This window comes from Mytilus californianus, unplaced genomic scaffold, assembly GCF_021869535.1.
Source record: "Mytilus californianus isolate M0D057914Y unplaced genomic scaffold, xbMytCali1.0.p SCAF_13, whole genome shotgun sequence".
Taxonomy (NCBI): domain Eukaryota; kingdom Metazoa; phylum Mollusca; class Bivalvia; order Mytilida; family Mytilidae; genus Mytilus; species Mytilus californianus.
In genome coordinates, this window is record NW_026262615.1 from 11550128 (window position 1) to 11792291 (window position 242164).

The following is a 242164-nucleotide window of genomic DNA, read 5'->3' on the forward strand; positions in this document are numbered from 1 at the left end:
TATTCATACGGTGTAAATGTCTTGCACACCTAACCATGCAGTTAGCTCTGTGTGGTGAATTTGTTTTTTTTTTTCTTTACCTGCATGAGAATCTAGATGGGGTAAGCTTGCTAGTCATAGTGAAATAATTCTATAGAACCTCTCATAGACATTTCCTCATAGCAAATGCAGATACTGGGTAACAGTAGTGTAAAAGAAAATAGTATTTCAGCGCCTCTATAGTCAGTATTTCATCAAATATTTAACATATTTAGTCAAAGTAAAGATATGTCTTTTCCATGATATAAGTTTCTATGTATATATATGGTACCGAAATATTTTATCAGACACAAATGGTTCCTGCTTTAGTGTAAAATACAACAATGGTAATCTGCCCATGATCCCGCTTTCCGTAATAACAAATGATTTTAAACAGTGGTATATTCTATTTCTTTATTTCTAATATATCATAGCAAGTATGTTATGTTGCATATACTTGCATCAATCCAAAGATATTGTATTTATAATCGTTATGCAAAATTATACGAGTTTAGCAAACAGTCCATGTTATTTAAAAGAGATCCTTGCTTATTTTTTCCAATTGAAAAAAATAAATTTGACTTGCAATGTACATGAAATTATTGCATCCCTATAAGTTATTCTTATATTTAGCTCACCTGGACAATAGGTCTGACGGTGTATTGGTGGTCACTTGGCATCCGTCGTTTTAAATGCCCCAATCCACAGATTTTTCTTACGAGTCCTTACGAATCGCCAACTCGTAGTCAATCGCAAGCATCCGCAAATAACTCGCTGGAATCAGTAAATACCTCTGTAGAACTCGCAACAGAGGGGGGGGGGGGGGACAGCCGGGGGGGGGGGGACACTCACTATGTAATAAGTGGTAGGGATGAGCCGCTGGAATAGGTCACTGTTACATGCTCCATAATATATGAAAAGGGTGAGAAATTCAGATTAATTATATCATTAGGCTGATATTATCATTTGCTTGATTATATCATAAGTAATATTCATAATAAACTAATCAGATGTCAGTATTTATTTTTGGCGCGGTTAAACCACAGTCGTAAATGCATCAGCTACTTGTCATTCCAATTAATCTCTATTTTTCTTCCAATGTGGTATTTCCTCTGATGCTAGTTATAGATGCTAAAAATCCGATTATTTTGACATTTGCACCTATTTAACATTCAAAGGTTTGTATACATGAAACATGATAACCATTATTACATTATTAAAAGAAATTCCATAGTAAGAGGGATCGGCAATGTAACTTTCCATCAGTTTTTCATTTATACAAAACTGAAAGTATTACTCTCTGGGGTGTTACTATCTAACCAAACATATTTTATAAGTATTGCCTATTGAAATTTTTTTTTTTTTCATAATGAAAGACATAAAAGGGGTAAATAGAGGAGAGTGTTCAAGATGTGACGAATCTATTGGAAAAGAAAGTTGTGATTATTGTGACTGTGTTGCTACTAAACATGAACGTGATGATGAGACGGACCAAAAAAAAATTGCTATACTAATATACCAGGAGATGAAAAATATCCAAATATATATTTTTGGGTCTGTTTTTTGTTAATTGATATTATGATAGGGTATATATTTTTGATGAACAAAATATATGAAAAGGGTGGGGTACTTGATGTCTCAGCTGCTCACCCCTACCAAAGAAAGATGAAAGTGCCCCCCCCCCCCCCTCCCCCCAACGCCACCCCCGAGGTTTGCCAAGACTTCAGTTTTCAGTTAGGACATTACGTAGGAAAATCATTAATCTTGTAAACATTTCTTTTAAGCGTTAAAACAAAAAATTTCTGCATATGTTAAAATAATTACCGTATGTATTTCTTTCAGAGAGACAACTTGATGTCATGAGAAGATAAGTCGAAATTTACGAAATAACCATTAAATCGTATATTACAAATATTCGTAATATAGAAAAACTATATTACAGATATTCGTAATATTGATTATTACGTCTTTTTGTAATATAGGCCTTATATTACACAGAGCTGTAATGTTACTATTTGTCGTAATATTATAAGTTTGAGTAATATTACAAATAAAAATATTCGGCTGGACTGCTTAATGCGCTCCATAGTATACAAGGAATTGTCAAAGTAGTATCCATTTCATGTACAATGTAAGTAATAGGGAGACAAAAGCATTTTATTTAGATTTGAACCAAACATTTGTTGTACATTAGCCAAATTTAAAAGAAAAGCACAAATTTACCAAACAAAGCTACTCGTGCTACTAGCAATATGATGCTAGGTTGTTTTGTTACACTTTATTTTTATACATCTCTACTGCCTACTGATGACTCAGTTCTGAGTGTAAAGTATCATTCAGAATGTTAAAAAAAGACCAAAATTCTTGTTTGCTTTGACCAGCTTTAGAGGAGATATTTTCAATGAATTAATAAAAAATAACACAGAGGTTTACTTTCTAGCTCATCTAGCCCCAAGCATCATGTCAGGCATTGTCATTACTAAAAACCATTAAATGTCTTCTAATCTGAGAAACAATTTCGACATTTAAACAGAATCTTTTACTTATGATACTGATGATCCACCTCAAAGTAATATAAATAGAACCATACAAATAGTAAGCAAATACATGTTCTCAGATATCATCTCCCATATAAAAAAAATCACATCATGAAAAAATGAACCTATTATGTGTTCCTCTCCTAGCTACAAAATGTATCCAAAATCAAAGATGTGGAACATATTCTATCATAATCCTTTGGTAATTAATGCAAAAAGTGTCTCTTCCATGCCCGTCTTCAACATAAAAAACTAAACATTAAATAAACAACACTCCTAATGCTCGGGTTGGTTGTCATTGTGCAACACAATTAATAATATAGAACCCTATTGGAAAAACATATAACTTTTTTTGTATACTAATTTAAGATTTCCAGAAAACCAGGAGTTATTTTGATAGTACCTGTGTTCCCAAGTCAAATTTTTCTTATAAGTCTTTAAAGGTAGGTTGAAAATTGGCATGTAGAAAGGTGATACATGTACAATCCAGGATATTCCTGGTTTCTATGAAGTAAAAATTAAGGCAAAATATTTAGAAAGCTGTGAAAATTGCAAAATTTGGTTGAACAGATAGGGATTTTTAATTGGTGGTCTGACACCTTTAAAGCAAAAAGCGATGAAACCCCAAAATCAGAAAACAACTGATTTTTTTGTCAAGTCATTTTATTGACTGATAGTAAATAAAAACAGTTTAATGACCATAACAGTTACTGCACTTTTGATCAACTAATAGTCCCATTACTGACACCTGGTAAAAAAAAGGGGGGGAGGGGGGGGGGGGGGGGGGGGGTCAATATTTCTTGACTCTTCAATACCTTGGATAATTTACTAAACTTATTGTAAAAATTGTGGAGAGTCTTTAAAGCAGTAGGACAAAGAAGGAAAAATCAACCAAACTGATCTTCATATTGAAAGTTTATGTTTCTGTAGTCCAAAATGAAATTTTCACGTATTTTCTATTAAAGTCATACATTACAGTCAGTTTAAATTGAGCTGTGAATTTTTTAGTATAAGTCGCATTATGCTCAGATAGGATTTTTTTTTACTACAAATTGACCAAGGATTAGAAATAAAGCAAAACAAAAGATTTCTGATCATTTTTTTTTTTTGCTTTTTAAAGCGAAAAGCGGTGAAGCCCCAAAATCAGAAAACAATTGATTTTTTTGTCTTAACCGATCATTTGAAATGATAGTAACCAGATATTAATCTATTTTTGTCAAAAAGTCACATATTGCAAATTTAGAGCCTTAAACCGGAATTTGTGCCATTTTTAGCTTTTCTAACCCTGACAATATGATTTCATTTTAAAAATGTCCTAAATTGATATGAATGCACAGTAAGTTGTTTCCGTGGTATTAAACGTTAAAACATAGGTTGTTTACTACTCAAAAAAAAAAATTGTCGTCATGAAGATTTAATGAAATTATTTGATATTTACCCCTTATATCATTGCGTCATACCATGTATTTGGCAGATAACATAGCCTAATGTAAACACTGCATAAACTCACCACAATCCCATTTATTGTCTCAAATGAAAGTTTTCTATCTTAAATTTTATAAACTGATAGTAAATAAAAACAGTTTAATGACCATAACTGCACTTTTGATCAACTAATAGTCCCATTACTGACACCTGGTGAAAAGAAGGGGGGTCAATATTCCTTGACTCTTCAATACCTTGGATTTTTTACTAAACTCTTTGTAAAAATTGTGGAAAGTCTTGAAAGCAGTAGGACAAACAAGGAAAAATCAACCAAAACTGATCTTGATATTGAAAGTTTATGTTCCTGTAGTCCAAAATGAAATTTTCAAGTATGTTCTATTACAGTCATACATTACAGTCAGTTTAAATTGAGCTGCGAATGTTGTAATAAAAGTCGCATTATGCTCAGATAGGATCTTTTTACTAGAAATTGACCAAGGATCAAGAATAAAGCAAAAGAAAAGATTTCTGATCAACTTTTTTTGCTCTTTAGGTGTCAGACCACCAATTACTCCCTCCAATTTAGAACGTTTGTAAAAGTAGCCCTACTCTGACACACAATAGTGCTTTTGATGTCCTTGTTTACTTAAACTAACCAACAAATTTTCAGAAATGAAACTTTTGGTGAAAGAGAAATATATTTAGACAATTTTGAGCACATATTGCAAATTTAGAGCCTTAAACCTGAATTTGTGCTATTTTTAGCTTTTCCCACCCTGACAATATGCTTTCATTTAAAAAAAAAAAGTCCTAAATTGTTATGAATGCACAGTAAGTTGTATCTGTGGTATTAAACATTAAAACATACGGTTGTTTACTACCCCCAAAAAATTGTCGTCATGAAGATTTAAGGCATTTATTGTCTCAAGTTTCTTACTTTAAATTATTGACTGATAGTAAATAAAACAGTTTAATGACCATACCTGCACTTTTGATCAACTAAAAATCCCATTACTGACACCTGGTGAAAAAAAAGGGGAAAAGGGGGGGGGGGGGGAGTGGTCAATATTCCTTGACTCTTCAATACCTTGGATTTTTTACTAAACTCATTGAAAAAATTGTGGAAAGTCTTGAATGCAGTAGGCGAAACAAGGAAAAATCAATCAAATCTGATCTTGATAACGAAAGTTTATGTTCCCGTAGTGCAAAATGAAATGTTCAAGTATTTTCTATTAAAGTCATACATTACAGTCAGTTTAAATGGAGCTGTGAATTTTGTAATATAAGTCGCATTATGCTCAGATAGGATTTTATTTTACTACAAATTGACCAAGGATTAAGAATAAAGCAAAACAAAAGATTTCTGATCAATTTTTTTTGCTCTTTAGGTGTCAGACCACCAATTACTCACTCCAATTTAGAACGTAAAAGTAGCCCTACCCTGACACAAAATAGTGCTTTTGATGTCCTTGTTTACTTAAACTAACCAACAAATTTCCAGAAATGAAACTTTTGGTGAAAGAGAAATATATTTAGACAATTTTGAGCCAAAATTTACTTGTATATGAGTTTGCATTAAAAATTCAGGATTAATGCGCTCCATAGTATACTAATTTAAGATTTACAGAAAACCAGGAGTTATTTTGGTAGTACCTGTGTTACTAAGGTCAGATTTTTCTTATAAGTCTTTAAAGGTAGATTGAAAATTGGCATGTAGAAAGGTGATACATGTACAATTCAGGATATACCTGGTTTCTATGAAGTTAAACTTAAGGAATAATAATTAGAAAGCTGTGAAAATTGCAAAATTTGGTTGAACAGATAGGGATTTTTAATTGGTGGTCTGACCTAAAGGCGTCCGGATATTGTTTCCGTCATCGGACGGATCGCTGCTGGAAAAAAGAAAAAAGAGGCCCAATTCAGGCTAAATTTAGATAGAATTTATACTCTCCTGTGTAAAGAATCGTTCACATTCTTGGCAGTTCATGCAGCAAATATTTCAATAGTGCTTCATTTTGTAGTTTCTATACTTTATTATATCAAGCATATATAATTTTTCATTTTCTACTGTTTGAAAGGACTATTGTTGGAAATGAATACTCACAAGGGACATAATTCAGCTTTTTCATAGAATAATACAGGCCACAAAAGCAACTTTACAGCTGAGTTATTTGCATATTTAACGTTTTAAGTGTATAACATCTTTTTTTTTATCATCTCAAGACAGAATAATGATTTTATAACAAGCTCTGAAATTTTGAACCACATGATGGCATATAAAAAAGCATGGAATAGAGATTAGTATGAAAAGTCTTGAATTTGTGCTTATGTTGTAAATTTAAGATAAAATGAATACAAATTGAATGGAACTGTCATTTTTATCCGATTAAATGGTACTGTTTACTTTTCTTTTTAAATAAGATAAGATATGATTGGATACAGATAATTTATTAAGCCTTATCTGAAAGAAGTACAGAAAGAGATAAACCAGCATGAAGGGATGGGGACATAAAATGATCTATGTTTCTTTTAGTAATGGGGACATACAAGTATTTATTATAGCCAAGGTTTTCACAATAACTCATTATTGCATTGATGGTGTCATAAGAACTCTTTATATCTTTATGTCACAGTATACCGAAAATAGCAAGGGAAATCAAAATAAATCAGAGTTCAGTTGTATTGTACTATTTTAAAGCTTTTGATTAGTACATTTGATTTTGATCACCATGAATAGAAATTTCTTCACTGAAACCAATACTGTCGTGAGAAAAGTGCTGAGTCATCACAGTAAGTCAAATTGATGGGTACTGATATAAAACTTTATTCTAGGATTTCAATATTAACTATATTGTATAAAATGCACCAAACTCTAGTTTTTTTGTATATGTTTTCACCTTTCAAAATGATTAATTCAATTGGAAACACCAGCATTCAAGTTGCAACAAATATTTTTTACTGAAATATTTGCCTTTTTGGCTGTGTAATTCCCTTAATGTATCACTTGAGTAATTCTCAAGACATAATCTATTAAAATTGGAAATTGGTTGGTTAAGTTTATACTGTTTATGGAGTAAGGCAATATTTGGTCACAATAGAAGCATTTTCAGTGTTAAAATTGTCCTTCTAAGAAAAAAAGAGGCCTAATTGCGGCTACATTTAGATAGAATTTATACTCTCCTGTGTAAAGAATTGTTCACATTCTTGGCAGTTCATGCAACAAATATTTCAATAGTGGGCTTCATTTTGTAGTTTCTATCTTTTATTATATCAAGCATATATAATTTTTCATTTTCTACTGTTTGAAAGAACTATTGGTGGAAATGGATACTCCCAAGGCACATAATTCAGCTTTTTCATAGATTAATACAGGCCACAAAGGCAACTTTACAGCTGAGTTTTTTGCATATTTAACGTTTTAAGTGTCTAACATCTTTTTTTTTTATCATGTCAAGACAGAATAATGAATTGTATAACAAGCTCTGAAATTTTGAACCACAATATGGCATATACTAAAGCACGGAATGGAGATTAGGATGAAAAATCTTGAATTTGTGCTTATGTTGTAAATTTAGTATAAAATTAATATAAATTGAATGGTACTGTCATTTTTATCCGTTTAAATGGTACTGTGCACTATTTTTTTTTTAAATAAGATAAGATATGATTGGATACAGGTAGTTTATTAAGCCATATCTGAAAGAAGTACAGAAAGAGGTAAACCAGCATGTAGGGGTGGGGACATAAAATGGTCCATGTTTCTTTAAGTAATGGGGACATAGAAGTATTTATTATAGCCAAGGTTTTCACAATAACTCAGTATTGCATTGATGGTGTCATAAGAATTCTTTATATCTTTATGTCACAGTATAGGGAAAAAAGTAGTATTACATTTTCCCGGCTTTAGGTTGGCCTTTTGTGTATCCAAGGCAGGTGAAGGAAGTCAACTTAGGAGCGCTGTGATTGGATGTAATGTTACGATATATCTTTTTTATTTATCTATGAATAACTGCAGTAGGGACTCTGTGGGAACGTCACGTCAATAAACTCATATCTGCCGTAATGCATAATTGGTGTTATCGACGTTGGAAAAAATTACAAAAAAAAACTTTTTCATTCGATGTCAGTTAAAAACAAAATATCACAGGAAACATGAATTTTAGCTCTTCAAACTAGGCTTAAAGTTATAGACTTTACCTGTTTGTATTTATATTTCATAACAATGTGAAAATCGGTAATATTATCCACAACGTTTATCTTTCGCTATCATATGCAACAATTTAATATCCTATCGGGACCTAGCGCTATTTATAGAAACGTAAACAGACATCAAAATTTTGCATGCATCATCCTGAAGTTGAGAACAGTAAAATTGTGTAGGTATCCTAATCCAATTTCGTCAATAAGGTGTCTCATTTTGAGGAAAAACAACAAAATGTAGCGTTTTCCACCGAAAAGATACCCAATGTTCACATATTTTCCAAGGATCCATCGCTCCTCGCAATCTACAACATATTATCTTTACAACAATGTCCAGTTTATGTAAATGTGTTGCGAATTGACGAGGCGTTAGTGCGTCATAGGCGGCAAGGTCCAGCATTAAAAGAAAAAAAAAAAAAGCGCCGTAACGTTAGATTTATATATTCACTGTTCACATCATCATGCAGTCCGTTAAACTTTCAATTTCTGCTAAAATATTTACACTGACGAAGGTAATGGTTGCGTTGATCACGATTCAGTATTGTCAATTAATCAGATTATAAATTCGAATACATATTTACTTGATCAAATACGACAAAGATTCGCTCGAAAACTAACTTCATGAAATATTGTCATTATAGATGCATGATAAGGGTTAATTCCCTTTGTTTATAAAAAAATAGTTGGAGGTACTGTGCAGAATATTCTGTACACTTGAATTCACATAACTTAATAAAAATTGTAATGCAATAGTAAGAGTTAAGTATAAATAATTTATTTACTCAACCAATTTATGCTTTTCTTTAAAGAATAATATATTATTATAATAGAATTCAAACAAAATATGCAATACATGCGACGTAAATTTTTTCTATTTTAAAAATTAGAATGGTCCAGGTTTTGTAAAAAATAATGAAAAAAATAAACTATCCCCCCCCCCTCCCCCCCACCTTTTCCAAAAAAAAAAAAAAAAAAACAAAACAAAACAAAATTAAAACATGACGAAAAAGAAAAGTCAAAATGATTTAACGAAAAATTAAAATGAAAATAAGCAAAACAAGCAAAAAAGAATTAACAACATCATGTCTTATCTTAAAATAATATGGATACAAACAAAATAAAAATAAGGAATTGTGGTATGATTGCTGAAGAGACAACTATCCATCAAAGCCCAAATGAAGTGGATGTAAGCAATTAAAAGCCACCGTACGGCCTTCAACAATGAGAAAAAAATACCCTAAGGTCGGCTATAAAAGCTTGTTATTGATTGTCCTCAGTTATTACCAATCAGTGTTGATTAAATTTGAAGGAAACAAGTATAATATTTATAATAAGTATTTGATTCAACATTGAATTTGTGTCACGGAATACATACTACATGAAACACGTCTTCTGAAAAATATTAGACTCCGTTTACACTTGTACGAAGTTGAACTGATCTTTATTTGAATCGATATTATAAAGACCAGTTCGCGTTACATTTTGCACAAGCAAGATCGATCGAGATCGATCTTATTTAATCTAATGCGTTTACACTGCAACATTAACAGAACCGGTATGACCTGATAACTTTACATTTCGTAAACAAATAATCGTAAAAATAGAATTGAATAATAACGAATGCATTTCGCGCGGACTATCACACACTGCACAATTACGGAGAAAATAGTTGCATCATTGGAATTTCGTATGCAGTTATCAATTATCTTTTTGGTTCACACGTCACAAGTCATTAAACAAAGAAATACGAGAAGAATATCTCTTAAAACAAACTGTCAATGCCTTTGAAGATGAGGATTTGCAGCAAAGAACTAGAATTTTTCGATTCAAAAGAATGATTCAAAAACGGCGGAATCTTTTCCCTCCAGTCGTTTTTAAACACGTGTGGTTTTGCCTTAAGTTGTGCTGCGATTAAAGAAGGTCAAGTTGCGAGTTAGACAAGTCGAGTTGCGAGTTACGAAAGTAGAGTTACGAGTTAAAAAGAAGATTTCGTTAAGATCTTAGATTTGCGAGTTACAAAAGTCGAGCTGCGAGTAATAAAAGGTCAAGTTGCGAGTTAGACAAGTCGAGTTGCGAGTCACGATAGTAGAGTTGTGTGTTAAAAAGTCGAGTTGCGATTTGAAAAAAGTAGATTTGCGAGTTGGAAGTGTCGAGTTGCGAGTTAAGAAAGTCTCTATTATTTAAAAGGTAAAAATGATTTATAACGGACAGCCATTTAAATTACCAACCTCGTGGAGAAAAACTTGCATACTTAGTCAATTAGGATTTGAATCGAACGCACCTTGCTACGTTCACAACACCATGCATGTCCATAGCTATCAGTTACTTCGAGTACTCTAAGATCTATACGTTGTGTTTTGCCACGTCCGGTCTGCGTTTTTTCGACATGTTTTTCTGTAAGTCCTTTTCAACTGATTTTTATAGTTTGTTTTTATGTTTTTCTGTTAAACCACTCTCCCAGGTTAGGGGTAGGTTTGCACCTTCTAACATGTTAAACCCCGTCACATTCCATGTGTGCCTGTCCCAAGTCAGGAGCCTGTAATTGAGTGAAAGTGTTTTTTTGTTATTTCTCATATTTGCTTTTTGTTTATTGTTTTTTGATGTTACAAAAGGTGTAGTTCTTATGCTTATGAAAAGATCCTGACATACATTTTACTGAGTAACGAGACTCTGGTGAGAACTATGTAACATTCAAATAATGGAGTAATGAGAGGGAAATTGAGTCCTCTTCTGCACAACTTGTCTGTAACATTAAAGATTGAACTGGACATTTTGAAGTGTGCATAAAGATTTCTTTATACTGTTTATTCATTAGTTCTTTACATTTTTCCATCCAAATTATGGCTTAAAGTACTCCTGCGCGATATTATGCTATTTAACTATATAGTTCAAGTTTTGCAAACGTAATTTGAAAATGATAAATGTAGATGAAGCTTATGAGTAGAATTACACACCTCTAAAAGCAGTAGGTTGGGCAATCCGATTGACCGTCAGTATCGCACAAGTACAGCATTTAAATATGGTGTCTTGTCCAGAATTGGATATAGTAATTAACAAGTTTCAATTCACCTCTGAAATAATCAATTCGACAAATGATGCACTACACCAGGAACGGGTTAGAATTAAACAAACAATATTTTCAAAGCATATGAAAGATTTCGGGAGGGAATGATTCGGCCTTTTACAAAGAGTGTTACTTCGAATTAATGTGAATGGCATATATCATATTGGACATTTATCACAAAGGTATCAGCATTGTAATGGGCTAATAAAATGTTGTTGAAAGATAGAAACGGATGTCACGGCAGATAAACATGCGAGAGGATAATGATGTTATGTACGATGCTGTTTAAAATGTGGTGGAGAGTGGGACAAAGACTAAATTGGCTGTCCTTAAGAAACATTTATCAAACTGCTGTGAAAATATGTTGCTGTCTACACGATAAAAAAGATGAAAAAGATTCTTAGGCACTCAAAAATCATTAGTAAAACAAAACCAGATAACAACATGGATAAAAAACGCAAAAACGACAAACAGCAGTCAAGAAAATTACTATACAAAAATCTAAAAACTAAGCAAGTAGAACCCCACTTTAAAACTGGAATGATCTGAGTTGCTCAAAAAGGGTCAGCAGTTCCTGATCCACAAGTGACACCTACCTAGGTGCTCTTGTTTAGATAGATTGATGAGTCGTATCCAGTAGTTAGGCATAATCATATATATAAACACATCATAGATACCAGGATTGAAATTTTGTATTTGCGCCAGACGCGCGTTTCGTCTGCAAAAAACTCATCAGTGACGCTCGAATCAAAAAATGTTAAAAAGGTCAAATAAAGTACAAAGTTGAAGAGCATTGACGACCTAACATTCCAAAAAGTTTTTTCCAAATACAGCGAAGGTCATAATAGTTTATTTATTAGTTTCTCTTTTCTAACCATTAGACTCATGTAAAAACCATGTTATCTAAAACTTGACCAAATGTGAGCGTTTGAAATGAAATAGGGTTTTCCATGCATGTACACAACATTGAAAGCATAAACAACATGAGTCCCTTTTCATCAAACCTTGAGGTGTTCCAGAAGGGTGTGTAGTTTCTTGTCAACTGGTAGAACGCGTGCTGTTACTCATTGCAAGTAGACATTCGGTGGTTAAGCGTATTTTTTGATCATTTTGATCCACAATCGAGGAAAAAGAAAGGATTTTGGCTAGGAGAAGTGGAACATATCCATTAACATTTGTGACTCGGATGGTACTTCACTGTCAAACAAATGCTGATGGCGTAAAAACGTTTGAATGTTTCCATTTATGGGATCTTTGATTAAATTGTTTTGTAAGCAGCATCCATGTATCATGGAAACGCAATTCCTAGAATATGGTTTGAACCGCAACCTGCAATACGATCGAAGAAATAAATATCAGTAGAACCTTCTCTTGGTGTTGGTTATTTGCAATTTTTGGTGGTCATTTTAAAATTTTCCGCCATTTTGAAAAAAAATGAAAAGTCTTATATAACCTTAGGACTTACTAGAGACGTTGGATTACATTTGATATGCATTGAAAGATTTGGTTTTGAATACTATTCGCTGTAATTCATACATGGTGGTAAAATTTGGACTGATTGACAGACATCTTGAAAATGGCCGCCATATTGGATTTTTCAGAGTGCCACTGGGTCCATAGCTAAAATTGACTAACAAATATATATCTACAATTGTGCAAAGTTTCATGCTTTATCATCAAACCCACAATTCTTCTTAAACTATGCACAAATCAGCTAGACTATAAAACTACATTCATGTAAGGTTCAAGCCTCTCTATTCAAGGACATCTTGTGATAATTTCGGCAAAATATGAATTTGGAATATTTTCTTTTAAAACAGTTGTTATAATGTTATCATTTATTTTGACCACTAACTGAAATTATTTTGTTTTTATCTTAATATATACTCGTAATCAAGTCATATAAATAAAGAACTGAGAATATTACCCACTGAGACATGTAGTTCACAGTGAAATATCAAAGGCACGGCACTGGGTGTTGTGCTCTATGATGTACATGATATTCACAGACATCCATCTATGGTAGTTATAATGTTACCCGTATATCATATTACTCACATGTATAGTAGCTTGAATACATTTTTAAAACTTCTTGATAACTATATTGGTTGAATTGCAGTAATGGCGTTTATGTGGTACATTTTGTCATCCACCAATAAATGTATTAGACACCAGCTACATGTAGGACAGTTCATGCACAAGAACAATTTATTTGATTATGTAAATTAAATTAAATATATACATTTGTATTTACAAATATTGCAAACGTCATCTAGATATTATTGAATAAGATATTAGATAGAGTAAGGTTACAATGTAACTCCAGAATGTTTTTATGTACTGGAGCTATTTTCAAACAGTCATTTAATCTTTACCACCATTTAAAAATTGATGAAAATCTAGTTTATAATACATGCTGAAAAATGGTTCAAAACTACAATGTCAATAGTTTATCATTGCTCTGGGTTGAATATTTAATATATGAAAAACAATGAATAAATATGACATTCATTACAAAAATAAATAATTTTATTGGAAGTAAAGTGGTAAATTGTTTTTTTTTAAATAAATATAAATATGGGTTGCTGTCTTATTGACCCGAATCCAACTCTCGTTTTATTCATAATATTGATAATACAAAGCGTTACATGCAATTGTCCTCATCAATATAACTGACTGATGTGAATTGTAGGAAATAATCCTTTTGGGACCCTACATTGTATAGCAGGTGGAAAATTCCGTAAGTTCAAACAAAATTCAAAGTGTTAAACAATCTCTGTGATTACGAACATTATGAACCTGTACATGTACAGTGATTTTAAACTTGTAGAAAGACATGCTCAGTTGATTTTTGCAACAAATGATGTAAATATTTTCAATGATCAATTTTTGAATACAGCTGTCATAACTTAAATTGATTAATCAGCATGTGTTCATGTATACATTTACTTCCTCATAACAATATTGTATTTCAACGCTTTAACATTTTGGGTGTCTCTGAGAACAGGTAATGCAATTATGTATTCTTTTGAACATTGTTTATTTTTAATTAGAAAATGTAAACTACATGTATGCTGTTTGATGCCAAAATGTCAAGTAATTTCATGTGATTTCATGATAAATTGACATACAGATACATCTGACCAGTTCCTAGTTTTATTGTGTTACTCACAGAACGAACTAACAGCTACATGTGTTTTAATTTAGATCTAATTATAGGTCTGATAGAAGAAATTTCTTCCAACGAACTAACGGCTTAGATTAAATATACCATTTTAGGTTTAAATCTGACAGAAGAAATTGCCTTATTTTTTAGCGCAGGGTGGATGGCAGGAATTGCTATCGTCCCGTTTCCCTTCGGGAAAGTTCTTGACCACGTACATGTGGTTAGATTGAAAGCTATTAACTATATATTCAACACATATGAATACATGTGTGGGAAAGTGCACCTGAAGATTTCACTGACCACCTAAAGTCTTGGTTACCTTTCAATTACGGGTATGGGCACACTTTTCCGTATATGTATAAATTTCCTAACGGAAATTTTTTATAAAATCCTAATGGATTTGAAAGCTTGTCCCTGGTCCTTTTTTTTGGTGAAAATGCCCGAATGGTAAAGTGCACCGAAGCTCACAACATAATACAAAATTTCATATTTTTCAGCACAGGGGTGGTGGCAGGAATTGCTATCGTCCTGTTTCCCTACGGCAAATTTCTTGACCACGTAAATGTAGTTAGATTGAAAGCTAGTATATATATCTTCAACTTAAATTAATACCTGGGTGGGAAAGTGCACCTGAAGACTTCACTGACCACCCAAAGTCTAAGTTAACTATCAATTACGGGTATGGGCACACTTGTCCGTATTTGTGTACATTTCTTTACGGCAAAGTTTACCCACTCCTAGTGGGTTTGAAAGCTTGTCATGAAAATGGCCGGGTGGGAAAGTGCTCTGGAAGCTCACAACATCATACATATTTCTAAATTTTTAGCACAGGGTTGGTGGCAGGAATTGCTATCCTCCCGTTTTCCTAAGGCAAAGTTCTTAACCGCAGATGGTTAGATTGAAAGCTATTATCTTTAACTCATAAGAACACATGTTTGGGAAAGCGCACCTGAAAACTTCACTGACCACATAAAGTCTAAGTTACCTATCAACTACCGATACGGGCATACTTTTCCGTATTTGTGTACATTTCCCAACGGCAAAGTTTTTACCAACTCCAAATAGGTTTGAAAGCTTGTCCCAGGTCCTTTTATTCATGAAAATGCCCGGATGGGAAATAGCACCGGCCTTTTTACCCAGTCAATTAAAAATAATAATCATTATCCTATGTTCAAATAATGTGACCGTAATTTTATGTCGAACTTTACATTATTCTTACTTTTCCTGGTAAGATTCAACATACAAATATCTATTTTTTTTTAATTTTCAAAAGAGGCTTTCAACAAGGGTCCTATAGTGATCCAAAGTCTTTAAAGGCTTTCATAACCAAAATATTTTACTTATGGACAAAGTTATAGCTATATGCGTAGAAACTATTTTGTATGAAATATGTACTTCTTTCTTGTATGTTCTTTTATGACCGGGCCGATATAGTAGTTCTATACATTAAGGGTTTTAAGTAAATACAAGATATTTGAGGATGGCGAGCGTATAGAAAGCCGTTATACGATATTTCTACCGCAATAGCATCCGTCTTGTTTAGTTTAAATTTTTATTTATCTCACCGTGAATTAACATCTGTACTAAAATTGTTTAATTCTGTTCTAAAATACTTTATACACCTCTAAATCTTGAGTCATGGTTTAGCCAATATGTACTAAGATGGCCTTTTGTTAATTCATCTATACTATATGTAGTAATTGTTACACGTTACAAATCTTAGTTTAGAGTACCGCAAACAGTTAACATCCCACTTATTTCAATTTTTCTAACTTTTGTTTTTGCTTTTTTGCTGTTTTGCTTTTTCGCTTTTTGTTTGCTTTTTTGTTGTTTTTTTTTCTTTCCTTTCTGGCAAATAATGAATATTTCGATTTGAATTTGTATAATGCCATGTAATATAAAATCTTCAAATACTGCAATACTGATTTAGATCATTGGCCTAAATTAAAAAAAAAATAGAAACACTTAAGTATTCTTTTCCTACGGCAAAGTATATACATTTTTAATTCTTTGAAAAGATGAAAGTTTATTTAATTTATTTCTCAACGTCACATTAATAGCTATGATCAAAAGAACTCTAGAAATGAGATTAACTATATTATTACCAAAAAGACGAAACTATTTATTACTTAATCTTACGTCTCCTATTTTGTTTCAAAACTTTAGCAATTCAATATAATTCAATTTTATTTATTGATTCATTTATTTATGTTAGTTTATATACTTTATTTTACTTTCATTTTCCAGTATACAATTTTCCATCATTATATAGAGGCTTATTCATAACCAAAACACAATATCCAGAGCAAAATTTGAATATCATGAATATATTTTGTCCCGTATTTTTCTGAAAAAAAAAAGATTTCTATTACAGTTTGCGGCAAAAGTTTTCAGTCATTAGTCAATATCTTTGTCAAAACTTTATGAAATTTTATAAATATGGACAAAAGCTTGTTTATGACCAAATTACAGTATCCAGAGCAAAAAATGAAAATATTTTTTTTCATTTTTCCGTATTTTACTGATAAAAGGACTTAGGTTATTTTTCAGTTAATATACTGATACAGTCTGGTTTAAGTTTGTCAGGCAAAATGGACTAACTATCAACATTAACAAGACAAATTATTTTCTATGTCTGCATCATAACAGCTGTCACAGTATGCATTTCGAGGATTTCAGGGTTCTTATTAAGACGATTCCATGAGTCCTAGAATCATGAAAATCTGATAGGACTCACAACTTTCTAAACTAAATAAGAGTCCAAAGATGCATCAAGATTGTACCAGCTGAATCTATTTATCATTATTTCAAAGCAAAAGTCAAATGAAAGTATGAAAAATAATGCTATTTTGATTTGATTTTCTTACTTTATTTTGTGATAAAGAATTAGATCATAAATTAAGGCATTGATATTTATTGTCTTTCCACTGTTGGATGCTTCATGGCAAACATTGTTAGTCCCTGGACTCATCGTGACTAAAAATGTCCCTGGACTTGCCTACAAAATCCCTTAGGGTGAGAACATTGGATTCATGAAATGGGACGCAATACAGTAGATAAGAAACAAGTAACCAAAACATTAATACATAATCTAAATAATGTTCAAATGGAAATTATTAGATACAGGTTATGATAATGTTGAAATAAATGATAATATTAGTGATTCTTTATCAATTGACCTGCAATACATAATTATTGCAGCATAGAAAATAAAAAGGAAAAAGAAAATATTCCTTTAGCTTTAATAACTTAGAATATAACCCATATATATAAAATACAAATAAATGGGGAATTTCTGTCAGGGGTACTACTTGTACAGGTTATTTTTAAACTTGAGAATTTTCGGGATTATAAAACAAAATTACAATACAAGTATTTTTTTTTTTGAGAAAAGCAAGGGGAGATTATTCAGACTTTATAAGAAAATATGAATATAACAAATTTACTTATACAAGCATATTATTATTTACTTCTTCAACTAAATAAAAAATTCTTGTACAAGCAGTACCCCTGACTGAATGTGTCTATGGGCCACAGATGCCCCACGCTTGTAAATATTTATATATCAACTTCCACATACAGATGCAGCATTCAAGTAACTAAGACCGTTTTGTAATTAAAAGTATACGTTTCATAACATTTAGTTGAGGCAAACTAAAGTTAGAGAACGAAAACGACAGATTTAGCAATTGTTCCACTTATGAAGGGGCATAACTCAAGAACGGCAAAAGTGACGCCACCCAATTTCGAACTTGATCTGTGTTTTGTGTTAATAATTTAAGCGTTGTATATAAGTTTTATAACATTTGGTTGAGGCAAACTAAAGTTAGAGAATGAAAACAAATTTTCGGGACGGACAAGGGTAACACTTAATGCCCCCTCCGCTACAACAGGGGCATACAAACAAAACTATACCATATAACACTGGAATTTATCGCAGTTTGACATGAAATATGTATAAGGTTTCAATGTTGCACTACTATTTGCTTATAGCAAACATATAAGTCAAGGAGACATGCTTAATAGATAAAGGTTAAAGACTATAACATAAAATGGACAGTTGGACCCTGATGATAGCAGATTGGTCATAATAACTATTGCCAAAGAATTTGAATATAAATATATTCATATATTTATTAACAAGTAACGTTTTATATTTGATCATATTAAAGTAATGCATCTTGAAAATTATTATTACCAAGCTTTAACTGCCAAATCCCTACTCTAGCAATAGTGTTTTGTAATAACAATAACAAAAGACATTTTGTCTCGTTTCAAACCCTATTTCAGTACATAATTTTGGACTACCTGCCTAAGCTATTTTGATGATGAGAACTGAAAAAGCTCTAAATAATATAACAGTAATTTCATATCAAAAGGACACACTATGTGTCTGAAGTTCGCTTATATGACAGGAAGAGTAGAAGGATTTAATGGAGGTTCTTTTGTCTTTACAAAAACAAATGAAACCTACTTACCTACACTTGTGTCTTATTGACGAGTTGGGTAAGGGCAAACTTATATTTTTTAGCCTGGCCTAATTAGTAGTAGACCAATGCAAATTGGTTTGCAGTTGTATAAGCATTAGCCATCTCATATAAAATTATAGAAAAGTCTACCAGCTCTAACTCAAAATATTGACAATTCTATGTTAAGGGAGTCTAAAATTCAGTTTGGCAGCTTCAGACATAATAGTTTTTGACCTTTTTGAACTGGACCAAATCACTACTTAACATAAAGATTCAGCACCCAAATTTTCTAATATGTAATTTCATCCCTTTACTTAATATGTCATGCATAAAATATAAAGAAATAAATTTGGAAAGTGTATGAACAAAATTTGCAAGTTATACACTGTCCACACTAGGGACTATATTTGTAGACAACGAAAATCTAAGGACGATGACTGTGTCCTCGGACCTAATAGTATAGAAAGACTTGAACAATTTTAATAAAACTTTGCATGATCTAAGCTTAGGGAATGATCAGATAGTTAGCGACGTTTCATGGCTATAGAATATATATCATAGAAACTATGGCTATTTTCATGTTGAAATTTGGATGTTTAATTTTGACGTTTAAATCAAATAATTTCAACTATCAAGATTTGGGCTTTAAGAATTTAAATATTGCAAATATTTGCTTTTTAAATGCTCTTAGATATAATATATTAGATATTAAAAGCAACTGAACACTCATTTGATTTATCAAATTTATCACAATTATTCAAAAGTCATATTTATATGAGCATGTGCCTGAAAATTGAGATTTTCGAATTAAGGGGAGCCTTACATAAACATGCAAGCATGCACTGTCTGTTGAGACTTTTTAAAGTAAAAAGCAAAATAGTTTGTGTTTTACTAATCACCATTTTGAAGTGAGATAATAAATACACCCTTTGATCTGTATCTATCAAAATACAAATATGAAGTCTGTTTGCATTATACATGACATTTTAATTAGAAATTAAAGAACACACTTGTAATAAGGAACACACTATACACATTGTTTTTAAATTGTGAAAAACAATTGAAACTTAACATATAACAACAAGTATTAGGCATTAATTAAATAATTAATGTCAACAACAGTCCAGGAATTTTAAAAACAACGAAGATAATCAAAGGTCAGGTGAACAGATCCCTACATACATGCACCAAAACGCAGAGACAATGAAAATTGTCCATTCTTCACAGTCCTAAAACTGTTACACAAATGCACTACATTTGGATTTTGTCATTTTATAAAGGACTTTCCGTTTTGAAATTCCCTTGGAGTTCGGTATTTTTGTTATTTTACTGTTTTTGCGTTTACTAGTACACGCCCGTTTACTACAATTACGTTAACGCAGTCAAAATGGAAATTTCTAATGTCTACTTGGGTAAACGCGCGTTTTCTTTGTGTCAGTTTAGTCAGTAGTTAACTACATATAAACGCGCGTTTACTAGATTTTACATCTTTACCTGCACGTGCACTTAGAAATCACGCGTTCACTCTTCCCGTTAACAATTTGTGGAAATTATAGATATACCTTTTTATCTCACCTTGACCAAAGGGACAAGTAAGCTTTTCTCATCACTTGGCGTCCGTCGTCGTCTGTTAACTTTTACAAAAAGCTTCTCCTCTCTGAAACAACTAGGCTAAATTTAACCAAACTTAGCCAGAATCATCATTGGGTATCTAGTTTTAAAAAATGTAACTGATGAGCCAACTTGCCAACCAGGATAACCGACATGGCTAAAATAGAACATAGGGGTAAAATGCAAGTTTTGTCTATTATTTTGAAAACCATTATAAATAGAGAAAATCTAACAAAGGCAGAAATGTTCAGAATGTTGAGCTCTACCAATTGTCCATATATTTCAAAACTGCCAGACGACTTCTTATCAAAGTTGTTGCTCTTAAATGAAACATTTTACCATTTTTTTGTTCATTTTTGCATATTATCTTGAAAACTATAATAGATAGAGACACACTTTTAATTACAAAAACGATCAGAAAGAGAAGTTCTGCAAGTAAGCCTGCATGGTTGAAATCGTCAGTCGACTCCTTATTAGAGTTATCGTCATTTGTTGATGATTTTCACTTTTTTTTACGTTTTTGCCTTGTATGATAAAAGTCAAAATAGATAGAAAGAGACTTAAATTAGCAAAATTGAGCAGCAAGACAAGATCTACTAACAAGCCAAATGTTCCCGATATAATTAGGAGACTCACTCTTTATATGAGTGAAGCTTGTACAGAAGCTAATCTTGAACACAATGAAATATAATAGCACCTAAAAGATAAGTTTGATTTTTTTTTTAAATTCTGTATTTTACTGATAAATGGACTTACTTTTAAAGTCAACATAAAACTTTTATACTGACAGCAGCAATCACAGGCGAAGCCAGGATTCCGAGGAACCCCATGCGATTTTTTTTAAACTTATCAAATTGAATCTGAAACCGTTATGCCAAGGAGTCAACTGCGAAAGCAATTTCTTTTGTTCATCTCTTTGTATATAGGTCTAAAAGGAGCAAAACCGGGTGCATCGAAAGGATAAGCGTCTTCTGTTATGTATGCATCACCCACCATGCAAGTCTCAATCAATATAGGAAAATTATAGATGTGAACTTTGATAAAACTTGCTGATTTGACAAAGTTGTCATATGCATAGAATCTAAAATGATTTGGTACCAACTCTATGCAAAATATATTTGATAGCCTATAAAAGCTGGTACACATATTCTTTAAAATAAAATATTGTATAGATTTCGGGATAGATGACCAACTCATCATTCCCTTTTTCCGTATGTGTATGGTTGGGTTTGATTTTTTTGTTTTAATTCTAGATAGTATAAACATTTTCAACATTGATATTAATTCACTTGAGAAGCCGTGAACAAAATAGATTGAAACAATTTGTCTTATTTGATGAATTGACGATTTATTAAATTGAAATATAAATTCTTTATTATGAACGTTCAAGTCAATACGTGCTTTAATAGACAAATATTTGCAAGATGTTACATAGAAATATTTTATTTTCATATCGTTATTTTATATTTGTACTAAACGCTCTTTCTAAACTAAAAAAAGATGATAAAAATATTTTTCATGTTAAACCACTGAATCATCAGTTAACATGTGTTACATACTTGCACCATTCATGCGTTTATATTGAACATTCCATCTTTACCAACGTGTTATTTACGAAATCTTCCTTCAAGTGTACGATTGTGTTATCAGGTTTCTCCAGTTGTGGTCGTTATTATAATGTAAGTACAGTTATTCATTTACATGTTATATTGTTCTTATAGTAACTAACTTTTATAGAATCTATCATCATTCCCTTCTAACATGTACAGACGACGATGCGTTTGAACTGTTGTGCTATCTTAAGGCATTCTGGCCTTTTTTCCCGTCCTCAAATCATATTTGCATATTGAATAATTAAACATAACATAAGATCTACGTAGTGCTACTTGCATCGTACTAACCATTTATCATCTAAGTCTTTGTTTATAGATTGTACTTTTAATTTTGACTTTTCCTAAAATGTTGTTGGTTTGAAAATATCATATCTTTTATTTGTCCAAGAATGAATCAAGTGCCATTCCCCACTTATGTCTGTTTTCATCACTTTTATAGTCTTTTTTGGCATGATATTTCAATGATTACTTTAGTATTCTCCCTATAAGAAAATTAATAAAAGATAATAACCGTTTCAATACTATCATTTTTATTATTGATAGTGTAGACTTCTTTTCTCACCGTATTTTCTTTTCTGTATATCTTTAATACAGCTTCAGCATTTCTTTACTTTACATTTTTGATTATTAATCAATTCGATTTAGTTTACATATTACTTCTATATATTACCTTATGTTCACTATATAACAACTAGTATCCTATCAGCAAATAGCAAGTTTGTCTGAGTTTTTAGCAATGTATATTTCACTTGGGTCTACATTTAAGGCCTTCATTTCTTGCTATTGTGTTATCTACTAATAAGATGAGACTGTTTTTTATATTACGTGAATTTATCTATAACTTCTTTATTCTTTTTAATTTGTGATGAAAAATTATTAGTATAAACAATTGTATAAAATTTTCATAATGTTTCTATTGTTCAATTATTTTCATTTCATATAACTTCAACCATATTGCATTTATACTGATAATAAAATGAATGTAAGATTGTACCGTTATTATTTTTTTTTTTCTTCTAAAAAAGATCTGAAAATTTAATTGGTCAAAATTTCAATCTGTTGTTGATATTGTCCGTGCTATAAATTCCGAAGTTCTCACACATCTAGGGATCTTGATGGCCAATTAGTCTAAGTAGTTCCTATACTGTATCACTGAGGTTGTGAGGTTGCGAACCTGCCACGAAGCATCTGGGTTCGTCTTCCGTCTTAAGTTTGGCAAATATTGTCAGTTTACTGGCAAAAGGCCTGTGGTTCTCTCCGGGCAATCCGGTTCCCTCCACCAACAAAAACTGGCGGGCATGATATAGCCAAGTGTACTGAAAGTGGCATTAAAAGTTAACAATCATTCAATCTATTAAAAGATCGAATGGAGTACAGTTAAATAAAAGAAATAGACAAGATATATACACGATAATTATATAAGCAGTATAAAAATAGATATGGACTTGATGAGCACGACAAGAACATAAATATTATGTTTAAGTTCTTGCTTTTTTGTAGTCTGTACATTCCAGTGTGACAAAATGAGCCCACATACGTGCAGTTACATATAAACATTTAACATTAACTATAGGAGTAGGAGTATTTTACATTCTTTAAGCCTACATACATGCATTCACATTCAACAGAAGCTATTGCAGTACGAGTATTTCACAATCTTTTCTTTTTTGCCTTGTTTTGTTTGCTATATGTAAGAATTGTCTTGATTTTGTATTTGTCTTTGTTTTGTTTGTTTTGGGTTTGTTGTTTTTGTTTCCGAGAGGAAGGAGGGGGTGGGGTTGATGTAGCGTTAAGCCCCACAGGAAACATTATGATTTCTTGTAATGTTGAAAATAAGTTTATACCTTGAAATTCTTCTTAAGTTCTGTTTTTCGTGTTTTATTTTTCTTTCTTCATGAATAAAACTGTAAATATGTGGCTGTTTTGTCCTTCTGAAGATCTGGATAATAATAAGAAGATTGACTAAAAAATTAATCAATTAAAACCCGGATCCATAACGTGTCAGTCCTGGGCCATAAAGTCCAGGATGATTGTAAATATATATTTGATGCTTTATTTCTGTACCGGTAATGCCTTTTAAACGAAACATTTAGAAATGTAATGAATCAGCCAAATTAGTTCTGAATCCCTAGGAAATCAGTTGCATGATTGTGATGAAAGGGAAAGATAAAAGATAAATGACAGGTATAAACGTTTGAATAATAGTTATTGCCGCTATTTGTTTTATAAATCTCCACACCAAATCAAATAAACTAAAAATTAAATTCAAAAATATATATATATATATACTTATAAAACTACATTAAGACACTATACATGCTATAGTGACATCATGGTTCTCACTATAGATTTTGGAATGTGGGTTCTGTGAGGAATTCATCATTTTTGGCCAAGGCAAGTTAAACAGCTAGAATTTGAAATTGTTTTGCTAAATATTTTTTATTCCAGTCTCACTGACAAAAAAAAGCAAGGAATTGACATCAAATTTAATTATTTCTAAAATTTTAGAAATAAAATGAAAAAAAAGTTTTACAATCTCGATACATCTTTGGACTCGCCTGTTATGATGAGTCCAGACAAATTTTCATGAGTCTAGGACTCATGGACTCATCGTTGGGAGAAGAATAAGACATGCTCCTATAACAAATAAAACATCTGAATTAAATTGTGTAAGTTGAAGTTGAAAGTTTAAGTGTTTCATAAAAGTTTGAAAAATGTTCATGAACATCTGTTTTTAATTATTTTATGAACTTTCTGTATTGATTGATTAATTAAAGTTGATAAGATGTTCATGAACATGTGTTATGAACAATTTATGAACGTTATGAACTGACTATCAGTTCATGAAGGTTCTGAAAATATTCATAAACTGCATTTTATGAACTGCTCATGAGCTTAATTCATGAAATAACTTAATGCACTTTTATGAACATTCATGATGGTTCATATATTCATGAATTTCATCTGGCAGGGGTGAGTCTGCTATTGCTTACAATAGAAATTATAGTTATTGCACCCTCAACAGAGTTGGGGTGTCATATTGTTATTCTACGTTTCTTTTTAATGGCACCCTCAACGGAGTGACATATTGCTATTTTACGTTTCTATTTTCTTATTATGTCATCCGATCGACAATGTCGGGTGACATATTGCTGTTCCTCCGTTTGTTTTTTTGGTTTTTTTTATCATTATTATGTCACCCGATGGAAACAGCAAAAATGTGTTAAATATTAAAATGCTCCAACTGTTTTGAAAATTTGCAGAAAGAGGTGTAGCAAATGTTGCCTGTGGTATGTTGAGGTACCGACAATATTCAGATATTCCAAAAAGCCGCCATTGTCATGGAAACAGATAGAAAGTTATACCTTGACCAATTGGCAAAAAATACTTTAAAGCAACATTGTCTTAACGAATATTACATCAAACCCAATACAACTGATTTTATACAAAAAAAAGTCGCCTTTATACAGGTTTTGGATAATTTTGACAATAAATTTGAACCACTATGTTACCATTGAAACTACAGCAACTATGGCTAACGTTACTCTGATAATGGGGAGACGAGGGTGTCATCTGCTATTTCTCAAAATTGCAAATCTTCTTCTCCTTCTTCTTCCTCTTCATCTTAGAACTTCTTCTTCTTCTTCCACTACTTTTGAATTTGAACTTGTCTGCACCCGTTCCCCAAAACCGCTTGTCAGATTAATTTAGGGTTCCACAATATGTAAGACTAACATGTCTAGTGGAACAATCAGGGTTTTATTTGTGCAATAGCGTTTATAAAGGGGTACTTTGAGGGGCCAAAAGAAAGGAGGGGTTTACTATAGAATCCTATAATATTTTAATTTTTGTTATTTTCAAATGATTATATCTTGAGAACAGTTAGTGATAGACACATAGGGTCTTCAGTAATGACCATGGGAACATATGGCTCTTGAAAGGTTAAATGGGCAAGGTCATAATTTGACCTTGAACTTTTTTTCATATTTTTTTTTAATAGGGAGAGTCCTTAAGGGTTTATTCTTATTATGATTTGTTCGAGAGACTTCTTAACAGCATCCTCTTACAATCATTTCTTGTAGGAGTACATGTATATATCTCCAAGTTGATACAATTTTCATGGCTTGTATTTCCTATCATACTTTCCTTGATCAATGATTGCTGCTCACAAGAAACCTATTAGTTGATATAGTCCCTTCCTAAACTTTACAGACGGTATCACGAGTTGTTTGACCGTTATATGGAATATCCATTTCACAAATGACAACGGATATGTTCCTATTGTTGTAACTACAATCCTGTCACCTTTTCTCCAGATATGACACACCGAACTAAACTTATCACCAGGTTTGTATTAACATAAGCAAAACGACGGGTGCCATATGTGGAGCAGGATCTGCTTATCCTTTTAGAGTATCTGAGATCACCCACAGTTTTTGGTGGGGTTTGTGTTGCTCATTCTTTGGTTTTCTTTTTTTTGTGTACTGTTGTTTGTCTGTTTATCTATTTTTCTTTTTTAACCATGGCGTTGCCAGTTAATTTTTTACTTATGAGTTTGAATGTCCCTTTGGTATCCTTCTCATCTCTTTTGATATCAAAAAAGAAAGAGACACATATCTGATAGAGTGTAATTAAGGAAAGGAAAATTTTTGAAATGGTAATTTCTCTCTATTTCTTACATTTTGTCTTATCTTGAAAATTCATGATTGTTTATTAAAAAAATAAATGACTCTCTGGCAATAGGCTATATTATTTGACATTATTTTTTTTTGTATATTACAGATATATCAAGGTAAACGAGCAAAACGAACACATCTAATAAAATGTTGATGTCAGTTGCAGTTATGTTGTTTATAAGACTGTTGAAAGGGGATTTAGTTAATGGATGTCCTTCATCTTGTTCATGTAATGGTACACTAATTGATTGTTCCGGAAGGAGTTTTGATGAAATACCGCATACAGATATTTCTTCAACTACAACAATTTTGTAAGTACTATTCATTACATATGTTTTAATCAAATCGTGACTTTGCATGGAAAATATAGTTGTCCGACCAGGTTTGGATTTTAAATGAACTTGCTGGTTTTCGGAAATTCTCGATTTAATTTTCCTGCTTTAATTAGACAATCAGGTTTTCGTTTGGGAACAGTTTTGTGTATATCGCAGGAAAATTTTAAGAAATGGACGTGGTAAAGGATATTATCTATGATATATCAAACGCGTTAAGTTATCGACCTGCCAATATTCCACGGGCACTTATTACTATTATCATGCCATTATTGTATACATGATCTTCATCAATGATGATGATTTTTATCTATACCTATAAGCTTTTTATGTACCTCATTCACGACTAAAAATATATCCCAAAATTTAACGAACTACCAATACTTTGCATCTAAATACTAATTGTTGTTAACTGTCAGGCGTTTTCTTTCACTTTTTCAAAATGGTTCTAATTGTGTAAAATATCAGCAAACTGTCTTGACTTAACAATTAAATGATAGTCTATCATAATATTGTCTACTCTATAGACTTCGTATTTTCATTTCATACATTCAAATGTAGTTCATGCAATCGTTGGTCTATCCTTTTACTGGTCCACACCAAATGATTCATTAAATTATGATTAAATTTCACTAAAGCTTCATTCCTTATTCACAACTTTTTTTTTAAGATTTACCAAATTTATTGTGTAGATGCTTTAGAATGTTTTGACCTGCGGAATGTTAAAGAGATGTAGGTTATATATATCAGAATATGGAATATCGTTCTTATATCATGTATATTGAACGAAGTCCTATGATCATTTATTTTTCATTCTTTCAGAAGTCTTCGTAGAAATAACTTAACAACAGTAAGAACAAATGCGCTTTCTGGTTTAACATCCCTTATAATCTTGTAAGTATTGATACACGGGCAATGAAGTAGGTTTTTACCGTAATGATAATGCAGAAAGAAATTACTTTAAAAAGTGATAATAGACAGATTTTAAATAACTACACATTCATGTAAGTAGTTATCATATTTACAATGTCCGTGGTCTCCAGTTTGTTGTTCGTGACTTATGAGCTCTCTTTCATCGAGGAATTCGCTTTTGCCTATTTAAATGCCTAATCATTGCAAGAATATAAGACAGTTGTTTATAATTCATTTCGTCGGTTGATAGTGTTGAGCGTTGGATTTTTGTCAGGTTTAATTAATTTTCCCCTTTTTAAATTTACCGTGTTATAAATGGGAAACTTACTTTACATTTCAGGTCGTCAAAAATCATCCCCCCTGTTTTGGGATTTATTTTATTATACTCTTAGATATCTGTGATCATTTGTGTTTTTCTCGTGTTTTCTTTTTGCCATGGTGTTTCCTGTTTATCTTCAATTTACGTCTTGATTAATTTTCTTGTTATTTTTGTCGGAATATTTCTAGTAGAGACAAGATGAACAATTAAATACTTATTATTCTGTTTAACAATATTCAAACTGCAATAAATAAGGATCATTATGTCATATGAATTTTTGAATGAATATTGCTATATTAGGACAATCCAATAATCGGAAATGAGATGAGATTTTACTTGCATTGTGTATGTCAGGTGAGATTATTTTCCTGACGTTCCGTTAGTTGATATAGTAGTCAGATCGCTTGAACATGTCATGTTGCATAAACTTGCCCTTGTTGTCGAGCCTGCGACATTTTGTGCGAAACTGAAACATAGCGATCCTCGATTCCGTCATTGGCGTCGGCGTCAGCATTTAGGTTTAGTCTGTGGTTAATGTTTTTTGGACATCAATAACATGAATAACTTTGTCAAACCTTAATGGAATTTTAGGAATTGAAAAGAAGCTTCTTTATGACCAAAATAAAGTATCCAGAGCAAAATTTTTAAAATATTTTCGTATTTTACTGATAAATAGAAGTATTTTTTTACAGTTTACTTTCAAATTTAGTCTGAAGTGAAAGTTTTTCAGTCATCAATAAGTTTTTCAAACCTTATTGAATTTTAAGAAATGTGGACAGAAGCTTGTTTATGACCAAAGGACAGTATCCAGGGCAAAATTTTGAATATGTTTATTTTCATTTTTCCGTATTTTACGGATAAAATCAACTTATTTTTTAGCTCACCTGGTCGAAGGGCCAAGTGAGCTTGTCTCATCACTTGGGGTTTGATGTCCGTCTTCGTCATTTTCGTCTGTCATCGTCGTCGTCCATCTTCGTTAACTTTTACAAAAATCTTGTCCTCTGAAACTACTTGGCCAAATTTAACCAAAATTAGCCACAATCATTATTAGGGTATGTAGTTTAAAACTTCGTCCGATGACCCTACCAGCCGACCAAGATGTCTGACATGGCTAAAAAAAGAACATAGGGGTCAAATGCAAGTTTTGCCTATTATAAGGAAAACCGCTATAAATAGAGAAAATCTGACATGAGCAAAAATGTTTAGAATGTTGAGCTCTAACTATTGGTCATTCACGTCAAAACTGTCAAACGATTTCTTATAGGAGTTATTGCCCTTAAAGGATGAATTTACCATTTTAGAATTGTTTTACCTAATATCTCGATTTATAATAGTTATATAGACAGAAACTTCAAATAACACAAAATGATCAGATAGACAAGATCCACAAATAAGCCAAAACATGGCAGAAATCTGCAGTCGACTCGTTATTGGACTTATTGCCCTTTGATGATAATGTTTAACATGTTTTAGTATTTTTTGCCTATTATCTTGAAAACTATAATAGATAAATAGAAACTTTATAAAGGAAAATTACCAGTAGGATAAGATCTACAAATACGTCAACATGACTGAAAATTTTTAGTTATCTCTGAATAGAGTTATTCCCCTTTAATGATGTTTATTACTAAAAAGTGGCTATTACTGAAGATGCAGACGAGCCTCTAGTTTTACAGTTAACAAGTAATTACCGTCAGTCATCAATGACTTTGTGAAAGCTTCATGGATTTGTGGGAAATTTGGACAGAAGCTTTGTTATGACCAAAATACAGTATTCAAAGCAAAATGTTGAAAATATTTATTTCTTCTTTTCCGTATTAATCTGAAAAATGGACGTATTTTTTTTTTCTATTTTTGCCTATTTTTCTCAACATTTTCGTCCGTCCTCCGTCGTCGTTAGCTTTTACAAAATACTTCTTCTCTGAAACTACTGATCCAAACTTAATCACACTTGGCCAAATTCATTTTAAAGGGTATCTAGTTTAGAAAATGTTGCCAATGACGCTGCCTGTCAACCAAGATGGCCGACATGTCTAAAAAAAACATAGGTGTAAAATGCAAGTTTTGTTTATTATCTTGAAAACCACTATAAAAAGAGAAAATTTGACAAGGGCAGAAACATTTTGAATTGTGAAATTTACTTATTGTACATTTACTTCCAAAATGTCGATATCTTTTTAAATTTTTGCCCATTATCTTAAAATTATAATAGATAGAGAGAAACTTTATATAGCAAAAATGATCAGCAAGATTAGTTCTACAAATGAATCAGCATGGTTAAGATCGTCTGATGGCCCCTTATTAGAGTTAATGCCCTTTAATGAAGATGTTTACTATTTTTTTTTTTTTTTTCGTTTAAATACTCCAACATTAAATTTGTATTAAATTCCTTGTACCACTCTGACATTTTTTTCCTAAGGAAACTGTCAGAACTGCCTAATGTTTTCTTGTCCGAAAACCACCACACTATAGAAATGAGAAGGTGTGGTATGCTTTCCATCAGGGCAGCTATCAACCAGAGTCAAAATGGCGTGGATGTATTTGATCAACTGACCACTGAATGCATATCTTTGTCTCTGAATTTCGTAAGATAATATTTTCCCTGTTCATCTCATATTCAACATCTAAAATTGGACTACTTTGGTACCATTACGTTTTAAATTCAAGATCTTGAGGCAATCTCATATTCGTATTGACAATGCTGTCCTTGGAATTGCTTTTAAACAATATAAGATCTATATTTCATGCTAATTCAGTGTAATAGAATATATTCCCAAATCTAAAAACCGTATATTTCTGAAATTAAACGTTGATATTGACAGAGCTTGCTAAATAAAATTAGTAACCGATAAAGAAAAAAAACTACAATCACGTGATCTGTTTTTAACTTTGACACTATGTATAGGCGAGTGACAATTTTCAAAAAGACGCTTAGTTAACGACTTTAATGCACCCACCTAACATACGGCTATATTACACATCATTCGAAAGCTTATTATCTGTACTTTCATTTTTGCCCGGTCGTCAATAATTCGTACGGTGCAATTTTCGTTAAACCAAGGTCAAAGGTCTAAACTGAGCATTCCAAATGTTTGCTATAATTACACAAAATGCCTTTTTCAGGTACTTGTATGGCATTTTATTCCCTGAAATTGATCTAAACCTTATAAAACAAATTACCATGATTTCAAATCAAGTGCAAACTTAAATGTTGATTGCGCTATATTAACAAAAAATGGCATTTCTTGAAAAAACTTCCAAAAATGATAAAATTGCAATAAAATCTAAATGTTTTCTGAAATTTAAATATTTGTATGTCAAAAATAGAATAGATTTATTGTTTATGGACCGAAGGAATTTTTTCGTCATTTTAAACTGCAATTAATATGATGTAGGTCCAGATGCAGCCTTCTAATGAAGCTTTGGTAGTTGCCCCAAAAACACCATCTGCAAATGGGGATCATCTAGCTTTTGTTTGCTAGATAATATTGCTAATATCGGCAGGTGATGATCAACCATATTTAAAAAAAGGTTATGGAAGAACTTTAAAGAATAAAAGAAGTATATTTGGTAAAAATTAGTTTCCCGATGTGAAAAGACATGTTACGAAGATTATGCTCGTTCAATGTTCGAAAGAAAACTGTCTGTACCATGCGATTTTCAATGTCAAATTCGGCGAATTCTTTTTAATGTTAACCCGTTATGATATACTTTGTTAGTTGTTTTATTAAATATGACTGAAAATTAATAATTCAGATTGATTAAGATTAAATAACCTTCATGAACAACTGTAATCACCGTACTGGTTTATGTATTGTTCACACAATTCGGTATAGTGTTTTGAAAAGATTTGCTTGTCTGTCTTACTTTTTCGCCATGGTCATGTTGACGTCTGTTTTTCTTCGACCATGGTTTGAGACTGCCTTCATATTATTTTATCCCTTCTTTCAATCAAAGAAAAGAAAACCATAAATCAAAGCTGAGCGAAAAAAGACAACAGAACTTAAAACTCAGATATTGATGCAAAAAATAAGTTAGTAAAACAACATGAATTACCGAGCTCCAAGTGAAATTTCAAAACAGAAAGTCTCTTATCACATATCAAAACCAAAAGCTGAAACACATCAAACGATTGGAAAACAGTTGTGATAGACCTCGTAGTTCTCTCTCCATCTCTATCTATCTTTATATGATATAGCGGAAATGTAGGAATCATCTTGTCCTTATGTCCCTTTTTTCTTTTGTTCTTTCCATTCACATATCCATATGTTATTCTCAAAATTGTAATGAGCAATATTCCTTCGACATTGCTTGGCAGAATTATGGAAGTTCAAAGTGCACATATGGAGGTTATACGTGAAGGGATTTGTTTCATAATAGACATATTCAAATAGCGCTAAAAACAGTAATCGCTTTAAATTTACCAGAACATACCTGCTTTCAAGCTATCTCATTAAGTTAACCCTAATCTTATTAAAATTTAGTTCTATGATTTTGTTTTTATCAGACGATATATGAGCAGGCGAGTCGTGATTGATCTAAATTTTAGTCAGATTGTTTAAACCCATGTTTTAACACTGATACATAACATTTTGTACGTTTTTTTTTCATGTCAACTTAAATCACTTATTATTGTTGTGAGATCTTCGCACCATTAGAAACTTGAACTGAAAAATATGAAAATAAAGTGAGAAAATCGCAAAAAGTCGCTGTCAGATCAATAACAGAGGGCTCAGTGCACAATAAATATTCACGAACATAATTTAAGATCAGATTACATAAAACCGATTAAAAAAACTGGATAAATTCAACCACAATTTTTTTCATTTCTCACAATTGTATAGATATTTTAGAATAAAATAACTTCATTTTAACCATATGTATTTTTATTATACACGGACTATCTTTAATATGCCAATGATCAACCAATGCTTAATAGATTATCTACTTAAATAGTAGATCATGCTCTTTTTTTTTAAATGCCTAAAATGAAAATATTATGTGGCAAACCTACATTGAAATACTAATGCAAAATCATGACCAATTAAATTTGAAATAAAAGTGGTTCAAATGCATTTATATTTTTGTTTCTATTAAGAAACTTTACTTGTAACATTTAGCTGAAGTAAACATCAACATTAACACTACTGTGTTTGGTTAGAGGTTGCCTACTTTTACAAAAGGTGATCAATGCTGATTGGTACATTTGTGTTGTGACACCTACACAGTAACTTCGTCCTTGATACTAATAGCTATAACTAATGTATTGTTGATGGGGATTGGCAGTTTTCCTTCCGAAGGTTGGTAGTTCCTTGGGCATTCCATGGGCTTAAACCATTGAAAACTGATCGCCTCAAAATACTTTAGAAGCCAAAAGTTCTAAACCGAAAATCGCGTCAAACACCAACAATCAATCAATCATCTTTATATTAAAATGTATTTATATGTAAACTATTCAGGGAGAAAATTTGATTAATGGAAATGTATGTATTGTTATTGCGGATTGCTATATTTCCCAATTCAAAAATTAATGTAAGTAAATATAATTGCGAAGGTCTCAATGTATTTACAAGAGATTACGTAGTTAGATAGGATTAAATATATTGGCCAGACATGAAGAACATTTCAGTGGCTAGCTTATAATAGTTTTCGCTTCCTCATTCAATGCAAGATGCAGTATAATCAACCAAGAAAACATACACATATTGAAATATTGAATTATCAAAGTTTCGCTCCCAAACTTTTCCTTAAATGCACGAATTTTCTGAGTATTCCATCCTTTAACATTTTTGCAGTTTTAAAATTTGTGTTTTTCAACATTATATCGACTACATACAAATAGTTATAACAAAGAACAGCTAAAGAAGCTATTTTCTTGCAGATGGCGATATTTGGGCAACTGCACGGTTGTTATAATTGGCTGTTTAATTAACAAAAAGCGTAATTGCAGTAATTTGATGATGTCAAAAACATCCTTAGCACTAAATGAAATATGTTATTTAGTTTTATGGTAAATAATAGTTGAATCACAGACATAAAATTTGATTTTCATGCATTTTTGTCATTTTCAATGGAATTTCTGGAAAACAGCGCTATTTATTAAAAATCAGACATGAATTTTTCAAAGTGCTTTTGATAAGTTACTATTAACATCTGTTCTAACAGATTTCCATATGTACATACAAAATATCATTATTCAGAAGACAGAATATGCAAAACATGCTGACTTCTTGTAACATTAGAAGTTGTCCGTACTTGACCTTTCGTTGCGATTTGACAGAAACTGCACCATACGAATTTTTGACGACCGGGCAAAAAAGGTAGTGCAGATGATGTGCTTTCGAATGGTATATGATTTAGTCGTATGTTAAGTGGGTGCATTAAAAATAAAATTTTATGGTTAATGTCACTCCTCTAGTAAGTCAAATGTTATAAAAGTAGCTAATGAAAAAAATACAAAACAAAAGGACAACAGTCAATTGTGAAGCAAGGACACTAGTGAAATAACTCTTTTAGCAATTATTATGACAAAAATCAACTAATTTTAAGTTATTTTTGAACCACAATTAAACATTTTTTTGTTTATTATGCCTACAAAATTACTATGAATTTATCACAGAAACATGAGATAAAATGTCCAAACTTCAACAAAACCTACTTCTTTTTATCTTGGTTTTACTGCGCGTACTGCTGTGTTTTTGTTTATTCCACATTGTTAGAGGTATAGAGGGAGAGTTGAGATCTCGCGAAACATGTTTAACCCTGCCGTATTTTTGCGTTTGTGCAAAGTCAGGAAATTCTAGCCAATTGTTAGTGTTGTGTGTTTTTTTTTTTTTATAATTTTGGTTGATTTGAATGTTTTGGAATTTAGTGTGGCGTCCATTTTGCTGAACTAGTATACATTATTCTTTAGGGCCGACTAAAGCTCGCCTCCGGGTGCCATATTTTCTCGCTGCGATGAAGACCCAGTGGTGGCCTTGGGCTGGGTTCTGCTGTTGGTCGGGTTGTTTTCTCTTTGCCACGTTCCAGCTTTCCATTCTCTATTTTACCCTATTCACATTAAGAAATAACCAAGATTTGCAATTTAATTGTTTTTTTTGTAATTTATTCCGAAAACAAAATACTTCACACAAAAATTATATTATTATTGTTATTGATAACTACAAGAATACATATAATGTGAGGGTATCTAGATTGCACCTATTTTGAGAGTTTTTTAACCTACGTTTATATATGATCCAGTCAAAAGTGTCCATTCTGTGTTTATTTTTAGGGCATGTATTCTTATTTATTATAAAGTTCCACCAATTTAGTTTTAAATTCATTTTTAATCATAAAAATGGGTTTGAACCAACCTCCAAACGATCCAGGATTATGTTCTGAGAAGTACCCAAATTGCATCCATGTTAAAATTCATATCATTCCGTAAAATCAAATAACTGGTTTTTAGTTTTATCTGGAACAATCTGACAACATTCCTTGCTTACTATTCATTTTTTTAAGAAATGGATGCCTGTTACATAATTTAAATGACTCATTTTTGAAAATTGACTTTTTGTAGATGTCGCATGGCAAAGTTTCCGTAGAATAAGGTTTTCCAGTGGATGCTTCATCTGTTGATAATATACTGTGAAAGTGAACGTATTGTGTATATTTGAACATATTTAGCTATATTGAAAGATGTGCATAATGTCAAATCATAAATATACCAATTGCTTAATCTCTTAACAAAACATTGTAAGACTTCCGCTACTATTTTTGCTAATTAGGTGCAATTTGGGTATTCAGTGCAATTTGAGTACCGCGACGTTACATGTATAAACATAAGCTAATATTTTCTATCTTCTATTTAGATCATATTTCAAAACTTTCAACCATGAATATTTTTTTCCTATTTTAATTTTTCTCTAAAAACCACATGTTACCCAAGTATTACCATTTTTAAATACTAGTAACTACATTTTTTCATAATATAAACAGAATATATAATATGTCGTATTTTCTATAAAGATCCCACATCAAAAGTTTTAACAACAATAACCGAGCTTTTTTTTCAGTTTTCGAGGTTTTTCTCTCTAAAAACATAAATTTCAGCCAAATTTACCCAAATATTAATATAAATAACTATTGGACTTCACATAATAAGCATAAAATAGTATGTTCTGTCTTTGAAGATCACATCTCACACATTTTAACCATTAACACCTGAGATTTTCATCATTTTCAGTTTTCAGCGTTTTTTCTCTAAATCACACATTTCACCTCAAAATTACTTTAATACGAATAATTATAAATAAAGGGCTACATAATACACTAAAAAAATAAAGTGTCCTATCTTCTTCACCAAGCTATAAGTCTCAAAATGTAACCATAAATAACTGTTTTTAATTTTTTCCAGTTTTCCGTATTTTTGTTCTCTAAAAACCATATATTTCACACCAAAATAACCTTTTCCTCAAAATATGATAATGTAGATTTTTATTATATGTTTTTAGTACAAGTCTATGTTCTAATTTACACTTAAACAAATCTTGTGTTGCAATTAATTGCAGGTTGAGTAATATTAGAGCTAAATTGACTAGGCTATCACTTTTTATGTCATCATTACACTTTTAGACTGACAGCAGCAATCGCGAGACACAAGGTTCCTCGGAACATCTTATGAATTTTTGAATTTACATTGGAGTATGGTAGTTTTAATGAGGCATGTTTTAAACATTCCCTTTTTCAGATGTTGGACGGGATTTCGTTTTGTTTTACAGTTGACATGTAGTCCAGTCCATTGTTATGTCGATCAATCTTATTATGGTGTTCAATCAAATGATTTTAATGTCTAATAAATTATGAGTATAGATGACAAATATATTTGATCCACTGAATAACTGAAGATAGACCTTTGAAATATTTGGTAATATGAATATAAGTAGGTTAATTAAGTATATTAAACACATTCTGGTATCCAAAGAACTTCCTTTGTGCATACTAATCTTACTTTAAATGCCGCTCACATTTAAAGGTGGCAGTAAAACTTAAACAATTGCATCAACAATGTCAGTTTAAAGAAAAATTTATTTATCTATTGAACACATGGAGTTCAAAATAGGTAATCTTTGGTAAGTTCAGTATCAGTGTTTTAGTGTTAAATGATCTATAATCAAGATATTTGATTTCCTTCCAGAAATTTATCGGATAACAAGTTAATAACTTTACCAGATGGTCTGTTTTCTAACAACACTAAACTTAAAACTTTGTAAGTGTGATGTATGCTCATCTCAGACTTTTTCTTACATATTATATTATTTAAATTGTATATCTAATCACGTAGACACACATCGGCTGTTCTTACATATACTTGTGTGCCGATAACTCAGTAGTTTTGTCATCATTCTATTTTAATTTCGTTAAATAATGTTGAATTTTAGAGCAATGAAAATTACATCATCAATATCAGGTTGATCACAATTACATTTGATCCATTGAACAACTGAAGTTCAACCTTTGAAATGTTTGGTAATTTGAATATAAGTAGGTTAATTAAGTATATTCATAATCATTAATTTTCTATTAGATATTTACTTAATAACAAGTTAAAAAAATTCCCAAAAGGTCAGTTAAGATTGAACTTGTTGAACACAAATCTTCAATATGTCAGACTTAAACTTATTAAAAGATTATATTAAATTATTGCATATCATGTTCCTATATAAAGGGGTTTTAATATACTTGTATGCCAATAGCTCAGCAGGTTTATCACAATGATAAACTTATTGAATACAGGGAGATCAAATTGGTAATCTTTGGTAAGTTTAGTATCAGTGTTTTGATTTAACATGTTCTTACACAATCAAGATATTTGATTTTCTTCCAGATTTTTAAGGCATAACAAGTTAGTAACTTTACCAGAAGATTTGTTTCTGTTCAACATGAATCCTATAGAATTTTAAGTGTAATTGATATTTATATCAGACCTAAACTTATTTAATAGTGTGTGGAATTTTTAACCTCGTTCATATGTTTTCTAACAACACACAAATTAAAACATTGTATGTATGAATTGTGATCATCTTAGGACTTAATTGTGTTATAGATTATATTGTATATTTAATCACGTACAAATATCTGATTTTCTTCAAAATACTTGTGTGTTGAGAACTCAGCAGTTTTGCCATCATTCTTTTTTAATTAAGTTCATTTTGTATGTTAAATTTTAAAGCAATACAAATTATATCTATCATATTAGGTGGACGACAAATATATTTGATCGATTGAATAACTTACGATCAACCTTTAAAATGTATGGTAATGTAAATAAAAGAAGATAAATTAAGCATTTTCATGATCATTGATTTTCTATTAATTATTTAATGAGTAACAAGTTAGAAAATTTACCAGAAGTTCATTTAACATTGAACATGTTAAACACCAATCTTCAATATGCCAGACTTCCTTTTTATATGCTAATTTAACTTTTAATGTTATTCAATATTTCAAAATTAATCTTAGAATTCCTTTTGGTAATTTGAATATAATTGTCTTGATTGAATATGTTCTTACATAATTAAGATGCTTGATTATACTCCAAAATTGTAACCGAAGACAACAAGGAAAGTTTACCAGATAGTCTGTTATCATCAAACACCAAGTTACAAGAATTGTAATTGTGAATAATGTTTATCACAGACTTTATTTTATGAAAGATTGTGTTGTTTATATAATCACGTACATATATAACTGATATTCCTCAATATTCTTGTCTGTTGACAACTCAGAAGGTCTAACTTAATTTCATTTTATTGACAAACTTCCTTTGTGCATACTTAATGTTACTTTCAATGTCACTCATTGATTAAAGATTGCAGTTGAAGCTTATAAAAATGCATCAACAATGTCAGTTTGAAGAAAAATATATTTCATCTTTTCAATACACTGAGATCGAATTTGGTAATCTCTGGTAAATTCGGTATCGGTGTTTTAATTTAACATGTTTTTACAAAATCAAGATAGTTGACTTCCTTTCAGATATTTAGGCCAGAACAAGTTAATAACTTTACCAGAAGGTCTTTTTTCTAGCAACACAAAACTTGAAACATTGTAAGTATGATTTATGTTCATCTAAGACTTTAAGTTACAAATTATATTATTTGAACTGTATATCTAATCACGTACACACACATCTGCTGTTCTTACATATACCTGTGTGCCGAGAACTCAGTAGTTTTGTCATTATTCTTTTTTAATTTCGTTAAATAATGTTGATTTTTAAAGCAATTAAAATCACATCAACAATATCAGGTTGATGACACATATATTTGATCCATTGAATAACTGAAGATCAACCTTTGAAATGTTTGGTAATTTGAATATAAGTAGGTTAATTAAGTATGTTCATATTCATTGATTTTCTATTAGATATTTACTTAATAACAAGTTAAAAAAATTCCCAAAAGGTCAGTTAAGATTGAACTTGTTGAACACAAATCTTCAATATGTCAGACTTAAACTTATTAAAAGATTATATTAAATTATTGCAAATCATGTTCCTATATAAAGGGGTTTTAATATACTTGTATGCCAATAGCTCAGCAGGTTTATCACAATGATAAACTTATTGAATACAGGGAGATCAAATTGGTAATCTTTGGTAAGTTTAGTATCAGTGTTTTGATTTAACATGTTCGTACACAATCAAGATATTTGATTTTCTTCCAGATTTTTAAGGCATAACAAGTTAGTAACTTTACAAGAAGATTTGTTTCTGTTCAACATGAATCCTATAGAATTTTAAGTGTAATTGATATTTATATCAGACCTAAACTTATTTAATAGTGTGTGGAATTTTTAACCTCGTTCATATGTATTCGTACAACACACAAATTAAAACATTGTATGTATGAATTTTGATCATCTTAGGACTTAATTGTGGTATAGATTATATTGTATATTTAATCACGTACACATATCTGATTTTCTTCAAAATACTTGTGTGTTGAGAACTCAACAGTTTTGCCATCATTCTTTTTTAATTAAGTTCATTTTGTATGTTAAATTTTAAAGCAATACAAATTATATCTATCATATCAGGTGGACGACAAATATATTTGATCGATTGAATAACTTACGATCAACCTTTAAAATGTATGGTAATGTAAATAAAAGAAGATAAATTAAGCATTTTCATGATCATTGATTTTCTATTAATTATTTAATGAGTAACAAGTTAGAAAATTTACCAGAAGGTCGTTTAACATTGAACATGTTAAACACTAATCTTCAATATGCCAGACTTCCTTTTTATATGCTAATTTAACTTTTAATGTTATTCAATATTTCAAAATTAATCTTAGAATTCCTTTTGTTAATTTGAATATAATTGTCTTGATTGAATATGTTCTTACATAATTAAGATGCTTGATTATACTCCAAAATTGTAACCGAAGACAACAAGGAAAGTTTACCAGATAGTCTGTTATCATCAAACACCAAGTTACAAGAATTGTAATTGTGAATATCGTTTATCACAGACTTTATTTTATGAAAGATTGTGTTGTTTATATAATCACGTACATATATAACTGATATTCCTCAATATACTTGTCTGTTGACAACTCAGAAGGTCTAACTTAATTTCATTTTATTGACAAACTTCCTTTGTGCATACTAAATGTTACTTTCAATGTCACTCATTGATTAAAGATTGCAGTTGAAGCTTATAAAAGTGCATCAACAATGTCAGTTTGAAGAAAAATATATTTCATCTTTTCAATACACTGAGATCGAATTTGGTAATCTCTGGTAAATTCGGTATCGGTGTTTTAATTTAACTGTTCTTACAAAATCAAGATAGTTGACTTCCTTTCAGATATTTAGGCCATAACAGGTTCATAACTTTACCAGAAGGTCTTTTTTCTAGCAACACAAAACTTGAAACATTGTAAGTATGATTTATGTTCATCTCAGACTTTAAGTTACATATTATATTATTTGAACTGTATATCTAATCACGTACACTCACATCTGCTGTTCTTACATATACTTGTGTGCCGAGAACTCAGTAGTTTGTCATTATTCTATTTTAATTTCGTTAAATAATGTTGATTTTAAAAGCAATGAAAATCACATCAACAATATCAGGTTGATGACACATATATTTGATCCATTGAATAACTGAAGATCAACCTTTGAAATGTTTGGTAATTTGAATATAAGTAGGTTAATTAAGTAACTATGTTCATGATCATCAATTTTCTATTAGATATTTACTGAATAACAAGTTAGAAAAAATCGCAGAAGGTCAGTTAACATTGCACATGTTGAACACCAATCTTCAATATGTCAGACTTAATCTTATTAAAAGGTTGTATTAAATTATTGCAAATCATGTTCCTATATAAAAGGGGTTTTAATATACTTGTGTGCCAATAGCTCAGCAGGTTTATCACAATTATAAACTTATTGAATACAAGGAGATCAGATTGGTAATCTTTTGTAAGTTCAGAATTAGTGCTTTAATGTAACATGTTCTTATATTACCATGATAATTGATTGTCTTCCAGAGATTTAGAGAATAACGCGTTGGTAACTTTACCAGAAGGTCTGTTTTCTAAAAACACTAAACTTGAAAGATTGTAAGTATGATTTATGCTCATCTCAGACTTTTCTTACATATTATATTATTTAAATTGTATATCTTATCACGTAGACACACATCTGCTGTTCTTACATATACTTGTGTGCCGATAACTCAGTAGTTTTGTCATCATTCTATTTTAATTTCGTTAAATAATGTTGAATTTTAGAGCAATGAAAATTACATCATCAATATCAGGTTGATCACAATTACATTTGATCCATTGAACAACTGAAGTTCAACCTTTGAAATGTTTGGTAATTTGAATATAAGTAGGTTAATTAAGTATATTCATGATCATTGATTTTCTATTAGATATTTACTTAATAACAAGTTAAAAAAATTCCCAAAAGGTCAGTTAAGATTGAACTTGTTGAACACAAATCTTCAATATGTCAGACTTAAACTTATTAAAAGATTATATTAAATTATTGCAAATCATGTTCCTATATAAAGGGGTTTTAATATATACTTGTATGCCAATAGCTCAGCAGATTTATCACAATGATAAACTTATTGAATACAGGGAGATCAAATTGGTAATCTTTGGTAAGTTTAGTATCAGTGTTTTGATTTAACATGTTCTTACACAATCAAGATATTTGATTTTCTTTCAGATTTTTAAGGCATAACAAGTTAGTAACTTTACCAGAAGATTTGTTTCTGTTCAACATGAATCCTATAGAATTTTAAGTGTAATTGATATTTATATCAGACCTAAACTTATTTAATAGTGTGTGGAATTTTTAACCTCGTTCATATGTTTTCTAACAAAACAAAAATTAAAACATTGTATGTATGAATTGTGATCATCTTAGGACTTAATTGTGTTATAGATTATATTGTATATTTAATCACGAACACATATCTGATTTTCTTCAAAATACTTGTGTGTTGAGAACTCAACAGTTTTGCCATCATTCTTTTTTAATTAAGTTCATTTTTTATGTTGAATTTTAAAGCAATACAACTTTTATCTATCATATCAGGTGGACGACAAATATATTTCATCGATTGAATAACTTACGATCAACCTTTAAAATGTATGGTAATGTAATATAAGAAGATAAATTAAACATTTTCATGATCATTGATTTTCTATTAATTATTTAATGAGTAACAAGTTAGAAAGTTTACCAGAAGGTCATTTAACATTGAACATGTTGAACACCAATCTTCAATATGTCAGACTTCCTTTTTATATGCTAATTTAACTTTTAATGTTATTGAATATTTCAAAATTAATCTTAGAATTCCTTTTGGTAATTTGAATATAATTGTCTTGATTGAATATGTTCTTACATAGTTAAGATGCTTGATTATACTCCAAAATTGTAACTAAAGACAACAAGGAAAGTTTACCAGATAGTCTGTTATCATCAAACACCAAGTTACAAGAATTGTAATTGTGAATAATGTTTATCACAGACTTTATTTTATGAAAGATTGTGTTGTTTATATAATCACGTACATATATAACTGATATTCCTCAATATACTTGTCTGTTGACAACTCAGAAGGTCTAACTTAATTTCATTTTATTGGCAAACTTCCTTTGTGCATACTTGATGTTACTTTCAATGTCACTCATTGATTAAAGATTGCAGTTGAAGCTTATAAAAATGCATCAACAATGTCAGTTTGAAGAAAAATATATTTCATCTTTTCAATACACTGAGATCGAATTTGGTAATCTCTGGTAAATTCGGTATCGGTGTTTTATTTTAACATGTTTTTACAAAATTAGGATATTTGACTTTCTTTCAGACATTTATACGAAAACAAGTTAGTAACTTTACCTGAAGGTCTGTTTTCTAGCAACACAAAACTTGAAACATTGTAAGTATGATTTATGCTCATCTCAGACTTTTTCTTACATATTATATTATTTAAATTGTATATCTTATCACGTACACATACATCTGCTGTTCTTACATATACTTGTGTGCCGAGAACTCAGTAGTTTTGTCATCATTCTATTTTAATTTCGTTAAATAATGTTGATTTTAAAGCAATGAAAATCACATCAACAATATCAGGTTGATGACACATATATTTGATCCATTGAATAACTGAAGATCAACCTTTGAAATGTTTGGTAATTTGAATATAAGTAGGTTAATTAAGTAACTATGTTCATGATCATCAATTTTCTATTAGATTTTTACTGAATAACAAGTTCGAAAACTTCCCAGAAGGTTAGTTAACATTGATCATGTTGAACACAAATCTTCAATATGTCAGACTTAATCTTATTAAAAGGTTATATTAAATTATTGCAAATCATGTTCCTATCCTATATAAAGGGGTTTTAATATACTTGAGTGCCAATAGCTCAGCAGGTTTATCACAATTATAAACTTATTGAATACAAGGAGATCAAATTGGTATTCTTTGGTAAGTTTAGTATCAGTGTTTTGATTTAACATGTTCCTACACAATCAAGATATTTGATTTTCTTCCAGATTTTTAAGGCATAACAAGTTAGTAACTTTACCAGAAGATTTGTTTCTGTTCAACATGAATCCTATATAATTTTAAGTGTAATTCATATTAAAATTTCGTTAAATAATGTTGATTTTTAAAGCAATGAAAATCACATCAACAATATCAGGTTGATGACACATATATTTGATCCATTGAATAACTGAAGATCAACTTTTGAAATGTTTGGTAATTTGAATATAAGTAGGTTAATTAAGTAACTATGTTCATGATCATCAATTTCCTATTAGATATTTACTGATTAACAAGTTAGAAAACATCCCAGAAGGTTAGTTAACATTGAACATGTTGAACACCAATCTTCAATATGTCAGACTTCCTTTTAATATGCTAATTTAACTTTTAATGTTATTCAATATTTCAAAATTAATCTTAGAATTCCTTTTGGTAATTTGAATATAATTGTCTTGATTGAATATGTTCTTACATAATTAAGATGCTTGATTATACTCCAAAATTGTAACTAAAGACAACAAGGAAAGTTTACCAGATAGTCTGTTATCATCAAACACCAAGTTACAAGAATTGTAATTGTGAATAATGTTTATCACAGACTTTATTTTATGAAAGATTGTGTTGTTTATATAATCACGTACATATATAACTGATATTCCTCAATATACTTGTCTGTTGACAACTCAGAAGGTCTAACTTAATTTCATTTTATTGGCAAACTTCCTTTGTGCATACTTAATGTTACTTTCAATGTCACTCATTGATTAAAGATTGCAGTTGAAGCTTATAAAAATGCATCAACAATGTCAGTTTGAAGAAAAATATATTTCATCTTTTCAATACACGGAGATCGAATTTGGTAATCTCTGGTAAATTCGGTATCGGTGTTTTAATTTAACATGTTCTTACAAAATCAAGATATTTGACTTCCTTTCAGACATTTATACGAAAACAAGTTAGTAACTTTACCTGAAGGTCTGTTTTCTAGCAACACAAAACTTGAAAGATTGTAAGTATGATTTATGCTCATCTCAGACTTTTTCTTACATATTATATTATTTAAATTGTATATCTAATCACGTACACATACATCTGCTGTTCTTACATATACTTGTGTGCCGAGAACTCAGTAGTTTTGTCATCATTCTATTTTAATTTCGTTAAATAATGTTGATTTTTAAAGCAATGAAAATCACATCAACAATATCAGGTTGATGACACATATATTTGATCCATTGAATAACTGAAGATCAACCTTTGAAATGTTTGGTAATTTGAATATAAGTAGGTTAATTAAGTAACTATGTTCATGATCATCAATTTTCTATTAGATTTTTACTGAATAACAAGTTCGAAAACTTCCCAGAAGGTTAGTTAACATTGATCATGTTGAACACAAATCTTCAATATGTCAGACTTAATCTTATTAAAAGGTTATATTAAATTATTGCAAATCATGTTCCTATCCTATATAAAGGGGTTTTAATATACTTGTGTGCCAATAGCTCAGCAGGTTTATCACAATTATAAACTTATTGAATACAAGGAGATCAAATTGGTATTCTTTGGTAAGTTTAGTATCAGTGTTTTGATTTAACATGTTCCTACACAATCAAGATATTTGATTTTCTTCCAGATTTTTAAGGCATAACAAGTTAGTAACTTTACCAGAAGATTTGTTTCTGTTCAACATGAATCCTATATAATTTTAAGTGTAATTGATATTTATATCAGACCTAAACTTATTTAATTGTTTGTGGAATTCTTAACCTCGTTCATATGTTTTCTAACAAAACAAAAATTAAAACATTGTATGTATGAATTGTGATCATCTTAGGACTTAATTGTGTTATAGATTATATTGTATATTTAATCACGTACACATATCTGATTTTCTTCAAAATACTTATGTGTTGAGAACTCAGCAGTTTTGCCAGCATTCTTTTTTAATTAAGTTCATTTTGTATGTTAAATTTTAAAGCAATACAAATTATATCTATCATATTAGGTGGACGACAAATATATTTGATCGATTGAATAACTTACGATCAACCTTTAAAATGTATGGTAATGTAAATAAAAGAAGATAAATTAAGCATTTTCATGATCATTGATTTTCTATTAATTATTTAATGAGTAACAAGTTAGAAAATTTACCAGAAGGTCATTGAACATGTTAAACACCAATCTTCAATATGCCAGACTTCCTTTTTATATGCTAATTTAACTTTTAATGTTATTCAATATTTCAAAATTAATCTTAGAATTCCTTTTGGTAATTTGAATATAATTGTCTTGATTGAATATGTTCTTACATAATTAAGATGCTTGATTATACTCCAAAATTGTAACCAAAGACAACAAGGAAAGTTTACCAGATAGTCTGTTATCATCAAACACCAAGTTACAAGAATTGTAATTGTGAATAATGTTTATCACAGACTTTATTTTATGAAAGATTGTGTTGTTTATATAATCACGTACATATATAACTGATATTCCTCAATATACTTGTCTGTTGACAACTCAGAAGGTCTAACTTAATTTCATTTTATTGACAAACTTCCTTTGTGCATACTTAATGTTACTTTCAATGTCACTCATTGATTAAAGATTGCAGCTGAAGCTTATAAAAATGCATCAACAATGTCAGTTTGAAGAAAAATATATTTCATCTTTTCAATACACTGAGATCGAATTTGGTAATCTCTGGTAAATTCGGTATCGGTGTTTTAATTTAACATGTTTTTACAAAATCAAGATAGTTGACTTCCTTTCAGACAAGCAGGCCAGAACAAGTTAATAACTTTACCAGAAGGTCTTTTTTCTAGCAATACAAAACTTGAAACATTGTAAGTATGATTTATGTTCATCTCAGACTTTAAGTTACATATTATATTATTTGAACTGTATATCTAATCACGTACACACACATCTGCTGTTCTTACATATACTTGTGTGCCGAGAACTCAGTAGTTTTGTCATTATTCTTTTTTAATTTCGTTAAATAATGTTGATTTTTAAAGCAATGAAAATCACATCAACAATATCAGGTTGATGACACATATATTTGATCCATTGAATAACTGAAGATCAACCTTTGAAATGTTTGGTAATTTGAATATAAGTAGGTTAATTAAGTATATTCATATTCATTGATTTTCTATTAGATATTTACTTAATAACAAGTTAAAAAAATTCCCAAAAGGTCAGTTAAGATTGAACTTGTTGAACACAAATCTTCAATATGTCAGACTTAAACTTATTAAAAGATTATATTAAATTATTGCATATCATGTTCCTATATAAAGGGGTTTTAATATACTTGTATGCCAATAGCTCAGCAGGTTTATCACAATGATAAACTTATTGAATACAGGGAGATCAAATTGGTAATCTTTGGTAAGTTTAGTATCAGTGTTTTGATTTAACATGTTCGTACACAATCAAGATATTTGATTTTCTTCCAGATTTTTAAGGCATAACAAGTTAGTAACTTTACCAGAAGATTTGTTTCTGTTCAACATGAATCCTATAGAATTTTAAGTGTAATTGATATTTATATCAGACCTAAACTTATTTAATAGTGTGTGGAATTTTTAACCTCGTTCATATGAATTCTAACAACACACAAATTAAAACATTGTATGTATGAATTTTGATCATCTTAGGACTTAATTGTGTTATAGATTATATTGTATATTTAATCACGTACACATATCTGATTTTCTTCAAAATACCTGTGTGTTGAGAACTCAACAGTTTTGCCATCATTCTTTTTTAATTAAGTTCATTTTGTATGTTAAATTTTAAAGCAATACAAATTATATCTATCATATCAGGTGGACGACAAATATATTTGATCGATTGAATAACTTACGATCAACCTTTAAAATGTATGGTAATGTAAATAAAAGAAGATAAATTAAGCATTTTCATGATCATTGATTTTCTATTAATTATTTAATGAGTAACAAGTTAGAAAATGTATCAGAAGGTCGTTTAACATTGAACATGTTAAACACCAATCTTCAATATGCCAGACTTCCTTTTTATATGCTAATTTAACTTTTAATGTTATTCCATATTTCAAAATTAATCTTAGAATTCCTTTTGGTAATTTGAATATAATTTTCTTGATTGAATATGTTCTTACATAATTAAGATGCTTGACTATACTCCAAAATTGTAACTAAAGACAACAAGGAAAGTTTACCAGATAGTCTGTTATCATCAAACACCAAGTTACAAGAATTGTAATTGTGAATAATGTTTATCACAGACTTTATTTTATGAAAGATTGTGTTGTTTATATAATCACTTACATATATAACTGATATTCCTCAATATACTTGTCTGTTGACAACTCAGAAGGTCTAACTTAATTTCATTTTATTGACAAACTTCCTTTGTGCATACTTAATGTTACTTTCAATGTCACTCATTGATTAAAGATTGCAGTTGAAGCTTATAAAAATGCATCAACAATGTCAGTTTGAAGAAAAATATATTTCATCTTTTCAATACACTGAGATCGAATTTGGTAATCTCTGGTAAATTCGGTATCCGTGTTTTAATTTAACATGTTCTTACAAAATCAAGATAGTTGACTTCCTTTCAGATATTTAGGCCAGAACAGGTTAATAACTTTACCAGAAGGTCTTTTTTCTAGCAACACAAAACTTGCAACATTGTAAGTATGATTTATGTTCATCTCAGACTTTAAGTTACATATTATATTATTTGAACTGTATATCTTATCACGTACACTCACATCTGCTGTTCTTACATATACTTGTGTGCCGAGAACTCAGTAGTTTGTCATTATTCTATTTTAATTTCGTTAAATAATGTTGATTTTTAAAGCAATGAAAATCACATCAACAATATCAGGTTGATGACACATATATTTGATCCATTGAATAACTGAAGATCAACCTTTGAAATGTTTGGTAATTTGAATATAAGTAGGTTAATTAAGTAACTATGTTCATGATCATCAATTTTCGATTAGATATTTACTGAATAACAAGTTAGAAAAAATCGCAGAAGGTCAGTTAACATTGCACATGTTGAACACCAATCTTCAATATGTCAGACTTAATCTTATTAAAAGGTTATATTAAATTATTGCAAATCATGTTCCTATATAAAAGGGTTTTTAATATACTTGTGTGCCAATAGCTCAGCAGGTTTATCACAATTATAAACTTATTGAATACAAGGAGATCAGATTGGTAATCTTTTGTAAGTTCAGAATTAGTGCTTTAATGTAACATGTTCTTATATTACCATGATAATTGATTGTCTTCCAGAGATTTAGAGAATAACGCGTTGGTAACTTTACCAGAAGGTCTGTTTTCTAACAACACTAAACTTGAAAGATTGTAAGTATGATTTATGCTCATCTCAGACTTTTTCTTACATATTATATTATTTAAATTGTATATCTTATCACGTAGACACACATCTGCTGTTCTTACATATACTTGTGTGCCGATAACTCAGTAGTTTTGTCATCATTCTATTTTAATTTCGTTAAATAATGTTGAATTTTAGAGCAATGAAAATTACATTATCAATATCAGGTTGATCACAATTACAGTTGATCCATTGAACAACTAAAGTTCAACCTTTGAAATGTTTGGTAATTTGAATATAAGTAGGTTAATTAAGTATATTCATGATCATTGATTTTCTATTAGATATTTACTTAATAACAAGTTAAAAAAATTCCCAAAAGGTCAGTTAAGATTGAACTTGTTGCACACAAATCTTCAATATGTCAGACTTAAACTTATTAAAAGATTATATTAAATTATTGCAAATCATGTTCCTATATAAAGGGGTTTTAATATATACTTGTATGCCAATAGCTCAGCAGGTTTATCACAATGATAAACTTATTGAATACAGGGAGATCAAATTGGTAATCTTTGGTAAGTTTAGTATCAGTGTTTTGATTTAACATGTTCTTACACAATCAAGATATTTGATTTTCTTCCAGATTTTTAAGGCATAACAAGTTAGTAACTTTACCAGAAGATTTGTTTCTGTTCAACATGAATCCTATAGAATTTTAAGTGTAATTGATATTTATATCATACCTAAACTTATTTAATAGTGTGTGGAATTTTTAACCTCGTTCATATGTTTTCTAACAAAACAAAAATTAAAACATTGTATGTATGAATTGTGATCATCTTAGGACTTAATTGTGTTATAGATTATATTGTATATTTAATCACGTACACATATCTGATTTTCTTCAAAATACTTGTGTTTTGAGAACTCAACAGTTTTGCCATCATTCTTATTTAATTAAGTTCATTTTTTTATGTAATTGATATTTATATCATACCTAAACTTATTTAATAGTGTGTGGAATTTTTAACCTCGTTCATATGTTTTCTAACAAAACAAAAATTAAAACATTGTATGTATGAATTGTGATCATCTTAGGACTTAATTGTGTTATAGATTATTTTGTATATTTAATCACGTACACATATCTGATTTTCTTCAAAATACTTGTGTTTTGAGAACTCAACAGTTTTGCCATCATTCTTATTTAATTAAGTTCATTTTTTTATGTTGAATTTTAAAGCAATACAAATTTTATCTATCATATCAGGTGGACGACAAATATATTTGATCGATTGAATAACTTACGATCAACCTTTAAAATGTATGGTAATGTAAATAAAAGAAGATAAATTAAGCATTTTCATGATCATTGATTTTCTATTAATTATTTAATGAGTAACAAGTTAGAAAGTTTACCAGAAGGTCATTTAACATTGAACATGTTGAACACCAATCTTCAATATGTCAGACTTCCTTTTTATATGCTAATTTAACTTTTAATGTTATTGAATATTTCAAAATTAATCTTAGAATTCCTTTTGGTAATTTGAATATAATTGTCTTGATTGAATATGTTCTTACATAATTAAGATGCTTGATTATACTCCAAAATTGTAACCAAAGACAACAAGGAAAGTTTACCAGATAGTCTGTTATCATCAAACACCAAGTTACAAGAATTGTAATTGTGAATAATGTTTATCACAGACTTTATTTTATGAAAGATTGTGTTGTTTATATAATCACTTACATATATAACTGATATTCCTCAATATACTTGTCTGTTGACAACTCAGAAGGTCTAACTTAATTTCATTTTATTGGCAAACTTCCTTTGTGCATACTAAATGTTACTTTCAATGTCACTCATTGATTAAAGATTGCATTTGAAGCTGATAAAAATGCATCAACAATGTCAGTTTGAAGAAAAATATATTTCATCTTTTCAATACACTGAGATCGAATTTGGTAATCTCTAGTAAATTCGGTAGCGGTGTTTTAATTTAACATGTTCTTACAAAATCAAGATAGTTGATTTCCTTTCAGATATTTAGGCCAGAACAAGTTAATAACTTTACCAGAAGGTCTTTTTTCTAGCAACACAAAACTTGAAAGATTGTAAGTATGATTTATGCTCATCTCAGACTTTTTCTTACATATTATATTATTTAAATTGTATATCTAATCACGTACACATACATCTGCTGTTCTTACATATACTTGTGTGCCGAGAACTCAGTAGTTTTGTCATCATTCTATTTTAATTTCGTTAAATAATGTTGATTTTTAAAGCAATGAAAATCACATCAACAATATCAGGTTGATGACACATATATTTGATCCATTGAATAACTGAAGATCAACCTTTGAAATGTTTGGTAATTTGAATATAAGTAGGTTAATTAAGTAACTATGTTCATGATCATCAATTTTCTATTAGATTTTTACTGAATAACAAGTTCGAAAACTTCCCAGAAGGTTAGTTAACATTGATCATGTTGAACACAAATCTTCAATATGTCAGACTTAATCTTATTAAAAGGTTATATTAAATTATTGCAAATCATGTTCCTATCCTATATAAAGGGGTTTTAATATACTTGTGTGCCAATAGCTCAGCAGGTTTATCACAATTATAAACTTATTGAATACAAGGAGATCAAATTGGTATTCTTTGGTAAGTTTAGTATCAGTGTTTTGATTTAACATGTTCCTACACAATCAAGATATTTGATTTTCTTCCAGATTTTTAAGGCATAACAAGTTAGTAACTTTACCAGAAGATTTGTTTCTGTTCAACATGAATCCTATATAATTTTAAGTGTAATTGATATTTATATCAGACCTAAACTTATTTAATTGTTTGTGGAATTCTTAACCTCGTTCATATGTTTTCTAACAAAACAAAAATTAAAACATTGTATGTATGAATTGTGATCATCTTAGGACTTAATTGTGTTATAGATTATATTGTATATTTAATCACGTACACATATCTGATTTTCTTCAAAATACTTGTGTGTTGGGAACTCAGCAGTTTTGCTATCATTCTTTTTAAATTTGGTTCATTTTTTTATGTTGAATTTAAAGCAATACAAATTATATATCTATCATATCAGGTGGACGACAAATATATTTGATCGATTGAATAACTTAAGATCAACCTTTAAAATGTATGGTAATGTAAATAAAAGAAGATAAATTAAGCATTTTCATGATCATTGATTTTCTATTAATTATTTAATGAGTAACAAGTTAGAAAGTTTACCAGAAGGTCATTTAACATTGAACATGTTGAACACCAATCTTCAATATGTCAGACTTCCTTTGTATATGCTAATTTAACTTTTAATGTTATTCAATATTTCAAAATTAATCTTAGAATTCCTTTTGGTAATTTGAATATAATTGTCTTGATTGAATATATTCTTACATAATTAAGATGCTTGATTATACTCCAAAATTGTAACCAAAGACAACAAGGAAAGTTTACCAGATAGTCTGTTATCATCAAACACCAAGTTACAAGAATTGTAATTGTGAATAATGTTTATCACAGACTTTATTTTATGAAAGATTGTGTTGTTTATATAATCACGTACATATATAACTGATATTCCTGAATATACTTGTCTGTTGCCAACTCAGAAGGTCTACCTTAATTTCATTTTATTGGCAAACTTCCTTTGTGCATACTTAATGTTAGTTTCAATGTCACTCATTGTCTAAAGATTCGAGTTGAAGCTTATAAAAATGCATCATCAATGTCAGTTTGAAGAAAAATATATTTCATCTTTTCAATACACGGAGATCGAATTTGGTAATCTCTGGTAAATTCGGTATCGGTGTTTTAATTTAACATGTTCTTACAAAATCAAGATATTTGACTTCCTTTCAGATATTTATACGAAAACAAGTTAGTAACTTTACCTGAAGGTTTGTTTTCTAGCAACACAAAACTTGAAAGATTGTAAGTATGATTTATGCTCATCTCAGACTTTTTCTTACATATTATATTATTTAAATTGTATATCTAATCACGTACACATACATCTGCTGTTCTTACATATACTTGTGTGCCGAGAACTCAGTAGTTTTGTCATCATTCTATTTTAATTTCGTTAAATAATGTTGATTTTTAAAGCAATGAAAATCACATCAACAATATCAGGTTGATGACACATATATTTGATCCATTGAATAACTGAAGATCAACCTTTGAAATGTTTGGTAATTTGAATATAAGTAGGTTAATTAAGTAACTATGTTCATGATCATCAATTTTCTATTAGATATTTACTGAATAACAAGTTAGAAAACTTCCCAGAAGATCAGTTAACATTGATCATGTTGAACACAAATCTTCAATATGTCAGACTTAAGGAGGCTCGAGGGTATAAAATTTAAATTACAGTTTTTCCTTATAATTTGTTGATTGAAACCTCTTAACATATAGATTAAAAAAATGCAAAAAAAATAGGGGGTCACCGACCATCTAAGCAAGTTACAGACTGCTAAAAAAATAGGTTTTCCCCTCAGAAATCGTACAATTTTTACAAAGACTAATAGGGAAAATTGCACCTGCGTTGCCTTCATCTTAACCTACTGAGAGAAGAAAATTAAAGATTTCTATTATACTTTTCATTCTAAGAGAGTTGGTAGTGAAGTTCCGAAAAAGCAAAAAAAAAGTGGGGGTCACCGACCTTTTAAGAGAGGTAGACCACCAAAAGTGTGAAACCATGGCAACCAAAAAAGGTAATTTCTGAAAAAAAATCAACTTTTTCTCCAGTATTTTGGCCTTAACTATATGAAATGAAAATCTGTTTATGGTTAACAGTACCCCTAAGCGATATGCAGGCCAACATTGAATTTTAGGTCATTTTGATAAATTCGTAAGGTCATAGGTTAAGGTTATGGTGTTCATGAACATGATAAATTTGTTATTTTTGAAAGTTTTGATGAAATTTTTATGAGATCATTCGCTAAGTTAAATCAAAATTACAGATTTATATTATACTTTCCATTCTAAGAGAGTTGGTAGTGAAGTTCAGAAAAAGCAAAAAAAAAAGTGGGGGTCACCGACCTTTTAAGAGAGGTAGACCACCAAAAGTGTGAAACCATGGCAACCAAAAAAGGTTATTTTTGAAAAAAATCAACCTTTTCTCCAGTATTTTGGCCTAAACTATATGAAATGAAAATATGTATATGGTAAACAGTACCCCTAAGTGATGTGCAGGCCAACATTGAATTTTAGGTCATTTGGTAAATTCGTAAGGTGAAAGGTTAAGGTCATGGTGTTCATGAAAATGATAAATTTATGCTATTTTTGAAAGTTTTGATGAAATTTTTATGAGATCATTCGCTAAGTTAAATCAAAATTTACATATTATTAACTGTCATACATAATGAAACAAAATGTAAAACAAAAATTTAAGTGGAAGGCGAACCTGAATGATGAGGGTCTGGAAAGGGGGTCCTTCAACCTTCTATTCTTTAAATCTTTATGTCATTATTCTCTATTCCTAAATTTTAGCACTCCTTTATTTTCTATTTTTTTTTGGCGATTTTCTCTATTCTTTATATGTTTTGGCCTTAATTTAAATTGCACTTTTTATCCATTATTCTCTATGCTGTAGACCCCATCCATATACTCAATGATTGTCGAATTCAGTTATCAAAGTCACTATTGTTAGAATAGTCAAACTTATATTGTAGGGAACATTCTAGATGATTTTGAAGGAAAAGTACCAAGATTATATAGATTATAACGCACTGGGAAAAATATTCCTTTATAGATCTAACACTGGCGGATCCAGAAATTTTCATAAGTGTGGCCCACTGACTGCCTATATAATCAACCAAATTTTTCCCAAAAAAGGGGGGATCTGGGGCCCTTGCCCCCCTTAAATCCGCCTCTGTCTAATGCCTATAGGGCATATTATGTACCAAAATGAACTAGTCAGCTAGATAATTAGATACCTAAAAAATGATTCCTCCACTTGTCCTCCAAGTTTGACATTGGAAACCTCGAACATCATTATAGTTCCATCAAAAAATAAAATAGGTGCATAATGTATTTTGAATTATGTTTCCTTGAAGACTTCCGGACTTATATCTCACATTTGGTTGTTTCCTATTAAAGAGTTAATGGTTTAGATTAAGATGTAGTCTGTGTCTGTCCCACGTCAGGAGCCTGTAGTTCAGTATTTGTGGTTTGTTGCTGTATGTATCTTTCATTTTCATTTATTGTTCTGTACATAAACTAGGCCTCTGATGATATAAGAATGGATGGGCAAGGGTCAATATATTTCATATCCCATCCACATTTGTGGTGGGGCATAACAAAATATAATCTTTGTTTCTACATAAAATACAAATAACAACTTGCAGTATAGGTGATATAAGTATTTATTTATGGACATATTTATGGTCCCATACATTAACTGATCCATATAACATTAAATCCAAAATCAATTAACCAATGAAATTGTTTAAAAGCATGGTTTGATTTGTGGCACTTATTTCATTCATATAACAAGACATTTCACTGTGCAATAGGGAGTGTAATTATCCTGTTCTGCCAGGCATTTTATGCAAATACCACCTTTTTTTTTACATTTCCTTCAGAATACTAATTCTTATATTGAAAGATAAATTAAAGATTTAATTTATTCCTTAAAATACAACTAGGCAAAAGGTAAGATACTTCATTTGCCAAAGAAACATAATTGGATACAATTAGACTGTACCAGTAATGAGTGATATCATTTTGCAATGCATCTGGTAAAGATTATTTTTCTCATTGACAAAAATACTACAAGAAATACAACTTTAAATATCTCCCATTGGGTTTCTATCAATAAGCTTTTAACTTCACTGATGGCCATTTTGAATTTCTACAACAGTCCAAACACTTGTTTAGGACCTTGAAATAAATATATATCTACTTTTTTTCAATTCAATCTATAATGCTGTTATCATTGAAATGTGTACTGAACTGACCCTTTAAGCTCCTTCCTAGAACCAAAGCTAGTAGCTCGAACTGATCATCTTACAAAGTTTGTCACTTAATATTATTTGTAGTTAAAATATAAAGCAACATGTAAATTGACATTTGATCTTTGCTGGCTCTTATTTTTATTGTCAATAAGATAACACCACTTGTTCAATACCTTGATCGGAAAATAAATAAATGTACTATGTTTTGTTTCAATCCCTACAGGATTTCTTGAGAATAAGGTTTCAATCAAGATTAACCAATGACAATTTACATTCAGACAGGATGGCTATCTATCTTTACCAATTGTCACCTAATCTTCAACAATTAAAAAGGACATTAATTGATAGAAATAATTTATCTGCAAAGTTTGATAAAATTCTGTTCACTATTCCTCAAGCATGAGATAAAAAATATTAATGTTTACAGACAATTGATGACTAGTGATGGCAATTGCCCACAAGGTTAGCTGAAAGGATATAATATATAATTCCAGTATAAAAACAAAGAATTATCAACTAGCTTTCAGGAGTAAGGAAGTCAAATATTTTTCGAATGACCTTCATGCAATTTGTGACTCGAACATTTCCTCTGTCAGTTTTTTCAGACAATAAAGCTTTTAATCCTTCTAGTCCTGTTCTCTCAACAGAAAGTTTAAGATGAGAGAGCTTTAAGTTTGATTTAGAAGCCTTCAAAGCAGTCGCTCGTGTAATTGCTTTACAAGCAATGGCTTCATTATAAGACTTAAGATTGTCTTTCTGGACTATACAATCATAAGGATGACTTGCAGGAAAAACAAATTAATCCAGATTGTTTAAGGCTTTTGAGGTTAATAATTTAAACAATGCTCTAGTGTCATCAACTGCATTGTGTGCACAATAGTTTTCACCAAGAAGTTGTGACACCAATGAAGTTTGAGAATATGATGGTTATCCTGGAATTATTTTCTTGAATAACTCCATGGTGTCTATGAATCCACATATGTGAGATGAAAACTCATTCCACATCTGATTTGCCTTTAAAGAATGGTACAAAACATGGCAATCAAAGCGTTTGATGTTGTGTCCTACAAGAACTGGCTTGGATGGATATTTGGAAAGTTTCGGAGGCCTGTATTGAGATAGGTTGGTTTGGAAAGATGTAACTGCTAAATTCATTATTGTTTGAAGTTGCAGCAATCTGTATTACATCTGAGGTTCTATCTGGAAAAAACAATTAGTCTAGTTTTTCTTATTTCAATATTTCTCAATAAATACAAAATATGTTACCTGCTAATTCAATAGTTTTAGCAATGTATGGGTTAATCTTATCACCAAAATGAACCGAAAAGGAAAAGAAAAAAACTAATTATTTTTTTCATGATTTATTATTCTAATATTGTGTTTACAATATCTAATGTTCACTTTTTTTTTTAGTTTTTCATGTGAGGGTCTGTTAAAGCCTCCTGTGTGATATAGGTTTATGATTTTCATTGTTGAAGTCGATCGGTATGATTGCCTATAATTGCCTACTTTCACTTCATTTGAACTTGGGGGGGGGGGGGGCAGGGGGGGGGTACAGTCTCATTGGCAATCATACCACATCTCCATTTTTTATGTAGACAGTTTAAGAAATTTGAATGGGCAATTTTCCTGCTGTGATATACAATTATTTCTAACTTTAATATTTGAGTGATATATATATAATAGTATTACTTCAAAAAGAAGAATGAAAAGCTGGTTCCATGTGCAATAACCAATATACAATGTATAAAAGCATATAAAGTTTTCATATAATTTATTTTATCATATACTTAGCATTAATATGATAGCTTTTGCATATGTGTAATGAACGGAAGTACACAAGCCACAATTTCCCACCCGGAATGTTAACCCATATCAGGGGCCTCTCGTTCAAGTTACTTCTGGTATTTCCACTATCGTCTGTTTAATTTTCCATTGTTGCGTCAGATATTTTTTATTATGACGTCAAAATTTTACTGGAACTTTTGTGATGTCCAGTAATGGCGGACAAATAGCGATAAGGTGTATTGGATCCAGTGCACGGTAAATTCGTTTGTACAGAACCACCTGTTATTGAAAAAAAGATGTTAACATGGCTAAATCCAATGATATAGATTCTCAAAATGATGATAGTTAAGTACTTGCTAACAAATGCCATTGACAATTATATGAATCATCTCATAGTACAACATGTAGTAATAATGATCATAAAACTGTAAATACTTCTTTGCTTCCAAATTTTCAATGTTTCAAAATGCCTCTATAGGAAATGGTAACATAAATATATATGGAGGTAAGTGATGCTACTGTTGGACAATGATAGTGTATTTGTTGGATTCATAATTTAACTTCTTTATAAAGTTTTTGACTGTTTTAGTTATTTCATTTGTTTATTTGCCTTACATAAAACAATTGTCGGAAGTATATGATAAAGAGATTAATACATGGCCTTTTCCATATCGGCCCGGGTATCATCCCTCGACCCATATCAGCACATCGACTACGTCTCGGGCTGATATGGGGGTCTCGGGATGATACCCGGGCCGATATGATAACAATTTTTCTATATATTTATATATTAACGACTTACATAGGCTTGTAGTTTCTAAATCAAAGACTACCAGTGGAGCTGTAGAAATATCTATCGGTATACATAAAGATGCATTCATTGGAGCAGGGATTTCTTCATCTAACTTTTCATTGTTCATTCCTATAACACATCAAGTTTTGTAAAAACAAAATTGCAGATTTTAATTGTTATATATGGTGTAAAATGTGTTTGTACAAAAGTAAATGAAACATCAAATGTTTAAAGTATGTTCTATTTTATAACTTTGATAATCCTTATTGCATGTCTTGCATCAATCTTACAGACCAAAAAAGGGGCCCTCCGCTAATCAATTATAAGTACGAAAGACAGAGAATAATTAAGAGTTTAAAAATCATACTTTGGTTAAATTTGCAATAAGTTAATTGAAGTCAAAGTTTAAATTCCAAGAAAATTTAAAAAGTTAAGGATGTACCTATTTCACTTTCATAAGTTCTTCCTTCTCTTATTTCAACACCGGTACTTTTTCCTGATCTTTCTTTTTTTAGATTGATTCTTCTTTTTTTGTGCTGCTTTGTTTTTGCTCTTTCAGATTTTTTATTCCTCTTTCTATTCAATCGTATAGCCCTCTTGATAGTCTCATTCCCAGGTGACAATCCAGCTGCTTCACTAACCTTAAAAAATAAATAAATAACAACATGTATAAATTCAATATGAGGATGGTCTTAACAGTTATTTAAGAAATGACTGTTCCTTTTTGTTGCCAAGTTTTATTTTGATGTAAAAGCATTGATCAGAGCACATTTTACATGAAGCACTTTAGGCTTTTATACCCTATAAAACTACAAAAATAATGAAGAAGGAACAAGGATGCGAGATTTTCTTGCTGTGTTGAAGACCCATTAATGGACTTTGGCTGTTTTCTGCTTTGGTTAGGTTTGCTGTCTGTTTAACACATTCCCCATTTCAATTCTAAATTTTATTTCTTAAAATTACATTTCACCTTTAAAATATACTTTTTATTGAAATAACAAATTTCCCTTATTTTGTTTTGAAACATTAGGGAGCAACCATTGAACTTCAAGGGTGGGGGGGGGGGGGGGGGGGGTATGGTCTGTTGTTTGAGTCATAAAATATTTTTCATGCAAAGCAATTTTATTTACTTTTTGACGCTAATAATCAAACTTTTTTTCTTCAAAACTTAACACTATAAGGTAATGGGGAAATCTGGATTCAGAATATTTTTTTGTCATCTGCTTAAACAGAATATTTTTTTCATCAAACTTGGGATCAGAATATTTTTTTTTTTGGAAAAAACCATAAAAGTATAATTTGCAAATATTACCTTTGACACATAACCATATCCCTCATTTTTTTGTAAGACTGCTGCACTGACACGATAATTTAAACTTGAGGAACCAGAATAATGCTTATTTTTTGCTGCTTTGGTTGAGACCGTATGGTTAAAGCTTTCATTTGCTTGGGAGCTAGCAAGTTTTGACAGTTTCTTTGATTGGCTTTCAATTTTTCCCAGAAACAATTTCTCTAGATCAGCTTTGAGGCTTTCAGATGTCAAGTCCTTTCCGAGGGGTAAGTTTGTGTGCCTGTATGATGTTCTGTCTTTTAGATAACCACACCATTTCATATCACAGGTTTGGTGTTTCCCATACATATGGTCAATCATCCCTCTGACTCCTTTTTCAATTTTTTCTGGACTGCCTTGGTTTTGTGCCAACATGTAGGAATAATTCTTGGTAATTGCATTTATTACCATTGGCGTCAACTTCTTTTGCTTTGGTTTTAGGCTGTACAGCTTTTTGGTGATATTTATGATTATATGATTCCTATCACTGGTTTTTATCATTTTAGAATTTGGAAGAAGTTTCTTTGCCCTGTCAAACCCAACAAAATCATCAACACCTGCCAGTTCATTAATTTCAATATTTTGTTCATGTACATCCTTCACCAACTGTACTACCATGTCTGGTTCCATGCCCTTTGCTGTCCCTGACCAGTTTTTTTTACAATTGTGTGGTATAGGTGGTCTTCCCTTCTTTTGTGCATTCCGACATATACGGCAGCTGGATATTCTGAGGGTGTGATGCACAATTTTCCCTGTTTTTTCCCCTATCAGTGATGCCACACCTGAAAAGTTAAATGTACATGCTAATGCAAGTAAGTGTAAATATGGAGTAATCATGTTGCTATACTAGTATTTCAAATTGATTGTGTAATAATTCTTAAATGATTTGCATATCTATAAATACTTGAATTGGATTGGTCAATTAGAATTTTTCTCTTGGTTTACACTTAGATAAACCATGTTTCCGGAACTAATTTCATAATCTATTCATGCACGATACACATGCTTGCAGGGATCCCGTGATTTTCAGCATTTTGAGATTAAAAAACAAATTTGGCTTAAGAATTATAAGGATTAAACACATTTTTTCTAGAGGTTATTGATGTGTAAACCGGGGCTCTTACTCACAAACTCTAGAAAAAATGTGTTTAATCCTGTAATAAAGGTGTCAACCTAATTTTGCCTAATTTTAGTAAAAGCCACTTTTTGTCGGAATAAAAGACAGAAACAATATATTTCGCTGAGTATTGCATTAGTCAGAAGGTAAACTTACTTTGAGATAGTAAAATACACGATCTACAGCTGCAAAGTTTAGAATGGAATACAAAAAGGAGCCAAAAACAAGCATTTTTCTTGTTTCGGGACAATAACTTGTGTATAAGTGTAAGAATCTTTATGAAATTGTACCACATGGTTTCATACCTCAAAAGGAATGTTGGGATTTATTTTGTGGGAAATGGCCTAAACCATTTAGGAATAAGGGACCAAAAGGTGCAAACAAACTAGGATGTTCTGGTTGCCTGACAATTACTTGAGTATAAGTCTATGGATCTCTTTGAAATTGTACAACAAGGATCCATACCAAACAAGAGGCTCTCAAGAGCCTGAATCGCTCACCTGTATTTCAGAGGAGAAGATTTTTAAATGTTAGCAAACTTGATGAACAAATTGTGTAAAATTGTCTTTAAAGGGCAATAACTCCTTAAGGGGTCAATTGACAATTATGGTCATATTAACTTTTTTGTAGATCTTACTTTGCTGAATATTAGTGTTGCTTACAGTTTATATATATCTATAATAATATTCAAAATGATAACAAAAAACTGCAAAATTTTGTTAAAACTACCAATTCGGTGGCAACAATAGGTTGTTTGATTCGTCTGAAAATTTCAGAGCTGATAGATCTTGACCAATTGAACAATTTTACCCAATGTCAGATTTGCTCTTAAAGCTTTAGTTTTTGAGATATAAGCCAAAAACTGCATTTGACCCCTTTGTTCTATTTTTAGCCATGGCGGCCATTTTTGTCGATGGATCAAAATTTCAGATATAATTTATAAACTAGATACCCTAAGGAACATTTAGTTAAAGTTTGTAGGTATTTGGCCCAGTAGTTTCAGAGGAGAAGATTTTTGAAATAGTTTACGACGACAGACGACGACGGACGCCAAGTGATGGCATAAGCTCACATGGGGCCCTTTGGGCCCCGGTGAGCTAAAAAGAAAGGTTGGGATTGATTTTAAGGTTTATGACCCTAACATTTTAGGGAATAAGGCCAAAAACAATACTTTTCTGATACTTTGTATAAATTGCTTATTTCCTGACCTATTTCCATGGGGTTTAATTCTAAGTCTCAAAAACTTGGGGTTGTTTAATAGAAAGAATCTAACTGTGTATTTATATTTTGGATTGTGATCCCGTGTGTAAATTGGTACACATTGAGGTCCAAAGGATCCAATTTAACTTTGTTTGATTTCTTAAGAAATATAGATTTTTTGGGGTTCATTTATATGGTGATTCTCATATGTATACAGATTTTTTATCTTGGGGCCAGTTTTCAAATAAGTCCACATTAAGGTCCAAAGGGTCCAAACATAAACTTTGATTTCAACAAATATTTAGTTCTTGATTTTTTGTGATATGCCTAATCTGTGTATTTTTATTTGTCCGTATTTAGGTCCTAAAATACACTCAGTTTGAATTCATCCATTATTGAAATCTTTTGGTTCTTTCATTTGCTGAATCAAACCATGTAGTTAGATCTTTTATATAAATGGACCATAATCATGATAATAGGTAAATGATTGACTATTTTCACTCTGTGTCAGAACCTATGCTATGTCAAGTATTTAATCACAATCCAGAATCAGAGCTGAATTGCACAATTAATAGAAATTTCATTTCAAGTAGATTCATATTTGATAATATAGATTAAAAGAAGGGAATTACCACTTGAAAAGTCCAATTTAATTTTTTTCAGATCTTAGACCACATTCATTCTGTGTCAGAAACCTATGCTGAGTCAAATATTTAATCACAATCCAAGTTCAGAGCTGTACAAAGCTTGGATTTGGTATCCATACTTGCCCCAACTGTTAAGTTTTTGACATCTGCAGTCATACCAAGATTAGCATTTTATAACTAGTATGTTTTTTTTTTTTTAAATATTTGAATATTTGTACACTTGCCTTTAATGCATGTACATTTTGTTTGGTTTGTTTTTATTAGTGCACTATGATTTTATATGTACCTGACAAACTATTGTAAGCCCTTCCAGAACCTTTCTTCTGCCAACAAGTGTCTGTGGATGCATTAATACCTGCTTGTTCATTACCTTCTGTAAAAAAAGATTAAATTCATAATACAGTAACCGGAAAATATGTATTCAAAAACAGATTTCCAGCCCTAAAAACATGAACCAAAAGGTAAAACTTAACTACAGTCACTTAAAGTGGCCCAAGTGTTGTTTAGCTTGATTGTCCTTTATACATGAGGACTGTAGCTGAGAATTATCATTGATTTATTATGTAATGTTTTCACAGAAATAAACCTAAACACAAAACTCAACCATGAAATTAAGGTGATAGTGACACTAAGATTTAGGTATATATAAATAGAGGCTCCAAGGAGCCTGTGTCGCTCACCTGATATTTTTGTTTTACAATTGATGCATGAAATAATGCAACCATTATACTTTTGCTTTAGTTTCAGAGTCAATAACTCCTTAAGGGGTCAATTGACAATTTTGGTCAAGTTGACTTATTTGTAGATCTTACTTTACTGAACATTTGCTGTTAACAGTTATCTCTATCAATAATGAATTTGGCCCAGCAGTTTCAGAGGAGAAGATTTAAGTAAAAGATTACAAAACTTTACAAAAAATTGTGAAAAATTGACTTTAAAGGGCAATTACTCCTGAAGGGGTAAACTTATTTATTTGTAGAGCTTACTTTGCTGAACATTTTTGCTGTTTACAGTTTATCTCTATCTATTATAACATTCAAGATAATAACCAAAAACTGCAAAATTTCCTTAAAATTACCAATTCAGGGGCAGCAACCCAACAACAGGTTGACTGATGCGTCTGAAAATTTCAGCTCAGATAGATCTTCACCTGATGAACATTTTTACCCCATGTCAGATTTGCTCTAAATGCTTTAGTTTCAGAGATATAAACCAAAAACTGCATTTCACCCCCCATGTTCTATTTTTAGCCATGGCGGCCATCTTGGTTGATGGGCAGGGTCATCGGATACTTTTTTTAAACTAAATACCCTAAGGATGATTTAGGCCAAGTTTGGTTTTATTTGGCCCTGTAGTTTCAGAGGAGAAGATTTTTGTAAAAGTTAACGGACGACGACGGACGCCAAGTGATGAGAAAACCTCACTTGGCCCTATTGGGCCAGGTGAGCTGAAAAGGTATAGAAATAGAAGTACTTTAATAATCTAATTATGGAGCCTAGCAGATTTTAAATTTCATACCATTATTACAATGATTTTTCTTATGACAATGAAATAATAATGAAATAAATTACAACACAATAGAACAATGAATAGTTGTTGCATGCACATAGAAGAGAAAAGTTAATAGGGGAGACAATCAAAAAATATTAAAGGATTATTTCCTTTTGAACTGTATCTAATAATCTTTGAAGATATGTTGCTCTGAGTTGGATAAAAAAGAAGCCCAAACTAACAAGATATAAGGGTAGGTTTCTCCCATGTACATGCAACAACCAATTACTAAACATCTATGTATATGATATTTAAATTGCAAGAATTGGATTACCACCTTTACAAATTTGACTGCAGTTTAACACATATTTTAGGCATTAACATATACATGTCAATATATAAAATGACATTTGTAAAATATGTGTGCCATTGTATGTACAATGTACATGTATATGCAAATGACAGGATCAGGCCTATTTTTGTTATAAAATTATAATATTTAATTTTCATTCAAACCTGCATCAATGGTCATTGACTGGAAAGCTTCGTCAAGTAAAAACTTCCTTTCTGAAGCATTTGCCTGACACTCTATTATGTCTCCAACTTCATTTTCTCTTGATTTTAGTGACTTATGATGAGGACAATGGACATTCATGGCAGCTAGCAAATTATTCAGCTGGGTTTCTCCAATGCCTGCATGAATCATACCTGATAATATAAAAAACATACAGAAAAATAAATGAACAATAAATTTAAAACACTAGCAAAATTATTTAAAGTAGCTATAATTATATAGGTTGGGCCATATTTTCTGTGTACATGTACATGTAGGAAATTAAGGCAAACAAAATTAATTTTGTGTCTCCTGTGGCAATGCAAAATAGGGAATTATGATGTCTGACCAGGATAAAATGGTATGTTTTAAATTATCACACTACTGGCAGCTGATTTTAGTTCTAGTTGGCTAGTAAGTCTTGCAAATCAAGAGGATTGTTCATGTTGACAATTAAGATTGACATATGCTTAAAGATACTCATTATCGCAAAAAGTTTCATTCAGTTTCTAGTTGGCTAGAATTAAAAGCAGAGGACATTATCAAATTCACCACCTCCTCATTTACCCTATATATATTTACATGTATGTAATACATATACCCATTTTTTTTATAATATTCTGAAGTCATTTCTTGTATGATATCAAAAATATTTTGGTTATCAAATTTAATTTCCTCAATTTTGGAATAACATGTGATGACGTCATTATTCTACTTTTATGCATCATATAGCATTTTGAAATTAAACAAAAAACATAAATCTACTCTTTCAATTTGAATCGTCAGAACTTTAGATAAAATATCCTTGATATTTAGGTACATGTATCAGCCCACTAAGCCAATCTCGGAATTAAGTATTTTCTGCACTTTTCATAGTTTATTACATACATATATTTATAAAAGTATAAATAACCTGCCACACCAAGTCTGTGTGTTCATTACTTGTTTTTCTGCTTTTTATTGATCTGATGAGTTATAATTAAACCCTTTTCAACTGATTTTTATATTTTGTTCATATATTGCTCTGTTACAACACTGTCCCAGGTTGGGCACCTGCATAATTTAACCCCTCCATATTCTGTATGTGCTTGTCCCAAGTCAGGTGCCTGTAATTTAGTGATTGATGTTTAATGCTGTGTAACATATTTGTTTTTTCATTCATTGTTAAGTACTAAAATTGTTGTTAGTTTTTTGTTTGAATTGTTTTACAATTATCATTTGGGGCATTTTATAGCTGACTATGTGGTATGGGTTTTGCTCATTGTTAAAGGTTGGACGGTGACCTAAAGCTGTTAACTCATATGTATTTGGTCTCTGTTGGAAAGTGGTCTTGTTGGCAATCATACCACATCTTCTTATTTTTATATGTAGTACAATTTTTGATATTGACCAAACTATATCATTATCGTAATTGAAAGAACATGTGTTTACCTGCAGCTAATTTTGTATTGACATCAAATGTACCAACTCCTTTTCTACTTCTATTTGCATGATGTGTCTTCCCTAATCTTATTCGGGCAATATCTCCACATTCTGTACATTATATATACAAAATACCAGCAACACCATAAGGTTTAACTCCCAACTAATTATGTAATTGTAAAGGGACTTCACATTTGGAACATTGTTTCAACTGCTGAACAATATAGTCTAGTTCGACAACATATCTACAGTGGTTTAAGGGAAGTAAATCAGTAGGTAATGGTACTAAGTCAAAATCAACATTTATATTATATTCATCATCAACCACTACTTCATGATCTTGTATATCAGGTACAGACTCAAAAGCAACATTACACAAATCAGATGTTTCAATGGTTTTCAGTTGGGCATATGAGTGGTCAGGTTCTAAGTTTTGACAATGGACTGAGTCAAATGATGGTATATCGTGGTGGTCAGGTTCTAAGTTTTGACAATGGACTGAGTCAAATAATGGTATATCGTGGTGTTCAGGTTCTAAGTTTTGACAATGGACTGAGTTAAATGATGGTATATTGTGGTGGTCTGATTGCAATCCACTCCTGTGAAAAACTAGCCCTTGGATTCGTTGGTTTTTCTCTAAATTCTTCTTTTTGAAAATTTTCCTTGTTTGTTCCTTTGAGACATTGTTCAGCAGACGATACAATATCTTACGATTGTCGTAATTTTATAAACTTTTTCATCATTCAAGGATTTGCAATATTTAGATACTCACCACGATATCTCTTTCTTTGGGTGGATCTACGTGTTGAAAATTAGTAAGACAGCTTAGAAATATACCGAAATGAATACAAATTATAACAAAAATTGATAGTCATTCTAGTATAAATATAAAAGCTGGTTACTTGTCAAAATATTGAAAGCAAATTTCTTCCGAGATTCCAAAATGGCCAATCTCGATGTCAACAAACCGTAAAAAGGTCGACTTTGTAGTTTTAAATACCGTCCTTAATTTAATTTCTGTGAATTATGAATCGAGAAAGCACTAACTTAGAACAAAAATGGCTAGTGTTTTTATATTGTTTTTAATCGAGAAGAAAGTAAATATTTTGCGACCTTCGACCGATTACCGTAATGGCTGCGCACCAACCGACGCAACGGGCGCGAAAATTTAAACCCGCGAGCCCCCTTAATCTTATTAAAAGGTTATATTAAATTATTGCAAATCATGTTCCTATCCTATATTAAGGGGTTTTAATATACTTGTGTGCCAATAGCTCAGCAGGTTTATCACAATTATAAACTTATTGAATACAAGGAGATCAAATTGGTATTCTTTGGTAAGTTTAGTATCAGTGTTTTGATTTAACATGTTCTTACACAATCAAGATATTTGATTTTCTTCCAGATTTTTAAGGCATAACAAGTTAGTAACTTTACCAGAAGATTTGTTTCTTTTCAACATGAATCCTATAGAATTTTAAGTGTAATTGATATTTATATCAGACCTAAACTTATTTAATAGTGTGTGGAATTCTTAACCTCGTTCATATGTTTTCTAACAACACAAAAATTAAAACATTGTATGTATGAATTGTGATCATCTTAGGACTTAATTGTGTTATAGATTATATTGTATATTTAATCACGTACACATATCTGATTTTCTTCAAAATACTTGTGTGTTGAGAACTCAGCAGTTTTGCCATCATTCTTTTTTAATTAAGTTCATTTTTTATGTTAAATTTTAAAGCAATACAAACTTTATCTATCATATCAGGTGGACGACAAATATATTTCATCGATTGAATAACTTAAGATCAACCTTTAAAATGTATGGTAATGTAAATTTAAGAAGATAAATTAAGCATTTTCATGATCATTGATTTTCTATTAATTATTTAATGAGTAACAAGTTAGAAAGTTTACCAGAAGGTCATTTAACATTGAACATGTTGAACACCAATCTTCAATATGTCAGACTTCCTTTTTATATGCTAATTTAACTTTTAATGTTATTCAATATTTCAAAATTAATCTTAGAATTCCTTTTGGTAATTTGAATATAATTGTCTTGATTGAATATGTTCTTACATAATTAAGATGCTTGATTATACTCCAAAATTGTAACCAAAGACAACAAGGAAAGTTTACCAGATAGTCTGTTATTATCAAACACCAAGTTACAAGAATTGTAATTGTGAATAATGTTTATCACAGACTTTATTTTATGAAAGATTGTGTTGTTTATATAATCACGTACATATATAACTGATATTCCTCAATATACTTGTCTGTTGACAACTCAGAAGGTCTAACTTAATTTCATTTTATTGGCAAACTTCCTTTGTGCATACTTAATGTTACTTTCAATGTCACTCATTGATTAAAGATTGCAGTTGAAGCTTATAAAAATGCATCAACAATGTCAGTTTGAAGAAAAATATATTTCATCTTTTCAATACACTGAGATCGAATTTGGTAATCTCTGGTAAATTCGGTATCGGTGTTTTAATTTAACATGTTCTTACAAAATCAAGATATTTGACTTCCTTTCAGATATTTATACGAAAACAAGTTAGTAACTTTACCTGAAGGTCTGTTTTCTAGCAACACAATCTTCTATCAGACCTAAACTTATTTAATAGTGTGTGGAATTTTTAACCTCGTTCATATGTTTTCTAACAACACAAAAATTAAAACATTGTATGTATGAATTGTGATCATCTTAGGACTTAATTGTGTTATAGATTATATTGTATATTTAATCACGTACACATATCTGATTTTCTTCAAAATACTTGTGTGTTGAGAACTCAGCAGTTTTGCCATCATTCTTTTTTAATTAAGTTCATTTTTTTATGTTGAATGTTAAAGCAATACAAATTTTATCTATCATATCAGGTGGACGACAAATATATTTGATCGATTGAATAACTTACGATCAACCTTTAAAATGTATGGTAATGTAAATATAAGAAGATAAATTAAGCATTTTCATGATCATTGATTTTCTTTTAATTATTTAATGAGTAACAAGTTAGAAAGTTTACCAGAAGGTCATTTAACATTGAACATGTTGAACACCAATCTTCAATATGTCAGACTTACACTTATTATTAAAATATTATATTGGATTATTTTTTATGATGTTCCTATATGAAGGGGTTTAAATAATGTTTACGCACAATTCATTTGTACTTCTTTATTTAACTTTTAATGTCGTTCAATAATCAAATATTGCTGTTCAAGCAATATCAGTTCTAAGAAAAATATATTTATCTTTTGAATACACGGAGAACGGCATTTGGAATTTTTGGTAATTTTAGCAACAGTGTCCTAATTCAGATTTTCATTCATGACTATTGATTTTCTTATAGAACTTTTCAGGGTAACTTCTTAATAAATGTACCAGAAGGTCTGTTCTCGAAAACAGAATTATAATTATAATAATTTGTGTTGTAAGCATTTGTTTTGTATGACAGTTGTTCCTCTTACGTAATAAAATGCCTTGCTTAATGTTTAATTAAAAGCTCTATCTTTTTTGATTTGATGATTTATATCTCTTTTTGCACATATCTGTAGAAACAACATGATACTTTGTCGTTGTTTCTATAATTCCATGTTGTTGCCGTATCTTATATATATTTCTTCCCCTCGAGATTTCAAATTGTTTCGCAATAGTGTGAAAAAGCAGAAGTCACATGGATATGTACATGACATAGAAATTAACCTTACATTAATTTAATATTTAAGGAATATGAGGAGAAACCAATTCATATGCTGCCTCATGATTAATTTTAAAGAATGGGCATCAAATCAAACAAACCTTGTTTACCAAGGAACATGTACGGGTTTGAATACCACCATAGATATTCGCAATTTTAACATGACAGGCTGCATAATTCCAGGTAAGCAGTTAAAAAGATTTCTTAATAAATGATGAAATTTACTCATATTTTATGTATATGCAATCTATTCATTTCCAATTTGACCTCTGTAGCAACTATCTGAAATAAAAATAAATATCTTAGACATGCTTTTATTTCTTTTTTCAGATTTGTTGTGAAAGTGCCTGAACATTTAACATTCTCGATACATACCTCATGTCCATTTTTTATTCCATGTCTGTATGTCATTAATTTTGTAAATTTGCTTGCTAAATTGGTTTTAGTTTTTTTTATTAAGTCACACTTGTGATGGTGAGAAAAACAGTAAGACACTAAGTTGGAGTTTTGACTAGAGCCTCATTCTCTTTACCGACAATTTTAATTGACCAAATTAAGTAACTTTTGACTAACATTTTTTAGCAGACACAATCTTAAACAACTGAATAACACAGTTTGTTTTTTTTCTATATAGTATACCTTACATGTTTGATATATAGGAAAGATAGGATTCGTTTTTTATACCTATAAGGTTACATTTACACTACATGAAATTAATGAAAATTGGATAACTACTGCTGATCATAATAAAAAGGTCAATTCCGGTAAATTCAAGTTATCCAAATTGGCGCTAACTGTCGTTTTTGATTGATACCATGCAAAAACCTATTTCCAACTTACAAAACTTCATGTGGTGTGACTGTAGTCTAACTTTGAATGCTAGAAAAGAAAAGGTTAAACAAGGGAAGAAGCTTAAGACCAATATCATTCACAAATGAACTTAATAACTCCTAACAAGTTAAAGGTAAAATTATGAGTATGATGCATGCATGAGTATTTAAATGAGGTCAAATGATTGTTTTGTGGGATTAACTTATGCAAAATTGAGGTTTTCAATTTATGATGACAAAATTAAACCAAACTGACTGCTAATAGTGAAAAATTGTTCAATATTTTTGCAACAGTATTAGATTGATAACTTGTTGTTTTCATCTTTTTTAAATGAAGGATGGAGCCTTTGGTTCAACTCCTCATGTTCTGTTACTTGTGGAGATGGTGTGATAGTGAAAACCAGAACATGTGACAATCCCCCACCGTCTGACGATGGACTGAAATGTGTTGGTTCCAGAACTGAAACATCACTTTGCAACTTAGGAAAATGTCCAGGTAAATTCTTTAAATACATCAGATTAAAATCAACATTACCTTATAATTTAATTGTTAACCAGAGCGGAACACTTCTTTTTAGAACTTATTAAAACCTGTTAAATCTATCATTATATTCTGTGAAGTCAGAATAAAAAAAAAACATTGAAGATGTAAGGCTTTTTCGCCATACGCGTGTTTCTTCTACGTGAGACTCATCTGTAGCGTTTGAATGAAATCAGTTTTGAGCTAAGATCAAATACATGGTAAGGGGAATAAAAAAGTCAAGTACCAAATATGGTTAAGGCAATCAAAAAACCTTAGTGTTTCCAAATATTTCAACATTTCAAAAACAATAAACAGTCAGGGCAATAATATTTCTTCAAATCACTAATTCAAGTAACATTTCCTCCAGAAATGCTGCAAGTAAGAGTAGTCTTTCTTTAACAATCACCTATATAAATAGTACATTTAAATCACTAGGCTAAGTAGCTTTACATATATAATATTCATGATCCTGGAATTAATTATGATGTTAAATTTATCAAAAACAACATCTGTGTTGATAGGATGATCTGTCATGTCAGATGATGACCCTGTACTGAAAATGGGATAATGACATGAAAATCACTCATATCATACCTGTGTTTTCTTAACTGTCCCCTGCCCCACTCACACACACACACACACACACACACACACACACACACACACACGGTATTTTCAACATCCCCGAACAGTTAATTTTGTATAGCGAACAGTAAAATTTTATTACATTATCTAAAAACCGAAACCTTGAATTTTACAGAAAAATACGCCCACTCATGGGAAAAATATGTTTGGAAAGTATAAGATCATTATGTAAAGCCTTCATTGTAGCATTATTTTCAACAATTTTAGAATTTACAGAAGAATGATTGCAAAGAAGGCATAAACAATGCTACCTAAAAGTATTTTTTATTCATTTTTTCAAATAATTAGATATAATCTCAACCTGTGTGTTTTTGGCAAATCACTTATTTCATTAAATCCCCTGAATCATGAATTGACAGAAAATGAACAAATTATTTATATATCATGTCAACATGAAAGTGCTGATAACTGGCGTGGTGATACCCTTGGGTCATCGACCCGGTGGTAAACATCTTTATTTCAAAGCTGAAGCTGATTTTTGCTAACATGATAAATTGATACTGTTATTCTGAAAAGTATTTATAAATCTATTTTCCCAAACAAAAAACAAAAATAAACCAAAAAAGCTACAGGGTAAGATACACTCAGTCTTCCTTACTAGACAGGTATCCATACAACATTTCACGCTTTCATTTATCATTCTAAGTTTGTTTAAGTTGTTAATAGATTTAATAGAATAATTCAAGGATATGCCATTACTATCCAAATAAGAAAAAAGTTTAATGTGACATTAGGTGTTTGTTGTTATTCTGTGGTTTGCATGTTGAAATGTACTATTAAATTATTTATTTACGTATTTCTCTGTCCTGAATGTTCTTGCATTTATTCGTACTGTGTTTCTGTAACGTAATGTTGTCATTTTAGCGGTATGTTTAACATTGCAATATACGCGGGAGGTTTGGCTAGCAATAAAACCAGGTTCAACCCACATTTTTTTCTTAAAATGTCCTGTACCAAGTCAGGAATATGACAGTTGTTATCACATAGTCCGTTTCTATGTATGTTGGCGTTTGTTTTTGTAGCAGTCCAGTGTTTCTGTTGTTCCGTTTTGTTTCCTCTTATAGTTGATGTGTTTCCCTCAGTTTTGGTTTGTGACTCGGATTTGTTTCAGTTATTAAATAGATTGATGACTATTGAACAGCGGTATACTACTATTGCCTTTATTTATAAAACAATTACTGATAGTCAAGATGGGTCTATAAAAGTCTCACTGTATTTAGCGAAATCTTGAGTCAATGAGGTTGTATATTGTTCATATCTTTTTACAGAATCATGCCGTCACTCAAACAAAGGATCCAACAACAAATCAGTAGACAATTTGGACAATAAATCAGGTAGATTTCCCCTATAATCTTTTCATTCATTATGACAACCAGAAGTTATGGTCGACATTAATACAATGTTAGCACTGGCTACGGTTACCCGCAAAAAGTAACAATAAGAAATAATTATTGTTACTATTGATACTGCTTGCCGAGATATTTTACCAAGTGGGACCCGATTTCATACGGAAATTGCAGGTTACAATAATATAATGTGTTATTGTTACCTGCAGTAATTATTACCCGCAAAATATATTCAGGTAGGCACTGGTCTAAAAAAAATGTTTGATTTGCGAGCAATCTAGGAAATAAATTTAAACAATTAAATTATGATGTAACATTAAAAATGATTAAACTTCCAGATAAATTGACCAATATGACGTTTATTATTGCCATAGGGTGGTCGATTAAAGCAGTTCACTATTCGTTACTCGAATGAGAAAACTGTCCAATTTGTGGTCAGTGAAAAGTTTATATCTTTTAAAAATTTTAATGATAAACTTCAACAATTGCAAGATGCAAATTCTGTTCAATTATATAGAAGAAGTTGTGATCATAACCCCAGAGGAACAATTTCTTTCATTTGAGAAATTTCCTACGAAATTGCTCGACGAAAACATTAATCTCAATAGAATCATAGAATATTTTTCTAATGAGTCATGGAAAATGCAAAAAAAAACCCAGATATAGCAGAGGAAGAACACAGCAGAGTGGAATTGTTTAGTGTGTGGTATTCACTTCCATATATATGAAGCTATTGTTTGCAACAGGTATCAGGGTACCACCTAAGATGTGTTGGCCTCAAAGTGTCAACTAAGGCTATATACTGGATGTGCCAGAAGAGCCACCAAAATAAATAGCTATAATACTTCTTATTGTGTATAAATGTATAAATGTTGCTGTGTTCATTAAATAATTTCTATTCAATTTTTTGTTTCAAATATGTTAACCAAAGAATACGGGGCAATGACAGGAAGACGTACAAAGTATCCAGATGCTACACAAAAAAAATGTAATTTGCAAATGTAAAATTTTGTGAGTAACTATAACTGCCGGTAACAATGAAAAAATATTTTATTGTTACCTGCAGATTCCGTATGAAATTGGATTCCTCTCCAGAAATAAATTTCAGGAATTAGTCTCAGAAGTAAAAATAATCATTTTTTATTGTTACTTTTCGCGGGTAACCGTAGCCAGTGCATACAATTTTTGTCTCGCCTGTGATAAAAGTCGCGGAAAGCGAAATATAGGGATTGCATTTCCGGCGACGGCAACGATGGCGTCAAAAATTATTAAGTTTTCTGCCTAAGTTAGTTTGAAAGGAATTACTTGTGATAGATCATTGATATTTAATACAAACTTGCATTACTATCAGTACATATTAGTTTGACGGCCATTTTGAGGTCCTGCCCCTAGGTCATGGTTCTGCGACTTTGAATGAACTAACAATTTTAAATGTTAACTTTTCTACTTAACATAATTTGATAGGATCTACTTGTGATAGATCAATTATATTTAATATAAGGTTGCATTACTATCAGTACATATCAGTTTGACGACTTTTTTGAGGCCCTGGCCCTTATGTCGTGGTTCAGCGACTTTGAATTAATTATGAAATTTTAATGTTAAGTTTTCTGCTGAAGTTAGATTGCTAAGAACTGCTTACAATAGACAATGATATTGTCTATATAGTTACATTACTATCTGTACATCTAAGTTAGTGATCATTTAAAGGCCCTGCCCACAAGATCATGGTCAAATGACTTTGAAATAATAAGCAATGTTACTGTCCATCAGATTGTCTATTTCTGAATTTTATGTCTACAGGCGAGACATATCTTTTTGTCATCAGTTTATTGTTGTGTCAATGCAGTTAATATTATTTTCCAATTTTGAATTTATTACGACATTGATATATCACCCACCATGTTAATCCACACTGAGTCGAAATATCACACATGTAAGACAGTGCGGCTGGTCATTTATTTATTCTTTTTCTTCCAGGAAAAAAACTGCATAAATTGAAAGCCATGAACCAAAAAAGAAGGGACAAGTTTGATTGGAAAAAATAAAAACAAAGTGGATCGATTTCATTCTTATATAAAACTGAGGGACAATTCTAACATGGTTTGAATTTTATCATCATCATTGTAGGTTAAGTCATTCTTTGCTTTCGTTTGAAATTTTAACTTTCGATATCTTAGATACAATCTGTGTGGTTTACTTTCTCTCGAGTGCAAACTTACTTAGTCTTACTTGTATGTTGTAATCTTGAATTCAGATATTAGGTTAGATGAGTTTTATTGGACCACCTATTATAGCATTGCATCTGTTTATTAATAATATGTATGACATTAAATTTGTAAAAGTGTGTGAGAATAAACGTTTTGTTATATCGTTTGAGGGTGTTTTGTGGGATATACATTAGCTACATGTTACATTTTTTTGGTGATATTTTGTGGGAATATTCATTGGTATTTTCAACTTGTATTTGAATAATTGATATATGTGATTTTTTTCTCAATAAATGCGGGTATAAATTTAATAGTACATGTTTTCATCTTTTTTTTTTCCATATAAATATCAAATGATCAAGGCAAATGATTCATAATACCATATACATATAATTCACAACCAGGAGGTAAACTTGAATTCAGTTATTAGGTTAGATGAGTTTTATTGGACCACCTATTATAGCATTGCATCTGTTTATTAATAATATGTATGACATTAAATTTGTAAAAGTGTGTGAGAATAAACGTTTTGTTATATCGTTTGATGATATTTTGTGGGATATATAATAGCTACATGTTACATTTTTTTTGGAAATATTTTGTGGGAATATTCATTGGTATTTTCAACTTGTATTTGAATAATTGATATATGTGATTTTTTTCTCAATAAATGCGGGTATAAATTTAATAGTACATGTTTTCATTTTTTTTTGCCATATAAATATCGAATGATCAAGGCAAATGATTCATAATACCAAATACATATAATTCACAACCAGGAGGTATACTTATTTTTTAACTTTCAGTAACTCCAAGTTACTGATGGGTGTAGTTGGTGGTAAAATGAGACCCAAGTGAACCAAAACTATACACTTTATCTGAATAGATCAGAGCTATTCAGTCGTGCATTCAGAAGGGGATTCAAACTCTACGAATAAAATGAGCACATGGGTTTTTAATCCTTTCAAAAAATCCATTGTGCATGCTGTATCCTCTCTTCACGCCAAATGTGTTGATGTTACAGCCAACACAGTCATTTACTGTTGTTTTTATATGGTAACATCATTATTTTGAGTGTATAATAGAGGCAAAAGATACCAAAAGGATAGCCGAACACATAAGTCGGAAAACAAAGTGACAATGCCATTGCAAAAAGCAAAAAAAGGATGGATAAGCAGGTAATCATCCACATGTTGCTCTCGTCTAACTAATGTATGCAATATCATCATTCACGAAGGGGAATATTTCATTAAATGAAAAACGTGACCTTCTCTCCTTTAGTATTAACATTAAAAGGACTATAAAAAGCTCAGTCCAAATATTTGGTAAGAAACTTCCAAAAAACCTTTAAAAACTGCATATGGCCGGTGTCATAAGGTATTTTGAACCCCCTGAAAAGTGAACTCGGGGTAAAATACCATATGGAAAATTGACTCCGGGGTCATTATACCGCATGGTATTTTGACCCCCGGGGTCATTTTTCCCATATAGTATTTTGAACCCCACCTTGAAAAATTGAACCCTCCTGTTTTAGTCAAAAGCATTGCAGATTTTTAAATGTACAATATGTTGGCTATGTTTTTTTTTAATTGGAGGTGTATAGTAAGGGGTTTAATATACCATGGCAGGGGGGTCGAAATACTATGGTTAAGTAAAATTTTCCAAACATATTTATAGCCATGTTTAATACATACCAATTACTAATTGGAGTATAATTACTATTAAGAGGGGTTAAATTAGCTATAATATTTGAAATTGGAGGTGTATAGTAGGGGGTTCAATATACCATGGCAGGGGGGTCGAAATACTATGGCTAAGTAAAATTTTTCAAACATCTTTTCCAGCATGTTTAATATATACCAACTACTTATTAGAGTATTTTTTTTGTGTAAATGAGTTAGAATAGCTATAATTCTTGAAAATGGAGGTGTATAGGAGTGGGTTCAATATACCATGGCAGGGGGGTCAAAATACCATGACTAAGTAAAATTTTCAAACATCTTTATAAGCATGTTTATTACATACCAACAACTTATTGGAGTATTATAACTATGAAATGGAGTTAAAAAGCTATATTTTTTTTAATTGGAGGTGTATAGGAGGGGGTTCAATATACCACGGCTGGGAGGTCAAAAAACCATGGCTAAGTAAAATTTTATAAACATCTTTATAAGCATGTTTAATACATACCAACTACTTATTGGAGTATTATTACTATGTTAGGGAGTTAGAAAAGCTATATACCTCCATTTGCAAGAATAATAGCTATTATAACTTTTTTACATATAGTAATAATAAGTAGTTGGTGTGTATTAAACATGCTTATAAAGATGTTTTAAAATGTGTACTTAGTCATGGTATTTTGGCCCCTCTGCCATAGTATATTGAACCCCCTACATACATGTAGTAATAATACTCCAATAAGTACTTGGTATCTATTAAACCTGCTTGAATAGACGTTTCAAAATTTTAACTTATCCATAGTATTTTGACCCCCCTGCCATGGTATATTGAACCCCGTCCTATACACCTTAAATTTCAAAAAAATCATAGCTATTCAAACTATATTACATAGTTATAATGCTGTGACTAGTATTTGGTATATATGAAACATGTTGGAAAAGATTTTTTTAACAATTTCACGTAGCCATGGTATTTTGACCCCCTGCCATGGCAAATTGAACCCCCTTGTCTATACATCTTCAATATCAACAATCAAATCATTTAAACTTCTTTTCAAAGTTTTAATACTCTAATAAATATATGGTATATATAAAACATGTTGAAAAAGATGGTTTGACTATTCTACTGAGCCATGGAAACTTGACCCCCTCCCCCTTGTTTACCATGGAAAATCTAACTTCCTTTATATGTTAGGATTTCAAATAATCAAAGCATTTAAGCTACATAGTCTAGTTATGATGCTTCAATATTATTTTGATTGACATTATGTTGGTAAAGACTTCAGAGCACTTATACCAAGCCATGTGGTTTTTTTTTTTACCTACCATGGAAAATTGACCTCCCTTTTTTGTATGTCTGATTTTCAATCTACAATAAGCTTTAAAATAATGTATCATGTTCTAATAATTATTTAGAATGGAAAAACTAACATGGGGGTCAATTTACCATTGGGGGGCATCAATTTTTCATACAGAGGGGATTCAATTTACCATAGCGGTATTTTGACCCCGGGGTCAATTTTCAATGGGATTCAAAATACCATATGACACCGGGTCGTCAAGATGTTTAACTAAATTTCTTGCTAAAGTTCTTACTACCATTTATTCAACAATAAAGAAAGGCATTCCGAAATTCATTTTTTCACAAAAAATATTACGATCAAAATTGATCGGAAGTTATACTGAAATGCTCTGCGACTTACGAATATTTTTTTCTTGTAAGATTTTTTTGTGATATGAGCAGCAGGCTTTCATATAGATCTTAAAATAAATCTTACTCTTACTTATCAAACATAATGAATAGGTCAAAACCGACAGAAAATGAAACTTAAAGTAACTGAAATTAAAAAATAAATTAATTCACACAAAAAACTGTAACCTATTAATCTAATGAAAACAATGCTGATATTTTCCTGGCCAAGTAAAATTATGGCATAAAGTACAAATAGGTTATTGAAATATCATCATTTATAACGAAGAATAATCTATATTAAAGGATAAGTGTTGTATCACCCTTGATTGGGGGGGGGGGGGGGGGATTATCTCGCCCCCCCCCCTATTTGTTAACAAAGAGAGGTATCAGGGTCTTGTCTTTTACTCTTTTTTAGCATTCAAATGAAATGACACGTAAAATAGTTTCTCCTGACTGTATTTAGATATGTCAAATTTGTCAGATGGCTTCATTTAAAATAAACAAAACGAAAAACATGGGACTATTACACTAACATATATATTATGTCTCAGAAAAAAAAATATTAAACAAGGTCTGCAAAAAAATTGATTGTTTGACATATTTTGATATTTCTAAGAAACTCACTGTTTGTGTGTGTTTATAGCAAGCTTGCACTATGTGTATATAACAGTCACACATCACCTCTAATCTTTAAGATCAACAATGCAACATAAGTGCAATACTGTTGACAAGATGCCCTAATTCTTATAACACTTGAATTTTTCGTGTTGCTCAGTCTCTAGTTTCTATGTTGTGCTTTGTGTACTATTGTTTGTTTGTCTTTTTCTTTTGAGCCATGGCGTTGTCAGTTTATGTTCGACTTATGAGTTTGAATGTCCCTCTGGTATCTTTCGCCTCTGTTTTAAAAAAAAAAATACTAGTTATGCATCCCTTAATAAAAGGTTTGTTTTCTTCAACATTTCAAAACTGTATATCACTGCTGAAAATAATCTTGAATAAAGTTAACAATAGTATACCGCTGTTCAATAGTCATGAATCGATTAAGCGAAAACAAATCCAGGTCACAAACCAACACCGAGGGACAATAACGGAACAACAGACAACACTGAACTGCTACAAAAACAAACGGCAACATACATAAAAAAGTCAAATCCGGATTTCAATCAAATGTTACATTCATCTTCAAAACTTTTTTATTAGATAAAATTGACCAACATGACCAGAAATTCTCGAATAAGCATTGATCACGCATGACATACTCTCTCTGAAGTATTACACGTGCCGAGAAAAACTTATAAGTATTGCTTTGATAATTTTTAAACAGAAAAATCAGTGTTAAGACGTTCGACGATGTAACTCTAATTTATTATAATTTTTATATTTAAAGTAATCAAAACGCTCTAATGAGGGTGTGGAAAGGGGGTGTTCTTCTTTTCTGTATTCTTTAATTTTTTATGTCATTTTTCTCTATTCTTTTTTTCTCCCAATTATTCTCTATTCAGCCTATACGAGAAGTATAGCACGTGTCTATAAAAACACAAGTTTGTCTAAAAGGATAGCTGTGGAAAAAGCCAGGCCTACGTTAAACTGATATCCAATCAACTGCCTTCGGAAACATAAATTACAAAAAATCAAACAAGGAAACAGAGATTTGGTTGCGCATTTAATATTTGAAAAGGTTTATATATAATTAAACGTCAAATAATGGGAAATTGGTGTGTACAACAATCAGCCCCCTCTTTTTTATACTATATTTAAACTAAGAAATACAAAATATATCCGTACTGCAATATTTGCGATTTTACAAGCATTTTATACATCGATTTCCCGCAATTGTCATATCAGAGACATATATACACATGTGCTTTAATATATGTCTCTGGTCATATTTAAAATTTGACAGAGCTAGATAATATAATGTCTACCTATCTAGTGCAGAACAAACCATCAAATTCAATAAAATTAACAAACTAGAACATTTTTTGGATTATACAATTATAGCCTTTGTATGAGATCGATACGAGGTGATATCGACCTAAGAGAAGTATATTGACTAAGGACGAGGTCCGAGGTCGATAAGCTTCTCTAGGTCGATATAATATCGTATGGACTTCAACCAAAGGCTACAATTGTTAAATTATCAATTAACAACTATTGCATGAACAATGTTAAATTGGGGATTTTGCTGTAACATGCTGTATGCCCTTTTCAATATGCTGTTTTTGACCTCAGCACAACAGTGTTTGTGTGTAAACTGAAAGGGCTCCAAGATGACTAGTGTCAAACAAATGTGCATACAAATGCAACTGGCTTAAATGTTTTAACAGGCGCCAACCTTCACCCTAACAGGAAACAGTAGTGTAGCATTACAACTTAAAATGACACACTATAAAATATCAATTGAAATGATTTAAATCGATCAAAAAAGACATATAAACAAAAACAAGTAAACATACACTGAACGAGTACATTTGATCTATGACACAATATAAATACAATATTACTAAAAAAGATGAATAACAATGTCAAAAAGACAACTCTAACCTAGGACAAAATGGCGATAAATAAAATAACGTACACAGGTAAATTTAACTATAATAATTTTGTTGTTAAGAGTACGAAATATTTTTTTACAAAATAGATACATTTGTTGTTAACAGTACCAGTACAGAAGTGAACATTTATCGTCATACTAAATACTTATCAAAGGTGGTACATTTTAAAAATAGTGAGACGAAATATAACACAAACTAAGTAAACATTGAATAAAAAAAAAAACGCATTACAAATTATGTCTACATGTCAAATTAACACGAAAGTACGATTTGAGAGTACTCGCAGTTACTGAAAGCTAGTTTAAAGCCAAACACAATTAATACTAAACAATCATGCATCAGAGACTAAAATCAATTAAAACACAACCAATGGATCTAGTGTTTTAACGCCATGGACAGTCAAAGAAGTCATGACTAGTGCAATGCTAAAATAAAAGTATCGACAGGCAGCAGGATAGTTAGGATATAACCTCATAATAAATTTGTATAATGTTATATATAGATAAAGTAATCTCTAAACATAAAAATGAACGTGGATGTGTATTTATACATAAAAAAAAAACATTCGAATGGAATACAAATTTAGTTATGTTTTAATTTGTTGATGACAAAATCGATGTCAGTGCCAATGTAAACAATATTCAAAGATCTTATTACAACATTTATAAGATAACCTTTACTAATAAGTTTGTTTAAAGGTTCGATGAGTTTACATGGATAACATAGTGATTTTCGCGCTTTTAGTACAACATTACCGTAAAATTTAGGATGTGAAATACCGTTTGTAATAAGTTTTCTACAGGAACAGCCAATTTTACTAATCAAATCTTTGTATCTATGAAAGAATTTAGTGAATGTTTAAAGTAATTTATGGTAACGAAATTCCTCACTTAATAACTTACCAGTATACCGCAAACATGAGGTGCACAAACTTGTACACCATATCCGGATTTCGACAATTAATGTCTCTTCAGTGATGTTAGGGATCGAAACGGTATTTGGAAGGCCATATAATTTACATCAATTTTGGATAGACTCTTGAATTTTAAAGAGTAGCAATAGGATGAACGGATCGTATAAACCCAAAGGAAAATATAATACAAGCCCAAACGAAAAATATAAACAAGTCTGAATTGAAAACAACGTTCAAACCTGTGATTGCGTTGGATAAAAACCGCAATTTTTATACGTGTGCATGCAAAACATATTTCTTGGTAGATTAGTCTAAATACAGCACAAACAACATTTTCCAAAACACCAAAAAAGTGGAAAAGTATATTTGAACAAAACGCATTTGACTAGCAGATCGAAAAGAGAGGTGAAAGATACCAGAGGGACAGTCAAACTCATCGATCGAAAAAAAAACTGACAACGCCATGGTTAAAAAAAGAAAAAGATAAACAGACAAATAATAGTACACAAGACACAACATAGAAGACTAAAGTCTAAGCAACACGAACCTCTCCAAAAAATGGGGGTGATCTCAGGTTCTCCGGAAGGGTAAGCACATCCTGCTCCACATGTGGCAACCTTCGTAATGCTCATGTTATTACAAACCCGGTAAATAGTCTTATTCGGTAGGTCGCATTTGTGAAAAGGGAAGGGGAACATATCCGATATCATCAGTGAAACGGCTATTCCATAACGGTCAACCAACTCGTGATGGCGTCCGTAAGATTTACGAAGGGATGATATCAACTTCGCCATTTGGAACTCTTGGTTTAATAGCTTCCTTGTAAGCAGCAACCCTCTTTCAAGGGAATCATGATAGGAAAAACAAGCCCGGGAATATCGTATCAATTAGGAGATATATATTCCGTATGTAGGCGCAGCCGGAATGTTGCTACATAGAAATGAAAAGTTCACAATTGGAAAGCTGATATCATCTCTTTTGTCGTAAAGTTTTGTTTTCAACCGACCCTCATTGTCAATTTCTAGATGGAAGTCAGGATATGAAACAGACTTTACTGTATCTGTTGTATCCTTTAAATCTAGTTCGATGGGATAGATGCGTTCAACATAGTCACCAAATTTGAGTTATTGAGTGAGAGAACATCATATATATATAGCGGAAAGTAAAGTTTAAGGATATTGCTAACTTCTCTTTTTTCTTCCTCAGAAGTTCCTCTATGATGTCAGCCTCATAATGATAAAGGAACAAGTCGGCAAGAAGAGGGGCACAATTGTTTATCATTGGAATGCCGACAGTCTGTTGAAAAACTCTACCTCCAAACGTTACAAATATGTTGTCAATCAAGAAATCAAGCATCTTGATAATGTCAGTTTCAGAGAATTTTTTGTTTGAATCACAGTGATTCTTTACAAAGTAGGATTTATCCCTCCCTAAGACAAGATACTTGTTTTTACTTTGGCCATTCCTTTTTATGAAACAAGGCAATACCAACTCTTTCAATTTGTATTTTAGTTTTGAATGGGGTATACTTGTGTAAAGTGTAGAAAGGTCAAATGTTTAATACTATTGTAATATGAAAGAATCTTAGATTGTATGTACTCTAAAAGATCTTTGGAATCTTTTAGTATCCACATCTGATTCACGCCACCTCTAGAATAGGCCGTTTCACAATAACTTTGAAGCCCGGCTTTGATTGTTGATAAAATAGATGTTAATAATTTAGAAAGAGGTTTCGTGGAGCACTTAGAAGACCCAGCAGTATACCGTTGTTTGTAAAGACTCTTATGTAGTTTAGGTATCCAATACAGTGATGGAAGATCCAGTTCTTCATCGTTGGTTGAAATTTCAAAGGAACATAGAACAGACCTATGATTAATCAGGATTTTGTCTTTGGTAGGTGTCGTGAGGGTATATGTTGAATTTCCAAGTTCCTAATTCATTTATCAAGCAGTTTATGTGGTGAGATTTACACACAAAAACGATGTTGTTTGGGGCTTTATCTGCGGGGACAAAAACATATTTGTCATGAAGGTAGGACAAGTGTTTTGCAACATCTGGGTCTTTAAAGATTGACGTAGCATAGGTATTGATAGACCTATTCAGTTTCTTAATTCTGATTTGTATCAACGACCACACAGCCTTAATCCATTCGAAAAGAGTGTCTATGTCTTCTTTCTCGCGTTTAGCCCATTGTCTGCCATAATCCTTTGACTGAATCCATCAGTATTTTTATGTTGTATTTCCAATTGATGGATTTAGACTCACGATATTTCGGACATTTGGATAACACATTTCGCAAAGAAGTGTTATAGACAATGTTGAGGTCACCGGTAATAACGTGGCTAGCCAGTGGAATAACGGATATTCTTAAACCCTACTGACTGCTATTTGCTATTTCCAAATAAACGAAATGGATCTTAACTATTGATTTAATACCAAACAGAATACAATAAACTTGCGGAAAAGATGGTATACCGCACACAAATGGTGAAAACATTTGTACACCATATCCGGATTTCGACAATTAATGTTAGGAATCGAGACGGTATTTGGAAGGCCATATAATTTACCTCAATTTAGGATAGACTCTTGAATTTTGAAGAGTCGAAATAGGATGAACGGATCATATAAACCCGAAGGCAAATGTAATACAAGCCCAAACGAAAAAAATATAAACAAGCCTTAATTGAAAACAACGTTCAAACCTATGATTGCGTTGGATAAAAACCGCAATTTTTATACGTGTGCATGCAAAACAAATTTCTTGGTAGAGGGGTATAAATACAGCACAAACAAAATTTTCCAAAAGTATATTTTAAATATATGTGTGTGTGTGGGGTGTGTGTGTGTGTGTGTGTGTGTGTTTGTGTGTGTGTGTGTGTGTACCGACGCACACCCTGAACTGGGGACTTGCATAGGTTACACCAAAGGGCAAGTGGGGACTCTTACTCTAGTGGGGACTTGACTCGGGTCCCCACTACAAAATCCTCTTTGTTGTCTTAAATATTGATCATATTTGGTCACAGAAAGACTTCCTGGGTCTAAAGCTCTTAAATATTGCCAAAAAGTAATGTTCCAGGGATTCACATTGTGTTTAATGCTCATTTTCACAGTATGTATTTAGGTCCCCATTCGCATGTGACGTTTGACACATATTTAGACACAATTTGACATCAAAGTTACACGTAACCGATGAACGCACCTGCGTGATTTCCCGCAGAAATTAAATATTCAAACATTCTAGGAAATATGCAAGAAAAAATGTTATCAAAAAGAAAAATTAAACTTCACAATACTTTGGCGTCTCATATTTAAACAGATTAAATAAACTTTATATTTTCTTGAGCATGCTTTTAGGTCATGACCTCACAAGGAAAATGGCAGCTTACAGGTGCACACCATTTTTCTCGCTGGTTTCCTTCTTTTGTTTTTTATATTTTTCAGTTCAAACGAAACTGTATTTGGAACAATTGGTAGGATGTTTTGCTATTGTTTCTTCTTAATCACATGATTTAATCCTATAGTATAAGTTTTCGTTCGGTTCACATGGTTCATATTGTTTGCTGTTTGCATGTTTGGATTCTGTTTGCATTCAACGGCGATTTTTTTTTTTGAGGGGGGTGTGGGGGGGGGGGGTTGTTCCATTCATTTTCACCGATTTCAACATTCAACATTCAAAATTTTTTTTTTGTTAAACTTTTTTTTCAATTTTTTTTCATTTCTTTTCTTTTTTTTCAACTTTTGTTTGTATTGTTTTTGAATTGTAGGTGTAGCAATAGGAATTAAGGATTATGTAGTTTTCTTGAGGCTTGGCTATATATAGCTATATATTGAGACATACATGATATATTCCCCTGTTGTTAGTGGCTATATATAGCTATATATTGAGACATACATGATACATTCCCCTGTTGTTAGTTGACCTGTTCACATTTGACCCTAACCTTTAATTTCGAGATCCAACTTTATCTCAACTTTTCTGTATGGGTGTATATCAGTATATTATGACTTGTGTCTAACTAAAGGTTCCTCTAAAGTAAAATAATAGCAATGCTGCAGGGCTTAGAAATTGAACATGTTAAATGTTTGTCTACAAATTATCATGAAGGGTTTACCGTTACAATAAAAACAGAAATTATGCGTCTTAGAGACTGTTATTTCATGTAAAATGTAAAATGACTTTCGTGTACATCATTTGATCGTACTTATTTCAAACAAGCGAGGTCAAATTCATATGTTTTTTTTACCCCCGTTTACTTGACGTACTATGGTATACTGTTGTCTGTCTGTCCGTCCGTCCGTTAATTGTAACTACTTGGGCATTCTCACTCACTTACATTAACGTAAATGTAAGTGTTGCCATAAGGTTGGAGAATCAGAACTTGGTCCCTGTTGGAATTTAAATCTTTTGTCCCTGGCTAAAATTTTGTATTCTGATAGACAATCGGCACCTGTTCATAGAATTTTCTTTTTCGTGTTTTTATAACACACAATATAGAAGAGGTAGAAAAAGTACATCCCGTGCCAAAGAAGGTAGTTTATTTAAATACTGAAAACAGAAACATATTCTGAGGAATATAGAAATGTCATCCATATTGACATGATTAATAATTCACTCGTGGAGTAATAACTCTGTGTGCAATGACACTGGACATGAAATAACTATCCATCATCATGATCGTGTGCATCATCCTGATCAAATATTTATAGTGACTGTTTTGCTGCTTACATGGAGAATATTTTGGTAACATTTATGCATCATACACATGACAATGAATAAATTTTACCCAGAGTTTAAAAGTCATGATGAAAAAAAAAAAACAATACATTCAGGAATATTGGAGCGAAAACCCCAATTCAATCTTTGCCTGAGGGATGAACTTAAACTGATGATTCAAAAGAAAAAACTATTTCACTCAATTGCCAAAAAAATGAGGAGTAAAAAACTTAATGAGCTCTGGGTAAGACATTATTTTTTTTCTCTGAAAACCTGACTGATCCATATTAAATTAAAAATTTTAAGTTGGTTGTGCAGCTCTTTTTCCTGACCTTAACCATGTTAACCATGATATAAAATTATATAACAACATGTATACATAGAACTGAGGGATGGTACTTATTTTCATGATACCTGTAGCTTTCATATATATTTGGATTTTAATAAATTAACGCCTCGTTTTTGTGCATCAGAATTGATGTTAATACGTATACACACATATATATTTAAAAATTAATCATACATTTGTAAATGCACTGTCTTTTTAAACTTCTGTAACCTTTGCACCTGGGTTGTATTGGTAAAACATACTAGTAAATAGGGACTTTGGTTGTATTGGTCACACACACTAGCAACTGGAGACCTCAACTCAATTGGGGACTTGTTTCAGGTCCACACTAGATTTTCTCTCCTATTTCCTCTGATGTTAATTTTGGTCAGTGTCTGAGTGGTCTACACTACTGTGTCACTTGTCAACACTGAGGTTGTGAGTTCAAAGCATGCATGTCTGTTTTCCTACTGAAGGTTGGGGCTTCCTCCACCAATAATGACTGACTGCCACAAAATAGCACTATAGTGGTGAAACAGAAAGTGGCATTAAACACTAATCAAGCAATCAATCTTATTTAAATTTGTATGCATTTCTACATGACTAGGCTTTATAAGATAGTGAATGTACATGTATCAGGGCCATAACTACTGATGAGGCAGACAAGGCAATTTGGTCGTCCAAATTTCTGGATAAACAAATTTATTAAGAAACAAAAAGGAAAATTAAGAAAGCTAGGCATGGAGGCGTAAAAAACATCCTTGCATTTTCATATCAAGAATTAAGTAATGCATACTTTGAAATTAGTAATTAATGTTGACGTGCACTCTCTGTCTGACATTAAGTATCAACGTTTCTGTCTGATTAACATCGACAGTCAGTAAAGCGGCTTTTGGTTCTGCAATTATTTACATGTACATGTACATCTGTTTATTTTATATACCATGAATTGATGGTCTTGAAAACACTTCATCAGACTCCTGATTTCCTGCACAAGTTGACAACAGAAAAGAATTTTCAGTTGTGCTACAGCAAAGTATTGCACAATACATGCAATAGCAAGAAATTTTCAATTGACCAGTAATGCACAATAGCACATTACTGCACACAACAGCACAGTATTGTGCAATAACAAAAAATCTTCAATCATTTGTCAATTGAAAATAAATACGAATCTCATGAATCTGTTAACCAATTTCAATGGGATTAATTTTAAATCTTTTGGTTGTCTTTTAAGCTCACCTCCCCCAAATATAACTTTTTATACGACCGCACAAAATTTTGTGGTCGTATATTGGTATCACGACATTTAAAACAGAGAATGTGGTGGGGATGTAAAATTTTATATTTTTTTTGGGGGGGGGAGGGGGGTCAATTCGCAACAGCATAGTGTATTAAAAAAAAGGGGGTAATTTTATTTAGCGGGAGGGGGGTCGATTTGCAACAGCATAGTGTATTGCACAATAGCAAAAAATTGAATATAAATTCAAATCAAATAACCAATTCTGTGTTGTCAGGGTTCTCACTAGGAATTTTTCATTGTTTCTTGACGTACAAGAAAATAAAATAAAAAAAAATATACTAGATTATCTGAAACTCATTCAGCCCAAGTTTAACTGAAATCGATTTATCAGTTTCAAAGGAGAAGATTTTTTAAAGTTAGCAAACTAGATGAACAAATTGTGAAAAATTGTCTTTAAAGGGCAATAACTCGTTAAGGGGTCAATTGGCAATTTTGGTCATTGAATTTATTTGTTTATATTACTTTGCTGAACATATTTGCAGTTTACAGTTTATCTTTATCATTGATACTATTTAAGATAATAACCAAAAACTGCAAAATTTCCTTAAAATTACCAATTTAGTGGCAGCAACCCAACAATGGGTTATAAGATTCATCTGAAAATTTCATTGCTGATAGAACTTTACCTTATGAACACTTTTACCCCATTTCTCATTATTTACTTTGCGAATACTCATATATAGTGTTTAGTGTACATATTTTAACCGACTCAATGACCATATAAATTTGACACCTCATTGATGAGTATATCACAAAACACCTGTCTACAGATTGACTGGTCAATGATGAGCGGCCCAGTCAAGTGAAATAAATCAAGTTGTACCCTATGTCATTTTTAATTCACCGTTCCAAAGGAGTGGCGAGATTTTGCCACCACTTACTTGCATTGGCATCCATCTGTGTGGATCGTCGTCGTTCGTCCAGTGTAAACTATTTCAAACATCTTCTCCTCTGAAACTACTGAACCAATTCAAACAAAACTTAAGTTAAATGATCCGTAGGGTATCTAGATTAATGTTTGTGTTTTATGTTCTGTTTCGTCAAAAAACAGGGCCACCATGGCTAAAATTAGAACATAGGGATGAAATGCAGTTTTTGGCGTATGCCTCAAAAACCAAAGCATTGAGAGCAAATATTAATCTGACATGGGATAAAAGTGTTCATTAGGTAAAGTTCTATCAGCCCTGAAATTTTCAGATGAATCCATTGTTGAGTTGCTGGCACTAAATTGGTATTTCAATGACATTTTGCAGTTTTTATACAATCACAAACATTTATTTGGGTTCATATTATGCAATGCTGTTGTCGTCTTCGTCGTCCGAAGACACATTTGGCTTCCAGACAATAACTTTAGTTTAAGTATATAGATCTCTATGAAATTTTACCATAAGGTTTAAACTACAAAAGGAAGGTTGGGATTGATTTTGGGGGTCATGGTACCAATAGGTTAGGAATTAGTTGCCAAAAAGAAGCATTTTTGTAGTTTCCGGACAATAACTTGTGTGTTATTGTATGGATCTCTCTGACATTTTACCACAATGTTCCATATCACAAAAGGAATACTGGTATTGGGTTTCGGGGTATTTGCCCTAAACATGTAGGAATTGGGGATAAAAAGGGGCCAAAAACAAGCATTTTACTAGTTTCCAAACAATAACTTGTGTTAAAGTGTATGGATCTATCTTAAATTGTACTACAAGGTTCCATAATACAAAGGGATGGCTGAGATTGAGTTTGCAGCTAATTGCTCCTATAAGGGGGAGGGGGGTTCAAGTTTTTTAAGGAGTTCATATTTTTTTTTTTTTTATATTTTTCAAATTTCAAATTTTGAAAAGTTTCAAGAAGAAATATTTAAGTGCCCAGATAGGGGGGGGGGGATTTCTTTTCAAATTGTTATAAGAGATTCAGTATCAAGCTTGAATATTGTGTCCAAATTTGCCAAAACTGTTCAGGGTTTAACCTCTGCGGTCGTATCAGGCTGCGCTCAGCAAAGCTTTTTATTGGTTATTATCTTGAATATTATTAATGATAAAGATAAACTGTAAACAGCAAAATGTTCAGCAAAGTAAGATCTGCAATAAGTTTTTATTACCAAAATTGTCAATTGACCCCTTCAGGAGTTATTGCCCTTTAAAGCACAGTTTTACACAACTTGTTTATCATGTTTTCTAACTTTAAAAAACATTCTCCTCTGAAACTTCTGAACCAATTCTATTCTAGTCTATCCTTTAACCATAATCTAACCCCTCTTTAACCCTAACACTTGCACTTACTCTTACATCTAACCCTTGCCTGTCCTTAGAGTACAGGGACCCCTAAAAAACTAGAGTCTCTGAAAAGCCTGTGTCGCTCACTTGAATCTTGAACAATAGCCACTTTTTAGTAAAAATCATTATTAAATGGGAATTTCTCTATTTAGATTTAACTGAAATTTCAGTCATGTTGACATATCTGAAGATCTTATTCTGCTGATAGTTTTTCCTTTTCAAAGTTTCTTTTTATCAATTATAGTCTTCAAGATAATAGGCGAAAATGTTAAAAATTATCATTAAAGGGCAATAACTCCAATAACAAGTAGACAGAAGATTTTGGATAGTATGGCTTATTTGTGGATCTTGTCTTGTTGATCATTATTGCTACTTAAAGTGTCTATCTATCTATCTATTACAGTTTTCAAGAAAATAGGCAAAAATGGGGAAAATTTTTATTAAAGGGCAATATCTTCAATAAAGAGTCAACTAACAATTTCAGTCAAGCCGACTTATTTGTAGAATTTGTCTTGCTGATCATTTTTACTATCTAAAGTTTCCATTTATCTAATATAGTTTTTGAGATAGCTGGCAAAAATGCAAAAAAAATTGTATTAATCGTCATTTTGCAGTCGAGGCAAATAGGAAATACCATAATATTATGAAATTTCATAATTTTATTAAAATATAGGAACCAAGTTGAGTTGTCTTTCTTAGACGCCAAAAAGACAACTTTTTATTATAATAAGTTAAAATTTCAAACAGAAAATGGTATAACAGGCTTTCATTTTCCTATCTTCTTTACGTTTCTTCAATTTTTGTATCGTTCATGTTTTTTGAAACACAAATGTAATGTATTGATAGTTTTATCTATGGGAAATACATGTTTTTAAATGTTAAATCGTGTTGTCCCATTCGCATAAATTATATCCATTATATGTTTTGATGTATAATCCGTTGATCCTATTGGTGAAATGTTGGTGTTACAGAACAAACCGTTTTTGTTTAGTACATTTATTATTATCACCAATAATAGAATAGAGTGTTTTCATTGTTGTTGCGGGGTTTTTTTGTCGAAAAATATATAAATTTCTTCCTTTTTTTCTTATCTGAGACAATACTACTACGCTATTTTTGAAATATTGTATTGGGTTATTTTATCTTTATTTGAATGTTGAGTGCAGCATTTGATTGTTGATTAATATTATATATGTCTTTATATTGAAAATAGGCTTTCTCCTCGTCCTTCCAATTTTAGATTATAACGAGCATATATAATAATTTAATACCAAGATGTATCATGTTTCTGTTTAGTTTATAGCTAATCATAAAAAAAACTTACTCTCAATATTTGCCACTGGACATTGAGAAATAAATAACAATCAACTACTGAAACAATTTGTCTTTAAGTATTTTAGTGACTTTAGGAAGAACATATAGAAGCCGAATTCCAAAGCTGAACTTTAAAATTGAAAATTAAACAGAAAAAAGTGTTTTCCTACAACCGATGTTCAATGTTTAGAAGTTATATAACATGTTAAATAGCTTGTCGGAAAAATCGAGAATTTATTTGAAAGCGTTTTGCATTGCAAACTCAAATACCTAAATAAATTGAGTGCGAGAAATAAGCAATAATATGTATACCTAAATGAATATGCTTCATGAATATTACATCCTTTAATTTGGACGTTTGCTAAATCATTTTATGCAGAAAGGTTTATAATCTTTAAGCAGTAATTTCAAAAACAATAATATGTAAATGCGTTACAAAATTTAAAAGTCTTTAATACTTCCTTTTGTTTCAGCAGATGGGTTTTTTAGAAGGAGTGTGGTTTCAAACCCCTTGACTACGGGTATCAATATACACAAGGAATAGATAAATCAAACTTGACAAAATATATTTTTTTTAAAACGTAATATACAAGAAAGAATCAATATATTTGTTATTATTTTATCAGTCTACGACATATCAAATAATGCATGTGCTGGTCAATTACTAATTTATGTACAGTTAGTTACGATACTGTTGTCAGGTCATTAAAGATGGCACATTTTGGAATTAATATTGATTCACTCATAGGGTCTTTGCATCGGAAATAAACACATTTATTCTAAAACCAGTTGTTGGCATGATACGGGTTATGTTCTTCTCATATATTTTATGATAGTATGATACTTAACTCCTAAAGGGAGGGATTGTGCTTGATTTTCGTATGATGAAGACATAATCTTTCAATCAGTTTAATTGAGGTCTGGAGCTGGCACGTCAGTAACTGCTAGTAGTCCTTTGTTAATTTATGTATCATTATCATTTTTCTTAGTTTCTTCTGTTACCTATTTTGACATCGGACTCGGACTTCTTCTACACTGATTTTTAGTGTGCGTATTGCTGTGTGTTTGTTTATTCTACATTGGCCAGAGGTACAGGGGAAGGTTGAGATCTCACAAAACATGTTAAACCCCGCTGTATTTTTGCGCCTGTCCCAAGTCAGGAGCCTCTGTGCTTTGTTAGTCTTGTCGTCTTGTATGTTTTTTTCAATCTTAGTTCATTTATATGTTTCGGAGTCTCGTGTGACGTCAATTTTCACGGAACTAGCTAGTACACATTTTTGTTTAGGGGCCAGCTGAAGCCCGTCTCCGGGTGCGGGATTTTCTGGCTGTGTTGAAGACTCATTGGTTGCCTTGGGCTATTTTCTGCTCTTTGGTCGGGTTGTTGTCTCTTTGACACATTTTCCATTTCCATTCTCAATTTTATATATTCTGTAAACAAATTATCATGATTATTGACCGCAAATTATACAAAATCACAGAAAAATATTTTTTTTAAAACACTGTATAATCTGTTTGAAAATCTAACGACTGGAGATTAAAAATCGAATTCCTCACAAAAACTGATAACTATGACAATAATTAATCGAATTACATTCTGTCAATAGCCTCTGTACAATACAGCCTGAACATTTCTATGCGATTGATGCGGATTTCATAATACAACACCGACAATCTACACAGTTGAAAAATTATTCTTTGCATCATAGCAAATTACTGGTGTCCAATTGGTAGACATTGACACTCTGATAAAGAAAATAAATCCATTAAACGCTTAAAAAACAAAATAATGTTTAAGGCATTAAAAGAATTGAAAGTTGTTTCTTGTTTTTTTATTCACAAATGATTCTGTGACAGCAAAATGTCCATATTATTTCATCATCATACGTTAGTATAGAGAAAATCTTAGGAGTTTACATATAACATTTGTAGAAGTATGTGTTGAAGTCAATTTATAGTGTGAAATGCAGATAATTTAGGATACAATTTTCTTTAGCACACATCTGCATGTGTTTGTTGGTAATTTTATCAGAAGGCACCTGCTGGTCCTGATCATTTAACAAAATGTATAAATAACCAGTGACACAGTTCCAATGCTTAATGTTAGAGAAAATCGTTGCCGTTCTATAGAGGTGTAAGATAGATATACTACATTGGAATAACAAAAGACTGAAAAGAAATAAGACCTGAAAATATACATGATACATGACTCGAAGGGTTTCTACTTGAAATGTAAACAACTTGCATGTATCTAAATGAAAATTGTTTACACACTTTGTTTATAAGTGTTTATTTTGTTTATTATCAGATATTTAATATTAATAATAATTAATCAATGAAACCATATGTTTGGAGATTAAATATTAATGCGATAGCAGACCAACAAATCAAACATTACAATACAAAATAAAGTTAAGATTTTTACACCATTCCTTAAAGATGTTTAAATAGATTTAAAAAGACGAGACAGAGAAATTGCTCATCTTAATATTTTCAGGAGAAAATTAAAATTATCATATAGTTTTCACTGATCATCCAGAACTGAACTTAACTGCAAAAAGAAAAGACTGTGGTTATTCTTCCGGCTAGCCAGAAAAATAGCAAAACGTGTCTATTCTTCCGTCCATCCGGAACAATAACTTTTTATTGCTATTAGTTGCTATTTGTCCGGCCATCATAACAATAAAAAATGGAATTGCTTTTGCTTAAGTGGTTATTGTAGCATCCAGTGGAGAATGAATTGCCAAAAAATTTCCTCCCGTGCAAACACTGAGAATTGGAACTAATCATTTTTGCACGTTCTCCGCGCAGACGTTACTAATTATAAGCTCATGATAAAAGTTCTCGAAAATAGTAATAATGAAGAAAAAAAAACTAAGATAGAATCAGAATTACCATGGGAATAAACTCCTAAAACTATAATTCATTTTTCTACTGGCTGTACTTTGGAACACATCATATGGTCTTTAAAAGAAAAAATGTTTCCATTCATTTGTTAAAAGATTCATAGAATACAAACAGCCTAGAGGATTTTTTTCAAAAAAGGATCAGATCCTAATAGTATTTTCGTCGCTGATCGTTTGTCTTTTAATGTTCTAGTATTATACTTGGATTTTACTTGATAACATGTTTCAGTCATAACCGTTGTGATAGTGACCAGTAGATGCACCCGTTATGGGTATTGTTAGTTTTGTATCCTGTGATGGGATTTTCCGCGAAGGAAACAAAATTATAATCATATATTTTACCCGTTATGGGTTTTCCCGCGAAGTATTGAAAGGAGGGATTTTCCGTGAAGGAGTTAAAATCTTATTCATATCTTACCTGTTATGGGTTTTCCCGTGAAGCGATATTGAAAGGAGGCATTATGTATTTAATTAATATTGTGCCCCTGAAGGGATTTGATTTCTCGTTTTGAAATTAACAATTATTTGCATCCCGCGAAGGGTCTGTATTTATAAGTATTTTTCCTGTGATAGGGTTTAATTTTATGGACACGTGTAGTTTGCAAGATGCATTAATAGTTATAGGGATTTTCTTTTCGAATTTGTTGTATTTTTTTTTTAAATACATTTATTTTTGCTTATATATTTGATAATCAATTTGTTCATTTGAAGTTTGTCTTTTAGCTTTGTTGAAAACGTTTTTAATATATTTTCAGAGGTTTCAATTTTCGTATTGGAAAGATTTGCAAGCAATTCAAAACCCGTCATTACGTGACTTTGCTAGTAAACTCCTAAAAATATCAGAAGGAAGCAAAAGCAAAAACACGGGGAAAAAGTACGCTTGTGCTTTTAAAAGATTTTGTACTTGGTGTGCAAATTTCGATTTATGTCCACTGCCAGCTTCAGTGACAACAGTTGCAGTTTATTTATCATTCTTGGTATAATCGGAAGTTTCAGCTTCTGTTTTAAATGGCGCTTTTTACGGAATAAAATGGGAACATGATTTAAACCTGTATAGTAATGTGTTTTCAAATGATTTTTTGTCAATGGTTCTAGAAGGTGGAGTCAGACTTTTATCAATACCAATTAACAAGAAAGAACCCATCACTTACGATATAATAAAGAGAGTCATAGACAAGTTTGGTTCATCTACTTATTTAGCAGATTTAAGAATTTGCTGTTTAGTCCTTTTGAGTTATGCGGGATTTTTAAGATACAGTTAACTTTCTCATTTGAAAGCTTCGAATTTACGATTTTATGATTCACATGTCGAAATCACCATAGTTTCTAGCAAAACCGACGTTTACAGACAAGGCAACGTAGTTGTGATAGCAAAAACTAACTCTGAGTTATGTCCAGTTGCAATGTTAAAAAGATATTTGAAAGCAGCAAATATTTCACTTTCTTCAGATAGGTTTATCTTTAGAGTTATTTCTGTTTTAAAGTCAAGGAATATTCATATTTTGTGTAAAGTTAACAAACCATTGTCATACACACGAGCCCGAGATCTGTTATTTAGCGCATTGTCAGATTCTGAAGTAGGTTGTAAAAAAGAACAATTTGGTGTTCACAGTTTAAGAAGCGGCGGGGTTTCAGAAGCTGCACATAATCGCACACCTGAAAGACCATTAAAATCACACGGTCGTTGGAAAACAGATTAAGCTAAAGACGGTTACATAAAAGAAAACCTTGAAAATAGATTGTCAGTTTCCAAAAGTTTGAATTTATAGTTATTTATGAAATGATAATAGTCACACTACACATTTATACTTTTCCCTTTGTTTTGTCGAACTGCTTTGGTGCATCTCTCAATTCATACCAGTCTTCAGTTGTCTTAGTTTGTAGTATTCAGAAAAGCTTCATGTTCGGATGAGCAAAGCGAAGGAGAACATAATAATATTTCTTATTTAATAAAATTTTTGTAATTTCTTTTCTTTGCGTAATAAGAAGTAATTCGGTTCAAGACCTTTATATAATTCTTTTGGCGCCTTTTTCCAATTATCGAGAAAACACCAAAGCGAGTTCGACAGTTATGTTTAGATAGTATTTATCATGATGTTTTTGTATGGAAGTTTTTCTTGTTCTAATTCATATTATTTGTATTTGTAGATTGTGGTTCCAAGATTGCGCCGATAATTTGGACTTTAATATATTACTAGTAAATATACATATTGTTGTAATACCTCTCATGTTTATTAAAAACTGCTTTGGTGCATCTCTCAATTCATACCAGTCTTCAGTTGTCTTATTTTGTAGTGTTCAGAAAAATTTTATGTTCGGATGAGCAAAGCGAAGGAGAACATAATTACATTTATTTTGTTTATTATTAAACATTTAAAAAACTAGTCATTATCAATCAATTATATATTCAAGAGACATCAATTACTTTTATTTTCTCTCCTTCTTATTGAAAAGCAATTTTCGAGAAACAAGAATATTAATATTTATAAAATGAACTTTTCAAAAAACTTTACTTTTTTTCAACTTATGGTGCACTGTGTTTTTAAAGGGGATTAAGACATCCAATATCACGGCCGTATCATATTTTTTCTAACCTTGAGAATGTATTTTTCATTTTTATATTTTTTACAAATATCAATATTATTGGATGGGCTAAGCAGATAATGAAAATTTTACAAATATCTGATCAATTAACGATTTCTGACATGTATCTTTATACATCAAAACATGGTTACTAGTTGTTAATACTTATAACAATTTTATGTAAATATTAACCTCCAAAGGCGGATTTGGGAGAGGGGATGGGTGGGGGGGGCTGTGTTCCTATAGTCCCTCCTTTTGGGGCTACATTTATGGTTAATGCAGACTCTTTTCCTGTTCTACTCCAAACGTTGCCTAGTATGGGGGTCCCGATCCCCCCTTTTTTCTAAATCTTGAATCCGGATCTGATCTTGATCTTGTTACATATTGCCCCCGAACTCTGCACCCATATTATGTATTATTTAGCAGAGGAAAGAGTCTGATTCCAGCGGAGCACCTCTAGAACTCAATTCATTTTATTCGTCCTTCCCCAGGTGTTTCTTTTGATTAATTCTATTTAAGGTTCATCTGAAGGAATTGAAAAATATGGCCGTTTTTACACCCAAAAATCTACTATGAGTACAGACAAACTAATGCATCTAGGAAAGTTTTAAGGCATGGCAGGACCTGTAGTGTTTCACTCCGACTTTACAAACCTGCACTCTTTTTTTTTGTTAGAATCTGTTGTTCGTATCAGGATATTTGTTACATAGAAAACAAAAGACTGACCAACACAAACCCCACAAAAATATGGGGGTGATCTCAGCTGCGCTGGAAAGATAGGCAGATCCAGCTACACATGTGACACCCGTCTAGTTGCTCATGTTAGTACAGTGGCGGTAATTAGTCTTATTTTGTAGGTCACATTATAATAATAATAATAATACTAATATCTTTATTTAGAGAGAGTAACTCATTTGGATTTCACCAATTTTCAATAAGGCTCTCTTAATACAACAATAATTACATTAAAAATAAAAAATACATATTCAATAATAATGATAAATAAAGATGTAATACAATTTAAATACAATAAACAATTATTATATATGGCATTACAGTACAAAAATCATGGTAATGTTAAAAGTACATAGATTTGTAGTTATGTTTAAATTATAATACTGTGTTTGATTTTTTATTTGAATTAGGAATAGCATTCCATACTTTTGGTCCATTGTACGAGAAACTAGACTTATACAACTCTGTACTTGGTTTTGGAATTATAAAATTATCTGAGGACGAAAATCTCGTATTGTATTTTTGGTTTGCAGAAGCTGATAAAATAAGACTGGACATATATTCTGGAGCTAAGCCATGTTTTGCCTTATACATTAGTAATGGTTGATGAAAATGTATTCTTTGTGTAATCGGCTCAATGTTACATTCGTGAAATAATTTGCTTGAAGGTTTGGTGTAATCATGTTTGTCTAAAATTATTCTTGCTGCCCTCTTTTGCAGTTTTAGTACACTAAGTTATTACAGTTTCCCCATATTGAAAAACAATAATCTAAGTGAGGTAAAACGTAAGCGTTAAAGAACATTTGTCTAGCTTTGTGATTTAAATATTTCTTTGTCCATTTTAGTAAAGCTAAAAAAGAGTTAACCCTTGTTATGATATTATCAATATGAGAAGACCAAGATAGAGATGCATCAACAAAAATACCTAGAACCTTTTCACATGTACTTTCTTTAATTTGTTGTCCATTCATAGCAATATTAATGTTTTCATTTGATTTAACTGAAAGCTTCTGTTTAGAGCCAATACATATAGCCTTCGTTTTAGATAAATTTACAGCCATTTCATTGTCATCACACCAGCGAAAAATATCTTGTAAAACCGTATTAGGTTTATGACTGATACAACTTTTGTTTTGTCCAATGACTGATATGGTGCTATCATCAGCAAATAAATCGGTGTTATGACCAGGATTAGAAAAAGGAAGATCATCTATAAAAATCAAAAACAACACAGGTCCTAAAACGGATCCTTGAGGTATACCCGTTTTTTGTTTTTATAAGTCTGAAAATGTATTTGAAATAGATACCATCTGATATCTGTCAGCCAAATATGATGTAAGCCATCGTAGCGAAGTATAAGCAAATTTGTATTTGTTTAATTTTTGAATAAGCAGTTCATTGACAAGAATGGTTTGCGCGAAAGCCTGACTGCATTCTATACAATAAGTTGTATTTATTAAGATACTTTACTAAGTGTGTTTTCACATGTTTTTCGAGGATTTTAGAAATGAGTGGTAAAATTACAATTGGTCTGTAATTAAAAACATCCTGTTTTGAACCTTTGTTCTTATAAACTGGTATGACTTTTGCCAGTTTAAATGAAGATGGAAAAATACATTTTTTAATACTTAAGTTAAAAATGTGACAAAGTGGTAGTAAAATAGCATGAGAAGACATCTTTAAAAACTTTGCACTTATGTTATCAGGACCTGTTGCTTTTGATTTATCTAGTGCTTTTAGTTGTAAACACACAAAATCATTACTCATAACTGGTATAGAAAAATACACGTTATCTGGTACATGACCCGATATGAAATCATCAAGTTTGTTAAAAGAATTATTGTTGCTGTTTTAATTTATATTAAGATTACCTGTGATATTTGTGAAATAAGCGTTAAATACATCAGCAACGCTTTTCGGTTCTAAAATTTCCTTTTTGGTACAATCACTTATGATTTTAATACTGGTATGATTGTCGGTTCCGCTGACAGTATGTAGGTGCTTCCATAATTTACTACTGTTGCCCTTTTTGTGTTCTTTGATATTGGTATAATAATTTTGTTTAGAGTTTTCGATGAGATATTTGACTTTGTTTCTCCAGAGTCTATAACTATACATATCTTTTTTCTTATGATAAAAAACACGTTTTCTCATGCTCTCTAGAATTTCATCATTCATCCACTCATTTTGATACAAACGTTTTACTCTCTTTTTAATGAGTGGAGGATGATGATTTAATACTTCAGTAAAAATATTTAAAAATGACAACAATGCTTCTTCGGGGTCATCAATTTCTAATACACTATCAAATGAACACTGTGATATGTGATTGATAAAATCATTTTGATTAAGATGTTAAGTAAATCTGAACGTAATATATTCAAGATTTTCTTTTTCGATTTTAACCCTCTTTTGTGAGAAATGCATACTGGATAATGGTCACTGATAGAATACTTTGGAACAGAAATAAAATGAATATTATCTGGTTCATTACTATAAATATGGTCTATCAAAGTGGAAGATGTTTGTGTGACTCGAGTGGGAACTGAGACTATTTGAGACAAGTTAAAAATGGGACCATTTAGCTGGAATTTTTCTCGACGCCAAATCAATATTAATGTCACCAAAACAATTATTTCCTTATCTTCAATATCAACATTTGTTAACATTGATTCAAATTTTGTAATCCACTCTGCATTACTATTTGGTGGTCTATATATGTTACCAAGTAATATAGGTTTTTGATGAACAAAAATAATTTCGACCCAAATTGATTCTATATCATCCTTTTCCAAATCATATCGTCTAATTGTGGTTAACATGTTAGAAATATAAATTAAAAACCCACCACCAGATTTTCCAATTCTGTCTTGTCTGTTTTTCGGGGAAAAGGGGATGGGATTGTAGTTACGACATTTGGAACATTTCCGCTATCATCTGTGAAACGGATATTCCAAATGGTCAACGAACTCGTGATGGCGTCCGTAAAATTTACGAAGGAATGTTTTTAACTTTATCACTTGGAATTCTTGGGAAAAAAATTAGGTTGAGAGTTACAAAAGTCGAGTTGCGAGTTAAAAAAGTCGAGTTGCGAGTAAAAAGAGTCGAGTTGCGAATAAAGAAAGTCGAGTTGCAAGTTAAAAAAAGTCGAGTTGCGAGTTACGAAGAGTTGCGAGTTAAAAAGAAGATTTCGTTAAGAAAGTAGATTTGCGAGTTACAAAAGTCTAGCTGTGAGTAAAGAAGGTCAACTTGCGAGTTAGACAGGTCGAGTTGCGAGTTAGACAAATCGAGTTTCGAGTTAAAAAAGAAAATTTCGTTAAGAAAGTAGATTTGCAAGTTACAAAAGTCGAGCTGCGAGTAAAGAAGGTCAAGTTGCGAGTTAGACAAATCGAGTTGCGAGTCACGATAGTAGAGTTGTGTGTTAAAAAAGTCGAGTTGCGAGTTGAAAAAGTAGATTTGCGAATTGCAAGTGTCGAGTTGCGAGTTAAGAAAGTCTCAACTATTTAAAAGGTAAAAAATGATTTATAACGGACAGTCAATTAAATTACCAACCTCATGGAGAAAAAGTTGCATACCTAGTCAATTAGGATTTGAATCGAACGCACCTTGCTACGTTCACAACACCATGCATGTCCTGAACAAATGAAATATATTCTGGTCCTTTTCCTATGTACAGTTTGGTTGTTTCGATGATAAACATATGGAAATTTATAGACAATCCATGGCCTTTTTCCCGCGTACAATTATAGTTGACAATTCTGTACTCAATAGATAGAGGATAACTACATGCAGTGCAATCAATGATTTTCCTAAAACAAGTTTTTAAATAAATATATTAGTTGTAAAAAAGAACAAATATGGACCAATTCAAGTACACATTCTAGGATGCGCTCGATTTAAGTAACTCAACACGACTTTTGTCTGTATTGCTAAGGTTGTTTGAGATTTTTGTAAACAATAAAAGGTAGCAGAATTGAGTTATTTAGGTTTCAAATGTTATTACTAAAATCTCTGTCGATACCTATATTTTGGCACTGCACAAGGTCATGTTTTTCTCGGACTGTTAATGTCGTCTTTACGCTAAAACCATTGGATGGTGGATGTGTACTTTGAACTAGCTGTCAGTTACTTCGAGAACTCTAAGATCTATATGTTGTGATTTGCCACGTCCGGTCTGCGTTTTTGTTACATTTTTTTCTGTAAGCCCTTTTCAACTGATTTTTATAGTTTGTTTTTATGTTTTACTGTTAAACCACTCTCCCAGGTTAGGGGTAGGTTTGCACCTTCTGATATGTTTAACCCCGCCACATTCCATATGTGCCTGTCCCAAGTCAGGAGCCTGTTATTGAGTGAAAGTGTTTTTTTGTTATTTCTCATATTTGCTTTTTGTTTATTGTTTTTTTTTGAGGTTACAAAAGGTGTAGTTCTTATTCTTATGATAAGATCCTGACATACATTTTACTGAGGAACGAGACTCTGATGAGAACTATCTAACATTCAAATAATGGAGTAATGAGAGAGAAATTGAGAGTCCACTTATGCACACCTTGTCTGTAACATTACAGATTGAACTGGACATTTTGAAGTGTGCATAAAGATTTCTTTATACTGCTTATTCATTAGTTCTTTACATTTGTCCATCCAAATTATGGCTTCAAGTACTCCTGCGCGATATTATGCTATTTAACTATATAGTTCAAGTTTTGCAAGCGTAATTTGAAAATGATTAATGTAGAAGAAGCACATGAGTAGAAATAAAAGGAGTAGGTTGGGCAATCCGATTGACCATCAATATCGCAAAAGTACAGCATCTAAATATGGTGTCTTGTCCAGAAATGGCTATAGTAATTAACAAGTTACAATGATTCGGCCATTTTTCAAGAGTGTTACTTCGAGTTAATGTGAATGGCATATATCATATTGGACATTTATCACAAAGGTATCAGCATTGTAATGGGCTAAATGTGATTGAAAGATAGAAACGGATGTCACAGTAGATAAAAATGCGAGACGACAATGAAGTTATCTACGATGCTGTTTAAAATGTGGTGGAGAGTGGGGCAAAGACAAAATTTGTTGTCCTTAAGAAACATTTTCAAAACTGCTGTGAAATATGTTGCTCTCTACATGATAAAAAAGATGAAAAAGATACTTAGGCACTCAAAAATAATTAGTAAAACAAAACCAGTTAACAACATGGATAAAAAACGCAAAAACGACAAACAGTAGTCAAGAAATTTACTACACAAAAATCTAAAAACTAAGCAAGAAGAACCCCACTTTAAACCTGAAATAATCTGAGTTGCTCAAAAAGGGTCAGCAGTTCCTGATCCACAAGTGACACCTACCTAGGTGCTCTTGTTTAGATAGATTGATGAGTCGTATCCAGTAATTAGGCATAATCATATAAATTAACACATCATAGATACCAGGATGGAATTGTTGTATTTGCGCCAGACACGCGTTTCGTCTACAAACGACTCATCAGTGACGCTCTAATTTAAAAAAAGTTAAAAAGGCCAAATAAAGTACGAAGTTGAAGAGCATTGACAACCAAAAATTTCTAAAAGTTTTGCCAAATACAGCTAAGGTCATAATAGTTCATTTATAAATTTCTCTTTTCTAACCATTATAACCATTAGAATCATGTAAAAACCATGTTATCTAAAACTTGACCGAATGTGAACGTTTGAAATGAAATAGGGTTTTCCATGCATGTACACAACATTGAAAGCATAAACAACACGAGTCCCTTTTCATCAAACCTTAAGCTTGAGGTCAACTCAGGTGTTCCAGAAGGGTGTGTAGTTTCTGGTCAACTGGTAGAACGCGTGCTATAACTCATTGCAAGTAGACATTCAGTGGTTAAGCGTATTTATTGATCATTTTGATCCACAATCGAGGAAAAAGAAAGGATTTTGGCTAAAAGAAGAGGAACATATCCATTCACATTTGTGACTCGGATGGTACTTCACTGTCAAACAAATGCTGATGGCGTCCTAAAAACGTTCTACTGTTTCCATGTATGGGATCTTTGATTAAATTGTCTTGTAAGCAGCATCCATGTATCATGGAAACGCAATCCCTAGAATATTGTTTGAACTGCCACATGCAATACGATAGAAGAAATAAATATCAGCAGAGCCTTTTCTTGGTGTTGTTCATTTGCAATTTTTGGTGGTCATTTTGAAATTTTCCGCCATTTTGAAAAAAATGAAAAGTCTTATATAACCTCAGGACTTACTAGAGACGTTGGATTACATTTTATATGCATTGAAATATTTGGTTTGAATATTATTCGCTGTAATTCATACATGGTGATGACCTTTGAACTGATTGACAGACATCTTGAAAATGGCCGCCATATTGGATTTTTCAGAGTGCCACTGGGTCCATAGCTAAAATTGACTAACACATATATATCTACAATTGTGCAAAGTTTCATGCTTTATCATCAAACCCACAATTCTTCTGAAACTATGCACGAATCAGCTAGACTATAAAACTACATTCATGTAAGGTTCAAGCCTCTCTATTCAAGGACATCTTGTGATAATTTCGGCAAAATCTGAATTTGGAATATCCCCTTTCAAAACAGGTGTTATAATGTTATCATTTATTTCGACCACTAACTGAAATTAATTCCCTTGTTTATCTTAATATATACTCGTAATCAAGTCACATAACTAAAGTACTGAGAATATTACCCACTGAGTACCATGTAGTTAACATTGAAATATCAAAGGCACGGCACTGGGTGTTGTGCTCTATGATGTACATGATATTCACAGACATCCATCTATGGTAGTTATAATGTTACCCGTATATCATATTACTCACATGTACAGTAGCTTGAATACATTTTTAAAACTTCTTGATAACTATATTGAATGGGGCAATGGCGTTTATGTGGTACATTTTGTCATCCACCAATAAATGTATTAGACACCCGCTACATGTAGGACAGTTCATGCACAATAACAATTTATTTGATTATGTAAATTAAATTAAATATATATATTTGTATTTACAAATATTGCATACGCCATCTAGATATTATTGAATAAGACATTAGATAAAGTAAGGTTACAATGTTACTCCAGAATGTTTTTATGTACTAGAGCTATTTTCAAACAGTCATTTCATCTTTACCACCATTGAATAAATTGCTTCGCCGAGCACAGTTGGATACGACCACAGAGGTCGAACCCTGAACAGTTGGGACAAAAATGGACACAATATTCGCGCTTAATACAGGTCTGAATTTGGATTGTAATTAAATATTTGACACATAATAGGTTTCTGACACAGAATAACTGTAGTCAAAGAACTTAGAATTGGTTATATGATTTGTATTTATATTAAATTTTTTGCTTTTGTACAATACACTATGCTGTTGCGAATTGACCCCCCCCCCCCCCCCCACCAAAAAAAATTTTTTTAACCCCCCCCCCCCATTTGCAAAAAAAATATTTGCAGGAATTTTCAGGAATGAGAAAAAAATGCACCCCCCATCCACCCCCAATTTCTTTTTTACCTCCCCCCCCCCAATTGTCAAATTTTTGTCACTCCCCCCTTTTGAAAAAAATGGGGAATATGTCCGTGGGATACAGATGATGCCCCCCGCTGGCATATAATGTTATAAAGGGACATAACTCAAGAACAGTAAAAGTGACACTACCCAAATTTTTACTTGATCTGAGTTTTGTGGTGATAAGCATTGTGTTTCATAACATTTGGTCGAGGCAAACTTAAGTTAGAGAACTGAAACGAAAAATCCAGCAATTTTTCCATTTGTAAAGGGCATAACTCTGAAACGGTACAAGTGACGTCATCAAAATTCGAACTTGATCTGTGTTTTGTAGTAATAAGCATTGTGTATAAGTTTCATAACATTTGGTTGCCGCAAACTAAAGTTAGAGAACGGAAACCAATTTTGGGACGTACGGACGGAGGAACGGACGGACGGACGTACGTACAGACGGACAAGGGTTAAACTTAATGCACCCTTCACTACGGCGGGGGCAAAAAAAAATCTTTCCTTCAAGATATGGTCATAATCTCAATTCAAATTTCCAATGGAGTTTGCAACCATAATTACCCCTTTAAATACATCATAAAAGTCTGAAAATAGAAAATAACATACATAATCATGGCTAAAATTAATATTCCTTAATCAGCATTTTTAATAGTCACTTCTAAAAATGAATTGATAGCTAATCACCTCAGGACAATACAACATTTCTTTATACATAATTTAAAAGCAGTGTAAGGGAGGTAATCCAAACATAACATTGTACTTTGAAGTAATTGTCCATTAACCAGGAAACCCTTGTTTTCCCCCCTTTTTTGCCCCTTATTCTTAAACGTTTTGAGCCATAACCCCCCCCCCCCCCCCCCCCCCCCCCCCCCCCAAAGCCAATCCTAACCATCTCTTTGTGGTACGGAAATTTGTGGTCTAATTTCAGAGAGATGCATACAATGTTAAAAGTTTATAATTGATCTTGGTTGAGTATTTAATATATGGAAAACAATGAATAAATGTAACACGCATTACAAAAAAATATAATTCTATTGGAAATAAAGTGGTAAATTGTTTTTTTTAAATAAATATAAATATGGGTTGCTGTCTTTTTACCTGAATCCAACTCTCATTTTATTCATACTAATAATACAAAGCGTTACATGCAATTGTCCTCATCAATAAAACTGACTGATGTGAATTGTAGGAATTAATCTTTATGGGAACCTTCATTGTATAGCAGGTGGAAAATTCCGTACATTCAAACAAAATTCAAAGTGATAAAAAACCTCTGTGATTACGGACATTATGAACCTGTACATGTACAGTGATTTTAAACGTGTAGAAAGACATGCTCATTTAATTTTTGCAACAAATGATGTAAATATTTTCAATGTTCAATTTTTGAATACAGCTGTCACTACTTACATTGATTAATCAGCATGCGTTCATGTATACATTTACTTCCTCATAACAATATTGTATTTCAACGCTTCAACATTTTGAGTGTCTCTGAGAACAGGTAATGCAATTATATATTCTTTTGAACATTGTTTTTTTTTAATTAGAAAATGTAAAGTGGACATATCCTTTGAACGCACCGATCATTCTTAATATGTCTATGAAAAGGTGGGATGCCTCTTTAAATGAATTATTTGCTTGTCAAACAGTTTATTTTTTATTAAAGTTTAAAGTTATGTGGCCCGAAAATACCCTCCCCCAAAATAGGACAAATAAAAATACCATACCTTATTATGTTTAACTACACTTCTTCATGTATGCTGTTTGATGCCAAAATGTCAAGTAAACTCATGTGATTTCATAATAAATTGCCATACAGATACATCTGACCAGTTCCTGCGTTTTATTGTGTTACTCACAGTCACGTTATTTGCTATAGAATTTCTACCAACGATCTAACTTTATTTAAGGCTAGAAATGTTCCCAACGATCGAAGTGCTCCAAATATTCTAAATCAGAATTTATATATAAGTTTTAAGTCTGATAGTTTGTTGGAAGAAATTTCTTCCCACTTTTTAACAGCTACATGTTTTTCATTTTAGATCTACATGTAGGTCTGATAGAAGACATTTCTCCCAACTTACTAACTGCCACAAATACTTCATTTTAGGTCTATGTTTGATAGAAGAATTTGTTTCAAACGAACTAACTGCTTCAAATATTTCATTGAAGTTTGATAGAAGAAATTTCTTACGACTTACTAACTGCCACAACTATCACATTTGAGGTCAGGTATGATTAAGAAATGTTTCCAACGAACTAACAGCTATATGTGTTTCGTTTTAGATCTAATTGTAGGTTTGATAGAAGAAATTTTGCTTAGATTAAATATTTCATTTAGGTTTAACTCTGATAAAAGAAATTTCTTTCAAAGAGCGATCAGCTCGAAGTAATTCATGTTACGTTTGATATAAGACATTTCTTCAAACGAACTAACTGCCATAAGTATTATATTTTAAGCATAAGTCTGATAAAAGAATTTTCTGTCAATGAATTTGTTCTAAAATGTGTCCCCGGCCCGGATGGGAAAGTGCACCTGAAGCAAACAACATCATACAAAATTTCTTATTTTTCAGCACAGGGGTGATGGCAGGAATTGCTATCGTCCCGTTTCCCTACAGCAAAGTTCTTGACCACGTACATGTGGTTAGATTGAAAGCTATAATCAAATCTTCAATTAAAATGAATACTTAGGTGGGAAAGTGCTCCTGAAGACTTCACTGACCACCTAAAGTCTAAGTTACCTATCAATTACGGGTATGGGCACACTTTTCCGTATTTGTATACATAGTGATCCAAAGTCCTTAAAGGCTTTCATAACCAAACTATTTTACTTATGGACAAAGTTATAGCTATATGCGTAGGAACTATTTTGTTTGAAATATGTACTACTTTCTTGTATGATCTTTTTTGACCGGGCCGATAAGGTAGTTCTATACATTAAGGGTTTTAAGTAAATACTAGATATTTGAGGATGGCGAGCGTGGTGAAAGTCGTTATATGACTTTTCTACCGCAATAGCATCCGTCTTGTTTAGTTTAACTTTTTTTTGTTTGTTTTTTTTTTCTTTCCTTTTTGGCAAGAAATTAATATTTTCGATTTAAATTTGTATAATGCCATGTAATATGAAATCTTCAAATACTGCAATACTAATTTAGATCATTGGCCTTCTGCAAGCACGCTACTCACGTAAGTAGTTAGAAAGACTGAAATCCAAAATCAAACTTAAACAAAATTTACTTTTCCTTTCTAAAGAATGTATGTATATAATATTCCGTCCCCTACACTACAAACCGCTCAGAGTCCGAAAAGACCATATTTTGTGCTCGAGCATAGGTTTACTTGATAAGACTCGACATAATCTCGACAGTACTTAACTGTACTCGACTTTGGTCTCGACTTTACTTAATTAGTCTGATTAAGTAATTGATAATTTTGGTATAGTCTGAATATGGTCTCGACCAGTCTCGACCAGTCTTGACCAGTCTCGACCAGTCTCAACTCAGCCTTGACCAGTCTCGACTCAGATAACGCATATGTATGTATCACTTTTTCGTATCACACTCCATGCAGTGTGATACGAGAAATATCTATTCATGCAAGAAATAGATAACAGGCCACAACCATAAGAGAACTTATCATATTATGCACTTGAGTATAACTTGGAAGCTTACGCAAAACCTAATTACATGATCTGATCATTATTATTTACAATATATTAAAATACATTGTGATTAAGCATGCTAAATGTCTAAGCAAAGACTTTGAAGTGGTGTAGCGAAGCTGCAATAACATCCTTCAGTTATTACAGGAATATTTTTTCTGTAATAACATAGGTGTACTATGCATGATTGACAAACTATGAACTGTTATATCTTTCTAAAGTTGAGTATACATAAAAACAATAATAATATCAATAGAACTTGTTTACAATTTAACAACACAAAGGATGTATATTGCCCCTTTGAAACATGTAACATATATATGTTATCACAGTATTTTGATTTTTTAGTCCAAAATGACAAATGTATGCTATTTTTCTAGGAGCTAAGTACTTATTTAAGTTACACCCTTAACTGATTATTTTGCAATTTACATGCCTATATAGCTTTGTCCACTACCCTATACTCTCCTGATATAATTGTGTTTCTGTCCCAATACTTACATCAGTCATGCAGTATCAATCGTGCTACATAGGAGTGATTTAATAATCAGAATAAGGCGTTTAATCTGATGTCTCATGTAGAGACTGAGAGAGGCAATGTCTCTGTATATTCATGGGTGCGGAAATATCAAATTTTCAACTTGTCCAAGGACAGGTACTATATAGATAGATACAAAGCACTACTTTCCCCAAAAATTGAGGGACTTGTCTGAGCTACTTATTGGCACGCATTTGTTTTGGCATATAATTACCAATAGTTGCTTATTGTATGTCCATGTCATCTGCAGATGCGGATCCAGGATTTTGAAAAAGAGGGGGGGGGGCAAAAACTAGACAACGCTTAGAGTGGAATAGGTAAAAAGTGAGCATTAAGCATAAATGTAGCTCCAAAAGGGGCGTCAAACATTTCTCGGGTCCTCAAAATTTTACAGGATAGGCAATGATGTCCAGTAATGCCGGACAAATAACGATAAGGGTATATAGACTTGTGCAATTAGACATATTTACACTTGTATGCAAAATTGATTGCAATAACTGACAAATGACTTTGTTACATGCTTAGCTTTAAATCAAAAAAGTTTCCACAAAAATCAAAATTGTGCATCACAATTTAAAACATTTGATGTCATATGATAATTAAAATGTGATTTTTGCATGATGACAAAAGGTTATTCCGAGACAGATCTATAGTCATCCTAGCAAATTCAGCTCAATACCCGAAACTGTAAATACAAATATATGTTTATTTATGTTTTAATGCACGTCGTTTAACCAAACATAAAGTATTTATGTGCTAAAATGCTCCATCTATTTTGAACATATGTGTACATAATTGAGCACATGCAATTATGTACACTTCAACATTAGCCTTTACTTTCTAAATACAATAGAACAAACACAAGTTTGGATACTGAATGGCGCAGTGACCACCTTAAATTTTATTTTCCTAATACAATATGTATCTGATCTGGTTAAGTCCATCAAACTAAAATAATAAAGTCCATCAAAAACACAAGATACACTGCCTGACAGAATCTTGGACAATATCATGTTCTGCAACAAAATAATCTACAAAATAAATACAACACATTTAAATACTGTTCTATATAAAACTTAAATACAAATATTTTGTATACAAAAAAAAACAAACTTCTACCTATATATATGACGTGCGATTGTGTGGTCACTACCCAGTCCTCGATAACTAAAAAACCCGTGCAATTACCTTTTATACTGACCGCCAAACCGGTTAACGGCAATAGTTATACAACTTATACAAAATCCCCATTATAAAATTAATGCGCAATCTTTCAAATTCATTCCGCATACCGCACATAAATTCATTTATGTTTTAATGCACGTTGTTTAACCAAACATAAAGTATTTATGTGCTAAAATGCTCCATCTATTTTGAACATATGTGTACATAATTGAGCACATGCAATTATGTACACTTCAACATTAGCCTTTACTTTCTAAATACAATAGAACAAACACAAGTTTGGATACTGAATGGCGCAGTGACCACCTCGACGCACAAAGAAAGTAGACAGAAATATACATGTAACTAAATTCCAAGATTCTTAGAAACTGATAAACGCTTTTGTAAATTTTCTAACACATATCCGTCTTTGGCTCTATCTGATTTCCAGCGAACATGAATTTTAAATAATCTATCAGATATGCCATACTGAGCGGCGGCTGTTGCCCCTCCAGCTCTAAAGCTATGTAAACCAAAATCAGATATACTACAGCCAAAATCAGCTAATGCCATAGATACGATTTCTCTAGTTCTAGTGTACGACAAACATACATTTTTCTTTCTTAATGAAAATACATTGCGACTCTTAAAAAACGAGATCGATCTAAAAATATACATATCGGACTTCATATCTATATTCGCTACATTTAAATAATTTGAAAGTAAAGCAACAGGACATTGTGGACTTTCTAGCTTTGATATGAAAACATGGTTGCCTTTTCTATAGCAATCTGTTTTGCTCCTTTCGACAAAAATATCTATATAACCGTCACAAAAACTTATATGGTTGGCTTTAATGTTACATAATTCATTAAAACGTAAAAAAAACCAGTATAAGCTAAAGAACAGATAGTAAGTAAACGTAAATCTTTGAGTGTGCTATTGGAAGTATTATATCTAGCAAACAATTTAATCATAATATCAGGTGTCACAGGTTCCTTTTTCTTGATAGGTCTAGAAAGTGTTCTTCTTGCTGACTCAACTATTGAAGAAATTAAATCAGAGTCGCAAGGATTTTTTACGCCAGCTAAATTGTGTGCCCATCTGATACTATAAAATGCAGACTCAATTATACTAAAATGATTTGCAGATTCTATTAAATTTTGCAGATAAAGACCAACATATATTTCTTTGCATGGTAAAATACAAGTTATTTCACGATACTTTTCTGTCCATTTGGCAAATCTTTTAAAACCACCACTATATTTGTCTACTGTAGATTTAGCTCTAGCATCGGTTACAGTTGTTGGCAAATTATGTAAAAGCAGACGAAGCTCAGGATGTGCCACTTTTTCATTTTCAGACCAGAATCCAGTAGAAAATATTTTCTGTAATCAAATAAACACGCCAATAAAAAATCTATAGTATAATCAATACGTACCGTTATGATTTCTATATGGTCCTGTGACCAACACTACACAATGCAAATACGTAAAACATCTTATAAGATGTACGTCCAGTGACACTTAAACATATGGTCTAGTGACCTCTAAACACATTCACGGTCCAGCAACCTTTAAGGCAGTCCAGCGTAATCATTATATAAAAAACACCCAGTGGTGTAACATCTTTATCCACAATCTGTAAATAATAAAAAACATGTTAATTCATCTGAGAAGCATCCAAACGAACAGCTAATAATAGCCCATTAAATGTCCCATTAGCGAACATAGAATTCTTATTATTGCCTGCAACTAAGATTCTGTCAATCTCATGAAATTCTAAAACATCTCTGACAAACCAAGCATATTCTAAATTTTCCTTGAATAAAAGAGGCCAAAACGCAGACGATGGCCATTTCGGAACGATTAATGTTCCTACTGCCTTGCAGTTAACTAAATGATTGATGCATTTGCTAACAAGATTAACAGGGGGGACTAACCAATTATTATCCCCATTCCAATTACAAGTAAAAGCATCAATTGCACTCGTACATGGATTCCAAAATGAAGAATTAAATCTCCCGAGTTTCGCATTGTTCATATTAGCGAACCTATCAACTGTATGTAATCCCCATAATCTATCTATGAAGTTGAAAAATTCAAACGAAATACCCCAATCGTCAATATCGACGATCCTACTCAAAGCATCTGCTTTTTCGTTATCTTCCCTCGGGATCCATTGTGGATATAACGAAATATTAAAAGAAACACAAATACTAAATATTGACAAAGCCAACGTTTGCAATTCTGGCACTTTGCTACCTTTCTGAATAATACCAACAGTATTTTGGTTATCTGTGAAAAACGAAACTAAACTATTCGATAGTAAATGCTTAAAGCTATCTATAGACAGTTCAACAGCTTTCAATTCTCTCCAAGTGGAACTTTTTATAGCTTCATGCTGCAACCACTGCTTATGCATGATATAATCAGAATTAGCTACAAAACCAGCAGCTGCACCATCACTGGCGTCAGTGAATACTTTAAAATCTGAATTTTCTCGCAAGATTGCCACAGGCTTTAAACTTACAATATTTTGTCTCCAAAATAAAATCTCTCGTATAGAACCTGAATAAAAACTCAAATCTACAAATTGATCCCACTCATCTCTACTGTTAATCACTGAAAAAGTGCACCTAGTCATTATCTGAGTGACATTTCCAATAACTGGGGTAAAAGAAATAATTTTACCACAAAATTTCGCAAGCAACCTTATTTTCACTTTGTGAGGCTGTTCTAATATGACTCCTGCTAAATCTACCAGATTTGCCACTTTCTCTGGAAGCAATTGAAATAAACAATGTTTCAAATCCCATATAAATCCAAGCCAGACTAAATTCTGTACAGGCCTCCAAATACACTTATCTTTATTGGGTACAAATCCCGACAAAATCAAGTCCTGTTTCACCCGTATAGCTTGTTGTGCACATACCTGTTCTTCTTCTGCTAATGCCAAGCCATCATTTAAATAAACAGTTATCTTAATCCCATCCTTACGCCAATGTTTTACCAAAGGACGAACTACCTTTGTAAAAATATACCCTGCTGATGAAAGCCCAAAAGGCAAAACAGTAAAAACGTAATATTTTACAGAATTACCCAACTTCCATGAAAATCCCAAATATTTTTGATGATTAGGAAAGATATTTATGTGATGATAACCAGATTTAAGATCAAAAACAAACCCAAAACAATTCGAAGTTAAAAACTGACTAGCTGTTTTCCAGCCCTCGAATTTAACCTTACAATAACGTACCTGTTTGTTTACATGTCGTAAATCTAAAATCAAACGACCTTTACCTGACTGACTTACAGATACCGTTAAAGGATTTACAACAAAAGGTGCGTTCGACTCCTCTCTGATCAAATTAGCATCTAACAAATCCTGTATAGCCTTCCCTACAAAATCTGAATTATCAAATGCAGATTTATTATTTTTCAAAAATACACTTTCAGGTTCTTTGATAAAAGGAATTTTATAACCAGAATTAATTATATCTAGAATAAAATCTGAAGTATTGATGCTTTTCCAAAAAGAAATAGAATGCTTCAGTCTATTATGTACATTAATCAAATATGAACCGGATTCATATTCAAAATAAGTTTGAAAATTGTCTAAGCTTTGTACCTGTAAAATGTCCGAATTTCTTTTATGCAGAAGATCCTCTGGGAGCTGTGAAGTTACTGTTCCCTCCGTTCTTGTATTCTTTGGCCCAATGCCCATACAACCCACACTTGTAGCAGATGTCTCTGGCTTTTGATCTGATGAATCTTGGATTAGGGCCCGATGCCCCGCCAACACGAAAGGGCGGCTGTGAAACAGCTGCAACACCATCAGCTCCACGAGCGACCGAAGACGGGCCACCTGCAGCTTCAGCGGGTCTTTTCTTTACACTCCTGTTACCTGTACTACCCTTTGTTACTTTCATCTTCTTCACGGCTCTGGTCTCTGCAGCTCGTATCTTCTTCTCGTCTTCTGAATTGCTAGCTACCTCGTCAGAAAGATATTCGTCAACGGTTTTCCATCCTGCCTCTGACTTGTCCGCTATACGAATCAATTTGTTTCTCTTCTTTAACACCTTTTCCGACTCCTCCAATAAAGAAACGGCCTTGGAATATCTCTTATGATGCAAGTTGTCTAAAGCGCCACTAACATTGTCTAAAATGTCTGAATTTAGATCAAACTGCACCTGATTTCCTCTGTATCGTAGATTATTCTCGGTCTTCTTGACTTTACGGGCTAAATTCTGTGTAGTGTCAGCGAAATTTCTTTCAATCCCCGACAACTTCTTACCAAAGTAGTTTTGCATCAGAGAAAGCAAATCAGTATTGGAAATCTCCTCGTCAGGAACCTCAGCATGTGAAGGAACTTCAGGTTGAATATCATTCAATAAGTTGTCTGGCTCAATATCGGACATGATGGGAAAAAAAAAACAAACTTCTACCTATATATATGACGAACGATTGTGTGGTCACTACCCAGTCCTCGATAACTAAAAAACCCGTGCAATTACCTTTTATACTGACCGCCAAACCGGTTAACGGCAATAGTTATACAACTTATACAAAATCCCCATTATAAAATTAATGCGCAATCTTTCAAATTCATTCCGCATACCGCACATAAATTCATTGATATAAACCTCGGAGTTTCTCCAGCAGAACTTCGTAGAAGTTGTTGCAAGTCTGATAATTTATCATAAACAGCTTTGAAGTCAAGATCAATATCATCAAATGTCATGTCGAAATCGAGTTTCTTCTCAATATACGTAGAAGTATTTTCCATTTCCTCCGACAAGGGAGGAACATTAACTAAATATAACAAATCATTAGGACTGTTTATTATGGTTCGGTCCCAACTAAGGTTAATTTAAGTTTACAAAGAGTATTTCAGTCCATTCACTTGTATCGTGAGGTATACATGTCTGGCTTGAACCAGAAGATTCTCTCGTCCATTCATCTTCTTGATCATCTGAATTTTCTCTTCGTTGTCTTTTACATATGGAAGCTGACATTTTCTTTCAGTGACGAATTAGTGATATTCGTACCCACACGCATTTCGTCCCTTCGGTATTCGGTTTATTTTTTTCACTTGTTCCACTCCAGCGTTGGTGCACATGTGAAGTATTATTTAAACCCTTTTATCAAAAAGCTTATAAAGGGAATTACAAACGACTAAAAAAGCTACAGTATTTAATGTCTCATTTTGTTTCCTGTCCTGAAAACACATGAACCAATTGCCAATGGATGTTTTATACACATATAAATTTGTGAATCAATCAATTAAAATTCAAAAAAGTTGATATGTAGATTTAGAATAATTAGGTGTTAGTATGTTAGACTGTCCAAAGTGTCTGTGAAATGACTGAGGATGTGGATGGGGGTTTACAGAATAAAGAAAAATTGGGAAACATATAAAGAATAGAGAAAAATTGGCCAACAAAATAAAGAAAAGAGAATAACGAGATGATTAAATATATAGAATAGAGAAAATTGGTCTAAAATCAAAGAATACAGAAAAGAAGTACCCCCATCCAGACCCTTAATAAGTCTGCCTATCAGTCAGTTACCAAAGGTGCCACTTCTAACAGATCATGATTACTGAAAGCAACTTAATTTAATTACTGTTTATCCTAGATTTTTTGTTTGTTACTCTCATATATTTTTGTTAGTACAGTAATCTAAACATGTGTAAAAAAATCTTTAAAAACTTACATGTATCTGCAATAGCTGCTCAAAGGTGGCAGGGTGGATGTAATTGGTTTTTTTATCGGTGGGTTGAGGTTGCTATTCGTTCAGAGTCGGGAAATGTAACAACATGCACTCGTTGTACAACAGGAAAATTTGCATCAACGTTTTCTTAGCTTTTATGATTTTTAGGGAAAGATGAGTTATGCTTCAGTATCATGTTACCTCAATCAATTGCATCCAGGGATTAAGGTCCAGACACAGTATTGGTCTTGTTTAACTTGAAGTTAGAAAGTGTGTATAATTATTATGATTTAACGTTTCCATTAGCCATTGTTATCCGTATCAAACAGATAATACGAAACGACTCTTTTGTAACAGATAACATAATATTCCGTCTTATCTAAAATATGTATATGCAACGTTTCAAACAAACATAAAATTGACGAAATCTGTATGTTATCAGAGAAAGATAGTGATACATAATACTTGAAACCGTCTTATATGAGGGTCTAGATAGGGTTTACAGAACTGAGAATAATTGGCAAAAAGTGCAGTATAAGGGACTAAAAATAAAAAGAATAGAGAACAATAGCCAGACTAAATACATCATAAAGAAAAATGGTCTAAAGATTTACAAAATAAATAAATAAAGACCCCCTCCCATATAGGCAATACGTAAATACCACTGAATATTGAGAGCACAACAAACTATCAATCAATTTTAATTTTAACTGATTTATTATTATAAAATACCATAACATAATATAATACTTAATTAAGATATATAAACAGTGGAAAATCTAGTGGCGGAAATATACATCCCATTGAAACATTGAGATCCAGAAACCATTCAATGTTTTGAGCGTTTTCCGCGAGGAAGCTATAGTGATTAAAAGTTCACAGGGAAGCGTACTGGTAAATATTGATATTAAAAAAATAACAAAAAAAGACTTATCAAATACTGTGATCATATTTCTCTTTCATATAAGAGATCACTGAACAACGTCTAAGCTAAGTAATACGCCCGCTGGGGACTGAATTGTAATTGGAAGAACAAGATGAGGACAGTAGGTTTTAGGACTGTTGTTTTTAATTGGTTTCTTATGCTGCTGCTGTTGGTTGTTTACGTTCATGGATCACACCAATTTGCCGTTTATATAAAAAGCTATACACAAGCTTACAACATAAGAAGTCCTTTTTGTTCTGTTTTGTTATGCATTAAATTTGTTCACATAACATTAACAATACCATTTTTACCGCACCAGATGCGCATTTCGACAACAAATATCTCTTTATTGATGTTCGAGGCCAAAATATTTCAATACAAACATACCTTATTCATCGCTGACGAGTTGATCAAACCAACACAGACCTAAAGTATAGTGAAATCTGGACAAGGAATCATTATATTAATTAGATATAAGAAGATGTGGTATGAGGGCCAATGAGACAACTCTCCATCCAAGTCAAAATTTATAAAAGTAAATCATTATAGGTCACAGTACGGTCTTCAACACGGAGCCTTGGCTCACACCGAACAGTAAGCTATTAAGGGCCCCAAAAAATTGCTAGTGTAAAACTATTCAAACGGGAAAACCAACGGTCTAATCTATATAAAAAACGAGAAACGAGAAACACTTATGAACCACATCAACAAACTACAACTACTGAACATCAGATTCCTGACTTAGGACAGGTGCAAACAAATGCAGCGGGTTTAAACGTTTTAATGGTACCAAACCTTCACCCTTTTTCTGAAACAATAGTGCAACATCACATAACAGAAAGACACACTATGAAATATCCACTGAAATAGCTTAACTCAATCAAAGGACATATTAACACCATTGAACATACACTGAACAAATAAATTTGAACTATGACACAATGTAAATACAAAATAAATAAACTAAGGGAAGAATAATAAAAGTAACATGTTATATCGGTAAGAAATGTTAAACAATTAAAGAAAAACAATATGAATACATTAATAAATAAAATTGTTTTTTCCGTTATTGATTTAAATCGCAAGACAGCTTATGTTCTACCCACTCAGATAGCCACCATACCAGTCTACGCCTTAATTTGAGCAGTAACAATACTTATGGGATGGATCGAAATATGCTTTTCTTGTTGATATATGTAATAAAAAAACAACATCTAAGTCGAAATTCAAATCTTTCAGAATGACAACTTCAATGAAAAGTGAAAAAAAGCAATGAATAAATACAGGCAACTCTAATCTAGTAAGGGATGGAATCTTTTGATGGATCTGCTTACCCCTCCAGAGCACCTGAGATCACTCTTAGTTTTAGTAGGGTTCGTGTTGCCCAGTTTTTGGTTTTCTATGTTGTGTTTTGTGTGCTGTTGTTGGTTTGTTTGTCATGGCGTTTTCAGTTTAGTTTCGACTTATGAGTTTGAAAGTATCTATGGTATGCTTCGCCTCTCTGATAAACTTCTGAAACACCCTAACTTAAGAAAAAAATCAAATAAATAGTTCAATATCACCAGAATAACTACTGGCATGGAGTCTGCTTAGAAGACTAGTCAAACATATTTAAAAAGAAGACACTGAAATAGATTCAAAAATACAGGAAAACCCTTCGTATGTGCCTGATATTATATGGCATTGTATAGGGAACAACTCAACTTGAAAACAGTAGAAATAATTAAAAGCAGACTAGTAACGCAAAAATATATGCTATATGCTTTAAACATAGGTCAAGACACAGAATGAATTTATTCCTAGTACTAGTATGTACATTGTGTAAAGCAGTAGTTTGAAGATTTATAGAAACAGAAATATTACTAAGCAATTTAAAAATGGGCTCTTACTGTGAAAAGCTTAAAAAAAATGTGATGAACTGAACACACAATGCAGAAATTATAGAATCCATATGAAATAACAACACTTCAAAGTTCTTTCAATTGTTAACTAACACCAAATATATAATAATTATTAAAGATTGAAGTAATAGACATATGTGTGGGTATTTTTTTTTTTTTTTTTTTAGATTTGAAGCACGATTTGTAGTCAAAATATGAGGAAATTGTAAATATATGTTCAAATTTCCACATTTGTCAAATTTCACCATATTCTGCCTCTGATGAACTCCAATTGAAGAACATTTAAAATTTCATAGAAACACCTCACATTATTAGTTTAAGGCTGTTCGCTACTCTGTTTCAAAATAACAAGCTTTTAAAGAGACTGTTATAAATTGATAGTATATAAATAAAGGAACTATAAAAGCAGAAAAAAATGAAGGGTCCGTGTGCTTGTTTTCGAGACATAAGCCATTGGAAATTTGGCGGGAAATGGTTCTCTCTAGATTTTTCATACATTAAACATTGGCACCGTTTTCTGTCAAAAAGTATGAAAAAATGACAAGGATTTAATAAGATTTTCAAAGATGGCATTTTAAACTATATGTTATCAAATTATGAAAAAAAAAAGTAAGGGTTAAAGGGCAAAAAATTTTAATGGCACTACATGGATAAAACCAGACGATTCCGAATATCTGGCAAAAATTCAAAAACAAGAGAAGCGAACATCCTTAAATGGAATATTTACTACATATTCACAAATGTACAACTTTAATACTTTTTAAGTTTTCATATATTTTATGATCTCAAAGGAAAAATAATACTTATGAAGACTTCTCTACAATAAATATAAAGCACTGGACACTTTTAATTTGCAAAACACTCATCTGCAAATCAGCCACCGCCTCTCCTTAGAGCTACAGTGTCATGTATATAACCAAAATGGGCAGAATTACATGGGATTCAATTAATTCATTGCTTTTTTGCTGTTATTATTAAATATATTTGGCAATTTGAAAATCCCATGGGACAGGACAAAATCCCATGGGATTGACCATTATCACATGGGATTTTTTTTGTCCCATTGGATAATTGTAGTCCCATGGGATATTTGTTGTCCCATGGGACAAATAAAATCCAATGGGATTCAAATTATAAATATACAGTAATGTGTATGTAACAATGAATTATGTTTGGTAGTAAACTTTTATAAGTTTATGATATGATAGTTAATGTAGTATTATAAATGCTAGTCACTAAAGTAAAATATATAGGTTTGAGGAATTCTATTTGAAGTCAATCAAATGAAATCCTTTAACTGAAATAAAATGATGACATGTCTTAATAAAAGAAAAAAAAAAGAATTGTTTTGAAATCTTTGTCTTGTTTATTTTATTATGAAAACTAAAACAGAAAAAATTATTTCATATTCTGACTGAATAAATTGACAAAGCACAGTTTATAGTTTACTCTTTTCACGAGGTATAGTTTTCTTGATATTGTTTCATTGCAATACTTGAATATGCAATCGATTTGAATTTTATAAAATTACAAATTGATGAATATGAGTATGCATTATATAATATAAACGACATAAATATTACAACATACATATTACTAAACTATAATGAAAAAAGTAAAGGGGATACAGAATGAACGACAAAGATAATATAATTTATATACCCATGTGGAATAACTTTCTTTCAGAACGACAGGTCTTTCTTTTAAAGAATCAACCCGGACGATACCAAGTTTCAATGAAATTTGCTTCAAGGCATACAATAATGACCTGTGTAAGGTCATTATTTTCCTTAATTCAAATGTATTAGTTACATAAACATTTAATTCGTTTGATAGTTATCGTGTGCTGTGAAATAAAGCATAAACAATTCTTTCCTCTGTTTTTTCGACTGAATTACAAAAAAATCGTCGTAAACGCACATTTTAACCTTCGAAACAAATAATGCGAAATTTTGTTAATTTATCGCTACAATAAGGCCACGCCAAATTGATACCTCGTTCGTCGTATTCCCTGCGTGTTGTGAAAGGTCGACCAGAAAAAAGTACTTTTTTTAAAAACCTGCGTCCAGTACGGAGTCCGTCTCTAAATTTATCAAACAAAAATTTTAGTCAGTTTTGCGTTTGAAAGTAACACCATACAGACACGGAAATTGACATAAAAACGATCTAGATCTAGCATTCACAACATAATTGCTGCAATATTATTGCCAAATTTAGTTTGATAAGCATTCTTAACGTAAGACACGAGTGAACTATTTGTGGTAACGCAGGAAAAAACATCAGTAGAATATGATTTGGGAATTTCTTTTACCGATTTGTTGGAAGTGTTCCGTGCAAGATCAAAAACGGCTGAAACGACGATGAAACGTTCATAACATCAAACTACAATTACGACACAGGAAATATGAGAGCAATTGTTAGATCAGCCGCAACTACCATCCCTAAAAGATCGTCGATCGGAAAACAGATAATATCCTCTTCTTCAATGGCATACACGGTGAAGCGAAATTACCATCTGATTAACTGAAAAAAAAAACATCTAGGACAACCAAGAACATGCATTATGGCCAACATTTCCCGACACTGCAAACAAAACCAGACAAATTAAAAAACTGCTTCATACCAAACACAATTAAAGATTGGCACCTACTACCACCGGGTATTTTTTACCAAGTTTCAAACAGCAGAAGAACCAGCTAAAATTTGCAGTGATATTGTAAGAGGAGTCTAACTTAAGTGAGTTACTTGACTCACACACAATGTAGAAATATCCTTGAATGATTCACCGTATACCTATGAAGATCAAATGACGACAAAGCAACAACGCTAGTGAATTGAAAGATTTAATTAATGACACTATAACATGCATAAGAATAAAAGAGAATGCCAAAGCTGATGATACATTAATCGAAATGGCACTGCAAATGTAATTATTTTTTTATCGGTTTTAGAATAAAGGCTTTTCCTTGATTTTTTTTTTTAATCTTTTATTTATATTTGAAAGTATTATTACAAAATTATATTAAAAAAAATTAAGAATGGAAATGAGGAATGTGTCAAAGAGACAGCAACCCAACCAAGTAGCAGAAAACAGCCTAATGCCACCAATGGGTCTTCAACACAGCAAGAAAATCCCACACCCAGAGGCTTGCTTCAGCTGACAAATATGTATACTAGTCAAAAGCATGGAATTTGACAAGAATGTTTATGTGGTAACTGAATTTAACACATTAATATTAATCCGTCTTTACAATTTAGAAAATCTTCTAAAAATAAGAATGTGTATGATTGGCAATGAGACAACCTTCCATCACAGACCAAATTGTTTGAGATTTGCAACTAGTATGGCCTTCAGCACAGAGCAATATCCACATGCATAGATATATGAATTTGAATGTCATTAAATTCTACAGGAAAAAAGCAATGATTTTAGTAGAATGTATTGAAATGTTCCTTTTGTTTAGTTAGTATATAGCATCTGACTGGTTCATTTGAATGGTATAAATTGGTGTGGTTTTTGAAGGACAGTCCTATATTAATTGTCAGCTTGTTGTATAAACAAATATTTATGGTTGTATATATAAGCTTTATACATGAATTTATGCTTTGCATATGTTCATATAAAACAGCATACAATGCATCAATTATAACTTGCATTAAACGTGGATGCAATGCATGCCTGTTCAAAGGTGTTGCTCTTTTTCAAGTTCAGCAGGATCATAGTTATTTGATCAGACTACACAAAGCTGAAGGTTTTGCTTCAAGTTAACCATGTTATACTTAGAAATGTTGTGAAAAGATTCTACTGGGTGTCAGAGAACAAATAGAGAAGCACAGTATGGTAATATAAGAACTAGGATATGAGATATATTAAACACCAAGCACCAAAACTATGTAAATTTCTAATCGCTCGCTTGCTTAAAATTCGTTTCATATATTTTTTTTTTTTAAATATTTCAAAAATAATATCGCTCGCTAGTAAAAAATTCTTTCGCCTGCCAAAAATCAAATTTCAGAAAAAAAAACAAATCAAAAAATTTCGCTCTCTCGCTACCCTTTTTCAAAGGAAATAGTCCAAAGAACTAGAAATTAATTTGGTGTGGCCTAAAGGAACAATATTTGAGGTGAATTAGATAATGCAAAATTCTTCATAACACTTTTAAAACAAGATATATTTAATACATTCGTGTGTAGGATTTAAAAAAAATATTACTGAGACACACTTTATCGGAAATCATAAATCACGTTAGTTTTCTCGTATGAATTGTTTTACATTTGTCATTTCGGGGCCTTTTATAGCTGACTATAGGTTATCGGGTTTGCTCATTGTTGAAGGCCGTACGGTGACCGATACTTGTTTATTTCTGCGTCATTTGGTCTTTTGTGGAGAGTTGTCTCATTGGCAATCATACCACACCTACTTATTTTTATATTGACCTATGGATATTCGTTTTTCGTGTAAATGTATATGCATCACGATTCCGTGCTCTTTTCGTGTCAGTTCTGAGTTTATTACATCTATATATACCTATAATTTTTACTCTATCAAATGATAAAATATTTTAATTTCTATAGAAAAACAGCCAGGTACTTTATCATGTTTATGATAGGGTTGGGCTGTGGGGAGTATAATATTTAACTATGACTAAGTTCTCAGTTTAAATAAATAAAAATAATTTGCCATTCAAGAGTGAAGTAAAACAATAATTCTGAATAGCTCGTTAAAAACTGTTGAAAAAATATTTGATTTTCCGCGATGAAAATGTCAAGAAATAAAAAGATAAAAAAACATAGCATCCCCCGTTCATAAACTAAGTTGTCAAAAAATTACTCACAAAGTGACTATTTTCATACATCGTAATAATTCATTTGCGTCTTGCTTCATGCAGTTACAGTGATATTTCTATAGAAACTGGATAATGATTGCTAAAGCTTATATCTAGATTAATTAGTGAGCTTTATTTCACGTTATAAATGAGCCGTAGGGCGTATTAAAACTAGAACACATCAACAAATAATATCCACTTTAAATGTGGGCGGTAAAATAGGATGGAAATCCAGCAAATCTTTGCAGAAAATTAAATTTTGTACGGTATATAAGTCAGATAATGCATATTTAAAGGATTTTCTTGTCGTATAACACCATACGGTCGGTCTTTTGATCCTGACACACCTCGATATGTTATACGACAAGAAAAACCTTAAAATATGCATTATCTATAACATATAAAAAAAGTAGTTACTATGTACATAAGATATATTTGGAAACCATTTGGCTACATTAATATCATTTACAAATGTATGTAGCCGAAGTTTAGGGAGAAGGAAAACAATGGGAGTTTTTAAATTTTTATCAAATTTTGTAATATTTATGCTTTTAAAATCAAAATGTCCAAAACTACGGCTTCCCACGTAGAACATATATTTTATAAACCCAAGTGGGGGTGGCCCCACTATTCCGACATCCCATTGGTCCGACCTCCCATCAGTCCGATACACTATTTGTCCAACACCCCAATAGTCCGGCACATGTCGTAATATCTATATACTTCATTGAATCGATAGACGTGGTATTTGAACTAGTGTCTACCATCTGGTATGCAAGTAATACAATATTTTGCTTTTCTAACATAAACTCGTGACCTACTTCATGTACATGTACTTCATAAAAAAACACTCCGTTAAAAAGAGAATGTGGTTGATTGATTGCTGTTTGCTTTACGTTCAGTGGAAAATATTTTATGCAGTTTCAGGACGACAATAAATTACTGTAAATTCAGAAATTATTGCGTGCATTTATTATTGCGATTGTTAAAAAATGGACATAAATGCGAGTTTAATTATTGCGATTTCAGGAAAATCTGCATACAGATATATGTTTCAGATATCAGAATGCGAGTTCTTATTATTGCGATACTCACCCAGTCGCATTATTCGCATTAATAAAAACCTCGCAATAATTTCTGAATTTACAGTAACAAATAATGCTATAGGTAGGTCTTGTAATAGGAAATTTATCGGAATGAAGGGCCTGACATTTGGACTGCCCCTGGAAAATGAGAGTATACTGGAGAGAGAAAGAAATTTAGCCGTGTAACAGGCCACCAACAAACCCCTCAAAAAGTTGTTGTAAGGGGTCTTAATGTGCGGAATGCGTGGCGCTTTCTCTGCACGAGGCATTCAATGTAACGTTCTCATTCTGACATGACGTGGCTGTGTATTTATACATCCCACACAGACAAACGGGCGCTGACTTTAGCAGGTGTTTTACAGCCATATGTGGAGCAGAATCTGCTTACCCTTCCGGAGCACCTGAGATCACCCCCAGTTTTTGGTGGGGTTCGTGTTGCTCAGTCTTTAGTTTTCTATGTTGTGTCATCTGTACTATTATTTGTCTATTTGTCTTTTTATTTTTGGCCATGGCGTTGTCAGTTTGTTTTCGATCTATGAGTTTGACTGTCCCTCTGGTATCTTTCGTCCCTTTTTTACAGCCGGTCTGAAAAAGACAAAAAGTAAACATATGTCTATACCCCTATATATCCCCCTTTTGGGTTAAGATCATTTAAAGAACAGTTTGTCGTCGTAAAAGAAAATACCAAGACTACAATATACTCTCCGAAACGATCAAATTTGAAAAGATTTTATTTACAATAAAAAGAAACGTATTTTATCCAAGCATGTTGCTTTTCATATGTACACAAAACTTGACATCAAAAATCAAAAACAAAAAATGAAAATGTCAAAATAACCATTGTAAAATTGTACAATTGATCATAATTGGTTTTTTTTATTATTAAATACTTTATTTAGGTTGTTAAAGTCAATTTAAAGGATGACATTTGCCGTCGGAATTGACTCACAGTGAATACTTACTATACATTTGCAACTGGACGTTAAGCAAACAAAAGTTATCAATCGTGTAAGAATGGATGGGAGTGTACTATGAAAGCAGTGATTTAGACTTTGTATTGCATATTCATTAAAATTCAAACTGTTCTCTCCGGCTAAACAAATTATCGATTAACGGTTGACATTTGAATCGGTTAAATAGCATAAGCAAACACGATTTGTGAAAATTATTCGGTTCGAAAATCCAAATAAATAGGATTGATTGATTGTTGGTTGCTTAACGTCCAGTGGCAAATATTTCATGCATGTTCAGGTATAGCCAGAGAAACCATAAACAGATAGTCATGTATGTCTTCTATTCAGACATTGAAAACGATATTTTTTGTTTTTCACTAAACTTCTTGTTCTGTTTTATCTTTTGGTGTATACTTAGTTTTTGCCAAGTGGTATATCACCATAAGGAAAGAGAGGCTTGTGATTATAATAACTTATGCATAGCCTGCAACTTTTCCATGTAAAATCATTACTTTTTTGGCAAGTAAGGCTGTCCGTGCCATTCTGTAAAATTATTAATATTATTAGCAAGAAAGCCTGTACGGGCTTGATATTTCATGATTTATTCGCTTTGTGTGTGTCCAATTTACGTTCCACTGAATTAACATTGGTGTTTTAATTCCAAAATAATCATTAACCGTTGCTTGATATTATTTGATTTTCTAATAAGGTTTTTTTCTGACCCCAAGGGTGACTGGGGTAAAGAAATATGGTCATCTCTTGGTCTCTTTCCGACTGACAGTATAACCCTTGCCAAAGTGGGGCGTTATTTTTGCTGTGCAGAATGTTTGAATTCGTAGCCACGTCTGGTCAGAATGGTGACGCAAAATCCAACGCTTCGTGAAAAGAGTCTATTTGCTCTTTAAGAACCTTGCAACCACTTTCTGAAGGGTCCATATATATGCGACCCGTGGAAAGGCTAATTCTTTTCCTATCCAGTATACCCTCATTTTCCAGTAGCATTCCAAATTTCCTCGTCCTTTATAATGGGCGATTCCTTTTACAGGACTTACATATATTGCTATATTATATATATTGCTAATTAGTTCTCATCCTGAGCATGCATGAAATATTCGCCACTGGACTAAAGTAAACAACAATAAATCGTTACTCGTTCTTTTTTTAACTTGATACATATTACATATACGGAGTATATGGCATGTTCCTGTGACATATGCAGCTATCTAAGAATAATATAGTGGTTGGTCCGTTAGTATTTTTCATAGCAAAGAGACATACTGATTTTATACGAAACTCCAATAACCTAAAAATCTCATCGTTTGTCATGTCGAGGAAAATTATGATATCATTTATATGATAACTCTATTGCATGTTTATTTAACCATTTAATTAAATTATTAACTAGAACACAGAGTGCTCTAAATCTTATTTTCCCTGGCGGTCCTTGAAGAAAATCTTATGGTTGTCACTATTATTTCTATGGCAAAATACAAAACTTTTGTCGGTCCTTTGTAAATTTTGGTGGGCAAAAGCTTCGGAACACCACTTTTCAAGAATTCTGAAAACATATAATTGTGAACTCATATAGTCAGTAGAACCAATTTACCCACTGTTAGAAAAAGAACAAAATTACGACAGAACCCTTTAAGACTAATGTTCTGTAAATATTTCATTTCTTTCTTTAAATATTGGTTCCCATAAGTCAAACTAGATCATTGTTTTTCTTCTAAAAATGGCATTACTGTTAAATTTTTAAACGAACTTGTTATTTTGGTTTCTAATGTAAAAATAAATACTTTTTTTTAGAAATATTCCCTTGTCGGACTAATGAGGCGTCGGACTATTGGGGTGTCGGACCAATGGGGTGTTGGACGATCGGGGTGTCAGACTATTGGGGTGTTAGACCAATGGGGTGTCGGACTAATGGGGTGTCGGAATATCGGGGCTTTTTTTATAAAAAAAAACCAGAAATTACTACACTGTTCTGCACCAAAGGTCTTTTTATGTTTAATTTCTGCTTTTACTTTTTTGTTTTGTTCCTTTTGTTAGTTAAATTATTTAGCCTTAAAAACTATTCTATTTTGAAATTACTATTTCATAGTTTGCCTCCAGATTGAACTTGTTGAACATTCAGAAAAGTATAAAAAATGGCTTTCAAATCTGGTCATGATCAACAAATACAATGTCAATCCTGTATTTTGCTGAAATTAAACATACATGGATTGAAGCAAGACAAGTCGCCCCACAACCAAATCGCCCCACACAAAATCGCCCCACTTTTCAACCAACTCGCCCCACTCTTGTTTGCCAACTCGCCCCATTGTGAAAAAGGGTTTAATTCCTTTAAATTTACTCCTGCCAACTCGCCCGCTTATGAAAAACAATAAAATTCCGACGTATTTAGTCCTGCCAACTCGTCCGACTTACGAAAAGAAGTTTAATCTACAAAATCTCCCCAACTGTGCTGCTAAAATAAGAATAGAAAAAAAAACTTGTAATACTAGTAAAAAAAAATGTACTGTTGATTTTACTGCTCTAGAAATCTCAAGATTATTTTCTATATCAGAAATATTTAATTCATATTGATAAACATTTATTGAAAGAAGAGGTTGTATTTAAGTTGAATTTTATTTATCAAATGCTAACTAGCAATATATATATAGAAAAATGTCTTCTTTTGGACCTTAACAAAAGTGTTATTTCTAAAATGGTAAAAATTAGAATTAGTAATAGTAAATTACTGGTTATTACAAACAAAAATGTACCTGAGACTACTATAACACCTGCCAGACAATCATGCCATACACGAATATTTTTTATAGTAGTCTCAGTCATTACTAATAGAAGTCGGTAGATACACTAAAACGCCTTTAGAATGGAACATTTGTCGACTTTGCAAGGATGGAATGAAAATGAATTCCATTTCCTCCTAATTGTAAGAGAATTTAATAGAAATATACTATTTTATAATTTAAGTGATATAGTCCTATCTTTTGTAAATATGTCTGAACAAACAAGATACATTTAGATCCATTCTGAAAAGTAATGATACTGACATATATGTAAGTTGTATGTGTAGCTGGAATAAGCGATATGTATGATAGCAACATTCATTTAAAGCAAACATAATGTTGTTTAGAACTGTTGTAGTATTAAAGAATATAGTGGGGCGAGTTGGCAGGACTAAATTCATCGGGATTTTACTATTTTTCACAAGTGGGGCAAGTTTGCAGACCTTTAGGCAGCAACCATTTGATATTCGGGGGGCTATGGATTTTTTTTAGAAAAAAAAGTTTGTTTCAGGAAAATGTGAAATAAAACAATTTGTCTCATCACTGAAGAGAAAAAAAGTTTGTTTTAAAAGAATGACAAAACAAATTAATTGTTGCCAAATTTAAAACATCAAAAAAAAGTTGGACATCGTGTATTTTTACTAACTGAAAGAGAAGGAAGAAATCTGACTGAAAAGTGACAGGGGAGTATAAGGTTTGTTTCTATTATTAAATCATTTAATAGCATATATAGTTACATCAAATGTATATACTAGTAGTATCACTATCAGTATAAAATTTCTATGATTTATAATATCAGCACCCCAATAGTCATCTACTTAAGAGTTCGACCAAACTCAATATGAAGTTGCATGCATGTAGTTAGTTTGAAGTTCAACTAAAACTATTCAGTATTCAGCGACACAAAGGCAAAATTATAAATGACCGATGAAATAAAAAAAAAGGTGAATATTAAGTCAAAGCGACAACAATCCAATGAGGATAAAATATCACCAAAGGGTATCCATGGTTCTTACATCAACGGCCATGGCACCTTCATACCAAAGGGTAAGCTGAAGATGGTCCCTATTCTTTAAACAGAATTATATACTGGTTCACCGAATATTTACAAGTCCTTACAATTTGTTATCTTATACTATTTAAATTCAATAATGGTCTTTAATTGGATATCATATGAAAACACATTGCGTGGTTTATGAAACTTTGTTCAACAGTACAGAAATAAATAATTTGCTTTTTTGATATCATGCGATAACTTGATATTCATCTGATACGATTAATAGTATACCTACACATGATACATTTTGTAATGACTTACTATAGGGGTAGGGTTAACTTCCCCTGAACTTTTGATCACTCTTAAGTACAAAATCTTTAAAAAAAATTATTAAAGATATACATGTTTAGAGGATTTTACAATAATTTGACACATATCTATTAAATAAAAATGTTATTCAGCACTAAACATTGAAGTTTATATTAATTAAAGTTGAAGACAGTTTTATTGTAACACTGCTTATTTTACAACTTTTCGTAAAATTTTGCATCGAAGGACATTCGTTCTTTTTAATTTTTTGATATGTTTACTAAAAATTTGCCAAAAGCTATGCCAACATTGCTGATTTGAGCCGTCTTTAGGCATTTATAAGTTAGTTGCATGTTCGGATAAACCCAAAGTGTTACTAGTATACTTCAAAGTACACTCATCAGGCTGTTATACTGTGCATGGTTTTTAGTAAAATTTTACTCTTTTTGAAAATGGCTGTGGTGAGAAATAAATCCTGGGAATTTTCTTATGACACATACTAATATTAACCTATAGCTGTACAATGGAACCTATGGGAATGCAACCCGAGTATAAATCTCAATAACCGAAAATTATACCATAGATATCTATGGTATAATTTTCACAATTATACCATGGTTTCGTTGTATATGGTCTTCGAGAAAAAGAAAGATAGCAAGACCTGGCTGCCTGAATTTTTTGACATTTGAACAACAGAGTCAGTGCGGGGCCACTAAGCTAAACTGTCCGCTTTGCACCAGCCGATATAAATGAATGCCTAGGGAGGGAATCGAACCCACGTTCACCAACTCTGTTGTCCTATATTTTTAAATGAAAAAAAAATCACTCTTAGAACAAATACACAAACAAATAAAGTTTAAAAAAAATATATAAATGTGTATATATTATACTGGAAAATATAAGTTGATTTTCGGTTATTGAGATTTATACTTGGATTGTATTCCTTAGGCTCCACTGTACAGCTTCATGTATAGGTTTGAATTTGCCGAGGTGGCTTTTTTGGGAGAGGGGACAGGGAGCAAGCCCCTTTTAATGAGCTTCATATATGGTAAATGCATAGACTTTTTCATTGTATTGCTCCAAATGTTGACTTGCTAGATCCCCCTTTCTGTATCCTGGATCCGCACCCGATTTGTTATACATTGCTGACATCCAGATTTTAACGAGGTTGCTCAAGTAATTACAATAATGTTGAAATGTTAAAATTAGATAGCGTCTGGTTTTTCAAAATGAAGCTTAATTTTTTGTGTAAATTATTGCTAGTCAACATGTGATTTTAATCATGAACATTTTGAAATGCCTTTTAATTAATGTACGACTTGGGCTTCAGGTACAAATTAAAATGTGGAATGATTCATCCAAACTCTCAAAAAGATTCTTGTGAAATTAATTTCCTCAGAAATATAAATGAATATTAAAACATTAAAACATCGAACATTTTGATAAAGTTAAAAAAAAACTAACCCTTTGCAGTTCAACTTTTAATCTGGGGTCTCTTGCGTCAATATCCAGAACATCTAATTCCTTTAACATTTGTTCGTCTGTAACGTTACCCTTCACCAATGTAAATGTGCATCCATCGGTGTCGAAACATCTCGTCTAACTGTTTTTCCCGCTGTTTCAGAAGCCCGTGTTTATTTTATAAAGTAGGCGGAGCTTTATGTGTAAGGCCCGAAAAGGATTATTTAACTGATTCTTATCAAAACTATTTTTAAAGTAAACAAACAAAAATATATGAAATATACAATTTTAAACAGCAAAAGATGCGATAGGTTAAAACAGATATTCCATATTTTTTGGATAGTTTTGCGGTGTTTCGTAAATTATACCATAGTTTTTTGTTGAAACCCCTCTGCAACCTCACTCGACTTCGTCTCGTGAGGTTATTGCCGGGGATTTCAACAAAAGCTATGGTATAATTTACGAAACACCGCAAAACTATCCAAAAGATATGAAATATCTATAACTTATAATTTAACGTTCATAAGAGAATTGATGTATTCCCCAATGTATAGTATAAAATTTTGATGACAATAAGTACCAATAAGATGAATTAAAAAGGATTAGTGGATTAATGTATCCATACTATAACCAAATGTAATACCGTAAATTGGGAAATTATGGCGTCAGGATATTTTGGCGGTCTTCATTTTAAAGGCATGCGTTTTATTTTGGTGTGTGTAATTTTGGTGCTTCGTCCAATTGATGTGTTTATTTTTGGAACAATAGAAGTGTTTGAGCTCATTCATATTTGCCCTTATTTACCCGTTTACGTTTCTTTACAAAATATCAATGACCTACACAAACTAGAAACACAACAAAGTTAACTAAATGAAGGAATAAGATACGAATGCAATTGCAAATAATTCTGTATCTCGGGGTTGAAAGCTAAAAGAAAGTGATTTTAAATAGATTATTTATTTTTTACAAAAATCATATGAAATAAATTTTACTCATTATCTCTATTGCAGTACATGTTAATGATTGACGATCAAGGATTTAAATTGTAATCCTTATGCCTCTGGCAGTACATGTTAATTAATAGAAGATAAAGGATTACAGGATTATTATTCTAATTACCAATATCGGCGTATAATCAGTAATAGCCTGGCATATTGGTGTCTTCCCGATTGTCCCACCTTTTGAAATTACAGGTAAAAAAGTAATTTAGAATATAGCAAAGTGCTCTCAACCAATGAAATTGTAGGATTGGATGCCTCTTAATTGTGAAGAATGAATGAAAATCATGTTCTTAGTAAGGGATTATTCTATTATTTGGGTCTATTTACAGTTCAAAACAAAGAGTTTCTATAAATGAGTTACAACTGCCCCGAAGCACATTTATCAGATTGGAAGGATTTATCACACAGTGATTGAAACTGACTAAAAGTTGAATTGTGAAACAAACAAATATCTCAAAATAAGTTGAAGTTTACTGGTGCAGTAAAATTTGTACCGTGAATGTTATTACGAAAATATTAATAACTTCAAATTACTAAAAAAATTAAACAATACCAAAGCAAAGCAAAATAAGAAAAAAAATCTTTCAGATAAAAAAATAACCTAAATGTTTAGCTTTCAAAAACTTCGATTACTTGATCAGTGGTTGGGAAGAATAGTTATTTCCAATATTTATATAAAAAAAAAACAGGAATTTAATTTTGAACATATTAAAAACTTTTAAAGGCATTAGTTTTTAACATTTCCCTGAAATAATGAAATATTACTTGATGTAAAAAGCCGGACCAAAATATTGGCTGTGTAATAAAATTTAGTTGTAACTCAAATGTATTAATTGATTTAAACTGTAAATAAAAAAAGGATAATTCCTCACTAAAATATTACATGATTTACATTCATACTCACAATCAAGAAACATATCCAATTCCTACCTTTTCTTTCTACTGTTGTGTCACCTAATATCTATAACGCTTTTTAAAAAAAAAACTATTTCCCAAATGATATGAAAGTCCTTACATCACTAAAACTAATCCATAAATGACATGCCCAAAAACGAAGTCATGCATCAATTATAAACATTGCACTGACAATGAAACTAATTCTTGAATAGATCATTTGAGCCTTGAGAACTTTACAATATTCTAAGTTTGTAAGAGAATGATAATCCTTTACTTCATGATAAGTACTCGCTAACGCTCGTACTTAATCATGAAGAAAGGGATTATCATTCTCTTACATATACGAAATTTTGTGGGACAATCGGGAATATCTTTGTGGGACAATTGGGAAGTTTAAATGTGGGACAATTGGGAATTGTTTTGATAGTGATTAATTTGTTTTTATAGTCTGTATAAGTTAATTACAGGTAACTAATCACTGTAACTTATAAAATATGACAAAAACCATGAACAAATAATAATACTTACATATTATATTTTGCACATACATGTAGTAGGTACAATTGAATATAATATGAAATCATAAAATTTTAGTCTTAGATGCATGATTTTTTTAACTAGTTTTTATTGGCTTTGAACTAGCTGTCAGTAACTGCGAGTACTCTAAGATCTGTACTTAGTGTCTTTGTTGTGGGGATGTATAAGTAGCCGTCCACGTCCATGTCCACTCTGTGATTTGTTAGATGTATTTCTGTCTGTACCCATCTGATGAGATAAGCCTTTTTCAACTTATTTATTTAGTTTATTCTTATGTTGTACTGTTACAACACTGTCCCAGGTAAGTGGGAGGATTGGCGCCTTCAAATAATTTTAACTCCGCCACGTTCTGTATGTGTCTGTCCCAAGTCAGGAGCCTGTAATTCAGTGGTTGTCGTTTGTTAATGTGTAATACATTTGTTTTCCGTTCATTATTTTGTACATAGATAAGGACGTTAGTTTTTCTAGTTTGCTTTTTTTTTTACATTTTTCATACGGGACCTTTAAAGCTGACTCTGCTGTATATGCTTTGCTCATTGTTGAATGCCGTATTGTGACCTATAGTTGTTAATTTCTGTGTCATTTAGTCTTTTTTGGAGAGTTGTCTCATTAGCAATCATACCACATTTTTTTTATGGAAGTCTGGTTCTTCTTTATAGTTGGTGACGAGTCCTGTTGACTGCACTTTATGGCAAAGACACTGGGAATATTGGAAAAACAACCTTTGATATTGATTCTTAGGAAGGCTGATCTGGCAGAATTATAGACAACAGATTCGTTATAAAAAAAAAGGAAGTTGTTAGGTTCAGGTGAATCTGACGTTGGGTGTTAGCAGTCTTCAATAGTGCAGAGAATGTTGTATTAATTAATGTCCTCTGACTTCCCTAGTAAAATTGTAAAGACTTCTGGAAAAATCTCTCCATCAACAAGTTCGTGTAAAGTGTAGAATGTAAATGAGTTTATACCTTTTTTTTTAAATTGCATGCATTATTTATTCAAAAACTTTATAGAGAAACTGTAATTAAAATTTGGTATATAAATAACGTAACATTGTAGATATATTTCATAAATCAGAAATAATTTTTTTTTTAATCAAAAGTGCATTAATCTAATGATTTAAAAAACATTTTTTTTATACTTCTATAAAATTAATATTAAATGTGCAATAAATTAATTCTTGATGGCCCTGTTATATGTCCAATGTCTGTTATAATGGTCGAGAATGCCTGTAATGGCACGAGGCAACGCCATTATTACTGACCGAGGCATAAAAAATACAAGATATCATTCCAGATTTGAAAACTCAAAATTAAATAAGTTGATACAAATCATTGAATGTATTATGTAAATATTAACCTGACAACTGGGTCAAATAAGATAAGTCATGATTCTTGGGAACTTTCAATTTCTTGATGTTTTTTCCCCAGAAATGTATTTGAATTGATAACAACTGAAAATCCGTTATAGCCCCAATTATTCATAATGGACCTGTTTTTTTCATATTGGCCCTGTTTTTTCATAATGGCTATATTTTTTTTTATAATGGCCCTGTTTATTCATAATAGCCCTGTTTATTCATAATGGCTCCGAATTAATGCCCTGTTAGTCTGTAATGAACCAGTTTTGCTTTTATAAATAAAGGGGCAGTTTAATACATAATGCACTAAACTGGTTAATAATATCAAAATCATACCATTATAGATATAGTACAAAAAATCGACCCTTATCGACTTTGACCATTAAGATACGATCAAGCACCGCAGTTGTAAGCAACGTTATAAACATTTTCTTTTTAGTTCTCAACTTCTTGAATGAAATAGATTGTTAATTGTTTCAGTTTATTAACCATCAACATAATCTATGATAAAGTAAATTTCCCCCTGATTTCTACCGTTTAAATCGGGTTTTGAACTAAAATGTCTATGTATATCCCCTTTGCAATCCTAAATGACGTTTTGATATGACAATACAACTGATAATATATTAAATGAAAATAATACTTAGATTGTGTATGTAATTTTACGAGGTATCTATCGATCGTCTATAAATCCGACGGAACATGATGTATCCTAGGTCTCCCTTTGCATTTTACTTTTCAAATTAAGTTTTTTTATTAGAATTTACGAGCTATATATTATCGCCTTTTTTCATTTAGATAATAATGTACAAACTGTGAACGTACTACAATAACGATAAAATAATAATAATAATCTATTGTATTAGTGTTTCACATATTGATTGACATATGTATTATACAATAACCAATATCATTAAAACATAAATCTTGAATATTGTTTTTATTGGTATAATATTGATTTTGTTATCAGTAAATTAAAACCATTCTAAATATTACAATATGTCATGTCAGTACCAAAGCACATACTTGGTATATTAGTACTCTCGGGGCCTACAACAGATCAAGTCAGTGGTACCGACCAAGCTCTAGTAAAAGAAAAACACTTTTTATCTGTTTGGTGCTTCGGAAATGCTTTTCTGGATTTACCTTCACCAGGAACGCTCCAACCAAAAAATATGAAAGCCCCGGATGTATAAGTACTTGAAAACACGAGGAGCTGTGAATTAGAAAATAAACAGAAATTATCAAAAGTTTGTCGAAAATACATATTCTCCAAATAAAAAAACAGTAATACGATACGAGACAGTCAGTGGACTGATTTTTATTGTTCGTTCTTTTATAGATATCTTTTGTTTTTTTTTTCCCTTGGTCAAGATAAGATGGATCGATGTTTGTGATCTGAAAAAAAAAACTAGTTTGACTCCGCCACATACGATAATATCAAGCAAACTTGTGCAGTTGTTAACTTTTCTACATATCTTAATGCTTTACGGTCATTTAGAAATTGTGTGATTATGGCAAGTCTTTGAAAGTTTGAAAGTCTCTGATAAATATATTCACTTTTCTAGACTCGAGTCGATTTGCACCTTGCCATTTAGACACTTGTCCAGTAATTAAAGATTGAATATTGACCTGCGGGTACCTTATGGTTTTATGATGGTTAATCTCACATGATGGAAGATTAAATGTATGTTCAAACAAATTAAAAAGAGAAGGTTTTATATATAAGTTATAGAAGCATACTTCAGTTGAGAAGTCTTTAAAACGTAAATACATGCATGCAGCCTATACAAACCGGAAGTTGATATTTTACTTGTACTTGGTGTTATGAGTGAAAACGGTATAAACTCGGACGGTGGGTGTTATATATAACTACTAAATATACATTGCAGTATTCAAAGAAATAAAGTGAATTGATTATCCTGATTACCAAATATAAGATCTTTGATTTCCATTACCTAAACATCTAAATACTACGGAGAATTTGCATCTACAGACACTCGACTTGTTGTCTACAGCGCTTGACCTTATATCTACAGCGCTCGACTTTACATTTCGAGCACCATACTTACATTTCGAGCGCTAGACTTTACAGTTCGAGCGATAGACTTAACATCTCCAGCGCTAGACTTTATATCTCTAGCACTATATACTTTACATTTGCAGCGCTGGAGTTTACATCTTTAACTCAACTTAATCTCGACCGCTTGACTTTGTACTATTTACAGCGCTTAACTTTATATCTACAGCGCTCGACTTTACATCTCTAGCGTTAGACTTTCCATCTCCAGCGCTAGATTTTGAATATATCTATAGCGCTAAACTTTACATTTGCAGAGTTTAGAGCTTCAGCGCTGTACTTTATATCTTTAGCGCTGGACAAAACATTCTCATCGCGGCGCTGGACATAACATCCTCATCGCGGCGCTGAACATAACATCATCATCGCTGGACATTACATCTTCATCGCTGATCTCAACATCTTCAGAGCTAGACTTCAAAAAACTGTAGCGAGTGACTTTACATTTTCAGCGCTGATCTCAAAATCTTCAGAGCTAGACTTAAATTCTTCAGCGCTGGACTTTACAGCTTCTTAGAAAGACTTTAAATTTTCAGCACTAGACGTTACATCTTCAGTGCAAGACTAAAACAAATGACATAGGGGACAGGGCCTCGAAATAGTCGTCAAACTGATATAAACTGATAGTAATGCAACTTTAGAGAAAATATCATTGATCTATCATAAGTATTTCGTATCAAACTAACTTCAGCAGACAACTTAACATTGACAATTGCTTAGTACTAGTATTTGAAAGTCGCTGGATCATGACCTAGAGGGCAGGGCGTCAAACTGATATGTACTGATAGTAATGCAATTTTATAGAAAATGTCAGTGATCTTTCACAAGAAGTTCCTATCAAATTATTTAAATCAGAAACCTAATATTGAAAAATTGCTTATTAATTGAAAGTCGCCGGACCTTGACCTAGGGGACAGGGCCTCGAAATAGCTGCCAAACTGATATAAACTGATAGTAATGCAACTTTGTACAAAATATCATTGAGCTTTCACAATTAGTTCCTATCAAACTGATCTAAGCAGAAAACTTAACAATTGTTGACGTATCCTCTGCCGTCGCCGCCAAATCCACAGGAAAAGCAACTCATATATTTCTCTTTCCGCGACTTCGATCCATCGCAGGCGCGACAAAAACTCTTAATATAAACGGAAAGGATGTGTTTCGATAACAAATTTTTGCGCCCCATGGATTTGGAGAAAGAAAACCAGTAAGCAAAATTTAATATATGCCATCACATAGCTTTTTGATGCGAAATGTTGAAGGTTTTTTTAAATATTCATACGGTGTAAATGTCTTGCACACCTAACCATGCAGTTAGCTCTGTGTGGTGAATTTGTTTTTTTTTTCTTTACCTGCATGAGAATCTAGATGGGGTAAGCTTGCTAGTCATAGTGAAATAATTCTATAGAACCTCTCATAGACATTTCCTCATAGCAAATGCAGATACTGGGTAACAGTAGTGTAAAAGACAATAGTATTTCAGCGCCTGTATAGTCAGTATTTCATCAAATATTTAACATATTTAGTCAAAGTAAAGATATGTCTTTTCCATGATATAAGTTTCTATGTATATATATGGTACCGACATATTTTATCAGTCACAAATGGTTCCTGCTTTAGTGAAAAATACATCAATGGTAATCTGCCCTTGATCCCGCTTTCCGTAATAACAAATGATTTTAAACAGTGGTATATTCTATTTCTTTATTTCTAATATATCATAGCAAGTATGTTATGTTGCATATACTTGCATCAATCCAAAGATATTGTATTTATAATCGTTATGCAAAATTATACGAGTTTAGCAAACAGTCCATGTTATTTAAAAGAGATCCTTGCTTATTTTTTCCAATTGAAAAAAATAAATTTGACTTGCAATGTACATGAAATTATTGCATCCCTATAAGTTATTCTTATATTTAGCTCACCTGGACAATAGGTCTGACGGTGTATTGGTGGTCACTTGGCATCCGTCGTTTTAAATGCCCCAATCCACAGATTTTTCTTACGAGTCCTTACGAATCGCCAACTCGTAGTCAATCGCAAGCATCCGCAAATAACTCGCTGGAATCAGTAAATACCTCTGTAGAACTCGCAACAGAGGGGGGGGGGGACAGCCGGGGGGGGGGGGGGGGGACACTCACTATGTAATAAGTGGTAGGGATGAGCCGCTGGAATAGGTCACTGTTACATGCTCCATAATATATGAAAAGGGTGAGAAATTCAGATTAATTATATCATTAGGCTGATATTATCATTTGCTTGATTATATCATAAGTAATATTCATAATAAACTAATCAGATGTCAGTATTTATTTTTGGCGCGGTTAAACCACAGTCGTAAATGCATCAGCTATTTGTCATTCCAATTAATCTCTATTTTTCTTCCAATGTGGTATTTCCTCTGATGCTAGTTATAGATGCTAAAAATCCGATTATTTTGACATTTGCACCTATTTAACATTCAAAGGTTTGTATACATGAAACATGATAACCATTATTACATTATTAAAAGAAATTCCATAGTAAGAGGGATCGGCAATGTAACTTTCCATCAGTTTTTCATTTATACAAAACTGAAAGTATTACTCTCTGGGGTGTTACTATCTAACCAAACATATTTTATAAGTATTGCCTATTGAAATTTTTTTTTTTTTCATAATGAAAGACATAAAAGGGGTAAATAGAGGAGAGTGTTCAAGATGTGACGAATCTATTGGAAAAGAAAGTTGTGATTATTGTGACTGTGTTGCTACTAAACATGAACGTGATGATGAGACGGACCAAAAAAAAATTGCTATACTAATATACCAGGAGATGAAAAATATCCAAATATATATTTTTGGGTCTGTTTTTTGTTAATTGATATTATGATAGGGTATATATTTTTGATGAACAAAATATATGAAAAGGGTGGGGTACTTGATGTCTCAGCTGCTCACCCCTACCAAAGAAAGATGTAAGTGCCCCCCCCCCCCCCCTCCCCCCAACGCCACCCCCGAGGTTTGCCAAGACTTCAGTTTTCAGTTAGGACATTACGTAGGAAAATCATTAATCTTGTAAACATTTCTTTTAAGCGTTAAAACAAAAAATTTCTGCATATGTTAAAATAATTACCGTATGTATTTCTTTCAGAGAGACAACTTGATGTCATGAGAAGATAAGTCGAAATTTACGAAATAACCATTAAATCGTATATTACAAATATTCGTAATATAGAAAAACTATATTACAGATATTCGTAATATTGATTATTACGTCTTTTTGTAATATAGGCCTTATATTACACAGAGCTGTAATGTTACTATTTGTCGTAATATTATAAGTTTGAGTAATATTACAAATAAAAATATTCGGCTGGACTGCTTAATGCGCTCCATAGTATACAAGGAATTGTCAAAGTAGTATCCATTTCATGTACAATGTAAGTAATAGGGAGACAAAAGCATTTTATTTAGATTTGAACCAAACATTTGTTGTACATTAGCCAAATTTTAAAGAAAAGCACAAATTTACCAAACAAAGCTACTCGTGCTACTAGCAATATGATGCTAGGTTGTTTTGTTACACTTTATTTTTATACATCTCTACTGCCTACTGATGACTCAGTTCTGAGTGTAAAGTATCATTCAGAATGTTAAAAAAAGACCAAAATTCTTGTTTGCTTTGACCAGCTTTAGAGGAGATATTTTCAATGAATTAATAAAAAATAACACAGAGGTTTACTTTCTAGCTCATCTAGCCCCAAGCATCATGTCAGGCATTGTCATTACTAAAAACCATTAAATGTCTTCTAATCTGAGAAACAATTTCGACATTTAAACAGAATCTTTTACTTATGATACTGATGATCCACCACAAAGTAATATAAATAGAACCATACAAATAGTAAGCAAATACATGTTCTCAGATATCATCTCCCATATAAAAAAAATCACATCATGAAAAAATGAACCTATTATGTGTTCCTCTCCTAGCTACAAAATGTATCCAAAATCAAAGATGTGGAACATATTCTATCATAATCCTTTGGTAATTAATGCAAAAAGTGTCTCTTCCATGCCCGTCTTGAACATAAAAAACTAAACATTAAATAAACAACACTCCTAATGCTCGGGTTGGTTGTCATTGTGCAACACAATTAATAATATAGAACCCTATTGGAAAAACATATAACTTTTTTTGTATACTAATTTAAGATTTCCAGAAAACCAGGAGTTATTTTGATAGTACCTGTGTTCCCAAGTCAAATTTTTCTTATAAGTCTTTAAAGGTAGGTTGAAAATTGGCATGTAGAAAGGTGATACATGTACAATCCAGGATATTCCTGGTTTCTATGAAGTAAAAATTAAGGCAAAATATTTAGAAAGCTGTGAAAATTGCAAAATTTGGTTGAACAGATAGGGATTTTTAATTGGTGGTCTGACACCTTTAAAGCAAAAAGCGATGAAACCCCAAAATCAGAAAACAACTGATTTTTTTGTCAAGTCATTTTATTGACTGATAGTAAATAAAAACAGTTTAATGACCATAACAGTTACTGCACTTTTGATCAACTAATAGTCCCATTACTGACACCTGGTAAAAAAAAAAGGGGGGGGGGGGGAGGGGGTGGGGGTCAATATTTCTTGACTCTTCAATACCTTGGATAATTTACTAAACTTATTGTAAAAATTGTGGAAAGTCTTTAAAGCAGTAGGACAAAGAAGGAAAAATCAACCAAACTGATCTTCATATTGAAAGTTTATGTTTCTGTAGTCCAAAATGAAATGTTCACGTATTTTCTATTAAAGTCATACATTACAGTCAGTTTAAATTGAGCTGTGAATTTTGTAGTATAAGTCGCATTATGCTCAGATAGGATTTTTTTTTACTACAAATTGACCAAGGATTAGGAATAAAGCAAAACAAAAGATTTCTGATCATTTTTTTTTTGCTTTTTAAAGCGAAAAGCGGTGAAGCCCCAAAATCACAAAACAATTGATTTTTTTGTCTTAACCGATCATTTGAAATGATAGTAACCAGATATTAATCTATTTTTGTCAAAAAGTCACATATTGCAAATTTAGAGCCTTAAACCGGAATTTGTGCCATTTTTAGCTTTTCTAACCCTGACAATATGATTTCATTTAAAAAATGTCCTAAATTGATATGAATGCACAGTAAGTTGTTTCCGTGGTATTAAACGTTAAAACATAGGTTGTTTACTACTCAAAAAAAAAATTGTCGTCATGAAGATTTAATGAAATTATTTGATATTTACCCCTTATATCATTGCGTCATACCATGTATTTGGCAGATAACATAGCCTAATGTAAACACTGCATAAACTCACCACAATCCCATTTATTGTCTCAAATGAAAGTTTTCTATCTTAAATTTTATAAACTGATAGTAAATAAAAACAGTTTAATGACCATAACTGCACTTTTGATCAACTAATAGTCCCATTACTGACACCTGGTGAAAAGAAGGGGGGTCAATATTCCTTGACTCTTCAATACCTTGGATTTTTTACTAAACTCTTTGTAAAAATTGTGGAAAGTCTTGAAAGCAGTAGGACAAACAAGGAAAAATCAACCAAAACTGATCTTGATATTGAAAGTTTATGTTCCTGTAGTCCAAAATGAAATTTTCAAGTATGTTCTATTACAGTCATACATTACAGTCAGTTTAAATTGAGCTGCGAATGTTGTAATAAAAGTCGCATTATGCTCAGATAGGATCTTTTTACTAGAAATTGACCAAGGATCAAGAATAAAGCAAAAGAAAAGATTTCTGATCAACTTTTTTTGCTCTTTAGGTGTCAGACCACCAATTACTCCCTCCAATTTAGAACGTTTGTAAAAGTAGCCCTACTCTGACACACAATAGTGCTTTTGATGTCCTTGTTTACTTAAACTAACCAACAAATTTTCAGAAATGAAACTTTTGGTGAAAGAGAAATATATTTAGACAATTTTGAGCACATATTGCAAATTTAGAGCCTTAAACCTGAATTTGTGCTATTTTTAGCTTTTCCCACCCTGACAATATGCTTTCATTTAAAAAAAAAAGTCCTAAATTGTTATGAATGCACAGTAAGTTGTTTCTGTGGTATTAAACATTAAAACATACGGTTGTTTACTACCCCCAAAAAATTGTCGTCATGAAGATTTAAGGCATTTATTGTCTCAAGTTTCTTACTTTAAATTATTGACTGATAGTAAATAAAACAGTTTAATGACCATACCTGCACTTTTGATCAACTAAAAATCCCATTACTGACACCTGGTGAAAAAAAGGGGAAAAGGGGGGGGGGGGGTGTGGTCAATATTCCTTGACTCTTCAATACCTTGGATTTTTTACTAAACTCATTGAAAAAATTGTGGAAAGTCTTGAATGCAGTAGGCGAAACAAGGAAAAATCAACCAAATCTGATCTTTATAACGAAAGTTTATGTTCCCGTAGTGCAAAATGAAATGTTCAAGTATTTTCTATTAAAGTCATACATTACAGTCAGTTTAAATGGAGCTGTGAATTTTGTAATATAAGTCGCATTATGCTCAGATAGGATTTTATTTTACTACAAATTGACCAAGGATTAAGAATAAAGCAAAACAAAAGATTTCTGATCATTTTTTTTTTGCTCTTTAGGTGTCAGACCACCAATTACTCACTCCAATTTAGAACGTAAAAGTAGCCCTACCCTGACACAAAATAGTGCTTTTGATGTCCTTGTTTACTTAAACTAACCAACAAATTTCCAGAAATGAAACTTTTGGTGAAAGAGAAATATATTTAGACAATTTTGAGGCAAAATTTACTTGTATATGAGTTTGCATTAAAAATTCAGGATTAATGCGCTCCATAGTATACTAATTTAACATTTACAGAAAACCAGGAGTTATTTTGGTAGTACCTGTGTTACTAAGGTCAGATTTTTCTTATAAGTCTTTAAAGGTAGATTGAAAATTGGCATGTAGAAAGGTGATACATGTACAATTCAGGATATACCTGGTTTCTATGAAGTTAAACTTAAGGAATAATAATTAGAAAGCTGTGAAAATTGCAAAATTTGGTTGAACAGATAGGGATTTTTAATTGGTGGTCTGACCTAAAGGCGTCCGGATATTGTTTCCGTCATCGGACGGATCGCTGCTGGAAAAAAGAAAAAAGAGGCCCAATTCAGGCTAAATTTAGATAGAATTTATACTCTCCTGTGTAAAGAATCGTTCACATTCTTGGCAGTTCATGCAGCAAATATTTCAATAGTGCTTCATTTTGTAGTTTCTATACTTTATTATATCAAGCATATATAATTTTTCATTTTCTACTGTTTGAAAGGACTATTGTTGGAAATGAATACTCACAAGGGACATAATTCAGCTTTTTCATAGAATAATACAGGCCACAAAAGCAACTTTACAGCTGAGTTATTTGCATGTTTTAAGTGTATAACATCTTTTTTTTTATCATCTCAAGACAGAATAATGATTTTATAACAAGCTCTGAAATTTTGAACCACATGATGGCATATAAAAAAGCATGGAATAGAGATTAGTATGAAAAGTCTTGAATTTGTGCTTATGTTGTAAATTTAAGATAAAATGAATACAAATTGAATGGAACTGTCATTTTTATCCGATTAAATGGTACTGTTTACTTTTCTTTTTAAATAAGATAAGATATGATTGGATACAGATAATTTATTAAACCTTATCTGAAAGAAGTACAGAAAGAGATAAACCAGCATGAAGGGATGGGGACATAAAATGATCTATGTTTCTTTTAGTAATGGGGACATACAAGTATTTATTATAGCCAAGGTTTTCACAATAACTCATTATTGCATTGATGGTGTCATAAGAACACTTTATATCTTTATGTCACAGTATACCGAAAATAGCAAGGGAAATCAAAATAAATCAGAGTTCAGTTGTATTGTACTATTTTAAAGCTTTTGATTAGTACATTTGATTTTGATCACCATGAATAGAAATTTCTTCACTGAAACCAATACTGTCGTGAGAAAAGTGCTGAGTCATCACAGTAAGTCAAATTGATGGGTACTGATATAAAACTTTATTCTAGGATTTCAATATTAACTATATTGTATAAAATGCACCAAACTCTAGTTTTTTTGTATATGTTTTCACCTTTCACAATGATTAATTCATTTGGAAACACCAGCATTCAAGTTGCAACAAATATTTTTTACTGAAATATTTGCCTTTTTGGCTGTGTAATTCCCTTAATGTATCACTTGAGTAATTCTCAAGACATAATCTATTAAAATTGGAAATTGGTTGGTTAAGTTTATACTGTTTATGGAGTAAGGCAATATTTGGTCACAATAGAAGCATTTTCAGTGTTAAAATTGTCCTTCTAAGAAAAAAAAGAGGCCTAATTGAGGCTACATTTAGATAGAATTTATACTCTCCAGTGTAAAGAATTGTTCACATTCTTGGCAGTTCATGCAGCAAATATTTCAATAGTGGGCTTCATTTTGTAGTTTCTATCTTTTATTATATCAAGCATATATAATTTTTCATTTACTACTGTTTGAAAGAACTATTGGTGGAAATGGATACTCCCAAGGCACATAATTCAGCTTTTTCATAGATTAATACAGGCCACAAAGGCAACTTTACAGCTGAGTTTTTTGCATATTTAACGTTTTAAGTGTCTAACATCTTTTTTTTTATCATGTCAAGACAGAATAATGAATTGTATAACAAGCTCTGAAATTTTGAACCACAATATGGCATATACTAAAGCATGGAATGGAGATCAGGATGAAAAATCTTGAATTTGTGCTTATGTTGTAAATTTAGGATAAAATTAATATAAATTGAATGGTACTGTCATTTTTATCCGTTTAAATGGTACTGTGCACTATTTTTTTTTAAATAAGATAAGATATGATTGGATACAGGTAGTTTATTAAGCCATATCTGAAAGAAGTACAGAAAGAGGTAAACCAGCATGTAGGGGTGGGGACATAAAATGGTCCATGTTTCTTTAAGTAATGGGGACATACAAGTATTTATTATAGCCAAGGTTTTCACAATAACTCAGTATTGCATTGATGGTGTCATAAGAATTCTTTATATCTTTATGTCACAGTATAGGGAAAAAAGTAGTATTACATTTTCCCGGCTTTAGGTTGGCCTTTTGTGTACCCAAGGCAGGTGAAGGAAGTCAACTTAGGAGCGCTGTGATTGGATGTAATGTTACGATATATCTTTTTTATTTATCTATGAATAACTGCAGTAGGGACTCTGTGGGAACGTCACGTCAATAAACTCATATCTGCCGTAATGCATAATTGGTGTTATCGACGTTGGAAAAAATCACAAAAAAAAAATTTTTCATTCGATGTCAGTTAAAAATAAAATATCACAGGAAACATGAATTTTAGTTCTTCAAACTAGGCTTAAAGTTATAGACTTTACCTGTTTGTATTTATATTTCATAACAATGTGAAAATCGGTAATATTATCCACAACGTTTATCTTTCGCTATCATATGCAACAATTTAATATCCTATCGGGACCTAGCGCTATTTATAGAAACGTAAAGAGACATCAAAATTTTGCATGCATCATCCTGAAGTTGAGAACAGTAAAATTGTGTAGGTATCCTAATCCAATTTCGTCAATAAGGTGTCTCATTTTGAGGAAAAACAACAAAATGTAGCGTTTTCCACCGAAAAGATACCCAATGTTCACATATTTTCCAAGGATCCATCGCTCCTCGCAATCTACAACATATTATCTTTACAACAATGTCCAGTTTATGTAAATGTGTTGCGAATTGACGAGGCGCCAGTGCGTCATAGGCGGCAAGGTCCAGCATTAAAAGAAAAAAAAAAAGCGCCGTAACGTTAGATTTATATATTCACTGTTCACATCATCATGCAGTCCGTTAAACTTTCAATTTCTGCTAAAATATTTACACTGACGAAGGTAATGGTTGCGTTGATCACGATTCAGTATTGTCAATTAATCAGATTATAAATTCGAATACATATTTACTTGATCAAATACGACAAAGATTCGCTCGAAAACTAACTTCATGAAATATTGTCATTATAAATGCATGATAAGGGTTAATTCCCTTTGTTTATAAAAAAATAGTTGGAGGTACTGTGCAGAATATTCTGTACACTTGAATTCACATAACTTAATAAAAATTGTAATGCAATAGTAAGAGTTAAGTATAAATAATTTATCTACTCAACCAATTTATGCTTTTCTTTAAAGAATAATATATTATTATAATGGAATTCAAACAAAATATGAAATACATGCGACGTAAATTTTTTCTATTTTAAAAATTAGAATGGTCCAGGTTTTGTAAAAAATAATGAAAAAAATAAACTATCCCCCCCCCCTCCCCCCCACCTTTTCCAAAAAACAAAACAAAAAACAAAACAAAACAAAATTAAAACATGACGAAAAAGAAAAGTCAAAATGATTTAACGAAAAATTAAAATGAAAATAAGCAAAACAAGCAAAAAAGAATTAACAACATCATGTCTTATCTTAAAATAATATGGATACAAACAAAATAAAAATAAGGAATTGTGGTATGATTGCTGAAGAGACAACTATCCATCAAAGCCCAAATGAAGTGGATGTAAGCAATTAAAAGCCACCGTACGGCCTTCAACAATGAGAAAAAATACCCTAAGGTCGGCTATAAAAGCTTGTTATTGATTGTCCTCAGTTATTACCAATCAGTATTGATTAAATTTGAAGGAAACAAGTATAATATTTATAATAAGTATTTGATTCAACATTGAATTTGTGTCACGGAATACATACTACATGAAACACGTCTTCTGAAAAATATTAGACCCCGTTTACACTTGTACGAAGTTGAACTGATCTTTATTTGAATCGATATTAAAAAGACCAGTTCGCGTTACATTTTGCACAAGCAAGATCGATCGAGATCGATCTTATTTAATCTAGTGCGTTTACACTGCAACATTAACAGAACCGGTATGACCTGATAACTTTACATTTCGTAAACAAATAATCGTAAAAATAGAATTGAATAATAACGAGTGCATTTCGCGCGGACTATCACACACTGCACAATTACGGAGAAAATAGTTGCATCATTGGAATTTCGTATGCAGTTATCAATTATCTTTTTGGTTCACACGTCACAAGTCATTAAACAAAGAAATACGAGAAGAATATCTCTTAAAACAAACTGTCAATGCCTTTGAAGATGAGGATTTGCAGCAAAGAACTAGAATTTTTCGATTCAAAAGAATGATTCAAAAACGGCGGAATCTTTTCCCTCCAGTCGTTTTTAAACACGTGTGGTTTTGCCTAAAGTTGTGCTGCGATTAAAGAAGGTCAAGTTGCGAGTTAGACAAGTCGAGTTGCGAGTTACGAAAGTAGAGTTACGAGTTAAAAAGACGATTTCGTTAAGATCTTAGATTTGCGAGTTACAAAAGTCGAGCTGCGAGTAATAAAAGGTCAAGTTGCGAGTTAGACAAGTCGAGTTGCGAGTCACGATAGTAGAGTTGTGTGTTAAAAAGTCGAGTTGCGATTTGAAAAAAGTAGATTTGCGAGTTGGAAGTGTCGAGTTGCGAGTTAAGAAAGTCTCTATTATTTAAAAGGTAAAAATGATTTATAACGGACAGTCATTTAAATTACCAACCTCGTGGAGAAAAACTTGCATACTTAGTCAATTAGGATTTGAATCGAACGCACCTTGCTACGTTCACAACACCATGCATGTCCATAGCTATCAGTTACTTCGAGTACTCTAAGATCTATACGTTGTGTTTTGCCACGTCCGGTCTGCGTTTTTTCGACATGTTTTTCTGTAAGTCCTTTTCAACTGATTTTTATAGTTTGTTTTTATGTTTTACTGTTAAACCACTCTCCCAGGTTAGGGGTAGGTTTGCACCTTCTAACATGTTAAACCCCGCCACATTCCATGTGTGCCTGTCCCAAGTCAGGAGCCTGTAATTGAGTGAAAGTGTTTTTTTGTTATTTCTCATATTTGCTTTTTGTTTATTGTTTTTTGAGGTTACAAAAGGTGTAGTTCTTATGCTTATGAAAAGATCCTGACATACATTTTACTGAGTAACGAGACTCTGGTGAGAACTATGTAACATTCAAATAATGGAGTAATGAGAGGGAAATTGAGTCCTCTTCTGCACAACTTGTCTGTAACATTAAAGATTGAACTGGACATTTTGAAGTGTGCATAAAGATTTCTTTATACTGTTTATTCATTAGTTCTTTACATTTTTCCATCCAAATTATGGCTTAAAGTACTCCTGCGCAATATTATGCTATTTAACTATATAGTTCAAGTTTTGCAAACGTAATTTGAAAATGATAAATGTGGATGAAGCTTATGAGTAGAATTACACACCTCTAAAAGCAGTAGGTTGGGCAATCCGATTGACCGTCAGTATCGCACAAGTACAGCATTTAAATATGGTGTCTTGTCCAGAATTGGCTATAGTAATTAACAAGTTTCAATTCACCTCTGAAATAATCAATTCGACAAATGATGCACTACACCAGGAACGGGTTAGAATTAAACAAACAATATTTTCAAAGCATATGAAAGATTTCGGGAGGGAATGATTCGGCCTTTTACAAAGAGTGTTACTTCGAATTAATGTGAATGGCATATATCATATTGGACATTTATCACAAAGGTATCAGCATTGTAATGGGCTAATAAAATGTTGTTGAAAGATAGAAACGGATGTCACGGCAGATAAACATGCGAGAGGACAATGATGTTATGTACGATGCTGTTTAAAATGTGGTGGAGAGTGGGACAAAGACTAAATTGGCTGTCCTTAAGAAACATTTATCAAACTGCTGTGAAAATATGTTGCTGTCTACACGATAAAAAAGATGAAAAAGATTCTTAGGCACTCAAAAATCATTAGTAAAACAAAACCAGATAACAACATGGATAAAAAACGCAAAAACGACAAACAGCAGTCAAGAAAATTACTATACAAAAATCTAAAAACTAAGCAAGTAGAACCCCACTTTAAAACTGGAATGATCTGAGTTGCTCAAAAAGGGTCAGCAGTTCCTGATCCACAAGTGACACCTACCTAGGTGCTCTTGTTTAGATAGATTGATGAGTCGTATCCAGTAGTTAGGCATAATCATATATATAAACACATCATAGATACCAGGATTGAAATTTTGTATTTGCGCCAGACGCGCGTTTCGTCTGCAAAAAACTCATCAGTGACGCTCGAATCAAAAAATGTTAAAAAGGTCAAATAAAGAACAAAGTTGAAGAGCATTGACGACCTAACATTCCAAAAAGTTTTTTCCAAATACAGCTAAGGTCATAATAGTTTATTTATTAGTTTCTCTTTTCTAACCATTAGAATCATGTAAAAACCATGTTATCTAAAACTTGACCAAATGTGAGCGTTTGAAATGAAATAGGGTTTTCCATCCATGTACACAACATTGAAAGCATAAACAACATGAGTCCCTTTTCATCAAACCTTGAGGTGTTCCAGAAGGGTGTGTAGTTTCTTGTCAACTGGTAGAACGCGTGCTGTTACTCATTGCAAGTAGACATTCGGTGGTTAAGCGTATTTTTTGATCATTTTGATCCACAATCGAGGAAAAAGAAAGGATTTTGGCTAGGAGAAGTGGAACATATCCATTAACATTTGTGACTCGGATGGTACTTCACTGTCAAACAAATGCTGATGGCGTAAAAACGTTTGAATGTTTCCATTTATGGGATCTTTGATTAAATTGTTTTGTAAGCAGCATCCATGTATCATGGAAACGCAATTCCTAGAATATTGTTTGAACCGCAACCTGCAATACGATCGAAGAAATAAATATCAGTAGAACCTTCTCTTGGTGTTGGTTATTTTGCAATTTTTGGTGGTCATTTTAAAATTTTCCGCCATTTTGAAAAAAAATGAACAGTCTTATATAACCTTAGGACTTACTAGAGACGTTGGATTACATTTGATATGCATTGAAAGATTTGGTTTTGAATACTATTCGCTGTAATTCATACATGGTGGTAAAATTTGGACTGATTGACAGACATCTTGAAAATGGCCGCCATATTCAGAGTGCCACTGGGTCCATAGCTAAAATTGACTAACAATTAAATATCTACAATTGTGCAAAGTTTCATGCTTTATCATCAAACCCACAATTCTTCTTAAACTATGCACAAATCAGCTAGACTATAAAACTACATTCATGTAAGGATCAAGCCTCTCTATTCAAGGACATCTTGTGATAATTTCGGCAAAATATGAATTTGGAATATTTTCTTTTAAAACAGTTGTTATAATGTTATCATTTATTTCGACCACTAACTGAAATTATTTTGTTTTTATCTTAATATATACTCGTAATCAAGTCATATAAATAAAGAACTGAGAATATTACCCACTGAGACATGTAGTTCACAGTGAAATATCAAAGGCACGGCACTGGGTGTTGTGCTCTATGATGTACATGATATTCACAGACATCCATCTATGGTAGTTATAATGTTACCCGTATATCATATTACTCACATGTATAGTAGCTTGAATACATTTTTAAAACTTCTTGATAACTATATTGGTTGAATTGCAGTAATGGCGTTTATGTGGTACATTTTGTCATCCACCAATAAATGTATTAGACACCAGCTACATGTAGGACAGTTCATGCACAAGAACAATTTATTTGATTATGTAAATTAAATTAAATATATACATTTGTATTTACAAATATTGCAAACGTCATCTAGATATTATTGAATAAGATATTAGATAGAGTAAGGTTACAATGTAACTCCAGAATGTTTTTATGTACTGGAGCTATTTTCAAACAGTCATTTAATCTTTACCACCATTTAAAAATTGATGAAAATCTAGTTCATAATACATGCTGAAAAATGGTTCAAAACTACAATGTCAAAAGTTTATCATTGCTCTGGGTTGAATATTTAATATATGAAAAACAATGAATAAATATGACATTCATTACAAAAATAGATAATTTTATTGGAAGTAAAGTGGTAAATTGGTTTTTTTTAAATAAATATAAATATGGGTTGCTGTCTTATTGACCCGAATCCAACTCTCGTTTTATTCATAATATTGATAATACAAAGCGTTACATGCAATTGTCCTCATCAATATAACTGACTGATGTGAATTGTAGGAAATAATCCTTTTGGGACCCTACATTGTATAGCAGGTGGAAAATTCCGTAAGTTCAAACAAAATTCAAAGTGTTAAACAACCTCTGTGATTACGAACATTATGAACCTGTACATGTACAGTGATTTTAAACTTGTAGAAAGACATGTTCAGTTGATTTTTGCAACAAATGATGTAAATATTTTCAATGATCAATTTTTGAATACAGCTGTCATAACTTAAATTGATTAATCAGCATGTGTTCATGTATACATTTACTTCCTCATAACAATATTGTATTTCAACGCTTTAACATTTTGGGTGTCTCTGAGAACAGGTAATGCAATTATATATTCTTTTGAACATTGTTTATTTTTAATTAGAAAATGTAAACTACATGTATGCTGTTTGATGCCAAAATGTCAAGTAATTTCATGTGATTTCATGATAAATTGACATACAGATACATCTGACCAGTTCCTAGTTTTATTGTGTTACTCACAGAACGAACTAACAGCTACATGTGTTTTAATTTAGATCTAATTATAGGTCTGATAGAAGAAATTTCTTCCAACGAACTAACGGCTTAGATTAAATATACCATTTTAGGTTTAAATCTGACAGAAGAAATTGCCTTCAAAGAGCTATCAGCTCGAAGTAATCCATGTCACTTTTGATACAAGAAATTTCTGCCAACAAAGTAACTGCCATAAGTATTATATTTTAAGCATAAGTCTGATAAAAAAAATTCTTTTAATGAACTTACTGCTCCAATGTATTTATTTTTGTATCGAATAATAGAAATTTCTTATGTGTCTACATTCTTTACGGCAAAGTTTTTATCCACTCCTAGTGTGTTCTAAAACTTGTCCCCAGCCCTTTTATTCATGAAAAAGCCCGGAAGGAAAAGTGCACCTGAAGCAAACAAAATCATACAAAATTTCTTATTTTTCAGCGCAGGGTGGATGGCAGGAATTGCTATCGTCCCGTTTCCCTTCGGGAAAGTTCTTGACCACGTACATGTGGTTAGATTGAAAGCTATTAACTATATATTCAACACATATGAATACATGTGTGGGAAAGTGCACCTGAAGATTTCACTGACCACCTAAAGTCTTGGTTACCTTTCAATTACGGGTATGGGCACACTTTTCCGTATTTGTATAAATTTCCTAACGGAAATTTTTTATAAAATCCTAATGGATTTGAAAGCTTGTCCCTGGTCCTTTTTTTTTGTGAAAATGCCCGAATGGTAAAGTGCACCGAAGCTCACAACATAATACAAAATTTCATATTTTTCAGCACAGGGGTGGTGGCAGGAATTGCTATCGTCCTGTTTCCCTACGGCAAATTTCTTGACCACGTAAATGTGGTTAGATTGAAAGCTAGTATATATATCTTCAACTTAAATGAATACCTGGGTGGGAAAGTGCACCTGAAGACTTCACTGACCACCCAAAGTCTAAGTTAACTATCAATTACGGGTATGGGCACACTTTTCCGTATTTGTGTACATTTCTTTACGGCAAAGTTTACCCACTCCTAGTGGGTTTGAAAGCTTGTCATGAAAATGGCCGGGTGGGAAAGTGCTCTGGAAGCTCACAACATCATACCATATTTCTAAATTTTTAGCACAGGGTTGGTGGCAGGAATTGCTATCCTCTCGTTTCCCTAAGGCAAAGTTCTTAACCGCAGATGGTTAGATTGAAAGCTATTATCTATATCTTTAACTCATAAGAACACATGTTTGGGAAAGCGCACCTGAAAACTTCACTGACCACATAAAGTCTAAGTTACCTATCAACTACCGATACGGGCATACTTTTCCGTATTTGTGTACATTTCCCAACGGCAAAGTTTTTACCAACTCCAAATAGGTTTGAAAGCTTGTCCCAGGTCCTTTTATTCATGAAAATGCCCGGGTGGGAAATAGCACCGGCCTTTTTACCCAGTCAATTAAAAATAATAATCATTATCCTATGTTCAAATAATGTGACCGTAATTTTATGTCGAACTTTACATTATTCTTACTTTTCCTGGTAAGATTCAACATACAAATATGTATTTTTTTTTAATTTTCAAAAGAGGCTTTCAACAAGGGTCCTATAGTGATCCAAAGTCTTTAAAGGCTTTCATAACCAAAATATTTTACTTATGGACAAAGTTATAGCTATATGCGTAGAAACTATTTTGTATGAAATATGTACTACTCTCTTGTATGTTCTTTTATGACCGGGCCGATATAGTAGTTCTATACATTAAGGGTTTTAAGTAAATACAAGATATTTGAGGATGGCGAGCGTATAGAAAGCCGTTATATGATTTTTCTACCGCAATAGCATCCGTCTTGTTTAGTTTAAATTTTTATTTATCTCACCGTGAATTAACATCTGTACTAAAATTGTTTAATTCTGTTCTAAAATACTTTATACACCTCTAAATCTTGAGTCATGGTTTAGCCAATATGTACTAAGATGGCATTTTGTTAATTCATCTATACTATATGTAGTAATTGTTACACGTTACAAATCTTAGTTTAGAGTACCGCAAACAGTTAACATCCCACTTATTTCAATTTTTCTAAATTTTGTTTTTGCTTTTTTGCTGTTTTGCTTTTTCGCTTTTTGTTTGCTTTTTTGTTGTTTTTTTTTCTTTCCTTTCTGGCAAATAATGAATATTTCGATTTGAATTTGTATAATGCCATGTAATATAAAATCTTCAAATACTGCAATACTGATTTAGATCATTGGCCTAAATTAAAAAAAAAAAAAAAATAGAAACACTTAAGTATTCTTTTCCTACGGCAAAGTATATACATTTTAATTCTTTGAAAAGATGAAAGTTTATTTAATTTATTTCTCAACGTCACATTAATAGCTATGATCAAAAGAACTCTAGAAATGAGATTAACTATATTATTACCAAAAAGACGAAACTATTTATTACTTAATCTTACGTCACCTATTTTGTTTCAAAACTTTAGCAATGCAATATAATTCAATTGTATTTATTGATTCATTTATTTATGTTAGTTTATATACTTTATTTTACTTTCATTTTCCAGTATACAATTTTCCATCATTATATAGAGGCTTATTCATAACCAAAACACAATATCCAGAGCAAAATTTTGAATATCATGAATATATTTTGTCCCGTATTTTTCTGATAAAAAAAGATTTCTATTACAGTTTGCGGCAAAAGTTTTCAGTCAATATCTTTGTCAAAACTTTATGAAATTTTATAAATATGGTCAAAAGCTTGTTTATGACCAAATTACAGTATCCAGAGCAAAATAATGAAAATATTTTTTTTCATTTTTCCGTATTTTACTGATAAAAGGACTTAGGTTATTTTGCAGTTAATATACTGATACAGTCTGGTTTAAGTTTGTCAGGCAAAATGGACTAACTATCAACATTAACAAGACAAATTCTTTTCTATGTCTGCATCATAACAGCTGTCACAGTATGCATTTCGAGGCTTCCGGGTTCTTATTAAGACGAGTCCATGAGTCCTAGAATCATGAAAATCTGATAGGACTCACAACTTTCTAAACTAAATAAGAGTCCAAAGATGCATCAAGATTGTACCAGCTGAATCTATTTATCATTATTTCAAAGCAAAAGTCAAATGAAAGTATGAAAAATAATGCTATTTTGATTTGATTTTCTTACTTTATTTTGTGATAAAGAATTAGATCATAAATTAAGGCATTGATATTTATTGTCTTTCCACTGTTGGATGCTTCATGGCAAACATTGTTAGTCCCTGGACTCATCGTGACCAAAAATGGAGAGTCCCTGGACTCATCGTGACTAAAAATGTCCCTGGACTTGCCTACAAAATCCCTTAGGGTGAGAACATTGGATTCATGAAATGGGACGCAATACAGTAGATAAGAAACAAGTAACCAAAACATAAATACATAATCTAAATAATGTTCAAATGGAAATTATTAGATACAGGTTATGATAATGTTGAAATAAATGATAATATTAGTGATTCTTTATCAATTGACCTGCAATACATAATTATTGCAGCATAGAAAATAAAAAGGAAAAAGAAAATATTCCTTTAGCTTTAATAACTTAGAATATAACCCATATATATAAAATACAAATAAACGGGGAATTTCTGTCAGGGGTACTACTTGTACAGGTTATTTTTAAACTTGACAATTTTCGGGATTATAAAACAAAATTACAATACAAGTATTTTTTTTTTTTTTTTGAGAAAAGCAAGGGGAGATTATTCAGACTTTATAAGAAAATATGAATATATCAAATTTACTTATACAAGCATATTATTATTTACTTCTTCAACTAAATAAAAAATTCTTGTACAAGCAGTACCCCTGACTAAATGTGTCTATGGGCCACAGATGCCCCACGCTTGTAAATATGTATATATCAACTTCCACATACAGATGCAGCATTCAAGTAACTAAGACCGTTTTGTAATTAAAAGTATACGTTTCATAACATTTAGTTGAGGCAAACTAAAGTTAGAGAACGAAAACGACAGATTTAGCAATTGTTCCACTTATGAAGGGGCATAACTCAAGAACGGCAAAAGTGACGCCACCCAATTTCGAACTTGATCTGTGTTTTGTGTTAATAATTTAAGCGTTGTATATAAGTTTTATAACATTTGGTTGAGGCAAACTAAAGTTAGAGAACGGAAACAAATTTTCGGGACGGACAAGGGTAACACTTAATGCCCCCTCCGCTACAACAGGGGCATACAAACAAAACTATACCATATAACACTGGAATTTATTGCAGTTTGACATGAAATATGTATAAGGTTTCAATGTTGCACTACTATTTGCTTATAGCAAACATATAAGTCAAGGAGACATGCTTAATAGATAAAGGTTAAAGACTATAACATAAAATGGACAGTTGGACCCTGATGATAGCAGATTGGTCATAATAACTATTGCCAAAGAATTTGAATATAAATATATTCATATATTTATTAACAAGTAACGTTTTATATTTGATCATATTAAAGTAATGCATCTTGAAAATTATTATTACCAAGCTTTAACTGCCAAATCCCTACTCTAGCAATAGTGTTTTGTAATAACAATAACAAAAGATATTTTGTCTCGTTTCAAACCCTATTTCAGTACATAATTTTGGACTACCTGCCTTAGCTATTTTGATGATGAGAAATGAAAAAGCTCTAAATAATATACCAGTAATGTCATATCAAAAGGACACACTATGTGTCTGAAGTTCGCTTATATGACAGGAAGAGTAGAAAGATTTAATGGAGGTTCTTTTGTCTTTACAAAAACAAATGAAACCTACTTACCTACACATGTGTCTTATTGACGAGTTGGGTAAGGGCAAACTTATATTTTTTAGCCTGGCCTTAGTGGTAGACCAATGCAAATTGGTTTGCAGTTGTATAAGCATTAGCCATCTCATATAAAATTATAGAAAAGTCTACCAGCTCTAACTCAAAATATTGACAATTCTATGTTAAGGGAGTCTAAAATTCAGTTTGGCAGCTTCAGACGTAATAGTTTTTGACCTTTTTGAACTGGACCAAATCACTGCTTAACATACAGATTCAGCACCTAAATTTTTTAATATGTAATTTCATCCCTTTACTTAATATTTCATGCATAAAATATAAAGAAATAAATTTGGAAAGTGTATGAACAAAATTTGCAAGTTATACACTGTCCACACTAGGGACTATATTTGTAGACAACGAAAATCTAAGAACGATGACTGTGTCCTCGGACCTAATAGTATAGAAAGACTTGAACAATTCTAATAAAACTTTGCATGATCTAAACTTAGGGAATGATCCGATAGTTAGCGAAGTTTCATGGCTATAGAATATATATCATAGAAACTATGGCTATTTTCATGTTGAAATTTGGATGTTTAAATCAAATAATTTCTACTATCAAGATTTGGGCTTTAAAAATTTAAATATTGCAAATATTTGCTTTTTAAATGCACTTTGATATAATATATTAGATATTAAAAGCAACTGAACACTCATTTGATTTATCAAATTTATCACAATTATTCAAAAGTCATATTTATATGAGCCTGTGCCTGAAAATTGAGATTTTCGAATTAAGGGGATCCTTACATAAACATGCAAGCATGCACTGTCTGTTGAGACTTTTTAAAGTAAAAAGCAAAATAGTTTGTGTTTTACTAATCACCATTTTGAAGTGAGATAATAAATACACCCTTTGATCTGTATCTATCAAAATACAAATATGAAGTCTGTTTGCATTATACATGACATTTTAATTAGAAATTAAAGAAAACACACTTGTAATAAGGAACACACTATACACATTGTTTTTAAATTGTGAAACAATTGAAACTTAACATATAACAACAAGTATTAGGTATTAATTAAATAATTAATGTCAACAACAGTCCAGGAATTTTAAAAACAACGAAGATAATCAAAGGTCAGGTGAACAGATCCCTACATACATGCATCAAAACGCAGAGACAATGAAAATTGTCCATTCTTCACAGTCCTAAAACTGTTACACAAATGCACTACATTTGGATTTTGTCATTTTATAAAGGACTTTCCGTTTTGAAATTCCCTTGGAGTTCGGTATTTTTGTTATTTTACTGTTTTTGCGTTTACTAGTACACGCCCGTTTACTACAATTACGTTAACGCAGTCAAAATGGAAATTTCTAATGTCTACTCGGGTAAACGCGCGTTTACTTTGTGTCAGTTTAGTCAGTAGTTAACTACATATAAACGCGCGTTTACTAGATTTTACATCTTTACCTGCACGTGCACTTAGAAATCACGCGTTTACTCTTCCCGTTAACAATTTGTGGAAATTATAGATATACCTTTTTATCTCACCTTGACCAAAGGGCCAAGTAAGCTTTTCTCATCACTTGGCGTCCGTCGTCGTCTGTTAACTTTTACAAAAAGCTTCTCCTCTCTGAAACAACTAGGCTAAATTTAACCAAACTTAGCCAGAATCATCATTAGGTATCTAGTTTTAAAAAATGTAACTGATGAGCCAACTTGCCAACCAGGATAACCGACATGGCTAAAATAGAACATAGGGGTAAAATGCAAGTTTTGTCTATTATTTTGAAAACCATTATAAATAGAGAAAATCTAACAAAGGCAGAAATGTTCAGAATGTTGAGCTCTACCAATTGTCAATATATTTCAAAACTGCCAGACGACTTCTTATTAAAGTTGTTGCTCTTAATTGAAACATTTTACCATTTTTTTGTTCATTTTTGCATATTATCTTGAAAACTATTATAGATAGAGACACACTTTTAATTACAAAAACGATCAGAAAGAGAAGTTCTGCAAGTAAGTCTGCATGGTTGAAATCGTCAGTCGACTCCTTATTAGAGTTATCGTCCTTTGTTTATGATTTTCACTTTTTTTGCGTTTTTGCCTTGTATGATAAAAGTCAAAATAGATAGAAAGAGACTTAAATTAGCAAAATTGAGCAGCAAGACAAGATCTACTAACAAGCCAAATGTTCCCGATATAATTAGGAGACTCACTCTTTATATGAGTGAAGCTTGTACAGAAGCTAATCTTGAACACAATGAAATATAATAGCACCTAAAAGATAAGTTTGATTTTTTTTTAAATTCTGTATTTTACTGATAAATGGACTGACTTTTAAAGTCAACATAACACTTTTATACTGACAGCAGCAATCACAAGCGAAGCCAGGATTCCGAGGAACCCCATGCGATTTTTTTGAAACTTATCAAATTGAATCTGAAACCGTTATGCCAAGGAGTCAACTGCGAAAGCAATTTCTTTTGTTCATCTCTTTGTATATAGGTCTAAAAGGAGCAAAACCGGGTGCATCGAAAGAATAAGCGTCTTCTGTTATGTATGCATCACCCACCATGTGAGTCTCAATCAATATAGGAAAATTATAGATGTGAACTTTGATAAAACTTGCTGATTTGACAAAGTTGTCATATGCATAGAATCTAAAATGATTTGGTACTAACTCTATGCAAAATATATTTGATAGCCTATAAAAGCTGGTACACATATTCTTTAAAATAAAATATTGTATAGATTTCGGGATAGATGACCAACTCATCATTCCCCTTTTTCCGTATGTGTATGGTTGGGTTTGATTTTTTTGTTTTAATTCTAGATAGTATAAACATTTTCAACATTGATATTAATTCACTTGAGAAGCCGTGAACAAAATAGATTGAAACAATTTGTCTTATTTGATGAATTGACGATTTATTAAATTGAAATATAAATTCTTTATTATGAACGTTCAAGTCAATACGTGCTTTAATAGACAAATATTTGCAAGATGTTACATAGAAATATTTTATTTTCATATCGTTATTTTATATTTGTATTAAACGCTCTTTCTAAACTAAAAAAAGATGATAAAAATATTTTTCATGTTAAACCACTGAATCATCAGTTAACATGTGTTACATACTTGCACCATTCATGCGTTTATATTGAACATTCCATCTTTACCAACGTGTTATTTACGAAATCTTCCTTCAAGTGTACGGTTGTGTGATCAGGTTTCTCCAGTTGTGGTCGTTATTATAATGTAAGTACAGTTATACATTTACATGTTATATTGCTCTTATAGTAACTAACTTTTATAGAATCTATCATCATTCCCTTCTAACATGTACAGACGACGATGCGTTTGAACTGTTGTGCTATCTTTAGGCATTCTGGCCTTTTTTCCCGTCCTCAAATCATATTTGCATATTGAATAATTAAACATAACATAAGATCTACGTAGTGCTACTTGCATCGTACTAACCATTTGTCATCTAAGTCTTTGTTTATAGATTGTAATTTTAATTTTGACTTTTCCTAAAATGTTGTTGGTTTGAAAATATCATATCATTTATTTGTTTAAGAATGAATCAAGTGCCATTCCCCACTTATGTCTGTTTTCATCACTTTTATAGTCTTTTTTGGCATGATATTTCAATGATTACTTTAGTATTCTCCCTATAAGAAAATTAATAAAAGATAATAACCGTTTCAATACTATCATTTTTATTATTGATAGTGTAGACTTCTTTTCTCACCGTATTTTCTTTTCTGTATATCTTTAATACAGCTTCAGCATTCCTTTACTTTACATTTTTGATTATTAATCAATTCGATTTAGTTTACATATTACTTCTATATATTACCTTATGTTCACTATATAACAACTAGTATCCTATCAGCAAATAGCAAGTTTGTCTGAGTTTTTAGCAGTGTATATTTCACTTGGGTCTACATTTAAGGCCTTCGTTTCTTGCTATTGTGTTATCTACTAATAAGATGAGACTGTTTTTTATATTACGTGAATTTATCTATAACTTCTTTATTCTTTTTAATTTGTGATGAAAAATTATTAGTATAAACAATTGTATAAAATTTTCATAATGTTTCTATTGTTCAATTATTTTCATTTCATATAACTTCAACCATATTGCATTTATACTGATAATAAAATGAATGTAAGATTGTACCGTTATTATTTTTTTTTCTTCTAAAAAAGATCTGAAAATTTAATTGGTCAAAATTTCAATCTGTTGTTGATATTGTCCGTGCTATAAATTCCGAAGTTCTCACACATCTAGGGATCTTGATGGCCAATTAGTCTAAGTAGTTCCTATACTGTATCACTGAGGTTGTGAGGTTGCGAACCTGCCACGAAGCATCTGGATTCGGCTTCCGTCTTAAGTTTGGCAAAGATTGTCAGTTTACTGGCAAAAGGCCTGTGGTTCTCTCCGGGCAATCCGGTTCCCTCCACCAACAAAAACTGGCGGTCATGATACAGCCAAGTGTACTGAAAGTGGCATTAAAAGTTAACAATCATTCAATCAATTAAAAGATCGAATGGTGTACAGTTAAATAAAAGAAATAGACAAGATATATACACGATAATTATATAAGCAGTATAAAAATAGATATGGACTTGATGAGCACGACAAGAACATAAATATTATGTTTAAGTTCTTGCTTTTTTGTAGTCTGTACATTCCAGTGTGACAAAATGAGCGCACATACGTGCAGTTACATATAAACATTTAACATTAACTATAGGAGTAGGAGTATTTTACATTCTTTAAGCCTACATACATGCATTCACATTCAACAGAAGCTATTGCAGTACGAGTATTTCACAATCTTTTCTTTTTGCCTTGTTTTGTTTGCTATATGTAAAAATTGTCTTGATTTTGTATTTGTCTTTGTTTTGTTTGTTTTGGGTTTGTTGTTTTTGTTTTCGAGAGGAAGGAGGGGGTGGGGTTGATGTAGCGTTAAGCCCCACAGGAAACATTATGATTTCTTGTAATGTTGAAAATAAGTTTATACCTTGAAATTCTTCTTAAGTTCTGTTTTTCGTGTTTTATTTTTCTTTCTTCATGAATAAAACTGTAAATATGTGGCTGTTTTGTCCTTCTGAAGATCTGGATAATAATAAGAAGATTGACTAAAAAATTAATCAATTAAAACCCGGATCCATAACGTGTCAGTCCTAGGCCATAAAGTCCAGGATGATTGTAAATATATATTTGATGCTTTATTTCTGTACCGGTAATGCCTTTTAAACGAAACATTTAGAAATGTAATGAATCAGCAAAATTAGTTCTGAATCCCTAGGAAATCAGTTGCATGATTGTGATGAAAGGGAAAGATTAAAGATAAATGACAGGTATAAACGTTTGAATAATAGTTATTGCCGCTATTTGTTTTATAAATCTCCACACCAAATCAAATAAACTAAAAATTAAATTCTAAAATATATATATATATATATATACTTATAAAACTACATTAAGACACTATACATGCTATAGTGACATCATGGTTCTCACTATAGATTTTGGAATGTGAGTCCTGTGAGGAATTCATCATTTTTGGCCAAGGCAAGTTAAACAGCTAGAATATGAAATTGTTTTGCTATATATTTTTTATTCCAGTCTCACTGACAAAAAAGAGCAAGGAATTGACATCAAATTTAATTATTTCTAAAATTTTAGAAATAAAATGAAAAAAAAGTTTTACATTCTCGATACATCTTTGGACTCGCCTGTTATGATGAGTCCAGACAAATTTTCATGAGTCTAGGACTCATGGACTCATCGTTGGGAGAAGAATAAGACATGCTCCTATAACAAATAAAACATCTGAATTAAATTGTGTAAGTTGAAGTTGAAAGTTTTTTTTTAACTTTATGAAATTAGTGTTTCATAAAAGTTTGAAAAATGTTCATGAACATCTGTTATTAATTATTTTATGAACTTTCTGTATTGATTGATTAATTAAAATTGATAAGATGTTCATGAACATGTGTTATGAACAATTTATGAACGTTATGAACTGACTAACAGTTCATGAAGGTTCTGAAAATATTCATGAACTGCATTTTATGAACTGCTCATGAGTTGGGGTGTCATATTGTTATTCTACGTTTCTTTTTAATGGCACCCTCAACGGAGTGACATATTGCTATTTTTCTTATTATGTCATCCGATCGACAATGTCGGGTGACATATTGCTGTTCCTCCGTTTGTTTTTCGGTTTATTTTATCATTATTATGTCACCCGATCGACCATGGAAACAGCAAAAATGTGTTAAATATTAAAATGCTCCAACTGTTTTGAAAATTTGCAGAAAGAGGTGTAGCAAATGTTGCCTGTGGTATGTTGAGGTACCGACAATATTCAAATATTCCAAAAAGCCGCCATTGTCATGGAAACAGATAGAAAGTTATACCTTGACCAATTGGCAAAAATTACTTTAAAGCAACATTGTCTTAACGAATATTACATCAAACCCAATACAACTGATTTTATACAAAAAAAAGTCGCCTATATACAGGTTTTGGACGATTTTGACAATAAATTTGAACCACTATGTTACCATTGAAACTACAGCAACTATGGCTAATGTTACTCTGATAATGAGGAGACGAGGGTGTCATCTGCTATTTCTCAAAATTGCAAATCTTCTTCTCCTTCTTCTTCCTCTTCATATTAGAACTTCTTCTTCTTCTTCCACTACTTTTGAATTTGAACTTGTCTGCACCCGTTCCTCAAAACCGCTTGTCAGATTAATTTAGGGTTCCACAATATGTAAGACTAACATGTCTAGTGGAACAATCAGGGTTTTATTTGTGCAATAGCGTTTATAAAGGGGTACTTTGAGGGGCCAAAAGAAAGGAGGGGTTTACTATAGAATCCTATAATATTTTAATTTTTGTTATTTTCAAATGATTATATCTTGAGAACAGTTAGTGATAGACACATAGGGTCTTCAGTAATGACCATGGGAACATATGGCTCTTGAAAGGTTAAATGGGCAAGGTCATAATTAGACCTTGAACTTTTTTTCATAATTTTTTTAATAGGGAGAGTCCTTTAGGGTTTATTCTTATTATGATTTGTTCGAGAGACTTCTTAACAGCATCCTCTTACAATCATTTCTTGTAGGAGTACATGTTTATATCTCCAAGTTGATACAATTTCCATGGCTTGTATTTCCTATCATACTTTCCTTGATCAATGATTGCTGCTCACAAGAAACCTATTAGTTGATATAGTCCCTTCCTAAACTTTACAGACGGTATCACGAGTTGTTTGACCGTTATATGGAATATCCATTTCACAAATGACAACGGATATGTTCCTATTGTTGTAACTACAATCCTGTCACCTTTTCTCCAGATATGACACACCGAACTAAACTTATCACCAGGTTTGTATTAACATAAGCAACACGACGGGTGCCATATGTGGAGCAGGATCTGCTTATCCTTTTAGAGTATCTGAGATCACCCACAGTTTTTTGTGGGGTTTGTGTTGCTCATTCTTTGGTTTTTCTTTTTTTTGTGTACTGTTGTTTGTCTGTTTATCTATTTTTCTTTTTTAACCATGGCGTTGCCAGTTAATTTTTTACTTATGAGTTTGAATGTCCCTTTGGTATCCTTCTCATCTCTTTTGATATCATAAAAGAAAGAGACACATATCTGATAGAGTGTAATTAAGGAAAGGAAAATTTTTGAAATGGTAATTTCTCTCTATTTCTTACATTTTGTCTTATCTTGAAAATTCATGATTGTTTATTAAAAAAATAAATGACTCTCTGGCAATAAAATTGAGAATGGAAATGGAGAATGTGTCAAAGAGACAACAACCCGACCATAGAACAGACAACAGCAGAAGGTCACCAACAGGTCTTCAATGCAGCGAGAAATTCCCGCACCCGGAGGCGTCCTTCAGCTGGCCCCTAAACAAATATATATACTAGTTCAGTGATAATGAAACTAAACTCCAAATTGTACACAAGAAACTAAAATTAAAAATAATACAAGACTGACAAAGGCTAGAGGCTCCTGACTTGGGACAGGCGCAAAAATGCGGCGGGGTTAAACATGTTTATGAGATCTCAACCCTCCCCCTATACCTCTAGCCAATGTAGAAAAGTAAACGAATAACAATACGCACATTAAAATTCAGTTCAAGAGAAGTCCGAGTCTGATGTCAGAAGATGTAACCAAAGAAAATAAACAAAATGACAATAATACATAAATAACAACAGACTACTAGCAGTTAACTGACATGCCAGCTCCAGACTTCAATTAAACTGATTGAAAGATTATGTCTTCATCATATGAATATCAGGCACAATCCTTCCCGTTAGGGGTTTAGTATCATACCATCATAACATATATGAGAAGAACATAACCCGTGTCATGCCAACAACTGGTTTTTAAATAAATGTGTTTAGTGCGGATGCAAAGACCCTATAAGTGAATCAATATTAACGCCAAAATATGCAATCTTTAATGACCTGACAACAGTATCGTAACTATATCCCTTCTTAATAAGTCTATTTAAAGGTTTTGTTAGCTTCAGAGGTGAATACTGACATTTTTGTGCTTTATAAAGAATATTTCCATAAAAAATTGGATGTGAAATACCTGAACGTATAAGAAGTCTGCATAGGCTATATTATTTGACATTATTTTTTTTTTGTATATTACAGATATATCAAGGTAAACGAGCAAAACGAACACATCTAATAAAATGTTGATGTCAGTTGCAGTTATGTTGTTTATAAGCCTGTTGAAAGGGGATTTAGTTAATGGATGTCCTTCATCTTGTTCATGTACTGGTACACTAATTGATTGTTCCGGAAGGAGTTTTGATGAAATACCGTATACAGATATTTCTTCAACCACAACAATTTTGTAAGTACTATTCATTACATATGATAAATCAAATCGTGACTTTGCATGGAAAATATAGTTGTCCGACCAGGTTTGGATTTTAAATGAACTTGCTGGTTTTCGGAAATTCTCGATTTAATTTTCCTGCTTTAATTAGACAATCAGGTTTTCGTTTGGGAACAGTTTTGTGTATATCGCAGGAAAATTTTAAGAAATGGACGTGGTAAAGGATATTATCTATGATATATCAAACGCGTTAAGTTATCGACCTGCCAATATTCCACGGGCACTTATTACTATTATCATGCCACTATCGTATACATGATCTTCATCAATGATGATGATTTATATCTATACCTATAAGCTTTTTATGTACCTCATTCACGACTAAAAATATATCCCAAAATTTAACGAACTACCAATACTTTGCATCTAAATACTAATTGTTGTTAACTGTCAGGCGTTTTCTTTCACTTTTTCAAAATGGTTCTAATTGTGTAAAATATCAGCAAACTGTCTTGACTTAACAATTAAATGATAGTCTATCATAATATTGTCTACTCTATAGACTTCGTATTTTCATTTCATACATTCAAATGTAGTTCATGCAATCGTTGGTCTATCCTTTTACTGGTCCACACCAAATGATTCATTAAATTATGATTAAATTTCACTAAAGCTTCATTCCTTATTCACAACTTTTTTTTTAAGATTTACCAAATTTATTGTGTAGATGCTTTAGAATGTTTTGACCTGCGGAATGTTAAAGAGATGTAGGTTATATATATCAGAATATGGAATATCGTTCTTATATCATGTATATTGAACGAAGTCCTATGATCATTTATTTTTCATTCTTTCAGAAATCTTCGTAGAAATAACTTAACAACATTAAGAACAAATGCGCTTTCTGGTTTAACATCCCTTATAATCTTGTAAGTATTGATACACGGGCAATGAAGTAGGTTTTTACCGTAATGATAATGCAGTAAGAAATTACTTTAAAAAGTGATAATAGACAGATTTTAAATAACTACACTTTCATGTAAGTAGTTATCATATTTACAATGTCCGTTGTCTCCAGTTTGTTGTTCGTGACTTATGAGCTCTCTTTCATCGAGGAATTCGCTTTTGCCTATTTAAATGCATAATCATTGCAAGAATATAAGACAGTTGTTTTCAATTCTTTTCGTCGGTTGATAGTGTTGAGCGTTGGATTTTTGTCAGGTTTAATTAATTTTCCCCTTTTTAAATTTACCGTGTTATAAATGGGAAACTTACTTTACATTTCAGGTCGTCAAAAATCATCCCCCCTGTTTTGGGATTTGTTTTATTATACTCTTAGATATCTGTGATCATTTGTGTTTTTCTCGTGTTTTCTTTTTGCCATGGTGTTTTCTGTTTATCTTCAATTTACGTCTTGATTAATTTTGTTGTTATTTTTGTCGGAATATTTCTAGTAGAGACAAGATGAACAATTAAATACTTTTTATTCTGTTTAACAATATTCAAACTGCAATAAATAAGGATCATTATGTCATATGAATTATTGAATGAATATTGCTATATTAGGACAATCCAATAATCGGAAATGAGATGAGATTTTACTTGCATTGTTCATGTCAGGTGAGATTATTTTCCTGACGTTCCGTTAGTTGACATAGTAGTCAGATCGCTTGAACATGTCATGTTGCATAAACTTGCCCTTGTTGTCGAGCCTGCGACATTTTGTGCGAAACTGAAACATAGCGATCCTCGATTCCGTCATTGGCGTCGGCGTCAGCATTTAGGTTAAGTCTGTGGTTAATGTTTTTTAGACATCAATAACATGAATAACTTTGTCAAACCTTAATGGAATTTTAGGAATTGAAAAGAAGCTTCTTTATGACCAAAATAAAGTATCCAGAGCAAAATTTTTAAAATATTTTCGTATTTTACTGATAAATAGAAGTATTTTTTTACAGTTTACTTTCAAATTTAGTCTGAAGTGAAAGTTTTTCAGTCATCAATAAGTTTTTCAAACCTTATTGAATTTTAAGAAATGTGGACAGAAGCTTGTTTATGACCAAAGGACAGTATCCAGGGCAAAATTTTGAATATGTTTATTTTCATTTTTCCGTATTTTACGGATAAAATCAACTTATTTTTTAGCTCACCTGGTCGAAGGGCCAAGTAAGCTTGTCTCATCACTTGGGGTTTACTGTCCGTCTTCGTCATTTTCGTCTGTCATCGTCGTCGTCCATCTTCGTTAACTTTTAAAAAATCTTGTCCTCTGAAACTACTTGGCCAAATTTAACCAAAATTAGCCACAATCATTATTAGGGTATGTAGTTTAAAACTTCGTCCGATGACCCTACCAGCCGACCAAGATGTCTGACATGGCTAAAAAAAGAACATAGGGGTCAAATGCAAGTTTTGCCTATTATAAGAAAAACCGCTATAAATAGAGAAAATCTGACATGAGCAAAAATGTTCAGAATGTTGAGCTCTAACTATTGGTCATTCACGTCAAAACTGTCAAACAATTTCTTATAGGAGTTATTGCCCTTAAAGGATGAATTTACCATTTTAGAATTGTTTTACCTATTATCTCGATTTATAATAGTTATATAGACAGAAACTTTAAATAACACAAAATGATCAGATAGACAAGATCCACAAATAAGCCAAAACATGGCAGAAATCTGCAGTCGACTCGTTATTGGACTTATTGCCCTTTGATGATAATGTTTAACATGTTTTAGTATTTTTTGCCTATTATCTTGAAAACTATAATAGATAAATAGAAACTTTATAAAGAAAAATTACCAGTAGGATAAGATCTACAAATACGTCAACATGACTGAAAATTTTTAGTTATCTCTGAATAGAGTTATTCCCCTTTAATGATGTTTATTACTAAAAAATGGCTATTACTGAAGATGCAGACGAGCCTCTAGTTTTACAGTTAACAAGTAATTACCGTCAGTCATCAATGACTTTGTGAAAGCTTCATGGATTTGTGGGAAATTTGGACAGAAGCTTTGTTATGACCAAAATACAGTATTCAAAGCAAAATGTTGAAAATATTTATTTCTTCTTTTCCGTATTAATCTGAAAAATGGACATATTTTTTTTTCTTCTATTTTTGCCTATTTTTCTCAACATTTTCGTCCGTCCTCCGTCGTCGTTAGCTTTTACAAAATACTTCTTCTCTGAAACTACTGATCCAAACTTAACCACACTTGGCCAAATTCATTTTAAAGGGTATCTAGTTTAGAAAATGTTGCCAATGACGCTGCCTGTCAACCAAGATGGCCGACATGTCTAAAAAAAACATAGGTGTAAAATGCAAGTTTTGTTTATTATCTTGAAAACCACTATAAAAAGAGAAAATTTGACAAGGGCAGAAACATTTTGAATTGTGAAATTTACTTATTGTACATTTACTTCCAAAATGTCGATAACTTTTTAAATTTTTGCCCATTATCTTAAAATTATAATAGATAGAGAGAAACTTTATATAGCAAAAATGATCAGCAAGATTAGTTCTACAAATGAATCAGCATGGTTTAGATCGTCTGATGGCCCCTTATTAGAGTTAATGCCCTTTAATGAAGATGTTTACGGTTTTTTTTATTTTTTTCGTTTAAATACTCCAACATTAAATTTGTATTAAATTCCTTGTACCACTCTGACATTTTTTTCCTAAGGAAACTGTCAGAACTGCCTAATGTTTTCTTGTCCGAAAACCACCACACTATAGAAATGAGAAGGTGTGGTATGCTTTCCATCAGGGCAGCTATCAACCAAAATGGCGTGGATGTATTTGATCAACTGACCACTGAATGCATATCTTTGTCTCTGAATTTCGTAAGATAATATTTTCCCTGTTCATCTCATATTCAACATCTAAAATTGGACTACTTTGGTACCATTACGTTTTAAATTCAAGATCTTGAGGCAATCTCATATTCGTATTGACAATGCTGTCCTTGGAATTGCTTTTAAACAATATAAGATCTATATTTCATGCTAATTCAGTGTAATAGAATATATTCCCAAATCTAAAAACCGTATATTTCTGAAATTAAACGTTGATATTGACAGAGCTTGCTAAATAAAATTAGCAACCAATAAAGAAAAAAAAATACAATTACGTGATCTGTTTTTAACTTTGACACTATGTATAGGCGAGTGACAATTTTCAAAAAGACGCTTAGTTAACGACTTTAATGCACCCACCTAACATACGGCTATATTACACATCATTCGAAAGCTTATTATCTGTACTTTCATTTTTGCCCGGTCGTCAATAATTCGTACGGTGCAATTTTCGTTAAACCAAGGTCAAAGGTCTAAACTGAGCATTCCAAATGTTTGCTATAATTACACAAAATGCCATTTTCAGGTACTTGTATGGCATTTTATTCCCTAAAATTGATCTAAACCTTATAAAACAAATTACCATGATTTCAAATCAAGTGCAAACTTAAATGTTGATTGCGCTATATTAACAAAAAATGGCATTTCTTGAAAAAACTTCCAAAAATGATAAAATTGCAATAAAATCTAAATGTTTTCTGAAATTTAAATATTTGTAAGTCAAAAATAGAATAGATTTATTGTTTATGGACCGAGGGAATTTTTTCGTCATTTTAAACTGCAATTAATATGATGTAGGTCCAGATGCAGCCTTCTAATGAAGCTTTGGTAGTTGCCCCAAAAAACACCATCTGCAAATGGGGATCATCTAGCTTTTTTTTTCTAGATAATATTGCTAATATCGGCAGGTGATGATCAACCATATTTAAAAAAAGGTTATGGAAGAACTTTAAAGAATAAAAGAAGTATATTTGGTAAAAATTAGTTTCCCGGTGTGAAAAGACATGTTACGAAGATTATGCTCGTTCAATGTTCGAAAGAAAACTGTCTGTACCATGCGATTTTCAATGTCAAATTCGGCGAATTCTTTTTAATGTTAACCCGTTATGATATACTTTGTTAGTTGTTTTATTAAATATGACTGAAAATTAATAATTCAGATTGATTAAGATTAAATAACCTTCATGAACAACTGTAATCACCGTACTGGTTTATGTATTGTTCACACAATTCGGTATAGTGTTTTGAGAAGATTTGCTTGTCTGTCTTACTTTTTCGCCATGGTCATGTTGTCGTCTGTTTTTCTTCGACCATGGTTTGAGACTGCCTTCATATTATTTTATCCCTTCTTTCAATTAAAGAAAAGAAAACCATAAATCAAAGCTGAGCGAAAAAAGACAACAGAACTTAAAACTCAGATATTGATGCAAAAAATAAGTTAGTAAAATAACATGAATTACCGAGCTCCAAGTGAAATTTCAAAACAGAAAGTCTCTTATCACATATCAAAACCAACAGTTGAAACACATCAAACGATTGGAAAACAGTTGTGATAGACCTCGTAGTTCTCTCTCCATCTCTATCTATCTTTATATGATATAGCGGAAATGTAGGAATCATCTTGTCCTTATGTCCTTTTTTTCTTTTGTTCTTTCCATTCACATATCCATATGTTATTCTCAAAATTGTAATGAGCAATATTCCTTCGACATTGCTTGGCAGAATTATGGAAGTTCAAAGTGCACATATAGAGGTTATACGTGAAGGGATTTGTTTCATAATAGACATATTCAAATAGCGCTAAGAACAGTAATCGCTTTAAATTTACCAGAACATACCTGCTTTCAAGCTATCTCATTAAGTTAACCCTAATCTTATTAAAATTTAGTTCTATGATTTTGTTTTTATCAGACGATATATGAGCAGGCGTGTCGTGATTGATCTAAATTTTAGTCAGATTGTTTAAACCCATGTTTTAACACTGATACATAACATTTTGTAAGTTTGTTTTTCATGTCAACTTAAATCACTTATTATTGTTGTGAGATCTTCGCACTATTAGAAACTTGAACTGAAAAATATGAAAATAAAGTGAGAAAATCGCAAAAAGTCGCTGTCAGATCAATAACAGAGGGCTCAGTGCACAATAAATATTCACGAACATAATTTAAGATCAGATTACATAAAACCGATTAAAAAACTGGATAAATTCAACCACAATTTTTTTCATTTTTCACAATTGTATAGATATTTTAGAATAAAATAACTTCATTTTAACCATATGTATTTTTAATATACACGTACTATCTTTAATATGCCAATGATCAACCAATGCTTAATAGATTATCTACTTAAATAGTAGATCATGCTCTTTTTTTTTAAATGCCTAAAATGAAAATATTATGTGGCAAACCTACATTGAAATAGTAATACAAAATCATGGCCAATTAAATTTGAAATAAAAGAGGTTCAAATGCATTTATATTTTTGTTTCTATTAAGAAACTTTACTTGTAACATTTAGCTGAAGTAAACATCAACATTAACACTACTGTGTTTGGTTAGAGGTTGCCTACTTTTACAAAAGGTGATCAATGCTGATTGGTACATTTGTGTTGTGACACCTACACAGTAATTTCGTCCTTGATACTAATAGCTATAACTAATGTATTGTTGATGGGGATTGGCAGTTTTCCTTCCGAAGGTTCCTTGGGCATTCCATGGGCTTAAACCATTGAAAACTGATCGCCTCAAAATACTTTAGAAGCCAAAAGTTCTAAACCGAAAATTGCGTCAAACACCAACAATCAATCAATCATCTTTATATTAAAATGTATTTATATGTAAACTATTCAGGGAGAAAATTTGATTAATGGAAATGTATGTATTGTTATTGCGAATTGCTATATTTCCCAATTCAAAAATTAATGTAAGTAAATATAATTGCGAAGGTCTCAATGTATTTACAAGAGATTACGTAGTTGGATAGGATTAAATATATTGGCCAGACATGAAGAACATTTCAGTGGCTAGCTTATAATAGTTTTCGCTTCCTCATTCAATGCAAGATGCAGTATAATTAACCAAGAAAACATACACATATTGAAATATTGAATTATCAAAGTTTCGCTCCCAAACTTTTCCTTCAAACACGAATTTTCTGAGTATTCCATCCTTTAACATTTTTGCAGTTTTAAAATTTGTGTTTTTCAACATAATATCGACTACATACAAATTGTTATAACAAAGAACAGCTAAAGAAGCTATTTTCTTGCAGATGGCGATATTTGGGCAACTGCACGGTTGTTATAATTGGCTGTTTAATTAACAAGAAGCGTAATTGCAGTAATTTAATGATGTCAAAAACATCCTTAGCACTAAATGAAATATGTTATTTAGTTTTATGGTAAATAATAGTTGAATCACAGACATAAAATTTGATTTTCATGCATTTTTGTCATTTTCAATGGAATTTCTGGAAAACAGCGCTATTTATTAAAAATCCGACATGAATTTTTCAAAGTGCTTTTGATAAGTTACTATTAACATCTGTTCTAACAGATTTCCATATGTACATACAAAATATCATTATTCAGAAGACAGAATATGCAAAACATGCTGACTTCTTGTAACATTAGAAGTTGTCCGTACTTGACCTTTCGTTGCGATTTGACAGAAACTGCACCATACGAATTTTTGACGACCGGACAAAAAAGGTAGTGCAGATGATGTGCTTTCGAATGGTATATGATTTAGTCGTATGTTAAGTGGGTGCATTAAAAATAAAATTTTATGGTTAATGTCACTCCTCTAGTAATTCAAATGTTGTAAAAGTAGCTAATGAAAAAATACAAAAAAAAAGGACAACAGTCAATTGTGAAGCAAGGACACTAGTGAAATAACTCTTTTAGCAATTATTATGACAAAAATCAACTAATTTTAAGTTATTTTTGAACCACAATTAAACATTTTTTTGTTTATTATGCTTACAAAATTACTATAAATTTATCACAGAAACATGAGATAAAATGTCCAAACTTCAACAAAACCTACTTCTTTTTATCTTGGTTTTACTGCGCGTACTGCTGTGTTTTTGTTTATTCCACATTGTTAGAGGTATAGAGGGAGAGTTGAGATCTCGCGAAACATGTTTAACCCTTCCGTATTTTTGCGTTTGTCCAAAGTCAGGAAATTCTAGCCAATTGTTAGTGTTGTGTGTTTTTTTTTTTATAATTTTGGTTGATTTGAATGTTTTGGAATTTAGTGTGGCGTCCATTTTGCTGAACTAGTATACATTATTCTTTAGGGCCGACTAAAGCTCGCCTCCGGGTGCCATATTTTCTCGCTGCGATGAGGACCCAGTGGTGGCCTTGGGCTGGGTTCTGCTGTTGGTCGGGTTGTTTTCTCTTTGCCACGTTCCAGCTTTCCATTCTCTATTTTACCCTATTCACATTAAGAAATAACCAAGATTTGCAATTTAATTGTTTTTTTTTGTAATTTATTCCGAAAACAAAATACTTCACACAAAAATTATATTACTATTGTTATTGATAACTACAAGAATACATATAATGTGTGGGTATCTAGATTGCACCTATTTTGACAGTTTTTTAACCTACGTTTATATATGATCCAGTCAAAAGTGTCCATTCTGTGTTTATTTTTAGGGCATGTATTCTTATTTATTATATAGTTCCACCAATTTAGTTTTAAATTCATTTTTAATCATAAAAATGGTTTTGAACCAACCTCCAAACGATCCAGGATTATGTTCTGAGAAGTACCCAAATTGCATCCATGTTAAAATTCATATCATTCCGTAAAATCAAATAACTGGTTTTTAGTTTTATCTGGAACAATTTGAAAACATTCCTTGCTTACTATTAATTTTTTTAAGAAATGGATGCCTGTTACATAATTTAAATGACTCATTTTTGAAAATTGACTTTTTGTGGATGTCGCATGGCAAAGTTTCCGTAGAATAAGGTTTTCCAGTGGATGCTTCATCTGTTGATAATATACTGTGAAAGTGAACGTATTGTGTATATTTGAACATATTTAGCTATATTGAAAGATGTGCATAATGTCAAATCATAAATATACCAATTGCTTAATCTCTTAACAAAACATTGTAAGACTTCCGCTACTATTTTTGCTAATTAGGTGCAATTTGGGTACTCAGTGCAATTTGAGTACCGCGACGTTACATGTATAAACATAAGCTAATATTTTCTATCTTCTATTAAGATCATATTTCAAAACTTTCAACCATGAATATCTTTTTCCTATTTTAATTTTTCTCTAAAAACCACATTTTACCCAAGAATTACCATTTTTAAATACTAATAACTACATTTCTTCATAATATAAACAGAATATATAATATGTCGTATTTTCTATAAAGATCCCACATCAAAAGTTTTAACAACAATAACCGAGCTTTTTTTTTCAGTTTTCGAGGTTTTTCTCTCTAAAAACATATATTTCAGCCAAATTTACCCAAATATTAATATAAATAACTATTGGACTTCACATAATAAGCATAAAATAGTATGTTCTGTCTTTGAAGATCACATTTCACACATTTTAACCATTAACACCTGAGATTTTCATCATTTTCAGTTTTCAGCGTTTTTTCTCTAAATCACACATTTCACCTCAAAATTACTTTAATACGAATAATTATAAATAAAGGGCTACATAATACACTAAAAAAATAAAGTGTCCTATCTTCTTCACCAAGCTATAAGTCTCAAAATGTAACCATAAATAACTGTTTTTAATTTTTTCCAGTTTTCCGTATTTTTGTTCTCTAAAAACCATATATTTCACACCAAAATAACCTTTTCCTCAAAATATGATAATGTAGATTTTTATTATATGTTTTTAGTACAAGTCTATGTTCTAATTTACACTTAAACAAATCTTGTGTTGCAATTAATTGCAGGTTGAGTAATATTAGAGCTAAATTGACTAGGCTATCACTTTTTATGTCATCATTACACTTTTAGACTGACAGCAGCAATCGCGAGACACAAGGTTCCTCGGAACATCTTATGAATTTTTGAATTTACATTGGAGTATGGTAGTTTTAATGAGGCATGTTTTAAACATTCCCTTTTTCAGATGTTGGACGGGATTTCGTTTTGTTTTACAGTTGACATGTAGTCCAGTCCATTATTATGTCGATCAATCTTATTATGGTGTTCAATCAAATGATTTTAATGTCTAATAAATTATGAGTATAGATGACAAATATATTTGATCCACTGAATAACTGAAGATAGACCTTTGAAATATTTGGTAATATGAATATAAGTAGGTTAATTAAGTATATTAAACACATTCTGGTATCCAAAGAACTTCCTTTGTGCATACTAATCTTACTTTAAATGCCGCTCACATTTAAAGGTGGCAGTAAAGCTTAAACAATTGCATCAACAATGTCAGTTTAAAGAAAAATTTATTTATCTATTGAACACATGGAGTTCAAAATAGGTAATCTTTGGTAAGTTCAGTATCAGTGTTTTAGTGTTAAATGATCTATAATCAAGATATTTGATTTCCTTCCAGAAATTTATCGGATAACAAGTTAATAACTTTACCAGATGGTCTGTTTTCTAACAACACTAAACTTAAAACATTGTAAGTATGATGTATGCTCATCTCAGACTTTTTCTTACATATTATATTATTTAAATTGTATATCTAATCACGTAGACACACATCTGCTGTTCTTACATATACTTGTGTGCCGATAACTCAGTACTTTTGTCATCATTCTATTTTAATTTCGTTAAATAATGTTGAATTTTAGAGCAATGAAAATAACATCATCAATATCAGGTTGATCACAATTACATTTGATCCATTGAACAACTGAAGTTCAACCTTTGAAATGTTTGGTAATTTGAATATAAGTAGAATAATTAAGTATATTCATAATCATTAATTTTCTATTAGATATTTACTTAATAACAAGTTAAAAAAATTCCCAAAAGGTCAGTTAAGATTGAACTTGTTGAACACAAATCTTCAATATGTCAGACTTAAACTTATTAAAAGATTATATTAAATTATTGCAAATCATGTTCCTATATAAAGGGGTTTTAATATACTTGTATGCCAATAGCTCAGCAGGTTTATCACAATGATAAACTTATTGAATACAGGGAGATCAAATTGGTAATCTTTGGTAAGTTTAGTATCAGTGTTTTGATTTAACATGTTCTTACACAATCAAGATATTTGATTTTCTTCCAGATTTTTAAGGCATAACAAGTTAGTAACTTTACCAGAAGATTTGTTTCTGTTCAACATGAATCCTATATAATTTTAAGTGTAATTGATATTTATATCAGACCTAAACTTATTTAATAGTGTGTGGAATTTTTAACCTCGTTCATATGTTTTCTAACAACACACAAATTAAAACATTGTATGTATGAATTGTGATCATCTTAGGACTTAATTGTGTTACAGATTATATTGTATATTTAATCACGTACAAATATCTGATTTTCTTCAAAATACTTGTGTGTTGAGAACTCAACAGTTTTGCCATCATTCTTTTTTAATTAAGTTCATTTTGTATGTTAAATTTTAAAGCAATACAAAGTATATCTATCATATCAGGTGGACGACAAATATATTTGATCGATTGAATAACTTACGATCAACCTTTAAAATGTATGGTAATGTAAATAAAAGAAGATAAATTAAGCATTTTCATCATCATTGATTTTCTATTAATTATTTAATGAGTAACAAGTTAGAAAATTTACCAGAAGGTCGTTTAACATTGAACATGTTAAACACCAATCTTCAATATGCCAGACTTCCTTTTTATATGCTAATTTAACTTTTAATGTTATTCAATATTTCAAAATTAATCTTAGAATTCCTTTTGGTAATTTGAATATAATTGTCTTGATTGAATATGTTCTTACATAATGAAGATGCTTGATTATACTCCAAAATTGTAACTAAAGACAACAAGGAAAGTTTACCAGATAGTCTGTTATCATCAAACACCAAGTTACAAGAATTGTAATTGTGAATAATGTTTATCACAGACTTTAATTTATGAAAGATTGTGTTGTTTATATAATCACGTACATATATAACTGATATTCCTCAATATACTTGTCTGTTGACAACTCAGAAGGTCTAACTTAATTTCATTTTATTGGCAAACTTCCTTTGTGCATACTAAATGTTACTTTCAATGTCACTCATTGATTAAAGATTGCAGTTGAAGCTTATAAAAATGCATCAACAATGTCAGTTTGAAGAAAAATATATTTCATCTTTTCAATACACGGAGATCGAATTTGGTAATCTCTGGTAAATTCGGTATCGGTGTTTTAATTTAACATGTTCTTACAAAATCAAGATATTTGACTTCCTTTCAGACATTTATACGAAAACAAGTTAGTAACTTTACCTGAAGGTCTGTTTTCTAGCAACACAAAACTTGAAACAATGTAAGTATGATTTATGTTCATCTCAGACTTTTTCTTACATATTATATTATTTAAATTGTATATCTAATCACGTACACATACATCTGCTGTTCTTACATATACTTGTGTGCCGATAACTCAGTAGTTTTGTCATCATTCTATTTTAATTTCGTTAAATAATGTTGATTTTTAAAGCAATGAAAATCACATCAACAATATCAGGTTGATGACACATATATTTGATCCATTGAATAACTGAAGATCAACCTTTGAAATGTTTGGTAATTTGAATATAAGTAGGTTAATTAAGTAACTATGTTCATGATCATCAATTTTCGATTAGATATTTACTGAATAACAAGTTAGAAAAAATCCCAGAAGGTCAGTTAACATTGCACATGTTGAACACCAATCTTCAATATGTCAGACTTAATCTTATTAAAAGGTTATATTAAATTATTGCAAATCATGTTCCTATATAAAAGGGTTTTTAATATACTTGTGTGCCAATAGCTCAGCAGGTTTATCACAATTATAAACTTATTGAATACAAGGAGATCAGATTGGTAATCTTTTGTAAGTTCAGAATTAGTGCTTTAATGTAACATGTTCTTATATTACCATGATAATTGATTTTCTTCCAGAGATTTAGAGAATAACGCGTTGGTAACTTTACCAGAAGGTCTGTTTTCTAACAACACTAAACTTGAAAGATTGTAAGTATGATTTATGCTCATCTCAGACTTTTTCTTACATATTATATTATTTAAATTGTATATCTTATCACGTAGACACACATCTGCTCTTCTTACATATACTTGTGTGCCGATAACTCAGTAGTTTTGTCATCATTCTATTTTAATTTCGTTAAATAATGTTGAATTTTAGAGCAATGAAAATTACATCATCAATATCAGGTTGATCACAATTACATTTGATCCATCGAACAACTGAAGTTCAACCTTTGAAATGTTTGGTAATTTGAATATAAGTAGGTTAATTAAGTATATTCATGATCATTGATTTTCTATTAGATATTTACTTAATAACAAGTTAAAAAAATTCCCAAAAGGTCAGTTAAGATTGAACTTGTTGAACACAAATCTTCAATATGTCAGACTTAAACTTATTAAAAGATTATATTAAATTATTGCAAATCATGTTCCTATATAAAGGGGTTTTAATATATACTTGTGTGCCAATAGCTCAGCAGGTTTATCACTATGATAAACTTATTGAATACAGGGAGATCAAATTGGTAATCTTTGGTAAGTTTAGTATCAGTGTTTTGATTTAACATGTTCTTACACAATCAAGATATTTGTTTTTCTTCCAGATTTTTAAGGCATAACAAGTTAGTAACTTTACCAGAAGATGTGTTTCTGTTCAACATGAATCCTATAGAATTTTAAGTGTAATTGATATTTATATCAGACCTAAACTTATTTAATAGTGTGTGGAATTTTTAACCTCGTTCATATGTTTTCTAACAAAACAAAAATTAAAACATTGTATGTATGAATTGTGATCATCTTAGGACTTAATTGTGTTATAGATTATATTGTATATTTAATCACGTACACATATCTGATTTTCTTCAAAATACTTGTGTGTTGAGAATTCAACAGTTTTGCCATCATTCTTTTTTAATTAAGTTCATTTTTTTATGTTGAATTTTAAAGCAATACAAATTTTATCTATCATATCAGGTGGACGACAAATATATTTGATCGATTGAATAACTTACGATCAACCTTTAAAATTTATGGTAATGTAAATATAAGAAGATAAATTAAGCATTTTCATGATCATTGATTTTCTATTAATTATTTAATGAGTAACAAGTTAGAAAGTTTACCAGAAGGTCATTTAACATTGAACATGTTGAACACCAATCTTCAATATGTCAGACTTCCTTTTTATATGCTAATTTAACTTTTAATGTTATTCAATATTTCAAAATTAATCTTAGAATTCCTTTTGGTAATTTGAATATAATTGTCTTGATTGAATATGTTCTTACATAATTAAGATGCTTGATTATACTCCAAAATTGTAACCAAAGACAACAAGGAAAGTTTACCAGATAGTCTGTTATCATCAAACACCAAGTTACAAGAATTGTAATTGTGAATAATGTTTATCACAGACTTTATTTTATGAAAGATTGTGTTGTTTATATAATCACTTACATATATAACTGATATTCCTCAATATACTTGTCTGTTGACAACATAGAAGGTCTAAATTAATTTCATTTTATTGGCAAACTTCCTTTGTGCATACTAAATGTTACTTTCAATGTCACTCATTGATTAAAGATTGCAGTTGAAGCTTATAAAAATGCATCAACAATGTCAGTTTGAAGAAAAATATATTTCATCTTTTCAATACACGGAGATCGAATTTGGTAATCTCTGGTAAATTCGGTATCGGTGTTTTAATTTAACATGTTCTTACAAAATCAAGATAGTTGACTTCCTTTCAGACATTTAGGCCAGAACAAGTTAATAACTTTACCAGAAGATCTTTTTTCTAGCAACACAAAACTTGAAACATTGTAAGTATGATTTATGTTCATCTCAGACTTTAAGTTACATATTATATTATTTGAACTGTATATCTAATCACGTAGACACACATCTGCTGTTCTTACATATACTTGTGTGCCGAGAACTCAGTAGTTTTGTCATTATTCTTTTTTAATTTCGTTAAATAATGTTGATTTTTAAAGCAATGAAAATCACATCAACAATATCAGGTTGATGACACATATATTTGATCCATTGAATAACTGAAGATCAACCTTTGAAAAGTTTGGTAATTTGAATATAAGTAGGTTAATTAAGTAACTATGTTCATGATCATCAATTTTCGATTAGATATTTACTGAATAACAAGTTAGAAAAAATCCCAGAAGGTCAGTTAACATTGCACATGTTGAACACCAATCTTCAATATGTCAGACTTAATCTTATTAAAAGGTTATATTAAATTATTGCAAATCATGTTCCTATATAAAAGGGTTTTTAATATACTTGTGTGCCAATAGCTCAGCAGGTTTATCACAATTATAAACTTATTGAATACAAGGAGATCAGATTGGTAATCTTTTGTAGGTTCAGAATTAGTGCTTTAATGTAACATGTTCTTATATTACCATGATAATTGATTGTCTTCCAGAGATTTAGGGAATAACGCGTTGGTAACTTTACCAGAAGGTCTGTTTTCTAACAACACTAAACTTGAAACATTGTAAGTATGATTTATGCTCATCTCAGACTTTTTCTTACATATTATATTATTTAAATTGTATATCTTATCACGTAGACACACATCTGCTCTTCTTACATATACTTGTGTGCCGATAACTCAGTAGTTTTGTCATCATTCTATTTTAATTTCGTTAAATAATGTTGAATTTTAGAGCAATGAAAATTACATCATCAATATCAGGTTGATCACAATTACATTTGATCCATCGAACAACTGAAGTTCAACCTTTGAAATGTTTGGTAATTTGAATATAAGTAGGTTAATTAAGTATATTCATGATCATTGATTTTCTATTAGATATTTACTTAATAACAAGTTAAAAAAATTCCCAAAAGGTCAGTTAAGATTGAACTTGTTGAACACAAATCTTCAATATGTCAGACTTAAACTTATTAAAAGATTATATTAAATTATTGCAAATCATGTTCCTATATAAAGGGGTTTTAATATATACTTGTATGCCAATAGCTCAGCAGGTTTATCACAATGATAAACTTATTGAATACAGGGAGATCAAATTGGTAATCTTTGGTAAGTTTAGTATCAGTGTTTTGATTTAACATGTTCTTACACAATCAAGATATTTGATTTTCTTCCAGATTTTTAAGGCATAACAAGTTAGTAACTTTACCAGAAGATTTGTTTCTGTTCAACATGAATCCTATAGAATTTTAAGTGTAATTGATATTTATATCAGACCTAAACTTATTTAATAGTGTGTGGAATTTTTAACCTCGTTCATATGTTTTCTAACAAAACAAAAATTAAAACATTGTATGTATGAATTGTGATCATCTTAGGACTTAATTGTGTTATAGATTATATTGTATATTTAATCACGTACACATATCTGATTTTCTTCAAAATACTTGTGTGTTGAGAACTCAACAGTTTTGCCATCATTCTTTTTTAATTAAGTTCATTTTTTTATGTTGAATTTTAAAGCAATACAAATTTTATCTATCATATCAGGTGGACGACAAATATATTTGATCGATTGAATAACTTACGATCAACCTTTAAAATGTATGGTAATGTAAATATAAGAAGATAAATTAAGCATTTTCATGATCATTGATTTTCTATTAATTATTTAATGAGTAACAAGTTAGAAAGTTTACCAGAAGGTCATTTAACATTGAACATGTTGAACACCAATCTTCAATATGTCAGACTTCCTTTTTATATGCTAATTTAACTTTTAATGTTATTCAATATTTCAAAATTAATCTTATAATTCCTTTTGGTAATTTGAATATAATTGTCTTGATTGAATATGTTCTTACATAATTAAGATGCTTGATTATACTCCAAAATTGTAACCAAAGACAACAAGGAAAATTTTCCAGATAGTCTGTTATCATCAAACACCAAGTTACAAGAATTGTAATTGTGAATAATGTTTATCACAGACTTTATTTTATGAAAGATTGTGTTGTTTATATAATCACTTACATACATAACTGATATTCCTCAATATACTTGTCTGTTGACAACTCAGAAGGTCTAACTTAATTTCATTTTATTGGCAAACTTCCTTTGTGCATACTAAATGTTACTTTCAATGTCACTCATTGATTAAAGATTGCAGTTGAAGCTTATAAAAATGCATCAACAATGTCAGTTTGAAGAAAAATATATTTCATCTTTTCAATACACTGAGATCGAATTTGGTAATCTCTGGTAAATTCGGTATCGGTGTTTTAATTTAACATGTTCTTACAAAATCAAGATAGTTGACTTCCTTTCAGACATTTAGAGCAGAACAAGTTAATAACTTTACCAGAAGATCTTTTTTCTAGCAACACAAAACTTGAAACATTGTAAGTATGATTTATGTTCATCTCAGATTTTAAGTTACATATTATATTATTTGAACTGTATATCTAATCACGTACACTCACATCTGCTGTTCTTACATATACTTGTGTGCCGAGAACTCAGTAGTTTGTCATTATTCTATTTTAATTTCGTTAAATAATGTTGATTTTTAAAGCAATGAAAATCACATCAACAATATCAGGTTGATGACACATATATTTGATCCATTGAATAACTGAAGATCAAACTTTGAAATGTTTGGTAATTTGAATATAAGTAGGTTAATTAAGTAACTATGTTCATGATCATCAATTTTCGATTAGATATTTACTGAATAACAAGTTAGAAAAAATCCCAGAAGGTCAGTTAACATTGCACATGTTGAACACCAATCTTCAATATGTCAGACTTAATCTTATTAAAAGGTTATATTAAATTATTGCAAATCATGTTCCTATATAAAAGGGTTTTTAATATACTTGTGTGCCAATAGCTCAGCAGGTTTATCACAATTATAAACTTATTGAATACAAGGAGATCAGATTGGTAATCTTTTGTAAGTTCAGAATTAGTGCTTTAATGTAACATGTTCTTACAAAATCAAGATAGTTGACTTCCTTTCAGACATTTAGGCCAGAACAAGTTAATAACTTTACCAGAAGATCTTTTTTCTGTTCAACATGAATCCTATAGAATTTTAAGTGTAATTGATATTTATATCAGACCTAAACTTATTTAATAGTGTGTGGAATTCTTAACCTCGTTCATATGTTTTCTAACAAAACAAAAATTAAAACATTGTATGTATGAATTGTGATCATCTTAGGACTTAATTGTGTTATAGATTATATTGTATATTTAATCACGTACACATATCTGATTTTCTTCAAAATACTTGTGTGTTGAGAACTCAGCAGTTTTGCTATCATTCTTTTTAAATTTGGTTCATTTTTTTATGTTGAATTTTAAAGCAATACAAATTATATATCTATCATATCAGGTGGACGACAAATATATTTGATCGATTGAATAACTTAAGATCAACCTTTAAAATGTATGGTAATGTAAATAAAAGAAGATAAATTAAGCATTTTCATGATCATTGATTTTCTATTAATTATTTAATGAGTAACAAGTTAGAAAGTTTACCAGAAGGTCATTTAACATTGAACATGTTGAACACCAATCTTCAATATGTCAGACTTCCTTTGTATATGCTAATTTAACTTTTAATGTTATTCAATATTTCAAAATTAATCTTAGAATTCCTTTTGGTAATTTGAATATAATTGTCTTGATTGAATATGTTCTTACATAATTAAGATGCTTGATTATACTCCAAAATTGTAACCAAAGACAACAAGGAAAGTTTACCAGATAGTCTGTTATCATCAAACACCAAGTTACAAGAATTGTAATTGTGAATAATGTTTATCACAGACTTTATTTTATGAAAGATTGTGTTGTTTATATAATCACGTACATATATAACTGATATTCCTCAATATACTTGTCTGTTGACAACTCAGAAGGTCTACCTTAATTTCATTTTATTGGCAAACTTCCTTTGTGCATACTTAATGTTAGTTTCAATGTCACTCATTGTTTAAAGATTCCAGTTGAAGCTTATAAAAATGCATCATCAATGTCAGTTTGAAGAAAAATATATTTCATCTTTTCAATACACGGAGATCGAATTTGGTAATCTCTGGTAAATTCGGTATCGGCGTTTTAATTTAACATGTTCTTACAAAATCAAGATATTTGACTTCCTTTCAGATATTTATACGTAAACAAGTTAGTAACTTTACCTGAAGGTCTGTTTTCTAGCAACACAAAACTTGAAACATTGTAAGTATGATTTATGTTCATCTCAGACTTTAAGTTACATATTATATTATTTGAACTGTATATCTAATCACGTAGACACACATCTGCTGTTCTTACATATACTTGTGTGCCGAGAACTCAGTAGTTTTGTCATTATTCTTTTTTAATTTCGTTAAATAATGTTGATTTTTAAAGCAATGAAAATCACATCAACAATATCAGGTTGATGACACATATATTTGATCCATTGAATAACTGAAGATCAACCTTTGAAATGTTTGGTAATTTGAATATAAGTAGGTTAATTAAGTATATTCATATTTATTGATTTTCTATTAGATATTTACTTAATAACAAGTTAAAAAAATTCCCAAAAGGTCAGTTAAGATTGAACTTGTTGAACACAAATCTTCAATATGTCAGACTTAAACTTATTAAAAGATTATATTAAATTATTGCAAATCATGTTCCTATATAAAGGGGTTTTAATATACTTGTATGCCAATAGCTCAGCAGGTTTATCACAATGATAAACTTATTGAATACAGGGAGATCAAATTGGTAATCTTTGGTAAGTTTAGTATCAGTGTTTTGATTTAACATGTTCCTACACAATCAAGATATTTGATTTTCTTCCAGATTTTTAAGGCATAACAAGTTAGTAACTTTACCAGAAGATTTGTTTCTGTTCAACATGAATCCTATAGAATTTTAAGTGTAATTGATATTTATATCAGACCTAAACTTATTTAATAGTGTGTGGAATTTTTAACCTCGTTCATATGTTTTCTAACAACACACAAACTAAAACATTGTATGTATGAATTTTGATCATCTTAGGACTTAATTGTGTTATAGATTATATTGTATATTTAATCACGTACACATATCTGATTTTCTTCAAAATACTTGTGTGTTGAGAACTCAACAGTTTTGCCATGATTCTTTTTTAATTAAGTTCATTTTGTATGTTGAATTTTAAAGCAATACAAATTATATCTATCATATCAGGTGGACGACAAATATATTTGATCGATTGAATAACTTACGATCAACCTTTAAAATGTATGGTAATGTAAATAAAAGAAGATAAATTAAGCATTTTCATGATCATTGATTTTCTATTAATTATTTAATGAGTAACAAGTTAGAAAATTTACCAGAAGGTCGTTTAACATTGAACATGTTAAACACGAATCTTCAATATGCCAGACTTCCTTTTTATATGCTAATTTAACTTTTAATGTTATTCCATATTTCAAAATTAATCTTAGAATTCCTTTTGATAATTTGAATATAATTGTCTTGATTGAATATGTTCTTACATAATTAAGATGCTTGATTATACTCCAAAATTGTAACCAAAGACAACAAGGAAAGTTTACCAGATAGTCTGTTATCATCAAACACCAAGTTACAAGAATTGTAATTGTGAATAATGTTTATCACAGACTTTATTTTATGAAAGATTGTGTTGTTTATATAATCACGTACATATATAACTGATATTCCTCAATATACTTGTCTGTTGACAACTCAGAAGGTCTAACTTAATTTCATTTTATTGACAAACTTCCTTTGTGCATACTAAATGTTACTTTCAATGTCACTCATTGATTAAAGATTGCAGTTGAAGCTTATAAAAATGCATCAACAATGTCAGTTTGAAGAAAAATGTATTTCATCTTTTCAATACACTGAGATCGAATTTGGTAATCTCTGGTAAATTCGGTATCGGTGTTTTAATTTAACATGTTCTTACAAAATCAAGATAGTTGACTTCCTTTCAGACATTTAGACCAGAACAAGTTAATAACTTTACCAGAAGATCTTTTTTCTAGCAACACAAAACTTGAAACATTGTAAGTATGATTTATGTTCATCTCAGACTTTAAGTTACATATTATATTATTTGAACTGTATATCTAATCACGTACACTCACATCTGCTGTTCTTACATATACTTGTGTGCCTAGAACTCAGTAGTTTGTCATTATTCTATTTTAATTTCGTTAAATAATGTTGATTTTTAAAGCAATGAAAATCACATCAACAATATCAGGTTGATGACACATATATTTGATCCATTGAATAACTGAAGATCAACCTTTGAAATGTTTGGTAATTTGAATATAAGTAGGTTAATTAAGTAACTATGTTCATGATCATCAATTTTCGATTAGATATTTACTGAATAACAAGTTAGAAAAAATCCCAGAAGGTCAGTTAACATTGCACATGTTGAACACCAATCTTCAATATGTCAGACTTAATCTTATTAAAAGGTTATATTAAATTATTGCAAATCATGTTCCTATATAAAAGGGTTTTTAATATACTTGTGTGCCAATAGCTCAGCAGGTTTATCACAATTATAAACTTATTGAATACAAGGAGATCAGATTGGTAATCTTTTGTAAGTTCAGAATTAGTGCTTTAATGTAACATGTTCTTATATTACCATGATAATTGATTTTCTTCCAGAGATTTAGAGAATAACGCGTTGGTAACTTTACCAGAAGGTCTGTTTTCTAACAACACTAAACTTGAAAGATTGTAAGTATGATTTATGCTCATCTCAGACTTTTTCTTACATATTATATTATTTAAATTGTATATCTTATCACGTAGACACACATCTGCTCTTCTTACATATACTTGTGTGCCGATAACTCAGTAGTTTTGTCATCATTCTATTTTAATTTCGTTAAATAATGTTGAATTTTAGAGCAATGAAAATTACATCATCAATATCAGGTTGATCACAATTACATTTAATCCATCGAACAACTGAAGTTCAACCTTTGAAATGTTTGGTAATTTGAATATAAGTAGGTTAATTAAGTATATTCATGATCATTGATTTTCTATTAGATATTTACTTAATAACAAGTTAAAAAAATTCCCAAAAGGTCAGTTAAGATTGAACTTGTTGAACACAAATCTTCAATATGTCAGACTTAAACTTATTAAAAGATTATATCAAATTATTGCAAATCATGTTCCTATATAAAGGGGTTTTAATATATACTTGTGTGCCAATAGCTCAGCAGGTTTATCACTATGATAAACTTATTGAATACAGGGAGATCAAATTGGTAATCTTTGGTAAGTTTAGTATCAGTGTTTTGATTTAACATGTTCTTACACAATCAAGATATTTGATTTTCTTCCAGATTTCTAAGGCATAACAAGTTAGTAACTTTACCAGAAGATGTGTTTCTGTTCAACATGAATCCTATAGAATTTTAAGTGTAATTGATATTTATATCAGACCTAAACTTATTTAATAGTGTGTGGAATTTTTAACCTCGTTCATATGTTTTCTAACAAAACAAAAATTAAAACATTGTATGTATGAATTGTGATCATCTTAGGACTTAATTGTGTTATAGATTATATTGTATATTTAATCACGTACACATATCTGATTTTCTTCAAAATACTTGTGTGTTGAGAACTCAACAGTTTTGCCATCATTCTTTTTTAATTAAGTTCATTTTTTTATGTTGAATTTTAAAGCAATACAAATTTTATCTATCATATCAGGTGGACGACAAATATATTTGATCGATTGAATAACTTACGATCAACCTTTAAAATGTATGGTAATGTAAATATAAGAAGATAAATTAAGCATTTTCATGATCATTGATTTTCTATTAATTATTTAATGAGTAACAAGTTAGAAAGTTTACCAGAAGGTCATTTAACATTGAACATGTTGAACACCAATCTTCAATATGTCAGACTTCCTTTTTATATGCTAATTTAACTTTTAATGTTATTCAATATTTCAAAATTAATCTTAGAATTCCTTTTGGTAATTTGAATATAATTGTCTTGATTGAATATGTTCTTACATAATTAAGATGCTTGATTATACTCCAAAATTGTAACCAAAGACAACAAGGAAAGTTTACCAGATAGTCTGTTATCATCAAACACCAAGTTACAAGAATTGTAATTGTGAATAATGTTTATCACAGACTTTATTTTATGAAAGATTGTGTTGTTTATATAATCACTTACATATATAACTGATATTCCTCAATATATTTGTCTGTTGACAACTCAGAAGGTCTAACTTAATTTCATTTTATTGGCAAACTTCCTTTGTGCATACTAAATGTTACTTTCAATGTCACTCATTGATTAAAGATTGCAGTTGAAGCTTATAAAAATGCATCAACAATGTCAGTTTGAAGAAAAATATATTTCATCTTTTCAATACACTGAGATCGAATTTGGTAATCTCTAGTAAATTCGGTATCGGTGTTTTAATTTTACATGTTCTTACAAAATCAAGATAGTTGATTTCCTTTCAGATTTTTAGGCCAGAACAAGTTAATAACTTTACCAGAAGGTCTTTTTTCTAGCAACACAAAACTTGAAAGATTGTAAGTATGATTTATGCTCATCTCAGACTTTTTCATACATATTATATTATTTAAATTGTATATCTAATCACGTACACATACATCTGCTGTTCTTACATATACTTGTGTGCCGAGAACTCAGTAGTTTTGTCATCATTCTATTTTAATTTCGTTAAATAATGTTGATTTTTAAAGCAATGAAAAGCACATCAACAATATCAGGTTGATGACACATATATTTGATCCATTGAATAACTGAAGATCAACCTTTGAAATGTTTGGTAATTTGAATATAAGTAGGTTAATTAAGTAACTATGTTCATGATCATCAATTTTCTATTAGATTTTTACTGAATAACAAGTTCCAAAACTTCCCAGAAGGTTAGTTAACATTGATCATGTTGAACACAAATCTTCAATATGTCAGACTTAATCTTATTAAAAGGTTATATTAAATTATTGCAAATCATGTTCCTATCCTATATAAAGGGGTTTTAATATACTTGTGTGCCAATAGCTCAGCAGGTTTATCACAATTATAAACTTATTGAATACAAGGAGATCAAATTGGTATTCTTTGGTAAGTTTAGTATCAGTGTTTTGATTTAACATGTTCCTACACAATCAAGATATTTGATTTTCTTCCAGATTTTTAAGGCATAACAAGTTAGTAACTTTACCAGAAGATTTGTTTCTGTTCAACATGAATCCTATATAATTTTAAGTGTAATTGATATTTATATCAGACCTAAACTTATTTAATAGTGTGTGGAATTCTTAACCTCGTTCATATGTTTTCTAACAAAACAAAAATTAAAACATTGTATGTATGAATTGTGATCATCTTAGGACTTAATTGTGTTATAGATTATATTGTATATTTAATCACGTACACATATCTGATTTTCTTCAAAATACTTGTGTGTTGAGAACTCAGCAGTTTTGCTATCATTCTTTTTAAATTTGGTTCATTTTTTTATGTTGAATTTTTAAGCAATACAAATTATATATCTATCATATCAGGTGGACGACAAATATATTTGATCGATTGAATAACTTAAGATCAACCTTTAAAATGTATGGTAATGTAAATAAAAGAAGATAAATTAAGCATTTTCATGATCATTGATTTTCTATTAATTATTTAATGAGTAACAAGTTAGAAAGTTTACCAGAAGGTCATTTAACATTGAACATGTTGAACACCAATCTTCAATATGTCAGACTTCCTTTGTATATGCTAATTTAACTTTTAATGTTATTCAATATTTCAAAATTAATCTTAGAATTCCTTTTGGTAATTTGAATATAATTGTCTTGATTGAATATGTTCTTACATAATTAAGATGCTTGATTATACTCCAAAATTGTAACCAAAGACAACAAGGAAAGTTTACCAGATAGTCTGTTATCATCAAACACCAAGTTACAAGAATTGTAATTGTGAATAATGTTTATCACAGACTTTATTTTATGAAAGATTGTGTTGTTTATATAATCACGTACATATATAACTGATATTCCTCAATATACTTGTCTGTTGACAACTCAGAAGGTCTACCTTAATTTCATTTTATTGGCAAACTTCCTTTGTGCATACTTAATGTTAGTTTCAATGTCACTCATTGTTTAAAGATTCCAGTTGAAGCTTATAAAAATGCATCATCAATGTCAGTTTGAAGAAAAATATATTTCATCTTTTCAATACACGGAGATCGAATTTGGTAATCTCTGGTAAATTCGGTATCGGTGTTTTAATTTAACATGTTCTTACAAAATCAAGATATTTGACTTCCTTTCAGATATTTATACTTTAACAAGTTAGTAACTTTACCTGAAGGTCTGTTTTCTAGCAACACAAAACTTGAAACATTGTAAGTATAATTTATGCTTATCTCAGACTTTAAGTTACATATTATATTATTTGAACTGTATATCTAATCACGTACACACACATCTGCTGTTCTTACATATACTTGTGTGCCGAGAACTCAGTAGTTTTGTCATTATTCTATTTTAAATTTCGTTAAATAATGTTGATTTTTAAAGCAATGAAAATCACATCAACAATATCAGGTTGAAGACACATATATATGATCCATTGAATAACTGAAGATCAACCTTTGAAATGTTTGGTAATTTGAATATAAGTAGGTTAATTAAGTAACTATGTTCATGATCATCAATTTTCTATTAGATATTTACTGATTAACAAGTTAGAAAACATCCCAGAAGGTTAGTTAACATTGAACATGTTGAACACCAATCTTCAATATGTCAGACTTCCTTTTTATATGCTAATTTAACTTTTAATGTTATTCAATATTTTAAAATTAATCTTAGAATTCCTTTTGGTAATTTGAATATAATTGCCTTGATTGAATATGTTCTTACATAATTAAGATGCTTGATTATACTCCAAAATTGTAACTAAAGACAACAAGGAAAGTTTACCAGATAGTCTGTTATCATCAAACACTAAGTTACAAGAATTGTAATGGTGAATAATGTTTATCACAGACTTTATTTTATGAAAGATTGTGTTGTTTATATAATCACGTACATATATAACTGATATTCCTCAATATACTTGTCTGTTGACAACTCAGAAGGTCTACCTTAATTTCATTTTATTGGCAAACTTCCTTTGTGCATACTTAATGTTAGTTTCAATGTCACTCATTGTTTAAAGATTCCAGTTGAAGCTTATAAAAATGCATCATCAATGTCAGTTTGAAGAAAAATATATTTCATCTTTTCAATACACGGAGATCGAATTTGGTAATCTCTGGTAAATTCGGAATCGGTGTTTTAATTTAACATGTTCTTACAAAATCAAGATATTTGACTTCCTTTCAGATATTTATACGTAAACAAGTTAGTAACTTTACCTGAAGGTCTGTTTTCTAGCAACACAAAACTTGAAACATTGTAAGTATGATTTATGTTCATCTCAGACTTTAAGTTACATATTATATTATTTGAACTGTATATCTAATCACGTACACACACATCTGCTGTTCTTACATATACTTGTGTGCCGAGAACTCAGTAGTTTTGTCATTATTCTTTTTTAATTTCGTTAAATAATGTTGATTTTTAAAGCAATGAAAATCACATCAACAATATCAGGTTGATGACACATATATTTGATCCATTGAATAACTGAAGATCAACCTTTGAAATGTTTGGTAATTTGAATATAAGTAGGTTAATTAAGTAACTATGTTCATGATCATCAATTTTCTATTAGATATTTACTGAATAACAAGTTAGAAAACTTCCCAGAAGATCAGTTAACATTGATCATGTTGAACACAAATCTTCAATATGTCAGACTTAAGGAGGCTCGAGGGTATAAAATTTAAATTACAGTTTTTCCTTATAATTTGTTGATTGAAACCTCTTAACATATGAATTAAAAAATGCAAAAAAAATAGGGGGTCACCGACCATCTAAGCAAGTTACAGACTGCTAAAAAAATAGGTTTTCCCCTCATAAATCGTACAATTTTTACAAAGACTAATAGGGAAAATTGCACCTGCGTTGCCTTCATCTTAACCTACTGAGAGAAGAAAATTACAGATTTCTATTATACTTTTCATTCTAAGAGAGTTGGTAGTGAAGTTCAGAAAAAGCAAAAAAAAAGTGGGGGTCACCGACCTTTTAAGAGAGTGTGAAACCATGGCAACCAAAAAAGGTAATTTCTGAAAAAAAATCAACTTTTTCTCCAGTATTTTGGCCTTAACTATATGAAATGAAAATCTGTTTATGGTTAACAGTACCCCTAAGTGATATGCAGGCCAACATTGAATTTTAGGTCATTTTGATAAATTCGTAAGGTCATAGGTTAAGGTTATGGTGTTCATGAACATGATAAATTTGTTATTTTTGAAAGTTTTGATGAAATTTTTATGAGATCATTCGCTAAGTTAAATCAAAATTACAGATTTATATTATACTTTCCATTCTAAGAGAGTTGGTAGTGAAGTTCAGAAAAAGCAAAAAAAAAAAGTGGGGGTCACCGACCTTTTAAGAGAGGTAGACCACCAAAAGTGTGAAACCATGGCAACCAAAAAAGGTTATTTTTGAAAAAAAATCAACCTTTTCTCCAGTATTTTGGCCTAAACTATATGAAATGAAAATCTGTATACGGTAAACAGTACCCCTAAGTGATGTGCAGGCCAACATTGAATTTTAGGTCATTTGGTAAATTCGTAAGGTGAAAGGTTAAGGTCATGGTGTTCATGAAAATGATAAATTTATGCTATTTTTGAAAGTTTTGATGAAATTTTTATGAGATCATTCGCTAAGTTAAATCAAAATTTACATATTATTAACTGTCATACATAATGAAACAAAATGTAAAACAAAAATTTAAGTGGAAGGCGAACCTGAATGATGAGGGTCTGGAAAGGGGGTCCTTCAACCTTCTGTTCTTTAAATCTTTATGTCATTATTCTCTATTCCTAAATTTTAGCACTCCTTTATATTCTATTTTTTTTTGGCGATTTTCTCTATTCTTTATATGTTTTGGCCTTAATTTAAATTGCACTTTTTATCCATTATTCTCTATGCTGTAGACCCCATCCAGATACTCAATGATTGTCGAATTCAGTTATCAAAGTCACTATTGTTAGAATAGTCAGACTTATATTGTAGGGAACATTCTAGATGATTTTGAAGGAAAAGTACCAAGATTATATAGATTATAACGCACTGGGAAAAATATTCCTTTATAGATCTAACACTGGCGGATCCAGAAATTTTCATAAGTGTGGCCCACTGACTGCCTATATAATCAACCAAATTTTTCCCAAAAAAGGGGGGATCTGGGGCCCCTGCCCCCCTTAAATCCGCCTCTGTCTAATGCCTATAGGGCATATTATGTAACAAAATGAACTAGTCAACTAGATAATTAGATACCTAAAAAATGATTCCTCCACTTGTCCTCCAAGTTTGACATTGGAAACCTCGAACATCATTATAGTTCCATCAAAAAATAAAATAGGTGCATAATGTATTTTGAATTATGTTTCCTTGAAGACTTCCGGACTTATATGTCACATTTGGTTGTTTCCTATTAAAGAGTTAATGGTTTAGATTAAGATGTAGTCTGTGTCTGTCCCACGTCAGGAGCCTGTAGTTCAGTATTTGTGGTTTGTTGCTGTATGTATCTTTCATTTTCATTTATTGTTCTGTACATAAACTAGGCCTCTGATGATATAAGAATGGATGGTCAAGGGTTAATCTATTTCATATCCCATCCACATTTGTGGTGGGGCATAACAAAATATAATCTTTGTTTCTACATAAAATACAAATAACAACTTGCAGTATAGGTGATATAAGTATTTATTTATGGACATATTTATGGTCCCATACATTAACTGATCCATATAACATTAAATCCAAAATCAATTAACCAATGAAATTGTTTAAACGCATGGTTTGATTTGTGGCACTTATTTCATTCATATAACAAGACATTTCACTGTGCAATAGGGAGTGTAATTATCCTGTTCTGCCAGGCATTTTATGCAAATACCACCTTTTTTTTTTACATTTCCTTCAGAATACTAATTCTTATATTGAAAGATAAATTAAAGATTTAATTTATCCCTTAAAATACAACTAGGCAAAAGGTAAGATACTTCATTTGCCAAAGAAACATAATTGGATACAATTAGACTGTACCAGTAATGAGTGATATCATTTTGCAATGCATCTGGTAAAGATTATTTTTCTCATTGACAAAAATACTACAAGAAATACAACTTTAAATATCTCCCATTGGGTTTCTATCAATAAGCTTTTAACTTCACTGATGGCCATTTTGAATTTCTACAACAGTCCAAACACTTGTTTAGGACCTTGAATTAAATATATATCTACTTTTTTTCAATTCAATCTATAATGCTGTTATCATTGAAATGTGTACTGAACTGACCCTTTAAGCTCCTTCCTAGAACCAAAGCTAGTAGCTCGAACTGATCATCTTACAAAGTTTGTCACTTAATATTATTTGTAGTTAAAATATAAAGCAACATGTAAATTGACATTTAATCTTTGCTGGCTCTTATTTTTATTGTCAATAAGATAACACCACTTGTTCAATACCTTGATCGGAAAATAAATAAATGTACTATGTTTTGTTTCAATCCCTACAGGATTTCTTGAGAATAAGGTTTCAATCAAGATTAACCAATGACAATTTACATTCAGACAGGATGGCTATCTATCTTTACCAATTGTCACCTAATCTTCAACAATTAAAAAGGACATTAATTGATAGAAATAATTTATCTGCAAAGTTTGATAAAATTCTGTTCACTATTCCTTAAGCATGAGATAAAAAATAATAATGTTTACAGACAATTGATGACTAGTGATGGCAATTGCCCACAAGGTTAGCTGAAAGGATATAATATATAATTCCAGTATAAAAACAAAGAATTATCAACTAGCTTTCAGGAGTAAGGAAGTCAAATATTTTTCGAATGACCTTCATGCAATTTGTGACTCGAACATTTCCTCTGTCAGTTTTTTCAGACAATAAAGCTTTTAATCCTTCTAGTCCTATTCTCTCAACAGAAAGTTTAAGATGAGAGAGCTTTAAGTTTGATTTAGAAGCCTTCAAAGCAGTCGCTCGTGTAATTGCTTTACAAGCAATGGCTTCATTATAAGACTTAAGATTGTCTTTCTGGACTATACAATCATAAGGATGACTTGCAGGAAAAACAAATTAATCCAGATTGTTTAAGGCTTTTGAGATTAATAATTTAAACAATGCTCTAGTGTCATCAACTGCATTGTGTGCACAATAGTTTTCACCAAGAAGTTGTGACACCAATGAAGTTTGAGAATATGATGGTTATCCTGGAATTATTTTCTTGAATAACTCCATGGTGTCTATGAATCCACATATGTGAGATGAAAACTCATTCCACAACTGATTTGCCTTTAAAGAATGGTACAAAACATGGCAATCAAAGCGTTTGATGTTGTGTCCTACAAGAACTGGCTTGGATGGATATTTGGAAAGAAATGTTATAAAATCAGTGAGAGCTTCATGTGGTAATTTGTACGAAACAGGTTGTAAATTATAAAACATCTGATTTGCAGAAACGGTAATTTTTGTAGTTTCGGAGGCCTGTATTGAGATAGGTTGGTTTGGAAAGATGTAACTGCTAAATTCATTATTGTTTGAAGTTGCAGCAATCTGTATTACATCTGAGGTTCTATCTGGAAAAAACAATTAGTTTAGTTTTTCTTATTTCAATATTTCTCAATAAATACAAAATATGTTACCTGCTAATTCAATAGTTTTAGCAATGTATGGGTTAATCTTATCACCAAAATGAACCGAAAAGGAAAAGAAAAAAACTAATTATTTTTTTCATGATTTATTATTCTAATATTGTGTTTACAATATCTAATGTTCACTTTTCTTTTTTAGTTTTTCATGTGAGGGTCTGTTAAAGCCTCCTGTGTGATATAGGTTTATGATTTTCATTGTTGAAGTCGATCGGTATGATTGCCTATAATTGCCTACTTTCACTTCATTTGAACTTTTTTTTTTTTGGGGGGGGGGGGGGGGGGATACAGTCTCATTGGCAATCATACCACATCTCCATTTTTTATGTAGACAGTTTAAGAAATTTGAATGGGCAATTTTCCTGCTGTGATATACAATTATCTCTAACTTTAATATTTGAGTGATATATATATAATAGTATTACTTCAAAAAGAAGAATGAAAAGCTGGTTCCATGTGCAATAACCAATATACAATGTATAAAAGCATATAAAGTTTTCATATAATTTATTTTATCATATACTTAGCATTAATATGATAGCTTTTGCATATGTGTAATGAACGGAAGTACACAAGCCACAATTTCCCACCCGGAATGTTAACCCATATCAGGGGCCTCTCGTTCAAGTTACTTCCGGTATTTCCACTATCGTCTGTTTAATTTTCCATTGTTGCGTCAGATATTTTTTATTATGACGTCAAAATTTTACTGGAACTTTTGTGATGTCCAGTAATGGCGGACAAATAGCGATAAGGTGTATTGGATCCAGTGCACGGTAAATTCGTTTGTACAGAACCACCTGTTATTGAAAAAAAGATGTTAACATGGCTAAATCCAATGATATAGATTCTCAAAATGATGATAGTTAAGTACTTGCTAACAAATGCCATTGACAATTATATGAATCATCTCATAGTACAACATGTAGTAATAATGATCATAAAACTGTAAATACTTCTTTGCTTCCAAATTTTCAATGTTTCAAAATGCCTCTATAGGAAATGGTAACATAAATATATATGGAGGTAAGTGATGCTACTGTTGGACAATGATAGTGTATTTGTTGGATTCATAATTTAACTTCTTTATAAAGTTTTTGACTGTTTTAGTTATTTCATTTGTTTATTTGCCTTACATAAAACAATTGTCGGAAGTATATGATAAAGAGATTAATACATGGCCTTTTCCATATCGGCCCGGGTATCATCCCTCGACCCATATCAGCACATCGACTACGTCTCGGGCTGATATGGGGGTCTCGGGATGATACCCGGGCCGATATGATAACAATTTTTCTATATATTTATATATTAACGACTTACATAGGCTTGTAGTTTCTAAATCAAAGACTACCAGTGGAGCTGTAGAAATATCTATCGGTATACATAAAGATGCATTCATTGGAGCAGGGATTTCTTCATCTAACTTTTCATTGTTCATTCCTATAACACATCAAGTTTTGTAAAAACAAAATTGCAGATTTTAATTGTTATATATGGTGTAAAATGTGTTTGTACAAAAGTAAATGAAACATCAAATGTTTAAAGTATGTTCTATTTTATAACTTTGATAATCCTTATTGCATGTCTTGCATCAATCTTACAGACCAAAAAAGGGGCCCTCCGCTAATCAATTATAAGTACGAAAGACAGAAATAATTAAGAGTTTAAAAATCATACTTTGGTTAAATTTGCAATAAGTTAATTGAAGTCAAAGTTTAAATTCCAAGAAAATTTAAAAAGTTAAGGATGTACCTATTTCACTTTCATAAGTTCTTCCTTCTCTTATTTCAACACCGGTACTTTTTCCTGATCTTTCTTTTTTTAGATTGATTCTTCTTTTTTTGTGCTGCTTTGTTTTTGCTCTTTCAGATTTTTTATTCCTCTTTCTATTCAATCGTATAGCCCTCTTGATAGTCTCATTCCCAGGTGACAATCCAGCTGCTTCACTAACCTTAAAAAATAAATAAATAACAACATGTATAAATTCAATATGAGGATGGTCTTAACAGTTATTTAAGAAATGACTGTTCCTTTTTGTTGCCAAGTTTTATTTTGATGTAAAAGCATTGATCAGAGCACATTTTACATGAAGCACTTTAGGCTTTTATACCCTATAAAACTACAAAAATAATGAAGAAGGAACAAGGATGCGAGATTTTCTTGCTGTGTTGAAGACCCATTAATGGACTTTGGCTGTTTTCTGCTTTGGTTAGGTTTGCTGTCTGTTTAACACATTCCCCATTTCAATTCTAAATTTTATTTCTTAAAATTACATTTCACCTTTAAAATATACTTTTTATTGAAATAACAAATTTCCCTTATTTTGTTTTGAAACATTAGGGAGCAACCATTGAACTTCAAGGGTGGGGGGGGGGGGGGGGGTTATGGTCTGTTGTTTGAGTCATAAAATATTTTTCATGCAAAGCAATTTTATTTACTTTTTGACGCTAATAATCAAACTTTTTTTCTTCAAAACTTAACACTATAAGGTAATGGGGAAATCTGGATTCAGAATATTTTTTTGTCATCTGCTTAAACAGAATATTTTTTTCATCAAACTTGGGATCAGAATATTTTTTTTTTGGAAAAAACCATAAAAGTATAATTTGCAAATATTACCTTTGACACATAACCATATCCCTCATTTTTTTGTAAGACTGCTGCACTGACACGATAATTTAAACTTGAGGAACCAGAATAATGCTTATTTTTTGCTGCTTTGGTTGAGACCGTATGGTTAAAGCTTTCATTTGCTTGGGAGCTAGCAAGTTTTGACAGTTTCTTTGATTGGCTTTCAATTTTTCCCAGAAACAATTTCTCTAGATCAGCTTTGAGGCTTTCAGATGTCAAGTCCTTTCCGAGGGGTAAGTTTGTGTGCCTGTATGATGTTCTGTCTTTTAGATAACCACACCATTTCATATCACAGGTTTGGTGTTTCCCATACATATGGTCAATCATCCCTCTGACTCCTTTTTCAATTTTTTCTGGACTGCCTTGGTTTTGTGCCAACATGTAGGAATAATTCTTGGTAATTGCATTTATTACCATTGGCGTCAACTCCTTTTGCTTTGGTTTTAGGCTGTACAGCTTTTTGGTGATATTTATGATTATATGATTCCTATCACTGGTTTTATCATTTTAGAATTTGGAAGAAGTTTCTTTGCCCTGTCAAACCCAACAGAATCATCATCACCTGCCAGTTCATTAATTTCAATATTTTGTTCATGTACATCCTTCACCAACTGTACTACCATGTCTGGTTCCATGCCCTTTGCTGTCCCTGACCAGTTTTTTTTTACAATTGTGTGGTATAGGTGGTCTTCCCTTCTTTTGTGCATTCCGACATATACGGCAGCTGGATATTCTGAGGGTGTGATGCACAATTTTCCCTGTTTTTTCCCCTATCAGTGATGCCACACCTGAAAAGTTAAATGTACATGCTAATGCAAGTAAGTGTAAATATGGAGTAATCATGTTGCTATACTAGTATTTCAAATTGATTGTGTAATAATTCTTAAATGATTTGCATATCTATAAATACTTGAATTGGATTGGTCAATTAGAATTTTTCTCTTGGTTTACACTTAGATAAACCATGTTTCCGAAACTAATTTCATAATCTATTCATGCACGATACACATGCTTGCAGGGATCGCGTGATTTTCAGCATTTTGAGATTAAAAAACAAATTTGGCTTAAGAATTATAAGGATTAAACACATTTTTTCTAGAGGTTATTGATGTGTAAACCGGGGCTCTTACTCACAAACTCTAGAAAAAATGTGTTTAATCCTGTAATAAAGGTGTCAACCTAATTTTGCCTAATTTTAGTAAAAGCCACTTTTTGTAGGAATAAAAGACAGAAACAATATATTTCGCTGAGTATTGCATTAGTCATAAGGTAAACTTACTTTGAGATAGTAAAATACACGATCTACAGCTGCAAAGTTTAGAATGGAATACAAAAAGGAGCCAAAAACAAGCATTTTTCTTGTTTCGGGACAATAACTTGTGTATAAGTGTAAGAATCTTTATGAAATTGTACCACATGGTTTCATACCTCAAAAGGAATGTTGGGATTTATTTTGTGGGAAATGGCCTAAACCATTTAGGAATAAGGGACCAAAAGGTGCAAACAAACTAGGATGTTCTGGTTGCCTGACAATTACTTGAGTATAAGTCTATGGATCTCTTTGAAATTATACCACAAGGATCCATACCAAACAAGAGGCTCTCAAGAGCCTGAATCGCTCACCTGTATTTCAGAGGAGAAGATTTTTAAATGTTAGCAAACTTGATGAACAAATTGGGTAAAATTGTCTTTAAAGGGCAATAACTCCTTAAGGGGTCAATTGACAATTATGGTCATATTAACTTTTTTGTAGATCTTACTTTGCTGAACATTATTGTTGCTTACAGTTTATATATATCTATAATAATATTCAAAATGATAACAAAAAACTGCAAAATTTTGTTAAAACTACCAATTCGGTGGCAGCAACCCAACAATAGGTTGTTTGATTCGTCTGAAAATTTCAGAGCTGATAGATCTTGACCAATTGAACAATTTTACCCAATGTCAGATTTGCTCTTAAAGCTTTAGTTTTTGAGATATAAGCCAAAAACTGCATTTGACCCCTTTGTTCTATTTTTAGCCATGACGGCCATTTTTGTCGATGGTGATTCTCATATGTATACAGAATTTTTATCTTGGGGCCAGTTTTCAAATAAGTCCACATTAAGGTCCAAAGGGTCCAAACATAAACTTTGATTTCAACAAATATTTAGTTCTTGATTTTTTGTGATATGCCTAATCTGTGTATTTTTAGATTTTATGATTTTTCTGCCCTGTTTTGTAATTGGTCCACATTAAGGTCCAAAGGGTCCAAAATAAAACATTGGTTGATTACAACAAATACAAATTTATGGGGTTCTATGATAAGCTGATTATTACCCTGTATTCATATTTTGGATTTTGTGCCCAGTTATAAAATTTGTCCGTATTTAGGTCCTAAAATACACTCAGTTTGAATTCATCCATTATTGAAATCTTTTGGTTCTTTCATTTGCTGAATCAAACCATGTAGTTAGATCTTTTATATAAATGGACCATAATCATGATAATAGGTAAATGACTGACTATTTTCACTCTGTGTCAGAACCTATGCTATGTCAAGTATTTAATCACAATCCAGAATCAGAGCTGAATTGCACAATTAATAGAAATTTCATTTCAAGTAAATTCATATTTGATAATATAGATTAAAAGAAGGGAATTACCACTTGAAAAGTCCAATTTAATTTTTTTCAGATCTTAGACCACATTCATTCTGTGTCAGAAACCTATGCTGAGTCAAATATTTAATCACAATCCAAGTTCAGAGCTGTACAAAGCTTGAATTTGGTATCCATACTTGCCCCAACTGTTAAGTTTTTGACATCTGCAGTCATACCAAGATTAGCATTTTATAACTAGTATGTTTTTTTTTTTAAATATTTGAATATTTGTACACTTGCCTTTAATGCATGTACATTTTGTTTGGTTTGTTTTTATTAGTGCACTATGATTTTATATGTACCTGACAAACTATTGTAAGCCCTTCCAGAACCTTTCTTCTGCCAACAAGTGTCTGTGGATGCATTAATACCTGCTTGTTCATTACCTTCTGTAAAAAAAGATTAAATTCATAATACAGTAACCGGAAAATATGTATTCAAAAACAGATTTCCAGCCCTAAAAACATGAACCAAAAGGTAAAACTTAACTAAAGTCACTTAAAGTGGCCCAAGTGTTGTTTAGCTTGATTGTCCTTTATACATGAGGACTGTAGCTGAGAATTATCATTGATTTATTATGTAATGTTTTCACAGAAATAAACCTAAACACAAAACTCAACCATGAAATTAAGGTGATAGTGACACTAAGATTTAGGTATATATAAATAGAGGCTCCAAGGAGCCTGTGTCGCTCACCTGATATTTTTGTTTTACAATTGATGCATGAAATAATGCAACCATTATACTTTTGCTTTAGTTTCAGAGTCAATAACTCCTTAAGGGGTCAATTGACAATTTTGGTCAAGTTGACTTATTTGTAGATCTTACTTTACTGAACATTTGCTGTTAACAGTTATCTCTATCAATAATGAATTTGGCCCAGCAGTTTCAGAGGAGAAGATTTTAGTAAAAGATTACAAAAATTTACAAAAATTGTGAAAAATTGACTTTAAAGGGCAATTACTCCTGAAGGGGTAAACTTATTTATTTGTAGAGCTTACTTTGCTGAACATTTTTGCTGTTTACAGTTTATCTCTATCTATTATAACATTCAAGATAATAACCAAAAACTGCAAAATTTCCTTAAAATTACCAATTCAGGGGCAGCAACCCAACAACAGGTTGACTGATGCGTCTGAAAATTTCAGCTCAGATAGATCTTCACCTGATGAACATTTTTACCTCATGTCAGATTTGCTCTAAATGCTTTAGTTTCAGAGATATAAACCAAAAACTGCATTTCACCCCCCATGTTCTATTTTTAGCCATGGCGGCCATCTTGGTTGATGGGCAGGGTCATCGGATACTTTTTTTAAACTAAATACCCTAAGGATGATTTAGGCCAAGTTTGGTTTTATTTGGCCCTGTAGTTTCAGAGGAGAAGATTTTTGTAAAAGTTAACGGACGACGACGGACGCTAAGTGATGAGAAAACCTTACTTGGCCCTATTGGGCCAGGTGAGCTGAAAAGGTATAGAAATAGAAGTACTTTAATAATCTAATTATGGAGCCTAGCAGATTTTAAATTTCATACCATTATTACAATGATTTTTCTTATGACAATGAAATAATATTGAAATAAATTACAACACAATAGAACAATGAATAGTTGTTGCATGCACATAGAAGAGAAAAGTTAATAGGGGAGACAATTAAAAAATATTAAAGGATTATTTCCTTTTGAACTGTATCTAATAATCTTTGAAGATATGTTGCTCTGAGTTGGATAAAAAAGAAGCCCAAACTAACAAGATATAAGGGTAGGTTTCTCCCATGTACATGCAACAACCAATTACTAAACATCTATGTATATGATATTTAAATTGCAAGAATTGGATTACCACCTTTACAAATTTGACTGCAGTTTAACACATATTTTAGGCATTAACATATACATGTCAATATATAAAATGACATTTGTAAAATATGTGTGCCATTGTATGTACAATGTACATGTATATGCAAATGACAGGATCAGGCCTATTTTTGTTATAAAATTATAATATTTAATTTTCATTCAAACCTGCATCAATGGTCATTGACTGGAAAGCTTCGTCAAGTAAAAACTTCCTTTCTGAAGCATTTGCCTGACACTCTATTATGTCTCCAACTTCATTTTCTCTTGATTTTAGTGAATTATGATGAGGACAATGGACATTCATGGCAGCTAGCAAATTATTCAGCTGGGTTTCTCCTATGCCTGTATGAATCATACCTGATAATATAAAAAACATACAGAAAAATAAATGAACAATAAATTTAAAACACTAGCAAAATTATTTAAAGTAGCTATAATTATATAGGTTGGGCCATATTTTCTGTGTACATGTACATGTAGGAAAATGAAGGCAAACAAAATTAATTTTGTGTCTCCTGTGGCAATGCAAAATAGGGAATTATGATGTCTGACCAGGATAAAATGGTATGTTTTAAATTATCACACTACTGGCAGCTGATTTTAGTTCTAGTTGGCTAGTAAGTCTTGCAAATCAAGAGGATTGTTCATGTTGACAATTAAGATTGACATATGCTTAAAGATACTCATTATCGCAAAAAGTTTCATTCAGTTTCTAGTTGGCTAGAATTAAAAGCAGAGGACATTATCAAATTCACCACCTCCTCATTTACCCTATATATATTTACATGTATGTAATACATATACCCATTTTTTTTTATAATATTCTGAAGTCATTTCTTGTATGATATCAAAAATATTTTGGTTATCAAATTAAATTTCCTCAATTTTGGAATAACATGTGATGACGTCATTATTCTACTTTTATGCATCATATAGCATTTTGAAATTAAACAAAAAACATAAATCTACTCTTTCAATTTGAATCGTCAGAACTTTAGATAAAATATCCTTGATATTTAGGTACATGTATCAGCCCACTAAGCCAATCTCGGAATTAAGTATTTTCTGCACTTTTCATAGTTTATTACATACATATATTTATAAATGTATAAATAACCTGCCACACCAAGTCTGTGTGTTCATTACTTGTTTTTCTGCTTTTTATTGATCTGATGAGTTATAATTAAACCCTTGTCAACTGATTTTTATATTTTGTTCATATATTGCTCTGTTACAACACTGTCCCAGGTTGGGCACCTGCATAATTTAACCTCTCCATATTCTGTATGTGCTTGTTCCAAGTCAGGTGCCTGTAATTTAGTGATTGAAGTTTAATGCTGTGTAACATATTTGTTTTTTCATTCATTGTTAAGTACTAAAATTGTTGTTAGTTTTTTGTTTGAATTGTTTTACAATTATCATTTGGGGCATTTTATAGCTGACTATGTGGTATGGGTTTTGCTCATTGTTAAAGGTTGGACGGTGACCTAAAGCTGTTAACTCATATGTATTTGGTCTCTGTTGGAAAGTGGTCTTATTGGCAATCATACCACATCTTCTTATTTTTATATGTAGTACAATTTTTTATATTGACCAAACTATATCATTATCGTAATTGAAAGAACATGTGTTTACCTGCAGCTAATTTTGTATTGACATCAAATGTACCAACTCCTTTTCTACTTCTATTTGCATGATGTGTCTTCCCTAATCTTATTCGGGCAATATCTCCACATTCTGTACATTATATATACAAAATACCAGCAACACCATAAGGTTTAACTCCCAACTAATTATGTAATTGTAAAGGGACTTCACATTTGGAACATTGTTTCAACTGCTGAACAATATAGTCTAGTTCGACAACATATCTACAGTGGTTTAAGGGAAGTAAATCAGTAGGTAATGGTAATAAGTCAAAATCAACATTTATATTATATTCATCATCAACCACTACTTCATGATCTTGTTTATCAGGTACAGACTCAAAAGCAACATTACACAAATCAGATGTTTCAATGGTTTTCAGTTGGGCATATGAGTGGTCAGGTTCTAAGTTTTGACAATGGACTGAGTCAAATGATGGTATATCGTGGTGGTCAGGTTCTAAGTTTTGACAATGGACTGAGTCAAATAATGGTATATCGTGGTGGTCAGGTTCTAAGTTTTGACAATGGACTGAGTTAAATGATGGTATATTGTGGTGGTCTGATTGCAATCCACTCCTGTGAAAAACTAGCCCTTGGATTCGTTGGTTTTTTTTTCTAAATTCTTCTTTTTGAAAATTTTCCTTGTTTGTTCCTTTGAGACATTGTTCAGCAGACGATACAATATCTTACGATTGTTGTGATTTTATAAACTTTTTCATCATTCAAGGATTTGCAATATTTCAATTCTGAACGTACTTTTTAGATACTCACCACGATATCTCTTTCTTTGGGTGGATCTACGTGTTGAAAATTAGTAAGACAGCTTAAAAATATACCGAAATGAATACAAATTATAACAAAAATTGATAGTCATTCTAGTATAAATATAAAAGCTGGTTACTTGTCAAAATATTGAAAGCAAGTTTCTTCCGAGATTCCAAAATGGCCAATCTCGATGTCAACAAACCGTAAAAAGGTCGACTTTGTAGTTTTAAATACCGTCCTTAATTTAATTTCTGTGAATTATGAATCGAGAAAGCACTAACTTAGAACAAAAATGGCTAGTGTTTCTATATTGTTTTTAATCGAGAAGAAAGTAAATATTTTGCGACCTTCGACCGATTACCGTAATGGCTGCGCACCAATCGACGCAACGGGCGCGAAAATTTAAACCCGCGAGCCCCCTTAATCTTATTAAAAGGTTATATTAAATTATTGCAAATCATGTTCCTATCCTATATTAAGGGGTTTTAATATACTTTTGTGCCAATAGCTCAGCAGGTTTATCACAATTATAAACTTATTGAATACAAGGAGATCAAATTGGTATTCTTTGGTAAGTTTAGTATCAGTGTTTTGATTTAACATGTTCTTACACAATCAAGATATTTGATTTTCTTCCAGATTTTTAAGGCATAACAAGTTAGTAACTTTACCAGAAGATTTGTTTCTGTTCAACATGAATCCTATATAATTTTAAGTGTAATTGATATTTATATCAGACCTAAACTTATTTAATAGTGTGTGGAATTCTTAACCTCGTTCATATGTTTTCTAACAACACAAAAATTAAAACATTGTATGTATGAATTGTGATCATCTTAGGACTTAATTGTGTTATAGATTATATTGTATATTTAATCACGTACACATATCTGATTTTCTTCAAAATACTTGTGTGTTGAGAACTCAGCAGTTTTGCCATCATTCTTTTTTAATTAAGTTCATTTTTTATGTTAAATTTTAAAGCAATACAAACTTTATCTATCATATCAGGTGGACGACAAATATATTTGATCGATTGAATAACTTAAGATCAACCTTTAAAATGTATGGTAATGTAAATTTAAGAAGATAAATTAAGCATTTTCATGATCATTGATTTTCTATTAATTATTTAATGAGTAACAAGTTAGAAAGTTTACCAGAAGGTCATTTAACATTGAACATGTTGAACACCAATCTTCAATATGTCAGACTTCCTTTTTATATGCTAATTTAACTTTTAATGTTTATTCAATATTTCAAAATTAATCTTAGAATTCCTTTTGGTAATTTGAATATAATTGTCTTGATTGAATATGTTCTTACATAATTAAGATGCTTGATTATACTCCAAAATTGTAACCAAAGACAACAAGGAAAGTTTACCAGATAGTCTGTTATTATCAAACACCAAGTTACAGGAATTGTAATTGTGAATAATGTTTATAACAGACTTTATTTTATGAAAGATTGTGTTGTTTATATAATCACGTACATATATAACTGATATTCCTCAATATACTTGTCTGTTGACAACTCAGAAGGTCTAACTTAATTTCATTTTATTGGCAAACTTCCTTTGTGCATACTTAATGTTACTTTCAATGTCACTCATTGATTGCAGTTGAAGCTTATAAAAATGCATCAACAATGTCAGTTTGAAGAAAAATATATTTCATCTTTTCAATACACTGAGATCGAATTTGGTAATCTCTGGTAAATTCGGTATCGGTGTTTTAATTTAACATGTTCTTACAAAATCAAGATATTTGACTTCCTTTCAGATATTTATACGAAAACAAGTTAGTAACTTTACCTGAAGGTCTGTTTTCTAGCAACACAATCTTCTATCAGACCTAAACTTATTTAATAGTGTGTGGAATTTTTAACCTCGTTCATATGTTTTCTAACAACACAAAAATTAAAACATTGTATGTATGAATTGTGATCATCTTAGGACTTAATTGTGTTATAGATTATATTGTATATTTAATCACGTACACATATCTGATTTTCTTCAAAATACTTGTGTGTTGAGAACTCAGCAGTTTTGCCATCATTCTTTTTTAATTAAGTTCATTTTGTATGTTGAATGTTAAGGCAATACAAATTTTATCTATCATAGCAGGTGGACGACAAATATATTTGATCGATTGAATAACTTACGATCAACCTTTAAAATGTATGGTAATGTAAATATAAGAAGATAAATTAAGCATTTTCATGATCATTGATTTTCTTTTAATTATTTAATGAGTAACAAGTTAGAAAGTTTACCAGAAGGTCATTTAACATTGAACATGTTGAACACCAATCTTCAATATGTCAGACTTACACTTATTATCAAAATATTATATTGGATTATTTTTTATGATGTTCCTATATGAAGGGGTTTAAATAATGTTTACGCACAATTCATTTGTACTTCTTTATTTAACTTTTAATGTCGTTCAATAATCAAATATTGCTGTTCAAGCAATATCAGTTCTAAGAAAAATATATTTATCTTTTGAATACACGGAGAACGGCATTTGGAATTTTTGGTAATTTTAGCAACAGTGTCCTAATTCAGATTTAATTCATGACTATTGATTTTCTTATAGAACTTTTCAGGGTAACTTCTTAATAAATGTACCAGAAGGTCTGTTCTCGAAAACAGAATTATAATTATAATAATTTGTGTTGTAAGCATTTGTTTTGTATAACAGTTGTTCCTCTTACGTAATAAAATGCCTTGCTTAATGTTTAATTAAAAGCTCTATCTTTTTTGATTTGATGATTTATATCTCTTTTTGCACATATCTGTAGAAACAACATGATACTTTGTCGTTGTTTCTATAATTCCATGTTGTTGCCGTATCTTATATATATTTCTTCCCCTCGAGATTTCAAATTGTTTCGCAATAGTGTGAAAAAGCAGAAGTCACATGGATATGTACATGACATAGAAATTAACCTTACATTAATTTAATATTTAAGGGATATGAGGAGAAACCAATTCATATGCTGCCTCATGATTAATTTTAAAGAATGGGCAAATCAAACAAACCTTTATTACCAAGGAACATGTACGGGTTTGAATACCACCATAGATATTCGCAATTTTAACATGACAGGCTGCATAATTCCAGGTAAGCAGTTAAAAACTTAATAAATGATGAAATTTACTCATATTTTATGTATATGCAATCTATTCATTTCCAATTTGACCTCTGTAGCAACTATCTGAAATAAAAATAAATATCTTAGACATGCTTCTATTTCTTTTTTCAGATTTGTTGTGAAAGTGCCTGAACATTTAACATTCTCGATACATACCTCATGTCCATTTTTTATTCCATGTCTGTATGTCATTAATTTTGTAAATTTGCTTGCTAAATTGGTTTTAGTTTTTTTTATTAAGTCACACTTGTGATGGTGAGAAAAACAGTAAGACACTAAGTTGGAGTTTTGACTAGAGCCTCATTCTCTTTACCGACAATTTTAATTGACCAAATTAAGTAACTTTTGACTTACATTTTTTAGCAGACACAATCTTAAACAACTGAATAACACAGTTTGTTTTTTTCTATATAGTATACCTTACATGTTTGATATATAGGAAAGATAGGATTAGTTTTTTATACCTATAAGGTTACATTTACACTACATGAAATTAATGAAAATTGGATAACTACTGCTGATCATAATAAAAAGGTCAATTCCGGTAAATTCAAGTTATTCAAATTGGCGCTAACTGTCGATTTTGATTGATACCATGCAAAAACCTATTTCCAACTTACAAAACTTCATGTGGTGTGACTGTAGTCTGACTTTGAATGCTAGAAAAGAAAAGGTTAAACAAGGGAAGAAGCTTAAGACCAATATCATTCACAAATGAACTTAATAACTCCTAACAAGTTAAAGGTAAAATTATGAGTATGATGCATGCATGAGTATTTAAATGAGGTCAAATGATTGTTTTGTGGGATTAACTTATGCAAAATTGAGGTTTTCAATTTATGATGACAAAATTAAACCAAACTGACTGCTAATAGTGAAAAATTGTTCAATATTTTTGCAACAGTATAAGATTGATAACTTGTTGTTTTCATCTTTTTTAAATGAAGGATGGAGCCTTTGGTTCAACTCCTCATGTTCTGTTACTTGTGGAGATGGTGTGATAGTGAAAACCAGAACATGTGACAATCCCCCACCGTCTGACGATGGACTGAAATGTGTTGGTTCCAGAACTGAAACATCACTTTGCAACTTAGGAAAATGTCCAGGTAAATTCTTTAAATACATCAGATTAAAATCAACATTACCTTATAATTTAATTGTTAACCAGAGCGGAATACTTCTTTTTAGAACTTATTTAAACCTGTTAAATCTATCATTATATTCTGTGAAGTCAGAATAAAAAAAAAACATTGAAGATGTAAGGCTTTTTCGCCATACGCGTGTTTCTTCTACGTGAGACTCATCTGTAGCGTTTGAATGAAATCAGTTTTGAGCTAAGATCAAATACATGGTAAAGGGAATAAAAAAGTCAAGTACCAAATATGGTTAAGGCAATCAAAAAACCTTAGTGTTTCCAAATATTTCAACATTTCAAAAACAATAAACAGTCAGGGCAATACTATTTCTTTAAATCAATAATTCAAGTAACATTTCCTCCAGAAATGCTGCAAGTAAGAGTAGTCTTTCTTTAACAATCACCTATTTAAATAGTACATTTAAATCACTAGGCTAAGTAGCTTTACATATATAATATTCATGATCCTGGAATTAATTATGATGTTAAATTTATCAAAAACAACATCTGTGTTGATAGGATGATCTGTCATGTCAGATGATGACCCTGTACTGAAAATGGGATAATGACATGAAAATCACTCATATCATACCTGTGTTTTCTTAACTGTCCCCTGCCCCACTCACACACACACACACACACACACACACGGTATTTTCAACATCCCTGAACAGTTAATTTTGTATAGCGAACAGTAAAATTTTATTACATTATCTAAAAACCGAAACCTTGAATTTTACAGAAAAATACGCCAACTCATGGGAAAAATCTGTTTGGAAAGTATAAGATCATTATGTAAAGCCTTCATTGTAGCATTATTTTCAACAATTTTAGAATTTACAGAAGAATGATTGCATAGAAGGCATAAACAATGCTACCTAACAGTATTTTTTATTCATTTTTTCAAATAATTAGATATAATCTCAACCTGTGTGTTTTTGGCAAATCACTTATTTCATTAAATCCCCTGAATCATGAATTGACAGAAAATGAACAAATTATTTATATATCATGTCAACATGAAAGTGCTGATAACTGGCGTGGTGATACCCTTTGGTCATCGACCCGGTGGTAAACATCTTTATTTCAAAGCTGAAGCTGATTTTTGCTAACATGATAAATTGATACTGTTATTCTGAAAAGTATTTATAAATCTATTTTCCCAAACAAAAAACAAAAATAAACCAAAAAAGCTACAGGGTAAGATACACTCAGTCTTCCTTACTAGACAGGTATCCATACAACATTTCACGCTTGCATTTATCATTCTAAGTTTGTTTAAGTTGTTAATAGATTTAATAGAATAATTCAAGGATATGCCATTACTATCCAAATAAGAAAAAAGTTTAATGTGACATTAGGTGTTTGTTGCTATTCTGTGGTTTGCATGTTGAAATGTACTATTAAATTATTTATTTACGTATTTCTCTGTCCTGAATGTTCTTGCATTTATTCGTATTGTGTTTCTGTAACGTAATGTTGTCATTTTAGCGGTATGTTTAACATTGCAATATACGCGGGAGGTTTGGCTAGCAATAAAACCAGGTTCAACCCACAATTTTTTCTTAAAATGTCCTGTACCAAGTCAGGAATATGACAGTTGTTATCACATAGTCCGTTTCTATGTATGTTGGCGTTTGTTTTTGTAGCAGTCCAGTGTTTCTGTTGTTCCGTTTTGTTTCCTCTTATAGTTGATGTGTTTCCCTCAGTTTTGGTTTGTGACTCGGATTTGTTTCAGTTATTAAATAGATTGATGACTATTGAACAGCGGTATACTACTATTGCCTTTATTTATAAAACAATTACTGATAGTCAAGATGGGTCTATAAAAGTCTCACTGTATTTAGCGAAATCTTGAGTCAATGAGGTTGTATATTGTTCATATCTTTTTACAGAATCATGCCGTCACTCAAACAAAGGATCCAACAACAAATCAGTAGACAATTTGGACAATAAATCAGGTAGATTTCCCCCATAATCTTTTCATTCATTATGACAACCAGAAGTTATGGTCGACATTAATACAATGTTAGCATTGGCTACGGTTACCCGCAAAAAGTAACAATAAGAAATAATTATTGTTACTATTGATACTGCTTGCCGAGATATTTTACCAAGTGGGACCCGATTTCATACGGAAATTGCAGGTAACAATAATATGATGTGTTATTGTTACCTGCAGTAATTATTACCCGCAAAATATATTCAGGTAGGCACTGGTCTAAAAAAAATGTTTGATTTGCGGACAATCTAGGAAATAAATTTAAACAATTAAATTATGATGTAACATTAAAAATGATTAAACTTCCAGATAAATTGACCAATATGACGTTTATTATTGCCATAGGGTGGTCGATTAAAGCAGTTCACTATTCGTTACTCGAATGAGCAAACTGTCCAATTTGTGGTCAGTGAAAAGTTTATATCTTTTAAAAATTTTAATGATAAACTTCAACAATTGCAAGATGCAAATTCTGTTCAATTATATAGAAGAAGTTGTGATCATAACCCCAGAGGAACAATTTCTTTCATTTTAGAAATTTCGTACGAAATTGCTCGACGAAAACATTAATCTCAATAGAATCATAGAATATTTTTCTAATGAGTCATGGAAAATGCAAAAAAAAAACCCAGATATAGCAGAGGAAGAACACAGCAGAGTGGAATTGTTTAGTGTGTGGTATTCACTTCCATATATATAAATCTATTGTTTGCAACAGGTATCAGGGTACCACCTAAGATGTGTTGGCCTCAAAGTGTCAACCTAAGGCTATATACTGGATGTGCCAGAAGAGCCACCAAAATAAATAGCTATAATACTTCTTATTATGTATAAATGTATAAATGTTGCTGTGTTCATTAAATAATTTCTATTCAATTTTTTGTTTCAAATATGTTAACCAAAGAATACGGGGCAATGACAGGAAGACGTACAAAGTATCCAGATGCTACACAAAAAAAATGTAATTTGCAAATGTAAAATTTTGTGAGTAACTATAACTGCCGGTAACAATAAAAAAATATTTTATTGTTACCTGCAGATTCCGTATGAAATTGGATTCCTCTCCAGAAATAAATTTCAGGAATTAGTCTCAGAAGTAAAAATAACCATTTTTTATTGTTACTTTTCGCGGGTAACCGTAGCCAGTGCATACAATTTTTGTCTCGCCTGTGATAAAAGTCGCGGAAAGCGAAATATAGGGATTGCATTTCCGGCGACGGCAACGATGGCGTCAAAAATTGTTAAGTTTTCTGCCTAAGTTAGTTTGAAAGGAATTACTTGTGATAGATCATTGATATTTAATACAAACTTGCATTACTATCAGTACATATTAGTTTGACGGCCATTTTGAGGTCCTGCCCCTAGGTCATGGTTCTGCGACTTTGAATGAACTAACAATTTTAAATGTTAACTTTTCTACTTAACATAATTTGATAGGATCTACTTGTGATAGATCAATTATATTTAATATAAGGTTGCATTACTATCAGTACATATCAGTTTGACGACTATTTTGAGGCCCTGGCCCTTATGTCGTGGTTCAGCGACTTTGAATTAATTATGAATTTTCAATGTTAAGTTTTCTGCTGAAGTTAGATTGCTAAGAACTGCTTACAATAGACAATGATATTGTCTATATAGTTACATTACTATCTGTACATCTAAGTTAGTGATCATTTAAAGGCCCTGCCCACAAGATCATGGTCAAATGACTTTGAAATAATAAGCAATGTTACTGTCCATCAGATTGTCTATTTCTGACTTTTATGCCTACAGGCGAGACATATCTTTTTGTCATCAGTTTATTGTTGTGTCAATGCAGTTAATATTATTTTCCAATTTTGAATTTATTACGACATTGATATATCACCCACCCTGTTAAACCACACTAAGTCGAAATATCACACATGTAAGACAGTGCGGCTGGTCATTTATTTATTCTTTTTCTTCCAGGAAAAAAACTGCATAAATTGAAAGCCATGAACCAAAAAAGAAGGGACAAGTTTGATTGGAAAAAATAAAAACAAAGTGGATCGATTTCATTCTTATATAAAACTGAGGGACAATTCTAACATGGTTTGAATTTTATCATCATCATTGTAGGTAAAGTCATTCTTTGCTTTCGTTTGAAATTTTAACTTTCGATATCTTAGATACAATCTGTGTGGTTTACTTTCTCTCGAGTGCAAACTTACTTAGTCTTACTTGTATGTTGTAATCTTGAATTCAGATATTAGGTTAGATGAGTTTTATTGGACCACCTATTATAGCATTGCATCTGTTTATTAATAATATGTATGACATGAAATTTGTAAAAGTGTGTGAGAATAAACGTTTTGTTATATCGTTTGAGGGTGTTTTGTGGGATATACATTAGCTACATGTTACATTTTTTTGGTGATATTTTGTGGGAATATTCATTGGTATTTTCAACTTGTATTTGAATAATTGATATATGTGATTTTTTTCTCAATAAATGCGGGTATAAATTTAATAGTACATGTTTTCATCTTTTTTTTTTCCATATAAATATCAAATGATCAAGGCAAATGATTCATAATACCATATACATATAATTCACAACCAGGAGGTAAACTTGAATTCAGTTATTAGGTTAGATGAGTTTTATTGGACCACCTATTATAGCATTGCATCTGTTTATTAATAATATGTATGACATTAAATTTGTAAAAGTGTGTGAGAATAAACGTTTTGTTATATCGTTTGATGATATTTTGTGGGATATACAATAGCTACATGTTACATGTTTTTGGAAATATTTTGTGGGAATATTCATTGGTATTTTCAACTTGTATTTGAATAATTGATATATGTGATTTTTTTCTCAATAAATGCGGGTATAAATTTAATAGTACATGTTTTCATTTTTTTTTGCCATATAAATATCGAATGATCAAGGCAAATGATTCATCATACCAAATACATATAATTCACAACCAGGAGGTATACTTATTTTCAACTTTCAGTAACTCCAAGTTACTGATGGGTGTAGTTGATGGTAAAATGAGACCCAAGTGAACCAAAACTATACACTTTATCTGAATAGATCAGAGCTATTCAGTCGTGCATTCAGAAGGGGATTCAAACTCTACGAATAAAATGAGCACATGGGTTTTTAATCCTTTCAAAAAATCCATTGTGCATGCTGTATCCTCTCTTCACGCCAAATGTGTTGATGTTACAGCCAACACAGTCATTTACTGTTGTTTTTATATGGTAACATCATTATTTTGAGTGTATAATAGAGGCAAAAGATACCAAAAGGATAGCCGAACACATAAGTCGGAAAACAAAGTGACAATGCCATTGCAAAAAGCAAAAAAAGGATGGATAAGCAGGTAATCATCCACATGTTGCTCTCGTCTAACTAATGTATGCAATATCATCATTCACGAAGGGGAATATTTCATTAAATGAAAAACGTGACCTTCTCTCCTTTAGTATTAACATTAAAAGGACTATAAAAAGCTCAGTCCAAATATTTGGTAAAAAACTTCCAAAAAACCTTTAAAAACTGCATATGGCCGGTGTCATAAGGTATTTTGAACCCCCTGAAAAGTGAACTCGGGGTAAAATACCATATGGAAAATTGACTCCGGGGTCATTATACCGCATGGTATTTTGACCCCCGGGGTCATTTTTCCCATATAGTATTTTGAACCCCAACTTGAAAAATTGAACCCTCCTGTTTTAGTCAAAAGCATTGCAGATTTTTAAATGTACAATATGTTGGCTATGTTTTTTTTTAATTGGAGGTGTATAGTAAGGGGTTTAATATACCATGGCAGGGGGGTCGAAATACTATGGTTAAGTAAAATTTTCCAAACATATTTATAGCCATGTTTAATACATACCAATTACTAATTGGAGTATAATTACTATTAAGAGGGGTTAAATTAGCTATAATATTTGAAATTGGAGGTGTATAGTAGGGGGTTCAATATACCATGGCAGGGGGGTCAAAATACTATGGCTAAGTAAAATTTTTCAAACATCTTTTCCAGCATGTTTAATACATACCAATTACTGATTGGAGTATTATTACTATGTAAAGGAGTTAAAATAGCTATAATATTTGAAATTGAAGGTGCATAGTAGGGGGTTCAATATACTATGGCAGGGGGGTCGAAATACTATGGCTAAGTAAAATTTTTCAAACATCTTTTCCAGCATGTTTAATATATACCAACTACTTATTAGAGTATTTTTTTTTTATGTAAAGGAGTTAGAATAGCTATAATTCTTGAAAATGGAGGTGTATAGGAGTGGGTTCAATATACCATGGCAGGGGGGTCAAAATACCATGACTAAGTAAAATTTTCAAACATCTTTATAAGCATGTTTATTACATACCAACAACTTATTGGAGTATTATAACTATGAAATGGAGTTAAAAAGCTATATTTTTTTAATTGGAGGTGTATAGGAGGGGGTTCAATATACCACGGCTGGGAGGTCAAAAAACCATGGCTAAGTAAAATTTTATAAACATCTTTATAAGCATGTTTAATACATACCAACTACTTATTGGAGTATTATTACTATGTTAGGGAGTTAGAAAAGCTATATACCTCCATTTGCAAGAATAATAGCTATTCTAACTTTTTTACATATAGTACTAATAAGTAGTTGGTGTGTATTAAACATGCTTATAAAGATGTTTTAAGATGTGTACTTAGTCATGGTATTTTGGCCCCTCTGCCATAGTATATTGAACCCCCTACATACATGTAGTAATAATACTCCAATAAGTACTTGGTATCTATTAAACCTGCTTGAATAGACGTTTCAAAATTTTAACTTATCCATAGTATTTTGACCCCCCTGCCATGGTATATTGAACCCCGTCCTATACACCTTAAATTTCAAAAAAATCATATCTATTCAAACTATATTACATAGTTATAATGCTGTGACTAGTATTTGGTATATATGAAACATGTTGGAAAAGATTTTTTTAACAATTTTACGTAGCCATGGTATTTTGACCCCCTGCCATGGCAAATTGAACCCCCTTGTCTATACATCTCCAATATCAACAATCAAATCATTTAAACTTCTTTTCAAAGTTTTAATACTCTAATAAATATATGGTATATATAAAACATGTTGAAAAAGATGGTTTGACTATTCTACTGAGCCATGGAAACTTGACCCCCTCCCCCTTGTTTACCATGGAAAATCTAACTTCCTTTATATGTTAGGATTTCAAATAATCAAAGCATTTAAGCTACATAGTCTAGTTATGATGCTTCAATATTATTTTGATTGACATTATGTTGGTAAAGACTTCAGAGCACTTATACCAAGCCATGTGGTTTTTTTTTTTTTACCTACCATGGAAAATTGACCTCCCTTTTTTGTATGTCTGATTTTCAATCTACAATAAGCTTTAAAATAATGTATCATGTTCTAATAATTATTTAGAATGGAAAAACTAACATGGGGGTCAATTTACCATTGGGGGGGCATCAATTTTTCATACAGAGGGGATTCAATTTACCATAGCGGTATTTTGAGCCCGGGGTCAATTTTCAATGGGATTCAAAATACCATATGACACCGGGTCGTCAAGATGTTTAACTAAATTTCTTGCTAAAGTTCTTACTACCATTTATTCAACAATAAAGAAAGGCATTCCGAAATTCATTTTTTCACAAAAAATATTACGATAAAAATTGATCGGAAGTTATACTGAAATGCTCTGTGACTTACGAATATTTTTTCTTGTAAGATTTTTTTGTGATATGAGCAGCCATCTTTCATATAGATCTTAAAATAAATCTTACTCTTACTTATCAAACATAATGAATAGGTCAAAACCGACAGAAAATGAAACTTAAAGTAACTGAAATTAAAAAATAAATTAATTTACACTAAAAACTTTAACCTATTAATCTAATGAAAACAATGCTGATATTTTCCTGGCCAAGTAAAATTATGGCATAAAGTACAAATAGGTTATTGAAATATCATCATTTATAACGAAGAATAATCTATATTAAAGGATAAGTGTTGTATCACCCTTGATTTGGGGGGGGGGGGGGGATTATCTCGCCCCCCCTCCCTATTTGTTAACAAAGAGAGGTATCAGGGTCTTGTCTTTTACTCTTTTTTAGCATTCAAATGAAATGACACGTAAAATAGTTTCTCCTGACTATATGTAGATATGTCAAATTTGTCAGATGGCTTCATTTAAAATAAACAAAACGAAAAACATGGGACTATTACACTAACATATATATTATGTCTCAGAAAAAAAAATATTAAACAAGGTCTGCAAAAAAATTTATTGTTTGACATATTTTGATATTTCTAAGAAACTCACTGTTTGTGTGTGTTTATAGCAAGCTTGCACTATGTGTATATAACAGTCACACATCACCTCTAATCTTTAAGATCAACAATGCAACATAAGTGCAATACTGTTGACAAGATGCCCTAATTCTTATAACACTTGAATTTTTCGTGTTGCTCAGTCTCTAGTTTCTATGTTGTGCTTTGTGTACTATTGTTTGTTTGTCTTTTTCTTTTGAGCCATGGCGTTGTCAGTTTATGTTCGACTTATGAGTTTGAATGTCCCTCTGGTATCTTTCGCCTCTGTTTTAAAAAAAAAATACTAGTTATGCATCCCTTAATAAAAGGTTTGTTTTCTTCAACATTTCAAAACTGTATATCACTGCTGAAAATAATCTTGAATAAAGTTAACAATAGTATACCGCTGTTCAATAGTCATGAATCGATTAAGCGAAAATAAATCCAGGTCACAAACCAACACCGAGGGACAATAACGGAACAACAGACAACACTGAACTGCTACAAAAACAAACGGCAACATACATAAAAAAGTCAAATCCGGATTTCAATCAAATGTTACATTCATCTTCAAAACTTTTTTATTAGATAAAATTGACCAACATGACCAGAAATTCTCGAATAAGCATTGATCACGCATGACATACTCTCTCTGAAGTATTAAACGTGCCGAGAAAAACTTATAAGTATTGCTTTGATAATTTTTAAACAGAAAAATCAGTGTTAAGACGTTCGACGATGTAACTCTAATTTATTATAATTTTTATATTTAAAGTAATCAAAACGCTCTAATGAGGGTGTGGAAAGGGGGTGTTCTTCTTTTCTGTATTCTTTAATTTTTTATGTCATTTTTCTCTATTCTCATTTTCTCCCAATTATTCTCTATTCAGCCTATACGAGAAGTATAGCACGTGTCTATAAAAACACAAGTTTGTCTAAAAGGATAGCTGTGGAAAAAGCCACGCCTACGTTAAACTGATATCCAATCAACTGCCTTCGGAAACATAAATTACAAAAAATCAAACAAGGAAACAGAGATTTGGTTGCGCATTTAATATTTGAAAAGGTTTATATATAATTAAACGTCAAATAATGGGAAATTGGTGTGTACAACAATCAGCCCCCTCTTTTTTATACTATATTTAAACTAAGAAATACAAAATATATCCGTACTGCAATATTTGCGATTTTACAAGCATTTTATACATCGATTTCCCGCAATTGTCATATCAGAGACATATATACACATGTGCTTTAATATATGTCTCTGGTCATATTTAAAATTTGACAGAGCTAGATAATATAATGTCTACCTATCTAGTGCAGAACAAACCATCAAATTCAATAAAATTAACAAACTAGAACATTTTTTGGATTATACAATTATAGCCTTTGTATGAGATCGATACGAGGTGATATCGACCTAAGAGAAGTATATTGACTAAGGACGAGGTCCGAGGTCGATAAGCTTCTCTAGATCGATATAACATCGTATGGACTTCAACCAAAGGCTACAATTAACAACTATTGCATGAATAATGTTAAATTGGGGATTTTGCTGTAACATGCTGTATGCCCTGTTCAATATGCTGTTTTTGACCTCAGCACAACAGTGTTTGTGTGTAAACTGAAAGGGCTCCAAGATGACTAGTGTCAAACAAATGTGCATACAAATGCAACTGGCTTAAATGTTTTAACAGGCGCCAACCTTCACCCTAACAGGAAACAGTAGTGTAGCATTACAACTTAAAATGACACACTATAAAATATCAATTGAAATGATTTAAATCGATCAAAAAAGACATATAAACAAAAACAAGTAAACATACACTGAACGAGTACATTTGATCTATGACACAATATAAATACAATATTACTAAAAAAAGATGAATAACAATGTCAAAAAGACAACTCTAACCTAGGACAAAATGGCGATAAATAAAATAACGTACACAGGTAAATTTAACTATAATAATTTTGTTGTTAAGAGTACGAAATATTTTTTACAAAATAGATACATTTGTTGTTAACAGTACGAGTACAGAAGTGAACATTTATCGTCATACTAAATACTTATCAAAGGTGGTACATTTTAAAAATAGTGAGACGAAATATAACACAAACTAAGTAAACATTGAATAAAAAAAAAACGCATTACAAATTATGTCTACATGTCAAATTAACACGAAAGTACGATTTGAGAGTACTCGCAGTTACTGAAAGCTAGTTTAAAGCCAAACACTATTAATACTAAACAATCATGCATCAGAGACTAAAATCAATTAAAACACAACCAATGGAGCTAGTGTTTTAACGCCATGGACAGTCAAAGAAGTCATGACTAGTGCAATGCTAAAATAAAAGTATCGACAGGCAGCAGGATAGTTAGGATATAACCTCATAATAAATTTGTATAATGTTATATATAGATAAAGTAATCTCTTAACATAAAAATGAACGTGGATGTGTATTTATACATAAAAAAAAACATTCGAATGGAATACAAATTTAGTTATGTTTTAATTTGTTGATGACAAAATCGATGTCAGTGCCAATGTAAACAATATTCAAAGATCTTATTACAACATTTATAAGATAACCTTTACTAATAAGTTTGTTTAAAGGTTCGATGAGTTTACATGGATTACATAGTGATTTTCGCGCTTTTAGTACAACATTACCGTAAAATTTAGGATGTGAAATACCGTTTGTAATAAGTTTTCTACAGGAACAGCCAATTTTACTAATCAAATCTTTGTATCTATGAAAGAATTTAGTGAATGTTTAAAGTAATTTATGGTAACGAAATTCCTCACTTAATAACTTACCAGTATACCGCAAACATGAGGTGCACAAACTTGTACACCATATCCGGATTTCGACAATTAATGTCTCTTCAGTGATGTTAGGGATCGAAACGGTATTTGGAAGGCCATATAATTTACATCAATTTTGGATAGACTCTTGAATTTTAAAGAGTAGCAATAGGATGAACGGGTCGTATAAACCCAAAGGAAAATATAATACAAGCCCAAACGAAAAATATAAACAAGTCTGAATTGAAAACAACGTTCAAACCTGTGATTGCGTTGGATAAAAACCGCAATTTTTATACGTGTGCATGCAAAACATATTTCTTGGTAGATTAGTCTAAATACAGCACAAACAACATTTTCCAAAACACCAAAAAAGTGGAAAAGTATATTTGAACAAAACGCATTTGACTAGCAGATCGAAAAGAGAGGTGAAAGATACCAGAGGGACAGTCAAACTCATCGATCGAAAAAAAAACTGACAACGCCATGGCTAAAAAAAGAAAAAGATAAACAGACAAATAATAGTACACAAGACACAACATAGAAGACTAAAGTCTAAGCAACACGAACCTCTCCAAAAACTGGGGGTGATCTCAGGTTCTCCGGAAGGGTAAGCAGATCCTGCTCCACATGTGGCAACCTTCGTAATGCTCATGTTATTACAAACCCGGTAAATAGTCTTATTCGGTAGGTCGCATTTGTGAAAAGGGAAGGGGAACATATCCGATATCATCAGTGAAACGGTTATTCCATAACGGTCAACCAACTCGTGATGGCGTCCGTAAGATTTACGAAGGGATGATATCAACTTCGCCATTTGGAACTCTTGGTTTAATAGCTTCCTTGTAAGCAGCAACCCTCTTTCAAGGGAATCATGATAGGAAAAACAAGCCCGGGAATATCGTATCAATTAGGAGATATATATTCCGTATGTAGGCGCAGCCGGAATGTTGCTACATAGAAATGAAAAGTTCACAATTGGAAAGCTGATATCATCTCTTTTGTCGTAAAGTTTTGTTTTCAACCGACCCTCATTGTCAATTTCTAGATGGAAGTCAGGATATGAAACAGACTTTACTGTATCTGTTGTATCCTTTAAATCTAGTTCGATGGGATAGATGCGTTCAACATAGTCACCAAATTTGAGTTATTTAGTTAGAGAACATCATATATATATAGCGGAAAGTAAAGTTTAAGGATATTGCTAACTTCTCTTTTTTCTTCCTCAGAAGTTCCTCTATGATGTCAGCCTCATAATGATAAAGGAACAAGTCGGCAAGAAGAGGGGCACAATTGTTTATCATTGGAATGCCGACAGTCTGTTGAAAAACTCTACCTCCAAACGTTACAAATATGTTGTCAATCAAGAAATCAAGCATCTTGATAATGTCAATTTCAGAGAATTTTTTGTTTGAATCACAGTGATTCTTTACAAAGTAGGATTTATCCCTCCCTAAGACAAGATACTTGTTTTTACTTTGGCCATTCCTTTTTATGAAACAAGGCAATACCAACTCTTTCAATTTGTATTTTAGTTTTGAATGGGGTATACTTGTGTAAAGTGTAGAAAGGTCAAATGTTTAATACTATTGTTATATGAAAGAATCTTAGATTGTATGTACTCTAAAAGATCTTTGGAATCTTTTAGTATCCACATCGGATTCACGCCACCTCTAGAATAGGCAGTTTCACAATAACTTTGAAGCCCGGCTTTGATTGTTGATAAAATAGATGTTAATAATTTAGAAAGAGGTTTCGTGGAGCACTTAGAAGACCCAGCAGTATACCGTTGTTTGTAAAGACTCTTATGTAGTTTAGGTATCCAATACAGTGATGGAAGATCCAGTTCTTCATCTTTGGTTGAAATTTCAAAGGAACATAGAACAGACCTATGATTAATCAGGATTTCCTCTTTGGTAAGTGTCGTGAGGGTATATGTTGAATTTCCAAGTTCCTAATTCATTTATCAAGCAGTTTATGTGGTGAGATTTACACACAAAAACGATGTTGTTTGGGGCTTTATCTGCGGGGACAAAAACATATTTTTCATGAAGGTAGGACAAGTGTTTTGCAACATCTGGGTCTTTAAAGATTGACGTAGCATAGGTATTGATAGACCTATTCAGTTTCTTAATTCCGATTTGTATCAACGACCACACAGCCTTAATCCATTCGAAAAGAGTGTCTATGTCTTCTTTCTCGCGTTTAGCCCATTGTCTGCCATAATCCTTTGACTGAATCCATCAGTATTTTTATGTTGTATTTCCAATTGATGGATTTAGACTCACGATATTTCGGACATTTGGATAACACATTTCGCAAAGAAGTGTTAAAGACAATGTTGAGGTCACCGGTAATAACGTGGCTAGCCAGTGGAATAACGGATATTCTTAAACCCTACTGACTGCTATTTGCTATTTCCAAATAAACGAAATGGATCTTAACTATTGATTTAATACCAAACAGAATACAATAAACTTGCGGAAAAGATGGTACACCGCACACAAATGGTGAAAACATTTGTACACCATATCCGGATTTCGACAATTAATGTTAGGAATCGAGACGGTATTTGGAAGGCCATATAATTTACCTCAATTTAGGATAGACTCTTGAATTTTGAAGAGTCGAAATAGGATGAACGGATCATATAAACCCGAAGGCAAATGTAATACAAGCCCAAACGAAAAAAATATAAACAAGCCTTAATTGAAAACAACGTTCAAACCTATGATTGCGTTGGATAAAAACCGCAATTTTTATACGTGTGCATGCAAAACAAATTTCTTGGTAGAGGGGTATAAATACAGCACAAACAAAATTTTCCAAAAGTATATTTTAAATATATGTGTGTGTGGGGTGTGTGTGTGTGTGTGTGTGTGTGTGTGTTTGTGTGTGTGTGTGTACCGACGCACACCCTGAACTGGGGACTTGCATAGGTTACACCAAAGGGCAAGTGAGGACTCTTACTCTAGTGGGGACTTGACTCGGGTCCCCACTACAAAATCCTCTTTGTTGTCTTAAATATTGATCATATTTGGTCACAGAAAGACTTCCTGGGTCTAAAGCTCTTAAATATTGCCAAAAAGTAATGTTCCAGGGATTCACATTGCGTTTAATGCTCATTTTCACAGTATGTATTTAGTTCCCCATTCGCATGTGACGTTTGACACATATCTAAACACAATTTGACATCAAAGTTACACGTTACCGATGAACGCACCTGCGTGATTTCCCGCAGAAATTAAATATTCAAACATTCTAGGAAATATGCAAGAAAAAATGTTATCAAAAAGAAAAATTAAACTTCACAATACTTTGGCGTCTCATATTTAAACAGATTAAATAAACTTTATATTTTCTTGAGCATGCCTTTAGGTCATGACCTCACAAGGAAACTGGCAGCTTACAGGTGCACACCATTTTTCTCGCTGGTTTCCTTCTTTTGTTTTTTATATTTTTCAGTTCAAACGAAACTGTATTTGGAACAATTGGTAGGATGTTTTGCTATTGTTTCTTCTTAATGACATGATTTAATCCTATAGTATAAGTTTTCGTTCGGTTCACATGGTTCATATTGTTTGCTGTTTGCATGTTTGGATTCTGTTTGCATTCAACGGTGATTGGATATTTTTTTGTTTATATTAACAGTTATGGTTAGTATAAATAGAACGCCTTACCTGCTTACATGACGCCTGCTGTATCAATTTCTTATAGCCCGTTACAAGATGGTATTTGGACAGTAATAAATCTAGTGCGAATAATTTGGGGGGAGGGGTGGTTCTGTAGCGCACCAAATCATGGCAGTATAATCAGTTTGTTGATTGTGGCCATTATCTGGCAGAAGAATAAGCGATTCTGATATCTCAACATCTATAAGTGAGTGGTTTCTGGAAACAGAGCACCAAACTATCCTTTTACCCAAGTTGTATGGGTGTAGGATTTCATTGTAAACATGCACACATCAGATACCGAATGGTGGAGGGAGTAACAGCACTGTATATAGTAGTCCAAATACTTGGGCAAGATTGCCGTTTGGCTTTACTGTCAGGCGTCAAATGGTCATTTTTGGCAACAGTTAGCATCAATTGGTTAACAATTTACCGTGATTTGTCGAATTATCCTAATCATGATTTGTCAGAGTTAGTTCTCTCGTTTGAATTGTTTTACATTCTCTTTTCGGGGCCTTTTATAGCTGACTGTGCGGTATGGACTTTGCTCATTGTTGAAGGCTGTACTGTGACCTATAGTTGTTTAAAATTTCTGTGTTATTTGGTCTCTTGTGTGGAGTTGTCTCATTGGCAATCATACAACATCTTCTTTTTTATTCATTTGGAAATATGGTTCCTCTACAATGGGGGTTTTAAGATAAGTTAAATTAGATTAGATTAAGTGAACCGTGAAAAAAAAACGTTGAATGCAAACGATATGAACCAAACGAAGACTTGTTTTATCTGTTTATCATGTTTACAGCACTTTCACACGATTCTGAGCATCACAACCACAAAGTGAAACAGACCTTTATCATGATTATTAGCTTCAACTGATATGTGATAACATTTTAACATGTTTAATCAATTGAATTGACGGATGTCAAGTTGGTTCAATATTCAACATTCAATTTTTTTTATTTTTTTTTTGAGGGGGGTGGGGGGGGGTTGTTCCATTCATTTTCAACATACAACATTCGATTTCATCATTCAACATTCAAAATTTGTTTTTTGTTAAACTTTTTTTTCAATTTTTTTTCATTTCTTTTCTTTTTTTTCAACTTTTGTTTGTATTGTTTTTGAATTGTAGGTGTAGCTATAGGAATTAAGGATTATGTAGTTTTCTTGCGGCTTGGCTATATATAGCTATATATTGAGACATACATGATATATTCCCCTGTTATTAGTGGCTATATATAGCTATATATTGAGACATACATGATACATTCCCCTGTTGTTAGTTGACCTGTTCACATTTGACCCTAACCTTTAATTTCGAGATCCAACTTTATTTCAACTTTTCTGTATGGGTGTATATCAGTATATTATGACTTGTGTCTAACTAAAGGTTCCTCTAAAGTAAAATAATAGCAATGCTGCAGGGCTTAGAAATTGAACATGTTAAATGTTTGTCTACAAATTATCATGAAGGGTTTACCGTTACAATAAAAACAGAAATTATGCGTCTTAGAGACTGTTATTTCATGTAAAATGTAAAATGACTTTCGTGTACATCATTTGATCGTACTTATTTCAAACAAGCGAGGTCAAATTCATATCTTATTTTTTTACGCCCGTTTACTTGACGTACTATGGTATACTGTTGTCTGTCTGTCCGTCCGTCCGTTAATTGTAACTACTTGGGCATTCTCACTCACTTACATTAACGTAAATGTAAGTGTAGCCATAAGGTTGGAGAATCAGAACTTGGTCCCTGTTGGAATTTAAATCTTTTGTCCCTGGCTAAAATTTTGTATTCTGATAGACAATCGGCACCTGTTCATAGAATTTTCTTTTTCGTGTTTTTATAACACACAATATAGAAGAGGTATAAAAAGTACATCCCGTGCCAAAGAAGGTAGTTTATTTAAATACTGAAAACAGAAACATATTCTGAGGAATATAGAAATGTCATCCATATTGACATGATTAATAATTCACTCGTGGAGTAATAACTCTGTGTGCAATGACACTGGACATGAAATAACTATCCATCATCATGATCATGTGCATCATCCTGATCAAATATTTATAGTGACTGTTTTGCTGCTTACATGGAGAATATTTTGGTAACATTTATGCATCATACACATGACAATGAATAAATTTTACCCAGAGTTTAAAAGTCATGATGAAAAAAAAAACAATACATTCAGGAATATTGGAGCGAAAACCCCAATTCAATCTTTGCCTGAGGGATGAACTTAAACTGATGATTCAAAAGAAAAAACTATTTCACTCAATTGCCAAAAAAATGAGGAGTAAAAACTTAATGAGCTCTGGCTAAGACATTATTTTTTTCTCTGAAAACCTGACTGATCCATATTAAATTAAAAATTTTAAGTTGGTTGTGCAGCTCTTTTTCCTGACCTTAACCATGTTAACCATGATATAAAATTATATAACAACATGTATACATAGAACTGAGGGATGGTACTTATTTTCATGATACCTGTAGCTTTCATATATATTTGGATTTTAATAAATTAACGCCTCGTTTTTGTGCATCAGAATTGATGTTAATACGTATACAAACATATATATTTAAAAATTAATCATACATTTGTAAATGCACTGTCTTTTTAAACTTCTGTAACCTTTGCACCTGGGTTGTATTGGTAAAACATACTAGTAAATAGGGACTTTGGTTGTATTGGTCACACACACTAGCAACTGGAGACCTCAACTCAATTGGGGACTTGTTTCAGGTCCACACTAGATTTTCTCTCCTATTTCCTCTAAAGTTAATTTTGGTCAGTGTCTGAGTGGTCTACACTACTGTGTCACTTGTCAACACTGAGGTTGTGAGTTCAAATCATGCATGTCTGTTTTCCTACTGAAGGTTGGGGCTTCCTCCACCAATAATGACTGACTGCCACAAAATAGCACTATAGTGGTGAAACAGAAAGTGGCATTAAACACTAATCAAGCAATCAATCTTATTTAAATTTGTATGCATTTCTACATGACTAGGCTTTATAAGATAGTGAATGTACATGTATCAGGGCCATAACTACTGATGAGGCAGACAAGGCAATTTGGTCGTCCAAATTTCTGGATAAACAAATTTATTAAGAAACAAAAAGGAAAATTAAGAAAGCTAGGCATGGAGGCGTAAAAAACATCCTTGCATTTTCATATCAAGAATTAAGTAATGCATACTTTGAAATTAGTAATTAATGTTGACGTGCACTCTCTGTCTGACATTAAGTATCAACGTTTCTGTCTGATTAACATCGACAGTCAGTAAAGCGGCTTTTGGTTCTGCAATTATTTACATGTACATGTACATCTTTTATTTTATATACCATGAATTGATGGTCTTGAAAACACTTCATCAGACTCCTGAATTCCTGCACAAGTTGACAACAGAAAAGAATTTTCAGTTGTGCTACAGCAAAGTATTGCACAATACATGCAATAGCAAGAAATTTTCAATTGACCAGTAATGCACAATAGCACATTACTGCACACAACAGCACAGTATTGTGCAATAACAAAAAATCCTCAATCATTTGTCAATTGAAAATAAATACGAATCTCATGAATCTGTTAACCAATTTCAATGGGATTAATTTTAAATCTTTTGGTTGTCTTTTAAGCTCACCTCCCCCAAATATAACTTTTTATACGACCGCACAAAATTTTGCGGTCGTATATTGGTATCACGACATTTAAAACAGAGAATGTGGGGGGGATGTAAATTTTTTTTTTTTTTTTTTTTGGGGGGGGGGGGGTCAATTTGCAACAGCATAGTGTATTAAAAAAAAGGGGGTAATTTTATTTAGGGGGAGGGGGGTCGATTTGCAACAGCATAGTGTATTGCACAATAGCAAAAAATTGAATATAAATTCAAATCAAATAACCAACTCTGTGTTGTCAGGGTTCTCACTAGGAATTTTTCATTGTTTCTTGACGTACAAGAAAATAAAATAAAAAAAAATATACTAGATTATCTGAAACTCATTCAGCCCAAGTTTGGCTGAAATCGATTTATCAGTTTCAAAGGAGAAGATTTTTTAAAGTTAGCAAACTAGATGAACAAATTGTGAAAAATTGTCTTTAAAGGGCAATAACTCGTTAAGGGGTCAATTGGCAATTTTGGTCATTGAATTTATTTGTTTATATTACTTTGCTGAACATATTTGCAGTTTACAGTTTATCTTTATCATTGATACTATTTAAGATAATAACCAAAAACTGCAAAATTTCCTTAAAATTACCAATTTAGTGGCAGCAACCCAACAATGGGTTATAAGATTCATCTGAAAATTTCATTGCTGATAGAACTTTACCTTATGAACACTTTTACCCCATTTCTCATTATTTACTTTCGAATACTCATATATAGTGTTTAGTGTACATATTTTAACCGACTCAATGACCATATAAATTTGACACCTCATTGATGAGTATATCACAAAACACCTGTCTACAGATTGACTGGTCAATGATGAGCGGCCCAGTCAAGTGAAATAAATCAAGTTGTACCCTATGTCATTTTTAATTCACCGTTCCAAAGGAGTGGCGAGATTTTGCCACCACTTACTTGCATTGGCATCCATCTGTGTGGATCGTCGTCGTTCGTCCAGTGTAAACTATTTCAAACATCTTCTCCTCTGAAACTACTGAACCAATTCAAACAAAACTTAAGTTAAATGATCCTTAGGGTATCTAGATTAATGTTTGTGTTTTATGTTCTGTTTCGTCAAAAAACAGGGCCACCATGGCTAAAATTAGAACATAGGGGTGAAATGCAGTTTTTGGCGTATGCCTCAAAAACCAAAGCATTGGGAGCAAATATTAATCTGACATGGGATAAAAGTGTTCATTAGGTAAAGTTCTATCAGCCCTGAAATTTTCAGATGAATCCATTGTTGAGTTGCTGGCACTAAATTGGTATTTCAATGACATTTTGCAGTTTTTATACAATCACAAACATTTATTTGGGTTCATATTATGCAATGATGTTGTCGTCTTCGTCGTCCGAAGACACATTTGGCTTCCAGACAATAACTTTAGTTTAAGTAGATAGATCTCTATGAAATTTTACCATAAGGTTTAAACTACAAAAGGAAGGTTGGGATTGATTTTGGGGGTCATGGTACCAATAGGTTAGGAATTAGTTGCCAAAAAGAAGCATTTTTGTAGTTTCCGGACAATAACTTGTGTGTTATTGTATGGATCTCTCTGACATTTTACCACAATGTTCCATATCACAAAAGGAATACTGGTATTGGGTTTGGGGGTATTTGCCATAAACATGCAGGAATTGGGGATAAAAAGGGGCCAAAAACAAGCATTTTACTAGTTTCCAAACAATAACTTGTGTTAAAGTGTATGGATCTATCTTAAATTGTACTACAAGGTTCCATAATACAAAGGGATGGCTGAGATTGAGTTTGCAGCTAATTGCTCCTATAAGGGGGAGGGGGGTTCAAGTTTTTTAAGGAGTTCATATTTTTTTTTTTTTTTATATTTTTCAAATTTCAAATTTTGAAAAGTTTCAAGAAGAAATATTTAAGTGCCCAGATAGGGGGGGGATTTCTTTTCAAATTGTTATAAGAGATTCAGTATCAAGCTTGAATATTGTGTCTAAATTTGCCCAAACTGTTCAGGGTTCAACCTCTGCGGTCGTATCAGGCTGCGCTCAGCAAAGCATTTGATTGGTTATTATCTTGAATATTATTAATGATAAAGATAAACTGTAAACAGCAAAATGTTCAGCAAAGTAAGATCTGCAATAAGTTTTTATTACCAAAATTGTCAATTGACCCCTTCAGGAGTTATTGCCCTTTAAAGCACAGTTTTACACAACTTGTTTATCATGTTTTCTAACTTTAAAAAACATTCTCCTCTGAAACTTCTGAACCAATTCTATTCTAGTCTATCCTTTAACCATAATCTAACCCCTCTTTAACCCTGACACTTGCACTTACTCTTACATCTAACATTTGCCTGTCCTTAGAGTACAGGGACCCCTAAAAAACTAGAGTCTCTGAAAAGCCTGTGTCGCTCACTTGAATCTTGAACAATAGCCACTTTTTAGTAAAAATCATTATTAAATGGGAATTTCTCTATTTAAATTTAACTGAAATTTCAGTCATGTTGACATATCTGAAGATCTTATTCTGCTGATAGTTTTTCCAGATAATAGGCGAAAATGTTAAAAATTATCATTAAAGGGCAATAACTCCAATAACAAGTAGACAGAAGATTTTGGATAGTATGGCTTATTTGTGGATCTTGTCTTGTTGATCATTATTGCTACTTAAAGTGTCTATCTATCTATCTATTACAGTTTTCAAGAAAATAGGCAAAAATGGGGAAAATTTTTATTAAAGGGCAATATCTTCAATAAAGAGTCAACTAACAATTTCAGTCAAGCCGACTTATTTGTAGAATTTGTCTTGCTGATCATTTTTACTATCTAAAGTTTCCAATTATCTAATATAGTTTTTGAGATAGCTGGCAAAAATGCAAAAAAAAATTGTATTAATCGTCATTTTGCAGTCGAGGCAAATAGGAAATACCATAATATTATGAAATTTCATAATTTTATTAAAATATAGGAACCAAGTTGAGTTGTCTTTCTTAGACGCCAAAAAGACAACTTTTTATTATAATAAGTTAAAATTTCAAACAGAAAATGGTATAACAGGCTTTCATTTTCCTATCTTCTTTACGTTTCTTCAATTTTTGTATCGTTCATGTTTTTTGAAACACAAATGTAATGTATTGATAGTTTTATCTATGGGAAATACATGTTTTTAAATGTTAAATATTGTTGTCCCATTCGCATAAACTATATCCATTTTATGTTTTGTTGTATAATCCGTTGATCCTATTGATGAAATGCTGGTGTTACAGAACAAACCGTTTTTGTTTAAGGTGGTACCTAACACTACAGGGAGATAACTCTGTAAAAATCAGCTATACGTTTTAATAACGTTGTATTGTTAAGGAAATATTCAGCTTCTCAATGATCAAAATTAGTGTTTGTCAAACTGCTATATAACCAATGAAATTTTTCTGATAAAGTGGTTGGTTCAAATTTTTTGAAATTTTTATATTTTTGTCAAAGGGTCAAAGTAAACATTTTGTCAAAATTTTATGAAAATTAAACGAGCCAAATTAATATTAGTCAAGGTGTAGGGTACCACCTTAATACATTAATTATTATCACCAAAGAAGAATAGAGTGTTTTCGTTGTTGTTGCAGGGTTTTTTTGTCGAAAAATATATAAATTTCTTCCTTTTTTTCTTATCTGAGACAATACTACTACGCTATTTTTGAAATATTGTATTGGGTTATTTTATCTTTATTTGAATGTTGAGTGCAGCATTTGATTGTTGATTAATATTTGCATATGTCTTTATATTGAAAATAGGCTTTCTCGTCGTCCTTCCAATTTTAGATTATAACGAGCATATATAATAATTTGATACCAAGATGTATCATGTTTCTGTTTAGTTTATAGCTAGTCTTAAACAAAAAAACAAAAAAAAACTCACTCTCAATATTTGTCACTGGACATTGAGAAATAAATAACAATCAATCACTGAAACAATTTGTTTTAAAATATTTCAGTGACTTTAGGAAGAACATATAGAAGCCTAATGCCCAAGCTGAACTTTAAAATTGAAAATTGAACAGAAAAATAGTTTTTTTTTTCTACAACCGATGTTCAATGTTTAGAAGTTATATAACATGTTAAATAGCATGTCGGAAAAATTGTGAAATCCACATTTAAGAATTTATTTGAAAGCGTTTTGCATTGCAAACTCAAATATCTAAATACATTGAGTGCGAGAAGTAAGCAATTATGTGTATACCTAAATGAATATGCTTCATGAATATTACATCCTTTAATTTGGACGTGTGCTAAATCATTTTATGCAGAAAGGTTTATAATCTAAAAGCAGTAATTTTAAAAACAATAATATGTAAATGCGTTACAAAATTTAAAAGTCTCTAATACTTCCTTTTCTTTCAACAGATGAGTTTTCTAGGAGGAGAGTGGTTTTTAAGAAGAAAAAAAAACTAAGATAAAATCAGAATTACCATGGGAATAAACTCCTCAAAACTGTAATTCATTTTTCTACTGGCTGTTCTTTGGAACACATCGATTCTTCGTAAATATAAAAAAAATTGTCAAGAGAGATCAAAAGAAATATCAACAACGATATGCAGCAAAGAAACTTTTGACTTAAAGTCACTTGGCAAAAACATTTACATTCACAAAAACCAATGAAAATGCAAATGAATTTATTCATAATATATCGCATATTCAGATATCGTTCTGGCTTGGCCAAAAATGAGTATCCTCTTTTTACGTTCTACCTATGAATTTCATGCAAGGTAATGAGTCGTGCCAGTGATTTATGGCTTCAATGGATATCTATGATTCCTAAAGAAGATCCCGAACTTAAGATTTCCTTGAAGTTTTGTTCCAATGAATTTTTCAAATGTCTTTGCACGATATTTTATTAAAAATGTTCGAATATTTTAACACATAGACAATAAAAGAAAAGGTAGGCACATTTTAAACGCCCCAAAAGTAAGATTGTGTTTACACATGTTAAAATAGCAAAGTATAATATTTTTTTTATTTAGAACATAAATAAAACAGACTAAAATAAAAAAAATGGGAATTTTCCCTCAAGCAGGGTTATTTTTCCCAGCCAAGGCATATTAGTTCACGTTCATAGATCTCCCTAAGGCTTGTAGTAGAACTTACCAATCTTGCAGCCAAGGATATTTGATTAAGTCGTTTTCCTATTAATTGTTTCTTTTGTGTGTTTTGCCTCTATTGATACAGATAAAAGTAATGGGGTAAAAATCAGCAAAATCAGTTTGATATCACGCTTTATTCCTCTCAGTTTACATGCATACGCTATTGTTCTGTAGTCAGTCCTATAGAAATTTGTTTTTCAAGCAATCAAATTATCTGTAATTTTCTTTAGGAAATCCTTATATAATACACGATCTCTAATTCTCCAAACGTTCATTGCATATGCACGTTTGCAATCCTACACATCATCCGAAATATTTTTCGCGTCACATGACATTGCTGCTGATATTGAACATTTGCGCATGCGCAAACGGATGATGGTCGAAAAAATTGAGATCTTTACCTATTCCTCCGGCTGCCGTAACAATAGACACACCGCAAAAAAAAACCCAAATAAAAACACAAAAAAACGTACGTGTCAATATCAAAACACTGTACATTAATAACAACTGCATGTATGCACTAAATCTCATTTTTAATCTCGTTTATAAGTTTTTGGCTATAGTTACTAATTTGTCAGTAAAGGAAAACGTGTTCTTCATCATCTAACAATTTCACAACGTTTGCCATCTCTATCTTGTCTATGTTCTTTTGGAATTGTTGCTTAACCTACTGGCATCAAACAAACAAAAGCTTAAAGTCTTTAATTTTTCTTTAAACCTTTCTTTAACTACATTACAAATTTAACTGTTTTTCAATCCATGTACAACCTGTGTTCATACACTTTGACCGTATATGTATACAGCTTTATACATCTCTGCTTTTATTAACACAGTTTATTTTGACCTATTTCGGTTAACGATATAAAAATTGAAAGATAAAAATATGATAGCCAACTCTCTACCAGAGACCAAATGACGTAGAAGTTACAACTATAGGTCACCGTACGGACCTCAACAATGAGGAAAACCCATACTGCATTGTAAGCCACACAAGGCCCCGAAATGACATATACAAAATAATTCAACAAAACTAGAGGCTCTAAAGAGCCTGTGTCGCTCACCTTGGTCTATGTGCATATTAAACAAAGGACACAGATGGATTCATGACAAAATTGTGTTTTGGTGATGGTGATGTGTTTGTAGATCTTACTTTACTGAACATTCTTGCTCCTTACTATTATCTCTATCTATAATGAACTTGGCCCGGTAGTTACAGTGGAAAATACTTTGTAAAAATTTACAAAAATTTACAAAATTTATGAAAATTGTTAAAAATTGACTATAAAGGGCAATAACTCCTTAAGGGGTCAATTGACAATTTTGGTCATGTTGCCTTATTTGTAGATCTAACTTTACTGTACATTATTGCTGTTTACAGTTTATCTCTATCTATAATTATATTCAAGATAATAACCAAAAGCTGCACAATTTTCTTAAATTACAAATTCAGGGGCAGCTACCCAACAACGAGTTGCCTGATTGGTCTGAAAATTTCAGGGCAGATAGAATTGACCTAGTGAACAATTTTATCCTCATCAGATTTGCTCTAAATGCTTTGGTTTCAGAGATATGAGCCAAAAACTGCATTTTACCCTATGTACTATTTTTTAGCCATGTCGGCCATCTTGGTTCGCGGGCGGGTCATCGGACACATTTTTTAAACTAGATACTCTAATGAAGATTGTGGACAAGTTTGGTTAAATTTGTCTTAGTAGTTTCAGAGGAGAAGATTTTTGTAAAAAATTACAAAAATTTACGAAAAATTGTTAAAAATTGACTATAAAGGGCAATAACTTCTTAAAGGTCAACTGACCATTTTGGTCATTTGACTTATTTGTAGATCTTACTTTGCTGAACATTATTGCTGTTTAAAGTTTATCTCTATCTATAATAATATTCAAGATAATAACCAAAAACGGCAAAATTTCTTTAAAATTACCAATTTAGGGGTAGCAACCCAACAACGGCTTGCCTGATTGGTCTAAAAATTTCAGGGCAGATAGATCTTGACATATTGAACAATTTTATACTCATCAGATTTGCTCTAAATGCTTTGGTTTCAGAGATATGAGCCAAAAACTGCATTTTACCCTATGTACTATTTTTTATCCATGTCGGCCATCTTGGTTCGCGGGCGGGGTCATCGGACACATTTTTTAAATTAGATACCCTAATGATGATTGTGGACAAGTTTGGTTAAATTTGTCTTAGTAGTTTCAGAGGAGAAGATTTTTGTAAAAGATTACAAAAATTTACGAAAAATAGTTAAAAATTGACTATAAAGGGCAATAACTCCTTAAGGGGTCAACTGACCATTTTGGTCAAGTTAATTTATTTGTAGATCTTACTTTGCTGAACATTATTGCTGTTTACAGTTTATCTCTATCTATAATAATATTCAAGATAATAACCAAAAACGGCAAAATTTCCTTAAAATTACCAATTCAGGGGCAGCAACCCTACAACGGGTTGTCCGATTCATCTGAAAATTCCAGGGCAGATAGATCTTGACCTAATAAACAATTTTACCCCCCATGTCAGATTTGCTCTAAATGCTTTGGTTTCAGAGATATAAGCCGAAATCTACATTTTACCCCTATGTTCTATTTTTAGCCATGGCGGCCATGGTTGGCTGGGTCACCGGACACATTTTTTAAACTAGATACCCCAATGATGATTGTGGCCAAGTTTGGTCTAATTTGGCCAAGTAGTGTCAGAGGAGAAGATTTTTGTAAAAGTTAACGACGACGGACGACGACGACGGACGACGGACGACGGACGACGGACGACGGACGCCAAGTGATGAGAAAAACTCACTTGGCCCTTTGGGCCAGGTGAGCTAAAAACTAACGGCCTTAACAAACACCTTAAAATTGAACTCATCGTATCGGTCTTGGAGAAAGAAAAATTCATATTCCTTTCATATTAACATCTTCTTCACCTGCTATGCATATCATGTTTGCCACATTAAACAAATCCATTATTTCAATAAGCGAATAGGATATAATACATCTGTTTTTATGTATATAATTTAAAAGTATGTGATGTGTATTGTCTTGTCTTGTCTTGTCTTTTAGTTTAAGGACAAATAAACTGTCACTGTTTTATAGTTCTATTACAACAATCCTTCCCCTGGTATTACTGACAGAAGAAAATGACTTTGGTTTGCAGTTGTTAAAACATCATTTTGTCAAAGAATAAGAGAAAAAAAATGAAAATGAAAATGAAAATATATAGTAAATCAGACATTTCCGCTCAAATGACTTTGTGACATGAGGATTATAAGACCGCATTATGCATTACCCGCATTTGGAGATTAATTCTTTTCACATACATATTCAAATTTAATTGGAAGTCTTTATGATAGTACATGGGACATATACAATGGGTTCATATCTTTTTATCACAACCTAAAACATATTCTCTTTAAGTTTAGAGAGACTATTAATGTATCCAGCAATAAACTGCAATCTTCTTTATTAAACCTAGAAAATTGTCCAGTAGTGATTGATTTTGAGATTCCAAATGTATTATTTATATCCTTAAAAAGTGTTAAATATGGTGTCGTCCCAACATGTGTGAAAGATTTGCCAATGGACGTTAAACAATCAACATGAAATAAACTTGTGTCTGTCAACATACATATTTTACAAGAAATATGAAAATAAGGAGATGGGGTATGATTGCCAATGAGACAACTATCCACCAAAGTTCTATGGGGGTATAGGATTTGGAAAATGATAAACTTGGGTTGGTACATGAGCTGAAAATAAAGAACTTTGCACAAGACGGACTGAAAATATTTTTCTGCAAAACAGACTGCAGGAAACTAATATAAACAAATTAAATAAAAAAAGGATTCGTAGTAACCGATAAATATAAATGATCAGTCCTACTTACCATCCCCCACCCACCCAACGAATATTAAATAGCCGTACCCTAACTGTAAGTGTTCCAAATAGGGAAAAAAACATAATTGAACAATTACATACAAAGAAACACTCTCTCTCTCTCTCTCTCTCTCTCTCATTATTTCGTTACTTTTAAAATTAGTGGGGGTAGGGGTTAGCGTGATGGAGTAAGGAGTAGGGAAGCAATTTGGTCTTTTACTTGTTTATCTTTTTTTTGGAGGAGAGGGTGTGTGGGAAGGACATAAGGTTGCCTATAGCCGTTAAATATACCTTGTATTTCAAATATTGAGATTTTAGAATAAATACAGCGTATTATTTATACAAAAGACAGATATAATGCCATTTATATACATCTGATATAATGATATAATTAGATGAGCTAGGTAGATGAGGAAATCTTGACAACTTAACTAATTTTTAGGGGGGGGGGGGGGGGGGGGGTGGGGGGTTGAAAATAAATATCCTGGCCTGGTAAGAACTGTAAATAAATAATATTGCACACGGCGGGATGATAATATTCTGCAACACACAATTGGCCATTCCAGGTTATATTGGTAGGGGAGAATTTTTTTGATATATCAGAAAATACATCATGAAAAACTACCTATCAGATTTATAAAAATTAAGACCTATCAGATGTAGAGTTTCTGCTCATAAAGGGTGGATGGGCAATCATGGCAAAAATTGACCTATTAGAATTTTTTTCTGCAAATGTTGTACCCATCAGAACTTTGCTGAGACATCGACCTGTCAGAAGATATCTTCCACCTCTTGTAATCTTTCATTAAGTACATAATCTCTGACTAGTCATTATATCTTCGTTATCAGGCAAAATGTATTAACTTCATTTTGGACTCTGGGGTGATTTAGAACTTTGCATATGGTATAAACATTTGCCTCTAGATTTATGGAAGATTGTATGCTGACTACTAGAAACCTTTTGGGTTGCTGTCATATTTTTGTTTACCCCTTACAACCTTTTATTCATATTTGTATCATTTGAAAGTATTAAAATAATAAAAAGGCAAAAGAAAATAGTGGGCTTGGTTCATTAAATTTTAGTTCTATAGTTGTTACTGGCTTTTTGATAGGAAATTGTTTAACGGTCACAGGGATGTTAAAAAAGGATAGATTAAATAAAAGAACCAAATACTGCATTTGGATTTGCTCGCTTTCGCATGTCTAAAAAGCTGTAGACAATCACATATCTATTCATTTACATGTAATTTAATTTTTGGTGCTTGAGAATGAGAGTTAGAGGACCAATTTTTAACACAAAATTGACAATAATTATCGGGAAACAATAGTGTACACAG

At 31.5% G+C, this 242164-nt stretch overlaps 6 protein-coding genes and 2 long non-coding RNA genes across 9 annotated transcripts; 4 read left to right on the forward strand and 4 right to left on the reverse strand.

Annotated features, from left to right (window-relative positions):
- The first annotated feature begins 27012 nt into the window (after window positions 1-27012).
- On the forward strand, window positions 27013-37581 carry LOC127723173 (uncharacterized). Its single transcript, XR_007991924.1, has 3 exons — window positions 27013-27090; window positions 27934-28005; window positions 37521-37581. It is a non-coding gene; the product is annotated as an uncharacterized LOC127723173 (long non-coding RNA).
- Window positions 37582-43280: 5699 nt separating this feature from the next.
- LOC127723857 (carboxypeptidase N subunit 2-like) lies at window positions 43281-182279 on the forward strand. The gene is made up of 8 exons (XM_052230576.1): window positions 43281-43303; window positions 43737-43808; window positions 49745-49816; window positions 51843-51914; window positions 53695-53766; window positions 180817-180888; window positions 181512-181583; window positions 182204-182279. The coding sequence occupies exons 1-8, from the start codon at window positions 43281-43283 to the stop codon at window positions 182277-182279; spliced, it is 531 nt and encodes a 176-aa protein (XP_052086536.1).
- On the forward strand, window positions 70700-76726 carry LOC127723169 (thrombospondin-1-like). 2 transcript variants are annotated; one of them, XM_052229680.1, is made up of 4 exons: window positions 70706-71044; window positions 72029-72187; window positions 74128-74193; window positions 76186-76726. In XM_052229680.1, the coding sequence occupies exons 1-4, from the start codon at window positions 70894-70896 to the stop codon at window positions 76251-76253; spliced, it is 444 nt and encodes a 147-aa protein (XP_052085640.1). In that variant the 5' UTR covers window positions 70706-70893; the 3' UTR covers window positions 76254-76726. The 2 variants fall into 2 exon arrangements, with proteins under 2 accessions (XP_052085641.1, XP_052085640.1); XM_052229681.1 differs by lacking the exon at window positions 74128-74193 and having other exon boundaries at window positions 70700-71044.
- Window positions 112019-116017, reverse strand: LOC127723172 (uncharacterized). Its single transcript, XR_007991923.1, has 3 exons — window positions 115948-116017; window positions 113759-113958; window positions 112019-112184 (listed from the first exon to the last, which is right to left on the reverse strand). It is a non-coding gene; the product is annotated as an uncharacterized LOC127723172 (long non-coding RNA).
- A 16768-nt stretch (window positions 182280-199047) lies between the features above and the next one.
- LOC127723858 (uncharacterized) lies at window positions 199048-200931 on the reverse strand. The gene is made up of 2 exons (XM_052230577.1): window positions 200814-200931; window positions 199048-199418 (listed from the first exon to the last, which is right to left on the reverse strand). The coding sequence occupies exons 1-2, from the start codon at window positions 200929-200931 to the stop codon at window positions 199048-199050; spliced, it is 489 nt and encodes a 162-aa protein (XP_052086537.1).
- A 294-nt stretch (window positions 200932-201225) lies between these two features.
- Window positions 201226-202608, reverse strand: LOC127723859 (uncharacterized). Its single transcript, XM_052230578.1, has 2 exons — window positions 202113-202608; window positions 201226-201444 (listed from the first exon to the last, which is right to left on the reverse strand). The coding sequence occupies exons 1-2, from the start codon at window positions 202539-202541 to the stop codon at window positions 201226-201228; spliced, it is 648 nt and encodes a 215-aa protein (XP_052086538.1). The 5' UTR covers window positions 202542-202608.
- Window positions 202609-202633: 25 nt separating this feature from the next.
- On the reverse strand, window positions 202634-206954 carry LOC127723170 (uncharacterized). The gene is made up of 3 exons (XM_052229682.1): window positions 206792-206954; window positions 205072-205158; window positions 202634-202912 (listed from the first exon to the last, which is right to left on the reverse strand). The coding sequence occupies exons 1-3, from the start codon at window positions 206928-206930 to the stop codon at window positions 202716-202718; spliced, it is 423 nt and encodes a 140-aa protein (XP_052085642.1). The 5' UTR covers window positions 206931-206954; the 3' UTR covers window positions 202634-202715.
- Window positions 206955-212025: 5071 nt separating this feature from the next.
- Window positions 212026-218209, forward strand: LOC127723171 (ectin-like). Its single transcript, XM_052229683.1, has 4 exons — window positions 212026-212171; window positions 213150-213308; window positions 215233-215298; window positions 217293-218209. Exons 1-4 carry the CDS (start codon window positions 212054-212056, stop codon window positions 217358-217360), a joined length of 411 nt encoding a protein of 136 aa, XP_052085643.1. The 5' UTR covers window positions 212026-212053; the 3' UTR covers window positions 217361-218209.
- The last annotated feature ends 23955 nt before the right edge of the window (window positions 218210-242164 follow it).

Excerpts from the sequence above, each read along its gene's own strand:
- LOC127723857 (XM_052230576.1), top strand. The coding sequence starts at position 43,281 with ATGCTTGATTATACTCCAAAATT. Across the intron at positions 51,915-53,694 it reads AACACAAAACTTGAAAGATT|ATATTTATACGAAAACAAGT; the intron begins GTAAGTATGATT and ends ACTTCCTTTCAG. Across the intron at positions 180,889-181,511 it reads AACACAAAACTTGAAACAAT|AGATTTAGAGAATAACGCGT; the intron begins GTAAGTATGATT and ends ATTTTCTTCCAG.
- LOC127723169 (XM_052229680.1), top strand. The coding sequence starts at position 70,894 with ATGAGGAGAAACCAATTCATATGCTGCCTCATGATTAATTTTAAAGAA. Across the intron at positions 71,045-72,028 it reads GACAGGCTGCATAATTCCAG|GATGGAGCCTTTGGTTCAAC; the intron begins GTAAGCAGTTAA and ends TTTTAAATGAAG. Across the intron at positions 74,194-76,185 it reads CAATTTGGACAATAAATCAG|GAAAAAAACTGCATAAATTG; the intron begins GTAGATTTCCCC and ends TTTTTCTTCCAG.
- LOC127723858 (XM_052230577.1), bottom strand. The coding sequence starts at position 200,931 with ATGAACAATGAAAAGTTAGATGAAGAAATCCCTGCTCCAATGAATGCA. Across the intron at positions 199,419-200,813 it reads TTTAGAAACTACAAGCCTAT|ATAGAACCTCAGATGTAATA; the intron begins GTAAGTCGTTAA and ends TGTTTTTTCCAG.
- LOC127723859 (XM_052230578.1), bottom strand. The coding sequence starts at position 202,541 with ATGGTAATAAATGCAATTACCAAGAATTATTCCTACATGTTGGCACAA. Across the intron at positions 201,445-202,112 it reads GATATGGTTATGTGTCAAAG|GTTAGTGAAGCAGCTGGATT; the intron begins GTAATATTTGCA and ends TTATTTTTTAAG.
- LOC127723170 (XM_052229682.1), bottom strand. The coding sequence starts at position 206,930 with ATGAATGTCCATTGTCCTCATCATAATTCACTAAAATCAAGAGAAAAT. Across the intron at positions 205,159-206,791 it reads GTCAATGACCATTGATGCAG|AAGGTAATGAACAAGCAGGT; the intron begins GTTTGAATGAAA and ends CTTTTTTTACAG. Across the intron at positions 202,913-205,071 it reads GGCTTACAATAGTTTGTCAG|GTGTGGCATCACTGATAGGG; the intron begins GTACATATAAAA and ends TTAACTTTTCAG.
- LOC127723171 (XM_052229683.1), top strand. The coding sequence starts at position 212,054 with ATGATTAATTTTAAAGAATGGGCAAATCAAACAAACCTTTATTACCAA. Across the intron at positions 212,172-213,149 it reads GACAGGCTGCATAATTCCAG|GATGGAGCCTTTGGTTCAAC; the intron begins GTAAGCAGTTAA and ends TTTTAAATGAAG. Across the intron at positions 215,299-217,292 it reads CAATTTGGACAATAAATCAG|GAAAAAAACTGCATAAATTG; the intron begins GTAGATTTCCCC and ends TTTTTCTTCCAG.